Below are 288,358 nucleotides of genomic sequence, written 5' to 3'. Positions count from 1 at the left end.
AATTCAATATGGAATTTTTTTACGGTGATGAATATGAGTTTTTATAACTAATTGTTCTAAGTTTTGACTAATTTATTCTACAGGCACAGCCTACAGTTGCATATACATAATATTGATTGTATACTGTAGCCTACTCTTTACTGGCTTAATAGAATTCGCATTATCAGTTCGCATAATTGGCAGAATGGTTGTTGATCAGTTGTTATGTCTCTACACTTGTTTCTGTTTACACAGCACCACAATTACCAGTCTAGACGGCGCAATATTTGCAATAGTGCTGATGGCATTTCCTTGATATGCATTCCGAACTTTGAAAAGACTCCAGAAGTCAGAAATAAAAAAGCACTAATGATTCACTCTCAGTTTAATTATTTCTCTCCTCTTCTCTTTCTCTATCATAAGTAGAATATCTAGTTGAAGTAAATATTGTAGTTGGCTCTACGAAATTTCATTTAGTAGTGTAGTGGTTCAGCTTTCGCATTGTTTGGTCGGTATGGCGTTACGGTCTTACAAAAAGTATTCTATTTTATAATTAATATTATTAATTCAAGTGATATTAATTCACTTTACAGTATTTGACTTAATTAAAGTGTGAGCTCTAGCCTGTCCTGATGTAGGATGGAAATGCTTTTGTTCTACATAAAAAAGACTCTGATGAGTTATCTTGCTTTCCTCAGTGAGAACTAGGATACAGCAAATTTAAGGTAGGACATGAAATAAAACAGTTACTCCTAATCTTGAAAACATTTATGGAAATAGAATGTTCAATTTTAATATTATTCCCAAGTTTTTTTTTTCATTTTAATGATAGCCTCTCCCTCTTTAATGGGCCCTTTTTCATCTCCACACACTGTTACTGAACATGAAATTGAGGAGGAACAATTGGTTAAAAATGCATGAAACTGATTTTTACCAATCCCGGGATCCCGGGATTGATATTGGATAATCCCGAAATACCGGGATTGGAAATCAGTCCCGGGATTGACATCCCTAGGTGTGATGCTGGTAATCTCTCATACTGTGCCGTTTTACACTCTCACTCAGCCAAAACAGTAATAATGGACAGTAGTCAGCTTGAGTTAGCAAAACATCTGCTTGAAATTTGTACATAAACTACCTATATCACGGGATATTTTCTTATGCTATTGTAACCGCCCCCAGATGGGGGTAGAAGATCCATAACTACTTTGAAGGAGTCATGGGACTCCTTAACAACGACTATCGGTTACGTAATTCATTTCCAATTTATTAAATATAATACATTTTGAAGCAAAAAAAAATACACTGACCATTTAAACAAAAGTTTGATTCTAATGAAACTATACGACCAATAAGATTTTGCTAACTATAAATTTTACTACAACAAGATCATCTCTTAGGGTCTCGGTCGAGTGGAAATGTTTTATAATGAGCTAGAAATTTTGGCACTCACCCACAGCTATCACTCCCACTGGTAATCCCAAAACACAGGACACTCACGTATCTCATGATGCCGGAAAACTAACTTAACTTTCTGCAATATGGTTTTCCTACAGATACCTTGAAAAGTGACCATTTGTGCAATGATTGCAGGCCGCAAAGAATCACTTTTCCGCACTAGTGCTTTGCGTACTCCAGATTTGCAGCATGACAACGCAAAATAGTTAGTAGGTTATATGGAGCACCAGTGCAGCAAAATCAAAATTAAGTTGGTAATACTCATAGTGAGGCCCATGTTATAATGGCAGTGGAGAGCAGCGTTGCCTTGCCATTATGTGCCTTGATTATAGTAATTTCAATGCTTACATAAAATACCCCCCCCCCTTCAAGCAGTCACATAAATTTTCAATTGAATCATTATAATTCAATTATTATTATTCAATTTTAAATAAATTAAGGTTTTTATTAATAATAAAATTACACAGAAAAACATTTGATGGATTTCAGGGAATTTTACCCATAATTACCCACTTTTCATATTCAATGGTAACTGTAGGAAAAATTTAATGTGAAATACGTGCGCAAAGTTCGTTTGCTGCACTCAAGAAACCATCATTCCGTTTCTTTCGGTGCAGCAAACTCACTTTGCGCACTAGTTGCACAAATAAATTTTTCCTACAGTTACCATTGAATATGAAAAGTGGGTAATTATGGGTAAAATTCCCTGAAATCCATCAAATGTTTTTCTGTGTAATTTTATTATTAATAAAAACCTTAATTTATTAAAATTGAATAATAATGTAGTAAATGAATGAAGGCGGCACTCATGTGGTGGCTGTCGCTGTCATCGTTGTCCACTACTGCCATATTATAACGTGCACCACAGTCAGTGTTACCAACATAATTTTGATTTTCCTGCACTGGTGCTCCATATAACCCACTAACTATTTTGCGTTGTCATGCTGCAAATCTGGAGTACGCAAAGTACTCACTTTGCACACTAGTGTGGAAAAGTGATTCTTTGCGGCCTGCAATCAGTGCAGAAATGGTCACTTTTCAAGGTATCTGTAGGAAAATAACTATTTTGATCTGCTCGGTATCTCGGTTGTTTAACGACTGGAAGTTTTTCGTCTGGAAAACTTGCCCCTCTCCACGTCAGTGTGCCATAAGACCTAACTGCTGCTAGTGGAAAAGTCGGTTCTCACGAGATTCGGCAAGCGGGTACATGCCAGGTCTGCAGTATTCCTCTTTGAAAATATCTACAGGCTACCAAAAATCCGCCGTGTCCTTGCCTCGTGGAGCCGCCTCATCCGTGAGAACTAGCAAATCCTTGAATTTTCTGGTTCTCAGGGTCGTATAGACATAAGCTAGCAGAATCTTATTGTCGCTGCAATAATACTATACTTACTCATTAAATTATATTTTCCCACTAAAGTCCAACTACGGAAATTATTATTCTAATATCAGAGTCTTTTCTTCTGAAAAATCTTAAATCTAAAACACAAAAAAAATCAATCAATAAATAAGTAATCAAATACTACCCATGTCACACTATCTTTTCTGCATGATACTATTCAACGGCAGTTGACACCAATTGTCAACAGTAGATCCCTGAGGTCTAAAATTATAATAGAGATATTTTCTTTAGCTGTATAGTTGAGCACTCCTAGAATCAATAGTTGAGAGTCTAGACATATCTTATCGAGTACCAATCATATCTCAGCATCTTATCTATCATCTCTCAATTTTTTAAGAAACTCCATGAATTCCTGTCATGAAATTCTTCAGAATTATAGCCTCGATATCATAATATCGCATCTACATGCTGGCCCAATAGTGCGAGCGCAAATGTCAATTGCTGGTGTCAAGTGTCATTTTGTGGGGGAAAAGCGTGTTTTCCACTGCAAACTGTACTTTTCTCTCTTTTTCCGATGACGCTCCAGCCATGGAATATGGACTTACTGCCTCCAACCAGATGTCATTACAAAGCTTTGGAAATATTTTAAAACACTGTACTAATAGCATTGGTGTATGTCTACTGCGAATACATTCACAGGGTGGAAAGTGAAATATTGTCCCCGAAAAATGTATGTTTCAAGTTTTTGAAGTTGAATGAATCATGAAAAGAGTGGTCGAAATGAGATGATTCTCTCGAACATCATAGTTTGGTTAATTCTAAACACTTCGATTATAAAACCAATCCGATATCTCTCTCAATAACTGAATAGCAAGCGATATACAAATTTCTGTCAATAATGACCGCCATATTGAATTTTTCAATGATGTCGAATATTTTCGTTAATTCCATCATCAATATTCTTATTCGGCTTGTTGTAACGAAGAGACCATTTTCAAGTCTCTATCATGAAGTAGTCATGGAAAAATAGATTTTATAGTTCTAGCTTGTTACCTCATGCATAATATGGAAAAACGCCCCAGAAATCATGCAGGGTTTTCTTTGGAGGGCGCTTGAGAATTCATTTTTTTGACGTACATTGCATTAAGATATATTGTTCCAAAGTCGAAAAAACGCTCTAAATTTCATATATTTGAAATTTCTCTGTATTCCTTACACAAAAAAGTTATAATGGAATGAAATTCGAAACAATATGGAAAAACAGTTTTTTGGGATTTTGAAGGTTATAACTAGAAACATATGCGTTTTAGAGTAAAATTTTATAAGACAAACATTGTAGAGAAAGATTTTTAAAATATTTTCGTCTAGAAAAACGGTTAAATATCTTGAACGGTTATTGAAACATAAGCGATATAGCAAAACCCTGAAAATTTTGGCGGCCATCTTGTTTCCGAGGTGTTTGCCTGTGATTTCGAATTATCATCATCACAATCCTTATTATGCTAGACCTAACGAAGAAATTAAGACATCTTCCACGGTTGTTACCCAAAAATGACCACGGAGTGCCTTATTCATGACATTTGCACCAAATGACAACCAGTGTCAGAGTGTGGATGGTTTGACAGCGCTCGCCTTCATTGGCCTACGTTGCCCATCGCTCCGATTTTTGACGAATCAAAGCCAATGAAGGCCAGCGCCAATCAATGCCTGCTTTTTCCTGTTTTTTTTTTTTTTTGCTCTGATGTTTTTTTTTCTGTCTAATCTACGAGAAAATATAGCATAAGAAGACATGCCATGGTATTTATAAGGCGTTTATGTTCCAAATTTCTCAAGCCGATAGTCCTAGTAGTTGTTTCTAGTGAAGTTAGGTGAAGCTGGTAGTCTCTCATACTGTGCCGCTCTTGCACTCTCACCCATGATAGACAGTAGTCGACAGCAATCGGCTTGAGTTAACAAAAAAAAAAACGGCTTGAAATTTGGAACTTAAACTATCTATACCATGGGATATCTACTTATGCTGTCTTTTCTCTATGGTACAGACTTACGCGTCACGATCAAGCGCATTTCACATTTCATCAGCTGATGCTATCCTTATTATATCTTTATCTTACTTTGATCGTACAAATACAGATGTAATAAACATAGCATTAGCTGATGAGAAGCGAAATGCGCGTGTTCTTGGCGCACAGGTCTGTACGCACCTTTATGAATCTTATGTTACTAATCATAAATCTACTTGAAGGGACATTAAGGTGTTTGAATGATTGTAAACTATTCAACGAAAGTCACGCAACGTATCTTATTGAATAAGGGTATTACAATATTTATACACAAAATGGAAGCAAGATGGTAATTAATTCTAGGAGGTACAAATATAATGTCAGTTATGGGCTCCTCAACGCAAGGAGCAAGCTCAATATTACGTATTTATAAATATTAACAGCACGATTTATCCTAAAAAATGTCACATTGAGTCTCAAGATGAAACACATATATAATGCAGTTCATGAAAGCTTGTTCATGCTCACTTTCCATATACACTTCAAGATAGTTGTTGAATTTTCAATGTTCTTTTTGTTGAATTCACACACATTTGTTGGTAACTTCTTCAAGATCCTTCAAGATTTTAGAGGAGAAATCTTCATTCTTGCTTTACACAAATCCGTGAGTACTATGTATTCGTATTTAAATGAATTGATAGAGTTAGAATGGATTGATTTCACAGAACAGGGTACACAAACTATTATTACCATAATAATAATGCATATAATGATGCATCATAATAATAACATGAAGTATACCGATTACAATAGGGGTGAACATTTTTCAATTACTCTGTTTTGATAAAAGCAGTTGGAAGAAAGATTTCAGATTGGCTCCGACATAGAGATGTCTTGAACCGGCTACAGATAGTATGATTCACCTTAACCAAAATTTGTGATTCACTTCGTCCAAATAGAAAAATAAACAAAATAAAGAGAGGAAGGTGTGTAAACGATTCATTGAACGTTCATAGCCAAACAGAAGATTGGAAGTTTTCAGGAATCTTTCAAGAATAGGAATATGAAAAATTCCATCGCAATTTAACACCTATGTTATGTTTATATTTATAATTTCATGATTCACAAAGTCATTATACATAGGCAAATACAACTAGGGGGATTGAACAAGTATGTTCATAATCAAAATAAATGAAATATATTCTATATGGGAGATGTTTCTTTTACTTTCACTTTTGTAATTTGTATTTTTTAAACTTATTGGAAGATTTAATACACTTTACATATTTACATACAGTCGAGATTCGGCGATAGAGTGAATGATAAATTAAACTGTATAGGAAAGACTTCACTTCTATTCGAGGTTTGACAGAATTTCATTGAAGTTAAGAGTCTTTTGTAATGATAAAATGTAAATGTAATAGACCCAAGGAGAGGTGAGAGAAGGAACAGTTAGAAAAGTTTGAATCTCATGAAATCCAAAAGATTTTATCAACAGCAAGAAAGATTGAATCGTTAAAATGACTTTCTATTCATAGACTTTTATTTATTTATGACGTTTTATGATGAGTATAGGCATCTCTCTGATGAGAGATTATCAATTATTGTTCTTTCTATATTAATCGAATGTGGTTTATTCATTACAGTTTTATGTTGAATTTAGGCATCTGATAAAATTTTATCAATTGGTCTTTCCATATTAATTGAATGGATTGTATAAATGAACAAGCTTTGATTGTAGTATGCTTCACATGTATATTTTTGACCACGCGCAAATAATATTATAATCAGAGAAGGCAAGAGGGTGATTGATAGTGTATTGTACAGAGTTAGGCAGAGAAGTAATGATAATTTTAAATATATTAATTTGTCACATATCTATTTTCGAACTATGGATTCTATATTGCAAATCTAAAAATAAAAACAACAAGAAAGTTAACAACATTGATTACGAACAACAATGTAAATTGAATCTATACGAAAAGCTGCTCATACTCTTCTCTCGCGTTCACATTCACAAACTGGATAGGGTTCCCGACTCCCGTACACTTAAAGAAGTAGGTCAAATAATATATAATATAATAAAGGAAAGAATTGGCTTATACACACATACGGGATAGGAAATTTAAGAATGACTTTTCAAAACGTCTGAACTACTGAACAGACTAACTTCAAATTTGCATATAGATTCTTAGTTTACCAAGGATGGTTATAAGCCTGTTTTCAATTGTTCAAGATTTCAGTATGTCATGTTTTCAGTTTGTCTAGTTTGAAATTAGACCCTTACGTTCTCAATTGGAGCACGGGTTACCGGTTACCTGCTAGTAGCACATTAAATTTTAATGGCAATTGGAAGTATCGTTTTTGTATTCTCACGTATTATATATCACCAATCATTGTTCTACTGTGTTATGGAAACAATTTTGGAAGAAATCCTGTTGCTTCTATGTTTTCATAAACGATTAAATTAATCAATTATTGGTTTATCAATACAATTATTACAATGATCTATAATAACAGAATATGTCGTAATCTACAAGAGGGAATAATTAAGCTTAGCTTGTACTATTCCTTTTTCAAATGTTGATAGTAATGGAGTCCAGAAGATGATGTGTATGTCATGCACTACACATTTTTGGTCCGAGAATATTCCTTGATATAAATATTAACAAATGATAACAGTTTTGAGTTTAGTAATGTTGTTCGAACGCCGAAAAACACGTATAATAATGAATATTTGAATAAACTTTGTTATAGTCTAGACACTCTGTGTCTACGTAAATATTTAAAATCACTCACTTTTTATGATGAAATGAGGAAAGCATTCCACTCCTGAGAAGGAGCTTAAATATTCACATAGAAACACAGAGTCTAGACATCGAAAAAATATTTTTCATGGTATAGGGCGTTAAGGCTGTGCAAAGGCTAAGAATAAACTTTTTACTTGTGATATTTTTCAAAGTTTTTTGATTTTTATATCATTGAGCTATCAAAATGAAAAAGTTTTCTCAGGAAAACATTTTTTCTTACCATTACTTTTTGAGATATGAGCGCATAAAGTTTAAATTTTTGGGACAGAACATTTCAAATTCGGTATGAGATAAATCCATGAGATTTAGAGGGTAGATTCTTCATGGTATTGTTGATCTAGCAAAACAAAAAGTTTCTGAAAATATCAATTTTTAAGATAGTTATTCAATTTACTAAAAATAACTTTTAGTTGATTTATTTTTGGTAAATTGAATAACTTTTTCAAAAATTGATATTTTCTGGAGAATTTTGTTTTACTAGATCAACAATACCAAGAAGAATTCATCCTTTGAGTCTCATGGATTCATATCGTACCGAAATTGAAATGTTCTGACCCAAAAATTCAAACTTCAGTCGCTCATATCTCAAAAAGTAATGATCGGAAAAAAAATTTTCTGAGAAAACTTTTCCATTTTAATAGCTTGATGATATACAAATCGAAAAACTTTGAAAAATATCACGAGTAGAAAGTTATTTTTCAGCCTTTGCACAGCCTTTATGTCCCAAAGTTCACTGTTAACTGAAGCCGATAGTTGTTTTTCGTGAAGCTATGTGATGCTTGTCCTTGTAGTCTCATACTGCGTCGTCCTCACATTTTCATCCCAACAACATAGTAACAATAGACAGTAGTCGACAGTAATCGGCTTCAGTTAAAAAAAATCGGCTTGAAATTTGGAACATAAATTACCTATACCATGTGATATCTTCTTATGCTACCTTTTCTCTATGGTCTCGACTATAACAAAGCTATTACATAGTGTTCCGCCATGGAAAACAACATAAACTTCAAATAAATAAAGCTCAAAATTGAATTTAGTAATAATGTTAGAAAGCTGAGAAAATACTTATAATAATAAATAAATAAAGCTCTATATTGAGCAACAACACCAATACCAACATTGAGAGAACGATACATAACATACCAACTAATTGGGACTGACGCATGTAAAACATACGGGAATAGTGGCACAAGAAGTAATCCTAACTGGGACTGACAGACATGTAAAACAGGATAGTGACACAAGAAGTAATAATTTGTTTGGACCGTGGTCAAAAGTATAGGTGTGAGCTCATAGGATACGTCTTTGTCACAAGAGCTGCGTCATGTAGCTATGGGGCATGAGAAGAGGATTGAAGTAAGCCTGGCTGGTTCCCGCTGCCAGAGATGTTGAGTCTGGTTCCCTCTCACAGGATTCATGCAGTTTCCTCGTGTGTTTCTTCAGATCAAAGTTGCGACAGAATCCTTTGCCGCAGATCCTACAGGTGAAGGGTTTCTTGTCGTTGTGTGTGTGCATGTGGAAGGTGAGGTTGTAGATCTGGTGGAAGGCCTTGTTGCAGACGGTACACTTGTAGGCCTTCTCTCCGCTATGGGTGAGTTTATGGTTTTTGTAGTTGCCCTTCTGGTGAAAACCTTTGCCGCAATACTCGCAAGTGAACGGTTTGTAGCCGGCGTGGATACGAGCGTGCGTGTTGAGAGTGGAGCTTCGGTTGAACGCCTTTCCACATGTTGTACAAGTGTGTGGTTTCTCCTGGGTGTGTATGATCTTATGACGACAAAGTGTGGATGCCTGTCGAAAGCCTTTGCCACACACTTTGCAAACGAAAGGCCTGGCTCCCGTGTGGACAGGCATGTGCCTCGTGAGGTTGTAGTGAGCGTTGAACACTTTGCCACAGTCGGGACAAGTGAACTGCTTGCTTGTGTGTTTGGCGGTGCTTTGGGGCGGCATTGGAGGCGGCAGTGGAGGTGGAATCGGGGGTGGTTCATCTGCAACAGTCACTGGCAAATAGTCGGCCGGGTTGTAGTACAGAACGGGATAGTGCAGCATATTCTGAGGACAGAAGACTGGCACGTACTTCTTGAAGGCCGAGTCGAGATGTACGGGATAGGGCAGACGAGGTAGCTTTTTGTCGGGTTGCATTATGCGGGCTATTGAGAACGGGAGCAGGTCCTTCTCCTTCTCCTTCTCCTTCTGCTCCTTCTCCTCTTTCTCCGGCTGCGTCTGCATGGTTCACCGTCCCTGTCACAATCAAAACACATCACCTCACTTATTCAAACTCTATAAAAAGTTTTCAGTTAGAAATAGCTGTTTGAGTCACGTGGCCGGAAAGTGTTTGCAGGGCGAGCATGATGTTTTCAGTCGAGGCCTTAGCCAAGTCCTGCGACCAAGTAACCTACGATATTTTTCGCTTCGCAAACAGCAAATAATAGGTAAATGAGTAAACAACAACAAATGATTGAATATATAACTTCACGTGTCCCAACAGAAGATCAAAAAGATCAATAGTTCAGAAGATCAAAAAGTTGTAAATAGAAACAGCTGATCAGACTTCTTATTGATTGCCAATGCCATCTGTAGGTTGCGCACGACGAGAAAACTCGTCGACGAGGGTCCCTCTCGTCGTGCACAATTAATACTCTCATTCAAAATACACTGCAACCGAAGTGATCGGAAAGTGAGCACTTTCGGGTCGGGTATCGCGAGTCATCTTCACTTTTCCGGGCTCAAATTAATTAAGATCAGCTGTTTTTATTTACACCGTAAAATACAAGTAGTTCTGTGAGCAGTAGACCTCGCGCAGTTAAAAACCACAGCCTCCTCTAATACTGTCCATCAGAGTGAATTATGTCCTGTACTGACGTGTCGGTGTCGGTGTCAAGTTATATAACTTTACAATTAAAAAGGAAAACAAAAGAAAATAATATCGCACTTCCTTAAATATTCACAACGAATCAGTATAACTAATAAGATTAAAAGAGAACGATATTTGAGTTATATTCAGGAAAGTTGGTAAAGGGATATGAAAAATAGACGGGGTATATACAAAGAAAGACGAAACAATTGAAAAAATAAACAGTTAGAGCTCAAAAAAAAATTATCATAAATTGAGCAGCATGATTTTTTACAAGATTTTTGAATGTATTGTAGCGGTCATAGAATGGGGGGTCAAGGAATGGGTTTAGTCTATTTTTCTATTTAGGTAGGAATTGAAATGGTAAGCGGTTCTGACAAACGGTATTTGAAATAGCATATTAAGTCTCGGTCAGTTTCATGGAACATGGAAATTTTACAAATTGATGAAATCTGGCATGAATATATTATCATTTAGAATTTCATATAATAGCATTAATGCTCTAATGGATCTTCTGGTTTTTAATTTTTGGACTTTGAATGTTGACCTCGAAGTTTCAGTGAAAAAAAAACTATTGTATAAAATGTAGTATACTTTTTGAAATAGAGATACCTCAATAACGTATTTTGAATAATCTCCAAATCATTAACGGCAGTGCTTGACGGCATATCGGTGTGTGAACAATCAATGGCTGTTTGGGTTGTTGTATCGACAATAATTTGTTGTAAACAACTATGCTACTATCATCAAAAGCTTACAGAGTTGAAAGCAGAGAAAAGTCAGGAGAAAATAATATGCTACTTTAAGTCATCAATTGCATGTTTGCATGCCTCATCACTTGCAATTAATAGTCTACACGACAGCTGATTTTCTACCAACTTATATTGAGATATTGAAGTGCATGCATCATTGCATGCAATTTATAATCCACTCGACAGCTGATTTTTTATCAAGTTACATTGAGATATTGAATCGCATGCATCATTGCATGCAATTTATAATCCACTCGACAGCTGATTTATGATGAATAATTCTATAGTCTGATTTTCACTCTAATATTGGCATATGAAGGAGGCTCCTTTTCGTTTTATATTATCCTTGAAATGCAAAATTACCAGACACCTTGTATATAAGTTGACGCGCAAATTAAAAAGGAACACACACACCTGTCAAATTTCATGAAAATCTATTACCGCGTTTCGCCGTAAATGCGAAACATAAAAACATATGGTGACGTAGTCTAGGACTTTATAAAACAGTTCAATATGTGTTTAGAGAGTTTTAAGATTTTAAAGAGTTTGAATGTGTGGTTGGATATGAGATGGTATTTTGGGGTACTTCGTCTCGAGTAGATAGAATGTTCTTACCCCAGCAAAATCATCAAACGAGTTTTCGATTTAATATGGAGACAACGATGTAGAGACATTTTCAGGAATCACAAAGTTATTTCAATTAATATTCATACAGCAATCATGTTGACTTTCAGAAAACCTCAGTATGCTGCACAAAAGAGATGAAAATGTAAGATAAACAAGAGAACATAACTTATAATTTCACCCAATACACAGGACAACAACATTTTGAAAGGGAGTATCATTAATAATAATAATAATATCGGGCGAAGTTGCAATAAAACAAATAGAAACTTTGAAAGAATGTGCAGAAAAAGTTGGCTTACAAATATCCTTCGAAAAAACAGTGTTCACAACCACAAACCTAGAAGTTACCAGACTACAAACTAAATATGGAACAATCAACAGGGTTCCAGGTTTTAAATATTTAGGAGAGGTTATTTCGGAGAGATTATCACAGCAGGATAGAATAAAGAAAGCTCGTAAAGGCCTAGGGCTGGTGCAATCCATTTACAATAAAAAAATGCTTGTCTCTTCACACTAAAATTAGACATTATAATACAGTAATAAAGCCATCAATGCTATATGCCAGTGAGACCCTAAATCTCAACAGGAAAGCTGATCTAGAAAATTTGAAGAAAGAAGAAAGGAAAATAATGAGAAAAATTCTAGGTCCGAGATTAACTGAGAATGGTTATAGATTACAGAAAAATAGCACAGTTGAGCAACATTCAAATATTGTAACAGACATGAGAAAAAGACGTCTAAAATTCTATGGTCATATCATGAGGCTCCCTGACCATAGAATCACAAAAAAAATAGTAAAATATGTAGCTTCGCTTGCCTGTGGAGGAGAATGGATTAGGAATGTTAAGAAAGATCTAGTTTTGGCAGGAATTACTGATGATGAAATGAAAAATAGAAATAATTTCAAAAAAAGTGAACAAATTGAAAATTATTCCAGAGATAAAAGCACCAAGAGTTGGCAGAAGATGGAGTGAAGAAAGAAAAGCTGCATTTTCTCAGAGAATGAAAAGCTGGTGGGCGAACAAGAAAACCGCCAAGTCTAATAAAAATCGATGATCATGATTTTACTCAGCGTCTTCCACTTCGGGAGCTCTACGACTAATAATAATAATATCGTGTGATCTGGCTGGCTCAGGTCTGGTGTCAGTTTTCAGGTCGCACCTCATCAATTTCAAGACCTAATGACTGTTATTAGGCAGCCGGGACCGACAACTCAACGAGTACTCAAGGGAGTACTTTATAGAGCAGTTACATTTTTCAACAAACTAAAATCTCCCAAACCGCAGTTCAAGGAAAAGTTTCAAATTATTAGACAGGCAAAGCAGTATACTCGGTAGGAGAGTTTTTAGTGCTTAATCACTTTTCTTCCTCAGTTTCAACCTATTGACACAAAGTACTAGATCCAAGTTAATTACATTCCACGATTGCTAGCGAATTAGCTATTGGCTAGATTCCATCCAATGGAGGACAAAACATAAATTCAATATTAATAATATAATATCTCAATTGAGATACTTGAATTATTCATTAATATAGAAGTAACTACATAACATCATAGAGAAAATATATCCCATGGTATAGGGTGTTTATATCCCGACTTTCAATGTTACCTCAAGCTGATAGTCCTAGTAGTTGTTTTTGGTGAAGCTATGTGACGCTGGTAGTCTCTCATACACCGCTCTTACATTAGCGCCCAAACAAAACACTAATGATAGACAGTAGTCGGCTTGAGTAAACAGTGAAATTTGGAAAATTAATTACCTATACCAAGGGATATCTTCTTATGCTATCTTTACTCTATTGTACTATTAAGTTATTTCTATATAAATTATCAACTTCAACATTATGATGATCCATTTCTGAAAACTTGAGTCTTTTGTAATCAATCAGTGTGAAGCCATCGTCTCAAGAAGTAAACCTAGAATCAATATATTTATTTAGGGGAGTTGTGTACATCTCATAAAAATAAATATATCATCGATGAGACAAAATTTGAATTTGAAAGTGACAAATAAACGTGATATTTCAAGTGATTACATCAGATTGATGAAATATAAGCGAGGTGCATGATGAGATGGGGTGTGGGGTCTCCTGAAATGGTTGAGTTTTTTCAAAAGAGTTGAGCAGGCGGAAGCTTACAAAGAGACCTTGTCACTTGCGAACGACGTCTATAAATGAAATGCGGTAACGCCCTATGCCCTCCATCCTATTAGATGTCTAATCCCGGTGTTCAATGCCTGTCTGTCGTTACCAGCACTTGCTCAAATCCTCGACAACTCTCTCTTTTCAAAATTCTCCCTTAATAGCATGTACACAGCCCCACACACACACCCCATTCACCTAATTATTCCATTTCTATTGCGTTCAAATTGTGCTCTCTCATTCCGAGATTTCTTCCGAGTTCACCACTCAATCATATTCTCTATCGATCATGATTTTCCCAAGAAAATCCAATTTTCGCTCAAAGGTGATTGAAATATCGGTAAAGTCCTTACCCACCCAAGTAAGTCAACTATAGTGAGGTCAACGTTATAATGACAGAAGAGAAAGATCGGAGAACAGTGATGCCGATTCTTTGATTTTCTCTCAAAGATGATTGAAATATCTGCACGAAGGGCAAAGCCCTTACTTACTGAAGTGTAAGTCTCATTCCGTTCATCTATAGTGTGGTCCACGTTGTAATGACAGTGGAGAAAGATAGGAAATCAGTGTTTCTGATTCTCAGACTTCTATAGAGGACAGCTGACGTTATATAAACTCTTCATTCCTGTTCAAAATAATCAATTATATTTTATTCGTCAAGAAAATAAATTTTTAAAAGATTGTATAATGAATTTTCATAATTGAGACTAAATATTTTGTCAATAAATTGTAATTCTACAATGTTAAAAGCCGATCTGGGAACAGTGCGGAGCTAGAAAAAGATAGTGCTATCTGCTTTGTCCAATGATAGACAAGGATAGTAACACTAATGTTAATCAAATACTGCTATTATGACCATAGTAGTATCATAGCCGTAAGACTCATTCCTTCCATCCATTTCCATCATAATATCTTTTCTCATTCTAGATAAATAGTGTTCACACTAGGCTAGCTTCACACGCATTCGGTTTCATTCGGTTCGGTTCGTTTCGGTTCGTTACCGAAAACGAATGAGGCTTCCATACATATCAGGTTTTAATTCGTACGGTTCTAATTAGGTATTTTCTTCTAAAACACAGCTGTGTTTGGATTTTCACAGTTCATGCTGGTATATTTAAATATAACAGCTGGTGTTGAATTGTAAGATGTTATTTCTTGAACAACAAAATTTTCAAGTTAATTAAAAATTGTGGATTATTTGAATAGTTTCTCTTTGATTATGTTAATTTTGGATGTTCAGAGAGATTATTTTTTCAATTGAAAATTTGTTCCTTGTTTTGACACATGTTATATAAACTTCATCCCTTCTCTCCATTGATTAAATCATGTAATATTCGTGGAAAATAAAAATAAAAAATTCTCCCTGAGTTTTAACTTATATCTTTCATATTTTTAGGAAACTATTCATTAAAAAAAAAATGTTCCTGTGAACTAACAGAAATGAATTGACTATACATGATTTCGACTTGGAAAATTTTGAAACAGATAATCAGGTTAAAATAAAAACAAAAAAGCCAAGCATGTGTAAAAGACTTTTTTTTCCTGTTTCCCTAGCAACGAATTCGAATTTGATGAAACCTATTCGTGTCGAGGGGGCGTTCGGTGCTATTTGGTTGCTATTCGGTACCGAATTCAAACCGAATCATCGTTTCACACTTATCGGAATTTGCCGAAAACGAAACGAACCGAACCGAAAGTGTGTTAAAGTAGCCTCTCGCTAGCAACGAATTGAAAACTGATAGAATTTATTAGAGTCAAGTGGGCGTTCGGTTTTATGCGGTTTCTATTCGTTACCGAATTCAAACCGAGTTACCGTTTCATACTTATCGGAATTTGCCGAAAACGAAACGAGCCGAATGAGTGTGAAACTAGCCTTATGCGGCCACTAACGGTGGGACATGCATTATAAGCATGTTTCATACACAATCATGTCGTCATACGTTCTTGTGTCATCACAGTCAAAGGCTCCGAGCAAATGTTTTTGAGGTTATGTTTTTGTATCTCCAATTTTCCCTCGTTGCTCTATTTGAAGCGAAATTATTTTCCTATCATTATAATTTGTGATTTACCAGTAATTTATGTATTGTTATTAGTTGTTTATGTGAAGCTTCTTGTTTGTTGTTGATTTAAACAAATAAATGTTGTTCATTTTTATGTTTGAAGCGAAGGCTCTTGCTTTACAAAACATGCATGATGAAAATGTATGACTGACTACATGTCCCACCGTTAGTGGCCAGCCTTAGTAATCAATGATGAATCTCTTTAAAGGCAGAGATAAGTCTTATGAGTCACAGTAGACCTATAATGTATCGGAAATTGATTCTCCCACAAAAATAAAACGAAACAGAGCGAATTTAGATAGATAGATGATATGATATGTTTGAAGGGACGGATTCAAGGATCCAAAGGTTCAAAGAGCCCCACACGTCAACCGTAGCTTATTGTGTTCCCAGATAAATGTATTTTATTTTCACTCTATAATATCACAACAAGTGATGTGTTAGATGAACTGAAAAAAATCTCTATTGTAAAGTGATATTTCCAAGGTTAGTAACGTGACCAGGGGTGTCATTCATAAATGCGATATCTCAATTGTGCGAGTATTTCATAATTTCGTTATTTTTGTGTTTATTATAAATATAACATTATCTTCACATTTCAAATAATATTAACATATTGCCATCGAAAAGGTAAACACTAACCCCTCTTTTTATCTTTAAAACCTAATTGAAAAGAACCTTTAAGGTTTTGTTGATACAATAGACAAATTGAAATGAAATCTCGCAGTATTGAGGCACTCCTGTATCCTGTAGTGTTTGCTCTGACAATTTTATGGAAACTTCAATGATTGATTCACTACAAAATGCTCGAAATCACTTCCCTTTATGCTTACTTTTCTTTGAGCACTCAATTGGATTGAGCAGTGTTTTGCAAGGGACTTTTTCAGTAGTGCGTGTTGCAGTGAAAAGAGAATGAGCAGAGCCAAGTGCCATGAAATGTCACCAACAAAAGGCATTTATTAGCAGAATCCAGCTAGAGGGCGTTCTTCTCTCTCATCACGCCTTCTCCCACCCTCTCTCTCACCCTCTCTCTCTCTCTCCTCTCTCTCTCTCTCTCTCTCTCTCTCTCTCTCTCTCTCTCTCTCTCTCTCTCTCTCTCTCTCTCTCACCACCCTCGCCTCAACTATCATTTCACCCCTTTTTCTGTTCTGCTTCGTATATTTCCTCGTTAAATTCACGAAAATTGTCATCCAGTTGTTGAGTTGTTGGCGACATCCTAAACGCGCTCAAGTGTGTCTCATCTAGTTGGCCTCTTGGCTGGGCCAGAATAATAATCACAACCAGGCTTCGAAAACTGTAATGGGGTCCACGTTATAATGGCAGTATTTGATTAACATTGGTGTTGCTATCATTGTCTATCATTCCACAAAGCAGATAGCGCTATCCTCTACCACCTCCGCACTGTTACTAGATTGTTTTTTAATATTGTAGAAATATAATTAACATATGGTTCTGAAGTTATTTACAACGACGTGCAGTCAATAGAAAAAAATCAAAACCATGTTTCAACTGGCTTCAGGCTGCATTATGTTGAGGGAATAAATTTGAATTAACTCAAATAACCATGGCTCTAATGTACCAAAGAAATCCAGATCTAAGTTGAAGAAAGAGGTAAATAGACTTCGAATGAGTCTCGAAGATTGAACCAGCTGATTAGATATGAAAGAGTGCGGACAAGCAGCAAATTCAATCAAGAGAAGACTGAAAGGAGGAGGTGGTGGTGGAGGAGGAGTTGTAGGAGGAGGAAGAGGAGACAGACAGTCAGGGTTGTTGTAGACGCCAATAAATCTTGTCACGTATTTCTTCTTGGAATTATGTTGAGAGATGGAGAGGCACAGAGAGACGGATTAATTGATGGGGTTGTGGGTTTAGACTTGACAGGAATGCGTCGACGCAAGAAGCTCGGGGTCCCGGGTTACGCCCACGCCCCTCTGCACAGCACCACTAATCGATTTTACCCCCTTTACCCACACCCACCTTTACCCATTTACCACCGCAAATCGGCAAATTCAATGTCACTAAAATAGCAAACGTCGTTTGTAGGTTTTTGTAGGCAGTGGCAGGTGATTTCCTCTTTACAGCCTATCTCACTCTATTGCTCTTCTTTTACTCTCTTCTCTATAGAGAGGTCCACGTTATAATGGCAGTGGAGAAACATGGGAGAACAGCCCTGTATAGAGGATAGCTGATGTATTTGTCTCTTTTCTACAGTGAGGTGCACTTTGTATGGCAGTAGAGAGAGATAGGAGAACAGCATCTGCCGCGTCACTACCTTCTATAGAGGATAGCTGATACTAGAATAGTTCATATCTTTGTCTCTTTTCTATAGTGAGGTTCGCTTTATAATGGCAGTGGAGGAAGAGAGGAGAATAGCGTTGCCGATTCTCCGCCCTTCCACTGCCTTCTATAGGAGATAGCTGATACAGGTATATCTTATGTAATATTATTTACATTATATTATTTATATTATTAATATTTTGGGCTTATCTTTGATGAAATATTAAAGTTACCTCATTACAAAATTTTTAGACCCTAGCTAAAAAACCTCTGTACCAAATTTGAACATTTTCTGTCTATTACTTGATGAAAGAACTGAGAAAACGCAAAAAACGCTAATTTTGGACGTATCTTTTGCGTTATTTCAAATTCCTTTTAACAACATTATTACACCCCAGCTGAGCTTCTGTAGTAAATTTGAACATTTTCTGTTCATTTGTTCTCGATAAAGCTGAGAAATCGCAAAAAAAGTTGGAAAAATTCAGATTTTGGGCGTATCTTTGACGTTATTGCAAACATTTTCTGTTCATTTGTTCTCGATAAAGCTGAAAAAACGCAGATTTTGGGCGTATCTTTGGAAATTTTTCTAAATCCGTTCTTAGTGCGCCTCTAAAGGGCCAACTGAACAAACCTACCAAATTTGAACGTTTTTGGTTCGGTAGATGTTTAGTTCTGCGAGTGAGTGAGTCAGTCAGTGAGTGAGTGCCATTTCGCTTTTATATATATAGATGAATACAAAATATAAGTAACAACTCGAGAATGTGTTCTCAAGTTAGTGTTTATTTCAATTAATATAGCAAACTCAACTCTTTAGGGGAGCTGATTATAAATACAACATATGCTTAACACTACCTACAGTTAACATTGAAATTTGAAACATAAACGACCTATACCATGGGATATCTTGGTTTTCTCTCTCATGCGTCAGCGAAGCAATTGGACGATTGGTGACATGACTGAGAGGGAATTCAGCATCCCCTGAGGCCTCTTCGTACCACCCTCTCACTCACTCTCACCCTCCCTCCACTATACCGATCAAGTGCGCAAACATTAGCTCAGCTCTTGAAAGGCAGTGGCAAGCCACCATATGCTCACAACGCAGCGCGCCGCGCCATATGCTCGTTTACAACACAACTAGCCTCAAGCCAAAATCTCACAAATATCCTTTCTTCACTTTTGGAAGAGAATGCTCTTATAATCACCATTGCACATCTATATGGAGAAAATGTGTGTATGCTATTACTAGTAGTACCGTACTGTGAAAAGTAGACCTCGCGCAATATTATAGACTACAGTCTCCTTTAAGCTACGTTTACACTAAGTAGCTGGAGAGCTATATAAAATTTGAGCTACATATAGCTCCGTCAGCTACATATAGCTCTGCTATAAGTAGATTTTAACGCTAATTTTATCTAGCAGAGCTATATGTAGCTATGCAAGATGTTTGGAATGAAGTTCACTGTTCAGCTCCCAGCCAGAAGCCGAAGAAGAAGGTAGTTCTTGCAGCAGTCGCTGCTTTCGCCGCAGCTACTGTGATATTTTCAGCACTGAGAAGAGAAAGAAGATTTTGGCTTCTCCCATCAGGCTAGAAAACCTATACAGTGGTAGTGACCTTTTGAAATACCTAAATGAGGATGATAGAGAAGATTTGACTTATGAAATTCGTTGTGATGGTAGTTTCAAGATCTTTCTTCTAATATTGTCTTTATTCCAGTCAAATTCACTCTCCATTTTTGCACAATAATATAATCATAAATCAGAAAGAAATGCTTGTAATGCGCAGTAGCCCACTAGCACTCTGACAACAAATCAGTACGGTATATCAGGTGATCAGCTGTAAATCCAGGAGGCACTAAACAGCTGCAAACAGTTGCGGCAGCCTTCCTTCAAGGACAGAGCAGCTACATCTAGCTCTGCTATAAACAAAAATTGACATATAGCAGAGCTACATGTAGCTCTGATTCTCTTTGATGTTTACCGAAAACTTTGGATAGCTCAATTTCTGCTATATAGCTGAGAAAATATGCTTAAAACTGCTATATAGCACATTTCCAGTGTCACTTTTTGAACATTTCTGCTACATGTAGCTCTGCTATAGAGCTCTGCTACATAGTGTAAACCTAGCTTAATTCTGTCCTGTTCTGTCGTGTCGTGTCGACGAGATATCGGTGTGAAAACGGCCAATGGCTGATTGGGTTGACGTATCTACAACACTAATCATATGTTGTAAACAACTATCATCATCAAAATCTGAGTCGGGAGAAAGGTCGGGAGAAAATACTATTTTACTTAGGCTCAAGTTACACTTACGCGACTCAGGTCGAGAAGAGACTCGACTCTAGTCGAGTTTCCTAATGGTGACACTCAGACCAGTCGATTCTAGTCTCCGCGACTGTCACCACTTGAAAACACATGCTCTCGACTAGAGTCGAGTCTCTTCACGACCTGAGTCGCGTAAGTGTAACTTGAGCCTTAGAGTTATCAATTGCATGCAATTAATAATTCACTCGACATCTGATTCATGATAAATAATTCTATAGTCTGATTTTCACGGTAATATTTATTCATTAGGTCAACACAAACAATGCAACGATCGGAAAAAGAAAAAACAGGCTATTGCCCAAAACTTCTTCAATTTCCTAATTTTGTATCAAATTGTCCAAATATTATACATAGGTTATGTCCATTTCAACTTCTACACCAAATCACAATCTGAAAATGAAAATTAGAATGGAACAAACAATTTTAAATTTTGATAGATTGATAATAAATCTTTCGTTAAAACATGAAACAATCTTTATATTGGTGTATGATGGAGGCTCCTTTTCCTTTCATATTATCCTTTTAAAGCAAAATTTCAAAAACCTCATTTATAGCCTCATAAGTCAACGCTCAATTCGAAAGAGAACACACCTGTTAAATTTCATAAAAATCTATTGCCGCGTTTCGCCGTAAATGCGGAACATAGATATAAAAATATGAACATAAAGAGAAATGCAAAACCTGATAAGAGTTGAAAACATCAACAGGAGAAGTTTTGAATTACGATGTGTAAACATGGATTCCCTATGGAAGAAATCTCCAGTGACCAAAGTAAGAAAAATAATGTTTTTGACACCATTTTTTACCAATTGAATAAACATGATTTCTTTGAAACGTTATATCAAGTGTGCAAGCACTAACATGTAGAAATAATAAGTTTTCAGTTGATTGTAAAAATGTAGAAAGGCTTCTAAAACTGTGTATTCCCTATAGTGCACACTGCCTGGTTCACGGGAAGTGAACAGTAGTTATGTTTCTACATTGTTAAAAACTGATCTGGCAACGTTGAGGAGCTAGGAAAGGATAGTGCTATCTGCTTTGTCGAGTGACAAGGTTAGCAGCACCCATATCTATGGAATACTGCCATTATAACGTAGACATCACTATTGTGGAATTCTGTGGGCGTGAACAACTCAATCAACCAAATTAGCGAGAAGTACCAAATTACCACGAAGTAGCGCTGGTCAAGTGGGTGGGCCAAACTTGACCCAGCTACTACTATTGAAAAAGTTTTGCGTACAAGTTTCACTCATCCTGATTGTAGAACTGAAGTTTCACTTTTGGTAACCTTGACCTGAAAGCAGCCTTGAATTTCCAACTAATTTGCGCTTCAAAGTTATTTGGGCGAATTTCAAGTGAGGCAACTCCAACTTAATAAAATAAATCATAAATATGCAATTAATAACTCGATGCAACGTGAACTTTCAAATTTTGGAGAGAAATGGTACAGGTTCAGCCTAGTTTTTCCTCCATGGTCATAATATTATATTATGATTATAGTGCATCGTAAAATAAATGAACTATTTCCAATGAAAATATTTATTTTATATATATATATATAATATATATATATATATATATATATATATATATATGAAACAGAAGATATTACTGGGATTGTATTTCATTTCTAAAGTTAGACTTTTATGAAATAGGCCCCAGATATACCGGTATCAGCTATTTTTAGAGAAGGCAGTGGCAAGGCAGAAAATCGACAACGATGTTCTCCTATCCTTCTCCATTCGCCATTCAACACTGTTCCCCTTCGCCTTTATAACGTGGACCTCACTTAAATTTATTTACGTATTTCCTTCCTGTTCCTTTTTGAATTGCACGACGACGTATATAAGTTATAAGGTTTTTTGTAATTTTGCATTTTAAAGATAAAATAAAAAGAAAAGGAATTCCCTAAATAGTCTAATACTACTGTAACAATCAAACTATAGAATTATTATTCATGGTTAATCAGCTGTCGAGTGGATTAATAATTGCACGCAATTAACATCTCAAAGTAACATGACATTTTCTCTCGACCTTTCTCCGCTTTAAACTCGGGCTGAATAGTCGCCAATATGTCTTGAAGGAAGTTAGCTTTTGGTGATAGTTTTTTCACAACAGATGACTGGCATTGTCAATACGCCAACCCAATCAGGCATTGGCCGTTTCCACACCGATATCTCGCCGACACGATAGGACAGGACAGAATTTATCCTGATGTTCAGTACTAGAGGAGGCTGTGGTCTATAAGTACGCGAGGTCTACTGTTTACAGAACTTCTAGTTAATTCCACGTTTGTATCGTTAAAATAGAGACCGAAACATTTTCTAATCCCAAAATATAACTTGGACCTCACTATAGTGTCATTTCAAATAACAGTTACTTGTTAAATGAAAGGAAGTAGACTACTTATTTCACATGAAAAGTGTTTTCGAATTCAATGTTTATAATAAACACCAAAAGATGTTCTAATATCAAAATATAACTTGGACTTAGTGTCAACAACACAACAAAATACAGTCGAACCTCTCTATAACGAACCTCCAGTTAACGAAATCCTCAACACAACGAATTTTTACCTGGTCCCATGACATTTTAGAGTTTTAGCTGCTTATTTACCTCTATTTAACGAATTTCGGACCTCTCAACAACAAAATTTACTCTAGACTTCAACATACAACATATAGTGTGTATATGAAGCAGACGGGCATTTTCAAGTAATTGTTTAGTTTCAGCAGAAAGATCAATAGACTAAAAATAATGGCAATTCAGGTAGGAAGAAGATACGGTGGTAGACAGTCAATAGAGGTTGAAACACATGTCGGAAATTGAATGCAAGTTACTGAAAATAGAATTTTAAGGACTTGTCATTCGTAGACCAGGCAGGTGAACGACTGGACTTTCCCATTTTTGCTTTTGTTACACATTTCAATTCTTAGAGCTGACTATGATGATGATGACTGTGACGAACCTGAGGAGAAGAATCCGTTAGATCAAGAAGTTTTAGAAGCTTTCAAAAATATCAGGCAAGGATTTAAACTGTAAAATAGTGTACCAGACAACATTAAATAAATGTGAGCCGTTTATTGAACATGATGTTTTATTCAAATGCAAAATTAAACTGAAAATTACTCACTTTTTCAAATTAAACATTGAAAATAGGAAAGTTAAGTTATTATAGTAAAGTTATTGACAAAATGACAGTATGTTATGTTCATTCTAATAGTAGTGTAAAAAGTAGAAAAATATATTTTATGAATGAAGTTGAAAAATATTGCTACTGTACTGAGTATGTACATTGATTAAACTCTACAAATAGTACAAATAAATTGAATAAATAATTAATTCCCTTTCTGGAAATAAATTGATGAGTTTATTCACTTATTACATTCTATAAATTCAAAAAACATTTTTTTTTGAAACAGCATGAATTTTCAAATTTCAGTATTATCATTGAGGTACCCTACCTACATTCCCGATCATATGTTTTATGTACCATATTCATTTATTTACCGTCGTGATACAATATTAAAAGATCCATAGGATCGTGGCACTTTTCTTGACAGAACAACCTCTCAATAACGAATACCTCTCTGCAGCGAATTTTTTCTCGGGATAATCGACTTCGTTATACAGAGGTTCGACTGTATGTTTTAAATGCAATGTTTGTATCGTTGGAATAAAGACAAAACGATTTTGCAATCTCAAAATATAACTTGAACCTGACTATAGTGGCATTTGAAATAGCAGTGACTTGTTAAATGGAAAAGCGTATTAGCATGTATGTTGTGAGTGTACGTGCCATGAATGGGTGTTGGGAGGGGTTGCTTGTCAGATGGGGGTTTTGGTATAATAATAGGGAGCAGTACTCCCTAGTAAATGATGAAGCAAACAGCTCTCGGAAAGTGTATTGTCGAGGCAAATGCACATGTCCCCTTCTTGTTTTGGCTTTATTTACACGTAGACAAGTGGTGGGGCCATATCCCGATCATCTGCTGCCACCCCTCTAATAGATATTAGGTACGGCCTACGGTAATCTCTCTATTACGGTGTGATCGGCCGGACAAATTACTTTCAGTGTTGAGCTGTTTCTGCTGCAACCCCCTCACCTCTGATTCCACTTTGATTTATTAGACCTGACTCTCCCTCACTCCCTATCCCCTTACTGCACCTCAACAACCTCCCTTCCTTCGTTTTCCTGTTTATGCATTTGATTTGTTGCGGTAGATTTAGTGATGATTGCCTCCGACTGATTGTGTGTCATCAGACTTCAGTTGCCACATGTTGTTCAACTTTTGCACAACTTCGACTTCCTTCTATCTTCTTGCAATGAAGCATCAAGTATTCCTTATTCTGGAATGAGACTGCATAATAAGCTGCCAACAGCCATTAAATATATAGAATCAGTGATTCCATTCAAAAATGCGGTAAAAAATGTTGATGGAGAAAAGCCTGAATAAACCTACAATCACAGAATTTGTACAACAAGAAAATAACATATTTTCGCCACACTGCACAGAAAGCAGCTGTTTTCCAGTCCCTACGTAGACCTGAAAGACATTGTTTGCAGACGACTCTCGGCTGACGTAAGAAACAGGTTTCTTTCCGGCCACTAACATGGAACTAAGAAAGGACTAACTAAAGAACTAAGAAAGAACTAACTTAAGAACTAAGAAAGTTAGGCGCCTTTGTGGGTCACATGGTTTAACCTACTCACAGCTGATGCAATGCATCTATTTATTGTATCTTTTGATTTAAAAATCATCACCTAAGCCAAGCTAGATGACAACTCTACTTGACAACATCAGCTGTTGAAACGCACAAGAGACCCACGAAACCGCCTAACTTTTTGGCGTCAGCTATACCTGTAGTGTGGCGGAAAATATCGTACGCGACTCTCTCAGAAAGGTGTTTACGGTATTCAGATAACATATTTATATATTTAACATTTTTATATTTATATATAAAACATCCTCATACCGTAAACACTAAATTTCTGTGCTTGTAGCGTAATATACTATTCCCCTCATAACAGACTATCTTTATATTCAAATAGAATGCTGAGATTTATGAATTGAGCTTAGAATTGAGTAAGCTCCAAGAATGAGCTTCTTAGATTGGAGTGAATCTTTACTACGATTGGTAGAATCTAGTCAGCAAGTTATGTTTAATTGGTTTAATCTAGAATAACCATGTTATATTCATGTAGTTATAACAAATGAATGCAACTCAAAATTAATGTATTATGACAAGAAATAAATAGATATATAAGGCTATTCAAGACTGAGATCTGCGAAAACAACTATTTTATATAATTGGAGGGAAACCTCTCTAAGGAACTGAACAAATAATTCAAATGTTTTTCTTCTTGTGAGCCTATATTTCTCATGTTATAGTTTTGGATCTCTGCTTTGTGATGGAATGAAATGGAATGAATGGAATGATGAATTTCATGATGATGATGAGGAAATCGTGGAGATAGACTGCATTTTCACGATTTCCCATTTCCAATGCTTATGATCTCTATTACGATGCTAGGAATTTCAAGATTTCCTGGCTTTTTCTTGCTCATTCCAAAGAGCTCTATTCCGCGAACCGGGATACAAATGTTTGAAATATCGGCAAAAATTTTACCTATCGATGTTATCTATCTATTGGGTATGATTCTATCGTTTGTGTTACATAAATAAATATAGACATACAAACATATAACAAACATAAAGAGAAATGAAAACCGTCTTAGACCTCACTTTGCTCGGTCAATAAATTCAATGGAATTAATTCTGAAATAACCTTTTAATTTTCATACCGGTAACTGAAGCCTGTTTGTGAGGACGGACTAAGTCCAGGATGGTTAAAGTTATTAACAAATAATAGTTATTTGTGCAACTAGTGCGCAAAGTGGCAGTTTGCTGCACCGAAAGAAACGCTTACGCACGAGCTGTAGGCGAGGGCGGAATGGTTTCTTGAGTGCAGAAGAGGAACTTTGCTCACATATTTCACATTAAATTTTTCCTACAGTTACCATTGAATATGAGTAAAATGATGGCTGAATTCCATCAAATGTTTGTCTGTATAATTTTGTTATTAATAACAACTTTAATTCATTTTGAACTTGATAATCCAATTGAAAATTAATAATCGATAATTTATTCAAATTAAAAATTAAATTAATCTAATTAATTTGAAAATTTGAATAATTTTGAGTAAATCTTAATTTCTAAATAATTTTTCAACCAATCAATTTATGAATGGAAAAATATCATTAGAAATAATGAATAATTAATAATATTCAAATGTATAATTTAATGAGTTCTCATTTTTATTTATTTGGAAATCAGAAAAATATAGATGGAACGAATTCGCATTCAAAATACACGCCAACAATGTCAACAGCTGATTGGGATGACTGCAAGATAATACGCAAAGTATTAAGAGTACGCATAGTAATACTTTGCGCACTAGAGCGGAAAAGTGATTCTTTGCGTTCTGTAATCAGTGCAGGAATGGTCACTTTTCAAGATAACTGTAGGAAAAGTATATTTCGTGTTTCTTATACGTTGATATCTAAAAAAAATCAAAAAGAATATTATTAAAACTCAATTATGCCACTTGATGTTTACTCAATTATTTTGTTAGAATAAAAAAACATGGCAGATGAACTGAAGGTTGTTTAAAGGAAAAATAATATATTCCTGGCAAACTGACAACATTGCAAAGCTAGAAAGAGATAGCGCTTTTCGCTTTGTCGAATGATAGAAAAGGATAGCAACACCATTGTCGGATGAAGCACTACCATTATAACGTGGGCCTTACTATACATTCTATACTGTCTGTGTTTTACAAATTTCAGTTGCTAGTCAGGAAAAGGCTGATTATCAGTGTGCTATGATCTTCAGCTGGATGGCACGTTCAGTGAGTGATCAGTGATCAGTGACCGATTAGCTCTGCACGCGAGATCGCTCTTCACTCGCCCATCAATCTCTGACTGCCGGTTTAATCTGATGTGTAGGGTGTTGGCGTCTAGGGTCACCACCGGAAACCCTTCGAGAGCCTACTATCCTTATCACTCCCGAGTTCGAGCACCTTTTCACCCTACAAAAGTTTCCATCGAGAAAAAACACAGATATTGGAGAGAGGGAGATAGATAGTCTCCCTCATTCACCGATATTTCTCTTGTGAAAACCAACCATTGTGTCAGTCAACGACTTTCTCTTATCAATCGATCGTCTTGTTTCTTATACCACCCATATTATCTTCTAGTTTGATCTGCCTCCAACAATTTGCCTTTGGATACGTTGCAAGTTATGAGTGCTTCAGAAGTTTGAAGGGATGCTTCAATACTGCGAGATTTCAAACTGTCTAGTGTATGAACAATCTATCGAAATTCAAAATCAGAATTATATAGTGTATTCCAGTTGATGATTTTTGAAGTGAACATTGTTGTGATGTGAACTTAACTCAACTTTGAACATATTATCAGACAAAATTTAAGAATAGAAAACGCTAGCGCTTGTTTTTTAATTCCGATATTGTAATTTTTTATCCAATAAATAAAATATTATGGAAATTCAACAATGAAACTCGATTGATGCTATTATACATTGAGGTAGACTGTACTTCTTTGTACTCCACTTACCCCGAAAGTTTCTATATTTTATCAACTTTGTGGGCTCAGGCATTGACAGGGGATATTCCCGCCTTTTTCCTTTTTTATCACTTGAGCAGTGCTCAAGGAACGAAGCATTTCCTTTTCTTATTTTGTGAAACGAGTCATTCGGAAAAGAGTTCAAAAGTTGTGTGCCAAATGAATCGAAGGAATCTGACACCCTTCATCATTCAATTCAAAAGGTGGTGAGGATATTCACGCTCAACATAAGTTTCATAACTTTGGTTCTCTCTCTCTCACACACACACTCTCTCTCACACACACACACACACACACACTCACTCTCTCTCTCACACAAACACAATACACACACACACTCTCATACTCTCTCTTGCGGTGGATCAGAGGTGGTGGACTCGGCTGGAATGTTCACTGAATATTAACGTGTATGTTGGTGTTGGTGTGTGTGTGTGTATGTGTGTCCTTTCTTCTTTCTTTAATTAATTTATTCCTTGCTTTCTTCTTTTCTACTTCTATCGAAATGATCTATGGATTTTGAACTGACGTTTCTTCCGTTTTCACTTTTCACTTTTCTCTTTTTTCTTATTGTATTCTTTTCACTGATTCAAATTAGAAAGAAATTTTGTTTTTTTTCTTTCTTTCATTCTCTATTTAAATTTTTTTTTATTATTTTGTAAAATCATTTTTTTTATCTTATAATCATTGTTGTACAGTGTTTTAGTTTTACTTAGAATTGTATTGGAGGGTTAAGTGTAAGAGAGGGCCGGCTGCGCCCTAACTTCGCCCTCCTAGGTTTTTAATAAAGGCAGCTAATCAATCAATCAATCAATCAATCAATCTCTCTCTCTCCATGGACATTGATATGTCCAAAGCTCCGCCAATTTATGTAGATGCATAACAATATAATTATCTACAGTTATTACAGATTGCTTTTTTCATATCATATTCAGTTCAATAATTATTTTCTTAGTCTATATTATGTAAATTCATCTATAATTTTGCTGTATTGTGAGCTAGTGTATATAAGTGTATGAGCCAGTATATATTGCAATCTACATAAATAAAGTACTCAATCAATCTATATTATATTACAAATTGCTTTCCCATATCATATACAGTTCAATAATTATTTTCTTACTCTATATTATGTAAATTCATCTATAATTTTGCTGTATTGTAAGCTATTGTATATAAGTGTATAAAGCCAGTATATATTGTAATCTACATGAATAAAGTACTCAATCAATCAATCTCTCTCTTTCTCTCTCTCTCTCTCACTCTCTCTCTCACTCTCTCTCTCTCTTGTGTAGCACAGAGGACCTAGTTCTTACTCCGCCCTTAATAAAGGCAATTATTATATTATTTTTCCTCTCTCTTTCGGCCGTGCTCTTTAAAAATGGAGTAAAACATAAGGGAAAGGGCTATCGTTGTATTCGTTCTGAAAAACATTGCTTTTCACGCAACAATCCAAGCTTTCACCCAAGCTTTAACGGTAGAAATCTCCTATAGTGAGGTCCACGTTATAATGGCAGTATTTGATTAACATTGGTATTGCTATCCTTGTCTATCATTCCACAAAGCAGATAGCTCTATCCTTTTCCAGCTCCGCAACGTTGCCACGACGTTTTTAACAATGTAGAAATATAATCAATTAGCAAAATATTCAATCTCAGTTATGAAAATGTATTATTAAATCATGGTGAAATATATTTTCTTGTCGAATAAAATATGATTGATCATTTTAAACAGGAATGAACAGTAATAAACCGGTATCAGCTATCCTCTATAGAAGACAGCAACAAGGCAGAGAATCAACAACGCTGTCTTCCTGTCTTTCTCCACTGCCATTATAACGTGGACCTCACTATAGTAGATGTGACCAGACTAGATTTTGTTTGAAATAAGTCACCATAGTAGTGAATTCATGGAGATATCAATTATAATTATTCTATAATCAAAAAATAAATATAATATTTTACCGACCCCATCTAAATGAAACTGGGAGAAGATTTTGACAAAAAGCAAGAATATTATCGAAAAAGCTATAATTATGTCATTTCAAGATAGTCTTTCTCGAATTTGGTTTGAAATTTTCATAGTGAAAACATCACAGTGTTTCATTTGACATTAGAACGGTTTCAAAAGCTAGTGTAAATCCCCTATCCCGCAAAATTACACGTACATTTTTATTTGAAGAGGGCAAATCAATTATTATAGACATGTTTCTACGGATAGAATATAAAAAGAAAATTTGTCATGCAAATACTAAATTATCCATTCCAGAAACATTCCATATTCCACATTCTGCGAAACGTTCACAAAATTCTACGAATTGACAGCATTGTATCTCTTTTTCGTGAAATCATGGACATAAGCTCAAAATATAAATGAAAGGTATGTATGCACGCGTAATATTAACATTTCTACAAAAGTATGCATGTTTATTATACGTCAGTCTGATTTCTTCCAGTGAGATTGTGAAACATAATTTACAATAAGAATGCACTACTATCATAGAAGAAAACAATCTATAGCTATTGTCTGCTACTAGTTTGCTTATCATTCCTATTTTATTAACAATTATTTCTTATTAGTAGTTTAATGTTTACTGTACCCAATATCTTATAATTTACAGCAAAACTACAACTACCAATTCAAATCAAATCAAATTTATTATTTTTCAGAATTTTCTAGTTTTTCAATAGTGATTATTGACGAAAACTCAAGAATGTCAATTCTAACATTATTTGAAGTTAGAACAGAAATGTGTTTACATTCCTATAAGTACTGTCAATTACATGCGAAATAACAAATAATAAAATTTCTTCTGAAACTATGAAACTGTTGAGGGAGAAATCAATGTATTAATAATTGGGAATCATATCATGAAGTTTCTCAAAATTGGATGAAAACGTTTAAATTATGGCATTTTTTCAGCCAATCGGAGAGCTTCCTGCCCTACTGACTTTGAAAAAACGCCCAATATGGTCACGACCATATTGTTGTTTATATTAGTCAAGTTAACTTGCATCAAAGTTTTTATAACGTTTGAGTTAGATGGGCGATTTTTAGAAGTTGAAGTCAAGTTTTCATAATCTCAAAAGTATATAATTGTGAAGTAAATAATGTAATTCATATCAAAGTTTTCTTCTTTATAAATAGGTTTCTTTTGCATTATACTGTTTTATTTTATTGTTTTTATATATTATTCCACATTCACTGACAACTGTTCTTATCTTATTTTTCCATTTGTAGGTCGGAGACGATGTAATTCGTAAGTGCGATATCTCAAATGTGCGAGTATTTTAACTTCTCCTTATTTGTATTTATTATAAAAAATTATCAACACATTTCAAATAATATAAACATGTAAAAAGTCAAAACATGTTCAAGATCTACAAAACTTGAAGAAGTGTCTACTGTACATTGGTCATCAAGTTTACGTTCTTGTGAACAGTTCTATTCTCGATTATAAGTCGACGTGTGCGACCCTCGAAGATTGAAATCGATAGTGCGGAATGGCATTAGTTATGTTTACACGGATTTCACGGTGGGTTGGAGAGGGTGAAGGGTCTATAGATAGAGGGTCTATAGATCTCCTCCTAATAGATAGAGAGATAGGCCTAATAGAATCGCCACGTGACCCCAACTGACTCACCGCATTTAATCACAAAACATTTCGCACCTTCCACTGACTTAGGCCTACCTCCAATCAGAACGATGCTTATTAAATTCTTCGAGGGCTATGTGCTCATCTACAATATAATAAAAGAAAGATCGGCTTATACATGTACGGAGTAGGAAATTCACGAATGACGCATCATCACGTATGAACTACTCAACTGATTAACTTGAAATTTTGCATATAGATTCTTTATTTACTGAGGATGGTTATAGGCCTATTTAAAATTCAATTTCTATATAGTGGGGTTCACGTTATAATGGCAGTACTAATTGATTAACATTGGTGTTGCTATCCTTGTCTGTCATTCGACAAAGTAGATAGCGCTATCCTTTTCTACATCCTCAACGTTGCCAGATTGTTTTTCAACAATTTAGAGATATAACTAATATACGAAAAATTCAATCCAAATTATGAACATTTATCATTTAATCATGGTTGGTTGCCATGGAAAAAATTGTAATGTGAATTTTCAGCTTCAATATCATCATCAAAATTTTATATTTGTTTGCTTTTGAAATATGAATTTGTGTTTAGAAATAAGTTGTCTTAATTTTAAACTTTATAGAATAGAAACTGAGGAAGTGAAAGTGCAAATTTTTAGTGAGAAAACATGAAGAACCCAATACATAACCTATAAACTTGTGTGTTGATAGGAAATGACATTGGGTAGTACGGCGAGGCAGAACATCCAAAAGGATCTCTCTGCCGATAAAAACCAAATGAATAAATAAATAAATACATTTAATCATTGAAAAATATATTCTCTTGAGGCATAAAATATACCTATAGTGAGGTCCACTTTATAATGGCAGTGTTTGATTAGTAGTATAGTCTGTGTGAAATAAATTGAGACTTGGCCCTCCATCTGAAGAAATTAATTACAAGGTTGCCAATTCATGTAAAATTGCAACTTTCTCATATTTCCAATTCAACATCAGAATTGGATTCAGAATATCATCCCCGATATCCTAGTAGAGCTAAAAAAGTTTCAGGGTTGAAGGATTAAAAGGAAATTTAACTTTTATGATAAAATTGGAAACAACGTGAAGATTTGTTTTTCTTTTTAATATCACTTCTCTCAGAATCATTGGGCGTCGTAATGCCCAGAAATTTCATATCAAATTAACGGGGAGAATGACTCCTTTCTATTGGTGTCTGGATCATTTTTATTCGCCCTATAGTTATTTTTTAATTAATGATTATGTTCGTCAATGTCGAGACATTTTGATCAGAAAACATGAAATTTTCGACATGCTGGAAACGTTTTTGTTTCGAAAGATAAGTGGGTGGTGAAAGCGAGAAAGTTTCTCAGAAATAATTGAAATTATTTTTTCAATTGTCGAACGTACTCGGAAGCACGTATTTTGGCCCCTAAGGAGTTTCAAAGTCAAGGATAGCGGCTGAATCGTGTGTCACCATATGCTATCAATAGCTGGGATCAACAAAAACAAAATACAGAATGGTTGAAAAATTGAGCGATTGCAAGCCACATGCTTATAAATAGTGAAAATGTGAACCTCGCTTCGAATAATCCAAGCAGTGTTTCATTAGAGCCTTTCTAGAGGCAATCAGCTTCTTGCGTTTGAAATAATTCAGTCAAATATCTTGTAAATTGCCAGTCTTCAGCATACAATTTTCTACACAATGCGTACCATGCAGCCGCTATCCTTGACTTTGAAACTCCTTCGAGACCAAAATACGACCTTCCAACTACTTTTGACAATTCAAAAAATAATTTCAATTATTTCTGAGAAACCTTCTTGCTTTCACCACCCACTTATCTTTCGAAACAAAAAAGTTTCCAGCATGTAGAAAATTGCATGTTTTCTGCTCAAAATGTCTCGACATTGACAAACATAATCATTAATTAAAAAATAACTATGGGTCGGATGAAAATGATCCAGACATCAATAGAAAGGAGACATTCTCCCCGTTAACTTGATATAAAATTATTACGCATTACGACGCCCAATGATTCTTAGAGAAGTGATATTAAAAAGAAAAACAAATCTTCGCGATGTTTCCAATTTTATTATAAAAGTTAAATTTCATTTTAATCCTTCAACCCTGAAACTTTTTTAGCTCTACTAGGATATCAAGGATGGTATTCTAAATCCAATGACGTTGAATTGGAAATATGAGAAAGTTGCAATTTTACATGAATTGGCAACCTTGTAATTTCTTCAGATGGAGGGCCAAGTCTCAACTTATTTTACAGAAACTATAGTACCGTATCGCTATCCTTGTCTATCATTCAACAAAGCTGATAGCGATATCTCTTTCTCGCTTTGCTGTGTTACCAGATCGATTTTTAACAATGTAAAATTGATAATTAACAGTATATTTCATCTCAATAATGAAAATGCATTATGAAATTATTGAAAAATATAATTTCTCGTTTAATAAAATATAATTGATTATTTTAAACGAGAATGAACAATTAATGTTACATCAATAAACCTGTATCTGCTACAGTGAAGAAGGCATTGACAAGAGAGTGAGGATCAGCAACGTTGTTCTCCTATCTTTCTCCACTGCCATTATTACGTGGACCTCACTATATCTAAAACAAGATTATTGTTGATTATCTAAAACAAGAATGAACAGTTGAAATTACGTCAGATATACCAGTATCAGTCATCCTCTATAAGAGGCAGTGGCAAGGCAAAGAATCGGCAACGCTGTTCTTCTATTTTTATCCACTGTCATTATAGAGGCTGGCTGATACCGGTATATCTGATATATTATCAATATTGCTTATTCTTGTTTATTTTTTGTAGGTTATATGATGTATTTTGCAAAATATTCCTTGAAGAGAATAAAATTTGAATTTGAATCGTGACAGTACCATCATAATTATTGTGATAGTTTATTTCAGTGTTCATTGTTTTATTTCTATTTGAGAATGATATTTCTATTTCTACGTTCAAAAGTAGTGTTTCTGTAGTTATAAATGCCACCTCTCGCATATCTCAAAAAAGATAATCAATTACATTTTATTTGTTAAAAAAATATATTTCCCAATTATTCAATAATAAATTTTCATAATAATTGTACATTTTGTACATCTATATATATAAAAGTGAAATGTCACTCACTCACTGACTGACTCACTCACTCGCAGAACTAAAAATCTACCGGACCAAAAACGTTCAAATTTGGTAGGTATGTTCAGTTGGCCCTTTAGAGGCGCACTAAGAAATCCGTTGGCAATATTTTAACTCTAAGGGTGGTTTGTTAAGGGTTTAAAGTTCGTCTTTTAGCATGTATATTCTTCTTATTCTCTTAATTATAATTGAAAAATGTCCATACCATATGTTAATATAGAACTATAATCTAGATAGAGTACCTCTTCGAAACAGTTGTTAACTGGTAACTAGATTGATAATTTTGTCAGGTTGGCATTAAGTTCAGTTGACTTTGTTAGGTTGGCACCAAGTTGAAGATTGAAATGCATTTATCGCGGAAAAATTGATTGGGCACTACTACTTAAATCAGAGCTATTCCTGTGGAATATTATATTACTAGCCGTCAGGCTCGCTTCGCTCGTCATATCCGTTTAGCCAGACGTTTAGTCTGGACCCCCGACTGGATCTTCCTAACATATGATCGTCCTACAAATGAAAAATGCAGACGAGCGAAGCGAGCCTGCTGATCTCATTCTTGGACGATCCAGTCGGGGGTCCAGGGGGCGATGCCCCCTGGTTAGACGGATATGGCGAGCGAAGCGAGCCTGACGGCTAGTCGATTATATTTCTAGATGATAAAAAATTATCTGGCAGCATTGCGGAGCTAGAAAAGGATAGTGCTATTCGCGTTTTCGAATGATAGACAAGGATACAACACCAATGTTAATCGAATACTGCCATTATAACATGGACCCAACTATATACAGCATCGATCTACATTCTAACAGAGAACAGTGTGTTCTTCAAGTAACCTTGAACCATAAAATGAACAATCTTATCCATTTTCCATAAACAATCAGTATCCATTTTGATAAAAATATATGCCATTATAACGATTCTTCTGCTTCAACACAAGATACTGAAGGAGATGACATGTATAGGAACCCGCAATAACTTTGAACATAATAAACACTATCCTTCTATTACTAAGTTTCTCTTGACATTGACACTCTCTCCCATCGATTATAATCAACTCTAATTCAACTTTCCAAGTCTATCTAAACTTCTGAAGTTTATCTTCAGTTCAATTTCGTGGTTCGATCAAATACGAGTTTGTTATAGATGATAATAGATATATTTTTATAAAAAATGATTCTTTTATTCTTCATTCAGACTTTATTCTTCCGGAAATACTTGCTTGATGTAATCATGAATGATCAGTATTAGCTACCATAATAGAGGTCCATAATAATAAAATTATGAAAAATCATAATGCATAATAATAATGCACCACAATGGTGTGGTGCACTCACACAACTTAACTTGCCGTTATGAAAATTGATCAACTGACGCTGGTGTTCTCGCGCATCGCTGGTCTACTTTTCTAAGATCTGAACCAGCTGGTGACAGGACAATAGCGCTGCAGACACACGAAGTCTGCTATCTCTTCATAGTGAATAATAGAATCAACAGTTGCCAACAGTTTGCAATTGAATAATCTTTTCTTCTCGAATTTCGAGCTTATTTTCAATTTTAGGTGAAAATGCTACTGAACATTAATTGTAGAGATTTTTATGCTCAATCTTTTCCACTTGGAATTTTTTGTTTAGATTGTATCTGAACCTGGTAATTGAGAATCTAAAATCAAACTTTGCATAGATGGTGCAGTGCTCCTGAAATTTTCACAGATATGAGACTTGTGGCAGTTGATAGAGCTTATCAATGACTTTTCTAGGTATGAATTTGATCAAAATCGTTGGAGCCGTTTTCGAGAAAATCACGAAAAACCCTGTTTTTGACAACATTTTCGCCATTCTAGCCGCCATCTTGAATTGCATTTGATCGAAAATGTTCGTGTCGGATCCTTATAGTGTAATGACCTTAAGTTCTAAATTTCAAGTCATTCCGTTAATTGGGAGATGAGATATCGTGTACACACACACACACACATACAGACCAATACCCAAAAACCACTTTTTTGGACCCAGGGGACCTTGAAACATATAGAAATTTAGAAATTGGGGTACCTTAATTTTTTTCGGAAAGCAATACTTTCCTTACCACCTATGGTAATAGGGCAAGGAAAGTAAAAATATGATCCAATCTAGTAGTTTATTCTTTCACATTACTGTGTTATGTATGACAGAGACAAATCAGACTGATAATCAAGTTTCCTAGGTTAAACGGCTTTACTCTTTGGTTTTTGCAGTATTTGTTGATCTAGTAATGACAGAACCATCTTATCAAACATGTGAAATATTTTATTCATTAGCTTCCTTATTATAACACCAATATTTCAACATCAAAATTAATTAATTGGTCAGTTTCTAAGTGAGAATATCAAAATATGGAAAGATAAATGAACGCTCGAGAATATTTTCTACCCCATTTTTCACGTATATTTTCTGTTTATAATACGTGTAATGACTTCAAGCCAATCCTTCAATGGTTTTATAGAATTATTATTATCATCAGCATTATCAAATTCATCAAATTGATTGGAATTATACAAAGAAAGATACAAACAACGCATTTATGCTTCTTTTTTCCAAACAAGAGTTCATAACAACAAGAACTAATGTATTTCGGACTATGTGTAACCTTATCTAAATTTGGGAGAAGAATATCATCTCTCTTCATAATGTAGGTAAACATACTTATTGTAAAAATGAATAAGATAAATAAATAACAAAAGTCAAAGCTGTGAATATCCCTCTTTTCCATTAATAGTTATCACATTGAGATATGTAAGGATGTAAAATTCATTATTTTTTCAAACTTAACATCTTCCTAAATCAATCAAGTTGATTCTCAGCTGACTCTATTATTGGAATGAATCAGTCTAGAAGGAAAATTTGAAGTTTTTTTGAGATTTGGCCAATTGGAAACTTCAACTATCACCTGATAGGCTATTACTGTATAAGAAGTATCTAATCATTATCGTTTTAATAAGTTTTCAAATGGTAGGCTACAACAAAACAACTGGTCACTCGATATCATAAAATAATGAATGGATAAAGGAGATTTACGTTGTGATATGAATTTAATAGTGAGATGGGTAGTTATAATCATTACTAGAGATCATATCAATCCATTAGATGAGTATATTGTAGCATTGCTAGATACTATTGTTCCCTCAAAATTGGAAAGTCCTGGAATACTTTGACATTCCAGACTTTTTCTAGTTGGAAATAGAAAAACATGTATAAACTAAAATATGACTACTGTATGCTCCCTGATAAGCATCTTAGAAACTATTTTTTTTCAACTCTGTTGAGGTTATTAATACCTGTGTCAAAAAAATTAAAGTTTTTGTAGGTAGTATAAGTCCAATCACAGTCAAATTAGAGAAGAAATATGAATTTAAACAAATTTTTCTGTTATTATAGAAATGTGAGAGTACAATCCTCAGTTTTCATATTTGTGAAAATTCCGCTAATTGGTGAAGGTTAATTTTTGCGGTGGCTATTCAATAGAGCTTAAACTGCAGCCTTTATACTTTTTAGTATTCATTCTGGAAATATCAATCACTTTACTTTTTACGAAAGGTCAGTAAACATTCCAAATTGAAATAGGCCTACTCATTTTGCAAAATGAAACCATTGATTAGCTCGTGAATTAAACTGAACTGATTCATCAACCTTGATAGCATCATTCATTCTAACCCAAATGAATTGCTGATGTTCTAATCTTATAAATGAGTTAACATCGACCATTACTCAAAGCAAGGATAATGTAGAAACACCAAGTGGCGTTACAGTGGGAGAATTTCTCACACTCCAAGCAATCCGACAATCATCACTCAATGCAATACACTGAAAGCTTAAACTTTTTAAACAAGTCTGACTTTTAAAAATCTAGATACTACGTTGATTATTGAAGGAATCCAATCTAAAGGAACAGAAATTAATGCTTGCATTGGGCAAACGGAATGCAATGGCGCACTGTAGTTTAGTAACTAAATTCAATGAGCCAACGCGCACCAATCTTCAAATGAAATCCTCATCGCTCTATTTCAGAAACTATGTAAATTTGGGATGGTTACAACCCATAACCTTGAAAAACATTAATCTGAATCTCAAGACTCTATTTCCTATTTTCTCTGTAATATTGTGTTATAAACATCGGAACCCAATCGTTTGTTATAGATGGAACGTAGTATTTGAGATGATTTCAAGGTAGGACATAATACGTAGAACAAATTCTAGAGTTGGAAAACACTATTAATTTCAAGTCAATCAATAAAATACTATAAAAACATCGCATATATCACGTATAATAACAGAAAGATTGTATCAATGTGAGATTGGAGGTTTCAATAAAGCCTAATTTGGAATGTTGATCTTCTAGTGCTTCAAATTATTATATTCCATACTTCATATTGCTTAGAAGGTGAAAGATGATGCAAATCTGTTAAACAAGTTTTTGGAATGCTGTTTTATGAGTGGTCTGTAACTTGAATTTTTTTGATACTCGTTTTTCAATTAAATATTGTTCTGAAAAGTGCCTCCAGAAAGTTAAAAATCACATTTTTCGTTCGAGATTGTTAATAGATTGAGAAAATATACGAAAATGGTGGAGAATTTTATTTGAATGCGGAGATATTTGATACAGAGTGGCTTGTTACTTGACATCCCGATGCTTGCTCGGACTTTTCATGCTGTGAAATGTTTTTAATAGTGTAGAAATTCAAATTTTATTTTTTTTAAATATCGGGGATAGTTTTGAGAAGAAAAAACAGAAAATTTAGGAAAAATAATTAGGGGATGCAAAGGTACGTATGGGTAAGATATGAATTTGTACTTACCGACGGAGGTGATGACAGAGGTTTTAACAGCCAAGCGTCATAATAATTAATGTAATCTACCGTGTAGACAGTAACCGAGCGTCTCACGTTTAGGGGTGAAATTCGCGCGCATATAGTCTCCCATTGGCCAAGGGGTGGAGCCCCTGTCACAGGGCCACGCCCCCCAACATTGATTCGGTAGCACAGGTCCTCCCGGGGTCCAAAAACTCCACAATTCCAAATCTTGCTGCTCAGAAAACGCCGATCGATACCCAAGGAGTTCCTCCGGTAATTTCAAACAAACTCCGTTAAAGACACGCACATTCCTTTTGTTGGTTCCCATTGCCGATCATCACACGTGGTGAGGTCCACGTTATGTATTGAATTATGATGAAATTAACAATATTATTTTCAATGAAATGGTAAAATGCTGGACTTGAATTATTGTCAATATTGGATAGCCTACATGAATAATTTATTTTCCTACGGTTCATTTTTCAAATTCAAGTTTTGGGTTGATGAAGAACAACCTCTCTCAATAAGTGTGATGATTTACGCCTGCAGAAGATAAAACACGAAAATCCATGAAGAACATGGAGAGATATAAAAAGTGCATTAACATTCGAATATCTAGGAGTGAGAATGTACAAAAATGTGAAGATTCTAGAATAAGATCAATTTTATGAGCTCACAGGGATCTTCGTATTTATATATCGTGTTTCTATCCAACTCACTGCATCTCTAGCTCTAAAAGGGCAGTGAGACGTATTCAATGAGCATATATATGTATATCTGAAGCTCTAGAGACTGGAGAGGCAACAATACTTCCGTATCTGAGTTCAGGAGAGCTCTTTCCTTGATACTGCTTGACCCACTCAGGATTACTGCATTATTGGTACAACTTGATTTCATTGATAAGCTTACAAGTTTATTGTATTACTTCAACAACTTGGCATTCCGAAATAGTTTGCTACCTCGGATAAGAGAGATCACCTGTTGAACTCCTGGTCAACAATCAATAATCCGTTCTCTACTATACTGAGGTCCACGTTATAATGGCATTGGAGAAAGATAGAAGAACAGCATTGCCTTGCCACTGCCTTCTATAGAGGATAGCTAATACCAGTATATCTCATGTGCATATCTCATTAACTATTCATTCTTGTTGAAAATAATCAATTATATATTATTCGTCAAGAAAAAAAGTTTTTAAATTATTGAGTGATGAATTTTTAAGATTGAGATTGAATATTTTGTAATTAAATTATTTTCAACTTTGTTTAAAAACGATCTTGCAGCGTTGTGGAGCTGGATAAGGATAGCGCTATCTGCTTTGTCGAATGATAGACAAGGATATAGTGAGGTCCACGTTATAATGACAGTATTTGATCAACTTTGGTTTTGCTATCCTTGTCTATCATTCGACAAAGACAGTGGTACTATCCTTTTCTAGGTCCACAGCGATGACAATCATGTTTTTGACAGTGTAGAAATATAATTAGTTAATGCAGAGAATCGGCATCGCTATTCTTCTATCTTTATTCACTGCCATTATAACGTGGTGCAACACCAAGGCTGATCAGTATTTGATTATAACGTGGACCTCACTAGTCTGCTGTATATAGTCACTATATAGTCTGCTGCCTGCTGGTGAAAAGCTACTCAACCCTACTGAGATTTGTTCAGTTGGTGGATTGGAAAGAGGCTTCCGTGGATAAAAAGGTGGATTGTAAGGCGTATTTGGTAAAAAGGCGTGAGATGCAGAAAGCAGATAATCTGACTAATCAGCATCTCCAATGCTTCACTATGTAGTATGAAGTAATGTAGGCCTAGTATGGGGTGATGATATCAGTCCCCGTAACCGGGACTTTAGTTATCTGACGACAAATCAAATCTCCAAATGGATTTCCGTGCGCTTTCAGTTCGCTTTTGTTATTACTTCATTCTCCTCTCCCTCCTCTTACTCCTGCTTCTCCACTTTCATCCTCACACTCGTATTCCTTCTCTTCCACCTACTCCTAATCAACATCATCATCATCATCATCTCCAGATGATCTCTCTTATTCCTCTTCCACCTCTTCCTCCTCTTCATCCTCCTCTTCCTCCTCCTCCACAAACTCCCAATCTTCATCATCATCACCATCATCATCTTAAATGAAGGATTTCCCCCTCTGCTTTATACCATAAACATTCGTTAAGCAAACTCTTATAAACTGAAAATTTTTCGGTTGTTCTATTTGATAGATTTTAGAAAACTTCAAGTTATAGGTTTATCCAAATCAATCAATCATTTATTATTCTATCAATACAATTATTACAATGATTAGATATCATAATCTGAAAGTGGAAAACTGAGCTTAGCTTGACCAATAAATTTAAGTAGAAGATATTTCATGCTGTAGGGCATTATGTTCCAAATTTCACTGTTAACTGAAGCCGATAGTCCTAGTAGCTGTTTTTGGTGAAGCTATGTGACGCTGGTAGTCTCTCATACTGTGCCCTTCTTACATTCTCACCCTAACAAAAAAGTCATTGACCGAGCGAAGAGAGGTCTAAGATTTAAGTCAACGGTTTCGCATTTCTCTTTATGTATTTGTGTTTATATTTATGTTTATATGTTCCGCATTTACGGCGAAACACGGCAATAGATTTTCATGGAATTTAACAGGTATGTTCCTTCTTGAATTGCGCGTCGACGTAGGCCTATATATAAGGTTATTTGAAGTTTGCATTTTTAAGATAATATATAAAAGTGAAAGGAATTTTCTCCATAGTTCAATATTAGTGTGAAAATCAGACAAGGAATATTCATGGCTAGGAGGTAACATGTGCTCCGCTATGGTTCAATTAAAAACCTGATACATGCAATAATATTAATAACTCAATGTAGCTTAGCATTTTCTCTTCACCGCCCTTTGCTCTCAACTCGGGTTGAAAAGTTGCCATTATGTCTTGTAGGAAATTAGCTTTTGATGATTGAAGTTGTTCACAACAGAGTATCAGCATTGTCGATACACCAACCCATACTGCCAATTTGGCCATTACACCGATATCACATCGATATCTCGCCGACACGACAGTACAGGACAGAATTTACTCTGATGGACAGTATTAGAAGAGGCTGTGGTTTAGATCTACGCAAGGTCTACTACAGTAGTCGACAGTAGTCGATAGTGAACGGCTTGAGTTAAGAAAAATCGGCTTGAAATTTGGAACAAATACGACCTATACCGTTGTATATCTTCTTATGCTATCTTTTCTCTATGGTAAACGTGACAGTTTATCAACTGATGAGTGATCTACGGCAAAACTGGAAGCTTGTTCATTCGGAGTAGAGGGGTTTCATGATACCCTGTTTAATCCGAAAAGGGACGGGTGATATTCAATTGTGTGTGCAGTAGAAACCACATCGAACGAACCCTTTTCTGTTTCTCGCTCACCAATTCAAAGAGCTGCTGACTTTTATTATTAAAAAAATCCACAACTAGACAATGTGCTAGCACGAACACTTAGCAAAATTGTGAACGTGGAAAATGTGTGATATGCCCATATATGAAGATTAAAACTGAAAAAGCGAGCGTTCCATGCTATGGCTAACAAAAAAACACCCGCGACCCTGTTCTTTACAAACAACAATAATTTTTTTAATGCGGGTGGAAATACCTTTTAGTCAGATTCCCTCGAAATCACGAAAAGAAAAGGAAAACTGAAAAAACCGCTTCTGCTATACAAACAAGTATCACATATCTCTAGACCAATCAAAAAGCAGAAGCATTGCAGTTCTGTTTTCAGTATTAAGCAAAAAACCTTCAGTATAACCATAGAGAAAATATATAGAGCATATAGAGAAAACATAGCATAAGTAGATAACCAATGGTATAGGTCGTTTATGTTCCAAATTTCTTCTCCGATTACTGTCGACTACTGTTTATTACTTTCTTTGCCCTATTACCATAGGTAAGGAAAGTATTGCTTTCCAAAAAAATCTGGTGTGGTACACTCACACTACTTTCCTTGCTCATTGATCTATAAGCCTCATTCTTGAACGAGGATAATCTAGGGGAATAACATTATGCCGATTGGCGGCTTAATAAAATTATTAAAACTACGATTATACTATTGTTATTGTTTTCAGAGTACATTTTCCTTTGTTAGAATTATGAAATTTAAGGATTTTTTAAAAGTTGTCAAAACAGCTGTTCTACAAATAAAATATCGACGTGTGTTCTTTTGAATAAACTGCTCTACCCACCTACCTCAAGCACGAGAAGGAGGTTACAAAGTAAATTTATCAAGAATGGGGTGGACCCCCTGTTAGTTTCTCAGGAAGGAAACTCATGCTAGTTTATAGAGCTGATATATAACTTTACAGGGTATGAATTTGAAAAAAAATCGGTCAAGTCATTTTTGAGAAAATCGTGAAAAACATGTTTTTATTTTGCGATTATCCGCCACTTTTCTCAAGAATATTACGGAGCTCCTGCAATTTTTCAAGAAATGAGACTCATGTCAGTTGATAGGGCTTATGAATAGCTATCCATGGTAAGAATTTGAAGAAAATCGTTAGAGCCGTTTTCGAGAAAACCGTGAAAAACATGGTTTTTTAGTAATTATCCGCCATTTTTTCCGCCATCTTGAATTGAATTTTATTGAATTTCTTATTGTCGGGTCCTCATGGTATAACGACGTTAAGTTTAAAATTTCAAGTCAATCGGTTGATTAGGAATGGAGTTATCGTGTTCACAGACATACACACATACACACATATACACACACACACATACACACACACACACACACACACACACACACACACACACACACACACAGACCAACACCCAAAAATCATGTTTTTGGACTCAGGGGACCTTGAAACGTATAGAAAACTTGAAATCTGGGTACCTTAGTTTTTTTTGGAAAGCAATACTTTCCTTACCTATGGTAGTAGGGCAAGGAAAGTAAAAATTAGGGTACCCTAATTTCAAGTTTTCTATACGTTTCAAGGTCCCCTGAGTCCAAAAAGATGATTTTTGGGTGTTGGTCTGTGTGTGTGTGTGTGCGCTGGTGTGTGTGTGTGTGTGTATGTGTGAGTGACTCCATAAATCCATTCCTAATTAACCGATTGACTTGGAATTTTAAACTTAAGGTCCTTATACCATGAGGATCCGACAATAAGAAATTCAATAAAATTCAATTCAAAATTGCGGAAAATGACTAAAAAAACATGTTTTTCACGGTTTTTTTGGAAAATTGCCCTAACGATTTTCTTCATATTTATACCCTGGATAGCTATTTATAAACCCTATCAACTGACATAAGTTTCATTTCTGGGAAAATTGCAGGAGCTCCGTAATATTCTTGAGAAAAAATGGATTTTGTTGAATTTTTATCACGATTTTCTCAAAAAATACTTGACCGATTTTTCAAATTCGTACCCTATATAGCTCTATTAACTGGCATGAGTCTCCTTCCTGAGTAACTAACAGGGAGGCCACCCCATCCTTGAGAAATGGACTTTGTAACCTCCTTCTCGTGCATGAGTTAGGTAGGTAGAGCAGTTTATTCGTAAGAACACAGTCATATTCGAGATATTTTACCTGTTGAACTGCTGTTTTGACGACTTTTAAAAAATCATCAAATTTGACAATTCACACAAAGAAAATTTACTCTGAAAACAATATATACAATAGTTTGATCATATAGTTTTAAATATGTAGCCGCCAATCGTCAATCGTCATTAAGTTATTCCCCTAGATTATTCTCGTCTAAGAATGAGGCTTACAGTTGAATGAGCAAGGAAAGTTGTGTGAGTGTACCACACCAGATTTTTATTAGTGCTTTGGCCGGATGAGAGTGTGAGAACGGCACATTATGAGAGATTATCAGCTTTACATAGCTCCACGAAAAATCTGGTGTTGTACACTCACACAACTCTCCTTGCTCATTGAACTGTAAGCCACATTGTCAAACGAGAATAATTTAGGGGAATAACATAATGGCGATTGGCGGCAACATATTTTAAACTACGATCAGACTACTGTATATGTGTATATATAACTGTTTTCAGAGTTCTTTTTCATTTGTGTAAATTGTGAAATTCGATGATTTTTTCCTAAAGTCGTCAAAACAGTTCTACAGATGAAATATCTCGACTATGTGTTCTTTTTATAAACTGCTCTACCTACCTACCTCATGCACGAGAAGGAGGTTACAAAGTTCATTTCTCCAGGATGGGGTGACCCACCATTAGTTTCTCAGGTAGGAGACTCATGCCAGTTTATAGAGCTGATAAATACATACATACAGGGTATGGATTTGTGAAAAATCGGTCAAGTCATTTTTGAGAAAATCGTGAAAAACATGGTTTCTTAGTAATTATCTGCCATTTTTCTTAAGAATATTACGGAACTCCTGCAATTTTCCCAGAAATGAGACTCATGTCAGTTGATAGGGCTTATAAATAGCTATCTATGGTATAATTTTGAAGAAAATCGTTAAAGCCATTTTCGAGAAAACCGTGAAAAACATGGTTTTTCAGTAATTATCCACCATTTTTCTCAAGAATATTACGGAACTCCTGCAATTTTCCCAGAAATGAGACTCATGTCAGTTGATAGGGCTTCCATAATATAAATTTCAAGAAAATTTGTTAGAGCCGTTTTCGATAAAACCATGGAAAACATGGTTTATTAGTAATTATCCGCCATTTTTTCCGCCATCTTGAATTGAATTTTATTGAATTTCTTATTGTCGGATCCTCATGGTATAAGGACCTTAAGTTAAAAATTTCACACACACACACACACACACACAAATCATGTTTTTGGACTCAGGGGACCTTGAAACGTATAGAAAACTTGAAATTAGGGTACCTTATTTTTTTTGGAAAGCAATACTTTCCTTACCTATGGTAATAGGGCTAGGAAAGTAAAAAGAACGACTAAGACTATCGGCTTGAGTTAACAGTGAAAATTGGAACAAAAATGCCCTGGGCGTTACCATAAGCTATATTTTCTGTAATATGATAAAGGAATGAACTGGCTTATTGAGTGAACAGGCAGTGACAAGGCAACGCTGTTCTTCCATCTTTCTGCACTGCCATTATAACGTGGACCTCACTATAATATAGGCCAGCAATAAAAAGATGTTGTGATCTACTACAATAATAGAAGATACGCAAACAACAATCAAAATCGGCGGCGATTTGAAAAGCTCATTTTTGAAGAGCGCACGTTTGGCGGTAAGTTGTGTTTGAACCGTGGATGGGGAGGATATTGAAGAGTTCGTTAGCAGAGGCTTTGTTTGGCGGCCGATAAGGGGCCCGCGGGGGGTGTCACAAGTCAAAGGGCCCGAACTCCAATTATGTACCTCTCCAAACGCCCCCATCATTATTCCGACCGTCTGAGAGTTTTCAGTTTTCTTTTGCAGCAAAGGGATGACAGATAGATCGCTCAACAACCCAACGCTCGGATGGGTATCGACTCCCTCTCAACGTCTTCATCATAAAACAACTTTTGCTGCTGTCAATATTTATTTATTTATTCAATCTTACTCAGAAAGGGAATCTTCAAATGCATACTACTTCAACTATGATTACTGATTATTCATTGCACTGCATTCGTTGTTATGAATATTAATTTACTTAAGGAACTCCATCTCAACTGTGTAGGTCTACAGTAAATGAAACAATTAGTGAGCGAATCACTTTCAATCGATGAGATTCCAAATCCATTGAAAGAAATGCTTTTCTTACCTAGTTAATATTGAAGAAATGAACAGAAATGTCATGCAAATCAACTACGATATGCAGATTAACACTACGGAAGAAAGGGGGAAGATGTAGGATATCATATGTGCGAAACATATGTTACTAGATAGTAGTTACTTGTTGATTGTGTTACCACTTTGACATGGAATGTTGTAGAGATTATTCACGCAAAATATCCAATCTCGTTCATTACTGAGCTTCTATACTAAATATTCTACAAGCAGTATGCAAGAGAAGAAGATGTTGAAGGAGAGGTGAGAGGAGGAACAGTATGCAAGAGAAGAAGATGTTGAAGGAGAGGTGAGAGGAGGAACAGTATGCAAGAGAAGAAGATGTTGAAGGAGAGGTGAGAGGGAACAGTATGCAAGAGAAGAAGATGTTGAAGGAGAGGTGAGAGGAGGAACAGTATGCAAGAGAAGAAGATGTTGAAGGAGAGGTGAGAGGAGGAACAGTATGCAAGAGAAGAAGATGTTGAAGGAGAGGTGAGAGGAGGAACAGTATGCAAGAAAAGAAGATGTTGAAGGAGAGGTGAGAGGAGAACAGTATGCAAGAGAAGAAGATGTTGAAGGAGAGGTGAGAGGAGGAACAGTATGCAAGAAAAGAAGATGTTGAAGGAGAGGTGAGAGGAGGAACAGTATGCAAGAGAATGAGATGTTGAAGGAGAGGTGAGAGGAGGAACAGTATGCAAGAGAAGAAGATGTTGAAGGAGAGGTGAGAGGAGGAACAGTATGCAAGAGAAGAAGATGTTGAAGGAGAGGTGAGAGGAGGAACAGTATGCAAGAGAAGAAGATGTTGAAGGAGAGGTGAGAGGAGGAACAGTATGCAAGAGAAGTAGATGTTGAAGGAGAGGTGAGAGGAGGAACAGTATGCAAGAGAAGAAGATGTTGAAGGAGAGGTGAGAGGAGGAACAGTATGCAAGAGAAGATGTTGAAGGAGAGGTGAGAGGAGGAACAGTATGCAAGAGAAGTAGATGTTGAAGGAGAGGTGAGAGGAGGAACGAGGCAAGAGAAGATGTTGGTATATATTTATAGCTACCCCCATTTATTTATAAAACTGTTCACTACTCTATTTCATTACCTCCAAAAACAAGCGTTCACAACCCTTCCATTCCTATTCCAATGAGCTAGAAAAGCTAGAAAGTACAGGCGCCGGTACTTTGGCAGGACGCTTTTCTCATGGCCACAAATGAGAAATCTTCTGACTTGCGAGAACTGGCAGTGTGTTGGTGCATATTGCTCTGATGTATGAAGATGTAGACATTTTCTTATAGCTCAATCCAATCACTAATGGTAATATTTGTTCCTTGAACGCTATTGGACTGTCTCATGATCTAAACATTATCAACGTATATTTATGAAATATTATAAATAATAATAAAAATCTGATGTGACGCACTCAAACAACTTTCCTTGCCGTTATGAAAATTGATCACCTGACGCTAGTGTTCACGCGCATCTCAAGTCTACTGTTATTCAAAGAAATACGCCAGCTTACATTACAGCATTACAGTTATTGTCATTTCAGGACAATAACGCTGGAAACACACGACATCTGCTATCTCTTCATAGTGAATGATTCAATAGAATCAAAAGTTGCCAACAGTTTGCAATTGAAATAATAACATTTTCTCGAATTCCAAGCTAATTTTCAATTTTAGGTGAAAATGTTATTGAATATTAATTGTGGAGATTTTCATGCTCAATCTTTTCCACTTGAATTTTTCTGTTTAGATTGTTTCTGAAGCATGATAATTGGATTTTAAAATCTAAAATCAAACTTTGCATAGATGGGGCGGAGCTCCTGAAATTTTTACAGATATAGGACTAGTGGCAGTTGATAGAGCTTATCAATGACTTTTCCAAGTATGAATTTGATCAAAATCGTTGGAGCCGTTCTCTAGAAAATCGCGAAAAACCCTGTTTTTGATAACATTTTCGCCATTTTAGCCGCCATCTTTAATTGAATTTGATCGAAATTGTTCGTGTCGGATCCTTATATTATAAGGACCTTAAGTTACAAATTTCAAATCATTCCGTTGATTGGGAGATGAGATATCGTGTACACACACACACACACACACACACACACACACACACACACACATACACATACAGACCAATACTCAAAAATCACTTTTTTGGACTCAGGGGAACTTGAAACGTATAGAAATTTACAAATTGGGGTACCTTAATTTTTTCGGAAAGCAATACTTTCCTTACCTATGGTAATAGGGCAAGGAAAGTAAAAATGCTCTACTCACCCTGATGGTCATTGACCAAGGGCTAAATGCTTAAATTAATTGGAATTCATAATTTGTAATGTGTGTTTCTTCATTTATAAATAAAATCTTTTCTATTGTAATCTAGAAAAGGTTCAACCCCCACCCTGCTTTATGGAGCCAGCGCCAGTGAAGAGAAAATTCTTGACTTAGAATGTCTCCCATTCGAGATATCGGTTAGTGGAAGTGCGTAGGCACAAGACCCATCTCCCAATATTTCCATTGACCAATACCGATAACCATAGCAACGGTGGTCTACGTCATAAACCAGGAAACGGATCTTGCACGCGTTGCCGTTCAATAGAAATTTACAAATCCTGTATTGTCTGAAGAGTCTCTCAATAATGTTCTCCTTTCATAGCATTACTTTCAAGGTTGAGTGGTTGAGACGACTTGAGAGTTCAAAATCTGCCAAATCTATTCAGCTTACTGGCACGTGTGAACAATGTTCAACGGTCCACCCATGGCTAGACATATACTTGAATTATAAAATTAGTGATATAAATTATGTAATTCCATTATCCTAATGAAAAGAGAGAATATTTTATTTGATATGATATTATGATATCAATATTTGATATGATATCATGATATCAATATTCAATATGATATTGAATATCATAAGCAAGTTGTATAGTGATTGAATGAAAAATACTAAGAAATTGTCAAAAAACCACTGATTTATTGATAATTAGAAAGACCGGTTTCTGTTAAACTGAGTTTATCAGAGATTGACTTTCTAATTATCAATAAATCAGTGGTTTTTTGACAATTTCTTAGTCTTTTTCATTCAATATGAATAATTACCACAATATCAACTTCTCAACTACACAAAAAACGTTGTATAGCATTGTGCTCGTGTGTAGGCCATTTGGGGTTTCATTCTAGTAATCAAGTACTATATCAACTATAGTATGAATATGTAGGGGTCCGCCACGGCTCTCTACGGCCCTGTATTCTTTTGGCCAATATTTCCATTGACCAATACCGTGTCATTCCATTGCCAATCCCTACATGGTTGATGAAGATAGCACAGTTATCGAAAATTTCTAATAATAATGTAAGTTTCCAAGTATTTTTAACCTATCTATGTCGTGTGTTTCCTGCTTTAATTAATATATATCATAATTATATAGAATCGAAATGGTATTGCTGATTCATTCATAATCAACAGAACTAAAAATCTACTGAACCAAATTCGTTCAAATTTGTCATGTATGTTCAGTTGGCCCCTAGAGGCGCACTAACAACGGATTTGACGACATTTCCAAAGATACGCCCAAATCCGCGTTTTCCAGCGTTTTTCTGCGTTTTAAAAGTTTTTTCAAAAACTAATTAACAGATCATGTTTAAATTTGGTACAAAATATCAGATAGGGTCTCGAAATATTGACTCAAGAAGACTTCAGAATTACGCCCAAGATATAGCTAAGTCCACGATATAATGACAGTGAATAAAGATAGAAAAATAGCGATACCGATTCTCTGCATAATTTGATTATATTTCTACACTGTCAAAAACATACTTGGCATCGTTGTGGACCTAGAATAGGATAGTACCACCAGCTTTGTCGAATGATAGACAAGGATAGCAAAACCAAAGTTGATCAAATACTGTCATTATAACCTGGACCTCACTATAGGTGGTTCCACTGCGCTTTCCCAGCATTCTCTCCGCGTTTTTTCAAAAACCATTTGACAGAATATGTTCAATTTTGGTCTGTATTTTACTATTTGACAATGGAAGCAAGCTCAAATGAAGAATGCAGGTGAGCGAAGCGAGTCTGCTGTTGTCATCTAAGTACCTACTTAAGAATTATGAGCAAATAATTTGAATTATTATTAATTTATAATTATTGCTCATTCTAGCTATCCTTGTTTAATCTAATAAGAATGCTTACTAACAATTGAAATGAAATCAATTCAACCAAGCCAATTTTGCAGGTTTTACACTCTTATTGAACTTCTTCCTAGAACTATTAAACTGAGAGTCCACATGAATGTAGCTTATTGCATCCTGCAAGTGACTAGTCCTGGTTGTTCCCATATTCATCAATTGATCATCGATTTCTTTCCCTCTCACGTGCATGTCTCTCACATTGAACTTTCGCAAACGTTTTTCAATGTATTTCTCCAGAAAGTTCTCGTGTCCTGCAAGAAAGACATCATAAAATCACAATTGATAAATCATACATCATTTAATGATATACTGAAAAATTGACGTACCTAGACTACTGAAAACTGGTCGGATTGAAAACTTGTCAAACTGAATACTTGATTTAGTGAAAACTTGACAAACTGAAATCTGCTGCCAGCAACAGAAACTGAGTTTTAATGTTGATGCCATCAGCATCGGAAACTATGTTATGATGTTCATCAAGTCGTTCACATATCACATTATATTATAGTCATGAAAATGCAGTGCAAAAAGACCCCTGTTGCTGTTTTACGATTGATTGTAATGTTCACATTAATGTAGATAAACTAATATTTTGGTGTATAGGTCTTAAATTCTCATATCATATGAATGGCTAATATTTTGATAATAATGTTTCATACGGATATGTTTATCTATCTATAATAATATAATAAAGGGAAGAATCGGCTTAAACACGTACGGTATAGGAAATTCTTGAATGACGCATCATCACGTCACAACTACTCAACTTGAAATTTTGCATATAGATTCTTAATTTACCGAGGATGCTTATAGTCCTATTTTGAATCATTCAAGATTTCAGTAGGTCGAGTTTTCAGTTTGCCAAGTTTTTAATTGACTTGCGGAGCACGGTTTATTAACTAGCTGGATGATATTTTAACGGATAGTTCAATTCAATTCAATGTATTCACAATACACAAAAAGTAAAATGAGAAAAGTATATTCCATTTATTGTACAGAAAACTATATTCATAATATAAAATTATGACCATGGAGGAGAACTAGGCCTTGCCTAGTATGTACTATTTCTCTCAAAATGCTGATGAAAAGTTCATTTGTAATGATAGTTCATATAATACATATAAAGCCCTGCACACACACATCAATTTTTGTTCGTACGAAATTTTGCCGATTAAACGGAACCTGACAAACATAATCTATTTGAAATCATCTGTTTAATCTAATAGAATTTACAAGGACGGCTAAATATCGTACGAATGAAAATCGATGTGTGTGTGTGTGTGTGTGTGTGTAGCTGTGTAACACAATAAACACAAGACGAATTGCTAATGTGATGTGGTGAGCTGGAAAAAAGAGAGAAAATACCTTGTCAACTATATGGTTTCCCATGTAATAGGCAGGTAAGGTATAAACAAGGATTGTTTACAATATCCTTGAGGATATACTATCTATAGCTGTATCCTTGAGATATAACAGCAAGGGAAAAGGTGTGACAGGAAAGTGGAAGATGGGAAGGTAGGATAGGATGTGGAAAAACTATCCAGGTGGTAGAAAAATTACAATAATTCAAAGATTATTTTCATAAGTGGCTGTGACAAATTTAATTCAAATTTATTCATTATTTGAAAATACATATGAGAGTACAAGGAATGGCATTGCATAATTGCTCTCTTAACACAGTCATGATTAAATCACTTTTCATCAGCTGATGCTATGCTAATTATCTTTATTTGTACAGAAACGGTAAGATACATATAATTATAATAAGCATATAACCAGCTGATGGAAAGTGAAATGCAGATGTTCGTGGCGCAGAAGTCTGTACGCACCTATAGAGAATATAATCACTTTCAAATACTCAAAGTGTTGAAAAAGGCCCAATATCCGAAAGCGCTCCAAAAACGTGAGTAGAAGCTAATAACTTGTAATCATAAAAATCAGACTGCTATGTCGTAATTAAATACCTTGAAAGTGATCATTAACAAGTAATTCGCGAAGGAAAAAGATTGAAAAGAAAATATTTAAAAAACAAATGAAAAAGTCTGTAGAATGGTATGAGCATAATTCTATTATCTCACCAGGATTGGATCCGATCGCCTGAATGGAGTTGGAACGTATTTGATGTCCGCACCTGTCAAGCTGGGATACGGCCCTGCTGACTCCCACCCCAGCGTGCAGCACCCTATGTTCGGCGAAATCGGCACCCAATAACTCCTCATGTGGCTCCATCCTAATTGCAATCACCTTGTTGATCAACTGCAAATTTCAAATAGGTCATACCATAGATAAAAAAATCTGGTGTGGTGCACTCACACAACTTTCCTTGCCGTTATGAAAATTGATTACCTGACGCTAGTGTTCACGCGCATCTCAAGTCTACTATTCAAAGATCTGAGCCAGCTGGTGACAGGACAATAACGCTGGAGACACACGAGGTCTGCTATCTCTTCATCTTCATAGTGGATCATTTAATAGAATCAACAGTTGCCGACAGTTTGAAAATTGAATAATCATATTTTCTCGATTTTCAAGCTTATTTTCAATTTTAGGTGAAAATGTTACTCAACATCAATTGTAGAGATTTTGGTGCTCAATCTTCTCGACTCAAAATGTTTTGTTCAAATTGTATCTGAAGCCTGATAATTGAGAATCTAAAATCATGATCTGGATAGATGGGGCGGAGCTCCTGAAATTTTTACAGATATGGGACTTGTGGCAGTTGATAGAGCTTATCAATGACTATTTCAGGTGTGAATTTATTCAAAATCGTTGGAGCCGTTTTCGAGAAAATCGCGAAAATCCTGTTTTTGACAACATTTTCTCCATTCTAGCCGCCATCTTGAATTGCATTTGATCGAAACTGTTCGTGTCGGATCCTTATATTGTAAGGACCTTAAGTTACAAATTTCAAGTCATTCCGTTTATTGGGAGATGAGATATCGTGTACACATACACACACACACACACACACACACACACACACACACACCACACACACACACACACACACACACACACACATACAGACCAATACCCAAAAACCACTTTTTTGGACTCATGGGACCTTGAAACGTATAGAAATTTAGAAATTGGTGTACCTTAATTTTTTTCGGAAAGCAATACTTCCCTTACCTATTATAATATGGCAAGGAAAGTAATAGCATAAGAGGATATCCTATGGTATAGGGAGTTATGTTGCAAATTTCACTGATAACTGAAGCCGATAGTCCTAGTAGTTGTTTTTGGTGCAGATATATATGGGATGCTGGTAGTCTCTCATACTGTGCCGTTCTTACACTCGCAACAACACACTAATAATTGACAGTAGTTGACAGTGATCGGCTTAATAAAAACATGATGAATGATGCAGAGGTAGGGTATTTCATTACAGTGACATTTCATTAATCTGAAATAATTTTTTTAAATATTTCAATTTTTCATAATAAAATCACGCATATGAACCTCAAAGTATAATATATTGCACAATGAGTTTACTTTTTAGTATGTTTAAATACTTGTGCATTGTACAGCGTGCTTTATAATAGATTTATGCGTGTATGCAACTTATAATGATGTGACTCAAATCAATATTCACTGCAGCTTACATTACTCATAAACATACGATCTTCTGATAAGTCTTGAAAGTGTCTCAACTTAAAACAATATTAAGTCAAATATTCGAAGTGCATGATCAAGTTGAATGTAAAGTAAAGTGCTTAATCAAGTCAAGTTCAGACATCAAGTTGAATATGTGAAGTGAATGATCAAGTTTTAAAAAACATTAATTAATCATAGAGATTCAATGTTAATAATTGAAATTAAATTACCCAAAGTAGACAAACTGTTGTTATAAGACTCCACAGAATGAGACAAAGACATCCAAATGATTGAACACCCAAAAGGTACCAATCGCCACCTGCATGAAATAAACATTTATTTATTTATCACCCCAATCTATAATATAAAGGAAAGAATTGTCTTATACAAGTTCAGTTCGGGTACTGTAGCTTTGCCTATCAGCGGAGGGCCATCAGACTTCAATACTACCCGTTCAAAAACATCCAACATTTTTGAAAATGTATCTTTCCATATGCAAGAGATGCTCTTTTTTTATCTCAAAGGTACAAAAGATGTTGCTTCTTGGAGTTACGTCCTTTTAGCACAACACAGCCTATCATCAGTTGATATTTGTTTTGTTCAACATGCTCTTTCCATTGTTGGTGTTACGTTACAACTCTCTCATTCATGAAGAATCTCTGTGAGTAGGGAGCATTTTTCTTACCATTCAATGAATATTCCTCTTCTTCCAGAAGAGGATATTTATAGTGAGGATCTCACTACTTTTTCGCAAATTGTCCACATTAGTAACTTCTTCAGAATCGTAAAATTTTCATTTTTCTTACCATTCAATATGCCTCTTCTTCCAGAAGTAGTATCCATCGGTTGAGGATTGCCTGCAAAAAGGCCAACAGCAATAACACCCCAAAATCCAGCGATCCCTGAAAATTCAACAATCAATATCAAATTTCATTCTTTTCAAGAAAAAGTTTACAAAATATTGTAAAAATACAAAAGTAATACAATATTCTACAAACAAAAAAAGCAGTTTATCATCAACACAATGATAATGTTATAATAATACAGAGTACGGCAGCGAAACTTCCTTTTTTAAGGAAATAAAACTCTTTGTGTGGATCAGAAAGTTTGTATTTATATTTTTTTAAATGTAGACACATATATAAAGTTTTGTTCAATTAGTTTTGAATATCAAATCAGGTGATAGGTGACGTCCCCCATTCTCCATACACTGAGTGAACCAATTTCTGGCGTTTGTCATGACTCCTGCCAGCATTACAGGCGTTATGTTAGCAAGTTCTTCCCTGATATTGGTCTTCAAATCGTGTAAGATCCTTTGACAGTTCATATAAACAAGGGAATCCAAAAAAACCCTATTGGAAAAAATCACAAGGGTCCAAATTCGCAGATCGGGCTGGCCACTCCAAATCACTCCTCATAATTGAGAAGAGGCGTCCTGGAAAGTGTTCCCTCAATTGAAGTCATGTTCAGAATGTTCCTGCACGATTGCCATCTTGATGGAAATGAAGATAATCAGGAAGAATTCGTCTCACAGAACGATCAGAAAGTCCAAGAGGAGACGTATGTTTGCACGTAGAACGCTTTGGTGATCGCAACTCTGACTGCCTCAATGTTCTCAGGTGATCTAATGGGCCGAGGGACTCCAGTTCTTCGTCTTGTCGCACTTGCAGTTTGTCTAAACGTAGTGACCCACGTAACAATATTGATTTCCGGTCCGGGACGCGGGACAGTAGCCAAAGGGACTAAATTGAAGCTATCTCGAAATGCGCGCTGGGTTTTGATCTCAGAACATCTGCTCGAGAAATAAGTCTCAACGGCAAATGCACGCTTCTCATTGTTCCAATGCATGATGGCGACTGAACATGTCAGGAAGAAAACCTTTATGGTCTGACCACTCTAACGAGACCTACTTATTACAATCTGGAAAGAGTCTTACAATGAAATTTATTATTTAAATGAGTAGACTACCGATGGAATGTTCTCTGAAGCCTATCCTATCTTTTGAATAGTCAGACTCATGTTAAAATGTACTCATAAATCGAAACACAATAGAATCAAGTACCCTTTATTTATACTCACTGTATAATAGCCCAGTCATCAAAGTGTTCTAGTGGGAAAAGTTTTGAAGACAATTTTTGACCCCGCAGTTTTGTTTAGGGTATTAAGAAGGTAAACAAATCAAAAGTCCCTACCCCAACCACCTGTGCTGAGGGGGTGGGGTGGTTCAAAGGTACCATTTTTTGGTTTCTCGCATAAAACTCGAAAACTTTGTATCTTAAAGACATAACTGGTATATAGAAAATTGATGCTCACATAATTTCCAACAATATTGATCTTTCAACTTTTTCTATATCTCTTTTACTTTTCGAGATATCCGCTCTTAAAGGTATGACATTTTCGAAAAAAAAAACACATTTTCTTTCAATTTTTTGCTATTTTTGCTCTTATAACTTTTTGAATATCGATGGGAAAAATCCACGCTGATCATGAGCTTATAGAGCATCGAATTAATAAGCACAGTTGGTAGGGGTGGGGACTTTTGATATGTTTACCTCCTTACTACCCTGAACAGAACTGCGGGGTCAAAAATTGTCTTCCAAACTTTTCCCTCTATACACTTTTTTGAGCATTCATTGCCTGGACTATAATATCCATTTAAAAATAATATATCTATTTAATAATATTCAATTTTACAGTAATAATATCAAGTAGTAACTCTTTCATTTTTCACAACATAACTAGTTTCAACTGTTTCAAAAGCGTATTATTACCATGAACCGAAGTGGCTCCTACAGGATCATCAATGCCCAACTTGTCAATCAGAGGCATAGTCACACAGGCCAACAGTCCACCAACGCACCCTATAAATATGGCATCCCAAGATTGGTAGAGAAAGCAGCCAGCTGCAAAATAGTTATAACATTCAGGGCCCTACTGTTACTTAATAAAATGCAAGCTTATATCAAATCAAATTTATTACCATAAGTTTCAATACAACAGAATGCAACAATGCACAATTTATGAATATAACAGTAATAAACTAATATAAAAAGTATAATCAAGATTGAAATGATTGGATATAATACCTATTATTCACATTGTTTGCGAGAGTCAAATACAATAATTTTTCATATTGTGGCTCGACTAGCATAAGTATAAACTTGTGCGTTAGCCGATATTCATGTTGTAGATAGTTGTTACCTACAATAATATAAACAATCAAATAAAATTAGCTGTTGAAGAGAATTTGTAATAGAAGTATAGACCTTTCCAGAAATGTAGGCTTCGATCAACTAAAACTGAACATGAATGGTTGAATAAGAGAGGATATTTTCTTCCCCCCTAGGAGAGAATTCCAATTAAAGAGTTGTGAGGATCAGGTGCAAAATAACGAAGAGCTACTGTGGATTCACGTACATCTTGATCACAATCATTTGTATGTATTCATATGCATACTTGGGATTGGCTTGAATGAGTTGATCCTCTTCGACTAAAGGGTCTTCTAACTAGCTTGTTCAACGAGACTGTGCCAGGGGCTGACAACGAAGAAGGAAGAGACTTGTGCTGGTCTGTTGATGCGGGCTTGCATTGGTAGCTGTGCACGGATTGAGTGTGCTGCTCCTGGAAGGGCTGTTTCACACCTGCAAATCGTCAAGGCAAGGCTTTTCAAGCCCTAAATCATGGTTTTCCGAACAACCCCCACGTATCGTTTCGCCTGCCCATTTCCTTTAGGGTTGTAAGGCGTTGTATGGCTGATTGCTATACCTTTTGACTGTAAGTGAGTTTTGTAAGACCATCCGACATTAATGACGATCCTCGATCTGAATGCATTTACGAAGGTAGAACAATTAAGACGAAAAGTTTATCGAGACATATTTGATGACTGTCTCGGACGATGTGTCTGTACAAAATAAATCTCAACTGAATTAAAATTTAAGGACTGGACTGAATCTAAATAATAATTTATTCAATGTAATTGGAAGAATAATATAATCTAGAATGTTTAATATGAAGGGAAGAATTGGCTTATACACGTACGGGATAGGAAATTCAGGAATGACGCATCATCACGTCTCAACTACTCAATTGATAAACTTTACATTTTGCATAAAGATTCTAAATTTACCGAGAATGTAGGCCTATTTTAAATTCTTCAAAATTTCAGTACGTCTCAGTTTGTTTTTTCTTTTATTTCATTAGTTCTCAGTTTGTCAAGTTTTTAATTAGACCCTTGCGTCTATTTTAATACTAGTAGTTCTGTGAACAGTAGACCCCGCGCTCAGTAAGTTACATTGACCTGTTGTTATGTTTTTTTAAAAAAATTGATAAATAATTTATCAATTTAGGATGTCTAGAAAAAATCCTAAATAAACATAGAGCTTTCTGTCCTGTCGTACGTTGACGTGTCGTCCCGGAATGTGAGTGTGAGCGCTGTTATCAGGTCTGGCTGCAACTGTCTACAACGTTGATGGAAAGATACATTTTCCAGATGTTCGATGTTTTTGAACGGGTAGTATTATAGTCAATTGTCTACTAACGTTGATGGAAAGATACATTTTCAAGATGTTCGATGTTTTATGATGAATAATTCTAAGTCTGATTTTTACGGTAATATTGGCGTTCAAAGGAGACTCCTTTTCCTTTTTTATTATCCTTAGAATGCTTAATTTCAGAAAACCGTATAGTCTGTATACGTCGACGCGAAATTTAAAAGGAACATACCTGTCAAATTTCATGAAAATCTATTGCTGCGTTTCGCTGTAAATGCGGAACATAAATATAAACAAAAATATAAACATAAACAGAAATGCAAAACCGTCGACTTGAATCTTAGACCTCACTTCGCTCGGTCAATTATGTTTAATTATTTAATTTAAAAATCTTTCTTGGTACTATTTCTTTATTAATAAACATAAAATAAATTGATTATTGAAAATTTTCACCAGTGACCGCAACGAGAGATCCCAGAACGCCGTTAATCAAGTCCATGATGTTGGGAAAACCTTTATTCACAATAAGTGTGTAGATAAGTGCAGAAAAGCCACCACCAAAAGAAGACAGCATTGTCATTACGGCTGCTTTAGCTGCGAACTGCCACTTCGCACCACTCACTCCATAAGTGCTGCAATTTTCAAAAATAATTATTTAATTGTAATAATTACAATTCGTTATTCAATAAATTCAAGAATGCGTGTGCCAACTATAGTATCTATGTTATAATGCACTGGATTGGATAAGATTAGATTGAAGTTCTTCATACATGTATGTTACAATATATATTGACTTATACAATCTTCTACATTTAATGATAGTATTGCTAAGTATTCAACGAACTTCACAAACTATGAAAAATGATTAATAATAATGAAGATTGAATGCAATTTGAATAACGATATTATAATATTGTGATGTAACTACAAAAATCAGCCGTGTTTCAACAAATAATTGTCGACTCTCCGAGAAGGATATGAAATAATATTATCCTTCCGGCCGCCGGGAGAAGAGATAGGAGAACAGCGTTGCCTATTCTCTGCCTTGCCACTGCCTCAATAGAATATAGCTGAGACCGGTATATAAATAAACTGTCTATTCTTGTTTAAAATTATCAATTATGTTTAATTCGTCAAGAAAATATATTTTTAAATGTATAAATAATAAATTGCCATAATAGAGATTGAATATTTTATTAATATATTTATTTATTATTTGTTAATATATTTTGTTTATACATGTTGAACAAATACGATAGTGGTATTGATAACATCAACCTCTTAGGCCTGGTTGCACAAAAGCCGGTTAAATTTTAACCGTGATTGATTCCACGAAAACCAATCAGAGAAGCCGTCTAATCAAAAAGTACTTTTCTGATTGGTTCTCGTGAAATTAATCACGGTTAATATTTAAATATTGTTAAGAACGATCTGCCAACCTTTCGGAGCTAGATTAGGATAGCGCTCTCTGATTTGTGGAGTGATATACATGAAAAGCAACACCAATCCTAATCATTAATCAATTACTGCCAAGGGCAAGTAGTCGATTGAATAAAAGCATAGAGAAACAATAGCGTAAGTAGATATCCCATGGTATAGGGCGTTTATGTCGCAACTTTTACTGTTATCTCAAGCCGATTACTGTCGATTACTGTCGATTTTTACTGTTTTGAACGGGTAAGAGTGTATGAACGGCACACTATGAGAGACTACCAGCGTTATAAAGCTTCACGGGAAAGAACTACGTGGACTATCGGCTTGAGATAACAGTGAAAGTTGCGACATAAACGCCCTTACCATGGGATATCTACTTATGCTATTGTTTCTCTATTATAAAAGCTAGCAATTTATTGCTACAGTTCTAAGTAATTTTCAAGCAAATGCTAGGATTCGAGTCAGCTGTATAAATCTTATTTGTATAACTATAGTGAGGTTCACGTTACAATGGCAGTACCGGTATTCGATTTACAACAATGTTGCTATCCGTGTCAAAGCAGATAGCTCTATCCTTCTCTAGTTCTACAGCTTTGTCAGATTGTGTTTTAAAAATGCAGAAATAATAATAGATAGCACTTGACGAGAGGAACAAATAATATGTCATCACAATGACGAAATTAACTCTATTCTTGAGTTATAAGCATTTGAAGATGAGTGATTTTTGTGATCTGAGAGTGGAGGTAAGACTATGCTTCAGTGGATAACTCATCCTGTTTTTTAGGTCAACAGTTAATAATTCATCAGATATAGGCCTACTGGTACCAGCCATCCTCTATGGAATAGAATGACTTTTTTATTTGTTGACGTGGCGAAGTTTGGACAGTAATGTCCACTCTACCACTAAACTTAACAACGTCGTTAGCAGAAAATACAAATGCAATAAAAATTATACAGTCAAAGAAATGGAAACCAAAAACGACAGTAAATGTAATAAATATGAGAGTTCAATATCGGAAAAAGAAAGTCTTAGAAAATATGGGTTTTCTAATAAACTAAATATTATGTCATCACATTGACGAAATTCACTTCTATTCTTGAGTTATAAGCATTTGAAGATGAGTGTTTTTTCTGATCTGAGAGTGGAGGTGAGACTTTATGTTTCAGTGGATAACTCACCCTGTATTTTACTGATCACAGTTCCAGAACTGAAGCACAGTTACGTTCCTTTTTCTTGAAACTATCGTAATTGATTTTGTATTTATCATTTTGCTATTTTATTTATTTATCTATTCATAGACAATCCAGGTGTAAACAACAGCAAGGCAACGCTGTTCTATCTTTCTCCACTGCCATTACAACGTGGGCCTCACTGTAGCTTAACGTGTTACCAGAGATTACAGAAATAATCTTATAAATATATAGTTTAATCTAATATATACTTGAAATAATATAGTTTTGTTTAGTATATGGTGGGTGTTACCTTCCAGAGTTGAAAGCCAGCCAACCCCACCATAGAACAAACAGCCCCATACAGCAATTAACGGGTGTTCCCAGTGGCAACGGCTTAGTTCCATGCATATAGCGTCCAAGGCGAGGACCAAGCATTGATGCAGATGCAAATGCTGTAATCGAGTCACAGTTTATCGCAAAGCAAATCATTTTTAATACAAGCTTTAATTGTATAACACTGTAGAAAATACCTAAATCAATAATAGTGGATAGTCTGCTAAGCACAGTTCCGTTCCCTTTTCTTGAAACGAACGTATTTGATTTTGTATTTATCAATTTCATATTTTATTTATTTATCTATTCATAGACAATCCAGGTGTAAACAACAGACATTTGTCCATAACTGTTTTTAACCTTTAACCTTAGGAAGCGTATTTTATAAAACTTGACGGATAGTATGGAATAAAATTTAGATAACAATTCAAAATAGAGAATTTCAAGCGTTTTATAGAAATGAGAAAATGTAAGTAGTCCAGGCAATGAATGCTCAAAAAAAGGTATAGAGGGAAAAGTTTGGAAGACAATTTTTGACTTCGCAGTTCTGTTCAGGGTAGTAAGGAGGTAAACATATCAAAAGTCCCCACCCCTACCCTCTGTGATAAGGGGGTAGGGGTGGTTCAAAGGTACCATTTTTTGGTTTCTCGCATATAACTCGAAAACTTTGTATCTTAAGGACATAACTGTTATATACAAAATTGATGCTTAGATAATTTCCTACAATATCCATTCTATAACTTTCTCTATATCTTCTTTAGTTTTCGAGATATCCGCTCTTGAAAAGACATTTCACTCCCATTTTGTATCAATTTTCGCTCTTATAACTTTTTAAAAATCGATTGGAAATCCCATGATGATCATGAACGTATAGAGCATTTCTCTATTTTGGAGAGAATGTTTTGAACACAATTTTTGACTGTGCAGCTTTGTTGGGACCAGTTAGGGGGTGAACATATAAAAATTCCCCATCCCTACCCCTTGTGCTGAAGGGATGAGGGTGGTTTAAAAGTTGCATTTTTCAATGTTTTACTTACACGCTCATATCTTGAGAAGAATGCGTTCAACCGACATGACTAACTGTTCAGAAATGAAGTTTAATAGATTCTCTACAATATTTGCTCTGTGGTGATTTGTGATATCTCCAACAGTTTTCGAGATATACGCCCTTAAATGTGTGAAATTGTTAAAATAACAGCTTTTAATCCTATTTTTTGATGTTTCAGGGCCTACAACTCTCCAACAATGCATCGTAAAAATGAATGCTCCTCACTGAAGATTTGTAGAGCTTTTTCTCTTCAATTTGATGTATTATTTTACTACTTGATGTTTTCCTTCTATTGTTATAGCAGATTCAATGTGTGGGGTGAAATTTTAATTTTGTAACAATTGATCACTTGACAATGAAAATTTGAGTCTGGAAAATTTGGTACACAATTTTTTACTTTGTAGCTTAATGAAGACTAGTTGAGAGGTAAAAAATAGCCAAAATACGCATCTCTATTGAAGGTGTGGAACTGCTAAGTTGACACTTGTTGCAGAGTTGAAAATTTCACTCCCAACATTGAATCAGTAGAAGGAAAACATTAAGTAGTTAAATAATACATCAAATTGACGAGAAAACAAAGCTCTACAAATCTTCAGTGAGGAGCATTCATTTTTACGATGCATTGTTGGAGAGTTGTAGGCCCTGAAACATCAAAAAAATAGGATTAAAAGCTGTTATTTTAACAATTTCACACATTTAAGAGCGTATATCTCGAAAACTGTTGGAGATATCACAAATCACCACAGAGCAAATATTGTAGAGAATTTATTAACAGTTAGTCATGTCGGTTGAACGCATTCTTCTCAAGATATGAGCGTGTAAGTAAAACATTGAAAAATGCAACTTTTTAACCACCCTCATCCCTTTAGCACAAGGGGTAGGGATGAGGAATTATGATATGTTCAACCCCTAACTGGTCCCAACAAAGCTGCACAGTCAAAAATTGTGTTCAAAACATTCTCTCCAAATTCCTTTGTCAATTGGTCTATTATTGCATAACTGAAGATCTCACACTCATATTACTGAAGCTGCTGCAACAGTCGTGGGGATGGGCGTAAACTTGTGAAATTATACATCAAATTGAAGAGAATTTGATGCTCTATAAGCTCATGATCAGCATGGATTTCCCATCCATTCCTATCGATATTTAAAAAGTTATAAGAGCAAAAATAGCAAGCAATCGAAGGAATATGTGCTTTTTCAAAAATGTCACATCTTTTAGAGCGGATATCTCGAAAAGTGAAAGAGATATAGAAAAGTTGTAGATCAATATTGTAGGAAATTATGTAAGCTTCAATTTCTTATAGGATAGTCATGTCTGTAAAATGCATAATTTTCGAGTTATATGCGAGAAACCAAAAAAATGGTACCTTCGAACCACCCACACCCCCTTAGCCCAGTAGGGGTGGGGACTTCTGATATGTTTACCTCCTCACTACCCTAAACAGAACTGCGGGGTCAAAAATTGTCTTCCAAACTTTTCCCTCTATACCCTTTTTTGAGCATTCATTGCCTGGACTAAGCAGCCAGATTCAATTTTAACTTATCAAATCTGCAAACACTAGTTTTCACCTAATTTCAATACTATCAGATGTTTAATCAGAGAAAAATGTTGATGGATAGATCAATGTTGATTTCAATACTATCATACAATTTTCAGATGTTTAATCAGAAAAAAAATGTTGATGGATAGATCAATGTTGATTTCAATACTATCATACAATTTTCAGATGTTTAATCAGAAAAAAATGTTGATGGAATAGAGGTTTAATCGTTTGGCACAAATAAAATTTCTATAAACATTGTAGTTTTAATAAAATTCGGGTTTATTTTTGAGCGATTTTGACAACTCTCGTTAAGAATAAGTGTTCCTCTTCATTTACACTGATCGCCCCCACTCTGATGAAAAGCCTGCTTCCTACATTGTTCGTCGAATCAGAAGGAAGTCTAGTTCTTTCTCCCCGTAAGGCAAATTTAACAGATGATCTGGCAATTGGGCCTTTCTTCTGAGTGGGTCAAAGAAATTATCATGAAATAAAGGGCACGCCCCACCCAAAGTTCGAAGCTGGACTCTGTGCCACTCACAGTCCACATTTAATTTTGGTTGGGCCAAAATATGATCCGCTTATATATCACAGCTTAAGGCCTATTAGGGCTGTTCGGTATTCGCTACACTTTTTGCATTCAAATTAGATAATCTTTTTCAATATAATTGTTAAGATCAATATAAGAGTGAAAAAAGTGGCAACTTGAATTTTTAAGTGGTCTAATAAGCGAGTTATGGGTTGTTGAAGTGCTAACTTCGTTTTCTTTCCAGATCATAAACTGTTTCGACTATATTATTAGAATTTCTCTTAAAAATTCAAAAAATGTATCTTTCCAAACTAAAACATTTTATTCCCCATATCGTCCATAAATAAAAAAGTAACATTTTTTGTAAATTCGATAATTTTGTTATTTTGGCATTAATCGCGATAAAAGCATATTAGAACAAACCCAATGATATACTGAATGTATTAAAAAAATCCAATGGAAAATCCAAAACCGTTTATGATCTGGAAAGAAAACGGAGTTTAGCACGTCAAAAACCCATAACTCGCTTATTAGACCACTTAAAAATTTCAGTTACAACTTTTTCTCACTCTAAAGGTGCGTACAGATATACGCGCCGCGAACATGAGCAATTCACTTTTAATCAGCTGACTATATCTGTATTTTTACAGAAACGGTAAGATACAGATATAAAAAGCTTGGTATCAGCTGATTAAAAGTGAATTGCTCATGTTCACGGCGCGTAAATCTGTACGCACCTTTATGATGATCTTAACAATTATATTGAAAAAGATTATCTAATTTAAATAAAAATAAAAAGGTGCACCGAACAGCCTTTCAGCATCTGCATAGCTGCAGGTTAGGCCTACTTGTTGGTTCAAACATTCTCATCAAGTTATAACATTAATAATTAATGTATTATTCTTGTGCAATATTACTGACTACTGAAACTACAATGGGAGTTGGATACAGATATTTGAAAAAAATCCACACTCGTTCAATTATTATAAATAAGAAGTCTTTTTTTTCATTAATAGAAGTTCGATTGAACTTTTGAAGAGATAGCCTACGTTTCAAAATGTAATAAAATGTTAGGTTAGGTTAGGTTAGGTTAGTTAGATCAGTGAATTATTTTCTCCATTCAAGTTTTCAGGCAATAATCCTGAATCGTCGTCGACACTTTTGAACAATATGGGGTATCTCGGATTGTGGAAATTCATGGCAACAGGTGGAATCCGAACCCATTTCGTGTTATCACCTGAAACTCCTCCAACCAAATGGACAGGACCAGAGCCTGCTATATCCACCATGCCAAGAGATCGGAGGAATCCATGGTCACCCCATACCCAGCCAGCGGGTATGCAGTAGACAATTGTGTTGAAGAATGAGAACAGACAATAGGCTTTGAAGTTACACCTGTCAAACAAACATTCATTTTATAATTCACAATATAAAAATCCATGTCAATCCATCACAACAAGGGCCTATTTCATAAAACTTACTGCTAACTTCCCTGTATTATTAGTTAAAATAATAATAAATTATTATCATAAATGATGACATAAATTATAATCTTAGACCTAATACAATAAGAAAATATGAAATATATAACACCAACTCAGCTCTTCTTAGAAGGCAACTTTACTACATTAGCAGTAAATTCATTAATATACTAGAAAGTGAATTTCCTCTTAATAATTTCCGAAATAATAAACACAGAAAAAGAGCCATAGAGGCATGGCTAAACTTGAATTATTTCCAATCGTTGACTTTTATACAATAATCAACTTCATATTATAAATTATATTTTCGAACACTTCATACGCTAGATTCAAGCTTATATATTACATCCCTGATTAAGCTGATTTACGACTCACACTGGCGCACAAGGAATCTTCCTTTTGCTGGTGTTTTTGCCTCACCTACTGTACTTATGCATGTGATCATAAATTGAATCTTCATTTTAAAACTATTGTTTGTAATGTAAAGGATAGTTATTATATCTAATTAAATAAATGTATGTATCTTGGTTTAAATGCAGTAGCATATACTTATATTTATTTTTTGTAAAGCTTTTTTGTATTTTGTTTTTGGCAAATAAAATTCATTCATTCATTCAATAAGACTTGGTGCCGGTTGCTCAACAGCCGGTTAAATTTTAACCATGATTTACTCCACAAGAACCAATCAGAGAAGCCGTCTTTTCAAAAACGCCTTCTCTGATTGGTTCTCGTGGAATTAATCATGGTTAAAATTAAACCGGCTGTTGTGCAACAGGGCCATTACTTTCAACAGTAAAACATATTAACCTTTTCTTGTCATGTTATCAAAATTTGGGAGTAGAATAATTTTGAGCCACGCCTGTTATTCTATCACAATTATATTTATAATATAATCCATATAATTATTGTATCCACAATGAATATTAATAAATTACAATTTTGTATCTCACAACTGTGAAACAATTTATAGGGGATCCACCTGTATTACATGTACATTCCAAAAGAGTTATACAGTGATCTGCTTCATTATGACCGTATTCACTATGACCCTATTACTAAAGTTTTATCAATGAAACACTGGAATTTTGTCTTGAAATATCAGGACTTTATTGAAAAATTACATGCATGTTTTCAGTGAAGACTGCGAAGATGAAAACATAGGTATGGAAACTTGCATGTCATTTTTCAATAAATGGTGATATTTCTAGACAATATTCCAGTGTTTCATTATGGATAAAATATCACTACATCTCACCAATAACAGTACTTAGAAGTCTACAGTACAGTACAGAAGTCTATTATTGCTTGAAACGTTTTACAATTACCGATTATTCAGCAGTTGAAATATTTATTATCGCATTGATTTGAGCTTATAAAATGTAAAACTGAACAAAATGTAGCTCTAGAGGTGAAGAGGATAGGTATTATTTTTAAAAATGAAATCAAAAATTAATAACTCAATGCATTTTTTTAGAAATCGTATGTAATCTGGTCCAGTGACTTCATTACTTTTCTGTTCTACAATATAAGGATAAGTAGGAGGAGCTATATAGAAATAATATCATCTCTTTGTAGATAATACTGTAAAGTAGATAATATGTTGATCACAATAGGCCATTTTGCAATGATTTTTCATTTATTAATCATGTATTATTTTAATCATTCACATAATACATCTGTTCTACACCTATTCTATATTAAGAAACAAAAATTTTCACATCTCTCATAATTCTATTTATAGAATAAACCTAATTAACATTGAAGGATTGCATTGTATTTATAGAATAGCAACGTTATCTGTTATTCATAAATAATTTGCTTTCATATTGCTTATTCCTATGAACCGTTTTCCACTTCTTCATTGTTATAACCTATCACATTTATTGAGAAAATAATTGAATGAGTAGGACTAGGATCAAGCTTTTTACTAGTCACTCCGAAAACTGTTATGTTTTAATTAACTTAATTGTTGAAACTATAGTAATAGTAAGTGTAATCCAACTATTATATGAGCCTCTTTGAAAATTGTGATTGAGAATTTTCTATTATTACTTATATTTTGTGTAATTTCAGTACATTTGAGTAGCACTATTTATTCTTTTTCTAACGAAATGATCATTCATATTTTTCAATAAATACGAGTAGTTTCGATTTTATCACTAGTAAATTTAATAGAGAATTGCTAATAGGAATTCATACATATATTACATAGTTATGATTTTTAAAATATTCTTTTCTTTCCCTTATGCCTCCACTTTGCTATTTTCTCTTCTCTTCCTCACTCCCTGTTTCTCTTCCCGATATTTTCCATGAATGTTAGTTAACATAACTAAGTTGCATGTTATCCCTTTATTATTTTCTTGCATTATTGTTAATCATTGAACACTGAGCATCTGCGCTCAGGTTTTTTGAACCTTGCAGGGACTTCCCGTTTAATATATTTTATATTTTATCCTATTTGATGGTATGATTTGGATCATTTGAAACAGCAATCAACGAAAGAATTGATCGATTAATTTACAAATTATTCATCAAAATTGTGTAATACACTATTTATTGTTTTACCTCTCAGCCATGGCTCCAGATACTATCGTTGTTGCAGTGGTAGCAAATGATAGTTGAAATAGAAATGCTGTAAATATAGGCCCCATATAAGGATCACCAGGTTCCACATCCAAAGCAAACTGCCCTGTACCTGAAAAAATCATAACTAAGCAACTATGCTGCTTCATTGTGCACATTACACAATATGTCTAAATAGTACAACACATTTTACATGGGTGCATACATTACATTTATTAAGTGTCATGTTACAACACAATACTTCTCTCAGGGATTTCTGGTTAACAACAAATTAACTTTTTTAATCTTAAATAATTGAAAAATAAACAATTTCCTTCAAGAAGGAATACAGATTATAAGCTTATTTTTGAAGTTTTATGAAACTTGGAAATCAAATGAAATCAGCTTGTATTCGTCCAGGTAACAAATGTTCAAATGTCTTAAAAGTGAAATATTTTTAACACTCAGCTTTGTTTTGGGATAGTTTAATAATTGATAATTTCTCTGATTGCCATTGAATTGCAACCAGAGGAGTTTATTGACAAAACATATACATAATTATTATATTATACATACAACAGTTGATAATACTAAACTTAGTTCTAATTATGATACCCCACTATAATAATATGTGTCGGGGTGAAATGTATGAACATAAGAAAATTCCCCACCCCTTTCCCACTGTGCTAAGCAGGTGTTAATAATATGAATATTTATAATAGTAATTATTCCAGTATTTTTGAAACGTCAGCTGATTTTTCAGAGCATCTTTTTATTTAAAAAAACTAGATAGATTACACCTGAAAAGGTTAAAAAATTAATAAAATCTTTGTCATGTTTTTTTCAAGTGAACATGTATATTCATCACTTTCTATACACCTACCAATAAATGGATTTCCTAAATTGGCATCATATCCGAAGCTGAGTCCATATCCGAACAACCAATATGTGAATCCCCCCAAGAAAATGTCAACAATGTTTTTCATCATTATGTTAACTTCATTCTTTATTGATACACATCCGGACTCCAACATTCCAAAACCTGAAAAATGTTCCAATGATTAAGCAAATTAAATGTTTACTCATTCCATTTTATTTATCTGCATTTACAGTATAGGTATCTATTTTATTTCATTTTGTTTACAGTATTATACACTGTTATAACAGGTGATTCGTCAATTCAGACGTTTTAGTTTGAAAATAAATGTATTGTCACAGTAAAAAGCAAATAAGATGGAAATAAAATTGAATTTAACTTATGTTTAAAAACTGTAAGATAGGTAATATTATTATTATCAAATGAAATCCAAAGTTAAATGCTGTAAACCACCCCGAAGACTTCTGCTACAGCAAAAAAATAATATTATATAGCCAGCCAAATAATGTTCGGCTCTCATCGAATTTCCATCTAGCTGTTAACTCTGTTGTCAATAATTGCAGTAGAGGAATTCATCAGGGTGGTTTAAAGCAGTTAACTTTGGCTATTCGATCAATAATAATTATTTATTCATTAGCATTTGAACAAATGCTAATTCTTATCAAATCCATCTGCCTCTAATGTTATTAATTTTATTAATGTATTATCATAAATTAAAATATTACCCATAGTTATCATTTCCGTGATAATAGTTTTGTAACCGTATGTTTCTATTTACATAATAATTACGGTAACTGCTTTCACTAGCAATACAATAATAAATCAATTATTTTCTGTTCTACTGAATTTTCGTTCGAGGTACCGTGGATAGTAATCGAAAAAAGGTTTTTAATAACTCATTCGATTGAAAAAAGGTTATGAAAATGCGATAGTATCTGGTGGCTTTATAATACAGTTTTCTATTGCTAAACAGCTTGTGTTTTTTAAGTAGATGTGAATCGACAAGAGTATTATTTTGTATTTGAAGCAATGGAAATAACAAGAGTTTAAAAAATTAACATGTAGAGGAAAAAAGTGTTGAATAATTCTAATTTTATTGGTTTATTAATTATTAATAATAATTGGTATTTGGTAAATTCAAATATTTATCTCTGTTTATTCTCCGCAACCCAAAGGCAACATTTGCTTGCATTTTTTTTAACTAGGTCATTATTTGTTATCAAAGCAAAATTAAATATAAATAAATTCGAAAAAATTAACTTGGTTTATTTTTAGAACACTTACAATTTCCATGATACGTTCATGAAATAATTAATCATGTAGGGCTACATTTAGGACCGCTAATCTTTGTTTTTTCGTAAACCACATGATAATTGGTCCATTATTGAAAATTCTACCAATTTAGTTGATTACAGTTTAATCATTAATCAATTTGTATTGAAAAAGTGTTTTTAAAGTGAATTCCTGTATAGTGATGTCCACGTTATAATGGCAGTATTTGATTAACATTGGTGTTGCTATCCTTGTCTATCATTCGACAAAGCAGATAGCGCTATCCTTTTTCAGCTTCGCGACGTTGCCAGATTTTTTTCAACAATGTAGAAATATTATTAACGAAATATTAAATCTCAATCATGAGAATTAATTATTAAATCATTGAAAAATATAATTCATTGGCAAATGATATCACGGTATATAGAAAAAGACGGTAGGTGTCACGCGTATGTTTGTGCTAAATTTCCGGAGTAGCTGACGTCATTTTATATTCAATCATCTGTTTTTAACAAATACGTTTCATGCAATCGTGCATACGTTTACGCAATCTAGCTGGCTGGCCACTGCGCACACATTTCATGACCCCTACCGTTTCATCTAAATACCGTGGTTGATATCACATCAGATATATCAGCTAGGTAGGTATCCTCTATAGGAGGCAGTGGCAAGGTGGAGAATCGGCAACGCTATTATCCTATCTTTCTCCACTGTCATTATAACGTGGACCTCACAAAAGGCTGTGCAGATTTATGATGACCTGTTTGCATGGTGAGTATTATGAACGCAGATGTCATAATCCAGTTTGAGTCCTCCATAGTTACATTGTAGATGCTGGGCATATCTTCAGCTGAAGACAAAACTATAGACGATGCATTGTCCGTTGAAGAACTCATATTTTGCTTCTGGAAGGCTGCAGTGAGAAACATAAAATAATGTGAACGAAAGCCGTATACCGTAACCTATAAGTTTAATAGATTCTATTTTTCTATTCTATGATACAAGTTCCTATAACCCTTGTGTACTCGCATGGGGTGTTCAAAACACCCCGGTGTTGTAAATTTCATTAATTTTCGACGTGGTTGTTAGCTAGCTATCTCTTTGTCTGAGTACCTTCAACATAGATATTGATTATAGTAAGTTAGGACTAACCAGTTTTTGTTGATTTGTTGGATTATACAGCTATGTCAATAAACTTGGCAGAGGTGTCTTCAACACCCCAGGCAAGCACATAAGTATCTGAATATAGTGATAATATACACATAAAACATTTACAATGGATAGTGAATTATTCTTTCATTATTCTCATCTCATTTGTAATATAACAAATTTTCAATTTCTATTCTTCTAAGATCTATATTAAAAAGTGAGTATTTTATTAATTTTGTTCCAGAATCTTAATTAGTTGCTCACCGGAGTATGAAAAAATTAATACTAAATAACATAGAGAGAGAAAATATAGCATGAGAAGATATGCCATGGTATAGGGCGTTTATGTCCTAAATCTTACTGTTAACTGAAGCCGATTAACTTTGAGTAATGTCTTTTATTAATTACAAGCAGGCAGGCCCGGCCCCAGGGGTGGGCGGACCGGGCGGCCGATTTTGAGGGCAGCAAATTTTAAGGAGCGGAAAATTTTAAAATACAAATAAATAATAAATTCATAATATCAAATGTGAATAGTGGAATTATTTAAGAAGGTTTTCCAACCTCGAGCTAATGAAGACTTTCCTAAGATCAACAATGTGCCAGGAACGGCTGAGTGATCTAGCGAACATAAAATAGTTCAGTTCCCAGATCTTAAAGAATTGGTGAAGGAATTTCCCCATGCAAAGGTCAGACGAGTTCTACTTAATTGAACAGGTGTGTTGAACAAACTTGTAGAAATTGTAGTTTTAATTACTTAGCAAGTTAAGTAGGCCTAATACTCTTTGCAGTCTTTGTCTTAAGGATGTGCAAAGGCTGAAAATATACTTTCTACTGGTGATATTTTTCAAAGTTTTTCGATTTTTATATTATCAACCTATTAAAATGAAAAAGTTTTTTTAGGAAAACATATTTCTCCGATCTTTACTTCTAGAGATATGAGCGCCTAAAGTTTAAATTTTTGGGACAGGACATTTCAAATTCGGTAAGAGATAAATCCATGAGATTTAAAGGATAGATTCTTCATGGTATTGTTGATTGAATAAATCAAGAAGATTCTGAAAATATCAATTTTTGAGAAAGTTATTCAATTAACAAAAAACTCAACTAAACGTAATTTTTGGTCATTTTTATAAAATTGAATAACTTTCTTAAAAATTGATATTTTCAGGCCATTTTAAAAATCATTGTGAATCACATTGGAATTGAAAGTATTCGATTGCAGTAGAAAGACGGGGAACACTCTCACATCCTCACTAGATTTGAAAATTTTATCTGAAGCATTTCACAAGATATGCAGCTTTGAATATAGAAATTGGCCATTTTTTGTGTATGGGAATATCGGCTTAAAAGTACACACGACCATTTTTTGACCTAATTTGACTTGTGAAGCATGATTTTGAACCGCCTTGACAAGCCGGGAAGAGTGAAGTGTAGTACGATGAGATCCGAGCTTTTTGTCAAAAGTTATAAGTGTTTGCGCGCCTCTCCACCTCTCCACTAGGAAATACTGAAATGAAGTGCATATAACGGGTGATTCTCATAGAACATAATCTCATGAACTTATATCATTGTGCAAAATATTACTGTGAGGACAATATAGATGGTGATGATGGTTGAAGCTAAAAATTAGGTGTTTTCCACAATACAAGGAGCATTGTTGTCAGGTGTACCTGGAAATCTATATGAGATAGAGCGCTCTACCTAGTCTCAGATTGTAGAGCACAAAATTGCGCCCAGAACAATCGGGATATACATTGTTGATCATTGTTATAAATGTATTGTTGATCAAATACTAAATATGATCAAAATTGATTTTTTCTTAAAATTTTACTAATTTTTGATAAATCATAACTCAGTACTCATTGGGGATAGAGAGTTCCGAATGATCTCATTTCATTCAGAATTTTATAATCCTCTTAAAATTATACTTGCGAGGAGGGGGGGCGGCGGTTGCCGATCTCGCCCAGGGCGGCAAAGCCCCTAGGGCCGTGCCTGCAAGCAGGTAGCCCGAGCTGCGCAAGGGTCTAATTAAAAACTTGAGCTACTGAATTCTTGAAGAATCTAAAATAGGGCTATAATCATCCTTGGTAAAAATTAAGAATTTATATGCACATTTTCAAGATGATGCGTCACTCATATTCACCAGTATTTCCTATACCGTATGTGTATAATAAGTGTATAAGCCAATTCTTTCCATTATTATCTAATAGATAACTGGAGAAGACATAATACTTGAAAACCTAACAGTATCATATTAATTTTTTTCAATACATCAATATTTTAGTATCGATTAGATCCTACTCAATTTGAATCAAGTAGTTTCCCAAATACCGGTACCTAACAAAAAACCTACAATACTAAATAATTGAAGACTGTTTTGGGCTTAATGCCTGTAGTCTTTTTTTTTTGTAAGAAATGAATAAATATTCGTTTCCGAATTTGTGTCTGATAGTACATTATAACTGAAGAATATAAATTATTACTAATTTTATTGTGATCTATTCATGTTTTTCTTATAAATTCCATTGATACAGCATTATGCTATGTCAATTCCATTTGTAGGTAGGCTACTGGTTGCAAAATTTTACATTAAATAATTATTTGATGAAATTCAAGTTCAATCATAATGAAAACAACTTCCATCAAAAAATAGTTTATAATAATACGTTTCAAGGGAAAAAATCAAGTACAAAAAAAATTGGATGGAACCGGGATTCGAACCGAGAAACATTCGCTTTAAGGTCGAGTAGCCTACTCTACCGCTAGACCACGACTGAGCTCTAAATCGATTGTCTTGTAACAACGCTATAACCTCCTTATAAACAAACACATTTTAAAACAACAATGAACAATGTATGCCACATGAAACTTCATGTCCCATGAATGGAATACATTAATTCTGAAAAATCTAGAAGGAAAATTGAAATTTGGGCTTCGAGGTGCACGAGATTAATATTCTTAGAATCTATGGGCGAAATTTGGAGATCTAAATCATTCCCGTTTTTCCGGTAGGCAATCCACAATTTAACATGTTTTGATGCGAACTAACACAACCCTACTCTCTCTTTTTTTACATAAATATTGTTTTGTTGGGAGTGCAAGAGTGTAAGAACGGCACAGTACCTTATGAGAGACTACCAGCATCACAGAGCTTCACAAAGAAAGAACTACTAGAATAATTCTAGACTATCGGCTATAGAGTTAATATTGAAATTTGTAACATAAACGTCCTATACCGTACCATGGGATGTCTTCTTATGTTATATTTTCTCTATGGTAGGCCACTGTACAGTAGATTCGTCTTTGAGATCCCAATGTAGAAAATAAACCTGAATATTAAATACAAATAGCAATTGGATTTAATGTAGTCAATTGCAGCATAGCAATTATTGACATTTTCAATATAAAATAAATAAATCATTGGATGTTTTGTTTGATTGGATTCTGGTTTTTATGTTCATGATAAATAGGCCTACAGCTGACTTTAATATGCAGCAATTACCGTTCCATGGTTTGTATTTCTTGTTATATTTTGTTTCATCACTAGTGTACAATTTTTATTAAAGCCTTTATTTAAATCCAAACATTGGTAATTTCTATCACAATTTAATTAACGAATGATGGTAACTGTTGCATATTGAAGTTGGCTGTATTATGTATCATATATGTTACAACCTAATAGCCTACTTTACTAGAGAGAACGTACGGTACAGTGGATAGTAGGCTACCATGAGAAAAGATAGCATAAGAATATATAAATCATAATATGGTTAAAAAACAGTTACCATAGTATGGTAAAAACATACGGCCAAAACATTTTCAATAGATACGGTAGTTAATCAACTTCAGTTGATTAACTATCTATTAAAACTGTTTTGGCCGGTGATGTATTAAGAGACTATTGGTATACCAGCATCACATAGCTACACAAAAAAAGAATTAATAGTATTGGCTATAGTTAACATTGAAATTTGGAGCATAAACGCCCTATACCATGGCATATCTTTCCTCTATAAAAGCACCCTCGAGTCCTAAGATTTTGCGAAAATAATGAAAAGTATTAGACAATAGACCTACAATTTAGTTGAATTCCGAGTCACTGATATGTTTTCTCTGACGTCGTTAGTTCTAGAAGTAAGAAGGCTACTTGAAATAAGAATTGCCCTGACAATCTAGGCGGTAGAAGTTTCTAAAAGGACCTTCCAATATAAACAAATTGCATGTCTACAAGAATACTTGCTACTTAAATTTTCATCAAGACCAATCAGTCTTTGAAGATGTGAATCGATTTTAAAGGTTTGAATAATGGCAATTGAAGCCAGCTCCCTAGTGAATTTATTATTCACCTTAATTGTGTGAATCTGAAAGAAAAAGGTACCTTCTCTTTATCTAGGTATCTCAAATTGGTTACTAAAACATTTTGTTCGTCTGCCAAATATTTTCCTTTGGCTTTGATACTCAAAATGCCCCTTGTTTTCTTCAAATGAATTACAGCATGTTGTGCATACAGGCATTGTATTCAGTACCCGTACTTCAAGTATAACAAGTAGAAAACAGGCGCAAGGAAAATTTGAAAGTTATGGGTTTTATTCGTAAGTTCGAGTGGGCCATTTCAAATTTTCATTACTTGTGTTAATTATATAAAATTATTATAATCTCATTTCAAATAATATTAACATATCGCCATTTAAAAGCCAAAACCTAATTGAACAGAACCTTCTAGGTTATATTCATACACTAAATTTAGATAAATTGAGGCACTCCCAAGTTTATTTTCAATTTTCGACCCAATTAACTCAATGTTTTTAAAATACGAATGACTCCTACAAATATATAACCGCTAAGCTTCGTTTTGGTAAAAACTATATGAAAATTGGCCCATTAGCTGTCATGATTGTGCTAAAGTATTATCATAATACACATCGATTAATCATATTTATAGTCTCCGTGATAAAACGAATATTGTTATCTCATTGAAATTTTGATACTGTACTGCAAACGCAGAGTAGAGGTAGGGTTATGAATGATAGAGTTGGACATCGACCTCCCCACTATGCGATTACCCTTGGATATAGCTTCTTCATCTACGAATCACTTCTACAGAGAATTAACTACTCAACTCAGCTCATCTTAGAAGAAATTAATAAAACTGTTCCATTTATAATATAATAAGCACAATAGGGTTCTAACAGAAACAGAGGTTTTTTACAGAAAAATTTTATTACATCTTGACAAACATGTAGATTCAAACAACCAGTAGCATGTAAAGTTTTCAATGTTGTGTGTTTAAAATAGGTTTCTGTTGACTAAATCATGGAAAGTCTCAAATAAGTTATTTTAAGATATGAGTTTCTGTTAATTTTATTAAGAAAACCTTTACAAACACCTAAAAGGAATAAGATGTATAATACTAATTTAAAGTAACAAATATCAACCTTACTTTAAACTTAACCGGTATGGAATATTTTACAGCGTCTTAGAAATTATATAATACTAAATACAGATTGATCGAACTGGTAGATCATCCATGATGAATACTGAAAACGTTTAGTGAGCATATACATTTCTCTTACATCAAACTACGATGGATCAACCTATGGTTCTAACAGGAAACTACAAAACTACGTCCTAGAAGACTAGACGTTAACTAGACAAACATTCAATCGATTTTCAGCATCAAGTTGATTCAAAATAAACATTCGATTGATTTGTAGCATGTTAACCAATTGATTAAAAACGAACTTTCAATTGATTTGCAACATGTTTACAAGTTGATTTTAGATAAACTTTCAATTGGTTTGTAACATGTTAACAAGCTGATTTAAGATAAACTTTCAATTGAATTTGTAACATGACTGTTAACAAGTTGATTTTAGATAAACATTCAATTGATTTGTAACATGTTAACAAGTTGATTCAAAATAGACTTTCAGTTGATTTGTAACATGTTAACAAGTTTTTTTGAAAAACATTCAATTAAACATTCAGTTTTCGACCAAGAAAACTATGCTAAAGCACCACCAGTAACCCAAGTATGTTCTGATCACTCTCGATCCATTCTCCACCATAATACATCCTTAGGATAATATATCACAATATGAAAAGGTAATGACACAGTACCATAAAATAATAGTATTCTTAGATAGAAAATTTATCAAAGCCTAATCTACGAAAGGAACTCAAAATTGATAGATCCTTGTTCTTATAAAATATGACTACCATAAACTATTACCATTTCTAGACCTTGGTAAATCAGTCTCGATAATCAGACTTCTTGGTCACAATGAAATGAGCACAAACTGAATAAAACTAAATATCATCTGATAAATTATTTAATTTTTGGTTAAATATGAACACAAATAAATGCTTGCTGCAGCTGCTACTTGCATATGAACGCGTTTCAAATATTTGTCTGTAAACCTTCAAATTTATAAAGATTGAACTATCCCATAACATTCATAATAAGATATTAAAATTTATAGGAATGGACTAATCGTTGCTCAAGTACTACAGTAGTAATTGAGAGGCGGAGTAATTGAAATAGCTGAAAATGTTTAAAAAATAACTATTCATTCATATCTTTAAATGCTAATAATTATTGTAAATTCATAAACATTACAACTTTCCCTTATCAATAAATATGACCATTAATGCTAAAAGCTACTTCACCTCACAGTATCCCTCCTCTTCACTCATTCCACAATATCCCCCCCCTACATCTTAGTGTTTCCGAAAGCCAAATCTCAAAGCGTTACAAATGAAAATTGTTTGAAACGCGTCCATGAAATATTGGTAATTTATAGCAAGCATTTCAACAGAATTAGCAGCTTAATAAGATCAAGTGACTAAATAATGATAGTTCAAGATCATAGTGACCTACAAGAAGATACTACAATATAGATACTATTCCACATATACTACAATAGCTCAACAACAAAAGCAACATAGATTAATAGACATATATATATACATATATATATGCAAAGACAAGCTTGTTTATCCGAAGGGAAAGAAATTACTCAGTTCTGATACGTTTTGGATCCGGAAGATCTTCATCTTCGCTGTCTCCCTCGTCTTTTTCTTTGTCTTCGCTGTCGTCATCATCATCATCGCTGTCTTCCTCTTCATCATCATCGCTGTTTTGCTCTTCCTTCTCTTCATCGTCATTGTTGTCGCTGTTTTGCTCTTCCTTCTCTTCATCATCATCGCTGTTTTGCTCTTCCTTCTCTTCATCGTCATTGTTGTCGCTGTTTTGCTCTTCCTTCTCTTCATCGTCATTGTTGTCATCATCTTTCGGATCATTTTCTTCCTCTCCGTCATTTTCCTGTTCGATATCTTCATTTCCGTTAGCCTCATCTTCGTCAATGGCTTGTTCCATACCCTCCTCTTCGTTGTCACCCTCTTGTTGGGCGGCCTCGTCGTTGTCACCCTCTTGTTGGGCGGCTTCTTCGTTGTCACCCTCTTGTTGGGCGGCTTCTTCAGAGGTTTCCATGGCCGCCGGCTGCTCTGCATTGTTTTCCATGGCCGCCGGCTGCTCTGCATTGTTGTCAATTTCCATGTAGTGGATAGCTTCGTTGAGACCTTCAACAGCCTGCAACAAATTAGAAAAAAGTGTCAACCCAGCAAAAAGGCATGAAAATATTAATGTTGAATTGAAAAAATGATATGGAATTCATCATGATACCAGATATCAACGATCAATTTATTTACAAAGGCAACTCCCCACACAAGAACTTTAAGTTCAGGTGATGAATAATAATACAGTACAAAGGTTTCAATTATCAGATACCAAGCATGATAGTTTTTCATACAAGTTTTGGTCAGGAATCAGTTGACTCAATGGAACTAATAAATTTAATCTGTTTGCCCAACATACTGAACCCGCACCAATAGTGAGGTCCACGTTATAACGACAGTGGAGAAAGATTGGAGAACATAGTTGCCGTTGCTCTGCCTTGCCACTGCCTTCTATAGAGGATAGCTAATACCAGTATATCTGATGTAACTGTTCATTATTGTTCAGATTAATCAATTTTATTTTATTCGTCAAGTTATATTTTTCAATGATTGAATGGTACATTTCCGTAATTGAAATAGGATATTTTGTAAATTATATTTCTACATTATTGAAAAACGATCTGGCAAAATTTTGGAGGTAGATAAAATGGCTATCTGCTTTGTCTGCAGATAGACAAGAACAGCACAGCACCACCAATGTTAATGTTAATCAAATACTGCCATTATAACGTGCACCTCACTATAGTGAGCCCCGCAACGTTGCCACATCATTCTTGAACAATGTAGGAATATAATTCATTAACAAAATAAATAGTCTCTAAAATGAAAATTCATCATTGAAAAATGAACAATAAAATAAAAATTGATTATTTTGAACAAGAATGAACAGTTAATATTACATCAGATATACCGGTGTCAGCCAACCTCTATAGTAGGCATTAACAAGGCAGAGCATCGACAACGCTGTTCGCCTATCCTTCTCCACTGCCATTATAACGTGGACTTCACTATAGGTGTGGGTTTCTAGGTAGTATTTAGGGCTTTGCTGCGAAAACAGACAAAAAGTACTAGTTCAATGGAGTCACTGATTCCAGATCAAAACTTGTATAAAAAAACATCATGTTTGTTAACTAAGTGATAGTTGATCTAGTTATCATGATCAATACCATCTCAATTTTTTGAATTTAACATTGATATTTTCATTTCTAAATCATTTATATAAATGGGGAAATATTTTAGTAAATAATTGTGAAATTGGGTCCATTGAATAATAGCTAGGAATTGCTAATTCTAACTGTAAGACCTGGTTTTTTGGAAAGAGTTTGTTAAAGAATTTCACGGAAGTACTTGATTATTCAAATGAATTTTGACGATAACTACAACTAGAATTAGTGCCAGTTGCACAAAAGCCGGTTGAATTTTAATCGTGATTAATTTCACGAGATCCAATCAGAGGTTTTTTGGAAAGAAGGCTTCTCTGATTGGTTCTCGTGAAATTAATCACGATTAAAATTCAACCGGCTTTTGTGCGACTGGCACTAATTCTAGTTGTAGTATGTTGATTGAATAATCAAGTGATCAAGTGCTTCCGTAAAATTCCTTAGCAAATGTCCGGCAGGTGATAAGATTAAACAGCTAACTCGAATTTCTAGCTTTTATTCAATCGACCTAGTGTATCAACTTCAGGCCGATAGATATGAATTTGGAATGAATGTTTAAACCTTCGAAAAAATAGAAATGTAAATATAAAATTTTGATAAAAAATTTATTCAAACCTATTCATGTCTTCAATGGAAAAACATAATCGGCTATTAAATATATTTCGTTGGTACAGTATTTATTTGGAACATTGAATAGATGACATCAATGGTGCCTTACAGGCTTACACTATACATGCACTATAGGAATACTTAGACTCTCATTATATTATGTGATATTATTATTGCATACATCATATAGTGCATTAGAGCGTTTTATAAAGATAATTGTATTGATAAATGAAATAAATTAATAAATATTGGAGAATGCATAAAAAACGTGCGTTCAAAAAGAAATGATTCTATATTTTTAATCATGCAGAATATTCAAACGCAAATAAACCACAACAAAATATAACATGCATAACATGAACAAAACAAAAATGAAATTCGATTGAATATTATTCTGAGCTGCATGCATAGAAGAAATTATTATATATTTTCAATCATGCATAATATTAAAAAATCAATGAGCCACAAAAAATAAAAATACATAACATAAAACAAAAGAAAATTTTCACAAATGAATTGCGATACGGTAAAAGCTGCATGTGATGTGCTTTCTCAAAATTATCTGAAAAATTTTAAAATAAAAAAATATTAATAAAATTGATATTGTTAAAATATTAGCAACTCCGTACTGGAATTATTATCCAAAAGATAAATAAAACGTTGAAAACCAGTTATCTGATGTCACTAAAAATTAGTGGAAAACATAAGAGACAAACATAAACATGAAGGCAAATAAAAGCAAAATAAAAGAACAAAGATCATCCACCAAAAAATAAAAACTCATGTTATAATGTAAACATTACATGTTGTAATGTTTACATCAAAACATAATTGTAGATAACATATATTCATGTGAAAGTAGCCTATATGAGAGTATATGAATAAGAAAAAATGTACAGTATTTCGTAAAAATGAATTACAGAATTGGATCATCTATTACTTCGAGAGCATTCCTGATCCGAACTGAAAATTCTAGTGATGAAGGAGATAAATAGAGTCAGAGAGAAAATAGAATGGATATAGAAGTAAAAAAAGCATCAAATCATGAATTGAAAAACTAGAACAGAATTTGAAACAAAAATTATCAAGTAACTGATTATTACAGTGAGAAACATATATTTGTGTTTTGAGAAAAGACTAGTAATTCAATTGAAGTGGATAAATTAAAAAAAACAGGAATGGAAATAAAAACAGAAAGCAAAATATCAAATCATAAAGCATATATTTCACAAAATCATACAACAAACAAAACATCAAATCATAAAATCATCAAGTATTTTATAAAAATTTTACAAAAAGAAAAATGAACGATTTCTTTTCATTAAATGGAATGGTATAATTCTGATGTTAGTCTAATTGATTCATATGATAATCATCCATGAACATAATAGAAAAGCGGTAGGCTACATGCGAAAGAGCTTCCTATTTATACAGCAGGAAAAATTCATGAACTTGATTAAATTTGATTTATACAATTCAATTTGAGTAAAGTTTTGCATTTCATAAAACTAAATCATATGGATGATTAACATATGAACATAGACTAGCATCAATTCAACGTGGCTCGTTTATTTCATTTGCACTTGAAAATGGCTGTTGAAGAGTTGGAACTAGTTGTGTTGAAATCAAATAAAAGGGTAGTTAACTTCTATGGTGTTTCAGAAGCTCTAAAAAGAAATCGAAGTACATGGTCACCCGCCACCAAGCATAGCCACAAATCACCAGACAAGTATTATAATGTCATTAATTCCAACACGATACAAATATGCCTGTGAGAATGGATCAATATTATACAAATGCCATTAAGAATTTAAGATCTTGAAATGTTTTCCCATAAAAAAGTAAAATATTATATTCAGCTTGGTTAGTTTTAAAGGCTGAAATATGCGTGATTTTTTTCATGCGGATTCGTTGAACATTGCAAATATGTCAGTGAAGGTATAGATATTTTTTTCAATTTATGTAAATAGATCTACTTGAAAGTTTAATAGTCTATAAGAAGGGTAGTAATTCTATGTAATCAATTTTCTATGCGGAACAATAAGCCTCACTTTTAGTCTATCCTAATCCCATATGCAACATTCAAGGCGTTCTTTTCAATCCGGTGAAGTTGAGAGCGAATGAATACACAGTGAATGAGTGAAGAACTCACAAGAAACTTTTCTATGTCTCCGCAGATAACACCAGGTGGCTGTGTCAGTTTTTCGAGAAAATCTTCATCTTTGAAGTTGACGGCGAAAGAGATTTTAATGACATAGTGCGATTTGTTGACGGTTTTTGTCACATACTCCATACATGGACGCATTTTACAGTCACGAGGAACTATGAAAGCGCTTTTCGGTTTTGGCCTCGTACATAACATCTGAAAAACATATTCACTAAATCAAACAATTTTCAAAATGACCTTTTGACACTTCGACACTCTCCTCAAAATGGCGAAAGATTATTCTTGATTGAACGTGATTGTTCAATGAATAACATAGAGCATTGTGAAAGTGATTCATCTCCATCATACAAAAATTTTAATATCTGTAGGGTTGAATTGGGGAAGTGGTCGCTCCAGTATTATAGTGAGATTCACGTTATAATGTCAGTATTTGATCAATATTAGAGTTGCTATCCTTGTCTATCATTCGACAAAGCATATAGCACTATCCTTTTCTAGCTCCGCGAGGTTGCCAAATCGGTTTTAGCAATGTAGGAATATAATCAATTGACAAAATATTCAATCTCAATTATGAAAATTCATTATTAAATGATTGGAAAATATATTTTCTTGACAAATCAAATGTAATTTATCATTTTTAACAAGAATAAAGAGTAAATATTACATACACCGGTACCAGCTATCCTCAATAGAGCCCCCCCCCCCCCTGTGGGTTGGGGGAGCTTTAAGTCGATCATCGTACTTAAGAATGTGTTGAAAACCAGAATTCACCCAAAGCATCCATGCTTGTCGCAGGAGGCGACTAAAATGGACCACAAGGCAACTCCAGAAGTTGCCTTGCCTTCAAACCCACAGGATCTGCCCCATCATCAGGGCAGTTTCGGAGGGGCAAAAAGATAAACCCAAAAGACCAGAGATGGGTGAAACTCCAGGCACAAATGTGGGTCAAGAGGCTGAGTCGAAGGTGGCCGGGCGCCCTAGAGGCAGTTTGGCGTCCCCTCTCTCAGCGAAAGGACCTTCAAAAAAGCCAGGATTTGAACTCAAGTAGGTTTGTGGGTGGAGAGGCCAAACTCACCACTGCTCAAAGAAGGGCGGCCATTCAGGAAAAACTTCTTGGGAGAGGTGAGGCTTTTGACCCTGCAGAGTTTCGGAGGGGCAAAAAAACCCAAGAGACCAGAGATGGGTGAAACTCCAGGCACAAATGTGGGTCAAGAGGCTGAGTCGAAGGTGGCCGGGCGCCCTAGAGGCAGTTTGGCGTCCCCTCTCTCAGCGGAAGGACCTACAAAATGGCCAGGAGTGGAACTCACGTAGGTCTCGAGGACTAATCAGTCTGAAGAGACTGCCAAGCATATCACACTGGATTGCGACAAGGATTGCAACCAAGTGATTTATGGAATGTTAGTATAGGGAAAACCCCTGGTTCTTTAAAAGGACACAGGTATTGGTTTGCCTAACCAACATATTACTTGGGAACACAATAAGCTTCGGTTGACGTGTGGGGTTCTTTGAACCTTTGGATCCTTAAATCCGTCCCTTCAAAAACAATAAACAATCCTCAATAGAAGGCAGTGGCAAGGCAAAGATTAGGCAACGCTGTTCTCTAATCTTTCTCCACTGCCATTATTACGTGGACCTCACTATAATACCTATGATAAAGCTTGGAATTTAACCAGAAAACCAAGCTATATCTCTGATTTGAAAGCAATAAATGACTATACAATAATGCAGGGCAATAAATTCGACAAAACTCTTTTGGCTTTTAACGAAATATCACATTTTGTTTTATTTATATCACATTTCTAATAGTGATGGTCTTGTTTTTTAATTTAAGATACGTTAACTCAATTTCTAAAATAAAATCAAAGTGTCTATCAGTAGTCTAATAGACTATCTGACTTGTCTATTATCTATCAATTCTGTTCATTATAAGCGAAAATCAGGACGAAGTCTAGGTTTAAACATATCGTCTAAAACAAATTGAAAAGCAGTAAACATTTCTTTACATATTAAACTGCCGTGTAATAAAAATGAGGTTCTTTAAACTTCATTAAACAGGTTTTCAAATTCATTTATTTATTGCATGAAATGAATATGTGGTGAATCATGTGATATTTGCCACCTGTGATTAACAACCTGTTTTCAACTGGCATTAGTTTGAAAACAAACTTTTAGACAAACTGAATTTCCTATAAAATATACATCACAATTAGTACATACAATTTCGCAAGAATCATGTACACTAATATGTTGTAGTTATCACCAACTTGATCACATGTGTGAAAACAGCTAATATTCAATGACATATTTTAATAGGGCTACTTGAATTGTTTAATTGATTCAGAAATAACTACATTTTACCCTTTTTCTCAACTTTTTTATATAAACACTGCTATCTTGACCCAATATTTGACATTTCAAAAATAAAATGAGCCAGCTGCTAAAGAAGACAAAATCTTTGTTCATTCGATTGATTAAATTATCCAGTATTGCAAAATTTTCTGAAAAGTACCACAGGCTTGAGCCCAAAACTATTCCAATTCTAATTTATACAACAGTCTGGAAAATAAGAATTCAATTACAGAAAAAGGACAGCTGAAAATGGCTTGAAAGCCGAAACTATTGGTGTTTAAATAAAAAAGTTAACTATGTAGTTATTTGTAAATTGAACAAGTATGACATGAAAGGACTCACCACACCCCTATTTTCTGAGGGTTTGGAGTAACCTATATCTCCACCTTGTGTATCTTCGAGATGTTCAGTTGCGAAGAAAAGCCAAACATCGACGCTGGTTTTGCTGGGCATTTTGTCATCTGTGACTAGGATGTAGTCCCCTCCTGAGATTCTCATCACTTCAGTCGATACAGTTACGTCCTCTTTAACTGCATCTGTCGATTAAAAATATATCGATCAGAAACGAGAAAGAAATTAAATACCGTACAACAAAACATTAGTGATATTCAATTGAATTGAGTAAAATAAGCCCATCCACATCACTAATATTGTGCACTAGCAGGTAACCTGTGCTACGCAAGAGTCTAATAAAAAATTTGACAAACTGAAAGCTTGACCAACTGAAATCTTGAAGAATTAAAAATAGGCCTATAACCATCCTCGGTAAATTAAGAATCTATATGCAAAATTTCAAGTTAATCAGTTGAGACGTGATGATGCAACATTCGGGAATTTCCTATCCGGTAGGTGTATAAGCCAATTTTTTCCTTTATTATAATTATTATATAGATGGGCCGGAAATTAGTTTCAAAACTATCGATCGCAAAATATAAACTAGAAACCAAACAAATAATATAATGACAGTATTTAAGAATGGTGTTGGACAAAGCTGATAGCGCTATCCTCTACCTCTACCACCTCCGCACTCTTCCCACATCATACTACAACAATGTACAAATAATAATGAACAACAACAAATCTAACCTCAATTATGAAAATTTTATAAAACTATATAATTATAGAAAAATTGTACTTTTTTGGATTTTATTTTCCAATCACTTGATAATGGCATCATACAGCCGAAACATGTTGAGTAAACAATTTTAAAAAGGGTACTTAGATTTCTATTTTTATTTATGATCATAGAAAAATATATTTTCTTGATAAATGAAATGATAAACATTTTAAACAAGAATGATCAGTTGATATTACATAAGATATACTCTAAAGAAAGCAGTGATGACTAAGGCAACGCTGTTCTATCTTTCTCCACTGCCATTATAAAGTTGCGTTGCACACTTCAATTATGATTATTTTCATGAATAAAAACATTTAAAAAAACCACTACGGCGTTTTGGCAACCGGTTGCGCAAAAGCCGGTTAAATTTTAAGCGTAATTGATTTCTCGAGAACCAATCAGAGAAGGCTTTTTTGAAATTACGGTTAAAATTTAACCGTCTTTTGTGCAACGTCTAAGACTATTAAGTTAATACCGTATTGAAATAGGGAACATAACGGCCCTATACCATGGGATATTTACTCATGCAATCTATCCTCTATGACGATATGCACAAAACAATTTCACAAGTTAAATGACATAATATCAAGAATACAAGTATGTAGGCCTATATCACATTTAAACATCTACATAAATCAACTTTAATTAATCACAAAACCACATGAAAATTCAGAACATCAATAACAATTCCATTATCCTGCATGGAATACATTGGTGTTTTCACTAACCAGTTGAAAAGTTTCATTTTGAATTGATCTGCAGTCTCATTTATTAAACTTGAAGATTAACAGTACCGTTGAACAGTGAACTGATACTTGTATGTACAGTTTCAGTCCAATAATATTGTTGCTATTCATGGACTTACAGCCTTTGGAATGATACATTCCTATACAAGAACAGCTATACAAGATATACCTTTACAAGATAAACTAGACATTCCTATACAAGATACAGCCTATTTCTAGCCTTTATATTGTTTTGGCATTTTGTGAACTTTACACGTATTAGAACAGTGTATAAATTAAAGATTTATAACGGTCAATATTCTCAACTTGAGAAACAATGTTCTGTACAGATATCAAAATCTGCTAATATCAAATTAGCTATTATCAAGTTTGAGTGATAAATAAATGAATAAATATAATTTTATTGCCGCTCAACATTACAATAGTTATGGACAACGTCAGAAATTATTGTTTAGCAAACATAGTCAACCTATATTATAACATGGAGGGTTAATGTAAGAAACACCAGTCAAAATAACATACACGTAAAATATTACATAGAAGAAATAGCATGAATACTAGAAATAATAGTATAAAATAGTTCATCTTAAAGAATAATTTGTTGAAATTCGAAAAACTCTTTCACACTATAAAGGATTTCTAATTAATCAGCTATGTAGCCTATTTCTGAATAATTGGTAATTATTGGCAATTTATTGAACATTCTCATTCCAACAACTTCATAGCTATCCTGAGATTTAGTCAGCCAACAGAAAGGTATTTCTATATTTCCATTACTCCTAGTGTTGTGGGAATGTATATTTCTCCTTAGCAGATTATTAGGTAAGTTATTTTTCGTATATAGGAGACAAGTAAAAATATACAGGTTTATTACTGTCAGTATACCTATTTGAGCGAATAACGGTTTACAATGAGCCAATCTTTCAGAATTTGTGATTATTCTTATAACTTTTTTTTGAATTATCAATATATCTTGAACATGTGGACTATTCCCCCAGAGTAAAAGCTCATACGCGATTATACTCTGGAAAAAAGCAAAGTATGCTGATCTGACATAAGACGTGGGGACACAGCCTATCAAATTTCTCAGCAAGTGGAGCTCTGGAGTCAACTGCAGATATTTTCCTTTTAGTATTGGTCATCCTACTGGTAAAAAAGAACTCAGAAAAGGAGTTACAAGGTCTGGAGAATAGAGATTAAAGTAATTTTGTTGGGAAATGTTATTATGTGGGGGAAAGAAGAGGCTTTCCACACAATCATTATTGAAAAATACTTACTGTCCAGCTTTCTCATAACGAAGGTAGATAGAAGCTTAAGGAAACTGGTTCCTTGCAAATCTGCCAATAGCTTGCTTGTATTGGGACAACCGGCAATCTTTCTCCGCGTCATTTGCGCGGTTTCATAATGTCTGATGGAAAACGAAACAAATCAAATACGTGAAAAGTATATAATATATAAAATACGTAATCCGGTCAAGTATGAGTCACTCAAAAGTGACACACACACACAACTGGGAGGCCAAATGCAAATATACAAGAACAAGAATTATTAAAGATAAGTTCTAACATTTCATTGAAAAAAAAAAACAAAACATGATCTTCGCCAGTATCAGTAGCGGCTCGTGATCTTTCAGCTTGGGGGTTCAACCTCATGATCTATAGGGGAGAAAGTAGAAGAACAATATTCCTCCAACAACAACAAACTTATTAGTTCAGCTGAAGATGTGGTAGGTTTTACCATGAAACCTGGTACAGAATTATGAATTAATTTTCGAATAAATAAAAGTGGTATTGACAATATCAAAGTCTTATTCTTTCAAGAATGAATAGTAAATGACATCAGGTACACCAGTATCAGATATCCTCTATAGAAGGCAGAGAATCGGCAATAGTGTCCCTGTATCTTTCTCCAATCACTTTCCGTGGACCTCACTACAGTATGAAAAGCTGGTTTATCTAATCAAGCTATGGCTTCATTCATTGTGATGCGATCCCAGGAGGTACCAACTTATGTGTCACGAACACGCGCATTTATTTTTTCATCAGCTGCTACTACACTTATTATATCTGTAAAGCTAGGTTTTCGTTTCTGCGTAAACGTTGACCACGACAGTGTGAGGATCTCAGATTGGATAGATTTCAATTTGTCTAAATAACCTAAAAGATTATGTTTAATTATGTTTTAATGGGGAACGTTGAGTTAATTCTTTTTTATACTTTTAAATTGCCCAGTTGTACGTAAGTCGGTTAACGTTTAATCACGATTAAATGCTGTACTTTAATCGAGATTAGCGCTAACCGATGCATTTTGGTTGCACAAAACAGAAATTTCAAGCGATAACGCTGATAAAACTAACCGGCGTGAAAAAAATTAATTCTGATTAGTTGGCACCATTTTAACGGCGATTAGTTGAAATGAAGAAAATTTGGTTGCACAAAGGTAAAAATCGAAAAATAACGCCGGTTAAACTAATCGACGTAAAAGATTTTTGACAGGCCATTCACGGAGAATTAAATTCAACTAAAACCGATTAGGTACCTACTGATAGCTGTCTTCCAATTAGTTTTTGGTAAAAAAAAAACAAAATTCAAAGTATGAGCTAAATATATGCATGAATGTCATCCGTTAATAAGATAGAGAAGTGTATCTAGCTGATATTAGCATTCAAAATTAGATTCTGATTTTTGAGGTTAGTTTTCGATCTGGTTCGTCTGTAGATAGCACTTGACACTAGCGACAGACAGAATATTTTTATGGCGCATGCTCAATGAATGGTCACCGCTTCAATAACATAACCTGTGCCATTTGTTCAGAATAATAACATTTGTCGGTTAAATTACAGTGTTGCCAGATTGTGAAACCGTTAAAATCTTGGTTAGTTAACCGGAAAACTTAATCGGGATTAAAAACTAACCGATCTTTGTAGAACAAAAATGAATCCGTTAAACTAACGCTGATTTGGATTATACTGAATGGATTATTTGTTAATCAGCGTTAATGGCCATATTCAACAGACGTACGTGCAACTGGCCCAACATGTTGATATTATTAGAAATATTTGATTCTTGAATAATAAACACAAATAATGAAAAGTCATTTGATCAGCTGTTATAGCACATTTGAAATTTGGACAATATGAATGTCAACAATGCTTATCGTCGTCGACTGCGGAAATTTACGCAAAAACGAAAATGCACCTTATGTATCTTACTGTTTCTCTATAAATACAAATATAATCAGCTGATGTATAGTTGAAGGCGCGTGTTCATGTCGCATATTTCAAACTAGTCGTGAAAACAGCTTTCACGTGTTAATCTTCCAAGCTGTATTAATAAAATATCTTCCTAGTTATATTAATAAAATATGTTAAATTAATTATATAATATAATTTTTAAATGAAGTTGTAAGACAATTAACCAATCCTATTTTTCCGATCCTGAAATCTAATTCGAATTAGATTTACAAGTTTAGTTTTATTTGTAAGTGGAATATTTTACTTGCCTTCTGGAAGCTGACCCCACCGGTTTCCATTCAATCTCATCGGACTGAAGTTCTAACGCAATCATTTCATACCACTCTGCAGACAAGAACGGATACAGGAGCATGCATCGATGCTCCATTATTCTTTTATGTATTTCTTCGGCATGTACAAGATAGAATTGCACATCTCGTGCAAGGTATTTGTAATCTGACTGAAACATCTAAAATAAGCGGGTGATTCAGCCGGTGCATCTAAAAAATAGAACACTGGGAACCGGATTCATGATTTGGAGGATGGTGAGATGATGACATCAATGTTGAGGCATCATTCTAACGAAGGTTGATAGAGCCTAAAATGACTGAGGTTAGCCGATGAAATGAAGGAAACTGGAAGAAAGAAGTTTTAAAACAAAGACAAACGTTGATGTAAAAAGCAAATCCTCATTCGAATACTAACCTCAAATCACACATTAGTTCTTAATTAATGTGATCACATTTACCTAGAAAACTTGAAATAGGATAATTCTTAATTAACAAAAATATAACCTAAAACCTAAAAATATAACCTTAATTAACAAAAATATAACCTAAATAAAACCATAACCTTAACACAAATTTCTTAATCATATAATATACAAGCTGACACACACATGCTCCGCACATTGAAATAGATTTGCAGTTCAATAGATTGAACGGAATCTAAAGATTGATCTTATAAATATGAAACAAAATATTGATGTTACGATAACAGTAAGAAGCAGATGACAATCAAAATGAAGCCTTTTCTTGTTTGAAATCCTCAAACTCCTCGCTTTTGGAATCAATTCAAATAATAAAATAAATTACAGTGATCTACTAAATTATGATCTACAAAGCTCTAATGTTGTTAGTCGAAATATTGTTTGTTAATTGCTTAAATTCAAGTTTGACATTAATATAAATGTTAGACTGTTAGTTTCAATTTTGTCTAAAATCTAACTTCGAATTTCGATTTGAAGATCCAATTATGAATAATTATTGAACGAGCTTTAGCGACGTTAGTTAACTTTTGACTTAAGGCCAAAGTCATTGTCCGTCTGTGTGTTTGTCCGTATATTCTACATTAACTTTTGAACGATTTGATCAATCAGCTTAAAAATCATTCTTCGAAACTTTCTACAGATCAAGTTCATTGGGCAACAAAATTTACGGACACCTTTGTCGTTTTTCAGGATACAACAAACTAACATCGAAAGTGCATAAGAAAAAATGTTTTTTTTTATTTAGTCAGCTGGATAATCTCAGTACACGCAATTACTAGAATTTTTACATTTATTCATAACATCAGCTGATACTATTTTGAAGCTTTATCGAATTCTATATAGAAATCATGTATAAAATGACCACGTTCTCATAAAAAATGTAGTTAGCCCAAGTTCAAAATGAAGTTAGATTCATATGGTAGAAAACAATTTTGAAGCAACAGAATAGTAGTTTTTTTATTTCGAATAGGATCCCCAATGAAACTACTATCAAATAATCCTTCTAAAAGAAACATTTAGCTGTTTCCATAATTTTCACCATCTCTGAATAATTAAAAGTTGCTGATTTCAAATATTGCAATAAAACAGTTGATGTGCGAGTTCTCCAACCCAGAGGGTCACTAGTATTGACACCAACAACTTGACAGAAGAATTTCTGACAATGATAGGAAGCAGAATGTAATATAATGAGAACTCACGAGAGGACAGAGTGGCTGATTGACGAGAACTGGGTTGAGAGCAGGCATTCTGGCAGGACATCTGCTTGGGACTACTGTGTGTTCTCTACCAGTGTGGAACCATCCACTGATGGCAAGGCGTGGTAAATCTTTGCCCAGTACTTCGTTGACCTTAAAACAATTACAGACAATCGTCATGATATGCTAGTTCTGTCCGAACATGACTTCAGTGCATTCCACTTTCTATCAGATGATGATATTCTGATTATATCCTTAGACCAGTTATAGAATAGACACGCTGGGAAGTCTAGCCTCTGAAGCCAACATCTACTGCCAAAAACACCCATCTTGACGTCACAACCAAGCTAACAACAATGCATTGTTTAACAACAGTGTAAGTTAAACACCACAAACACTTACACAACAAACTCAAAAAAGTTTTATGTAATTTATTTACGATGCGTGACGTCACTGTTGTGACGTCAAGATGGGTGGATTTGACAATAGATGTTGGCTTCATCGACTTTCAGTATGAATATACAATGAGCCGTGTCTATTCTATAACTGGTCTAAGATTAGGCTATATCTGTATTTGTACAGAAATAGTAGGATAGTGATATAGTAAGCATAGCATCAGCTGATAAAAAGTGAAATGCGCGCGTTCGTGGTGAATAAGTCTGAACGATCCTTACTACGATTATTCAAACCTATTAGGAATTCCTCCTTTTTCACAGTGAACTGTTTTGATTTAATTTTAAATTTCTCACTATTATATCATAATCCAATATCGACACAGGTATGTTTTGTTTGTGAAGTTATGGTTTCAATGAAGAAGGAAACATTTGTATCATATTAAATGCATTATTCCTAGATTTTTATGACATAATTCATTTTTTTTTAGTTAGGCTAATAAAATAAATTATTCTATTTCACTCATTAACTATGAACAACGAGAGTATCGACGAACAAAAGAAGTAGAGAATTATGACTTGTTTACCTGATGATGGGATAATTCGTTGACAGCAAAAAGGGTAAGTCGATTCTTGGCGGGAATGATAGAAAATGAAACAGCATCAGCGTTCCCACTTTCTGAAAAATCATCATTTTATAATAAACGTTCTCAATTCTGGTGAAAATTAAGTTATAAGCTACATTGTTATTTAGTTAATAACCTTCAGAAATGTATTAACATAGTTGACTTACTTTCAATATGAACATACTATAAGCACTGGAATGATAAAAATTGAAAACTTTTCAAATTTCAATTTGATTTTTTTCAAACCATTCAAATTGTTGTTAGAACTGACGCAAATTTATAAAAGTATAACAAACTACAGCTAATGAAGTAAGTGCTAAGTCAGGTAAGACTATCTTATTAAACATTAATTTTGAGATACATTTGAGAGCACAAGGATAATATCCAATATTTTTAGTCTCTTGACACATAACACAAATAAACAATTATTGGAAATGCAATATTTTATTCAAATATTAACAGAAATAAAAAGTCTTTACAAAAAGTATCATCTCTCTAGAAAAATATCCAGTGTGAAAATTTAAACACAATTTTAGATAACAGAAAAACAAGAATAAAATATTTACAAATAGCAACACATAATTTAATTAAGTTTTAAACAGTAGTAAATGATAATTCAAAGAACCATTGTGAGGTCCACGTTATAATGGCAGTGCAGAAAGATAACAGAACAGCGTTGCCACTGTCTTCTGTAGAGCATAGCTGATACCGGTATGTGATGTACCGGTAATATAATATATCAATATTGATATAATAATACTACAGTATTGATAATACTGTTCATTCTTGTTAAAAATGTTCAATTATATTTTATTCTCAATAAAATATATTTTTCAATGATTAAATAATATATTTTCATAATTGAGATTGAAAATTTAGTTAATTATAATTCTGCATTGTTAAAAAAATATCTGGCAATGTTGCCAGACCTCACTTCAATAATAAATTTCTTACCGTCATGCGAGCGGAAATCGAGAGTACCACCATTTCGTTTGTGCCAATCTTCAAGGTACAAGATGAAAGCCACACCTCTATCTTCCACTTGGTCATCGTGAGTCAGTAAAAAATCTGCAAAAATTAAAGCAATCATAACAATGATTTAAAAGTACTTGGGATGGTTATAGATTCAGAGATTTAATGGAAAACGTATTTGGCACACTTGAAAGGAAGACAGCTCTGCAACTACAAATTCCTTCTGACATTTGGTATTGTATTCTGGGGAAATTGGAGTGGGGTTGTTGTGATATTCAGACTTTAAAATGGGCAATGAGAGTAATGGCAGGAGAAACAGAACAGACCAGTTGTCGGCCGATTTCTAAGTCTCTTTATTAGACTTGAAATACTATATTAGTATTAGACTTAAAACTCCTTCCGTTGTTTAGGCTCTATATTTCCAAGTTGATTTTTTTATAAAGAAACATCAGCAAGAGATCAATACAAGAGAAGTATTTCACAATTATTAAGAAACTCGGGCAAAGCATGAGAGACGAAGTTCACCATACAACTTTTTTTCTAGGAGTGAAAAGCGCTGGTATAAGATTGTTCAATGCTCTATCTACGCATCTGAAGGAAATAAACGGTAAGGATTTTAAAACAAAATTAGAAATGATCTGCGCATATTCAACTGCGGAATTTACTGCTCATTGCGAATAACTGATAGTTTGGTGGGTATAGTATTACTTTCTATATGGACCTTAATTTTGACGAAACTACACACCTTTCAAAGGCGGCCAATAGATGATTTAATAATAATCACTGTGATAAAAAAACCCGGATTGAGAAATTGAGTCATGAGGTAATCGTGGTGAAGAGGTTATCAACGGCTATTCACCTTCGTGATGAGGTAGAGATAAAGGCCCAGGTCGAGGTACCTCAATAAAATAACAAAAATACATATTGTGTTACCGGACGCAATGGGTAGTGTTAATCATCTATAATTATTATAATACTAATACCAAACATCTGACCAGGATGAAAAAAATGTCACTTATCACTTAAGTATATCACTTATCACTTAAGTATATCACTTATCACTTAAGTATAATCAACTTATCTACTCAACTGATCACCCGGTTTTGCTGGATCTATGAGAAATTTGCAACGCATAATGGAGAGGTAGAGGGAGAGGTGTGTTACCCGAATGTATCACAAAATACATAATTTGTTATGAAGAGGTCGAGATAGAGGTTTACGGTGCGGCTTACTTCTACCTCCCCTCCAAGCGGGCGTCCGGTAAAACACACAATATGTATTATATTATAATAAAGGAAAGAATTGGCTTACACACGTACGGGATAGGAAATTCACGAATAACTATCATCACGTCTGAACTACTCAACTGATCAACTTGAAATTTGCATATAGATTCTTTATTTACCGAGGATGGTTATAGGCCTATTTTGAATTCTTCAAGATTTCAGTAGGTCAAGTTTTCAGTTTGTCAAGCAATTTTACATGGGTTACCAGCTAGTCTATCAAAACATTTCTAATATCAACATATTGTCAGAAACCTACCCTCCCTAGCCTACCACCCTTCTACCTTTGAAACATAACCTTTCAGGTAATGTTCATCTAACCTTATAGGGTAGATGAACTGGAATCCAGAAGAACTGTGATCCTACCGCAAAAACTAGAACCTTCCACCACACCACAAAAACAAACTGAAAAATTGACGAACTAGAAACTTAAAGAGTTGATGTGATGTCCTTTACATTTGTTACAATGGAACGTTCAAGAAAAGCTAATACTTAATTTACACGTACGATCTGTAAATCGAAGTCACTCTCTCGTTGAAGAGGTTTTAGACAATTAAAAATCATTTCATTAAGAATTGAAATGATGTTTAATGGGTAGATGAACATACGGTCAAATATGTAGATTAAAATCGAACTCCCTCCTAGAGCTCAAGCTATATTTTCTGGTAGGGCCTTGAATTATTAAGAACTAATAAGTTATTGACAAATCAAAAACAATCTTGTGATTTAGTCACAGTTATTGATGTATTGCAAATTGTATTGATTGTAAAATAAAATTGAAGTAACATAGACTTACCTCTATATGAGAATTTGGAGGCGGTCATAGAGACCATGCCCTCCAGTTTTGTATCAAATAGGAATTCCACCAACTTTCTTATTTGCTGTTTGAAGATTTCTAGAAGTCTCGTGCACATAGGATAATTCTTGGGATTCAGTGCACAGAAATCAGTCGATTGTTTTAATGTGAATAGGTCAGTCGCTTTTTCTTTCGCAGCGAGATTTTTAAGTTCAGATACAAGATTAGAAATCACTAAAGGCCTTAGTGGGTTGTCTGTCGACAGTACTTGGAGAGATCCGAAATTTTTAATTTCTGAAAATTAAATTGAAATTGAATTAAATTTTTTAAAATTTCAAAAACTCAATTCATCATTATTTAGTTATCAACTATCAAAGTGTAATTTCAGGTATAATTTGTGTTTCTTATACTTTAAAATCTAAAAATTAGGTATTTCATTTATTCAAAAATACATTTTTAAATCAATTATACGAATTGTCTACTCAAGTATTTGGTTGAAATGAAGAGAAAACATGGCGGCTGAAGAATGTTTGTACAGTCACTGTAAGAAAAGAATATTTCTGACAAACTGACAACATTGCAAAGCTAGAAAGCTATAGCGCTATATAGTTTTTCAAATGATAGAAATGGATAGCAACACTATTGTCAATCAAATACTGCCATTATAACGTGGACCTCACTATAACTTCATCTTCTTCTATCCAATGCCCGTCCTTGGCTGTTCAGCCCATTAGACGCAGAGCCTTGCTTTTTCTTCTAAAGTATTGATTTCTCCTTCCAGAGCACTACACCTAGCCAGATGGTCGGCAGTTCCCTCTTCAACGTTGCACAAAGGGCAGATTGGTGAGTTTGCAAGTCCTATCCTGTGTCCTCTCAAGATGGCTCTGGAGATAGTCATGTCCGGTTTTCATTCTGAGTGAAGCAACAGCTAGGCCTAGGAGTCATTAGTTGGCAGGACTGTTTCTGCCTGTTACGCGGTTCCGAGTTACAGTGCCTTTGTTTTTTCATTTTGCGAAATTAATCTACCCATCTCGTCATTTTCATGAGTTTTATGTGAATAGTGAATGCGTATCCTGATGTGTGATGCTTTGGTGTTCATACTGATTTCAGTTTTAATATTGTAATCATCTGTTCTTCTGTTACGTTACGGTTAACCTCAAAATTGTTATACTGCCGGCTCTCAAAAGATCAGCTGTGTGGTGTTGCAGGCAGGCAATTTCCTGTGAAATAACGGGAACGGTGTTTACGTCTGTCAAAATCTGGGCTATTGGAATTCGGGTGTTGTGAACTTATCGCTCCAGATAAGCTTATCGGTACAGTTCCTCGTACTGAGTTAGAGAGCATTCCTTGCTTCTTTGAACGGTTTACTGGCGTCGTTGGTTTCCATAGTAACGGAGCATTGTTTACTTGATCGCTTCCATCAAAAGCAGCTGTTCGGCGGCAGTGGCGCAGACGTGGCGCCAGTTTTTGAAAACTACTTGTGGCTGTGGCTTGTGGCTATATGTCTGAACGGCTGTGATGAGAATCTACGTTTCACCTATTTTAACTTGATTCTCTCCTCCTCTTCCTATATTCCTTTCCTTTTCAGGAGCTTCCATATCTCCCGCTTTGACCGCTCTCTTAGCACTCTCTCTTCCCTTATACTTTCCTTTTACCCTTGTAATGAAAATACTGGGCTAGACATCACATGCTAAATAAGTTGACTGAGTCAATCTAAGAATATACCTCATTATTTCCAAGTCGCATCATATAAAGAAAATTATTATGGATGACATTATATTGGGCCAAACCAACAAAGGAAACCAAAAGATTTTTTATAAAGGGTATTCTTTAAGAAAATGTAATGTCAAGTCTTCTGGGGAAATTGTATGGCGCTGCTTGAAGAAGACATGTAAAGTGACACTAGTTACGGACGAGCTGATCAAGGATATCATTGAGATTAAAAATAATCATTCTCATTCCCCTTCATGCAATCCCCTTACGAGCATGGAAGCGATTTCAAACTGTAATGGGATTTGTTCAACACCAACAAATTACACTTTTATTTCTGATTTAGACCGATATTGCAACAATGACGACAGTCTCATTATTCAGTCTCAAACTACATCTCAAGAATTAATGACTGAAAATGAAAAGCTGAGAAAGGAGATAGATACGTTGCGGGATCAATGGGATGATGCAGCTATAAATACATCTATAGCTAATGATTTACGTGAATTAGACAAAACTTTAACTGTTTGCATTGCGAGTACTCAGACTGAACATTCAATGACGTATTTAAATGAGTATGAAGTTCGGTCTGGAACAGAAAAAGAGACTGGTAGGTGCGTCGTTGATGCTGAGACCCAGACTGGGCTTGATGTTGGAGAGGATCAAACAGGTGAATTTATACAAATAACAGATTCTCAAAGCATCTACACTCAAACAGAATCGTTCTACGGGTTGTCAACTACAAAATACAGGCCAGATTGTGATGGTTTGGATATCATTCAAATCCGAGAACAAACAATAAGAACATTAAATGAAAATAACAATTCCCTTCATAAAGAGATCGAAGATTTGGAAGAGGAGATAATAAAGAATTATGACAGAATCAACGATTTATTGAGAGAATGTGATCAATTGAAGGACACTGTATTGCGCTTTGAAAATCAGATTAAGGAAATAAACACCAAGCAAAGCAGGGATCCTATGAATTCAAACTGTAGACGCCCTTTAACTTGTGAGTCTTTGGTACGGCAGTTGACAAAAGCAAAGAAACCAATCTTCTCAAACATCCGCGGTCACAATCAGAGCACACCTGGCATTATTAAAATATTCGCAGACAGCCACGGGAGAGGAATAGGAGATAGAATATCAAATAAATCTAATTCTCATGTCTCAAGTATCTTGAAGCCGGGAGCTAACTTCAGTGCGGTAACTTCCGAATGTCTAAAGGAAAGTAAAGAACTATCTTCAAATGACATGATAATTCTAATGGCAGGAACAAACGATATAGATAAGAATCCACAGAATAACCTATTGAACTCTATAAAAAATCTACTTCCAAAGCTAACTCATACTCGAGTTCTACTCTCTAATGTTCCACATAGACACGATCTCCATCCTACATCTCTTATAAATAAGATAGTAACAGAGACCAATAAAAAAATCGAATTAATAGCCAGACAGTTTAAAAATGTGGAAATGTTGGAAATGCAAAAATTGGGAAGAAGATTTCATACCCACCATGGACTGCATCTAAACTCAATAGGGAAACACGTGATCGCCGAGAAAATCATTAATCAATTTCTGAGAATTCAACAGCCGCTCCACTCCAGCAATGTCCCATCTACACAAGAGCACTCTTTAAACTAAAATCGCTCGACAATGAACATAATTCGGCCGAGGTTAACAATGAACCAAAGTTGATTAACTGTTCGGAATCTCCAATGAAGACAACTTTAATGCTCAGTTTAAACATTGCTGGTGTTGCAAAGAAAATAGAGGACTTCGATCTCATACTTCAGGAACACAAGCCATTAATTGTGACTCTTAGTGAACATTGGCTTCCGTTGAATAATAGCCAAGTATTAAACAAACTAAGTGAATATAATCTTGCTGCTTTCTACGGTCGCGAAGAGACAGCTCGAGGTGGTGTATGTATTTTAATAAACAATCGTTATAACTTCTCTCGTGTCAAGCTGCGCGAAGATATAAAAGTGTTGTCAGTCGAAAAACTATTCGAGTGCATCGGGATTGAACTTACACTACAAATTGGGTGCAAGTCTTTAGTATGTATTGCTATCTCACTGTATAGAACACCTGACAGTAATGTTGAAATTTTCTTTCAAAAACTTGAAAGACTATTTGATATAATTAAGAAGGACTCAAGAAATAAGCTTATTTTAATTGGAGGAGACTTCAATGTTGATATCCTAAAAAACACCCCGCAGACAATCGATTTCAAAGATTTAATTAGCTCCTATGGGCTTGAGTTGTTGTTTGACCGAGTGACAAGGGAAACAACATACTCAGCCACATGCATCGACAACATTATTACAAATACACTCTCATATAAGTTGAAACAATTTATTCTAGATTTGAAAATATCAGACCACAAAGCTTTATTAATTGAAATCGATAAATGTCCCATAGAAAGGAAAAATGTGTTCTCCCTCAGAAGAGTCATTACCAAGCCTGCTCTCCAAAATTTCTGTCGCGACCTAGCACTAGTCCCTTGGGAAGGTTGTCTTAAAAGCGGATGCTGTGAAGAATCTTTCAACTCTTTTTTCTCAAATTTCTATAAAATTTTTATCTCTTCTTTCCCTCTAAAATGTATTTAGGTTAAAAATGAGAAGAACAAAAAATGGTTAACAAATGGCATTAAAACCTCAATAATTAGAAAAAGAGAATTACTTGTTGAGTCCAGAACAAATAGGGATCCAGAGTTCTTAATTCACTTCATAAAATACAAAAAATTACTGCGAAAGATCATTGATGCCTCTAAGAGAAAAAGCAATGATACTTATATTAACTCCAGTCGAAATATAAATAAAGCTACATGGAAGGTAATAAAGGATGAAATCGGTCATGCTCACATATCCTCCCAACCTATAGAACTGTCAATAGATAATAGAAAAATTTCAGAACCTCTTCTGGTTGCTCAAGCTTTTAACAATTTTTTTATATCAATAGGACAAAGCGAAGAGGCAGATAATACTTTCTCTGGATCCAATCAACAGGTATTTGAACCCAACAGCCCAAATCGGTTGCTATCTCAATTTGAATTTTCTACAATCTCAGAAAAAGAAGTATTACAAATTATAAATAATCTTGAAACCTCAGTCACTGGTGGATGGGATGGAATCACACCTAAAGTAGTAAAATCAGTTGGGTTTTTAATCGGTAAACCTCTCACTCACATAATAAATCTGATGTTTAAAAAAGGAATTTTCCCAGAAAAACTCAAATACTCTATTGTTAAACCAATATTTAAAAAAGGGAGTCCTACTTGTCCTGAAAATTTCCGCCCCATAGCAATCCAGACTATATTCTCTAAAATTATAGAACGAGCAGTTTTCCTCCAACTCAACAATTACTTTGAAAGTAACAACTTACTTTACAATAGACAATTTGGCTTCCGTAAAAGTAGATCAACAATGCAAGCAATATCTGAAGTGGTTGACAGCAGCCTCCGAGCATTGGATGGGTCGCGGAGTATAGTGGGTATCTTCTGCGATTTATCCAAGGCCTATGACAGGGTTAATCACAAAATTCTACTAAAAAAACTTGCTTATTATGGGGTCACAGCCAAAGCATTAGACTTTTTTGAATCTTACTTGACAGGGAGACGCCAAGCGGTAAGAGTTATTAACAATAAAGGGGTTATTATTGATTCGGACTGGTTGTTTCAACCCAATGGAATTCCCCAGGGAACAATACTGGGTCCAATACTTTTCAACATTTATGTGAATGATCTCCCAAAAAAACTAGATTCCAAGGTCATTCTATTCGCCGATGATACAACAATTCTAGTTGAGGGCTCAAAAGGGGATATCCAAATCAAGACTCAAACGGCAATTTCAGACTTAAATCACTGGCTCAATGAGAATCACCTTAAACTAAATACCAACAAAACAAAAATTCTTCAATTTACAGCATCCCGTCGAACTTTAAACAACAATATACCTAACGTAGACCTATCAGGATACGATCAGTCAAAAGTGACGAGGTTTCTCGGGGTCGAGCTGCAGGATGACTTGAGGTGGGGTGATCAGGTGCAGCGTCTCTTGCATAGGATATCTGCTATTCTGTTCTCGCTGAGGTGTGTGAGGGGAGCAGTAGGGTATAATTCCCTGCTTGCGATCTATCATGGCTATCTCATGTCTGTCATTCGTTACAGTTTGATATTCTGGGGTGGCTATGACACACACCTTGGGGTAATTTTCAGGAGGCAGAAAAGAGCTCTGAGAATAATCTTCAACCTCAGTTCCCGAACATCCTGTAGGCCTTATTTTGTGAGAGAGAGTATATTAACTTTGCCAGCCATGTACTTTCTGGAGATCATCACGTACGTTAGTAAAAATTGGAGGGCATTCTCATCCGTTTTACTTGATCATTCCTACAATACGAGGAGTGGTGGCTCAATCCTCGGTTACCCGGCACATAGACTAACCCTTCTGGAGAAAGGCCCACACTATTGCGCAATAAAAATTATAAATAGACTCCCCCATAACTTTAAAGATTTTTCCAACTTTTCAAAGATGACCGGAAGGATAAGGAAGGTTCTGTTAAAAAGAGCGCCATACACAGTGGATGAATGTGTGGATGTCTTGAGGGAAGAAAATTACATGTCATAGAATTATTACAGAATAAAAATTTCCTTTAAATCAACTGAAATTAATCGATTTCTTCCAGGGGGTGTTCCTTAAGACAGTGTTTTTCTTTGACGTCTCCTCTTTGCACTATTGTATTTTTCTGTGTTTTTTATTGATTGTGACGATTCAATGTTGTGAAGCTTGTCTTTTATATGCAACTACTTGAATAAATGAAATTTGATTGATTGATTACCTGGTCTCAGGTTGTGGAGCACAAAATTACGACTAGAGCAATTTTGAATTATATGCTATTTTGAATTAAGTTAATAGTGACAATCGGAAGAAATTGTTGATTAAAAACTGAAAGGAAATTTTGCAAAAATTGGTTCTAGACTTCTCATGGTTCTGGAAGTGTCACAATAGTTTTAAAAATCAGAACTACAATATCACTTGCAAGCACCAATGTATAGAGTGACTGGACAATTATTTCATACGCTGAAAAAGAGGTGATACGTTTCCAGCAACATAATAATATACTATTTAATGGTAGGTTATAGACTTATACTAACCTGCAAGCTTTGCGACTATTATTCTCCGCTGCTCATGGCTTCCGATCGCTGTAATTTGCCTCAATAAAGTCGAAAGCCATTGGCTCAGATAATTAACTTCGTGATTCTCGTTCGGGTTCATTTTTGAAAAAATGCAGTCAAATTGTTGAATCTTCTTCACAAGGGACGCCGACTCACGTTTCAATTCTAAACAAAGATGGCGATTTTATCTTTTGTTGGCGGTTGTTGCTTGCCGTTTTGCTACAAACCTCTCTCGGTAAACCGTATTGCGCATGCGCTAGTAGAACTTTGTCGATAACTCTAGATAGGTGGATGGAAGGGAGTGAGAAAGGAACAAAACCAATGCCATCTATTCATAGAGAAAATATATAATTGATTTTTTTGCGAATTCGTAATAAGAATCAATGTAATTGGTGATCACAAATTTTTCTGACTAGATTCGAACTATTTAACATTTGAAAATATATTTTTATAAAATTAATTATATTTGAAGTCTCTCTGAAGCACTAGGGTTAATAACGCATGCGCATTTGCGCATAACGATGTCATTTTGGAGTTTGGAGTCAAAACTAACATAACCTGAAAGTGAAAGGTAAAAGGTTATGTTTATATTCTTTTGAGTTTATCAATGTTTCAAATTTTTGTTGGAAGAAACATTTCTAATTGTAATAATTTCCAAACTATCCTCATCTAAAGCGTTATCACTCATGGATTATTTTTTATTTGAGTATTTATTACCTATTCATGCATTATCATAAAAATTATCTGATTTGGCTCATTTTTTAAAAATGGAAGAAAACAGTGACTTGTAAGTAAACCTCAAATTCATGTTTATTGTATCTTAGATTGAAAATTCAAATTATTTTCATAGTGTGAACGTTCATACACTTCATTGAGAACTCCTAAATAGGCTAACCCAACCTTTAACTAATTTCTCCCTAAAGGTACGATTCCTTAGAGGATAGAGGCGGCTAGAAGTAGGCGTGTCAAGACGCGTGGTTAGAGCCGTCACGGCTACAGCATATTACCTACAATAATAATATCGAGTAACCGGCTGACTCAGCTCTGGTGTCTGAGGGCCAATTTCAGGGCCTTTAACATGACCTAACGAACGTGTAAATCAAATCTTTATTTGTCCGTAAAACATAATTGCAATTACAAAAATGGTTATAAAAGAAAAACGTAAAATTCAATATAAAATGAAAAACACCATAAAATGAGTGCCACTATATAGGTAATCTATTATTAGTTAGATTCGATGATTCATTACATATGAATCGTAAAAGCAATATGGTGGGGAACACTTCTAATTCATCTGTCGCCAAAACGTTCATACTACATGAGAAACATCTGCACGTTTGCTAGAAGGGAGGAAGTGCACTCACATGGAACTCGAAGGGGGGTTGACTTAGATGTGCCGCGCTGTCGCCTGTCAAGAGTGAAGGACAGTTTTCCTGTTTTGGCGGTGCGAATGTCCAACTGCCTGCCGAACTCGGTTAGGGAACGCCCAGTCAATGTGTTCAGAAGTTCATTGTCAAAGTGGCTTGTTGGAAGGAGCTTCTACCGGTTAGAGGATTTTTTCGGCGAAAGCTTTGCTGGACTGTGACGTTGCCTACAGTTTTATGTACCATGTTTAATTGACACGATCTATCCAGGAAGACCTGGCCCTGATTACGACTTTGGATATTTGGATCCAACGAGTCATCGAATTTAATGAATTTGTAGGTTATGTGCTCCAGCCTTGACGGCTGTAAAAACGCGTCTCCAGATGCCTTCTTATAGCCGCGCGCGTCTTGACACTCCGGATTATAGCTGCGCATCTCGACACCCCTCTAAGGAATTGTTATAAACTCAACTTATTCTCACTGACCCTTATCTAGTTTGCAACAATAAGTTGCTGACTGTGTATCAGCCTACAACTTGATGCTGTGAAACTTGACTTACTAAATTTGTTTGGACTGTCATTTCTCAATAAATGGCCAAAATAGGTACTTGAGCAACCGAGACCCTCCTCAATGGTTTAGCTGACTGTGTATGCGTATTAGTACTTATACAGTAACAACAAGGTGCAGTACTTGGCCCGCTGCTGTTCCTGTTGATGATAAACGATTTACACCTGAATGGTTCCAGCTTGTCAGGGCAGACGACCCCATGATGCCAAATTCGAAGCTCAGGAGCTATTTTCTGAGACCGAGAATGGTTCTCCAATAAGCTAAAATTGAATGAGACCCCTAGACCCAGGAGATTGTGTGTACTCTCAGAAGAACATAGATTCTTGATGCCGAACATGTGACCTTACTTGGTTTTTGTATTCATAGAAAATTATCATGGGAGTCTCATATCACCAAGGTCTGCAAGAGGTTCTCAAGAGTTTTTTACCTACTTCGGAAGATGAGGAGACTACTTGGTGTAAAATGCCTTTATCATGCAGTAAGCTTATTTGCCAGCCACATTCAGTATAGCATCTTCCAGTATGGGGACATTTGGTGCATGTGAAGATCATACTTCTGCTCCAGAAGAAGGCATTCTGTGTAATGTGGTCTAGTGAGTATGATGCACACAGACAGCCCATATTCCAACGTTTGGGCATTCATACAGTTCATGGCCTGTTGTTACAGTTCATTCATATTGTCATCAATGCCGTTAGACTCAACGAACTAATGTGCACTTGTCTCAGTAGTATATCAATAAATGGGCAGAATGGTGACTGAAATCACGACTCATTGAGACTTTCAAACATAGTTTCTCTTATTGCTTAATATGAGCGATTTCATTGAAATTGCAATATTATGTTGTTTTTAGCAGATGCCACTGTAATCCAAATACATTACTACTTACACATTTGCATAGTTATTTAAACTACGTAGCTTTACCATCTTAGTTTACTGTAGTTTAGTTACTTATAAAGTACGCTGCTCACAGGGACAATAGCAGCTACTGCGGGAACGTGGAATTGGAAATTCACGTTCATGTACATATGAGTTCCGTACATTTCCATTTCTGCACTGTACTATTCCGCGGCAGCTATTGGAAGCTACTCTTGTCACTGTGTAGAAGCTGCTTTGGATAGTGACTTTACAAGAAACAAGTTGTTGAATCAAATACAAATTAATTTCATTGTTGCAACATTAAAGAAAATGCATAACAAAGTCAAATACAAACAAGTAAAGTGAATGACAGCATTGGCTAAATAAATACCTTACATTCATTAGCAATCCATTAAATTAATGTACTTTTTCTATTATCTCCCTAAAGTTATTCACCTTCACTCATTGTATTCCTTTCCGTTATTTCCTTTATTACCAAACCAATGCATATGCTGTCCTTAAAACATGAATATCACTATGGACTAGAGTATTACTGGAACTATGAGTACCGTACTAGAAAAATTTATTCGGAGTGGAATGTGACATGAAGTGAATAATAAAATTAAAAAGACATAATCTTCTTGACGGTTTCATAGAGATAATTTCAGTTATAGAAAATATCCACTAAACTTAGTATAATCCCTATCAATGTATGAAACGTATAAATCATTGTATGCTTTAGCGTGAATAATTAATATATGTATTTTCCATCTAGATTTCAATCAAAGTTCGATTCGGAAACAATAAATAAGTTATCAAGTGGAGTACAAGATCTTCAAAGTAAAGATTTCCTGAATTTGCGGCATCTCATCTCAGAGGCTTTGTAAGTGAGAATATTATTATCAATGAGAAAATTTCCATCTTTTTCTTATGACTTGTTATTTAAGTGTGGTCAACTTCAGTATCATATTTTTAAAATAGATTAGATTCATAATTTATTTGCCATGATCTACGGCAATTGGCAACGTCAAGAAACATACTAAAGTATTAATATAATCGTTATAAAATGTACTTAAAAGTTGTGACTAAACCCCTTCTTTAGTGAGTATAAAGGTTTGCCACATATAACTTTAACTAAAAAATATATTTTTTTTAGCTTTTCTGTGGACTCTTCTGTGAATTGTCACACTAAGATGACACCAGAGGTGTTGAAACTTGTTTGTAATTTTTTGATAAATTCGTGATACTTTTAGTCAATATTCTGGTGTTTGTTTATGGATAAGTTCTACTATATCTCACCAAAAACAGTTTCTGGTGTAAATATCATTATTTGCAATATAGCACTACCGGCAAAGAACAACTTTTGCACCGGCAGTGAGTTCGAACAACCATGATAAACATATTAATTAATATATTTATTTATCTATGCATTTATTTATTTTATACTCTTATATTCAAATTTGTATTATTAAAAGAAACAGAAAAATATAACTTATTATAAACAACCAAACCAAATAAAACTAGGGAAAACTAGGTCACATCCCAATCATTACAAGCTATAAATAAAATAGTCAAACAATACTTACTTTCCGTGTCCAGGATCACCAGTCTTCTATTTTTCCCAAAATTTAGCCACCCGGAGGGCTTTGTCGTTGCTTTGGAGGAGGTCGTCATGAGAGCAGTTTGTGTCAAGCAACTCGCACTGCAATAGGTGAGTAGTTTTGTTCCAGGCCGCAGTCGCAGGCAGCATCGTCCTGAATGTAACCCCAGCGTAGTAGATTTGATTTGCACCTTGTGACTCCTGTGCGTAGTCGGTTTAAAGACTTCCAAGTTGTGAAAGGGAGTTCACTACCACAGCTAGCACTTTCTTTCAATTCCAGGAGCGGATTTTGCAGTTCCTCCTGCCATAGATTCAACCTTCGTTGTTCAGGTGTTGTGGTAAGAGGTACTGTTGACTGGATAAAACTCCTTCTTGACTTGAGCCTTGTTGCCGTTGTTTGATGGTGAAACAGTGGGTGTCTTGGGTCGCTGATTTGTTTCTTCCGTTCCACTTCTGCTGCAACAGTTCTGCGAATGGGTGGTGGTGCTATTCCTATGATTGGGAAAATTTTACCAATGGGTGTGGGCTTGAGACAGCCTGAAATTATTCTCCCAGCCCATTGACCGCCGTATCAACATGTCTGGCATGTATAGAGTTTGCCCAAACTGGGGCAGCATATTCTGCAGTGGAAAGGCATAGTGCAATGGCTGATGTACGTAGAACACTGGGGTTAGCCCCCCATGTTGTACTTGTCAATTTACGTATTATGTTGCTTCTAGCAGCCACCTTCATCTTTGTGTCCTGACAGTGTGCTCTGTATGACAGCGTTCGGTCCAGCTTGACACCAAGGTACTTAGGCCACTCACAATGCTTAAGTTCTTGTTGCATCCCATCCAGTTTACTCTAAGTTTTCTTTTGGCCTCTTTATTTCTGAGATGGAAAGCGCACATCTGAGTCTTAGATGGATTGGGCTTGAGGTTATTAAGTTGTAGTACACACCAAGATTTTCAAGGTACAGTCAAACAATAGGACAAATAATTTTTAATATTCATAACCAAAGACTCATCATCTAAAACACTACATTATGAAGATAGATCATTTAAATTCAACATTTTAATACAATCCAGTATTATTGGATTTTCCTTTCTGAATCCAAATTGTGAGACTTTCAATACAATAACTTGTGATGCTCTCTAGGTGTGTTTACAACTACTTAGCAACCAATTCCTCAATCAATTTTGAGAGAATGGGAACAATCGTAATTGGTTTAGAATTAAAAAATTGATATCCTTTTGTATTTTTTTCTAGATTGAAACAAGATCAAATGGTCGCAAATCTTACTCAGACGAACAAGTGCAATAAGTTTGAAGAAAACAATGATTTAAGTGTCATGGTAAGACAAGATTTAGTATAAGATTTGATTGTCATGGTAATATAGTCTACTCATCCAATTTCAAAGAATAATCATATTGAATTATTGGATAATTGAAGTGTAATCATTATAAGCCGGTGAATCAATGGTAAGGTAGTTATTATCAAAGAATATTTTTGTTTTGATTGTTGAATTGAACCCTATGAGGAAAATCCTAGATCAGTCATTTTTCAATTGTCAAATTTTTCCAGTGTCCACAAATGAATAGCTTTTTATGCTGACAGGGCTACCCCGACAAATTGTAACGCATGGAGAAAAGATTGCATGTGAAGATATACCATGGTATAGGGCGTTTATGTTGCAAATTTCACTGTTAACTGAAGCCGATAGTCCTAGTCGTTGTTTTTGGTGAAGCTATGTGACACTGGTAGTCTCCTATACTGTGTCGTTCTTACACTTTTACACTCCCAACAAACAGTAAAAATAGAAAGTAGTCGTCAGTAATCGGCTTGGAATATAAACGACCTATACCATGGCATATCTTCTTAAGTTTTTTTTTCTCTGTGTAATTAGTATGATTTTATGATGACAGAGCTATCCCACAAGTCTTAGGTTTGTGCATGGGTAGTGGAAGAATGGTGATTAGAGATGAGCGGATCTACAGCTATAGGTGTGTTTTGAATCACCGGGAAGCGATATTTGAATGCATAAATAATGATATCATTAATTTTTGTTTTGTGTAGTTGAGAAGTTGATATTGTGGTAATTATTCATATTGAATGAAAAAGACTAAGAAATTGTCAAAAACCACTGATTTATTGATACTTAGAAAGACCGGTTTCGGTTATTACTCCATTGTCAATCTCTGATAAACTAAAACTAAATACAAGAGCAGCAGAATTTATACTAGTAGGCGAGTACTGCTATTGGTCAAGGGCATGAACGCCTGCCATTGGCCCAGCTAGACAGTCTCCTTCCACTCAACGGTGTGACAAAATGGCGGCTTAAGCAACAGAATCGCCATAATAACAAAATTTACTTTCAGTACAAAATAAGAACCAAGAAAACAAGTGTGAAAAATAATAGCAGTACTCGCCTACTAGTATAAATTCTGCTGCTCTTGTATTTAGTTTTAGTTTATCAGAGATTGACAATGGTGTAATAACCGAAACCGGTCTTTCTAAGTATCAATAAATCTGTGGTTTTTGACAATTTCTTAGTCTTTTTCATTCAATATATCATTAATTCATTCAAACATTAAAAATTACTTCTAGAAAAGTACTGTAATAGAATCAATTGAGAGTAGTTATTGAAAGTATTGGAAATTAGGACTAGTAAAATAATATGTAGAACCATAATTGGATTGTAGAGATAATTCAATTAGAGAAATTGAATTTAATTAGAACATAATATTTTATTTGCTGGCTGCCTAGCATAGGCTACGGAAAGCTTGCATTTTTTTAACTGATGGACGAGGTGAGGATCTTTCTCAGGGTTGGGAACTGCTTAGCTAGCATCCCAGCCTGGGAAAGATAGTTTCCATCCACTCGTCCCATCAACAGCTTCCAGCTCTTCTTCCCCCCTGCCGGGAGTCTAGTTTCCACGTGTAGGCCTAGTAGGAAGAGTCGGACCTGGAGACAAAAATGCATTCTTTCCGTGCACTCTTCTTTCAACCGCTGAAACGATCGGAGTGCGTCTCAGAGTCCGGGGGGGCACCAACTATTTTTCGGGAGTGTGGACCACCCAAAATAACACCGATGGACTTCATTATGGGTCCCACAATTAGTCTTACCCATATGATTAAGGGGCGATTGAACTTTGGTAGCGTAGCGATAGGTCTTTGATAATATTGTAACGATTCTAAATTTCCTTTAATTTTTGTATTAGGTGAGGCAGCCAGAGTAGATTCAGAATTCATGTAGCAACCTTAGAAAAATGTTTCAAGTAAACAAAATTTTATAGAGTGAACAATAGTATCATTTTCAACCACGATTACCCTTTCGAAAAAGCAGTTGTTGATCTACCCGAGATATTACAGTACCACAGGCTAAAGCCCAAAACGGTTTCAATTCTATTTATAAAACAATCCAAATGTTGTAGGTTGAATTTCGCATTTTCCAGTCAAGACAATTGATGTGTACAATAGGAGTAGCAGGCGCATGTCTTTCAACTCATCTCATCGATAGAAATTTACCTGTTTGACCACGGAACCAACCACTTATCAACCCTTTGTGTTAATGGAATTCTTTAATAAGTTAATGTAATAAATTCACATTGTCAAACTTCCATGTGCGTCCTTTTTGGAAAAGCTGTTACCAGTCACTCCTATAACACAAAACACTAAACAGTCCTATAACACAAAACACTAAACACTCCTATAACACAAAACACTAAACACTCCTATAATTTTGGTTCCTTCTCCTATCGGAGGTTGGAAATCATCACGGCAATTTTCACTTTATTGATTGCAGCCTTGAATAGTTCCCTTGAGTTGCAGCCATACCATTCTTTTAAATTACGCAGACAGGATATCCTTCTTCTTCCCACACTCCTCTTCCCCATGATCCTTCCTTGCAATATAAGTCTCAACAGCTCATACTTTTCACCCCTCATTACATGACCCAAATATTGCAATTTTCTTCTCTTTATAGTCGCAACAACTTCACATTCCTTTGCCATCATTAACATTACATCCCCATTTGTCACTTTTCTTGTCCATGGTATTCTCCACATCCTTCTATAGCACCACATTTCAAATGCCTCGATGTTTTTGAGGTTTGACTTTTTCAAAGTCCATGCTTCCATGCCGTACAGCAATGTAGAAAACACATAACAACGCAGCATGCGTATTCTAAGTTCTAGTTTAATATCTCGGCTACATAGAAATCTCTTCATTTTTATGAACACCTGTCGTGCTATTTCCACTCGTCCTTTGATCTCCCTGGTCTGATCGTTCACTTCAGTAATCCATGCTCCAAGATACTTATATGCTGTGACTCTCTCAATAGGTGTATTGTCCACTACAATATTAATTGGCACTCTCTGCTTTTTCGAGACGATCATGCACTTGGTTTTCTTAAGATTCAGCTTCAACCCATAGTTATTGCTGTAGTTATTTACATTTTCCAGTAATTGCTGCAACTCATTCTCACTTCCCGCTATCAGAAGTGTGTCATCTGCATAGCGTAAATTATTAATAGTTACTCCATTTATGGAGAGACCAACATTTTGCTCCATTAAAGCTTCTTGACAAATGGCTTCACTGTAAACATTAAAGAAGAGTGGAGAAAGGACACATCCCTGACGAACACCACGACAAATCTTCATCTCCCCAGTCATCTCATTCTCAACTTTGATCCTTGCTGTTTGATTCCAGTATAAATTGGTAATTATGTTAATATCTCTTACTGTCAATATTTTTACCTTTGAGAATTTCATACAGTTTGTCATGCCGTACCTTATCAAAGGCTTTTTCATAATCAATAAAACACATATAAAGATCCATATTTACATCCAGGCATCTTTGCATCAATACACTTACTCCAAACAATGCTTCTCTTGTGCCAAGGCCACTTCGAAAACCCAGTTGTGTGTCACTCATATCAGCCTCTAACTTATTAATATGAATTGTCTATATGACAATTCTAATATGAATGATTTTGAGGAATACCTTTAGGGTGTGACTCATCAAGGCTATAGTTCTATGCTCTATAATACAAAACACTAAACACTCCTATAACACAAAACACTAAACACTCGTATAACACAAGAGGAAAAGTGAAATTAGACGTTCCATTCTGCAGAATAATCCCTGACGATGTACAACCATAGAGAAAAGGTAACATAAGAAGATATCCTATGGTATAGGTCGTTTATGTTCCAGATTTCAAGACGATTAATTGTTAACTCAAGTCGACTACTGTCTATAATTACTGTGTTGTTGGGAGTGTAAGAGTGTAAGAACGGCACAGTATGGGAGACTACCAGCATCACATAGCTTTATCTAAAACAACTACTGTACTAGGACTATCGGCTTGAGTTAACAGTGAAAATTGGAACATAATATACCATAAGATATCTTCTTGTGCTCTTTTGTGTATGGTACACAGTTCTACCAGATGTAGTGAGGAGCCTGGACATCGAGTGCTTCAGGACACGAATTGGGAAGTGGTTAGTGGAGTCGCCATTCTACGCTGTGCAAAAATATTTTGACGCCAACAAAAAACACCTGAACCGGTAATGCTTTTAAAGGCGGGCCATCTTGAAAAACTTGAAAAAATATCTATTTTTTATTGTTTTCCACGTTTTACTCAGTAAACAAACGTGAATAAGTGTTATTTGTGACATAACTTATAAGTGAATCCTATGACAAGGACCAAGTCAGAGGAAGGAGAAGAAGAAGAAGGGGGAGTGGTGAAGGAGGAAAAGAAGAAGAAGGAGGAAAATAGAATCGCTGCCTTTATTAAAAACTTAGGAGGGCGAAGTTAGGGCGCAGCCGGCCCTCTCTTACACTTAACCCTTGAGGAGGAGAGGAGAAGGAGGAAAAGCAGAAGAAGAAGAAGAAGAAGAAGGAGAAAAAGAAGAAGAGGAAGATGAAGGTCTACTGTTGGTAGAACTACTAATTGTTCCCACTTGTGTATTCGGAAACATTTAAAAGGTTAACTTTCACTATGGATAAGTACTAGTTCACGTTTGTCGCGTTCAGACAGGATACAGACCTCTGGTCATGGCTAAGGAGATAAGTATCAAGTAAGAAGTATGTCAATTCAATTTTTTTCTTATTGCAATATTTTAGCTGTACTTCAAGCTTGTCGCTTATTATAGTCAACCGCACGAAAATAGTCTGATGACGTTGGAGTAGATGCTTGCAACGTTGCCAAATGAGACTTTATCAACAGCTGATTATAAATGATAATACTTTTATAACAAATCTGATGAATTGGCAACGTCTATTGATGCGGCGGGGGTTACGAAGCACTCAGCCGTTCCAATTTTCATCGGGCTATTTTCGTGCTGTTGACTGTAGTACAGTAGGTTTAATATTTTGTCTGTTTTTCGCTTTACTCAATGATAACGATCTGAGTTTGATATGTTGTGTTGTTTGCATGCTTGTTTTCTAATAAAATCATCATTTTTCAGTTTACAAAGGCCAAATCTTGTGATGCCAAGCTGAAAAGTCTCAAGCGTAAAATGACTGAACTAAGTAATCGCTCTAAATCATTAAAGGTAATTATTGTTATATAATTATTATTGAACGAAAATCCTAAATAAATGCTGCGAATCACCCCGAAGACCTCTGCTACTGCAGACATTGACAACAGAGCTAACAGCTAGATGGAAATTCGATGAGAACTACTATTCAAAAATTAGTTGCCAGCCCGGGAATCGAACCCGGTACCTCCCAATTGCCAGTCATGAATGCTTACCCTTACACCAAACTGACAATCTCTGGATAGCAGCGCTCATTTTATACGAAGCCATAGCGGCCAACCAGTTACAGATGGAATTAAATAGAGAATGCATTTATTCAAATGCTAATATTAATATATAATTATTATTGAACGAAAATCCTAAATAAATGCTGCAAATCACCCCGAAGACCTCTGCTACTGCAGACATTGACAACAGAGCTAACAGCTAGATGGAAATTCGATGAGAACTACTATCCAAAAATTAGTGATTAGAAATTTAGTGATTTGCAGCATTTATTTAGGATTTTCGTTCAATAATAATTATATATTAATATTAGCATTTGAATAAATGCATTCTCTTTTTAATTCCATCTGTAATTATTGTTATTTACAATTAATTTATGGTTGAATACCAATAAATTGAAAGAATGAGACGTTGATGTTGTCAATATCTCTATATTTGCTCAAAAATCTATATCTACAACATCAACGTCTCATGGAGATATACCACATCATCTGCCATCAATAAACTGTTGACTCTAGTTCTCAAAACAAAATCATAACATTTCATTCCATAATCTTGTTGGCTGATGAAAGTGTGTTTGAAGTTTCTGCCATGGAATTCAAATTGAAGATGATGGCCCAACAATATATAGTCTTGTGTGTGTACAGAACTCTCAACTCAGATTTTTAAATTTTCAAAGGAACTAGCACCCTTGAAATATATTTTTTAATTATACGGTATACTACTTTTGTATCATGTAATTCTCCTTTTCTATTAATTTGTATGAGAATGACATAAATGTCGAAACTAGTCGTGTATAATTTGTTATAAGTTTTTTGTATTTGTGATAAGTTATTTTGTATGATCATTTGTTATAAGTTTTTTGTATTTGTGATAAGTTTTTTTGTATAATTGTAAAATAGTCTGTTTATGCGATGATTTCAACGTGGATTACGGTAAAGATGACAAAACAGTAGTGTTTTTTACAATTCATTAGCAACATTTGACTTGAAAAAACCAACTAGTCCAACAAGAATATTACAAGAACAGCCACTAAAATTATTACATAATTTATAACTACTCTGTAGCTCTCTGTTCTAGCAAAACTTTTGCCTGCTCTTCTTCCGAGCACATTGAAAGAAGAATAGAAATCATTTATTTAGACCAGTAAAGGAAAGGTTATAGAGGGAAAAGTTGGAAAGACAATTTTTGACCCCGCAGTTCTGTTAAGGGTAGTAAGGAGGTAAATATATCAAAAGTCCCCACCCCTTCCCCTTTTGCTAAGGGGGGTTGGTTTAAAGTACCATTTTTGGTTTCTCGCAAAAAACTCAGAAACTATGCATCCTAAGGACTTGACTAGTCTATTGTTGCAAAAATGGAGATTTCACACTCAACATTAAAGCTGTTGCAAAATGAGTAGGGAAATTCGTAAAAGTGTGAAATTATACATCAAATTGAAGAGAATTTAATGCTCTATAAGCTCATAATCAGCATGGATTTTTCCAGTCGATTTTTAAAAAGTTATAAGAGCAAAAATAGGAAAAATTGGTGGGAAACGTGTTTTTTCAAAAATGTCACACCTTCAAAAGCGGATATCTTGAAAACTAGATGAGATATAAAAAAAGTTGTAGAATGGATATTGTAGGAAGTTATGTAAGGTTTAATTTGTTATATGACATTCAAGTCCTTAGGATACATAGTTTCCTTTTGATATGTTTACCTCCTTACTACCCTTAACAGAACTGTGGGGTCAAAAATTGTCTTCCAAGCATTTCCCTATATACCGTTTTTTGAGCATTCATTGTCTGGACTACTTCCTTTAGTGATAATTTGCAAATAAGTACAATTCAAAATTTTCATCACCTGTGTTAATTTAGAAATAAGTGTTACATATAACGTGTCCAATTCATGGTTTTTCTCTATTGAAAGTAGCCTATGACTTTTTTCAAACAAAATAAATATTTTTTCAGAAAAGAGCACTTCATATCCACCAAACAAAACAGCAGGAAACTTTGAATAGGATTCAGGAAGAAGACGCGAGAGTAAGTAGGGAAGAACGTATGATAGCAAAGCCAAAAAGAGACACATGATAATAAATCGATTGCATATAAGATATATAACGTTATTCAATTATATACAGATGTTATTATTGATTAATTACAAAAATATGTTTGTATAACATTTTCCACAAAACATGGAGCAATAAAATAGTTTTATCAGAGTTTATGTTTCTTTTGACAATCTAATTCGTTTACTGTCATCTTAAGGAGAATATAAATATCAAAATGTTATATAGATGATATAGCAGCTTCAAACAAATTAATTCATATGCTGCAATGAAAAATCATGAATTAGAATTTTATTCCAACACTGATCATTGCTATGAAATACCTACCAATCATGCATTATGGTGAACTTAGATGGTCGTTGGTCATTGGAATACGGCAGTTCATAACAGCCAATTCAAACATCACTTAATTATCACTTAATTGTCCACAGTCGATTTCTAACCAACAACTTTCAGATAGCTGTGCAATCTGAAGGATGCGATTTTTTTCTTCCTAAAACGAATGATGTGAGAGTTGGTCTGGAAAAAGCATGGATAAAATTAATACTAGTCATTTTACATCTTGATTGAAAATTACATATGAAAATTCGGCTCTCTTGAAGCTTGTTTTACTTGGGTACAGATGAGGTTTCGTTCGTGCACATTTCTTGACAAGTTCTTGAAATGTGTTTTACAAAATTGCGAAGGTAGATTGACAAGTAATGCCCACATGGTTGTAAATTGCTCGATAATTGAACTACATAAGTTGACCTGTTGGCATATAAAAGCAGTTTCCCTCAACAATTTGAAGAAGGTTATGTTTCAATTTGGTTATGTTTTGAGGAGAGGAAGTAAGGAGTGATGGGCAACCATGGAGTCATGTCAACTCAAAATTGAACTAGCAAATTTTCAGTTGATGAGAAAAAATATCCTGGTGTGAATTAATAGCTGTTGGCTTGACTGTTATTTAAAGCTTAGCCTTATTTTTAGAACTAGCAGGTAACCTGTGCTCCAAAGCACAAATAGATTGAATTTAGTTTTATAGTTCCATGATGATATTGAAAGTATCAACTGTAATAATTTACAACAGAAAAACGAATTACGTCCATCCTCAGTAAATTAAGAATAATTATGCAAAATTTCAAGTTAATCAGTTCATTAGTACAGACGTGATGGTGCGCCATTCGTGTATTTCCTATCCCGTACATGTACAAGTCAATTCTTCATGTTATAATATTATAGATGTGTTTTTCAAGATGACTTATTGTGTAAATCCAAACATCGATGCTGATAAATTGTCATGTAAAGGTAGGAACCTTGAAACATTGTAAATAGTTATACTACTTGATAAAAAACCCCAATTGAAGGATGAATCCAAGTTATTTGACAAAATGGCTTCAAGGCCTGTGATGGGTCCAAGTCTATCTTTAACCTTGGGCAGGGCAACAGGTAGTTGGAAAGGGTCAGCTATTGTTCCTAGGTATATGAATGCCTATTGTTGGTGGCTAGTATGGAAGTTGGACCCAAAGGTAATTTGTCATCTAAAGAGAGCACGATTTGGAATTATGTGGAGTACTTGGCTACGCATGCATATTGGCAAGTGGACCTATGGATTTAGGAGTTTGAGGACTATGATAATAATTGTTACTAGTGTTATTACAAGGCCCCCCCCCTAATCTATCTTTACTCACTGATACAAAATTACACAGCTTACTAAATTGAATATAATTATATTATGATTATGACGATTACTAACTATGCTTTTGAGTTGATTCTTCATCAGTGAGGACTGTAAGCGAATCATGATTTATTTTCACGAAAATAATTAAAGCTCCCCTAGATAATAAGTGAATATTGTAGCTAAAACACAAATAATTCAATTTTAATATTAGGCATATAAAAATGGAGTGTTTTCTTCAAGAGAGAGTTACGTTTAGTCAAGCAATTAAATCAGTTCATCACTGATTCAAAGTTAGGATCTTGTAATAAATTTATCCACATCTATAACTACCTACTAACCTACCTATAGTTCATTTGACGAGAAGATAAAGTAAAAGCATTGAAAAATCATACTCCCTAGAGGTCTATGGTTAAATTAAAAGATTATCTGTGTGCCGTAGACAGATAGATCTCTAGACAGTATGATTTCTTAATGCTTTTACTTTATTTTCTCATCAAATGAAGTATACTAGGTACTGAAACTCAAGGTTTGATTCGAAATAAGAATTTTGTGGTGTAATGAAAGTTTGAAGTGTAATTTTATAGCAGTTTCATACCGGCCAGTACGGGGTTGAATAATACGAGCGAACTCTCATGGGTCCACAAAATATCTACTCCGAAACGTGCTCTCTATAGTCAACATCAACAGGGAAGGCTAAAAATCAAGAAAATGGTCATACTCTCCAACTATTATAGAACAATAGAAAAAGGATGAAGGAAGAAATATTGCCACCTTTATAAACAATAGGACAACCCTTTCCGATCCCATCAACCTGTTGCATTTCTACCTTCAGGTAGTTGGACCCACCAGAGACCTCAAAGCCGACAAAATAATACCATAGCGAAAACATAAGAAGATATGGGACAGGTCGTTAATGTTCTAAATTTCAAGCCTATTACTGACATTATTGCTGTGTTGTTGGGAGTGTAAGAGTGTAAGAACGGCACAGTATGAGAGACTACCAGCTTCACATAGCTTCACTAAAAACAACTACTAGGACTATCGCTTGAGATGACATTGAAAATAGGAACATAAACGCCCTATACCATGGCATATCTTCTTATGCTATATTTCCTCTATGCCAATACCTACCAAGTTTACCTGGAATGCTAAATTATCACTATATAACATAAATTATATTATATTACATGCATAAATAACACAATTATTAGGATTACATAGATTATTATTCCAATTACCAACGTTAGAAGAGGACATGAAATTAGACATTTAAATACATTATCCATACAATATCTATTGATAGTTTGATTAAGAGCCAAGCCACACGAAGCGTTTTTTCAGGCGAGTCTGCAGGCCAGGAAGCTTTCCGATTGACTGATTATAAGCTGATTCCTGAACGCCAACCCTATCAGCCAATCGGAGAATTTCCTCATCTGAAAACACTTTGTGTGGCTTGGCCCTAATTTTACTGTTGATAACATAACTCTCAACAATCACAATATTTGCGGTTTTGAAAAGTGATACATCAAGATATTTATTTTTGACTTATTTCTGACTATAGTGAGGTCCACGTTATAATGGCAGTAGATAACGATAGGAGAACCGTTGCCGATTCTCTGCCTTGATTAATTATATTTCTAAATTGTTAAAAACAGATTTGACAACGTTGTGGAGCTAGAAGAGCTACCTCCTTTGTTGAATGATAGACAAGTATAGCAACACCAGTGTTAATCAAATACTGCCATTATAACGTGGACCTCACTATTGCAGGTAACTCGAGCTCCGCCGAAAGGGTCTAATTGAAAACTTGATGTACTGAAATCTCGAAGAATTTTAAATAGGCCTACAACCATTCTCGGTAAATTAAGAATCAATATGCAAAATTTCAAGTTAATCAGTCATGTACAGAGTCGGATCTACATTTTTCTTTAGGGCGTGCAAAATCTAGTCTGTTGGTGAACACCCCCCCCCACCTGAATATTAGAAACTGAACTTCCAAGTTACTCTAATGTAGAAAAACAAATCGCATATACTGCACACACATTACAGTACAGTACTTACTTTACTATCATTTGAATTCATGTTGCTCATTTAATCAGTTTCCAGATTCAGTCATGGGGTCCATTATTATAAAATTATATAATTAAAGTATCAAATTATAAGTCATAGATATACTATACTAGCCGTCAGGCTCGCTTCGCTCGCCATATCCGTCTAGCCAGGGGGCTCCGCCCCCTGGACCCCCGACTGGGTCGTCCAAGAATGAGTTCAGCCGGCTCGCTTCGCTCGCCTGCATTTTTCATTTGAACATTTTTATCATATGTTAGGACAATATCAGTCGGGGGTCCAGTAACGTCTGGCCAAACGGATATGGCGAGCGAAGCGAGCCTGACGGCTAATAATATAATATTCCCAGGATTGAAGTAGCAGTGCCCAATCAATTTTTCCGCGATAAATGCATTTAAATCTTCAACTTGGTGCCAACCTAACAAAGTCAACTCAACTTAATGCCAACCTGACAAAATTATTAATTTAGTTGCCAGTTAACAACTGTTTCGAAGAGGTATTCTATCTAGATTATAGTTCTATAGTAACATATGATATGGAAATTTCAATTATAATTAAGAGATTGGGAGAAGAAGAATATACATGCTAAAAGACGAACTTTAAACCCTTAAAAACCACCCTTAGAGTTGAAATATCGCCAAAAGATTTCTTAGTGCGCCTCTAAAGGGCCAACTGAACATTCCTACCAAATTTGAACGTTTTTGGTCCGGTAGATTTTTAGTTATGCGAGTGAGTGAGTGAGTGAGTGCCATTTCGCTTTTATATATATAGATGGTCTAGTGGATAGAGTGAACGCCTAGCAGCCTAGAGATCCCGGGTTCAAACCCGCTCATCGCCAACACTTTTTGACCAGGTCACTCCCGTGTTATCGGATGGGCGCGTTATATTGTCGGTCCCGGCTGAAGTATGACAGTCGTAAGGCCCATTGACAGCGACATGATATATTTAGGTGAGGGACTCCCCACCAACGAAAGTCATACGAATTTACTTTATAGATATACCGATAATATAACATTACCGTATATGATAAACAAGCTGTTTGGAAGTTAATAGATGATTAGTTAATATTTTGGCTAAATGAAAAATCTTTATTTGGCGCCCCTCAAATAACAGCGCCCGGTACAAATGCACCCCCCTTGATCAGACGCTGGTACTGTTGTTTAGACGTGTTAATGCGTCATTAGTGAATGTCCTATCCCACGTACGTGTATAAGCCAATTCTTTCCTTTATTATATACAGTAAAACTCCAATCATCCGAATTAATGGGGACCGGGACTCATTCGGATAATCGGACTTTTTCTTTTTAATTGCCATTGGAGAGAAAAAAAAAGCTACGTTTTGATATTGCACTATTTTTTTATTGAATTTAATGAAAGAAACTTGATATTTTCACATGTTTTAAGTATAAATAAATGTACTTATCTACATGTTTAGAAATAAAAATCATTGTTTTTTAACATCTCCGTCAATGTAAGCTGTTTTGCGGTCTTCATCCGTTTTCGGGCAGACAATTTTTTTTCTGAAAGCGAATCGGGTAGTCGGAGTTCGGATGATTGGAGTTCTACTGTAATAGATAATACTAAAAATGCTAGCCGGTCTTGAGCTTAATGAGCAATTTCCTTATAAATAAATAATATTTATAAAATCACGAATTGAAAATATGAACATGGAATTCAGATAATATTTTTGAACCATCTGTAGAGCTGCGGCACCATTCTCTGTACATTTTTATCAATGGAAAATGTTCATCAGCCAGGCAAAGATCAGCCATTATGCATTTTATAAGTAATAAAATTCAAGAATTGAATGACTTCTTCAATGTTATTTTCCATCACGAACTTCTTACTATTAAATCTCTTTTTGTCGTTAGATAGAACGACTAGCAGTCAATTTTATTCAATAAATGAATTTTATTCACTTAGGCCCGGTTGCACAAAAGCCGGTTAAATTTTAACCGTAAACAATCAGAGAAGCCGACTTATCAAATAGGCCTTCTCTGATTGGTTCTCGTGGAATTAATCAAGGTTAAAATTTAACCGGCTTTTGTGCAACCGGCACTTACTGTGACGAGATCTTTCAGCAGGTCCGCCATCTTCATGGTTGTACCACCTCCATTGCTACAAACATGATATGGCAGACCTGCTGAAAGATCTCGTCACAGTAAGTGAATAAATTCATTGATTGAAGGGATTTGACTGCTAGTCGTTTTATTTAATTACAAAAAGTGATTTAATTGAATGACGCTTCTGATGTGCCTGGATATAGCAGCAAGCAGCACAATTTCAAGTGAGGTGGCATTTTACTAGCATTGCTGATTTTCATTTATGTTGAGTTTAACCGGTGAAATTATATAATTAGAGTGAATTTGCATGCTATACGCATCTTGAGTTTTATGATAATCTACCGGTAAAAATCGACTAGAAAGAAATGCGTCGCTATAGTGACATCCACGTTATAATGGCAGTGGAGAAAGATACTGGAACATCTTTGCCGATTCTTTGCCTTCTGTAGAAGATAACTGATACCGGTATATCTGATTTACTATCAAATAATAAATTTTCATTGAGATAAATATTCTAATTATTATATTTTTACTTTGTTAAAAAACGAACTAGCAACGTTGCGGAGTTAGCAAAGGATAGCAACAGCAATATTAATCAAATAATGCCATTATAACGTGGACCTCACTAAAGTCAAAGGTCCACACAGGGCTGTAGCGCTTAGCAAGTAAGCAATAAAACATTCATATCAGATATATATCTAGCAGCCACGTTTATTTGGAATGTATTATAACATAGATGAAATAGATGTATAATTAAGTCAAGTTTGTAGCGTATAAAAAAAGGGATTAAAGAAATTACAAATATTTTTTCATAGGACTATCCTTTTCTTATACGCTATTAAAAAATATGAATATTGAATATATCTTCATAGATTAAATACTACGAGGCATACAATAAATAATTTTCCAGTCTCGAAAATACAATGTATATTATTTTATGAATCAGTAATTCAGTTATTGCTTAAAAAGTATTTAATATTTTTTGTTGTTCTGTTCCTTTTTATTCTGTTATTATTTTGTACTAACAAGACCCGCCTTACAGTTTGGTTCTCAAATTAAAACGTGCATTGCTATAATCTTGTGCTAAAGCCAGAGGAAATTTAATCTCTAAATGGTAACTCCAAATGTGGAAGACAGGAAAATTTGCTAGAATTCATTACATAAATCAAACGCTTAAAATTAACTTACGGTACTGAATTCTCATACAAAAGGAACTAGATTTAAATCTAACATGAATGATTAGTTTATGCTTAAACAAGCAATGAATAATTATTGCAATAGAAGAAAGTATTTGCTAGAGAATAAATGTTTTGAATCAAGAATAATGTATAAAAAGTTTAGGTAAACTTGACATTTTGTGAAACCATGTTTCTATATGTTGGATTTAATCAGAGACTAAAAAACTAGAAACTCAAAGTTATGAAGGGCTTTGAAACATTTCAAAACATTTGACAATCTAAATTTGTTCTTTTTAGTAATTTGTCTTGAATGATAAGCCACGCAGCATATAAGCTAAACATTAACAACACAATATTGAGATAAGTATTTTTCACTTGAGTTCTTTGAATTTATAAAACAACGGAAAAAAATTATCTATAGCAGGAAAATGAGACATATTAGAATAAAATAAATAAACTGAAATAAATAAAAATAAATAAACTGATTTAATAGCAATTTGAATTCTTCCTATTAGGGAAATAATTAAGTTTGTAGAGTGAATATTGATGTTGAGGAACTTTTCCATAATTGAAGAAACTTGAAACGTTGTTAGAAAATGCACTATCCAGTAACTCACAGCTGATGATGTGTGAGCACACACGAACGCATGCTCCTGTGAAATAATAATCTTTCACAAAATAAAGTGGATTTTTTTGACAACATCTCAAGTCTCTTCAATAGTTAGTAGGGAAATAATAATGATTTTCCGTTGGTAAATGTAATAAAAATACACAATAGACTCCTCAAGTATAAACTTCTATATCTCTGATCACTGGAACTTTCATGAACGAGGATAAATTCCGTTTTATTTCTAACAGTATGCACACATGACGACGTTTGTCGCTCGGTAAGCGCCGCGTTGGAAATTGTGATATTGTACACATGAGGGCGTCAACCGCGCGCTTTGTCGACGTTTTCATGACAGCAGGCATCCGGCAGTTGGACCCACGTAGGCCTACTCAGTGCGAGCACATGGAGTTAGAGCTTACCTGTTTGTGGTTATTGTACCGTAGACACAAGGCTAGGCGAACAAGACAAAGGCAATGGTGAGTTCATCCTCTAATAGATGACCGGTTAACCATGGGTTCATTTGTGAAGCTATATCCAAAATTAAGGGAATACCCCAACACGTTTTTCATACACGTATGAGTATGAGTACATTTGATGAACTATTATCTTTAGTCACTGAAGACATATCATCTTGTGAATGTGTTGTGAGGGATGCAATTTAACCAGAAGAGAAACTTGTTGTAACATTATAGTATATTTCGCACCTAGAGCAGAAAATGAGATTTTTCCGGCTCGAAATCGGTTTTCAAGTCCGAGGCCGTAGGCCGAGGACTAGAAAAGATTGAGAGCCGGAAAAACATTTTTGCCCATGGTGCGAACGCTATTTTTCGCCACACACAAAAATAAACAATATATACATATATATATGAGAATAGTTGTTTACTAAGCACTTCCGAAAGCAGAAGTGGAAGGTCATAGCTCTAGCAAATCTGAGGTAATCTGAATATCAGGAAATTGTCCAAGTATTTTTATTTTTTATTCTGATTTGTCTAAATAACCTAAAAGATGATGTTCAATTATGTGGGAGGTTGAGTTTATACTTTTTTATTCTTTCAAATGAGAATAAGATGATATTATTATAAATGTTTTAATTATTGAATAATGAAAAGTTTTTTGATCAGCTGTTTTTGATCACGTTTCTTAGTTCCATGTTAGCGGCTGGAAAGGGTACTTTTTCCGGCCTAGGCCAGAAAGAAACCTGTTCTGACGTCAGACGAGAGTCGTCTGCAAACAATGTCTTTCAGATCTATGTAGGGACTGGAAAACAGCTGCTTTCTGTGCAGTGTGGCGAAAAGGTATTGTATTACAATTTATTACAATTCATATCACTGTATACGTTCAAATTTAAAAATGACAACAATATTTTTTATCAAACCTTTTGGAAAAAAAGCCTACATATATGAGCCTTAAATTTATTAGAAAGCTTCCTAGTCACTTGAAAAATTGTGAAGATTTCGATGTTTTGATGTTTGGAGTATTCAGTTTATAATACAAACAGAAGAGTTTGTGTGTAGAGAGGGTTCCTTTGTGTGATTTTTTTTTCATTTTTTTGTAATTCTGTATGTATTATAAATTTTTGACAATTCCTATACTCTGATTAGAGTCTCTGGGAAGCTTTAAAAACAAACTAACAAGTTTACAATTCTGCTTTTGTGAAACGCTTGTAATCAGCTGTTCTCCAAAACCATGGTTGGCAACAAGACTTGTAGCCTACTTGTACCTTTGTGAAACAGGCCCCAGGGCTCACATCACCTATTCACTGCGAAAGCGCGCATTTGACTGAGTGCATGTGTACATTCCACATTGGAATAATGCCCAGTATAGTAACTCGAAGAGCACGACAAACGCGGCGGTTGATGTGGAAACTACAAGCGCCGCGGTTGTCGCGCGCTTTTCCAAAGCGCCCGACAGCATGTGTACAATCCCATTGTCTCTATGAATGTATGTGTCAAACGCGCGCTTGATAACCGAGCGACAACCACGGCGACAACCGAGCGACAAACGTCGTCATGTGTACAGGTCCTTATACTTGATTGATACTGTCGAAAAAGAAAAAATAATAGTTAAGGACTTAATTCCTTGTATCATCACAAAATTTCATTTTATAATTGAAATTGCTTTTATCACAGCTTGAGAGTACATTCTTGGTCTTCACTACTATTCTATTAAAAATCGTATAAAATTCAGTTATAGTTATACAATTAACGGTTTCAATTCTAAACTACTTGTTAAGAGCAACATGATAAACATAAATACCTGTTATTGTTAATGGGAAAAGTTTTTACGGAGATGAGAGTCTTTTAAGAGTTTCACAAAGGTTGACAAACATAAACCAAGAATTAAACATTTAATTTATTAAAACATCGAATTTCAAGTCTTAACTCTAAACACATATTCCATAGATTAGTATTATCAACAAACTGAAATATTATTTAATGTGAATTACATTAAAATACACATCAATTACATAATGTTTTATTCGATTGTAAACTATTTCAATGTTTTCATCTGTAGTCAAATGAAACTAATGAATTAGAAGTGTTATTCTATTCACCAATGTGAGCTAGTATATTTTACTTTTCAGGAATTTTCATGATCACTTATGTTGTCAGACATTCAAGCAAGTTCTGCTCATTGAACGTATACTGACAAAAGGTCTAGTGATTGTCCAATATTTCCACAATTTGTTCTTGAGTCTGAATGTGCAAAAATTAACTTCCTAATGTGAAGTGAATAAACGGTGATTCAATGTATGAACATTAAAAAAATTCATCAAATAAGACTTCCAAATGGGAAGTGAATAAACGGTGATTCAATGTATAAACATTAAAAAAAAACTAATTTAAATTGAGTAAATCCTGTTTGTAGGGGATTCGCCTCCAATAGAAGGAACATAAAAGTGAAAATAAACAAAAATCCAAGTTCAAATGATATAGGATATAGTGTGGTTCACTTTATAATGGCAGTGGAGAAAAATAAGAGAACAGCGTCTGCCACTGGAAGATAGCTGATACCAGTATGTCAGATGTAATATAAAATTTTCATTATATTAATTATATTTTATTCATCAAGAAAATAATTATATTTTTCAATGATTTGATAATTAGTTTTCAAAATTAAGATGAAATATTTTCTTAAAATGATTTCTATATTGTTAAAAAAACGATCTGGCTACATTGTGAAGCTAGAAAAGGATAGCGCTATCTGCTTTGATAAGGATGACAAGGATAGCAATACCAATGTTAATCAGATGCTGCCATAATAACGTAGACCTCACTGAAGAGAAAGAGAAAGGAGTGTTGAGTTGCATGAGCTTAAATTCAATGGCAGTGATATATGGGTGTAGATCACTTGTAAGAGAGACTTGCCACAAAAGCATCGAGCAATGAAATACACAGCCATCAAAAGCAAATGTATTATCTACATCAAGCCATTCACATTGGTGAAACAAACATTTACATCATACATGGAAATAATCATAACAGATGTAAATCGCTAAATCTATAATGATCTCTAAATAAAGAATAATAAAGAACCTCTTATAATAGTTATTTGTGCAACTAGTGCGCAAAGTGACTGTTTGCTGCACCGAAAGAAACGTTTACGCCCGAGCCGTAAGCGAGGGAGGAATGGCATCTTGAGTGCAGCAGAGGAACTTTGCACACGTATTTCACATTAAACTTTTCCTACAGTTACTATTGAATATGAGAAGTGGTTGATTATGGGTAAAACAATGGCTGAAATCCATCAAATGTTTGTGTGTGTGATGCTGTTATTAATAACAACCTTAATTCATCTGAAAATTAATAATCCAATTTAAGTTGAAAATTCTCAGCCAAAGTTCTCTTTTTTATTCATTCAAGAATCAGAAAAAATACAGATAATACAAAAAATTCGCATTCAAAATACACGCCAACAGCTGATTGGGATGGCTGCAAGATGGCTGAACCGACAAGCGCGCGACCTAGCGGGAAGAATCGTTCCTAAGTTTGTTACCCAACTAAAAAGTACTGAAACAGGATTCAGAAATTTAGACTTTTGCTCAAATTACCGAGAAAAATGCTCAAAGTAAACTGAAAAATTTATAAAAATAACATAGACAACAGAGAATATTTATTGTAGTATTGTTAAGTTTTTTTTTATTTTTATTTATATGAATATCAAACGGTAATCATTTAACCTCAAAATTCGAATTTTATAATGTATATTTGCTACTTTTCTCATTTCTTGCAGTTGAAATAATAATTATCAATAGAAAAGAACTATTATTTATTATTAAATGATGAGAATTCGTAAATGATGATTATATAATTATGATTTAGATGGACATTATTTTTGTTTTGGATTTCTAGATTGGGATTTTATCATAAATGTAGGGTAGCCATTTAAATGATTCTTATCTAAATCTAACCACAGTCATTGTTACCAACTTAATTTTTGTTTTCGTGCACTAATCCTCCATATAACCCACCAACTATTTTGTGTTGCCATGTTTCAAATCTGGAGTACGCAAAGTAATACTTTGCGCATTATAGCGGAAAAGTGATTCTTTGCGTTCTGTAATCAGTGCAGGAATGGTCACTTTTCATGGTAACTGTAGGAAAAGAATATTAATAATCTCTTAGAAAAATATTCAAAAGTAATTGAGAACCAGAAACGATTCTAATCAATTTAGAATCTAGTTGAAAGGAGTGAAGAATTAAAAGAATTAAAAAGCAAAAGAATTCAGGTCAACTATCATTAACTTATTATCACTAATTATTAGAATTTCGTAGGACGATATTTTTCAAAGTACAGTCTTTTTCCTTTGTTAGTAGTTCTACAGATCCTCTTTGAACAAAGAGATCACAGATATTTGTACTCACTTTCGCCAACAGCAAAATTTGATGACTGTGCGTTTTAATGAGCCACTAGAGTTGATATAGCTGCTTGTGCGAAATACTCCACTGGAGGGTTCCTCTTCGCAAGAGGCCATGAACATCTGTACGTCATTCTTTGGAAATCCCTCTTTATAATATAACTGCAACATCAAATAGTCTGTTAAAGTCTCTTCACATTCAAATTCAAATTTGCCATAATACCATACAATTCAAAAACAAAAACACCATTAGAATACTTAATTTTAAACATAAACATGGAAAAAATATTTTTCTCAACATAACCTTATAGGCGTTGCCTGCAAAACCAGAGGTTTGTGTGCTGCAACGAGCATCAATCTTAGGAATCTTGACTCATTAAATTAATCGATTTCCATTGATAGATTGATGTTTTTATATTGAAAAAAAAAACAAAATAATTGCTTAACTATAGAGATGGCAATAGAAAAAAATATAAATTTAATTCTATATGGAGGTGACAAAAGATAAGGAAAACATTACGCTATGCTACACTGAAAAAAATACGTTTTCGGAAGACGTAGCCGTCCCATCTCACAACATTTAAAGCTACGCTATGCTGATATGAACGGGATAGATACGTAGCTTGGATCTAACATTGGGAGATAGGACATATTTCAGCGTAGCGTAAAGCCCGGCTCAGACGCTCAAGTTTAGCTTCAGTCTTTTGCTCAAGCAAAAGTCAGAACACGTAAGTCTGGACGGTTAAACGGATGGGTCTTCAAGCTTAAGTCGTCAAACTTGAAATGTATCTACCGGGAATTTTTTTTAATCAAACCATCCGTCTTTTACCTATCCACCAAAACCTAAATCGCGTAAAAATTGAGGTAGAGGAAATGTGATTTCAGATTCAGATTCAGCGCCCTCAAATAAATAAAATGCCTCGCGAGTACTTGAAAATAAGCAAGTTTTTTTATCGATGTTATATAACGCTTTTTTCTTTCTTGATGCTCATGATACTCTCAGAATTTGATGTTGATATTATGATTTTAGTTGTATCGACAATAATTATTAATATTAAAAATAATTATTAGCATTAGAATGCTAATATTTGTTTTAAACAACTATGCTAATATCATTAAAAGCTTACCGAGTTGAAAGCAGAGAAAAGTCGGGAGAAAAATAATAAGCTACATCGAGTTATAAATATTGCATGCCTCATTGATTGCAATTAATAGTCCACACGACAGCTGATTTTTTACCAAATTACAATGGGATATTAATTGCATACAAGTAATAATCCACTCGACAGCTGATTTATGATGTCTATAGTCTGATTTTTACGGTAATATTGGCGTTCGAAAGAGACTTCTTTTTCTTTTGTATTATTTCCTTGAAATGCAAAATTTCAAAAACCTTGTATATACGTCGACGCGAAATTTAAAGAGGAACATAAAATACCTGTCAAATTTCATGAAAATCTATTACCGAGTTTCACCGTAAAAGAGGAACATATAAACAAAATTATAATAGTATATTTCGCACCTAGGGCCGAAAATGAGATATTTCCGGCTCGAAATCGGTTTTTAAGTCCGAGGCCGTAGGCCGAGGACTAGAAAAGATTGAGAGCCGGAAATACATTTTTGCCCATGGTGCGAACGCTATTTTTCGCCACACCAAAAAAAAACTTCCCAATATATAAGAAATTAAAAATAAATAAAATTCAAACAGCCTATTTTGATAGTTTGAATCTTGGTTATGTCAACTTTCACTGTCAATTAATTTCAATATTACTAATTAATGATTTACAACAGTGACAATATTTTTATATTATTAATATTTCGAATAATTGTTTGAATTTTTATAGCTCGCGCTTTGCGCCTGGTGCAATATCTCATGGATAGATGGATGAATAGAATTTTCATTACTATTGTGAAATAATGTGATTAAAAAATTAATATAATTGCATATTTCACAGTTTTGTCTCAAAATATATCTAAAAAATTGATTGAAATTTAAATTACGGTAACTAATATAAAAAATAGCTAATAAAAGTCGAAATTCATCGACAAAAAAAAATGTCACTGACCGAGGTTCGAACCTAGATCATGTTTGTAATTCACTGAGCTTAGAGCTTTTGAGTACACGCCTTTATACTCTCGGCCATTGCACCTTTTGATCGAACTGGCCTGTAAGTCAGGTAACGTATGTAGGCTACTATAATATAGTGTAGCCTATAGCGGCAAACTTTAAGCCGGTTTGCCGGCATTTTCACAACAAAATATTGCTCTGAAAATAGTTAAATCATAGAGAAAACATTCGAAGATTCAATCTTGAGTGGGCCTAATGTTTTCTCTATATGGTTTGATATTGAAGAAAAATTATCTAAAAGTTTTAATAATGAATTACGGAAAAATTACTAGGAATTTTTTAGTCAAGGCTGAGTTTCACCAGTAGGCTTACCTTAAACTTTAGATCTCTGCTGTATTTTCCTATTATTATTGTTGATTGTATTGCATTAAGAAGTGGAATTCGATAATAAAAAAGAAACAATTATTACTCTACCTCACTTTTAAATATCGATACAATTATTGTACTTTGATTTCAAATTCGATTCTTCACTTTTAAAGACTTGCGATACGTACCTTTCTGACAATGGACAATGTAGCCAACATTATATTGTTGAGGCTATGGATATATCATCGTATTCTATTGTTTGATATCAAAAACACAATAATAAATATTAAATTATGAAACAGTAATTTATAAAATATATTATTATAGACATAATACCGCGATTCACGATACATAATTATATAGATTATTACAGTCATTATGAGATTATCTCTCCATGATTTTTGTGAGATCGGACACGATCAGCTGTTATTCAAGGTCATTTTACAGCCCTAGGGCTGTAAAGTTTTACCGGCCTGGTCGGAAAACAATCACTTTCGGCCTCCATATGACGCACGTAAACCAGCTCATTACATCCAAGTGTGGCGAAAACATATTTTCAGATTCATCTTGCAATTCTCGAAGCAATGCAACGTGAGAAAATTTGTGTCTTTTTAACAACCAGTCCCTACTCCAACTTGAACGATGAACTCTACCTTTCTTCCTATTTTTTACACATAAAACAAAAGTGGCCAAGAGTACTAGCTCTTCCATAGTTGATGACGAACTGAGCTTATGAGCACAAAAATAGGAAAACGGACGACATAAGACGGATACGTGTGGACGCAATTTTACATCCGTCTTTTGCTTGAACCAAACGATCAGTCTTTTGCTTGAGCAAAAGACTGATGGTTTACTTGAGCGTCTGGACCCGGCTTTATAGTGAGGTACAGTTAAAAGGTTGCTGTAGAAAAAACTTGTGATATTGCAAATGGAATAAAAACTCAGCTAAAAGTGTATTGTTGTAATCGAAGTTGCACACTTCTGAAATAAGCGCATAGAGACTGAGTGTCTATGCAATAACATGAATTCAGATCCCCCAAGGCTTGAAAAAGAAAACTGATCAGCTACAACTTTAGTGAGGTCCTCGTTATAATGACAGTATTTGATTGATTTTGGTGTTGCTATCATTCGACAAAGCAGATAGCGCTATCCGTTTCTACCTCCGCAACGTTGCCAGATTGTACTTTAACAATGTAGAAATATATTTAACTAACAGCATATTTAATCTCAATTATGAAGATTCATTATTAAATCATTGAAAATAGTTATTTATGCAACTAGTGCGCAAAGTGACAGTTTGCTGCACCAAAAGAAACGTTTACGCCCGAGCCGTAGGCGAGGGCGGAATGGCTTCTTGAGTGCAGCAGAGGAACTTAGCTCACGTATTTCACATTAAACTTTTCCTACAGTTACTATTGAATATGAGAAGTGGTTGATTATGGGTAAAATGATGGCTGAAATCCATCAAATGTTTGTGTGTGTGATGCTGTTATTAATAACAACCTTAATTCATTTAAAAATTAATAATCCAATTTAAGTTGAAAATTCTCAGCCAAAGTTCTCTTTTTTATTCATTGAAGAATCAGAAAAAATACAGATAGAAAAAAAATCGCATTCAAAATACACGCCAACAGCTGATTGGGATGGCTGAACCGACAAGCGCACGACCTATCGGTATCAGCTATCCTCTATAGAAGGCAGTGGCCGAGAGAATCGTCAACACTGTTCTCCTATCTTTCTCTACTGCCATTATAACGTGGACCTCACTATAGATGAATATCGCAAATAAGATTACCTTTATTGTCTCATAAGCGTCCATGATTACCGATATGAATAAGCTGAGAACCACATAGATGTAGAGACTAATGAACGAATACAGGTACATTCTACTGAACCACCATAGAAGCGGAGATTTGAACGACATTATAGAGAATGTTGCGTACATATCATCTCCATTTATCAGAGAGAACAGACATTCTGAAGTGCTGGCAAGTGAGCGGAACTGAAAACAAAAAAATTCAAAATTGAATTTTAAAGCAAGTTAAAGTTCAATATCTGACAAAAAGAAACAATCTAGTGTTGGCCATTTTTTGTGTATTGAAATATGGGTTTAAGTACACTCAACAATAAATTTTCCATTTTTTGACCGAATTTAACTCATGATGCATGATTTTGACGAGCCGAGATGAATGAAGTGTAGTACGATGAAATCTGAGCATTGTGTCAAAAGTTATAAGTGTTTGAAATGTTGATCCTTGAGGTGTCCTTATGCGCGCCTCTCCACTAGGAAGTACTGAAATTAAGTGCATCTAACGGGTGATTCTCTTAGAACATAATCTCATGAACTTATATCATTGGATGAAATATTAATGTGAGGGCAATGTAGTTGGTGATGATGGTTGAAGCTGAGAATTATGTGTTTTTCTCAATACAAGGAGCATTGTTGTCAGGTATACCTGGAAATCTATATGAGATAGAGTGGTCTACCTGATCTCAGATTGTGGAGCACAAAAATGCGCCCAGCGGGATTTGAATTATACATCTAAATGGTGACAATCGGAAGATATTGTTGATCAAAAACTAAAATTCATCAACATTAATTTTACTCATTTTTGAAAAATCATAACCCAGTACTCATTGGAGATAGAGAGTTCCGAATAATCTAATTTCATTCAGAATTTTATAATCTGAAAAAAAGGCGAGAGCAAATTTTTCTGTTCGATTACTGGATTTGGCAGAAATAACTGAAAACGGACCACCCTGTAACAATTCAAACACCCCGCTCACATAGGTTAATAATTATTAGAATAGCGGAGTCATCACTCAGGCCACCAAATTGGACTTTTTTACCTGTGAGCTGAGAGAGTGATGACCGCGTAGAGGCGAAACTAGAGGGAGAACGTTCCGAGGCGCGCTAGAGGAATGTTGTGCGTGAGATAGTGAGATGTAGTTTCTAGTAATGTGATTGAGGAGTGATCATGTTGAGAGAGAGGGACAGAGAGTATAGATATTTGTTATGGGATTTTTTCAATAGAGTGAGATTGTTTTGGTGAATTTGCTTATTTATTTGAATTATCCTTTAAAAGTAGCAGGGCCCAGGACCCTAAAAATCTGGTGGTGGCAGCGCTACTGGAGAGCACTGTCATGCTCGCCACAACCCTGTATCTAGCACGAGGAAATTTTGCATGAAGAAATTGGTTCTGGACTTCTCTCATGTATTCAAATAATATATTGAAAAATCAGAACTACAGAACTATAAATTGCAAGCACCAATCTATATAGTGACTGAACTATAGTGGATCTACTCAACTCGAGTTGATGTGAATTGTTTATTTCAATGTTCATTTTATTATGTTTTAACCTAAAAATGTTGACCCATCCTCTGTTCATTATTTTGGATGTTTTAGGGTATGATTAAAACTAACAAACTTCTCAATAGTCTCAAAGAGAAAAGATAGCATAAGAAAATATCAATCAATCAATTCATTTATTTCACAAACAAACATAATACAGAATAAAAAAGAAAGATATAAAAATGTGAAATAAAAGTGGACAACCCTAGGCATAAGCCCGATTGGGGTCTACTACTCCTAATAAAACAACTAAAAATACTCAGAGTAAGGCCGCTCCGCTCTATTAATAAACTTGGCATGATAAATTATAACTTAAAAGAAAATACGAGTACATTTTTTCTGCTACGGTAGCCCATCAGATGAAAACAAGGATGAAGTAGGCTAATTAAATTATGAAAAATGAAAGGCATACAGAGATAAAACCAAAAATATAAAATTTACAATGAAAAATGCATACCCCAAAAAATGCAATATGCCATGGTATAGGGCGTTTATGTTCCAATTTTCAATGTTAACTGAAGCCGATAGTCCTAGTCGTTGTTTGTGGTGGAGCTATATGACGCTGGTAGTCTCTCATACTGTGCCGTTCACTCCCAACAAAGCTTGGAATTTGGAACATAAACGACTCATACCATGGGATTCCTTCTCATGCTAGGTATATTTTCTTTATAATGATTACTCTAGTGTACACTCGTGCTTCGCATCGGAATTCTTTTGTTGTATTAGTGATTTTACCCAATAGTTGTTCTCATGCTTGCCTGACAAGGTTTATGTATTCTGGAAATATTTATTACCTTTTATTTTGTGGATAACATATCCAGAAGGCTCAGCCCAGCATCGAGCTCAAAATGAGATCTGGAAGGAACAGTGAATGGGGCAATCTAGTTTGGCTATCGATCCTCGACTTCCTGCCAATTAGAACAAGATAATAAACTATTTTTTAGTATTTTTTACCGCTTCAATTCAAATTCATAAGTTGAAATATAGTTATTTGTGCAACTAGTGCGCAAAGTGACAGTTTGCTGCATCGAAAGAAACGTTTACGCCCGAGCCGTAGGCGAGGGCGGAATGGTTTCTTGAGTGCAGCAAACGAACTTTGCGCACGTATTTCACATTAAATTTTTCCTACAGTTACCATTGAATATGAAAAGTGGGTAATTATGGGTAAAATTGCCTGAATAATGTAGTAGTGTTTGAATGGCGGGGGGCAGCTGTGTGGTGTGTGCTGTGGTGGCACTGTGCTGTCGCTTTCCTTGGTTATAATATATAATGAATAATAATTAGCGCGTTGTGCTTGGTTGCACCTCTGCTCACTATAGCAGCCACAGCAGTCACTGTTACCAACTTCATATTGATTTTGCTGCACTGGTGCTCCATATAACCTACTAACTATTTTGCGTTGTCATGCTGCAAATCTGGAGTACGCAAAGTACTCACTTTGCGCACTAGTGCGGAAAAGTGATTCTTTGCAGCCTGCAATCAGTGCACAAATGGTCACTTTTCAGGGTATCTGTAGGAAAAAATAATTATATTATCCAGTACGGTACACTTTCATATTCCATTTATTTTATTAGTGCAACATGTTTCAACTCATGAAAACAATTGTCAAGTGTTCTCGGTCTCATGTATTCCATTTGAAAACTGCTCTGAAGTGTTGAAACATGTTATGTACTAATCAAATATAAATGTTTACTGTATTGGATGATATTTTGATTCTATTTCAACTGATTTGAATTTAAATTGAAGCAGGAAAAGATGAATCAGTTTACTGATTTGTTTAGGTTGACATGAAATTGAGGATCAATTCAAATTCAAATATTTGCCATAAAAATGATTACAAATTGATAAAATAAATATTATTAATTACAATATAGCCATACCGGCAAATAACAACTTGTGCGCCGGCAATGATTTCGAACAAACATATTAAAATGAATCGAAAAATAGAGCTTATTACAAACTACACGTTTCAATTTATTCAAACTATACGTACCTTAACCTTATCAACTTTTCGGATAGGGCTAGTCTTAATTATCAATAAATTAAAAATAAAAATCCTTAGTAACCTTTTACGTAACCTGGTTGCCGATGGCAACCTTCAGAACTTTTTTCTCCTATTCTACTGTACTTCGATACAATTCAGTAAATTTACAGGTCTGTCTTCATCAGAAGCAAATCGAGATCAGCTGTTTTGAAAACGACTTTCTAACTAGTCTAAAGAGCACTAATCATGGATTATTATTGGTTACCTTGAGATGATATGGACCCAGAATGAGCCAACCACAGAACGTGAATCCAGCATATATGAGTATTGCGCAGAGTAAGAATCTTGCTACCTGAGGGCAGGCTTTTTTCAGGGTTAATATTACAACCTGCAAAATAGATGAGTTTCCAATGTACAAAATATTCCATCACATATAAATAGAAGTACACAGTAAGAATGAAACAAACTAACACATACAAATAGAATGAAATTACTTAATTCCTCAAATTGATTATTCAAAGAACATTTTAATCCATCATACATGAGAATATGACTTTTAGAATATAGAAATAAACTCAAGCAATTTGATAATTGAAATTGCATGAGTGTTCGAAACTAGTTGTATTTATATAAAAATCTGGTGTGGTACACACACACAACTGTCCTTGCTCATTGAACTGTAAGCCTCATTCTTAAACGAGAATAATTTAGGGAAATAACATAATGACGATTGGCGGCTACATACTCAATACTACAATCATACTATTGTATTTTACGCGTTGTTTTCAGAGTACATTTCTCTTTGTGTAACAATTGTGAAATTTGATGATTTTTAAAAGTCGTCAAAACAGCTGTTCTACAGATAAAATATCTTGACTATATTGTGTTCTTTTGAATAAGCTGCTCTACCTAGCTACCTCATGCACGAGAAGGAGGTTACAAAGTCCATTTCTCAAGGATGGGGTGGACCCCCTGTTGGTTTCCCAGGAAGGAGACTCATGCCAGTTAATAGAGCTGATAAATAACTATACAGGGTATGAATTTGAAAAATATCGTGAAAGAAATTCAACAAAATCCATTTTTCTCAAGAATATTACGGAAATCCTACAATTTTCTCAGAAATAAGACTCATGTCAGTTGATAGGGCTTATAAATAGCTATCCAGGGTATAAATTTGAAGAAAATCGTTAGAGCCGTTTTCGAGAAAACCGTGAATAACATGGTTTTTTAGTGATTATCCGCCATTTTTCTCAAGAATATTACGGAGCTCCTGCAATTTTCCCAGAAATAAGACTCATGTCAGTTGATAGGGCTTATAAATAGCTATCCAGGGTATAAATTTGAAGGAAATCGTTAGAGCTGTTTTCGAGAGAACCGTGAAAAACATGGTTTTTTAGTCATCATCCGCCATTTTTCCGTTATTTTGAATTGAATTTCTTAATGTTGGATCCTCATGGTATAAGGACCTTAAGTTTAAAATTTCAAGTCAATCGGTAAATTAGGAATGGAGTTATCGTGTTCACACACCAACACATAATATACACACCCACACACAGACCAACACTCAAAAATCCTATTTTTGGACTCAGGGAACCTTGAAACATAAAGACAACTTGAAATTAGGGTAACTTAATTTTTTTGGAAAGCAATTCTTTCCTTACCTATGGTAATAGGGCAAGGAAAGTTGAATGGTTATTATAGTGAGGACCACGTTATAATGGCAGTGTTTCACGCTTTGCGATGTTGCCACATCGTTTATCAACAATGTAGAAATTCAACTAATTGACAAAATATTTAGTCTCAATCGTGAAAATTTATTATAACATCTCTAAAAAATATATTTTCGCCACACTGCACAGAAAGCAGCTGATTTCCAGTCCCTACGTAGATCTGAAAGACATTGTTTGCAAACGACTCTCGTCTGACGTCAGAACACGTTTCTTTCCGGCTGAGGCCGCTAAGAGTACCCTTTCCGGCCGCTAACATGCAACTAAGAAAGGTGAGACTGCTATTCCAACTTTTTTGAAAATGTGTTTGGACAACTGTGCCATATGGTGCATTGTGTTCAGGAGGGTGAGATCGGAAATTTCCACCCCACTTTGAGTACCCTACGACGTCTGATTCTTTCTAACTAGTCTAAAGAGCACTAATCATGGATTATTATTGGTTACCTTGAGATGATATGGACCCAGAATGAGCCAACCACAGAACGTGAATCCAGCATATATGAGTATTGCGCAGAGTAAGAATCTTGCTACCTGAGGGCAGGCTTTTTTCAGGGTTAATATTACAACCTGCAAAATAGATGAGTTTCCAATGTACAAAATATTCCATCACATATAAATAGAAGTACACAGTAAGAATGAAACAAACTAACACATACAAATAGAATGAAATTACTTAATTCCTCAAATTGATTATTCAAAGAACATTTTAATCCATCATACATGAGAATATGACTTTTAGAATATAGAAATAAACTCAAGCAATTTGATAATTGAAATTGCATGAGTGTTCGAAACTAGTTGTATTTATTTAAAAATCTGATGTGGTACACTCACACAACTTTCCTTGCTCATTGAACTGTAAGCCTCGTTCTTAAACGAGAATAATTTAGGGAAATAACATAATGACGATTGGCGGCTACATATTCAATACTACAATCATACTATTGTATTTTACGTGTTGTTTTCAGAGTACATTTCTCTTTGTGTAACAATTGTGAAATTTGATGATTTTTAAAAGTCGTCAAAACAGCTGTTCTACAGATAAAATATCTTGACTATATTGTGTTCTTTTGAATAAGCTGCTCTACCTAGCTACCTCATGCACGAGAAGGAAGTTACAAAGTCCATTTCTCAAGGATGGGGTGGACCCCCTGTTGGTTTCCCAGGAAGGAGACTCATGCCAGTTAATAGAGCTGATAAATAACTATACAGGGTATGAATTTGAAAAATATCGTGAAAGAAATTCAACAAAATCCATTTTTCTCAAGAATATTACGGAAATCCTACAATTTTCTCAGAAATAAGACTCATGTCAGTTGATAGGGCTTATAAATAGCTATCCAGGGTATAAATTTGAAGAAAATCGTTAGAGCCGTTTTCGAGAAAACCGTGAATAACATGGTTTTTTAGTGATTATCCGCCATTTTTCTCAAGAATATTACGGAGCTCCTGCAATTTTCCCAGAAATAAGACTCATGTCAGTTGATAGGGCTTATAAATAGCTATCCAGGGTATAAATTTGAAGAAAATCGTTAGAGCCGTTTTCGAGAGAACCGTGAAAAACATGGTTTTTTAGTCATCATCCGCCATTTTTTCCGTTATTTTGAATTGAATTTCTTAATGTTGGATCCTCATGGTATAAGGACCTTAAGTTTAAAATTTCAAGTCAATCGGTAAATTAGGAATGGAGTTATCGTGTTCACACACATACACACACCAATACATATACACACCCACACACAGACCAACACTCAAAAATCATATTTTTGGACTCAGGGAACCTTGAAACATATAGACAACTTGAAATTAGGCTAACTTAATTTTTTTGGAAAGCAATTCTTTCCTTACATATGGTAATAGGACAAGGAAAGTTAAATGGTTATTATAGTGAGGACCACGTTATAATGGCAGTGTTTCACGCTTTGCGATGTTGCCACATCGTTTATCAACAATGTAGAAATTCAACTAATTGACAAAATATTTAGTCTCAATCGTGAAAATTTATTATAACATCTCTAAAAAATATATTTTCGCCACACTGCACAGAAAGCAGCTGTTTTCCAGTCCCTACGTAGATCTGAAAGACATTGTTTGCAAACGACTCTCGTCTGACGTCAGAACACGTTTCTTTCCGGCTAAGGCCGCTAAGAGTACCCTTTCCGGCCGCTAACATGGAACTAAGAAAGGTGAGACTGCTATTCCAACTTTTTTGAAAATGTGTTTGGACAACTGTGCCATATGGTGCATTGTGTTCAGGAGGGTGAGATCGGAAATTTCCACCCCACTTTGAGTACCCTACGACGTCTGATTCTTGAGATATGAGACATCAAAGTTCCCCCCCCCCACATAAAACATTCTTATTCAATTTATTATTCTTATATAGCTGATGCCAAAAAGTTAGGCGGCTTCATGGTGTAACCTACTCACAGCTGATGCAATTAATCTATTTATTGCCTCTTTTGATTAAAAAATCAGCTGTTGGAACGCACAAGAGACCCACGAAACCGCCCAACTTTTTGGCATCAGCTATACCTGTAGTGTGGCGAAAAATATCGTACGCGACTCTCTCAGAAAGGTGTTTACAGTATTCGGATAACCGTAAACAATAACTTTCTGTGCTTGTAGCTTAATATACTATTTCTTGACAAATAAAATATGATTAACTATTTTCATCAATAATGAACAGTTAAATTCATCAGATATAGTGATCAGTATCAGCTGTTTGGGTGGCAAGGCTGAGATCTGGCAACCGTTTTCTTCTATCTTCCTACACTGCCATTATAACGTGGACCTCACTATAGTACTTTCAATAATGAATAAACCATTAAAGTAGCCCTATTAAAATACTTTATCACATTTAATGTGATTGCATTAGGCTTATTGTGAGAGCTGTAATGTTTGTAGTTTTAGTGCATTTCTAAGAGAACTATATTGAAAAAGTACCATGAGGATGCATAATCAAAATATTAAATATTTTATTTATGACTAATAAATAGCTACTACTATATACTATAAATGCTATTACTAAGAATGAGGTAATAGTAAAAAATTCTTACATTAAGAGAACTATATTGAAAAAGTACCATGAGGATGCATAATCAAAATATTAAATATTTTATTTATGACTAATAAATAGCTACTACTATATACTATAAATGCTATTACTAAGAATGAGGTAATAGTAAAAAATTCTTACATTGTACGTCTTAAAGAATCCCAAATACCTGAGAACACCAAACCACACAAGCAAGTTGCCTGTTCCCAAGAACATACTACAAGTATTCCATTGGTCACCAACGAATTGCTGAAAACAACAAGGTAGAAATAAAAAAAGCCATCCAAAAGAATAAAATCTATTAGGACTAAAATGAAAAAAGCTAGAAAAGAGAAGAATACAAATTGCTTTCTAGCATTCCTTAGTTTTTAATGAGTTATTCAGTATGAGTTGAACTTCTGAACTGATTAAATTGACATTTTGCATGAAGATTATGAATTTACCGAGGATGGACATAGGGTTATTTTATTGCTATTAATCAATTCAATCTAATTTAATAATTGAAACAAATTTATTCAAATTGTGAAGTTGATGTAACTATAAAAGCCCAACCAAACAGGGCTTTCTCCAAGTGACTCCGTGCTAGTTCTACCCTGAAGCTTCCCGATCAGAGACGTTTCAGAATAATAAAACTTGTTAGAGATACTTTAAAATAATATGGCAATCTCAACTATTTCAAAAATGATTTCAAATTTGTCTCTGATGGTAGGAGTATGGACGCTTCCCATACTAGAACTGGTGTAAATACTCTCAGGATACCTAATTATCGAACCACTATCTATTCCAAATCGTTCCTTTTCAGTGCTTGTCGTGAATGGAATAAACTTCTCAACTCTATTAGATGCATTGAGAGCCGAGCGGGCTTTATCCTGTCTCTGAAAAATTATCTTATGGAGAAAATGACTGAGTCTGTCCAACCCTAGAGCACTGCATGACAAATATTCTAATCTCCCTTCCTTTCCATTATTCATTCCATTCATTCATCCATATTCCACACCCCATCTTTATTCTACATAATACATATTCATCTTCCCATCTCAAGATTTTCTGTTCTTTAGTATTGTCCTTATTACTCAATCAATTTCTGAAAATTTTAATTAAATCACACCCTATAACATTTGTTTCATTTATCTAATTTTAATTATCAATGCAATATTGTATTCACTATTATTCTATATTTCATTCATTCATTCATCCATTTTCCACATCCCATCTTTATTCTACATAATACATATTCATCTTCCCATCTCAAGATTTTCTGTTCTTTAGTATTGTCCTTATTACTCAATCAATTTCTGAAAATTTTAATTAAATCACACCCTATAACATTTGTTTCATTTATCTAATTTTAATTATCAATGCAATATTGTATTCACTATTATTCTATATTTCATTCATTCATCCATCCCATAATTTCAAGATTCAAATCAACTAGTTTTTAACTTAAGTAGAGTTTCTTATTTGAACATTACTTCGAGTTATAATTCCCAACAGCTCTAATTGATCACAACCCGGTCGTGTGTTAATGGAAAGGATATTTCATATCCTTCTAAGAGAATCGACAATTATTATTTGTTGAAACACCGCCGATTTATGAAGTTACATCACATTATTATATTATCGTTATTCTAATTATTGCATTATATATTTATTCTCATTGATTAATTATCTATACTTTGTGAAATTTGTTGAATAACTAGCATTATCGTCATTTAATGTAAATTAGTGTATAATCCAGTAAATATTGTAACATACATAAATAAAGAAATCTGATCTAATCTAATCTAGCTTAGTTAGTAGCGAGCGCGGTTGATGAATCAAAGTTTGCGGGTTCCAGACATATCAAACCCATTTTTTGCTGGAAATTTCTAAATCTTATTATAATTATCCACGTAATTTTGAACAAAATAATTATATTTTTTATGTTCTCTGGACATAAGGATATTGCATTTTACAACACCAAGTTTCCCCCAGTGCAAAGCACGGGTCTATTGCCTCATAATAAAACTGCTCAACTAATTATTGATTAATGCTAAATTAATTAATGTATTCATAATAATGCTAGGTGCTAAATTTATAAGCCTAGTATGCCGAAATCATTTTCTTGAATTAGAACATCTATTTCCCTGAGAATATAATATTCTGGTTAAGAATAACCATAGAGAAACAATAGCGTAAGTAGATATCCCATGGTATAGGGCATTTATGTCGCAACTTTTACTGTTATCTCAAGCCGATAGTCCACGTATTCCTTTCCCAAAAAGGTGTGTTACGCTGGTAGTCTCTCATATTGTGCCGTTCATACACTCTCACCCCAAAAAAAAAAACAGTAAAAATCTACAATAATCGATTGTAATCGAGTTGAGATAACAGTAAAAGTTGCGACATAAATGCCCTATACCATGGGATATCTACTTACGCTATTGTTTCTCCATGGAATAACTTACTTCGCGTTCTATCTGTTCCTTCATTGTTGAACCAATAATGATTAGCATATCATTGATAATTATCATGATGTACCATAAATTCCAGAATTCGAATCTACCCTCTACGCTCAGCTCCTTCTTGTAACATTCCCTGAAGAAATACACTGTTTCCTGAAAAAAATTACTAATAATTTAATGTAGTTGATGAAAGTGGAAATCACAATCAATAAAACGTCTCACTTGTCCGAGGAAAACAAGATTATATAGTAAGTTCTACGTTATAATGGTAGTGCAGAAAGATAGGAGAAAACGTTGCCAAGTCTCTCCATTTCGCCACTGAGTGTACACAGCTGTTAATCAATTCATCCCATTAAATTTAATCTAATAATAATTATCATTTCCTTGATAAAATAATCAAATTAATCAAGAAAATATATTTTTTCATAATTCGATTAAAAAATTTGCTCTCATAACTGAGATCAGATTTTTATTTTTATACAAACCTGAAATGGCGGCTAATTTAAAAAGCTGTGATAACACAATCTGAATTACAAAACAACAGAAATTGAGTTATTTGGTAGGTATTCTATCCAAATTTCTTTTAAAAAAAAAATAGAAATCCTATTTAAAAATGAGTAATTTCAATGGATTAATTCTGAAATAACGTTTCAATATTATTTATACCGGTACGAGTAGGTCTAACATATTCGGGTAGGCTAAACTGAAGCATGGATGAAGTCTAGGATGGTTAGTTATCAACTTTTAAAATGTCATTTCAGGTATTTTAATTTGTGTTTCTCATACGGTAATATTTAAAAGTTATTTCATTGTTTCAAAAATACATTCTAAATCAATTATAAGACTGGTGTACTCAAGTATTTTGATAGAATGAAGAAAAAAAATGGCGGCTGAGAATTGTTTGTTCAGTTTTGTACAGTCACTGTCAAAAGTAAATATAAAATATTCTGGCAAATAGACAACATTGCAAAGCGAGAGAGAGATAGTGCTATCTGTTTTGTTGAATGATAGAAAAGGACAGCAACAGTATTGTCAATTGTACACTGCCATTATAATGTGGACCTCACTATAGACACAGCTGAAACCAGTATATCTGATGTAACATTAACATTAACATTAAGATTGAATAAAATGTTCATAATTTATTGAGATTAAACATTTTGCTAATGAATTATATTTCTACATAAACAACGATGTGGCTATCTGCTTTGTGGAATGATATGCAACACCAATGTTAATCAAATACTGCTATTAAAACGTGGACCTCACTATAGAAGCAGTGACAGAGCAATGGATAGAAAACTTCAACTTTACAAAATTTGTGCATGTAACATTAACATTATCTACAGAGTGGTTGAAAAGTCCGAGAACGGCTTAATATCTCATACACAAAGGTTATTTGACGGTGGGTGTGATTGGGGATCCAACTCAAATTGAAAATACTACTTTACTATGACTTCAAAAATCTGGTCCGCCATCTTGGATCCGCCATATTGAATGCAACTTTATTTTTTTAAATAGGAAGGTGGTCATGCGATACATGATTTCGATACGAAATTCCATGGAAAAAAGAATGGTGAAAACCGCATATCGATATCACAAACAGTTTAGAATATATTCACATTATTAATCAATACTATTCAAAGCAGAAAAGAGAGAAAAAAGTCCGAGAACGGCTTAATATCTCATACACAAAGGTAATTTGATGGTGGGTATGATTGGGGATCCTACTCAAATTGAAAATCCTACTTTAATATGACTTCAAAAATCTGGTCCGCCATATTGAATGCAACTTTATTTTTACTTTCCTTGCCCTATTACCATAGGTAAGGAAAGTATTCCTTTCCAAAAAAAATTAAGGTACCCTAATTTCAAGTTTTCTATACGTTTCAAGGTACCCTGAGTCCAAAAACATGATTTTTGTATATATATATATATATATATATATATATATATATATATATATATATATATATGTGTGTGTGTGTGTGTGTGTGTGTGTGTGTGTGTGTGTGTGTGTGTGTGTGTGTGTGTATGTGTGTATGTCTGTGGACACGATAACTTCATTCCTAATCAACCGATTGACTTGAAATTTTAAACTTGAGGTCCTTATACCATGAGGATCCCACAATAAGAAATTCAATAAAATTGAATTCAAAATGGCGGATAATTACTAAAAAACCATGTTTTTCACGGTTTTCTCGAAATCGGCTCTAACGATTCTCTTCAAATTTATACCATTCATAAGCCCTATCAACTGACATGAGTCTCATTTCTGGGAAAATTGCAGGAGCTCCGTAATATTCTTGAGAAAAATGGCGGATAATCACTAAAAAAACCATATTATTCACGGTTTTCTCGAAAATAACTTGACCGATTTTTTCAAATTCATACCCTGTATAGTTATTCATAAGCTCTATCAACTGGCATGAGTCTCCTTTCTGGGAAACTGATGGGGGGTCCACCCCATCCTTAAGAAATGGACTTTGTAACCTCCTTCTCGTGCATGAAGTAGGTAGGTAGCGCAGTTCATAAAAAGAACACATAGTTAGATATTATTTCATCTGTGGAACAGCTGTTTTGACGACTTTAAAAAAAATGACGACTAAAATAATCATCGAATTTCACAATTTACACAAAGGAAAAAGTACTCTGAAAACAATTATTATATATACACATATACAGAAGTCTGATCGTAGTTTCAAATATGAGCAAGGAAAGTTGTGTGAGTGTACCACACCAGATTTTCTGATTAATAATGTGAATATCTTCTGAACGGTTTGAGATATCGATGTGCGGTTTCCACCATTCATTTTTTCTTGAAATTTTGTATCGAAATGATGTATTGCATGACCACCTTCCCATTTAAAAAAATGAAGTTGCATTCAATATGGCGGATCCAAGATGGCAGACCAGATTTTTAAACTCATAGTAAAGTAGAATTTTCAATTTGATCAGGATCCTCAATGACACCCACCATCAAATTACCTTTATGTATGAGATATTAAGCCGTTCTCGGACTTTTCACCCACCATGTATATTAAAAGAGAACGAGGTGAAAACTGTTTTTAGAAACGTATTTGAGAGTGGATCAGGTAAAATTTAGCAATGTATGGCGTGAAATTAAATATTGTGTTGCTATTATAAAATAATAAAACATCTGTTCATGTGGGAATAATGAACATGTTGTAAATAAAACTGTATATAACTATACAATAAATAGGGTGGGCCTCCTAAAGGCCCTACCACCCTTTAAGCTGCGTTCACATTGGTCAGGTTTTTTAATGTTAAGTTGAATGAGCGATTTTGAAAACTGCAAGTCAAGTTTACTTGAATTCATACCTCATAAGTATATAATTATAAAGTAAAAAGATCTAATTAATCTGAAAGTTTTCTTCTAACTTTTCATAATTTTCTTGCATCATACTCTTCTATTTAGTTGTTTTTATACATTTTAAACATTGACTGACAATTGTTTTAATCCAATTTTCCCATTAGTAGGTTGGAGTGTACCATCAAGATTCATGTTGAATCCAAAAGGCAAACATATTCAACAACAATTCAAGAAGGGTCTACATTGTTATAGTGGATTCTAGTTTCTGTTCTTGACTCCAAGTTTGCAAAATACATTCCTTGTATACAATACTTGAATTCGGGTAACTTGACAAATGTAAACTCTCCTTTACACTGAAAGACATTTGAATTTTCTTACTCACCATTTTGAGCTGTTGAGCTTTAATAATAGCGCGACTGCAGAGCACGAAAGATATCGCACAAACTATAATAACCAGCACGTTGAGAATTGTTCTTAGTATGTAGTCGAGTCTATTGCCATCTTTAAAGGAAAAAAAAATTTTCATTGAAAGATTGAAATGGATGGAGTGGATTTAACCATATCACATACAATTTTATCGCAAATAGAGTTTTGCAAAGCGATATAATGCAATACATAACATTAAGGCTAGCTTCACACGCATTCGGTTTCATTCGGTTCGGTTCGTTACCGAAAACGAATGAGGCTTTCATACATGTCAGGTTTTAATTCGTACGGTTCTAATTAGGTATTTTCTTCTCAAACACAGCTGCTGTGTTTGGATTTTCACAGCTCATGCTGTAATATTTAAATATAACAGCTGGTGTTAAATTGTAAGATGTTATTTATTGAACAACAAGATTTTAAAGTTAATTAAAAATTGTGAATTATTTGAATAGTTTCTTTTTGATTATGTTAATTTTGGATGTACGGGGAGATTATTTTTTTAAATTGAAAATTTGTTCCTTGTTTTGACACATATTATATAAACTTCATCTCTTCTCTCCATTGATGAAATCATGTGATATTCATGAAAAATTTAAAAATAAAAATTCCTCCTGAGTTTTAATTTATATCTTTCATATTTTTCTAGCAAAATATTCATGAGAAAAAAATGTTCCTGTGAACTAACAGAAATGAATTGACCATATGATTTGGACTTGGAAAATTTTGAAACAGATAATCACGATATCAGGTTAAAATAAAAACAAAAAAGGCAAGCGTGTGTTAAAGACTTTGTTTTTTCTTGTTTCCCTAGCAACGAATTCGAATATGATGAAACCTATTCGTGTCGAGGGGGCGTTCGGTGCTATGCGGTTGCTATTCGGTACCGAATTCAAACCGAATCATCGTTTCATACTTATCGGAATTTGCCGAAAACGAAACGAACCGAAAGTGTGTGAAAATAGCCTGTCGCTAGCAACGAATTGAAACCTGATGGAATTTATTAGAGTCAAGTGGGCGTTCGGTTCTATGCGGTTTCTATTCGGTACCTAATTACCGTTTCACACATCGGAATTTGCCGAAAACGAAACGAACCGAATGAGTGTGAAACTAGCCTAACTCACTGTTAGTAAATGAAAATCCAACTTATTTTCACAAAAAAAATTTGTGATACTATAGTGAGGTCCACGATATAATCGCAGTGGTGAAAGATAGGAAACAATGTTGCCGATTCTCGGTCTGCAGATTGGGGTTGTGTGGCAGAGAGGACCTAGAGTCCTAAACTCCACCCTTAATGAGGCAATTATTATTATTCTGCCACTGCCTAGAATATAGCTGATACCGGTATATATGAAGCAATATTAACTGTTGATTTTTCTCAAAAATAATAAATTATATTTTATTCGTCAAGAAAAAATATTTTTTCAATGATCTTATAAATAAGTTTTCAATCATGAGATGGAATATTTTCTTAACTAATTAGATTTCTAGATTTTTTCAATGATCTTATGATAAGTTTTCAATCATGAGATGGAATATTTTCTTAATTAATTGGATTTCTAGATTTTTTCAATGATCTTATGATAAGTTTTCAATCATGAGATGGAATATTTTCTTAATTAATTATATTTCTAGATTTTTAGAAAAGCGATGTGGCAACGTTGCGAAGGATAGCGCTATCTGCATTGTCGAATCATGGACAAGGATAGCAACACCAATGCTAATAAAATAATATTTCCATTATAGGTACGGCACGTATGCAGGAAATATCATTCAAGTAAATTCTTCTGGTCTAAATGGTAGACAATATTTGCTTTTTTCACACTGATGTGATACAAGCAAGATTTTGGATATTATTAATATGTGTTGTAATGTAGCCGATTGTTTGACATGAATTTTCACAATCCGAGAGCATCCATTGTTTAAAAAATTAAAAGTGTCGACGACGGTGAAAATTCATGACAAGTAAAATTGGACTGAAAAATGTATGCCTCTGGCAGTCGGTTACGAAGACGGGACCTGCAACTATCTACAGCAGATAATCGGGCCCGGCTCTACCCCTCTGTTCTGAGACACCATTTTCCTGGTTCAGTGAGTTGCTAATATTATCAATTTTATTATTATATATTATTCATCCTTTTTTATTGAAGGCAAACCCTGTAATTATACTATTGTTTGTTTAAAAAGTTTTTTATAATATTATTTTATTTAAGTTTCCAATTTCATTTTGAGTTACAATTCAATTAAATCGATTACTTATACTTAGTTCTCCAAAATATAATCTGTTTTGTTTATTCTTTTAAAATATAGTTCCTTTCTCATGAGTTATAGAGTTAGATCAATTTAACCTCTCGCAAGCCAAGCGACCCATTATAAATTGTTACCATAATGTTTAGGGTTGTTCTCACAACCCTAAAATACCAGCTCAATACCATACATAATATAACCCCAAAATTACCAATAAATAATTACCCCATTACAGTGTAATATCATATTAATAATGATGTTATATCAAGCAAAATTCAACATCTACCAATCTTTACTGATGTTTTTAATGGAATTAGAACATTACCTAAAAATTCAATATTATAGTACTAGAATAGTAAAGTAATAAAACATAAAATAAACTCACCAATATATTTTATATCTCCAATGCACTGTAATCTGATTGGGAAAACATCTAAGGACAGCAGCATTTGACCATCCATATTTTGATTATCAAATAAAATCTGAAAAATATAAGGATTTTTTTTAAATATTAAAGATTAATTTGAAAATGAAAATTATTTGTAAAAATAAAATGGAAAGCTATATTAAAGATACACATAACATTCTAGTTCTGTCTTGTTATTATTTGAATGTTACATAACTATAAAGTTTCGACTTTTATCATTGTTTGTAATTGATTTAATTAATTTTAGAAGTATTTTTGGACTTGATATCTCTGTTTTTTTTTGTTTTGGATTGTAAATTGAATAGTAAATCGATACTTCAAGTATTCTGATAAAGTATCCGCAAATAAAATACTACGAAATGAGCTAATGGCAAATTATTTTATTTAATCCACATTCAAGATTGATAAAAAATATCTCTTACCTTAACATCAAATTGATAGCATTCAGACGGGGTCATTGGTCCGGCATTTTTGTAATTAACGGTTTTTAATGAGAATCTCAAATCAGCTTTTATCAGAGCAGGAAAAGCAATGGTGTAGTTTTGCATCTGCATATACTTCTGGCTCGAGAAGTCAGTGATATTTTCAGTTATACTTACGTTCAAACAGGCTGAAAATAGAAAACATATAGATAAGTTCACGTTTTATCATTGAATTTATTTTGTATGAATTTGAAGGTCTAGTGATGAGATGAAAGTTTTCATTTTTCCATATTTTATATATTTGTGATGATTATCATTATTCCATTCGTTCCATATCGATATGGTCTAAACGATGATTGGGTATCAATTAGCTACGACATAGAAAACAATAGAGATATCTAGTCTTTCATTAAAAAAATAAAGATTTATTTATTTTCCACATTTCAACTTGAAAATGACCTACGGTTGAAACTAGTCGTTGTAATATTTTAAATAATAAAGGGTACTCCACGTTTCAATATTGTTTTATTATTCTAGTCTTTTATTGTATAGTGAGGTCTACGACCTAGAATTGGCGACGCTTTCCTTGCATATTTCTCCACTATATATTGGTCCATTTTAATCGCACTATAGTGTGCATTTATTTATATTTATGTTATACTGAGGAGTGAACTCTGGTGCCAACTGTTCATCTTCGGCTGGCCACTAACGAAAGACATGCATGCTTAGCATACACACACACTAGTTCATCATGCATGCTTTGCCACGAGAGGCTTCCAACATAAAATAAACAATCAATACAAACAAAAAGCAATTAGAAAATTAGGCTACAATGTTACAAGAATAGTTCAACCTCAAATAGAGCAGCGAAGAAAAAATGAACAACAAAACATCGGAGATACAAAAACCCTTGGTAAACAAGATTAGATGGGTAGCGATAGTCTCGCCTGAGACATGTCTTGATGACTGCTCGCTGTGCCACCGCCACCGGCTCCAAGGCAAACGAGGAGGCTCCACCCCAAGCTATGATACCATAGATAAGAACTGACTAGATATATGCGTAGTACGCCACCAGCAGTTGATGTAGAGGGAGGACCTCTCTTAGCTGTCTGAAGGCATTTGCGCATCATTTTGCGCACTCGCTGCTTCAGTCAAATAGCTTGTGGAGCCCAGCTTAATTTGTGGTCAATCAGGACGCCAAGGTACCTGTACTGCTCCACTCGCTGCAATAACCCACAGTCACACGTAGTGGACTTGATACAATGATACTAATTCATGATGAAAAAACTGGAATATTTTCTAATTTTACGAATTTATTGAAAAATTTCATACATGTTCCTATACTTATGGTGTCATCAAGACCAAATTGTCAAATCATACAATTTAAACTTTATATTCTGTTTTTATATCATTACTCGACTTCCCGTCATTCTTCTACTCCCCATGGGGATAAGTGCACTGCTTTCTTCTCACTCCTTATTTATTTCTGTATTTCTACTATTTCCAGTTTAATTTTTTCAATAAATACATGATATTAAACAATATTCTGGTGTTTTCCTTCAGAAGAATTACAATTCAACCAACTAAAAGAAATATGAAGTTTTACATCAATAAATACTTACACTCTATTATATCACTGTTGAAAATGTAGCTTTCATTAAATGGAAAGATATCACCGACTTTGTAGTGAAAGAAGCACAAAACGGGTGGTGTAAGATGGTTATCTTCACTCGCATACGAATATGGCCCCATAGCGTTGTAAAGATTCGCATACTGAAAATTTAGAATTTGTATTACAATAGTTATAATCGATGCTTGTTTTTGATTGAATAAGCACTGAAAACATTGAGACAATGCCACAGACACCTAATAAAGTTTAGTTAATTAGATAAAAGTGGCGCTCCGGTCTTGAAAATCACTGTCGACTACTAAAAATCACAAAAACAACAGATGGAAATGAATTGAAGTAATAATTATTCAATAATAATTATACAAAAATTCAAATTTATTTTGTCAATCATACGATTATAATTAATTACAAACAAATAGTAAAAATTACAATAAAATATTTTCGCCACACTGCACAGAAAGCAGCTGTTTTCCAGTCCCTACGTAGATCTGAAAGACATTGTTTGCAGACGACTATCGTCTGACGTCAGAACAGGTTTCTTTCCGGCCTAGGCCGGAAAGAGTACCCTTTCCGGCCGCTAAATTTCAAGTGTGCTAAAACAGCTGATCAAAAAACTTTTCATTATTTGAGTTTATTATTCAATAATTAAAACATTTATAATAATATCATCTTATTGTCATTTGAAAGAATAAAAAAGTATAAACTCAACCTCCCACATAATTGAACATAATCTTTTAGGTTATTTAGACAAATCAGAATGAAAAATAAAAATACTTGGACAATTTCCTGATATTCAGATTACCTCAGATTTGCTAGAGCTAAAATATTTTCGCCACACTGCACAGAAAGCAGCTGTTTTCCAGTCCCTACGTAGATCTGAAAGACATTGTTTGCAGACGACTATCGTCTGACGTCAGAACAGGTTTCTTTCCGGCCTAGGCCGGAAAGAGTACCCTTTCCGGCCGCTAAATTTCAAGTGTGCTAAAACAGCTGATCAAAAAACTTTTCATTATTTGAGTTTATTATTCAATAATTAAAACATTTATAATAATATCATCTTATTGTCATTTGAAAGAATAAAAAAGTATAAACTCAACCTCCCACATAATTGAACATAATCTTTTAGGTTATTTAGACAAATCAGAATGAAAAATAAAAATACTTGGACAATTTCCTGATATTCAGATTACTTCAGATTTGCTAGAGCTATGGCCTTCCACTTCTGCTTTCGGAAGTGCTTACTAAACAATTATTATTATTTTATATATATTGTTTATTTTTGTGGGTGGCGAAAAATAGCGTTTGCACCACGGGCAAAAATGTTTTTCCGGCTCTCAATCTTTCTCAAAACAGATTTCGAGCCGGAAAAATCTCATTTTCTGCTCTAGGTGCGAAATATACTATAATACAAGTATTTAGTTGGACTTTTCGAACGTTTGTAGCGTAGCCAATGCCAAAGTGTTCTAACAATAATTTTTAGTAGACATCCACATGTGTTATTAAAACCAGATTTCTATGAATAAATTGTTTTTTTTCTATAGTGAGGTGCACGTTATAATGGCCAGAAGGAGCACATACCTGATACCAGTATATCTGATGTAATATTAACTGTTCATTCTTGTTTAGAATAATCAATTTTATTTTATTTTTTAAGAAAATATACTTTCCAATGATTGAATTATGAATGTTCATAATTGAGATTTAATAATATTTTGTTAATTGATCGTATTTCGATCTGGAAAAGTTGCGGAGTTACGAAAGGATATTCTTTGTCAAGTGATAGACAAGGATAGCAACATGTTAATCAAATACTGCCATTATAACGTGGACCTAACCATAGCGACAATTGGATAACGGAGAATATGAATTTAATAATGATATGATAGTGATACCATGGAGAAAAGATAGCATAAGAATATATCCGATGGTATAGTTTTTTTACGGTAAGTTTCAAATTTCAAGCCGATTACAGTCTCCTACTGTCCATTATAACTGTTAAAAGTATATGAACGGCACAGCATGAGATACTACCAGCGTCACATAGCTTCTCCAAAAATAACTACTAGGATTGAGTAAAATTGAAATTTTGAACATAAACGCCATGGGATACGTTCTTATGCAATCTTTGCTCTATGGTGTGATACTTACACCAACAACAGCGTAATCCAAAGTTTGATAGAAAGTTTGTTTGTCGTATATAGCCAAAGGACCCAATGCTGGAGGATAGGATGACACTTCTCTAGTGGGATCCCACCCTTTCAAAAATAAGTGTGAGAACGTGATACGGTTATTGCCTGTGTAGGTAACATGGTTGTATCTATTGTGCGCGAAAAGACACAGCTGGAAACAAAAAACAAATATTTACCATTTTCAAACTGCTTCTATACACAACAGAGTAGAGTGCATATTAGAATACAAAGTAGTAGAATAAATGTTCTTGAAGAGATAAAACTAGTTTTGTTGTAATAAAATAAAAGAGTACTTGATCACTTTTATTGCGTTTTGATATAATCTTCTATGATCAGTTTAAATTCACATTCTTGTTGGTTGAACAAATTTTCAAGTTATACCTTTGATGTATTTTCGAAGTTAAGTACGTATAATTATGAATTAAATATAATTTGCTGCTTCCAATTAGTGTTTTGAAGCTATAGATAAATATTCGACTTACCTGAATGGTAACAAGAACGATCTTGACTACTTGAACAAGGAACTTGTAAGGAAATCTTCGTTTCGCTTGCCATTTCTCAACTGGATTCATGAAGAAAAATTTCAACTTTCTACGCATCTCGATTTCCAACAGGCTAATGCAGTTTTCTTGAGCCGGCGATGATTGGGTCTCTGGGTTCATCACTAAAGATTGTGTTTCTAGATGAAAAAGAAATGCAATAAAAAAACCGTATAGAAGAAGAAGGTCCACGTTATAATGGCAGTAGAGAAAGAAAGCAAAACATCGTTACCGATTCTCTGCCTTGTCACTAGAGGATAGCTACCGAAATATCTGTTCATTCTCGTTTAAAATAATCAATTATGTTTTATTCTTAAAAAATATATTTTTTCAGTGATTAAATGATAAATTTCATTAATTTGAGGATAGTATTTTGTCAATTAATCATATTTCCACATTGTTAAAACACGATTCTGGAGGTAGGAAGGGAAAGAGCTATCTGCTCTGTCGAATGATAGAAAAGGGTAGCAACACCAATGTTAATCGAATTCTGTCATTATAATTATAACATGAACCTCACTATAGTATATACCAGGCACATACCGCAATACGTCACATTATGACTGTGCTACAGCAGTTAATGGCAGGTAGTTTTGAAAGTGCATTTTTAGGGGTATTGTTTGTCAGGGGACATAAAGTACTTGAGTGTCACTTTTGAGATTTGTTCCGGTCTTGAATAGTGACTCAAAATAGCCCAAAATAGGATGGAATAGAGCTCCTTGGAAGGTGGAGGTAATGGTGAGGGGGTTTTCATTATTCATTTTGTTTCGGTAACCTTTAGTATCCGGGGCTGTAGGCCTAAGCCTGAATGCCTGAGGGGAGGGAAATTATTTTCCATTCTGGCTAAAAATTTCTATTAATCAACAAAATATTAAATCGCATTATGACAATTTATCATTTAATCATTGAACACCTATATTTTCTTGAAAAAGAAAATCTAATTGATCAGTTTAAACAAGAAAGAACAGTTAATATTACATTCATTTTTTATTCATTTATTGTATAAAATACTATAATCATAATAGTCTACAATTATGACATTGGAGGAAAAACTAGGCTGAGCCTGTACTATTTCTCTCCAAAAATTTAGATAAAATGTTAATGCTAATGTAATGTTAATGTTGTCCAAAAGATAAGGTTATGTAATCACACACTGCTTCGTTATTATATGTAATTCTACATTAAATATGTACCGGTATCATATATCCTCTATAGAAAGCAGGGGTCGCCAGAGTTCCATCTGATATCCGCCACTTACCAAAAAAATGGTCAGTTTTTACGGACGCTACCAAAGTGGAACAGTGAAAGACAAGCTGGGTCTATTCCTTTTTTACATCTATCATTTTTTGGCAGTACTCAACCTGTATTCATTCCTCTTAGTTTGTAGTAACATTAAAAAGGCTGAAAAGTAAATAGGCCTATTAAAAGTGTTCATTATAGGGGTTATCATTAGTTTTAGTAATATTCTTAAATTGGGGAATTCCATCATATTCAGGGAATCAATAAATTTATGAAAACATAATGTTAATATCATGTTTTCTTAAATCTCCTTCTAGTATCTAACTGTATTGGAAACAAAACTAAGATATTTATAGGCTCAGATCAGAGAAGGTGGTCAATTTGGGTTATCTATTTTATAGTTATTAGTGATAATCACCCTGGCTCTACTCAATAGAAAAATTCTATTGACAGAACCGTTGACTGCTTGACCAGTTACTCGAAGAATAAAATGGAATACTATTTATTACTTATACAAACGTTAATATTATATTGAAATTAAATTATTATTTATATTGATTATTTTTTGAAAGCGTGGATTTCCGCGAGTAAACCAAGCTTGTCGTGTGCGTGAGGCGACCTAGTTTGTCGTCGTCCCAGTTTGACGAAATAGCCCAATTTTTTCGGTTATGGTGGTTTTAAGGCCTGGCGATACTCTGCGACCCCGAAAGCAGTGACAAGACAGAGAATTGGCAACGCTTATATCCTATCCTTCTCCAATGCCATTATAACGTGGACCTCATTGTAGCAAAGAGTTTATTCCTATCTGAATAAATTGTATTGTTTTAAGGAGTGACTTTACCAATCTTATACTACAAAAGAGAAAATTAAAATATAGGTATTGTACATGCATTGCAATAAGAACGTACGGTAGGCTATATCGGCGAATGGGCGAACAAAAATATCAGATAATTCCATACCTTTGTGTTTTTCATTGCTTTATGTAACTTAACTTAAAATGGAATAATATTCCAATATTCATACAATTTGGGCCTCAAAACGATTAGTCTAGTGTATGAACATAACCTATAAGGTTCTATTTATTTAGGTTTTAGAGGTTGAAGGAAATTCAGGGAGGTTAGATTTTGGCTTTTGAATGGCAATATGTTAATATTACTGTATTTGAGATGTGTTGATAATTTTATATAATCAACACAAATAACGAAAAGTTCAAATAGGCTACTCGCACTTTTGAATGAGATTTTTTTTAATTGTTTGAATGGGAAGAAATTTTTTGGAGTTTCATCTAAGCTCCCACATTGTAGTTTTTAAATAAATAAGCGTTGCAATTGAATGAGACTCGAAACTGGCCTTAAAAATCTTTGCTTCAGTATTACCGACAATTTACTCACCATCATCGCCATTTCTAGAAGAGGATGTCCAGCCCTCGAAATTATCATCACCCACCATGTTAAATTAGGAAAAAGTGGAATATAGCAGTCTTGAAGAAATAGCTTGGTTGTTTTCCCGAGATCAAATATGAACGGTTACCTACTCAAAACTGTCACTAGACTCAAATAGCATACTTTACTTTGGTAAAATTAAAAAAAATACTTCAGTTACTTCAATATCACATCTAGAGGATAATGATATATGCATGAGGGACTAAATGACTTCAATCACTTCTCACTTCCTAATCAACTCAATTCTTGAAAGGACAAGACATGATTTAGGGTTATCACAATGAACAATCTCCACCCGTATCAACAAAGAATTTTTGTGATTAAGATTAAGATGAAATACGAAACGAATTAGTTTCTGCGTCTTTGAAAACTGAACAGCTGATTCTGATTCTCACTAGCCAAGACCAACTGGATATATATACTGATCAACTGGTTATGGATATCTAGTTGGTCTTGCACTATATAGCTCACCACTCAAAGCAATAAAGATCTATATAGGCTATAGATAGATCATTCTATAGACCTTGAAATCGACTATAATCCATACAAAATTATTTTTGCCTTTGAGGAATATGCGACGCAGGGGAATGTAGAGGGTTCAACAAATTACAGTAATGGCTTGCAGAGAACTTCGTAAGTTTAACATGAGCGCTTGAATACAGTACTCACTAGAAATTAGAGAACGCTGGCCGGCAACATCGCCGCCGTTGTATTCCTTCTCTGCTGCACATGTCCATCCCAAGTCAAAAATAATTTTGAACAGACTATAGATAGACGAGCATTTTGTCAACTACAATAATAGAATACCCAATTAAAAATAATTCCGAATATTGTTATCCTAAACTCAAACCCCAACCTACCACTTCTAATGGCAGAATGTGATGGGCTTAATGGCGAACAGATTGAGAAAAAATAAAACGTCTGCAAGCACACAAACGGACGGCTGTATGCATGCATCCGTCTGTTAAATCCATGGAGGTGGGAAGGACTCCTTCCTACCTCCATGGCTAAATCAGTGTCAAGTATTCAAAGTTCAACACCTTTCTTATTAAAAAATACTATCTGGTAAACCAAAGTGGTTGGAATAAACTGTAGCTGGAAGTAGTGGGTTCCAATCCCACACACAAAAAATGTGGACACAATCCCACAAAAAGATTATAAACTGCTGTTGAAGTGAAAATGAATTGTTATAAACAAAAACAATAATATTCAATCAATTAAATTACAATAAACATTTTATTCATATTAATGAATAATTATCATGTAATTGAATGAAGTACTTCCGGACAAAATAATATCTTTTTCAATAATATAAAATTCTGCTGCAGTTTTGTTGATCATATAAAATAATAGTAATATTTTATACATCATACTGTATGAAACACATCATAGTAAAATTGTTCACAAAAATAAATATTTTACTTTGTGTAAAGCATTCCAATAATAATTTCAGTTAGTGATATTATCTTATCACTGTGTGATATTATCTAATAAATTACCTATTTGATTTTTTTATTTGATATTAAATCATTATTATCGAGTATCACACAATGTTCTAAAAAATGTGAGAATAACATAAGGTTTTTGATAAATTAGAAAAACAGTACACTTCAATAAATATTTAATGGACAACTCTCACGAGATTTTACAAAACACATATAAAGTCCAATTAAAATCGTAGATAATATAAAACAACTTATAAAATTACAAAAATATAACTATTAACTTGAAAAACAGCCTTTTTATCAACAATCCATCTTCACATCGGAAAAGCACAAGTTAAAAATCAAACATTTTAAAACGTTGGCTAACTGTATGGTTTAAAAGAACTTAAACTTACTTAAAAATAACATTTAATTGAAATTGAATATTTATGTACTTTGATGGATAGTATTCAAAAGTTTGTAAGACCGTAAACATTCTTCTAGGTAAGTTATTCATAAATAAATTCACTTCTTGAAAGATTTTAGATAAATAAATCGCTATAAATTACAACAACGAGAAACAAGATTGATTCTGATTATTTGAGTAGACTGTTTCATAATGAACAATTACTACTTCTCTTAATGTAAAACTTTATTGCTTGTACAGTATTACGCATTTAGCTTAGTCAAATTATTTCATTTCATTCTAGGATAAAACATTGTGCTTTATCGCTACGGTACCTCAAATAATGAATTACATTAAGAATCTTACTTTAAGAATTATTCAACTTAAAAATAATATTAGGAACTGATATTTAGTTATGAGGAATTTGGGACTAGCAATAGTAACAAATTGTGAATAGTATTTTTGATTTTCAGCGTGAATTGATCCAATGAAAGACAGGGTTTAATAATAATCCTGCTAATTTGTTAATCACTATTGAATCAAGAGAGCAATAGTTAAGGCTGTGCAAAGGATAAAAATAAACTTTCTATTAGTGATATATTTCAAAGTTTTCTCAGGAAAACATTTTTCCCCGATCATTACTTTTTGAGATATGAGCGCCTATAGTTTAAATTTTTGGGACAGAACATTTCAAATTTGGTAAGAGATAAATCCATGCGATTTAGAGGATAAATATTCTTCTAGGTATTGTTGATTGAATAAAACAAAAATTTTCTAAAAATATCAATTTTTGAGAAAGTTATTCAATTAACTAAAAATTTCCAAAAATAACTTTTAGTTGAGTTATTTTTGGTAAATTAAATAACTTTCCCAAAAATGATGTTTTCAGAAAGTTTTGGTTCTATTTAATCAACAATACCGTGAAGAATTTATCCTCTGAATCTCATGGACCTATCTCTTACTGAATTTGAAATGTTCTGTCCCAAAAATTTGAACTTTAGGCGCTCATATCTAAAAAAGTAATGATCGGAAAAAAATGTTTTCCAGATGAAACTTTTTCAATTTGATATTCAATTTTATTAGTTTATTTTATTTTACACAACCTTAATAATATAATACAAAAATGGAATAAAAAAGCAAAATAATTCTTAGGTACTACAAACTTCGAACATTAATAAAGTACAAAAAGTCATGATAAAAATTTCGATTATTTAAACAAGCAAGTTAATCTTACTGAGAAAGATCTTAGAACGATCTTGATATACCATCTTAGAGATGCGAATAAATATAATATTAAAAGTGCACATTCATTGAATGAAAATAATCTAATTACATAATACATAGTACTAGAATGTGTTTATATTGCCACTTTTAAAACAAAGTTAATACAAACTCAAACATTTTCAAGTGTTCAAGTACTAAAAATAGAAGCTTTTTGGCACACAGATATAATACTGAAATAGAAAATACTCAATTTTTATAAAATTCTCTTAAAAATAAAATGATCATGTCCAACTATTTAGACATGGACAGCCATTTATAACGTTATGAACGCACTCTTCACGACAATCACGTTCTATCACATAAAGAAAAATCACTTTATGAATAATTAACTACAGTATATATAAAACAGCTGAATGAAGAATACAATAAAAAAGTAATTAGACAATGAACTCATCTCAATAAAAAACTTTCAAATACTAACATTAAAATAAAAGGAACGGATAAAATAACACATAAGGTATAATTAATCAGTAAAAAATAAATAATTAATTGGACAATGAACTTATCTCAATATTCAATTGTAAATAAAATAATGAAAATAATAGGAACGAATAAAGTAGCCTAGTACTAATCAGTAAAATAATGATAAAATCAAAATAAATTTCAAATTATCAGTTGACCAACTGGAATCTCCAGTATATATCAAATCAAACCTTTTTTTCTGAATAATGCTAAGACCAGAACATTAAAAAAACTATATTTAAAAGATCTCCACAAATCAACTGAATTGAACAAGTATCAACATGCTGTCGAGACTTTCATGTTCTTTGAATATTAGTTTTTTTCAGTAGCTGCCTTAATATGGAAACCTAAATCAATCTGTAACATATGGAGATGATTACAAAAACTCAGCAAATCCTAGAAATGATTAGTGATTATAAATAAATACATACTAAAACGTAAGTACTATCACAGTTGCAATAACGACTTGAAAAGATAAATATATATAAATCAAGATTTTACTCATAACACATAAAACACTTCTGGTTTAAGTTAACTTCTGGCAACTTACAAATCCATACTGTTCACGAAATTGAGTAAAACTTGTCATACAATACAATTATTAAAAAACTCTGGCTTAGATACTGCTTTTACAGAACTCTTATTTTACATAAACTTCAGGCACGGGATAGGCTTCTTCAATTATAACTGCCAACACATTTCTATCAAATGAATGGTACCACAATATTGATAGGCACCTAAAACACTAGGTACTTCCATCCGAGTATTTAAAATCAGCAGGTTTTTCAACATCTTCAGCCTTCACAATATTTTATCACATATATCAGAAATCACCACCCTCAATCAGCTCGAATAATATATATGAATTTTCAACAACAATATACGATTAAAAAATATTATTTACAACAAGTGAATGAATGTTACATTCAAAGTTTTCATTTAACACCGTTCTTTCTTACTATTCCTACAATTGAATAAGAATCTTCATACTTCTCAAGGTCAATTTTGATGTAACACCATTCTTTCATACTATTCCATTAAAACTCAATAGAATCGGATCGCTTTATACTTTTCAAGGTCGCCATGGGATCCATGTTTTCCATGGCCACAACTGGTTTAACGTGATACCTCTGAGAGAATTTTCGACAAAAGATAGCGCAAGCAACTGTCATTGCAAAGAGAAGGATCGAGCAAGTACTAAAAATTATGGGGAATTTTTTGCCGTGTACAAATCCTTTACCATTATCAGATTGAGATCCAAAAGAAGCTACCAAAACAAGACAAGTGAATACGTTCATTGGGAATCTGAACCAATTCGTAACACTGGTTCGGTATTTTTCCTGGATAACGCGGCCTCTCAAGTACCCAATAACGGGATAGTACATGCCAATAGAGACTTCATAAAGTATAAAACATATGTAGCATATGATAGTAGATATTTTGACATCTTGCCAGTCTAGAAAATAAATACACAAGGACAGTAACGTGATGATAACAAAACATAACAGAGCGAACTCGCATGTTAATAATAACAGTAATTCTGGCCGGAAACGCTTGGTTGTGAACAAATTGTAGAATCTGGATCCCAACATGTAAGCCATCATGAAAATTGCAAAGACCAAACCCAAAGGCGGTTTCAGACTTGAGAGAACTGGTGTCCATGAAAATATGAAAATATACATGACAGATTCAAAAGCGGACTGGATGAAGCCAAGAAGCAGAAGCATTCTATCCTCACAGAACATGTATTTCAAGGAGGAGAGAACAAAGCATTGGTCATCATCTTCACTATCAGCATGAGTGTGCTCTGTCCACATTGAAAAGATGCAGTAGGATGAAATAAGTAGGAAGGGAATGGCGGCAATAAAGGGAGCCACTGAGCTAAGATTCAGCAATTTGACGAGAGAATCGGCCACGAAGCCGGCTACAATAGCCAGCAGCCCTGAAAAGATATTTGCTTTGCTGAATGTCAGGTGCAGCCACTCGTCGGGCAAATTGAAGAAATTGACGTGTTCGTTCACATACCACGCTTCGAATGCACTGAACAAGATGGACGTCGATATTCCGCCGAAGACCCTCCCGATCATCAGCACGTAGAAGTTAGCTGACAGCTTGGTCAGACAGCATATCGAGTAGAGAATGCCGTACGCCATGCACAGTGGTTTTCGTCCGAATTTGTCAGCAAGATAGCCAACAAGTGTTCCAAACAGAGAGCTCGAAGCAAATCCAGTTATGTAGAGGACGGCAATCATGTCCTCGTCGTAGCCGTAGTCGTGATATAGTTCGTAAATATATGGCCCTTGTAGCCAGTCTGAAAAACTTGCTAACTGAAAGGCCAACAAAAATATGGTTTGCAGTCTTCTGTAATCAGTATTATCCTTCTCGGCAGAGTTGGCAGATTCCATTTTAATCATAAGGGCTGCAGTTATGAGCAGTAAAACTGCTATTGTTCCCAAGTACAACATGACGATTAGCTTATACAGCCACGGATTGAAAAATATCACAAATTTCCTTATCAAAAAATCGATACAATTACCTAGGTGCTAATATTGTTCAGTTTTTCACAGGAATGATGAAGCTAACTGGGTCAACGTGTTTTGCGGTTGCTTCTGCGATGTACAGCTAGACCTGTAACAAGGATGAAGATGCGTATCACTATATCTGTTGTCGCTGAATCTCAATATATTCAAGAATAATAGACATCAAATAGCAATATATTCAAATTAATTTAATTTTCAGAAAGATAACATATTCTAAACTTGATAAAAAATAATATACTAAACATCACCCATATGAAGAATCATAACCCAATTTTCGAAAAAAATTTAATACAGTACTAAAAAATCTCAAATAAATCAGTTGATGGGAAAGGGTAGCTGCTGAGGAAAATTACTTAGAGTTTTTTAAATTGTATGAATTCAGGGCTACCTTCTTGTATTTTTCATAAATACAATTTGTATTCTTATTTTATTAATTTTAAAGGGATAGTACCCTTTAAAATTCTATTTTATAAATACTTAAAGAGTATATTTGTTCAATTGAAACAACAATTTATTTTTAAAACTTGAAAATGATGTGAACATTGAAGCTAATTGTTTTTGAATTATTTTATGATAAAAAATAAAAATGGAACTATGGTGTTATTTTACAAATAAGAACATATTACAATACATTCTTCAGAAAATTACTCCTCTGGAGTAATGGAACTAAGATATGGAACAGGTCTGTGTGCTGGCTGCACAAAAACCGGTTAAATTTTAATCGTGATTAAATCCAAGAGAACCAATCAGAGAAGCCGTCCTATCAAAAAGACCTTCTCTGATTGGTTCTCGTGAAACTAATTACGGTACGGTTAAAATTTAACCGGCTTTTGTGCAACCAGGCCTGTGTTCTTAAAGGAGGAGTCAATACAATAGCTACAGTACAAGAAAAGAAGAGGGTGACCGTCTACTGTTGTAGTTTACAAACTTAGGTACATATAAAAATTATTATAAACACATACAACAATTGAAAAAAAATCTGTAGCCGATAAAAATATAGATTCAATAATATTAAAGACAAATTGTTCCTTTGGAAATTATGCCAACGTAGAAAATATGCAAGTAGAAATGTGCAAGATAAAATGTTGTCTGCACAGCAAGAATTAATGTTGTGCACATCACTTTTGGAAACGTTTTACTAGTGACATTTTTATAAAAAATATTTCGATTTGGATACTATCAAGTTACTGAAATGCAATAAATTCATAAGGAATATATTTTAACATTTTGAGATGTGAAAAGTTAAAATCTTGTGGAAGATTCATTTCCAAATTGGTAGTAAATAAATTCATGATATTTTGAGCATACATGCTCCAAGATATTTATTTATTTGAAAATCTACATATTTGAGGGCACCAGGAACTGAATCCCATTATTGCCCTCATAACACACATTGAGCATACAATTTGAAAAACAATACATTAAAATGAAAATAAAATAACTTAACTAATATACTATTAAGTTTTAGAAAAAAAAAACAAGATACAAAAAAAAATAGTAGAAAACCTTGCAAATATGAAACTTATAGTATAGCAGAAAAAAGAAGAAGAAAGACGTATGTAACTAATACTGAAGAATTCAAGAAGAAAAGAAAAAAGAAACAAAGAAAAGAGAATTATGGAAACATTGCAAATATGAAACTTTTAGATAAAAACACTAATATATTATGGAATAATACATAGGAAAGAAAAAATGAATAAAATAGACAAAATTCAACAAACATAAATCTTATTCAAGTCCCGCCTGAACACACTGTCTGAATCAAAAAAATCTAATGCATTATTAAGCCTATTGTATAATCGAAGAGACCTAAACAGGAGAGCATTGTAACCACTGACCGTTCTACTTCTGATAATATCAAAGGTGGGATGATCTCTGGAATTGAACGCAGGAGCATGGAACCTGATCAATGAGAGCAGCGAAGGAGAAGAAAATCGACCCCTTAACAGACAATGCACGAAAATCAATGATACAAAGTGAAAGGTACCTCTCAAACGGTCTGTAGGAAAACCCAAAGGACAGGATTGGCCGAAGCGCTTGCAATAGAGAAACCTCAAAAACTTATTCTGAAGTACCTCAAGACCATGAGTACACAAATCAGTATAAGGGTTCCAAATCACAGAGCAATATTCCAACACACTCCGGACCAATGACACATAAACAGTACATATTGCATCAAGGTTATTGAAGTTAGCTGTTTACCTCATGATAAATTTGATTCCTCAGAATATCAATTCTAGGGAATCCGTTTAAATTTGAAAAAGTAACCAAATTAGTTATTTTTTGGAAACTGTAATAAATTCCCCTAGAATTGATATTGAGAGTGTTGAATATTGAGCATGTATTTAAATGGTGGCCTTATAGTGGAGCGTCATATTTCGTTCCATTTAAATACATGCATCACTTTCTTAGGGGGCGCCCAAGAGGGGACGCAAGCATTTCGAAAAGAGGGACTTTTCCACTGCCATATCTCCTATGGTCTATGTGGGGTCATTCAGCCAAGGTTGTGGACATACTTAAGCTGCAAAAACGGGCTGCTAGGATTATAACTGCAAGCGAACATCATGCACATTGCAAGCCCATTTTTGTTAGGCTGGGTATCCTAACAGTGGTCAGCCACTTCCTACTTCTCTGCCTCATGTATATCAAGAAGAATCAACAAAATTTGTTGACTCGGACTGATGTACATTACCATAACACCAGACATCGAGTGCTGTTTGACATACCCAGGGTGCGCCTCCAGAGATCGCGGGAATGCTACAGGAGTGCAGCTCTCCGCTACTTCAACAGGCTACCTGCAGGAGTGAAGCAGTTGGACACCAGCAAGTTCGAGACGGTTGTGACCGGTTTTTTGAGAGCCAGGGCTTATTATTATGTACAGGAATTTTTAGACGATGACCTGTCTCAAATACTATCTGGCTAACTTACCAGTAAGTGAAAGAGCAAGGCCTTAGATGTTAACTAAGTGTGCTTTATCTTGATCACTTCCATCTTGATAAATTAGTGGTTGGCTAACTTGTCAGTAAGTGAAAGAGCAAGGCCTTAGATGTTAACTAAGTGTGCTTTATCTTGATCACTTCCATCTTGATAAATTAGTGGTTTTGTTGTTTCTGACTTTCATTGTGAAATGACGCCATTGATCTCACAAGTGTGGGTAATGGATGAAAAAGGTAAAAGGACCAATGAGGGGAGGGGGGTTCTTCAACATACTATGATGCCACTTCCAGAGACAAGCCCATGAATCCCTCAGTCCAGTTTATTTCTGCTACTACCAGAGGCAGGGGCATCACCCTTGATTACCATATTCTGAACCCCGAAACTCTGCCAGAGATTTCACTGTGCCCAGCTACTCCTAGAGTCCAGATGACCACCCATAGTCTGGAGCTTTCACCTGACCGTGCACATCCTAAGGCCAGGCTACTCCCAGGGACGGAATCACCGACCGTAGTGCTATGATTCCCCTGGTTTTACCCTTCACGCATCTATTCCTCTCCTATACTTTTAGACTATTATAGAACTATCTTGTACTTGATATATATTTGAGGTAAGAATTCCCTGCGAATGGCTTCTCGAGGAGTGCTGCCACATTGAACGCGTAATATTTTTTGACCTGCAGTGAAAAATTTGCATAAACAAAAACGCTCCTATGATTCAAAAGTAGTTGGGTCTTGGGTCGGCCATTTTGTTTGAGCCCAACACGGTCTTGCACAATCGAAAACCTACCTCAACTTTGTGAATTATATGAATTCAAGATAATTTTCAAGATTAAGACAGTGAAACCAACTGTTAACCTTTAAACTGAATAAAGAATAACATTAAAAACCTACCTAACCGGTAGGTACCTAAACGTACAATAATTTGTAGTATAGGCTAAGAATTGGATGCAGACTAAATTAGAAATAAAGAAATCAGAAGCATAGTAATTATTCACTTGAATTTCATAAAGATAATGCATTCAAACTTACCATGTCAAATTAATTAAAAGAAGAGAAGGTACAGCGTGAACGTACAATAATTTTTATAGGCAAAGAATTGGATGGAGACTGAGTTGAAAATAAAGCAATCAGAAGCATATTGGTTGATATTTTTACTTGAATTTCATAAAGATAATGCAATCAAACTTACCATGTCAAATTAATAAAAATAAGAGAAGATTCAGTGTGAACGCACACTGCACAGCAAACCAAAGCAAGGTTAGCGTTAGCAAGCCAATTAATGATGGAGTGGGGAACGGGGAGTGATTCGACAGGAAGCTGATGCTGGGCAGGCTTCACCGAAACCGAAGCTTATAGGCTACACACAGAATAATTTACAGAGAGCATAGAATGTAATTCTATAATTACACATATGATATATAATTATGATTTTTCATGAATAATATATAATTCTGTAATTATTCCAAACAATTACATTTTATACTCTCCAGCTGCACCCACTAGTCAGCTGTTCATCAGATGAAAAACAGCAGCCATTGTTGCGTTGTTGTTAGTAGACTATTTTGAAGTATAGGACCGTACCGAACAAGTTAGCAAGGTTAAGTACGCATTTAATAGAGTTGATTTTTTTATAGTTATGCAAATATGTAAATATCAGATCCTCGTTCAGTTATATAATGATTTATTGATAATACCATCTTGAATTAGGAAATGTCTGTTTCTGGTCTGAAAACAATACTGATCATGTAAAATCTATTTATACAGCATGGCTGTTGAAGAGGATAAAGTCCAAGCTAAGGTAAGCTGAGATTTTTTGGTTTTAGCTACAATAATAATGGAAAATAGTTAGTTCACTCATAAAACTTCCAATGAATATTATTTTATGCTGTGATCAAAGAAACAAGTATCAAGAATCAAGATTTTTTTGGCCATAAAACAACATTACAAAATGTAAGCAATAGGTAAAATATCACGAGGGCCTTGTGATCACAAGGCAGACTATAAAAACGATCAAATTTACACATACACATTGAAATATTCCAGGTACTCATAAACAGAATAGAAAGCTTCAGACGTGAGCCATTTATCAACAGCAATACAAAACGTTTGCACTAGTAACAATTTAACATTATCTGGTAGTAAATTAAACATGCGAATTTGTAGTTACCTATGACTTTTTAGAGTTTTAGTCAATCTAACTGTAGGTCTAGTTATATCATCCCTATGCCTAGTGTAATGTGAATGTACAGAAATATTTTTATTTAAATTAGACAGATTTTTCTCTACGGAGATTAAATTATAATATGTATACAAACAAGGTAAGGTCATAATTTTGTGTTCAACAAAAATTCCTCTACAAGATTCATTCTATTTCAAGTGCTTTCTTGAGCCATATAATAACTTTTTTTGAAGAAGATGAGTTGCCTCACAGTTATACTCCATAAATCAAGTGTGAATGGAACAGACCAAAGTATATAATTTTAATTACATCTAGGTTTACACAGTATTTTAGTCATCGTAAGAGAAATGTTACTCTAGAAAGCTTTTTACATAAATTCACTAGGTGATTCTCCCAGCTGAGTTTACTATCAATTCCACTCAACTACATTCCTAGTAACTTTACAGGCTGGAAAGCATCATCATTCAAATTCAGATTACCAGTAGGCCTACTTACATAGCTGAGAGAAAATATTATTTTCTCTCATTAACCTTAAGCATAGAGAAACAATAGCGTAAGTAGATATCCCATGGTATAGGGCTTTTATGTCGCAGCTTTTACTGTTATCTCAAGCCGATTACTGTCGACTATTGTCAATTTTGACTGTTTTGTTGTGGGCGATAGTGTATGAACGGCACAATTTGAGAGACTACCAGCGTCACACAGCTGCATAGGAAAGAACTACGTGAATTATCGGCACAGAATAGGTACAGAATGGAAACTTGTAATCAAACGCCTATCTAACCAATGCTTTTTACATGACGCCAATACTAAACTCGTTACGTGACATTGGGAAGTTCCAATCCTGGTCTTCTGATTGGCTCGTGGCACTGAACGAGATAAATTGATCCGGATCATTAAAGTGATCCGAACCTACCATCAATACTACAATGTACATCAAACTACAATACTATCAATATTACAATACGGCACTTCCTAACAAGATGGCGGATTTTAGCGTCAGGGTACTAGTCAAGTTTCCATACTGTATGTATACTGTGCTATCGGCTTGGGATAACAGTAAAAGTTGCGACATAAACGCCCTATACCATGGGATATCTACTTATGCTATCGTTTCTCTATGCGTTAAGTAAGTTGGCATTGAACCACACCTCTGACTCATCCATAGCCATAGCCACTCCAAGCGTATCCTGAATAGTTTTTATATCAACGTCCTTATGTACCAGAGTGGTATCATCTGCATATAATATTGAAAAGACAGAAACATTTTTACTAAAATCATTTACAAAGACTAGAAACAGAAAAGGGCCAAGGACTGATCCTTGAGGAACCTCTACAGTCACATCAAGGACAATGGCCCATATGAATAAAACCAGAGCAAATGCTCATGAGCAAGAGCATGGAGCATAAGGTTTTGCTCATGAGCAAAAGGTAGAAGCAAAAGCATTTGCTCATTTTTATATGAATAAGCTTTACCTTTTACTCTTACCTTATGATCCTGAACTCTGGAGCAAATGCTCACATATTTTAGAGATTTTTCATCAGCTGATTCGCTTTTGTAGCCTTGGTTTGTTTTTATAGCTCACGGAAGCGCTAAATATGCAAATAGGGTACACCGCTTGTGTTTGCGTCGTCTGCTCTTTTTTCTATTCATGAATAGAGTTTTAGGTTAGTTGAGTTTAGAATTTTGAAATAATAGCTTGAAAAAATGTCATCCCTATAATAATATTGAGCATATTCTTATAATATCAATAGCCTTCTTATAATCGTCTACACTCTCATCTTCTTAAATGCCTATTTCCTATTTTGTGATGGCTATCTTTATAACAGGTAGCTTTTGTATTTATTCTTTTGTAGGAATAATGGTGATATATATATCATGGTTGTGATCGTATCTGGTATAGTTTCCTCATACGAATTAGTTGAGCCATTTTACAATGAGCAAAAAGTGATAAGCTGCTCTAGACTACTCACCTTTTTTGAAGCATTTGCTTCAAAAGTTGAGCAAATGCTCTAGTTTATTCATACAATTTTGAGCAAAAGCTTTTACTTTTGAGCAAATGCTCAAACTATTTTTTTGATAAGCATGAGCAAAAGGTTTTGCTCACGTTTATTCATAGAAAATGAAGCAAATGCTCCATATTCTAGAATAATAAGCAAATGCTCAACTTTATTCATATGGTCCACTGTGTTCATAAGATGACTGGAATCTACATACAATGTTACATTCCTCAAGGATGATCAACTCGCATTGCCATGTGTAGGCTATACTGATTGAGAAGGGGCTACCAACCTTGTGCGACAATACAAAATTTCCTTTATTAGAAAGAAATTGATGCCGTTCATTTAGTGAGAGAAAATTATTCATTTCCACACTCATTAAAATGATGGTAGGTTCAAGAAAGATAAATATTTGCACATATTCTTTTTATAGCTACTCAGTTACAATTTCAATCTGCACTAGTTTTGATATTTTATTTTCAGGGCTACGACTTAATTGCAGGGCAAGTTTATCTGCTTATGAAGAAAGACTACCATGTATCGAGAAACGTCAGGTTACAGTGGTTCTTAGAACATATTAATTCTACAGTTACTGTCGATGATCCTATACAGGTGAGAATAATTCATTCGAATCATCTTAATTTATTGAATGAAAAAGACTAAGAAATTGTCAAAAAACCACTGATTTATTGATAATTAGAAAGACCGGTTTCGGTTATTACACCATTGTCAATCTCTGATAAACTTAATTTATTTAAAGAAATTTTGTAATAATATTCCAACTCCATAATAGAAAATAACTAAGAGAATTAGACAATTTCAAACTATCAAGCTACCGGTAAATTAATCAACTGTAATAATAATTGTAATTTTTTTTACAGTTGTAAAACCCCGAAAGTTGAAGAAGCAACCCCCCCCCCCCAACAGCTATGCCATACTGCAGAATTGATTTAACTAAAGAATGATATACCAATTCTAAATTTTTTTTATTTAGAATTATATTTATTTGGTAGAATTTGTAAGATAAATATAATTCTTCTACAGACGTACTTAATATGTACATCCAAACATGTTATTTTGTTTTGACAAAGTTATTTTTCGTGTATATTTAAATATTGATCAATGTGTTTTTGTCAACTTTGTATTAAGGATTATTATTTTCATTGTATTATTTTTACTATGGTAAAAAAAAATTAATTTGATTTGAAAAAAATCCCACTTTAGATGATCATCTATTATGATTCCCAATTATTTAATATTAGTGACTTTTTTATAGTGGGACAATCACAATTTCCTAGGTTTGAAGTGCACCTTGAGTGGAGCTTTAATTCTTCATTATCAACAGGCTGCCCTATTTTATTTACTGAGAAGTAGTAACGATACTCAAAATACAAACAAAATAGATTTTTTGATGAAACGGCGTGTCCCGTCAGAAATTTGTTTAAAACTTGAGTATTTGAATGCCTATCTGAATGCCTTTCTTTTTATTTTCAGAAACATGGAGAAGAAGTGATTGTTTTATCAATCGTTCCACTGGACCCACCGTCAGAATGGAACTACGAATCTAGTCACCTTTACCATTATTTAGTCACTTCTGCAACTGAAATTATATGTCTTAGTGAGTCGTATAGTGCTGTTTTTTGTTTAGATATGAGCCCTTCTATCTCAACTGTGGTGAGCACTAATTAATTTGTTCCATGTAGTTTCTAATTAACTAGTTTTTATTTGGTCGTTTTCATTATAGTGGGGTTCACGTTATAATGGCAGTATTAGTGTAACATTGGTGTTGCTATAGTGTGGTCCACGTTATAATGGCAGTGAAGAAAGATAGGAGAAAAACGTTGCCAAGTCTCTCCATTTTGCCACTGAGTGTACACAGCTGTTACTCAATTCATCCCATTAAATTTGATCTAATAATAATTATCATTTCCTTGATAAAATAATCAATTCAATGTCAAATCAATCAATAATATATATTTTTTCATAATTTGATTCAAAAATTTGCTTCCATAACTGAGATCAGAATTTTTTTATACAAACCTGAAATAGCGGCTATTTTAAAAAGCTGTGATACACCAATCTGAATCTCAAAACAACAGAAATTAAGTTATTTGGTAGGTATTCTATTCCAATTTCTTTTAAAAATAAGATAAAAATAGAAATACTAGACTATTAAAAATAAGTAATTTCAATGGAAATAATTCTGAAATAACCTTTCAATATTATTTATACCGGTACGAGTAGGTCTAACCTATACGTGTAGGCTAACTGAAGCATGGATGAAGTCTAGGATGGTCAGTTATCTACTTTTAAAATGTCATTTTAATTTGTGTTTCTCATACGGTAATGTCTAAAAATTATTTAATTGATTCAAAAATACATTTTAAATTAATTATACAACTTGTGTACTAAAGTATTTTGATAGAATAAAAAAAATGGCTACTGAGAATTCTTTGTCTACTTTTGTACAGTCACTCTCAAAAGTAAAAATAAAATATTCTGGAAAACAGACAACATTGCAAAGCTAGAGAGAGAAAGCGCTATGTGTTTTGTTGTATGATAGAAAAGGACAGCAACAGTATTGTCAATCCTACACTGCCATTATAACGTGGACGTCACTATAGCCTTGTCTATCATCCGAAAAAGCAGAGTAGCTTCGTTAGTTTTTCAACAGTGTAGAAATATAATAAATTGACAAAATATTCAATCTCAAATATGGAAAATTATTATTTTATCATTGAAAGCTATATTTTCTTGACGTAAAAATATATTTTATTGGAATGAACAGTTGATATTAGGCCTACTTGAGATACACCGGTATCAGCTATCCTCTATAGAAGGCAGTGGCAAGGCAGAGAATTGGCATCGCTGTTCTTCTATCTTTCTCCACTGCCATTATAACGTGGACCTCACTGTAGTCTAATACTTACATCCTAGATTATCTTATGGGTACTAGAATTCAATATAACTATAATCTTAATAAATCCATTCCAAATCATCTCCGCAGTTAATAGATATTTCAAGATCGAGTTCATATGATAGTTTATCATTGTAAATATTTATTGCTTTACTCAAAAGAGAAAGTTTCAACGAAATAGGACTTCGTTTCTAGGACTACTAGAATTCGTTACATAGCTACAGTATTCTTTTCCATGACAATATTTGTAACCGGTGAAAGTCCACTAACTGATGATAGCTGTTGATATCTCATTTCAATATTTCAATTTTAGAAATCGTTCCCTGATAGATAGATTGATTTATTCTCATCCAGTCTTGATAAGCCCATTGCATTTCCATACAAGCAACAAATTGAACAATTCATCGTTGATAATAAAAAACAGAAGATGAAAAGTCTTGTATGATACATATATGTTGAATAACTTGAATATATACATATCTTGAATAACATTCATGAAATAGAAACTTAATCACAAAAAATAAAGATAGAATTTGAACTAGGACAGCCAAATCCAGCAGTTTTCATGAGATCAAACAATAATAAAATTCCTACTTTTTAGAAAAGGAATTGATTCACAGGAGGGTAGATTTAAGAAAAGTTAATGATTGGAAAATTTCGCTGTGATAGCGCAGCTATCAAATATTGTAATAAAACATTTCCTTGTGATTTTTCCACTTCGTTTACATGTAGTCATCATTTCAACTAAAAAAATTTGGCTTTTAACTTCAATAAACCGAATGTTAAAATGAGCTTCAGTAAGAAACGTATGTGTCTTCAGTTAAAAAGCATATCAATCTCTTCAAATGATTAATCAATTCACCTTAGTTAATAACTTCAGGATAAATAAATAAATTAATGATTGTCGGTAAATCAAGTTGTGCTTCTTACTTGAATGTGGGTAATGAGATGACATGCATGCATGGTGGTATTTGAACCCAAGTTCCGGTTAAAGTTTATTGAAGCTTCAAATATCGCATTTGTTAATATAGTAAAGAGAAATTCTCATTTGTTATTCTTTTCATCTGTGTGCTTTTAGTTGTGTAGAGTTTATATTTAGAATTTGAAATTTTATTTATGAATCGAGCGGAGATACCAAAATCATCTTTTATTGCAGGATATCCAACGGGGTCGTGTGATGATTGATGAAATTCTTATTTCACTCAGGAGAAGTGTGGAGGGCTTCATCAATTCTGTAAGTTGTTTTCACTATTGTCTAAAGTCAATATCAATTATAAACTATCCTTATATTTACTGGTTGAATATGGGATGCTGTAGACACTATCTGCAAACATCGTTCCTAAAATCCTTGCACATTCTTGAAACAATTTTTGTACAAATCTTCTTTTAAAATGAATAAAATAGAAATAAAGAAGATATCTTCGGAGACGTAGAAGCACCATCACCTTCTTTGCAAACTACTTGTGAAATTATGTATAACTTTCTGTATGAACACTACTTCCATGATACTCTCATAGAGATAAGATATTACATGATTTAGAGCGTTTATGTTGCAAATTTCACTGTTAACTCAAGCCGATAGTCCGTGTGATTCTTTTTCGTAAAGCTATGTTTCTATTTCATCTTGAGCTTTCTACCATCATCGTCCAAAATTAATAATTCATCAAAAATTGAAAGTTTCTCATCAGAGATAGAAGCATCAAAGTTGCAAATATTTGTCCAATACTTACCATTTATATACTCAAGCCATTCACGAATAAATCATTCCATAACAGTATAAAAAATACGCCCAACATTGAAGTCCGCATCTTTACCATTTCAGTAGTAATTTTATTAGACAAGTTTATTTTTGTTTATTTCTGTAAAATCACCAAATTATAATGATAGGGATAGTGAAGCTGGGCTTACTAACTTACAGTATTAGATTCTAAAATTCTCGTATATTCAACCACAAATGAAAAATTTACTAGCCCTAGCTGTTTACTGGATGATAATGAAGGTTATTACAATTAAATCACGATTTTGGATTGATAAAATCATGGCAAACTAGAAATTGTTCTTTTTTTGTTCTATTGAGTAATTTATAGTTAGCCATGATGAAATCATTAGTAACATACAGACTAAGCATGTTAATAAAATGATTATTCAGAATTTGGTGACATTAAAATACGGATGTTCATCAGATTTATTCTGTATGTTATTCATTAGTAAGAGGTGTGCATAAATATAATTATTATCCTTTTTCATATCATAGGATAATGATAATACTCTTAAATTTCACTTTCCATTACGAACTGCTTGTTAATGATCACTTCTCAATATTTCAATTTTGATCAGACTGCTTCGTCATAATTTAAGTATTGGAAAGTGATAACGATAGTATTGGAACTGCTCCGTAGAAAATGTAGTTATTTAAAATAATAAACTGGATTTTATTTATCTGAGGAAAAGTTGAGTTTTATTAATTTATGCAATTGTTTTTTCCTTTTCATTAAAATTCGAAGTATGAACAAATACAGATACTTGTTTTTTCGGTCCTCCTTCAAAGTTATTTCTTCAATGTGCGAATATTTCCTATTTTAGTGATAAAAGTGTGAAATATTTCTTCAATGTTTGGTTTTAATGCATTTAAATTTGAAAATCCGCTTTGTAAAAATATTTAAGGACCGAAAATTTTGTGAAGTGAAGAACTACAAGACCTAACCTATTTCGGACTATGTGTAACCTTATCTAAATTTGAAAGAGGAATAGCACAAGGTTACCTTACTCTTCCTCTCCCTATCATTTTGTTGGTGTACGTATTGTAAGAATAAATGAAAATTGAAACTGTGTTGAATCATGAATTTCCTCTTGTTTTCAGTTCCGTATTCCTGGATCCACAAGATATTTTGAGCCGATAGTGTTCGCGACTGTGATAGTACATACTCCATTTTTCACCACTCCTGCACAGCAGGTAAATGATTACCTGTTTCAACAGGTGAACAAACTTACGGTAAGCTACAAGAACAATTCTTGTTCAATGTCACTTGATTAATTTATTTTCAGTTGTGAGTTTAAATATCTAATTTTTGGGGAAAGTGATCTCGATAAAATTAGCTTTAGCATTAGCATTAACATTTGCTAGTTGTTGCTTGAATTTGTTAGTGCGTATTTTTTATTAATTTCCAAGTAGTTGAGGTTGGTAATTGAGTTGCTAGTTATATTCAAGTGATTTATAAAGTTCTAGTGTACCTGCTGATAATATCTATGAGTCACCAACTGTAAGTAGAATATACCAATATCCAAGTGAAGCTCACAAACTTTTCACACCGTCTTAGCGATTTTCGGCCATTTCTAGCTACCGGTATTTACCTGAGATCAGTGCTATCAGTAAACAGCTACTGAATCTAACTGTCATCTGTCGACACAAGGACTGGATAGTGACGTCGATAACGAAGAAGTTTGATAGTGTTATCTCTCTTATAACTGTCAAAAGACCGGTACTCTACAGCTGTTCAACTGTTGCTTGTTTACCTTTAACCATGGTACTCTACTGACTTGGATTTCGATCTCAATATTGCGTTTTATCAGGCGGGTTTTTTTTAATTAAAAAGACTAAATAAATCCTTACATATCCTGACTCAGGGGCTTCCCTCTCCTCTTCTGTCTTGATTGCCCACTTGGCGCTCCCTTATCCTTTTCCTTACATATATCTATTCCCAAGAACACTGACTCCATCTTTAATATGTCTTCGAATAGAGTGATGTGTACCCGAGCTAGACGAAATAATCAGATTCAAGGAATGGATGAAGAGATTGATAGTTTGAGAGAGGGCCTCATTAACAAAGAAGTAATTGACATTGATCTACATGCAACGCTAGTTGAAATCTGTAATAAATTCTCCAACGAAGCAGTTATAGATTTTATTCCCATAATCACCTCACTTTAAAATAACTATGACGCTTTATTGAAGGTTAATTCCGATCTGAAAAATATACTGAACGACGTGAATTTTGAAAATGAGTGTTTAATGGAAAAGTTGAAAATGGAGAGAGAAACAAGAACTCTGATAGTCGAAGATTCATTGTTTAATGAGAAGCAGGCTGAGAATGTGATTTGTGCTTCAAAGTTGAAAATCATGGAGGAAGAACTTCACACATTACAATTGGAGATGGCTTCAAAGAATGAAATAATAAAATTGTTAGAAAAAGAGTCTGAAAGAATTTCATCAATGTTCAATGATGAAGAAATTAATTTTGAGCCAAATTCTATTGAGGTTGGAGATTTTATCCTGCCTAGAAATACTGTTAAGCTTAGAAAAAACATACCAGAGAGATTAATCCTATTGAGATTGTTTTAAGAGGTTGACCTGGCAGGATATGTGAGAGACTTTTTTGGAGATGGCCATGCATCCTTAAGTACTGAAGTGACAATGAAGGAAGCCAATTCCTGCATGATCAGTTCTCCTATCATACAACCCTATCCTGCTGAGCCCCTTCCATCACCCAAGAGGACGCCCGTTCACTTTACAAGTGGTGACCAACCTGTGCTAAATGAAGTTCCAGTTGTGGACAATCTCCAATTTCTGATAATTTAAACTATTAGCTCCTGACAAAGATAATTTATCTGCTGAAAATGTATGAGTCAGGGATGAATTTCGAAACTATGCTATTGACTGATTGGGTGGCTGATACTGGTGTGGTTGTGGATTGTCAAACATTTGAATCAACGGCTGAAAAGGGGCTCAACAAACTTAATTGCTTTTTCTGGAATATTCAGGGTATATGTAACCAATTTGATTATTTAGCTTTAATTTGCAAGAAATACAATATCAGGGTACTTACAATTGCTGAGCATTGGATAAAAGATACAGAGTTGGAATTCACTTATTTGCCAGGCTTTAAAACTGCCTCGGTTTTTGCAGAGCTAATCTAGGTGTGGTGCAGTTGCTGATCATTTGGAATTCAGGGAACATGAACATATGAAAGTCATGTCAATTGAAATAGAATGTGAAATTTCAGCAGTAGAACTTATTAGGGGTAAAATTATAATCTTGTCGGTCTATAGACCATATAATAGAAATATTAATTATTTTAAAAATTTGTTATCTTGTTTTTATAATGTGTTGAGTTCAGTGTTTAAGAATGGATATAGTCTAGTCATATGTGGTGATTTTAATGTGAATTTTATTGGTAACGATTGTTTTAAAAAAGATTTATTGAATATATTTGAATGTTTCGGATTAGATATGACAGTATAGGGTATTACTAGACCTGGTCTGGATGGCCCCAGAAATAAATTACCCCTCCAAGAAAGGTCTTGAAAGTGAGAAGAATCAAAGTTATTTGGTTCTAAAAGACTGGTGTGCAGCAAATAATCTTTCTCTCAATGATGGTAAATCCGCGGACATTAACTTTGCTACAGAAAAGTTAACGGTGAGACTCCATTGAAGTTTTTAGGTGTTTTTATTGACGTATGTCTGTCGTGGGATGCACACATTGACTATTTGTCAGGTAGGATGGCCAAATGATTGTATATGTTACGGAGACTTTGTGTAACTGTGGATGTGTCTGTACTGGTGAATATTTATTAAGTACAAATCTACAGTCTCCTTTCTTACGGAATAATGCTTTGGGCAAACAGTGTGAATGCCAAATCAATTTTTGCTCTTCAAAAGAAGGCAATAAGAATAATATGCAAGCTACCATATAATGCACATTGTAGACCTTATTTCATTCACCTAGGTATCCTGACGTTGCCGTCGTTATATGTCTTAAAATTATTATGTTATGTACAAGACAATTTGAATAAGTATGATTCTAATAGCTTCCATAGTTTAAATACAAGAAATAGACACAAACTTAGAATTCCGTTGTACAGTCATACTAAATCACAAAGAAACTGGCACTTCACATCTATCAAATTATATAACTCTACACCTGACCACTTGAAAGTACTCACATGCACACAATTTAAAAAAATACTGAAAGCCGTATTAACTGATGAATGTTTGTATACCGTACATGACTATTTTAGAATAGATTGGAATCGTTTTATGTGATTCATATTTTTTTCATTGTACTGATACTGACTGATCTTAGTGTTTTCGTGTTTGTTTTGACTTACTTTAGTGTTAAAAAATAGTCTAGAGCAGCTTTTCACCTTTTGCTCATAGTAAAATGGCTCAACTGATTCGTGTGAGAAAGAGGGAACTATACCAGATACGATCACAACCAATAGTCAAGAACAATAAAACTCTTTTTAGATTCAACCATAATATATATCACCATTATTCCTACAAAAGAATAAATACAAATCTGATATAAAAATAGCCATCACAAAATAGGCATTTAAGAAGATGAGAGTGTAGACGATTATAAGAAGGCTTTTGAGATTATAAGATTATGCTGAAGATTATTATAGAGATGACATTTTTCATGCTATTATTTTCAAAATTCTACACTCAACTAACCTAAAACTCAATTCATAAATAGAAAACAGAGCAGACGACGCAAACACAAGCGGTGTCTCCTACTTGCATATTTAGCGCTTACGTGATCTATAAAAACAAAATAAGGCCACAAAGGCGAATCAGCTGATGAAAAATCGTTAAAATACGTGAGCATTTGCTCCAGAGTTCATGAGCATAAGGTAAAGCTTATTCATATAAAAATGAGCGAATGCTTATACTTCTAACTAATGCTCATGAGCAAACTCTTATGCTCCATGCTCATGCTCATGAGCATATGCTTTGGTTTTATGCATATGGATCATTGTGATGAGCGTTCATTAATATTGTCTTATCAATCATTTTTTAGTTTTATGATTTGCATTATTCCCAATTATTTCTTAAACCATTTGAAATCGAAATATAATTTACTTTTGTGCCTTTCCTCATGTCAAGTATTTGTACACAATGTGATAAATAAATAATTTGGTTCCAATTGAGTGATTTTGTATTTTCAATTTTCTACATTCAGGTTCTTGTGCAAGGATGGAAATTGACCAAAGTGAATGTTGTCGAATTTTTGTCAGCGATTGAGAAGCAACTACAATTACTGGAAGACAATATTGCCCATGTGTCAGGTCTCGTACATGATCAATTAGCCGAAGTTAGACAGAGACAGGTTGGTTGAATTTATTCAATCTCTCTATTTTAATCACATTAATGGTAGGGTCAGACTCTGCAGTAACATTAATAATGATGAAGGGGCGTTTTGACTGTAGAGCTGTTGCGCAAATTTAGAGCTGGTACGTTACATGTGGCACGAGCTCAATAAAACTGGAGGTAACAGTGAGTGATCAAGCAGCAATATTTTGTCTAGTTTTACTCGAAGGAACAAATAAAAAAGTAATTTTCACTCTAGATATACAAATAACTATTTCCTTCACCTACTGTCTAAAGTACTTACTTTACTCCCTGAAACATAATACTAAAGTATCACTTTTTCACTCTCGGTAGTAAAAAACAGAAAAACTCCCTAGGGAGGAAAAGTGACTCCATTTAAATAACATGGGAAGCATCTCTATTTTAAAAACTTACATTGTAATAGGTTAGAAGGTCTAAGCTCAGATGAGGAAGCATATAGAGTAGTCAGTCATTGAGCCAACTAAATTAAATACCTCAACCAGATTTGATCAACATATGAAATATATGTTTGTTTGCTAAAATTATTACAAACTCCATATCACTATACTAAAAATGTATAAATATTTTTTTATATTCCATGCTATTCAAAATACCAGCCAACGAATATTTCTTATTAACTAATCAAATTTGAAACGGGAACTTAATCATAGTTGTAGTTGTGGCGGCCATTGTTACAACTTTATAGCGCATAGCGCAGTCGGCGGAGAACTGTGATTACAAGCCAGCCCAGCTGTTTACTTTTTAGTTTATGTTGTAACACATTGTTTGGTCACGTACGTTTTTAAAAATTATTTTATTTGCAGTTCTTATAAAAATGTAGGTGGAGGAAAAATGTTGTGTATATCACGAGTGAAAAATGTTTTTTCTCCATCAGGAAAATTGTTGCCGTCGGCTTCGTCTCGGGCTTCAAACTTTTCCCTCAGGGAGAAAAACAACACTTTTTGCTGCTCCGTCATTTCAAATTTAACAATAGTTGAAATGAAATAAAATTATCATCCAGTGCTGTATTTTTTATATTTTATTGATGCATATCGTGTTTCAAAACATGAGAGCCATTTCCAAATAGGAATGGAATGCAGAAAATATAAACAGCAAATATAAACAAAAATATAAATATAAATGGGTATTTGCCTTTACATTGGCATGTGATTACCGGCGGCATGTAGAAACAAACCTGTTTGTTTTTACCTGCTGACATGTTTTGATGAATTTCGATCAGTTTACCATTGGAAGAAAATGGGAAATACAAGCATTCCTGATTTCAGCTGATCGCGTGTTTTCTGAAGTGGGCCACGTGGTCGCACTTTCATTATTGCAATTTGTGCTGGTGCTTTCTGAAAATGACAGGAATATGTACCGCAGAGAAGAAGAAGAAGCTTAAAGTGAAATTGTGATGACATTTCAAAATCTTTGACGGCTTTTCAAAGCCATGAAATAATATGGAATTGATGAAAAGGGTACTGTACTGGATATTTTCATTTTTTTCCAACAGTTTTTTTATTTTGCTTTAATTAAAACTATACAAAACATATCTTCGAATTGAAACACTTACTTTTTAGCAGTCACGACGTTTCGACCTGTCGGTCAGACTGGACTCTGAAATTCAATTTGCTTTTTAATTCAAATTTGAATTAATAGTGGAATAGTTATTTGTGCAACTAGTGCGCAAAGTGACAGTTTGCTGCACCGAAAGAAACGTTTACGCACGAGCCGTAGGCGAGGGCCGAATGGTTTCTTGAGCGCAGCAGAGGAACTTTGTGCACGTATTTCACATCAATTTTTTCCTACAGTTACCATTGAATATGAAAAGTGGTTGATAATGGGTAAAATGATGGCTGAAATCCATCAAAATTAATAATCGATAATTTATTCAAATTAAAAATTAAATTAATCCAATTAATTTGAAAATTTGAATAATTTTGAGTAAATCGCGGTATGGGATGTTAGCGTTGCGACTTCTACCTCCAAGCAGTTGTCCTAGTGAGTTTCGTCATTCATTCTTATTCTGATCTCTAGTTATTATCATTTATGTTCTTCATTGAACAATAATATCATTATTTTATTTTTATCCCAATTTTCTGAGTGATTTGTATACAAGTTTATGACTTCTTGATATGTCAATATTTTCCTTGCAATTTTGAAGCTTCGTACAGACTTGAGCGCCACGAACACGCGCATTTCATTTTTCATCAGCTGATGCTATGCTTGTTATACCTGTACCTTAAGTCAGTTTCATATACATTGATTTTTGGCCGTCAGATAGCATAAGAAGATGTTATAGGAATAGGGCGATTATGTTCCAAATGCCATTGTTAACTCATGCCGATAGTCCTATAGTGAGGTCCACGTTATAATGGCAGTAGATGAAGATAGAAGAATAGCGATGCCGATTCTCCGCATTAATTAATTATATTTCTACACTGTCAAAAACATAATTGGCATTGTTGTGGACCTAGAAAAGGATAGAACCACCGGCTTTGTCGAATGATAGACAAGGATAGCAAAACCAAAGTTGATCAAATACTGTCATTATAACGTGGACTGCACTATAGTAGTTGTTTTTGGTGAAGATATGGGAGGCTGGTAGTCTCTCATACTGTGCCGTTCTTACAATCTTACACTCCCAACAAAGCAGTGACAGAAATCGATAGTAATCGGCTTTGAGTCAACAAAAATCGGCTTGAAATTTGGATCATAAACATGGGATATCTTCTTATGCTATCTATTCTGTATGCTATAGCCTAGTTTTCAGATATCCTCAATTTCTTTGCTATGTAGTTAATATCCTAAGGCTGTAATTTTTGGTTACTGGGTTTGAAGTCAATGATGAAAGGTGTGCAGTCAGTTGTAACCGTGTTTGAGGATGCCTTTAATATGAAAAATACACACGATCTATTCTATATGATCTGAGTAAAGCTATAGTTAAACACACATCAATTTTTGTGGCGTCCTTATAAATTCTATTTGATTGAAGAAATGATGTCAAATAGATGTTTGTCAAGTTCCGTTTAATCTGGTAGAATTCAACTTCCAAAAATCGATGTGTGTGTGTAACTGGTTTAAGGGATTTGATGTCGTTGATCACACATTCTACTAAATAAATTATAATTTCTTGTTGTCCGTGATAAAGCTCTAAAATTATTTAAATCTTATTTGGAGGGTCGTACACAGACAGTGTGTGTGAACTCGAGTCTTTCTGAGCCATTAAGAGCCGGTTTCCGAGCTCGGGATCTATAAGTTCTGGACTTACAGAGTCCACGACTAAAATAAGCTCTCGGGTCTAAATTAACTTTCTGAGTCACGGGTTTACATTCTAAACTCTGGGGTCTATTGAGTTCTCGACTTATTTGAGTCCAGGACTTTAACGCAGTAAACATGAGGGAGATTCTCAATATTTTGCTGTTGTATTGTTGGCATCAGGCCTATAGCAAAACAGCTGATTGCAGCGGGATGATTCAAATGTTCTCCAAACTGTTTTGTTTTGTAACAATTATTTTGTGAAAATACGTTTCGATTTCTTTGTTTTGTTTAGATCTATAAATTCAAAGCAAAACCTAACCTTTTGACACATGAATAAAAAAATAAACATTTCATTTTACGTTAAGTGTTAAGCTATTTTTATCATTGATCCTTGCCATTGATTTTGGAATAAAAATGTTAGTATGCTACCTACCTATTGAGTTGGAAAACGTATTTGTTTTGAAAAAACTTGAATAATAATTATTATTATTATGTTAATATGCCATTGATTAATAATATTCACATTGGGAGATGTGATGATGGTCATTCCAAGGCAATCCTTGTATTATTTTACTTGAACATTTCTAGGTTATGATGTCACAGTCGTAAAATAAGGTTAGTTTTTCACGAATAATATTATGAAGAACTTTATTCCAAAATAAACTTGCAAACTATAAATTATGACTTTTTGTGTAGTTGAGAAGTTGATATTGTGGTAATTATTCATATTGAATGAAAAAGACTAAGAAATTGTCAAAAAACCACTGATTTCTGATTTAAATCAGTGGTTTTTTGACAATTTCTTAGTCTTTTTCATTCAATATAAATTATGAATTTAGATGGACTAATTCAAATAATTTCGGTATTCCATTAAATTTATTTGGCTATTCATCTACTCCAAAACAATAGCTGAATTGTGTTTGCTCCGTTAAGTCTAGAACTTAACCCTACCCCAGTCGAGAGTTTAAAATCACGTTGTTTTAAGCTCTGGACTTAACGATTTTTGATAAATCCTTGACTTTGAAAGAGGCGAGAATCTAATTGAAGTCCTGGACTTATAAGCCCTTCACTCAGAAAGCGAAATTATAAACTACAGGGTCTAACGTGATCTCTAAACTCCAGGGTCTATTTGAGTCCTCGACTACGTTAACGCTCTGACTCGGAAAGCCAATTTTCTGACTCCAGAGTTTAAAGCCGGTTAAAGTGTAGAACTTAGCTAAATGCCGAGCTCGGAAACCGGCCCTTAATGTGCCTTACGGAGTACCTCAAGGGTCCATTCTTGGGTCACTATTACTTCTAGTGATGATGAACTATATAGAATTAAATATTTAATCTAAATTTAATAATTATTATTAAACGTAAATCCAAATTAAATACTGTAGCTCACCCCGAAGATATTTAATTTGGATTTTCGTTTAATAATAATAAATTCATTAGCTTGAATGAAAAAGACTAAGAAATTGTCAAAAAAACGCTGATTTATTGATAATTAGGAAGACCGGTTTCGGTTATTACACCATTGTCAATCTCTGATAAACTAAAACTAAATACAAGAGCAGCAGAATTTATACTAGTAGGCGAGTACTGCTATTGGTCGAGGGCATGAACGCCTGCCATTGGCCTAGCTAGACAGTCTCCTCCCACTCAACAGTGTGACAAAATGGCGGCTTAAGCAACAGAATTGCCATGATAGTAAATTCTATTCTCAACTACACAAAAAAAATTCATTAGCATTTGCATAATTGCAATATCTCAGTAATTTCCATGTGTAATCTAAAGTTGTTTGCCATGCTGATGATTCATTGGTTACCAACGATGTTGATTTCAGTGCTCGGCATCGAAAAATGTCCAGCAATCAGGGTGAAGCTTCAGCTTGTACATTTCATTATTTTAAGATTTCAAACCTGAGGTTATGTATTAATATTAATTTGATGTTTCGGATAGCCTTGTTTGTGTGCATTGTGTTCATTCTTATTCTTATTGAGGAATAACTTTTTTATGAATTGTCAACAGATTTGGTGGTGATCACCGACGGAATGATCACCCTGCCAGACATCCATGTGCTCGATTCGGTGCTAAGTCAACTGCGCAACAATGCAGTGGCTGTATCCTTCCTGCATGTGGGCAGTCAGTTCCATCCGCACTGCGCGCTGGGTTTGGTTCCCTATGTAGAACTCATGCAGTTCATTGCATTGGCTACTACCGGCTCCTATATTCCATCACCACCTGCCGTTGTATTTCCGGTCAGTACTCACTCATCTTTAGCTGCCTACAGATTTAGGCTCTATTTCACCATTATCCTTTCCTGACGATTTCTCTATCTTCCCAAACATTGATAATTTTCCAGGTTATGTTTTCTTGTCAAAAATCAAGAATCAAGAATTTTTTATTGTCACAAACAAAATTGCATTGACAAAAGTCACTTGACATAAATATCACAATATTAATAATAGGATCAAGTACAGGTCAGATTAACTTACATTATAAAAACTATAATAAATTTAAAACTCATAATATTATGGATGAGAGTCACTAGTTAAAATCTCTTCAACAGAGTAAAAAGTTGTTTACACACTGTTCGCCCATTGTTATGGCAGCTCACTGCTACTTTCATCCATTCTAATCTCTTGTTTAGAAACGCAGCGTTAGTTTTGACATATTTTCGCTGATGAAATCAAATTCCTTAATCTTTGGTTAAAATTATCAGTTACTGTTAACTTGAGATTACTTAACGAAGCGTTAGCGTGAATATGGTGAAATGCAGCCTTAGTGTGTGATTAATGCCATATTTCTAAAAACGAGTCTCTTCCATTTATCCCCAAGAAAAATGTTCCCAAACCGTAGACGATGCAAAACCAATGCAATTCTTCAAATTATAGTTTCATGCTTCTCCACTAATGATCATCATTACTTATATTGAGGCCCACGTTATAATGGCAGTGTTCCATTAATATTGGTGTTGCTATCTTTGTCTATCATTCGAAAAACCAGATCCTTTTCTACCTTTGCAACTCTGCTAGATCGTTTTTCAACTATTCAGAAACCAAAATATTCAATATCAATTATGAAAATTAATTTTAAACTATTAAAAAATATATTTTCTTGTCAAATAGAATATAATTGATTATTTTGAACAAGAATGAACGTTAGTATAGAATAAAAATACACCTTTTTTCACAAGTGGACTAATTTAGAGCACAGCCCTACATTTTTTAAAGGGGACAGCCTTCTACCTTTTTCTTGAATACTCACCTAGTATATTTGAATTCCAAGCCAATACCAAGCAAGAGATAGGAAAACAAAACTATGTTCCAAGCAAAATAAAGGAAAATAATTGTGATATTTATTCTTTTGATGAAAATTTTATGAATGAAAATTCCATAGAAGGAATAGTGTGTAGGTTTTAAATAAATGATCGTAAGTATCATTTAGCAAATAAATTAATTTCAGGCACTATGAATGCGACATAATGAACGCAATGTATAAAATATGAATATGTTTGGAAATTCAACAAATAATCTTGCATTATTAACCATTTATTATTTATTATTAACGTGTAGTATTATTAACAGGATATGCCAGGAAAAATGAATATTTACCAGATATCCTTTCTGACTTGGTCTTTCATGAAAGGAGGATTGGGCATTGAACCATACAGTGGAGAGTTATCCAAGGGAGAATGGTGTGTCAGGTAATCTATTAATAATGTCTTCATAACATGATTCATTTTTAGAATATTTCATTTATTGTTATAAGTTTAGTTCATATTTCATAATAGGTACTTGAATGAATTGTATGACAATTGTCAATATGTTATATGTATTCTGTTCATGAAAAATATGGATATTATGACCATGACCTTGAGATTCAACAGTTACTTCACTATCAGCAATCTAGTAAATTGAAAGGTTCAACAACGAGTATAAGAAATACGCTAGTGTTAATGGAACCATTATTGGTAGCTGGTTGACGTATCGAGTAGTTGATACGACAGTTTTATAATGAGGGTTTTTAAACGTTAGTGAGGGTTACTACACGTTAGTTGCAGTATAGAGAAAAGATAGTATAGGAAGTTATCCCACGGTAAAGGCCGTTTTTGTTCCAAATTCCACTGTTAACTCAAGCCGATAGTCCTATATACGACTGTAATGGGTGGAGGTATCTATAACACTACCCCACCCCTGACATCATTTGTAACGGTGGGAGGGAGGGGGGGACTTTGTTAGCCCCAAATTCTATAACAAGAAAAATTTATAATAATTGCTTTTAAAATCTCCACTCAACTATTAACCTGTTTAAACTATTTGAATCTACGGTTGGGAGCTATGGATGGATTCGTTCATGCAAATGCCAACATCTTCACAACTGTTTAACAACACTTTTTGTTGTTACAACTGTTTTGTTTTTTTTTATCATGAATAATAATTATTGTGTGTTACTAACTTTTATCTAATTTCATCATCTACTAATCTACAAAATTATATTTGTGTGTAAATTCCACTAATCTTTGTTCTTAATTTGGTTTAATTTCATAGTTTATATTGAATAAATATATTACGCAACTTAGGTCTACGCACAGTTTTATCTTGTAGGCTACTCCTTAAATATGGATGGACATACAAAAATATACTGCAGTTTTGGGATCATTTTATATATTTAATAGTATTTTTCTTGTATTATTTTTAGATGTTATAATATTATATTACAAACGAGGAAATAGGAAGATTGTTCGAAGAGACCAGTATTTTATCTGTTGTGAAAAGTATGAGGCTGAGATGGGCTGGTCATGTGTGCAGAATGCCGGAAGGGAGGGTGCCAAGAATGGTGCTGGAAGGCAAACCCGGAGGAAGAAGATTACAAGGAAGACCAAGAAAGCGGTGGGTTGACGATGTGGAAGAGGATTTGCGAAGACTGGGTGTAAGAAGATGGAGAAGAACAGCAGAATGTCGAGAGGGGTGGAAGGATGTGGTTGTGAAGGCTAAGGCTCTACATGGGCTGTAGTGCCAATAATGATGATGATGATGATGATGATAATATTATATTATTATAATTGTGTATGTTTATTGAGAAATAAATTTGAATTTGACCTGTTTCAATAACCAAGTAACTTATCACGAGCCAGGAACGTAAAATAAAAGATTTTGTAGAAATGCTACTGATATTAATTTATTAGTTGTATTCAAACATACAATAATTATCGGTCATGTTTTAAATTTTGTTACATCGAATCATAATCTTCTCTGTAATCGGTTATTTATTTAATTACTTGTTTCAAAATTACATAAAAAAAAATTCCAAATAATATTTCTCAAATTAAGACTTTATCGCAATGATTCATAATTGATATTTGGACAAGAATTTGCTAACTCACTCTACAATAAATTTAGGGCCTCGGTCAATTTATCTCGTCAATCTATTCGAGCTTAATAAAATAATTTTGGCACTCACCATGGAATCGAACATTTAAAGGTGCGTACAGATATACGCGCCGCGAACATGAGCAATTCACTTTTAATCAGCTGATGCCAAGCTTTTTATATCTGTATCTTACCGTTTCTGTAAAAATACAGATATAATCAGCTGATTAAAAGTTAATTGCTCATGTTCGCGGTGCGTATATCTGTACGCATCTTGAAAAATGAATCGGCACTCACAATCACTCACGTTTACATTTCAACTACGGTACTATTTCTCAGACTACATGTTTTTAATTTATACAAATTGACAATAATGATATTTTTCATCTAAATAGGCCGAAGCCTAATTTAGAGGCCGAGACAAGTTCTATGACTACATCTTCTCGCGGTGACGACTCGTTTAGAACTGCCGCTCTTCCACTCAAATTTTCCAATTTGCAAGAAAACACGTGGAGCGCCCGGCCTAATTTCAGGTTAAAACGTCGTGGGTCGCACGGTTCAAATACACTTCTAAATACGTTTGCATTAATTTCATAACGAAATTCAAGCCAGTACTATGGAAATGCTAGAAGACTGCAATAATATGGATGGCTAAGAAGCAAGTTAGCAAATCTTTTATGGTAACACAAAATTTAGATGCTTATGCATGAATGAATTCTTTAACAATCAAAAACAAGGTTCACTACAGTTCATATTGGAAAAATTTAGTTCAATTTTGATCAGTTCAACAACCTGAAAGAAAGGCACAAAAAAACTACAATTCAAACCTCTCAATATTCACCATATTACACGACAAACAAACTTTCTATCAAAATTAGGATTACGATGTTGTTGGTGTAAGTATCACACCACAGAGAAAAGATTGCATAAGAATATATCCCAGGGCTTCACATATCCAATTTTCAATGTTAATTCAAGCCGATAGTAGTTATTTTTGGTGAAGCTCTGTGACGCTGGTAGTCTCTCATACTGTGCCATTCTTACACTCTTACATTCCCAACAAAACAGTAATAATAGACAGCAGTCTACAGTAACCGGTTTGAAATTTAGAACATACACGACCTATACCATGGGATATCTTCTTATGCTATCTTTTTTCTATGGATGTAGGCTGGGATACAAGACAGCAAATATAGAAAATCTCAGTTTTATCGACCAAATAAAACTGTTCTGTACAGGTTAACTATCAACTATCATATCAATAATTAAGTATGAAATGAAGAATTATTCAATCAATTATATTAGAGATTATTAATCAATTAATTAGAGATTAGGAGCACGGCTATAATGAAAGAAGGTTAGTTTGATAACCGCTGTAATAAATTTTAAAAGAATGAGATTTTGAAAATTATAGTACTGAAATAGGCCTGAGTGAAAAAAATGTATTGGAATATCTTGTTCAGAATAACTGCTTTTGATAAGTGCCATTAAAATATTTGTCCAGATTTTCAAGAACGATAGTAACCATTACATCTTTAAAATTATTGTGTATGAGAAATTGTGATTAAGAATTACTTGTGATTTATTTCAGAAATCGAAGGTTTGATGGAAACAGAGAACCTCAACTTCTAACCAAAAAACAGAGTGAAGACTCTCTGAATGTAACTCTTTCCAGTGTTTTGTGTTGTAGAATGCGTGAGGGATATTTTGTTAAGGTAAGTTTAATTTCTTCAATCTTCAACATTTCAACATAAAACTACTTAATAAATTGTAAAAAGTTGTGTAGCTTACCCTATTTAAAAACATTTTGTGAAGTTGGGACACTCACCTAACCTCTAGTAATAGTATCCTATGATATTTCATTCTCATAATTTATTTTAAAAGTATTATGAAATTCAATAATCTGTGTTTTTTTGTTTGTATACTATTGTATTGTATATTGAAGTGTGTAATTGAGAAATGTGTGACACATCACTTAGCTAAATTTGGACTGTCGTGTAAATTAGAATTGTAACCGTTTTGGGCTTAAGCTTGATGTATTGTTCTGGAAGATTGGGTGTTGAATGATTCTATAAATTAATTTTTATTATAATGAGATCAATTATACTGTTTGATTAAAAAAAATTATTTAATTTTTCAGTCTGTTTACTTGAAAGATGAAGCAGTGGATCTATGCCTAGTGTTGCCGTGGTCAAATCACATCTATATAGAATATTATGTGTCCAGTGACTGGCCTCCGACTGAATCAGTTCGCTATGCCATCTCAATTAAAGGTAAACACCTCAGTTCAACAATATAATATAATTCAATATGAGTTATATTATAACTTATAACTAAATGAAACATTATATTGTATTGAGATCTATCAAATATACGAGAGTCTTACCTCTTTCAACCTCCGAATTACCATGAACAAAAGACGAATGTATAAAAGAATAAATTTTTCACTAAAAGTTACACTCATGATTTTTCACCTACACTTATGATTATTCTTCAATATAGTTGCCGTGAAGGTTGAGGCATTTCCCATAGCAGTGAACCAACCTACCAAAACCCTCTTCATAAAATGCTGCCGCTAAAGGAGTTCAAGTGGGCTATGACATTGTTTTGGAGCTCCACATTAGTTTAGAAGCTCTGCCCTCAAAGTCATGTCTTGAGTTTGGGGATCAACGATTCTGTAAGTCATTTCAACTGACGTCTTCAATTTCCCGACACCATTCATGCACAATATCATCACTCATGACGTTTCCTGGGTAAACTTGAATAATTCTTCGTTGGGTTTATGCTGAACTATTCCTTTTGTTTGCAAATATGAATAACGCTACGCAACTAGCACTTGGCGGGAAGCTCAATTGAGGCAGCCATGTTTGTGGATCTGTGAAGGGTATAATTCACTTTCGTTGCCTGGCAACGCTTAAAATAAAAGTTTGTTATTTGGTTTTTGATCAGTTAGTGATGACTAAGCATCGAGTAAAGAAATGTTCAATTTAAAGAGTCGGATTTTTATTTTACTTTGAGTTCTCAGTTCCTTACAGATCTATAAGTCGACAACAATTTACAATCTGGCCGTACCGATCACAGGGCGTTTGGTGGGGATTGGGAACTGTTCAGCTCTGTAAAAGTCGCTTCCCTACCGCTTGTCTGTGTCTTAGAGCCTGTTCACATGACAGCGATTTACGCTCGGTTTTCGCACGGTTGACCAACCGAGTGGTTGCTAGGTATAGGGAAACACATGGTGCCGTACACATGCATCGCTCGGTTTTAGTAGTCGCCGGCGAATCGCGGCGGTTGTAGTCTCAGACTACGCGGCTCGGTTGTCGGGCGGTTCGATATACTATGGCAGGCATGAGAGCGTACACATGTCTTCAGTCAACCGAGCGGTTTCGAGCAGAGTAGTTCACATAGTGCACATTCTATTACAATTTCAGTTCAATTAAAATTTTTTCTATTAAAATTTTCAGTTCAGTTACTAAGTTAGTTTGTAGAGGATCATATTTCATAGTAGGGTTAACTAGCCCACGTTGGGACACTAAAATTCAAACAGCTATAACTTGGACAAATATAAAAAAAATTCTTCATTTTTTAATTTTATATTGATTGTATTTTCTTACACTTTCATGGCAACTGCATTCATTGTTTTATTGTTAAAACAATTTTTTAAAAGTATAAAAAATTATAAACTCAATCTCCCCCATCAAAACATAATATTTTAGGTTATTTAGGTACATAATGAGATTTGGTAATTTTTAGTAAATTGAATAGCTTTCTCAAAAATTGACATTTTCAGAAAATTTTGGTTTTATCCAATCAACAATACCATGCAGAATTTATCTTCAAAATCTCTTACCGTAGGCCCTATTTGAAATGTTCTGTTCCAAAAATTCAAACTTTAGGCGCTCATATCTCAAAAAGTAATGATGGAAAAAAATGTTTTTCTGAGAAAACTTTTCCTTCTTGATAGCTTGTTGATATACAAATCGAAAAACTTTGAAAAATATCACCAGTAGAAAGTTTAATTTCAGCCTGTGCCTAGTATTAACCGAGGGCGGACCGCTCATGAATCGCTGTCATGTGTACGAGGCTGGCAAATCGAGCGATGCGACAATCGAGCGTAAGTCGCTGTCATGTGAACAAGCTCTTATGATATGTGATTGGAGTTAGAAAAAAAATTACCCTCGTACATAGTTGAATGTAAAACGTTGATTTAGATCATAGTCAAATGTTAATGTAGAACATAGTTTGACGTGAATTAAAGTGGAATATGAAATATTGACATTAAGAAATAGAATAAATGAATGAAATCTTGAGAAATATTGCACTTATTTGTATAATAAAAAATCAGAACCCTACTCACTTCTTAAAATTTAATTTCGAATTTATTCTCATTGATTGGATATTTTCTAGCACCTTACGAATTTCTACACGACATCACGTGCCTTATAAAGAAGCCATTCCACTCACCCTACAGACAAGCCGTTGTTTCAAGGTTCTGGTCAACTTTGAAAACTTTGAATCATGCAGATTTGTTGTTGTCCCATTTGGACTCGTTTGAGAACAATCCGGCTACCTACACGTTACCTGATAGTATCCGAAGTGGAATGCCTTTGTTCTACTTGCCTTCTGACTCCTCACAACCGGTCCTATCGTCAAAGTGAGTTCTTGTTCACTTTCATTTATTTAAAACTTTACATAAGGGGTATTCACAATGTTGTTTTAGCCAGCTAAAGTGCTATTTGATAACTCTGGATTGTGAACGCCCCATCTAAAACCATCTGCTATTAGCTAACTGCAGTAGCGATCCAAGCGGATAATTTGTGTAACTAAAGTTGGTTAAAAAAAACTAAGATTATAAACATATGGCTGCCGTTTTAACAGAGATAGCTAGAGTTAGCGGACTCAAACCTGCGCTATCTGCTATCTCGTCTGTTAATTTTTTTCTAACGTATCACTATAGCATTGAATTAACACAGACTTAGCAAATAGCTGGAGATAGCGAATAGCTCGACTTAGCCAGCTAACTCCAACATTGTGAATACCCCTATTGTATTTTTATTACTTTCATTTCTTGCTAAGCTTCCAAGTTCAAACACAGTATTAGGCTTGCCACTAACGGTAGGACATGCATGATGAATATGAGTGTGCACATGTCGCCATACTATGAAACACTACTATACAATATTGTCTGAAAAAATCATGATTTCAAATTCTAAATACCTAATTTAAATACTAGCATTTAATTTGTTTATATTATGTTTATTATATTTATGTTTTCTATCTTATTCTCAGCCCTACCATGGTATCCTAGATTTCTAGGTAACCTAACCTACAATACAATAATTATAAGTTCTGAATTGTCACACTGAAGAAGCCACTATAGGTGTTGAAACATGTTTGTAACTTTTTAATAAATTCGTGATATTTTAAGACAATATTGTAGTGGTTCGTTATGGATAAATATCATGGTTAAATAAATGGATAAATAACACTGTATCTCACCAAAAAATATTTGAAATCGTCATACATTGTTGTATCAACACAGCGAAAGTCTTCGAGTAGAATGTTTTGGTATTAGGTTATTGTATCTTCAGATAAACCGGTATCAGCTATCCTTCATAGAAAGTAGTACACCCCACACGGTCTTATGCGTAGGCTTCTATTTTATTATTTTGATTCAGTATAATCATAGAGCGTAAGTAGATATCCCATGGTATAGGGCGTTTATGTTGCAACTTTTACTGTTATCTCAAGCCGATTACTGTCGATTATTGTCGATTTTTACTGTTTTGTTGGGGTGAGAGTGTATGAACGGCACAATATGAGAGACTACGAGCGTAACACAGCTACACGGGAAAGAATTACGTGGACTATCGGCTTGAGATAACAGTAAAAGTTGCGACATAAACGTCCTATACCATGGGATATCTATTTACGCTATTGTTTCTCAATGGTATAATTCAGAGGGTCCCATGTAAGGTGTAACAGCCGAAGACTATAGATTCTACATGAAATTTGCAACAAATAATGTCTGCTAAACTTTTCTAAAATCAACCTTAGTTTTCGAGATATATCAATTTTTCAATATTTTTAAAAAACTAGAAGACTATCAGTCAAAATCTAATTCTAGAGATATTGTTGGAAAGAGGAAGAAATTCCAATAAGATTCTTATAATTTGTTTGACGTTTTTGAACTTTTTATGAGCTTTCAAACTGTTTGAAATTTGGCTTTGAACTCGACGAATGTATTTTTTAACTTTGAGCGTTCGTGAAAGTTCAAAAACGTCATTCAAAGAAACAAATTATATTAATCATATTGGAAAATTCTTCCTCTTTCCAACCAAATCCTTAGAATTAGTTTTTGACTGATAATTTTCTAGATATAATAATCTATATATCTCGAAAACTAAGGTTGATTTTAGAAAAGTTTAGCAGACATTATTTATTGCAAATTACATGTATTCACTGTTACACCTTTCGTGGGACAGCCTGTACTTGAAGTTATATTTCAGTTGCAAATGTCATGTAGAATCTATAGTCGTCAGCTGTTACACCTTTCGTGGGACACCCTGTACGTGAAGTTATATTTTTGTTGCAATCATTCCATCAAGTATATATTCGTGGTTATATTTTTATTGCAGTGATATCGGCTGTCCCCAGTTCGCGCATTTTTGGCGGCTGATAAGTGCGCTGGACCCCGGAGTTTGGCAGAAATACCTGCACACGCATCGCTTGGGTGTGGTGCTCACTCACGACAGACCATTGCCACAATTCCTGCACACGCCCAATCCCAACGGTCGCTTCCAGTCTGTCCAGTGTCGCTATGCGGCCTCCACACTCTTCAACTTCCTCAAGGACTGGACAAGTTTCGTGCTCATCGAAAACCATTCTTATATCAAATTTATCACGCCTAGGTAATTATCGTTTTCCAATTTTTGTGTAGTTGTGGTAATTATTAATATTGAATGAAAAAGACTAAGAAATTGTCAAAAACCTCAGATTTATTGATACTTAGAAAGACCGGTTTCGGTTATTACACCATTGTCAATCTCTGATAAACTAAAACTAAATACAAGAGCAGCAGAATTTATACTAGTAGGCGAGTACTGCTATTGGTCAAGGGCATGAATGCCTGCCATTGGCCCAGCTAGACAGTCTCCTCCCACTCAACGGTGTGACAAAATGGCGGCTTAAGCAACAGAATCGCCATGATAACAAAATTTACTCTCAGTACAAAATAAGAACCAAGAAAAAAAGTGTGAAAGATAATAAAACAAACATGTAAATGGAAGTAGTCCTTTTCTTAGTCTTTTTCATTCAATCGTTTTCCAACCTTGTTTCTAAATAAGTAAATGAATACTTAAATGTTGTTTTCCATCACGAACTGATTACTATTAAATCAATTTTTTGTCATTAGATAGAACGTCTAGCAATCAAATTTATCCAATAAGGAAATTATTGGTGATCGGAAAATGCAGATTCTGGTTTTGTTTTTAGTCCTTGAATATGACCAACTAATACAAGAAAATCACAAAAATAAATACCCACCTACAAATAATACTCATAAAAACAAAGTACCATAACTAGACACAATAGAACAGTTAAAAATACACACCCAATTCGAAAGCAATAGACAATGCATATTAAATGAACAAACCAACTTTAAATCCCACATCCTCTTTGATTACCTTCTCAGTCATAAGAAACCCAATAGACACCAATAACAGCACACTAAAAATTCCACTTGTCTATGAGTACAACCATGGACCTGCTGAAAGATCTCGTTGTCATAGCAAGTGAATAAAATCATTGAAAAATTTGACTGCTAGTCGTTCTATTTAATAACAAAAAAGTGATTCAAATGAATACACTATTTATCTGTCTGAGAACAATAATAACATGATTGAAGGAGACAATGGGTACCTTCTAGGAACACGGTAAATTGTTCCAGTGATAGATTGTTCCATGTCACGTGACTGGTGTAAAACTAATATTGTTCTCACTTCCCTCTACAAGTTCACACTTGTACTCCACTTCAAAATCGTTGGTCTAAACTTTTTTCGCGCACTAAATATAATTTAATTGATTAATTGAAGTTAATTTCGACCAAAGTTTGTCGTTTACTATTCAATTCAATTCAATTCAAATATTTTCATTCAAAAAATGTACAGACACATTGAATAACGTCATATATAATAAAATAACAAAACACACAATAAGAAATTTATGTACAAATTTATGAATAAAGAAATTATGAAATGAAAATTCATCACAATCAAATCTGTAAAAATTCTTCAAATGAATTATAAGGACAATCCAATCAGATATTTCTTCAGCTTAGCTCTAAAAATCGTCAACTCCTCTATGGACTTTAAAATTTCGGGGCAGCATGTTAAAATATGTCTTCATTTTGAAAAATTCTAAATTATGTCTCTACGATTCTTCCTGATCTAGTATTATATGCATGTGGAATACTACTTCTCTTTTCTAAATCAGTGAATTTTTAAAGTACATTATGACGTCAAAAATATATTGCCCATAGACTGTCAATATGCCTAGCTGATAGAAAAATTGTTTCACAGATTCACTCCTTTTAATATTCATGATAATTCTGAGTGATCTTTTCTGCTGAACTAATATTTTGTCCAAGTTTGTTTTCGATGTGTATCCATAGATACACAGTCCGTAAGCTATATTGGAATGAACTAATGCGTAGTAAATTGCTTTCAGTGCATTTAGCCCACACCAATTGGTCATACGCCTAACAGCAAACAGGCCTGGTGATATTTTTTTCAGCACATGATCTACATGCTTGTTCCTTGACAAATGTTCATCATTCACCAAACCAACATTTTGTGCTAAGCTCTGCCTAGTTGAGAAAGGGACTGCTACTGACTTATTGGAATTTAGGAGGAGATTTCGGCTGTTCAGAAATTTATTGATTGCTGTTAGACCCTGGCCTAGCTGCGTAAATAACGGTTGCTTTACAAGTGTGCACTTCTTCCACTTCATCACTCTCAAATAATATTCTATAAAGAATAAATCATTTAACGAATGGTTATCAAACATAATTTTGTTATATAAATAATATTAATAATAATAATGTAGAATATGTGGGATATAATAGCGGTGTGTAACCTTTCACGAGAAACTCTTCATCCTCAAATTACTTTATGTTTCAGCGAAAGTTATGACAAAGTACAAACATGGTTCTTCATCATACGTGTTACCTCCAAGCCACCATGTGTTGTTCTGCATGTCGCATTTCTTGGAAATACCCCTGGATACCTCAGAAATTTGGTATGTATTTCACAGTACATATTATAATCTTCTATAATATAACATAGGGAAGAATTGGCTTATACACGTACGGGATAGGAAAATTATGTTTGACGCATAATCACGTCTGAAATACTGGACTGATTAACTAGAAATGATGCATATAGATTCTTCATTTTACCGAGGATGGTTATAGGTCTATTTTAAATTCAATTTCTATAGTGAGGTTCACGTTATAATGGTAGTAATTGATTAACATTGGTGTTATTTTAAATTGTTTGAGATCTCAGTAGTTCAAGTTTTCAGTTTTTGTCAAGTTTTTAATTAGGCCTTTGCGGAGAACGGGTTACCTACAAGTTATATAAAACTGTAATAATATGTAACAAAATTTCATTGTTGTCCTTATCAATCTCAATAATATTCATTCTATTGCCATTTAGACTGAATTTGAAATAATTCTGTTGTGGAATGGTTGCAATATTTATTATCAGCATTAAAAAAACTTAAGATTTGCACAAACAAACATTTTATTTGGTATAGGACATGTTCACCGTCTATTACTGACTTTTCACATTCTATGGTAACTGTAGGAAAAATTTAATGTGCAATACGTGGGCAAAGTTTCTTTGCTGCACTCAAGAAACCATCATTCCGCACTCGCCTACGGCTCGTGCGTAAACGTTTCTTTCGGTGCAGAAAAGTGGCACTTTGCGCACTAGTTGCACAAATAACTATTGCACTCATGTATTATCGAAAATCATTGTTGAGAAGAAGTAGATTTGAATTTGTGAAAAGAATCCAATAGCCTTTTTGAAATAACAAGGATCGTCCAGAATTAAGATTATATTTTTTCCTACAGTTACGTTGAAAAGTGGCCATTGCTGCACTGATTACAGAACGCAAAGAATCACTTTTCCGCTCTAGTGCGGGAAAATTTTTTTGCACTCCAGATTTGCAACATGGCAACGCAAAATACTTAGTAGGTTATATGGAGCAACAGTGCAGCAAAATCAAAATGAAGTTGGTAACAGTGACTGGGCTGCTATAGTGAGCAGAGGTGCAACGAAGCACAACGAGCACCTTATTAAGTAGATATTATAACCAACGACAACATTTTTATTCTATTTGACAATAAATTAAGGTTTTATCAATAATAAAATTACACAGAAAAACATTTGATGGATTTCAGGCAATTTTACCCATAATTACCACCTTTTCATATTCAATGGTAACTGTAGGAAAACTTAATGTGAAATACGTGCGCAAAGTTCCTCTGCTGCACTCAAGAAAACTTCCGCCCTCGCCTACGGCTCGGGCGTAAACGTTTCTTTCGGTGCAGCAAACTGTCACTTTGCGCACTAGTTGCACAAATAACTATTTATAGCTCTGTACATGGCAGGAAAAGGCTGAACATTCTTCCTTGTATAGTGGCAGTGCTGTAAGATTTTCATGCGCCTGCCATGATTCACTAGTCAGTTAGGAGTTATCCAATATGGAGCTTCACTCACTTCTACCGCCAAATGAAAAAAATCTGGTGGGGTACACTCACACAACTTTCCTTGCTCATTGAACTATGAGCCTCATTCATAAACGAGAATAATTTAGGGGCTACATATTTAAAACTACGATCATACTACTGTATATAATGTTTTCAGAGTACATTTTCCTTTGTCTAAATTGTGAAATTTGATGATTTTTTAAAAGTCGTCAAAACAGCTGTTCTACAGATAATGTGTTCTTTCGAATAAGCTGCTCTACCTAGCTACCTCATGCACGAGAAGGAGGTTACAAAGTCCATTTCTCAAGGATGGGGTGGACCCCCAGTTAGTTTCCCAGGAAGGAGACTCATGCCAGATGATAGAGCTGATAAATAGCTATACAGAGTATAAATTTGAAAAAAATCGGTCTAGTCATTTTTGAGAAAATCGTGATAGAAATTTAACAAAATCCATTTTTCTCAAGAATATTATGGAGCCCCTGCAATTTTCCCTGAAATGAGACTCATGTCAGTTGATAGGGCTTATAAATAGCTATCCAGGGTAAAAATTTGAAGAAAATCGTTAGAGCCGTTTTTGAGAAAACCGTGAAAAACATGTTTTTTTTAGTCATTTTCCGCCATTTTGAATTGAATTTTATTGAATTTCTTACTGTCGGATCATCATGGTATAAGGACCTTAAGTTTAAAATATCAAGTCAATCAGTTAATTAGGAATAGAGTAATCGTGTTCACAGACATACACACACACATTAATAAAACAATATAAAAAATCTTGAAGTACCCTTTATTTTTTAAAAACTTTAAAATAGTTCAACAACTAGTTTCGGTGATCACACCATCGTCAGGTTATAAAATAAAATAATGTTATTTTTATACACACATAGACCAACACCAAAAAATTATGTTTTTCTACAACTGCGCGTAAAGAAAGAATTTATGGAAGGAATGAAGGAATGACCTGTGACTAGACGATATTCAAATGTATACTGTATTATATGCTGTGTTGAATAAAGAGATTATCTTATCTTATCTTATCTTTATCTTATCTTATCTTATCTTTACATACTCAATTCTCCTCGTAAAACAGCTTATTTCTGAGGAGAATCTACTTTTTCGCTCGCTTACCATCTGCGCATGCGCAGTAGATTTTCTTTACGCTCTATAATCAGCTGATGATAAGCAGCTCACCAAAAGACAAACCACTCTCGGTCAGATCTTAACCTAAAAAGTCGGTAGTTGTACCGATTCTACAGCCATGATAGATATCAGTGTAGACAAATTATTATAAAATCCGCCAGATATAAGTGATTTAACAGGTTTGTGCAGTTGTAGAAAAATTTTTGTATGTAATTCGCGCGTAATGCTTCTTTATCGCTCTTGCAAAATTATCACGCTCCGCTTCGCGTCGCGTTATAACTGTTTTGCGCGAGCGATAAAGTCGCGCATTACGCTCTTAATACATAAATAGCTATTTTGGACTCAGGGGGCCTTGAAACGTATAGAAAACTTGAAATCAGGGTACCTTAATTTTTTTTGGAAAGCAATACTTTCCTTACCTTTGGCAATAGGGCAAGGAAAGTAAAAAATACGTGGTGTCATCCGTTTTTTAACGGGAAAGAATAAAAATGCCACTGGAATTCACCACGAGTTGTGTAGTGAACTTGATTGGTTCGTTCCAATCCTCTGTTGAAGAAAGAATCACATTACACAACGAAAAACGAAGTGGCCGTCCATTCACTCCACGTGCCCCAAACATTGTCGAAGATATCCGAAGACACAGACCTTAGCCTTACGTTTGACAAAATTGATTAGCAACTCTCTCCTAATGTTGAAATTAGTCATACACACTACATAACTTGCGGTGAATTTCAGTCTCATTTTTATTCTCTCCCGTTAATGAAACTTCGGGCCGGTTTCCGAGCTAGGATCTGTAAGTTCTGGACTTACAGAGTCCAGGACTGATATAAGCTCTCGGGTCTAAATTGACTTTCTGCGTCACGATTTCATCTTCTAAACTCCGGAGTCTATCAAGTTCTCGACTTATTTGAGTCCACGACTTTAACGCAATAAACATGAGGGAAATTCACATTATTTTGCTGTTGTATTGTTGGTATTATAGCAAAACGGAAACAGCTGATTGCAGCGGGACAATTCAAATGAGCATGCTCTCCAAACTATTTTGTAAAAATACGTTTCGATTTCTTTGTGGGCCTATTCAAAACAAAACCTTTGAAAGGTGAATGAATAAACATTTAATTTTACATTATGCTATTATTGATCATTGATCCTAACCAGTGATTTTGGAATAAAAGTTTCATTAGGTTATTGCGTTTGAAAACGTATTTGTTTTGAATAAACTGGAATAATAATTTATTATTTTTATTATTATTAATATGTTGAATATGACATTGATTAATAACATTCAGATTGGAATATAAATTCCAAGGCAATCCTTGTATTATTTTGCTTGAACATTTTTAGGTTATGTCACAGTCGTAAAATGAGGTTAGTTTTTTACGCATAATTCTGATACAATTTTATTCCAGAATGAACCTGCAAACTATAAATTATGAATTTAGATGGGCTAATCTAAATAATTTAGGTATTATATGACATCTATTTGGCTTTTATCCAAAACAATAGGTATCTGAATTTTGTATGCTCATTTAAGTCTAGAACTTGAATTTAAACCCTACCCCAGTCGAGGGTTTAAAATTACGCTGTTTTAAGTCCTGGACTTAACGATTTTTGATAAATCCTTGACTCGGAAAGAGGCAAGAATCTAATTCAAGTCCTGGACTTATAAGCCCTTCACTCAGAAAGCAAAATTATAAACTCTAGGGTCCAACGTTATCTCTAAACTCCAGAGTCTATTAAAGTCTTTCACTACGTTAACGCTCTGACTCAGAAAGCCAATTTTCTGACTCCAGAGTTTAAAGCCAGTTAAAGTCTAGAACTTAGCTAAATGCCGAGCTCGGAAACCGGCCCTCAGTATTTTCCATTGGCAGTAGAAGTTAGTTGTAGCTCCATATTGGATTGCTCCTACCTGACCAACGAATCATGACAGCTGCATTAAAATTTTACAGCACTGACACTAAACCTGAAGGAAGTTCCTGGAAATTTCAGGCTTTTCCTGGCATATACAAGGCTATAAAAAATAGCGTGACTTAATTCTGGAACTATCCTCCTACTATCTTTTTTCAATGTTTTTTTCAGACTCCTATCACGTCAATGATCTTAGTAAACAGTTTTTATATCTTTGAAATATTTTTTCACAGGCGATTGAAACACTCAAAGAAAAATTGAATGAACTGAAATTTCCAATACGTCCCACTAAGAAGGAACACAGACAAACGTCAAGGAAAGAGACAAATGTCGGAGATCAGCAACAACAGATGACTGAATGTTGTATGCTGTTGAAAAAGCCACTGGAGAAAATGCTAATCAGGTATTATGTATATCCAAATTATCGATTTCATCATTTTTCTGAGGGTTATGCCTACATGAGTTCTAGGCTTGTGCGTGGGTAATGAGGCGGATGATAATGAGAGATGAATGGACCTACAATTTAAGGTGGGTTCCGAACCACCGGGAAGCAATTTTACACTTCATGAAACATATTGAGAGGAGTTGGCTGAAGCGGTCACCCTTCCAACGAGAGTAGCAGGCGGTTGATTCTCAACTTATCTAAGCGATAGCTTATCAGCGCGACCTCTCAGTCAAACAGCTCCCTAAACATTCATCATTGAAAAGCATTTCAAGTTTGTTGATATTCTTCTTATCAATGACATGCTTTTCAAATTTAAAAATAAATTCATTAAATGCAAACTATAACGATTTTCAATTTTAAGTTTTCTACTTCTATGGTTGATGCATTGGTTCATTCCTATTAATTTATTTGTTTTGTTTTATCAACTTCAAAATCTGAACCTTAAACTATTGTTTTTATGTGTTAATTTTAGTTATTTGTTCATTATAAAAATTGTGAGTATTCGTACAAAATACTATTTCCTCCACCTACTGTCTAAAGTACTTACTTTACTCCCTGAAACCTAATACTAAAGTGTCACTTTTTCGCTCTCGGTAGTAAAAAATAGAAAAACCCCCTAGGGAGTAAAAGTGACTCCATTTAAATAACATGGGGAGCACCTCTATTTTGAAACTTACATTGTAATAGGTTAGAAGGTCTAAGCTCAGATGAGAAAGCATAATAGAGGTGTCTGTCATTGAGTCAACTGAATTCAATACCACAACCAGAAATTTGATCAACTCATGAAATATATGTTTGTATGATAATTATTATATTCTTAATATTAGTAGACGATAAAAATTTATACAATTTTTAAAATATTTTATTCTATTCAAAATACCAGCCAACAAATATTTTTGATCTGCAATTCAAATCTGAACCGCGTGATCTGGAGTCAGCCATTTTTGGTAGCTGCTCAGCTAATATAATTGTTACAACTTTTGCCGATAGATAGCGCGATCGGCAGTGCCAATCAGACGACCGGTTTTTAGGTTTTAGATTTAGGTTATGTTGTTAGGATTAGGAATCATTGTCACCAATATGTAAGTTATTAGAATGATTTTATTTGCAGTTTCTATAAAAAAATGTAGATGGAGGAAAAATGTTGTGTACATCACGAGCGAAAAATACTTTTTCCTCCACCTACTGGCTAAAGTAATTACTTTCCTCCCTGAAACATAATACTAAAGTGTCACTTTTTCGCTCTTGGTAGTAAAAAACAGAAAAACTCCCTAGGGAGTAAAAGTGACTCCATTTAAATAACATGGGAAGCATCTCTATTTTAAAAACTTACATTATAATAGGTTGGAAGGTCTAAGCTCAGATGAGAAAGTATAAAGAGGTGTCTGTCATTGAGTCAACTGAATTCAATACCACAACCAGAAATTTGATCAACTCATGAAATATATGTTTGTATGATATTATATTCTTAATATTAGTAGACGATAAAAATTTATACAATTTTTAAAATATCTTATTCTATTCAAAATACCAGCCAACAAATATTTATGATCTGCAATTCAAATCTGAACCGCGTGATCTGGAGTCAGCCATTTTTGGTAGACACCCAGCTGATATAATTGTTAAAACTTTTGCTAGATAGCGCAATCGGCAGTGCCAATCAGACGGCCGGTTTTTAGGTTTTAGATTTTAGGTTATGTTGTTAGGAAACATTGTCACCAATACGTAAGTTATTAAAATGATTTTATTTGCAGTTTCTATAAAAAAATGTAGATGGAGGAAAAATTTTGTGTACATCACGAGTGAAAAATACTTTTTCTCCCTCAGGAAAATTGTTGCCCTCGGCTTCGCCTCGGGCTTCAAACTTTTCCCTCAGGGAGAAAAAGTCGTACTTTTCACTCTAGATATACAAATAACTATTTCTCCCTCAGGAAAATTGCTGCCCTCGGCTTCGCCTCGGGCTTCAAACTTTTTTCCACAGGGAGAAAAAGTCGTACTTTTCACTCTAGATATGCAAATAACTATAGTGTGGTCCACAAAATGATGGCAGTATTTAATTAATTGTGGCAGTAATTAATTAACATTGGTGTTGCTATTCTTTTCTATCATTCGCCAAAGCAGATAGCGCTATCCTCTTCTAGCTTCTCAACTTCCAATGTGGCAAGATCGTTTTTTAACAATGTAGAAATATAATTAGTTAACAAATCATTTAATCTCAATAATGAAAATATATTATTGAGGTATTAAATAACATATTTCTTGGGGAATGAAATGTAATAGATTATTTCAAACATTAAATATCACATCAGGTATACCAGTGTCAGCTATCCTTTATAGAAGGCAGGGAATCGGCAACGCTGTTGTCCTAGGTTAATAGATTGCTGTCATGACACCAACTTAAATTTTAGAGCGAGACTCAATATGTCTGTCTATTCCATATTATGTTATTATATATTCTTTATACTAATAACAAGTTAAATGTTTCACCAGCTCAGGCTAACAGCAAGTTAACAAACTTTTTAACAAGCAACAAAATGACCGCGTGTCTTGACCTCTATCTATAGACCTTCATGTTGTTCTACTTTATCGCCATTATAACGTGGACCTCACTAGGCCTATGGTGTGTTTTTAGTGAAAAACCTCTAACCAGAAACATTAATAATGAATATTGTTAATATAAATAAATGTGTGGGTTTGCAGGTACGAAAGAATGCCCTCTGAATTCGGAACAGTGGTATTCCCTGATGGCACGCAGCCATTGATTGCAGCGAAACCTTTGCGCCCAGCCAGTAGCCTTGTGACAACTCTGTCGCGGTACTTGTATCACAGGAGATGGGTGTGGTCAGCCTCTGCTCGCCCTGGAACAAGCTACTCTTTTGGGCGAGCTCCTTTGGCCAGGCTTCTAGCCAATCTTACCAGGTAATCCACCAACAGACTTGTGTAATATACTCGTAAGCAGATTGCATTGCATTCAATGCTCTCCATAACGTTTTAATAGTTCAATTTCAATTTTATTGATGTCATGCATTGTACAATAATACAATATTGACACAAGTCAAGTACATAGTGTCACGTTATTCTTTATATTTAAATAACGATTAGCCTCCTGCTTGGCATCAGTCGGTAAAGCATGAGATTTAATATAATTAGGGCGTGGTTTTCTAATAGTATTCAGTCTTAAAAAATCTTGATAGGCCTAGATATGGGCTTCTCCAATAAATCTTGTAATTCAATAAATAATAAATATATATATAAATGATACTTATACTATAGTGTTGAGAATAAAAAATAAATTGCACACCATGAAAGTTTCATACATATATTACACAAATAATGCAAAGATCAATCGAGGCAAAAAATATATATAGAGCGATAAAAAATATAATATAAAAATAGAACAATAATTGAAATCAATAAAAATATCACAGGCTAACTTTATATTCTAGATTTATGGCACGAATCATTACCATGTGCCTTTATCTTAAAATCATATGCATTCTTTTGCATGTAGCTGCGATATGCACTTGCTAATACTTGTCGACTTGGATAATTCAATCAAAAAATGTGTGCTCTAAGATCAGCTTGATAAATTAGCCACTAATAATCCAAATATATATTTATATATTAAAATCTCTAGTATTTAGTAGATTTATTTGTATCTAATATACATTTTTATCTCAGGGTGCAAGATTCGGCACCTGACGGAATAGGTAGAGCCATTCATCTAGTGAATTAGAACTATAATAAATTATCGCAAATTGTATTGCAAAAATTAAATATTATATGCATATGTTTTAATAGCCTAGATTTCGTACTTCTTTGAATTAATAGAAATTTCTAAAATATTGATCTATATTTTTCTTTCAAATAAATACCTTTAATACTAATTTTTACTTGCGCAAGTATTACTCTTATTAATTTCTTAATTTATAATAAAAACCCTTTCGGCGAGCTAGCTTTGATCATCAGATTAATTCGAAGCACTAGGGCGCCCATCACTAAATTCAAATTTAATCACTCACGTGTCGAAAATCTTCTTGTAAGCCGCCGATGTCGATCCAACTCCATGTGGTCCGGGAATATGGTAGCCGGAATCGTCTCCTCCAAGGGGTTATAAGTTTAATTAAAATGAAAATGACTTCTGCTTCACAATAGCATCACGAAGTCTTTTAAGAAATTTAATAATTTACTTTAACTTTAACTTTTACAAAATCATTAGTAAGGTACTACGCTCTAAAATATTTGGGGTCCTCTTATGGTGGCATTTGGCTGGCGAGTGCTGGTTCTTCCTTCTCAAGTTTTACAGATCCTCTTTCCGACTTTCAAATTAGCATAAAATTTAAATATCTTAGTCCTCCGCCATTAAGTTCAAATAGATCTTACAAAAAATGCCAAAATATTGCTTAGATTATATGATTAATAATTTCTTTGCATTCGAGCCATATCGATAACATAGATTACACAAATTTTTACACAAAATCTAGCACATTTATATAAATATATAGAAATATTTTTGAACTGGCCTACAGTTGCCGCCTATTAACTGCCGTTTTACTATTGGTGCATGCAAATTTTATTCGGTATTCATGCGCCTGGTAACTCTTATTTCCTGAATACATTAAATTATTTTTATTTGGTTTTTTATTTATGCTCTTTGCATGCTAGTTAATATTCTATACATTAATATTAATTTCATGCTACCTAATAATTAGCCACGTGGACAGGTGTTTTTTCACATTGCACACCATCTGATTGCAATAGAGCTCTGCCAAGGGGTTTTGGTCAGATTCTACGTTCCTCGGTTTGATCGATCTCTAGGTCACCGATCCGTGAATACATGTACATAACCTCAATCTTCAAATATTTTATATAATAATCTATTTATGAGCAATAAACTTCCTTCAAATCCTTTTTAGGTTCTTGTACCATTTAGCCAGAACAAGCTGATGCTATCTTATCTTAGTTATTATCTATTTGGCGATATTAGCCAGTTACTTTATTTCCGACCTATTACTGTTTCTGTTAGGGCTTTTTGTCTACCCAGATTTAATATGTTACACGCGCCCCTGGGTTTGAATTCAAAATATTTGAGAATCACAATGTTTTTAATGAAACCCACCCTTCAATACATCGATATACACTATACTTTATTTATAATTATACTCTCATACTTCTATCACAGTTCGCAGACATATTTGCTGCATCTCCTTTATACCTTTATCAAATACAATAACAAATTCTCCTCCTCAACACACATAAAATATCATAAATATAAACTTCTAAACGTACTCTTCCTGACAGCACTTAAAACATATAGTAATTTTTAAATTCGCCGCTTGCAGGGCCGCCAACCTAATTACACACATTTCATAATTCTCACAAATGATTCCTTTTAGACAATAATTTCGATTCACAAACTTCTGGGCTTATGTCTTATAGTATTCTTAGGTCTTAATATAAATAATTTTCTATACATCAGGTACAATACTTTTCTTTTGCTAATGGCTCTTTGGTTTTTTGGTAGCTTGTATTCACTTTAGTCTTTTCAGGTAACAAACGTGGCATAATTAAAAGTAATAAATATAAAACATATAAATAAATATACCAACATTAATAAATATAATAAATAACAATAATAAATGACTTTTTGGGTACAGTACTTCTTTTTATAAACATATGTTCAACAGACATTACACTCATTTGATTTGGGTGGCTTTGGCCAGCTGGTCACTGGTTCTACATAATTTGCTGTCGAATTTCATAATTATTAACCTAACTGCTCAATTTATTCTCTTAAAAAGGTAATTTACAAATTTTAATTTTACTATCCCCGCTTGTGTCCTTTTTTAGTGGATGTAGCTAATTTAATTACACATTTAAAAATTATTCTTTTTCTTATTGCAGGTTTCTAACGGCTGGAAGGAATTAAAACACTGGATTGTTGCCACGAGGTCCTATACCAATATTAAATTTATTAAGGAAGGTTAGTAATCGGTTTGATAATAATGTTTTCCTTGATTTCTTATCATATTTATTTCAAATTCGACGATATTGCATGTGGAAATGTTGTGATTTACTTGCATCTTCTTGCATTCTGCTTGTAGCTATTGTAGGCTGGTGAGGTTATCTGTTGTCCGGTTGTTGATTGTTGAGGCAGTCCTAATTGATAATTTTTTCATCATAAATTTAAAGCCCTGGTATCTTGTGTATTCTTTCTTCAAATAATTCCTTGTTCCTTTAATAATAATTTCTTTTAATTGATCCAAAGTCTTTGATTTATTTTCTTCCAATACTATCCACATAGTCTCTTTATAAACAACTTTAATCACATCAGGAAACAGTTTCGTAAAGCAAGATTTTTCATAGGCCATAAACTTCTTCAATAATATTATCCTCTTCATTATTTCATTAATATCACAAATTTTAGCAAACATCACGGCCTTAATAACAAACAATTTCACCATACAAGATTTCCAACAGTCAACAAATTCATTCAACACTGACATGGTCTTAATTATCATATCAATAGCATCACTTTTCAATATTATCACCGACATGGTAATCCACACAATACAATAGATCAAAACACTAATTAGCTCTTTAATAATATATAATCTTTCACATATAGCCAGGTACTTCCATTTTATTAATATCATTCTTTATTTCTTTCACTCTTTTAACCACTTTCATTCTTCATTAGTCCATCTTCTATTTCCTTGTTGCCCATGCATGATTCCGTAATTGTCCTATCAGTAGCTCCGTTCTATCCATTTCTCCTTTCTTCGCCCATTTTCCGGTCACATCGCTGATTTGCCCTCTTAAAACGTATGTGCCGCGGATGCATGCTCTGTTCCTGTTCTCCTCGGTGTTGGTCCGGTGTTCTTCTTTGCCTCTTGAAGCGTGCATGCGGCCTCCATCGGCGCGCGCGGTTCCTCCGTTTCTTCCGCCTCCGGGCCTTACGATGCATGCTTCTTGTGTCCGCTAGTCCGTCCTCCTCGTCCTGATGCCGGTCGGGTGTCCTCGGGCGCCTCCGTCTCCGGGCCTTGCGGTGGTCGCTCCTCTTGTCCTGGATGCCGTCCTTTCGGTCTTCTATCTTGGGGTCCTTGGTCTGCTTCGGTGGTATCCATTGGTGCGGGTGCATGGATTCTGTGCGCGGATCTGTTACATTTTCAATTTGTTTTGTATTCACCAACTCCTGAATTAGTGCATGGTCCTGGTGACTGTTGGTGTTCTCCGGCGGTGAGGGGTCTTCGGTAGGGAACAGGATGCTTAGTAGGGATTGTTGTTTGCGGCTGGCTTTAATTGCATGTTTGGCGGCGGTTTTTTGTGGTAGGCTGTCTTGTATTGGCTTCGGTTCTTCTAATACTATTTTCGGTAAATCACTTCTGAATGTGGTGTATGACGTTGAAATATCCTGCTTTTCTTGGTTTGTTTCATTTGAGCTTGTGCTTGTTATATCGGGGGTATCATATAGTCCTGGTTTATTAGCTGTAGTTTTCTGTATATCTGGTGGCGGGTCGTTGGGTGTTGGGTTCCGGGTTTTTTGTTGATTCAATCCTATTGCATGTGCTAATGTATAATTTGTACTTACTTGTTGAGGTGGCGGTTTATAATTTCTGTTGTAATTGTTTTGTGTGTGATTATTATGTGAGTTTAATCGATCACGGCCATCATAGTGATTCTTACGATTGCTCTGCTGGGCATAGTGGTTGGTTGTGCGATTTTGAAATTTTTCATTATTCCAATTACCATTTTGCCTGTGCTCATAGCGGCGTTCAAATTGAGGAGCAGATCGGTAGCGATCATATGATACCGGTTCATATTTTTGGCTGTTATGCGGATTAAATTTTGAATTATGTTGATTTGATGCGTATCTCTGGTCTGAGCGGTGGTTTGATATTGCCATTGCAGACTGTATGCCATATAAATGATTAATCAGCTGCTTGCAATCAGTAATGGGTTGTGTGGCGAGTGCCATTCTAACTTGATACGGTAGCTTCTTTAAAATAATACTTGCTAATGCCGATTCATTAATGGGCTCGCTCAATTGAGAATTTTTAAACTGTAGGGCAGTGACGAAAGTGGTACATGCACCGTCTAAGTTAGGGTTGAACTCGCATGATATGATGTCCGCTAGCACGTCCAACTGTTTACTTCTGCTCCAATACTGTTCCAGGAAGACAGCTACAAACTCATCCAATGATGTAAATTCATGGGCTCTACTCCGAAAGAACATCAGGGGTTCGCCAATCAATAAATTAGTCAAACGAAGACGCCAAAAATTCCAAGAGGTAGGTGCAAGAGTTTGTACTAATTTTATCTGATCAATGAATGGTTGAGGTTGCAAATGGCGATCAGTATTATCAAATTTTCCTAGTCCTTGTAATATACTATGTACGTTGAGGTTGTCTGTTTGAATCCCTTGAGGTCGTTGTTGAATATGATTTTCTAATGCTGTTATTTTTTCCTGTGTTATCTGCCATTGACTATTATGTGTAATTTTATTTGCGTTTACTTCTTGATTTAATTGAGTCAGAGTGGATTTTTGAATTAGTAGAGTTCCGTTTAAAGCTTTACAGGTTTCAGTATTTTGATTGATGCTACCTTGCAGTTGGTTCATTTTTGTGGACATATTAATCTGTTTATTTTGTATTTCTTTAATACTGTTAATATTTTTGTCAACTGTAGTTGTTAATGTTTGATTGGCAACGGTAATTTGTTTGTGGATTTCTTGGTGGCAATCGGCCTTAATGTTATTGGTTATATCCTGAATGGGTGTAGTGATTTGTATGGTTAGGTTATCTATCCTTTCGTTGAGCTCACATGTAACCGTATCCAACCTTTCCGATAATCCTGCCGTAACTTTATCCTGACTTTCTTTCTGTAGATTTATCATTGCTTTTAATTCTTCCCTATGATTCTCTACTTTAGCCTCAATAGTATCCAACCGTCGTTCTACTGATTTTATAGCGCCCGCTGTCTCTTTCATGCCCTGTTCCATTGTTTGCTTATTTGCCTCTTTCATTTCCACATTCTCTTTTTTAATCTCCTGCATCATTTTGTCCATTGTGTTTTGTAGCATAATATTGAACATACTGCTAGTTTGTTCCATCATTACCTTTTGAAAAGGATCTAGCTCTGTGACTGAAAATAGACTTTGTTTGCTCAGATGTGACTCGGCCTCTGGAGATGCGGGTTCGGCAGGCTGCTCCTCGCCCCCTTCAAAGTTGATCTCTACTATCCGTTGATTCAATGGTGTGTCAGCGGCGTCGATTCGAGTGGATGATAGAGGTTGCAGACCTGGTGGATCGAAGACTATCGACCCGACGCTTCCTGGTTCCCTTTCTCGTGGCGTATTGGCATCTACCGTGGTGGGGTTTGATGTGCTTGGAGTCGACAAAGTGGGATCTGTGCAACCGCCGTACATATATGAAACTTCAGAGTTTGCGGGAGTGTGATTCATTATGTCAAATATGATAAATGCTAATTAACAGTGACAAAAATGATAAGCGAAGATGCTTAAAAAAGAGACACAAACCGGGACTTACAGTGAACAGTGATGTGTAAAGTGTTTGGATACTCTTACAACAAGGTATTTATACTTAAGTTTTTTACAATGCTCTAGCGCCCCCAATGTTTTGTTGATTTATTCTTGGCTAGTTTACAGGCTGCGACTTATTTTCCAACCGGCTTAAACACCTAATATATTTTTGACTAGAAAGTAATAGCAGTTTAGGCTTATAAAATATAATCTCTCTCTACAGACATGTATTTTTCACAGTACTAATAATATAAAATTTTCTTTAAAACATATAATTTCTCTCTATTTAAAGCTATTGTTTCCCCAAAAAGTAATACAAATTTTCCTTCGCCAGTTTTCCTCACAACTCGTATAAGTTATCTATAATTTTCAATATGGTTATTGACTTAATTTCAAATAATTATTCAATGAGCTTGGCTCTCATCATCAGTCCCACGTTGGTACGACATGTCTTTGTGTCACGTTATTCTTTATATTTAAATAACGATTAGCCTCCTGCTTGGCATCAGTCGGTAAAGCATGAGATTTAATATAATTAGGTCGTGGTTTTCTAATAGTATTCAGTCTTAAAAAATCTTGATAGGCCTAGATATGGGCTTCTCCAATAAATCTTGTAATTCAATAAATAATAAATATATATATAAATGATACTTATACTATAGTGTTGAGGAATAAAAAATAAATTGCACACCATGAAGTTTCATACATATATTACACAAATAATGCAAAGATCAATCGAGGCAAAAAATATATATAGAGCGATAAAAAATATAATATAAAAATAGAACAATAATTGAAATCAATAAAAATATCACAGGCTAACTTTATATTCTAGATTTATGGCACGAATCATTACCATGTGCCTTTATCTTAAAATCATATGCATTCTTTTGCATGTAGCTGCGATATGCACTTGCTAATACTTGTCGACTTGGATAATTCAATCAAAAAATGTGTGCTCTAAGATCAGCTTGATAAATTAGCCACTAATAATCCAAATATATATTTATATATTAAAATCTCTAGTATTAGTAGATTTATTTGTATCGAATATATATTTTTATCTCAGGGTGCAAGATTCGGCACCTGACGGAATAGGTAGAGCCATTCATCTAGTGAATTAGAACTATAATAAATTATCGCAAATTGTATTGCAAAAAATTAAATATTATATGCATATGTTTTAATAGCCTAGATTTCGTACTTCTTTGATTAATAGAAATTTCTAAAATATTGATCTATATTTTTCTTTCAAATAAATACCTTTAATACTAATTTTTACTTGCGCAAGTATTACTCTTATTAATTTCTCAATTTATAATAAAACCCTTTCGGCGAGCTAGCTTTGATCATCAGATTAATTCGAAGCACTAGGGCGCCCATCACTAATTCAAATTTAATCACTCACGTGTCGAAAATCTTCTTGTAAGCCGCCGATGTCGATCCAACTCCATGTGGTCCGGGAATATGGTAGCCGGAATCGTCTCCTCCAAGGGGTTATAAATTAATTAAAATGAAAATGACTTCTGCTTCACAATAGCATCACGAAGTCTTTTAAGAAATTTAATAATTTACTTTAACTTTAACTTTTACAAAATCATTAGTAAGGTACTACGCTCTAAAATATTTGGGGTCCTCTTATGGTGGCATTTGGCTGGCGAGTGCTGGTTCTTCCTTCTCAAGTTTTACAGATCCTCTTTCCGACTTTCAAATTAGCATAAAATTTAAATATCTTAGTCCTCCGCCATTAAGTTCAAATAGATCTTACAAAAAATGCCAAAATATTGCTTAGATTATATGATTATAATTTCTTTGCATTCGAGCCATATCGATAACATAGATTACACAAATTTTAACACAAAATCTAGTACATTTATATAAATATATAGAAATATTTTTGAACTGGCCTACAGTTGCCGCCTATTAACTGCCGTTTTACTATTGGTGCATGCAATTTTATTCGGTATTCATGCGCCTGGTAACTCTTATTTCCTGAATACATTAAATTATTTTTATTTGGTTTTTTATTTATGCTCTTTGCATGCTAGTTAATATTCTATACATTAATATTAATTCCATGCTACCTAATAATTAGCCACGTGGACAGGTGTTTTTTCACATTGCACACCATCTGATTGCAATAAAGCTCTGCCAAGGGGTTTTGGTCAGATTCTACGTTCCTCGGTTTGATCGATCTCTAGGTCACCGATCCGTGAATACATGTACATAACCTCAATCTTCAAATATTTTATATAATAATCTATTTATGAGCAATAAACTTCCTTCAAATCCTTTTTAGGTTCTTGTACCATTTAGCCAGAACAAGCTGATGCTATCTTATCTTAGTTATTATCTATTTGGCGATATTAGCCAGTTACTTTATTTCCGACCTATTACTGTTTCTGTTAGGGCTTTTTGTCTACCCAGATTTAATATGTTACAATAGTCACATTGGTAAATTACATTGTAAAAAATATTAAGATATTTAAATAACAAAAATAATTCAATTCGATGACAAGAATCACATCATTTTAAAAATTTCTCAATTCAAAAAGTTCCATTATACTGTAAAAGGATTTTCCGATCAGCCAATCCTTCAACTTGATCTTCAACAAAACTTCAGAGTCAATCTCAGATAAAACAGGTGGGAGAGAGTTCAATATTTTCGTGCTCATGTGATTAGGACTACCTTGGAAAAAGACGTTCTATGAGCATCTAGTCTTAGAGCATTCCTAGACCTCGTGTTGTACCCGTGTATATCCGATCCTCTAGCCCAGGAAAGCTCTATGTTTGAGTCCATGTAGTGCATAGTTCCCTAATTAATTTTGGGACTCAATCAAATTTAAATTTTAAAGTAAAACTTTTGTTGTGATGTGAACTTAACCATACTTTAGGCAAAGGACTAGACTATTAATAGACTATTATTGTACTAAATTTGGGAATAGAAGAGGTTTTGGGCTAGCACCTGTTTTTTTTTATTCCGCTATTGTGTTTCAATGAATAAATAAAAAAACATAAAGTTGAACATTAGAGGATCAGATATATCTTTATCTTTGGCTAACGTTCATTAGCCTTTTCATTCCATATTAAGTAGAGCGTGCACTAGGTCGGTGGAGCGGCGCGGAGAATTTCCGACCTGGAATTAAATACATGTGATCAAGTGTACGGTACCTACGTGCACTAGGAGACGCGACGCGGCGCGGAGCTCGAAAAGTTTCTGGACTTTTCGGGGTCGGAACCGCGTCGCGCCGCGCTCCTAGTGCACGGAGGTCAGGTCGGAAAATTCCGCGCTCGGGTAACTTCGTGAGGGCTCGGCTGTTTCCGAGCTCTGCTTCTTTCGAACATGGCCAGGCTACAGTAACTTTATAAGTTGTAATTGTTTTGTTGTATATTGTTTTTTCTCATTTTGTTTTTGTGTGTTGTAAATTGAATAAATAAAAAAGTTACTGGTTATTGAACGAGCGTATCGAGTTCTTATTTTTCACTTACTAAAGGCGAAAGTCGTTGTCCGTCTGTTTGTATGTTCTACAATAACTTCGGTAAGGATTGATCAATCAGCTTCAAATTTTTAACACGTATTCTTAGAACAGGACACGCTCGTTGGACAACAAAATCGATACACTCCTTCGTCCTTTTTCAGGATATAGAAATAACTTTGAAAGTGCATAAGACTAATTGTTATGATTTATCATTTATCATTTAGTCATCTGAAGAGTTTATTGCATGCAATTATACTACAGTTTTCCATTCATTCATTTATAACATCAGCTGAGGCAATTTAAGAGTTCTCTGACACATGATTTCAGCTGGTTAATATACTACAACATAATTCACAACATTCTACATCTACTTGATATATCAATGTGCGGTTTCTGTCATTTATTTTCTTTTGAAACTCTGTATTGTAAAAATGTATAATTAATTTGGATCCATAAAAGCATATTTAAGATGTTGAAGCGACAGAGTAAGTTAATATTTGAAGAGTAATTTTTCATTTAAAATAGAATCCCCAATAAAACCTACTGTTGAATTATTCTTGTAAGAGTAGCTGTAATTATTCTTCTAAGTATTCAGCTGTTTTCAGAATTTTCATCAACTCTGTATTATTGAAAGTTGCGGGTTTCAAAGCGTACAATACAACAGTTCTTGAGCGAGTTATAATCCATTATAGTACATAGTACATAATTCACAACTTTTACACCTACAAAATGATTTGGTTTGATATATCAATGTGCGGTTTCTGCCATTTATTTTCTTTTGAAACTCTGAATCGAAATAATGTATCATCAATTTTGATTCATGTTAGCGTATTTAAGATGTTAGCGACAGAGTAAGTTAATATTTTTTGAAGAGTGATTTTTAATTTCAAATTAGAACTCTAACTTCAACAACTATGTCTTGATTCAAATCGCAATTGACAAGTGTACGTCACGACAACTAGTCCAAAACGGCGCCGCGCTCGTAGTGCACGGACCTAGTGCACGCTCAGCTTTAGACCTACGAACATGGAACATTTCAATTATTATTTGTGCTGATGAATCTTGATATGTGATCGATCGTTTTTATTCTGCTTATTTTCAGAATGAGGTTGGATGAAGGATTCAGATTTGCACATTCTACTGCTGGAATCATTAACATGGTTCTTGAAGTCAATATGAAGGTAAATATTAGTATAGTCATATCTTGTGTGACTCAGTTAAGAATTTACTATTTGACACTGTTTTTTTCTGTGGACCAATTAAAACCTTTTGTCATGTTTAGGTAAATTTGAAGTTGGGAATAAATGATGTTGGTAAGAATAATGGAGCATGAAGTTTCATTCTCAATTTATTATTGGACTTATTTTTCATTAGACTTGATAGACATTCTCATAAGACGATAAATTGCAATAGAATAGACTTACCTTATCATTGTCTATCTAAAACAGCTTACAGCTGCGATACTATTGGGATTAAAATGTACAATAAACTACTCATAGATCTTATTTTGGAGACTGAAAATAAATTTTAAATTGGCTCATGTTAAATCCTTTTTATAGTACAGATGAATTCCTTGAGATTGCAAATTTTGTTTAATTATTTAATTTATGTTGAGGCTATAACATGCTATCCCGTCTGTATTCATACACTTAAAGTGATATTGTTATAGAAATATATGATTGTTTGATGTACTTATTTTGCTTGACATATTATTGACATAACATTACTAGTAGTTCTGTGAACAGTAGACCTCGCGCTCAGTAGTTACATTGACCTGTTGTTATGTTTTCTCAAAAATTAATAAATAATTTATCAATTTAAAATGTCTGGAAAAAATCCTAAATAAACATAGAGCTTTCTGTCCTATCGTACCCTGCCGTGTCGTCCCGGAATGTGAGTGTGAGCGCTTAAATGATTTCTAACATTTCCTGCATTGTACTTCCTAGAAATTGCAACTATGGCAAAGAAAAACTAGAAGATATTGAGAGAGAGCCATATACATCATAGACACAATACTAGAAACCAAATAGTTCATCTTCAGTACCCGCAACACAGAACTAAGAGCATATAACTCTCTTCCTACTGAAATAAAATGTATTGAGAGCTCAGAAAGGTTCAAGCATGCAATAAAAGCTTAATTATCGATGCATCTCCGTACAGTTTAGAGGAAAGCTTCAACTGTTGGCGCGTGTAGGCATTTTTGCAAGCATATCTTTAACTCCTTTGTATGTTCTCATTTTCTTTTTTTTCTTCTCTACGCTTTTATTATTTTTTTTTTGAGTACTGCACTCAATTCTTTTGACGTGTCATATACTACCAAGCTTTGCTTGATTCTGTAGTGTTATATGACGAAAATTAAACTAAACTAAACAATCCTGTTCACTCTTTAATACCGTGAGATTTATGGTTACAACGAGACTTATGAAAAACTTATTTCAAGTTTATATTTTATTTCAGTGTTTTGATGAAGGCACTAGGAAAACAGACATCCTTCCTTGTGTGATACAGTATGTTCTGTTCCCACCTCATACTGTATTTGTCACATCTAAAACTGAGTAAGTATCACATCTTTCTAATACATGCCATAATTTGATAAAATAAACAGGTTTCAAGTGACTTTTTAGTGCCAAATATAAGACAAGTATTTTTAATCATCCTATTATTCCCATTACCCAAACAAGCCTGGAGCTTGAAAAATATTAAAATATATAATAGAGGAAATATAAAAAATAAAATACTACAATATTTCATCTTAACAGAAAACGGTTAAAGAATTTTGAAGAATATCAACAACAAGGTTTCATTTTTTAGGCAGTGTCAAAAGACAATATTTATTTGTACTTTTGTTATCTTTTATCATCTATTTCCTATGTTTTCATATTGAATTTGCTACCTTTTATTATTTATTTCATAACAATAAATAATTGATAATGTTTGTAAACAATTATTTCACCTTAAATTTACATTTTAATTGGACTCCAAACATTGGTGATTGAGTCTCAGGTTGGTTTCAAGTTCATGAATAGTGAAGTCCTTTCCAATAATCTAAGTCTGGTGTGGTCATCGTTTATGTGGCCGACAACAGCCAGGGATCGGAGAAGGTGGCAAAGAATCATGTACAATTTGTAAATATATTGTAAATTTTGTTATTTCTAATGTTTTTTAGTAACTGACAACCAAAAATTACCTTAATTGAGAGGCTTTTGTTCATTTCATGAATGTCAAAAGCTATTATTATTTCTATTATTATAGTATCTTACGTCACATGGACGGGAAAGGGCCTTTTGCAGGCGAGAATGATGTTTCTAGTCGAGGCGTTAGCCGAGACTAGAATTTCATTCGAGCACTGCAAAAGACATTCACGTCCAAGTAACGTTCACTATTTTTTGTCATAATAATCGAAAGAAGAATAATTGAGAAATAGAAAACATTACCCTTTTGTTCTGAAGCTACTACATGCATTCTATAAACATAACCTAGTTTACAAATTCCGAATCAAGAATTTTGTGGAAGTTGACAAAACTTCCACCTGGAGCGCTGAAGGTTGTTTTTTTGTAGCAGTTTTGCTGTCCCAATTTCGGAACTAGGATTCATGCTCAACTTTGAAGAAAACATATGGTTTCATCACAGTAGAGTATGCTGTAATGAGAATCATATGTTTATTTGTTCTGCAAACAGCTGTTTATCGGTATGATTTCATGCATGGAAAACAGCTGAGATTGAATGACAATGACAAAAATAATGTTTTGTTTGTTAAACAACTTGATGTAAATATTATACAAATTTCAATAGATTATACCAGAGAAAAAGAAAATTTCTTATTATTTTTCCTCATGTTAAGCCTAATATTAATGGTAGATTCGTAACTAGTCCTGTAAGTCAAGGCTCAAATTCTATCCCATCACCTAACCTGCCTTGTCTACAAGTTATTCGTATAATTGTTGAACTTAAAATCATATTTTGAACGTGTGTGTGTGCGCATGATAACCATGCATGTACACACATGTTTATTATCCATGTCCCACCGTTAGTGGGGTCGCCGCTAACCTGTCTCCCCGACAACTAGTCTCCTCGCTATTTTAATCACAGGCGTCAGTACATCACCTGGCAAAATATACCATTGCCGTCAACTAGTCTCCCCGACAGTAAATTCCCTACTAGAACGAAAGAGCCTAGTTGTCGGCGACAACTAAGTTCCTCACATGCTCACGACAACTAGTCTCCCCGACAGTAAATCCCCTGCTGGATAGGCCTATGAGGGTCTGGTTGTCGTGATCGTACCCGACAACTAAGCTCCCCGACAGCTGATCCCTTATTGAACATTGAAACCAGCTTGAAGCGGGCGGGGAAGTAGTACAATCACAGACACTGTTTCACACATTCTATGAACTTGATTATTAGAAGAAAAGTTTGTTGATGCTGTCACTTCTATCACTGCAAACATAAAATGAAAAAATAAACTATTTCTCTTTCCAAATTCAACTAACTTGTAAATGTTCCTTATTGAATTGGCAAGCATTTTCAGAATGAGTTTGTACTTCTCGCAAGTGATTCCTGCATGTATGTACAGAATATAACATATATCATCAAGCAAAACTCTGATCTACTGTTTAGTCTTCAACTTATGGCATTCAAAACTTTAGATTGAAACTTTATACTCTTATATTTTTGTTTTTCCATGTAATGTGAATCGTAGGAATAAATCGACATTGATTTGTCACTGTTCTCATTCATTATTTTGTAACTATTCTCTTTAGATGTTCAAACCTCATTATAAAGTTTGAACTATTGGTTCTTGAAAAATGTGATATAACTCTTAAAAAAACTATGAATGACTGGGAAAACCAGGCGTGATTTGACGGAATCCATAGAGTAAGTGCATGAAATATATATGTCAATTTACTCGTGAAAACTCTGGCACTCAGAGCGTGCGAGGAGCTTGGTTGTCGGTTGTCGGGTTCGGTGACGACAACCAAACAACCAAGCACCTTGCAAGCTAGTGTCAACTAGTCTCCCCGACAGCCAATCCCCTACTGATCAGAGGGGAATAGTTGTCGGGACCGTAGACGACAACTAAGCTCCTCGGACGCTGACGACAACCAAGCTCCCCGTCAGTAAAGCTCCTCTCTCAGGAGCTGAGTTGACGCCGTCAGTAAATCCCCTCGAAAGTGGTTTTAAAAGGGGAGCAAAGTTAGCGCGTTCCCCGTTAGTGGAACAGAAAGAAGAATAATTTTGTTTTTTGACGGTAAATGGAATTTGATATTAATTTTAGGAACTCGGATGACGAAGGAGCGGGAGAGGGAGCCGAAGAAGATCAGAGTGAATTGCACGTGGAACTGATCTCGGAGTGTTGGATCGAACCACAACATGGCGTCGTCACCCGATCACCACCCAACAGATTCTACATGGAAAATCTCCGCTACTATCAACTAGCTGATGTGGTGAGCTCACACTTCTTCTCTTTTAATTTCATCTACACTTTTGTTTATTGTGTTTCTTCTTTGTGTTCAAGGCATGAGTTGTTCTGCCCAATCTTAATCACCCATCACCACCTTGTAGTTAAAATAACTAGTTCTGTGAACAATAGACCTTGCGCAGTTATAAACCACAGCCTCATCTAATACTGTCCATGGGAGTAAATTCTGTCGTGTCGGCGAGATTTCGGTCTGAAAACAACTAATGACTCTTAGGTTTGGTGTATCGACAATGCTAATTGTAATAAATAGAGACCATTGAAGAGCTAGAATAATGGCTTTTATTGACTAAAATAAACTGAGATAAAATAACAAACTTTCTGATGATTTAGAATAATTCAAACAACTGATTCATGACATATGATTATCATATCATTCTTCCCTCCCAGTAGTGGAACCTACCGGGGCCAATCTACGAATGTTGACAGAAACTTCTCTTCCATCAGAAAGTCTTACTTGAGCGACATGAGGGTTCAAATGAATAATTTCTACCTTTTCAACTTCAGGATCATGCTTACTGCGTCTTACAAAGGTCTTCATCCATGCCTCCTTGGCGTTGATCAGCCAGGATGGCAAGTTTGTCATAGACGTGGGATTACGAGGATGAATGAACATTCGCTCGTGAGGTGTGCAATTGATGGTCGTGCAGAGAAGCGAGCGAATGCTGCTTAGTGATTCTAAGAGTACCTTTTCCCAGTGAGAAGTATCCATGTTCCTGGACCGTAGGGCTAAACGGATTGTCTTCCAAATTATTCCATTGTAGCGTTCCACCTGTCCATTACCTTGAGGGTTGTAAGGTGTTGTGGAACTGGTAGCTACACCCTTGGACATTAAGTAATCTTTGACATCTTTTGATAGAAAACTGGTCCCTCTATCAGTGTGTATGTATGAAGGATAGCCGTATGTGGTGAATAAGTCATTGAGATTTTGAATTACTGTTTCTGATGACATGTCTCGACAGGGATAGGCAAAGGGAAATCTCGAATATTCATCCACAATAGTGAGGATGTACTTGTTTCTAGTTGATGATGGCAGGGGTCCTTTGAAGTCAATGTTGATCCTTTCAAAAGGCCGAGTTGCTTTTATCAATTTTCCTTTGAAACAGTTGAATCTTGGCTTCAGCTCTGAGCAGATCTTGCATTCCATGCAGACTTCTCTGATGTCATCTACCGAGTATGGAAGGTTATGAGCTTTAGTCCAGTGAAAAAATCTTGTGATGCCGGGGTGGCAGAGGTCTTGATGATATTTTATCAAGTCTTGTTTTGATGTGATACATCCCATTATCACACATGCTCGAGAAAGAGCGTCAGCAGTTATGTTCTCTTTACCAGGTCGGTAAATGATCTCATAGGTGTATTGAGATAGCTCAAGGCGCCACCTCATGATTTGTTTCCAACTAAAAATCCTAGGAAACGTATCTCCTTTTGACAGAATTTACTCTTCTCCTTGTTTATAGTAAGTGAGTTATTTGAAGCTGCTGCAAGAAACCGTTCAAGATTAGTGTCATGTTCTTCTTTTGAATTTCCACAAATTATGACGTCATCTAAATAAGCATAGGTATCAAATAATTTCTCTTTTTGTATGAGTGAATCAATTACTCTTTGAAAAGCTGAAACACCATTAGTGACACCAAAAGGAATACGACAGAACTGATAAAGTTTCCCACATGCTTCAAATCCTGTGTATTGCCTTTCTTCAAGTAAGATTGGTACTTGGTGATATGCGGATTTCAGATCTACAGTACTATACCAGGAATACTGAGCTACTTTGCGAACTAAATCTTCCATATTTGGAATGGGATAGGCGTCCAATTCAGTGAATTTGTTTATAGTTCTAGAATCTAGAATAATCTATAACCATCCTTTTTTTTCGGTTATCGGGTTTAACAACAAATGCTTGGGCACGCCAAGGTGTGTGGCTTTCTTCTATGATGCCATCTTCCAGTAATTGTTGAATTTCATTGGAAATAAAATCTTCATCATCTTTTGATAATTTGCGAGATTTGGTTGTAATTGGTTGACGATTGGGTTTTAGATGTCGAAAAAGGGAGCAAGGAGGAATTTTTGCTTGAGTTATTCCGCAAATAGTAAGAGGTGGCTTATTACCTCCAAATGGTATTTCTATACTGGAGAAATTGTTCATAAATTCGTGCCCAAGAATAATATTTTCACAGAGGTCTTGCATAAGCATTAAGGTTGTGTTTGTATAACTTTCTCCCTGAACTGTTAAATTCATGTTAACTTTGCCTCGGATTTGTGGTGTGAAGCGTTTTGAGCCTAAAGTTACTTTTCCTATCTCTGGTATAACTTCTAAATTCAGTTTTTTTGCATAGGTATCGTCAATAAAGTTGCCAGTTGCTCCAGTATCGATCAGTGCTTGACTTTCAGTTCCGTTTATGGTAATAGGAATAATAACCTTTGAAAGACATTTTTCGGCTTGCACTGAAGGTGTTAGTAATATCGAATTACTAAACTCTCTTTTTTTCTCTAATACGGAAGATTTTGAGTTACATACCCGAGCAAAGTGTCCCTTCTTACCACACTTCTTGCAGAATTCGTTTTTAGCTGGGCAAAATAGTCGAGAATGTTTTTTGTTGCCACAAAAAAGCATGCTTGTTCACTAATACTAACAGCTGATAATGAGGAGTCTGAAATGTTTTTTTGATTAGGAATTAGATTTGATGCATTTTCTGTATCTTTGCAAGCATTAAGCTCAAATGGAGTATTAGATTTATTGTAGCATTGTGATTGATCTTTTGCAGACTCAAAAGCTCTTGCACGATTAAGAGTTTCATGCAAAGACATATCTGGGCTTTCTAAAATTCGTTGGCGGATTTCGGATGAATATAAACCTGCAATCAATGCTTCTTTTATGTGCTCTTCTCGATTCTCTCTAGCAGAGATCGCTGTAAAATTACATTCTAGGCTGAGTTCTTTCAGTTTTAGGAAAAAATTATCGATGGACTCACCTTGTTTTTGTTTTCTCATAGAGAGAAGGTACCTTGTAAAGATTTCGCTTTTCTTCTTGATAAATATGCCTTCAAGGATGGAGATACTTTCCTCGAATGTAGTACAATCTATTATCAATTTCTAATTTTCAGCTGACAGCAAGGTAACTAAGATATCCAATTTCGTATCTTCAGTGTAATAGTTTCCTTTCAAGTAGGCATCCAGCATTCTTTTCCAGTGTCTCCATTCCATTGGTGCACTAGGAGAATCTGGATCCACACTTAGACATTTTGGTTTGAGAATTTTCCCAATTGATTCAGAGTTGAAAGATGTATCAACGGGTTCATTTCGAGATAATTCGGTAGGCTTATCCTGATTCCGTGATGGAGATTCAACATGATTTCGATCCCGGGTTTTTCTCTTTGGCATTTTGATTACCGGTACTTATTTTAGTCAATAAAATTGTAATAAATAGAGACCATTGAAGAGCTAGAATAATGGCTTTTATTGACTAAAATAAACTGACATAAAATAACAAACTTTCTGATGATTTAGAATAATTCAAACAACTGATTCATGACATATGATTATCATATCACTAATCATCTCTTGTAAACAACTACTATCATAAAAAGCTAATTTCCTCGAGTCGGTCAGACCGAGCTGAAAGCAGAGAAAGGTCGAGAGAAAATAAGATGTTACTACAAGTTATTAATTGCATGTAATCAATAACCCACTCGACAGCTGATAAATAATTCTATAGTCTGATTTTCACGGTAATATTGGCATATGAAGGAAACTCTTCTTCCTTTTATATTATCCGTTAAATGCAAAATTTCAAAATACCTTAAATATTCATCGACGCGCAATTGAAAAAGGAATTTTCCTGTCAAATTTCATGAAAATCCATTGCCAAGTGAGGAACCAATATGCAAATAATGAAGCATTTCGCATAACCTGATGAGATGGTTGTAATGCTTTCTCAACTCAGCTGCCATATGTTGTGACACCAACTTTGATTCGCGAAGCATAATTTCATGAATATTAAGATGTACAAATGAAAAATATGTCACTTCCACGTTCCACTCTTTTAACTTTCAAGCCAATTATAACTATAAATATATTGTAACTATAAATATATAAATCTCCTGTGATGTCATTTTAGACGCATTTAAATCTGCTTGTTTAGTACTTCTCATAGGTGAACAATATAACAAGGAGTCTCTCCTCCCAATTGATTGCATAATATTTTACTTCGGGTTTACTTCGCGTAATATTCTACTTCGGGTTTTTCCAGAGTTTAATTCAATATGGGCTTATCCTATGGGGTGGAGCAGCCAATACTAGTAGGGTGCTGCTTCTTCAGAAAAAAGTAGTAAGGCTTATGGCCAATGCTGACTACCTCGCTCATTGTCGTCCAATATTTGTCTCGTTGGAGGTTATGACTGTGTTCAGCCTGTACGTCATGCAACTCCTGGTCAAGGTCAGAGACGAGTTGGATGCTCTTGAATGTAGGTCTGAGATACACGGGCATTTCACCAGACAAGCATGTAATCTGAATGTTCCTTTTGTCAGGCTAAAAATACTTCAAGGACATTATAGAATATTATCAATCAAGGCATTCAATAAGCTGCCTGTTAGTGTGAGATATATGAATCAAGCCCGTTTTAAAACTCAAGTTAAAAAGCTGCTTACAGAGAACCCATTATATAATGTAGAGGAATTTTTCAATTTGCCCGTCGATGTAGTAAATACTTATTTTGTGTGATGATAATATATGTTTATGAATTGGCTCAGTAGTTTTATAGGATTTTGTTCTTGACGACACCTAATGTACATTAAATTGTATTTATTGGTGGATTAACGTATTCTATTCTATTTATTAATTGTAGTTATTGTATGATAACTAAAATATAATGAAATGCATTTAGAAGGTGAAGGAATAAAAATCAAAACGAAGCCTAAAAACCTTATAATATATTCAATCTTGTTGCATAATGAATAATCCTTATTTGATTTCAATGATTCTATGATTATGAAGTATCGTGGAATTTTGTTGACTAATTCATCTGCCGTGAAATTTAGTTGCCTGTCGCAAACCGTCAGTCTTGATCTGATTGCTGTATACGTTATTGAAATTTCTCTCAAACTGTAAGGTGTCTGCCGTTGTTGAAACTTGTCTTTATTTTTGATTATGTATAGAATGACACTTTTTGAGTACAACTGTCTGATTGGGTATGAAATGTGGACTAAAAATTCAACTAATGCGCAACTGCACACAAATTTATTAAAATATCATTCTATATGAAGAAGAAATCGAATAATTTTTTGTCAACTGATCATCAACATGACATTAAAACAAATTTCCAATAATCACAAAAACTGATAAGTGGATTGTAGTTACCTTGTTAACATACTTGGATTATGATCTCAATCAAAGCGTTGACACAAATTAATAATTGAGTTCTTTGATAAGAAATTTATAATTTTTCAAGTGGCTTATTAAGTAATCATTGAATAGTGGCGTCTGTCTATTTGAACAATTTATTGCACTGTAAAACAACCAGAATCATTTTTCAACTAAGACAGGTATTATCAAACATTCGACATACCCATTTGAAAAGTTATCATTTCATATGCTCTCAGTTGGAAAGAGTCTTATCTATAAACTGCTGTTTACACAGCAATATTCGAAATACTCTTGGTTTATAGGAGTGTACGTCGTATATATGATATTAATTCAAGTGAAGCATCGATTGCGTTCGAAGTGAAACAATCTTTCAACTCAAATATCATTGTAGTAAAGCAAAGGATCCATCATAATAGAATAAATTATTCCTACTTATACTTTGTTTCAAAATTAGGAATAAATGCATGTGTTATAGTGTATTGGGTATAGATATACTCCAATACATGTATATCAGTATCTTTATTACATACAGGAAACACGACACAAATAGATTAATTATTATTAAACGAAAACCCTAATTAAATGCTGTAAATCACTCCGAAGACTTCTGCTACTGCAAATATTGACAACAGGGTAAACAGCTAGATGGAAATTCGATGAGCCCGGGAATCGAACCCAGTAACTCCTTATTGCCAGTCAGGAATGCTTACCCTTACACCAAACTGACAATCTTTGGATAGCAGCGCTCATTTTATACGAAGCCATAGCTTCTAGTTTATTTCCATCTACAAATAGATTTAAAACACTTAAAAACTTGCATTATAAAGGAATTTTCGATGGCTATGCCATATTTTTCAACTGGTGAGTCGTCTATTTATTAGACTCAGTATATTTATTCATATAAATCAGCTCATCGAAAGTATGAATGTAGGCCTATACCCTGCGAGATTTTTTACCGGTTGTGACCGTTAGTCTATTAAATTAAACCACGAATAATTGATGTTGTCTAAATGAAACAATGCCAGGAGATCGAATGCCAAAAATCAATGACAATGAGTTAAATTTAATTGATGTATGTAGAACTAGGTCATGGTATTTTTGAGTATGATTTGTAACGTTCAACTCTTCAAATTGTAGAAATCTGTTATCGTTCTAGTAGTTCTTACTCCATGGATGGACCCCATCCATCTATGATGAGGTCCACATTATAATGACAGTATTTGATTATTATTGGTATTGGTATCCTTGTCTATCATTCGACAAAGCAGATAGTGCTATCAATTTCTAGCTCCGCAGCGTTGCCAGATTGTTGTCTCCATTACTCCAGGATACCTATAGTGAGTTCCACATTACAATGTCAGTATTTGATTAACATTGGTGTTGCTATCCTTGTCTATCATTCGACAAAGCAGATATCGCTATCCTTTTCTAACTCCGCAACGTTGCCAGATCGTTTTTCAGCAATGTAGGAATATAATTGACAAAATATCTAGTCTCAATTATGAAAATTTATTTTTATTCAATAGTAATATTTTTTCGTGATGAATGATCATTTTAAACAAGATTGATATTACATCAGATATAGGCTACTGATATAAGATATTCTTCATAGAAGGCAGCGGCAATGCCGATTCTCGGCAACACTGTTCTCCTATATTTCTCCACTGCCATTCTAAAGTAGACCTCACTATAGGAAGTGGTTTGTTTCTCTAAATATAAGGACTCAATCATAATCAATATGATAGCTATAGCTACCCAAGTACAGTTTCTCATTGGATTTAATAATTATTTTGGGAATGAATGAAAAAAATCTTGGAAAATCCACTTTTACATTAATTATTGAATTATCATTATTATTCTTTCTTTTGTTATTTCTTTATCGAAATTCTTCTAACATTACATGTACTCAAATATAGAGAAATCAATATAAATTACACCATATGTCATATAAGCAGTAAGACGTTTTTAGATATCCATAATTATTGTTAAAATTTTGTGGCTACCCCATGAAGCTTATTATCTATAAAAATAATTCTTCAGGGAATGAATAAAAATTATCTGGGAAAACGATCCACTTTTTTGCGATTTTCAAGCTTAGCCCAGTGGAGATATTTTCTCAATAACTGTATTCTAAGTATCAAGTTTGAGGCGAGTATAATGTTGCCTTCAACATTAATGCGCTTAAATTATTAATTTCTCTTTATTCATTAAAATGTAATTTGAAGATGAGATTAGACAACTTTCAGTTTTTTTACTAGCAGCAGATAACTCGTGCTTCACAAGGGTCTAATTACAAGCTGAAAACTCAAATCGTTAAGGCTGTGCAAAGGCTTAAAATAAACTTTCTACTGGTGATATTTTTCAAAGTTTTTCGATTTGTATATCATTAAGCTATCAAAATGAAAAAGTTTTCTAAGGAAATTTTTTTGAGATATGAGCGCCTAAAGATTAAATTTTTGGGACAGAACATTTCAAATTCGGTAATAGATAAATGCATGAGATTTAGAGGATGGATTCTTCATGGTATTCTTGATCTAGTAAAACAACAATTTTCTGAAAATATCAATTTTTAAGATAGTTATTCAATTTGCCAAAAATAACTTTTAGTTGAGTTATTTTTGGTAAATTGAATAACTTTTTCAAAAATTGATATTTTCAGAAAATTTTTGTTTTATTAGATCAACAATACCATGAAGAATCCATCCTCTAAATCTCATGGATTTATATTTTACCGAATTTGAAATGTTCTGTCCCAAAAATTCATACTTCAGGCGCTCATATCTCAAAAAGTAATGATCGGAAAAAAATCCTGAGAAAACTTTTTCATTTTGATAGCTTGATGATATACAAATCGAAAAACTTTGAAAAATATCACCAGTAGAAAGTTTATTTTTAGCCTTTGCACAGCCTTAAGAATTGAAAATAGGCCTATAACCATCGTCGGCAAATTGAGAATCTTTATGCAAAATGTCAAGTTAATGAGTTGAGTAGTTGAGACGTGATGACGCGTCATTCGTGAATTTCCTATCCCCTACCTGTATAAACCAGCTCTTCCCTTTATTATATCATAGATGAGATGAGTGAAAGACAGGTGAAGCATTAGACACGATTGAAAATATGAAACTCGGTAGGGGAAATAAAGTTTTAGCCGTCGAGGTGAGAACGTACATCTGTAGAGATCGCTTTAGAACGGTTATCATCAACACAGCCAGGCGGGCAGATAACAGCGGTTATCTTTAATGGTGGTAGGGACAGGTAAATGTTGATTTAGTTTATCTGCAAGTGGCTGTCTGGCTTTTTCTGTCGACCGTATAAAAAGTTGTAATATTAAGAGACGGCTTCAGTTAGCTGGGAGATCACATAGTGGGTTGCCGTCAGTTGGAAGCGGGATCTAGGCAGATTTTTCTATTTTGCCAGATCTAACTCTTCCAGCTCATGGAAACTTTCTATTTTCTACGTGCTTCACCTGATCTTACTCCATCCAGGTTTGCTGTTATTCTAATGTAAGGTCTCCAAATTCTTCAGTTCTAATTTTAATTGTGTAGCCAATTTGAAACATTAATAATGGTAATAATAATTCATTCAGAATTTTCTCACAGCTAGCGCACAAGTCTAACTTTGCTGGCTGTGCCAAAACATTAAGATTTATTTTAATTTATATTTGTCTTATGTATCTTGTATTTTGGTGAAATAGATTTTATTTTATTCTAGAAATTCTTTATTTCTAATTTCTATTGTGTAGCCAATTTGAAATATTCAAATACTAATAATAATTATGCATTTATAATGATAATACTATTCGATATAATGTTTATTTTTACACAGTATACTGTTCGAAATTGGAAGGTGATACTGTTATTTATAATGATAATCATTCATTTAGACATAGCTAATTTGAAACATTTAAATAATAATAATTATGCAATTATAATGATAAAACCATTCGATTTTATGTTTATTGTCAAGTTATTTAACAAAGTATACTGTCCGTAATTGAAAGGTGATATTGTGCTAGATATTCGTATCCATAGAAATATTTTTAATACAATTAATTATTATATTGTATCATTGAAAAATATAACTCTTGACGAATAAAATTAAATTGATTATTCTATAAAGGAATGAACAGTTAATATTACATCAGATATATACCGGTGTCAGCCAACCTTTATAGGAGGCATTAACAAGGCTGAGAATCGGCAACGCTTTTCTCCTATCTTTCTCCACTTCCATTATAACGTAGACCTCACTATTAAAACCGATATGTTGTGGATTTACTCCATATTAATGGGAAATGAAAGAAATGTTGTCAGTTGCACATAGTTTGTGATATTATAAATTATGTGCAACTGACATCTCTTCAATTTCACCTGAGAAACTTGTTTCAGTTGTTACACCAATTTAGTGTAGTGCAGTACAGTACACTCTGTTAGAAGTTGATAATTCACTATTTAATAGATTTTACTGAAAGTTTTAAAATGTTTATGACTACTTCAGGTTTTTACTCAATCAAGTACTTCTATGATTATCTACCTGAAGATTACCTTTACTATCACAGTAAAGATAAAATTTAATTTTCATCATCACTTTATTGAAATTGTTTTGGTGTGTCAACATTATAAATCTCTAGTTTACTGAAGAATCTAGTGTAATCAGTTTACCAGATAATGGGCGATGTGAATAAAACCAAAGCATATGCTCATGAGCATGAGCATGGAGCATAAGGTTTTGCTCATGAGCATTAGGTAGAAGCATAAGCATTAGCTCATTTTTATATGAATAAACTTTACCTTATACTCTTATCTTATGCTCCTGAACTCTGGAGCAGATGCTCACGTATTTTGAAGATTTTTCATCAGCTGATTCGCCTTTGTGGCCTTACTTTGTTTTTATAGCTCATGTAAGCGCTAAATATGCAAGTATAGACACCATTTGTGTTTGGTCGTCTGCTCTGTTCCCTATTCATGAATTGAGTTTTATGTTAGTTGAGTTTTGAATTTTGAAATAATTGCGTGAAAAAATGTCATCTCTATAATAATTTTCAGCAAAATCTTATAATCTTAATAGCCTCCTTATAATCGTCTACACTCTCATCTTCTTAAATGCCTATTTCCTATTCTGTGATTGCTATCATTATATCGGATAGGTATCTTTTGTATTTATTCTTTTTTAGGAATAATGGTGATACATCATGGTTGAATCTAAAAAGAGTTTTATAGTTTTCAACTATTGGTTGTGATCGTATCTGGTATACTTTCCTCTTACCCACACGAATTAGTTGAGCCATTTTACTATGAGCAAAAAGTGAAAAGCTGCTCCAGAGTAGACTCAAATTTGATGAAATGCTCTAGTATATTCATACAATTTCGAGCAAAAGCTTTTACTTTTGAGCAAATGCTCAAACAATTCTCTTGATGAGCATGAGCAAAAGGTTTTGCTCACGTTTATTCATAGAAAATGAAGCATATGCTCCATATTTTAGAAGTATAAGCAAATGCTCAACTTTATTCATATGGCTCATTGAAAATGGTGTAACTACTGTAACTAGTTAATCGATATCTAAATAAGCAAGTCGATGTGTAAACTCTTTTATCATTCTATTCAAAGATCGCAGTAGTATATTAATTCACAGAAAGAAGTTTAATACAGTTTTCATTCATGAATGCAATTCAAAAAACTATAAACATTCATAATTATTTATGTTTTTTTTTCTTATATTAGAATATTAATGTTCCATGTGATCTTGAGGGTGAGATCACATTTAAAGCGTATATGTGCAAGTGCACGTCATATGATGAATGAGCCGAGAAACAAATGTGGAAAGAACACGTTGTGACTTACATGTAGCTGCTCACACTTCACACTGAACGCAACCTGCAAGTGCACGCAACCAGTGTCACTGTTCCTATTGCTCTTTACACATTTTGTTTCTCATCTGCTCGCATGGTCATGCATAACCAAGCGGGCACTTGCACATACACACATCCAATGTGATCAAATCCTGAGTCAAAGTTCAGTTTGAAATATAGTGCTATTGACGTCTTATTCATCTAGTAGGCAGTGGTGCCATTTCACCAAACTGCTAGGGGGGGGGGGCTAAAACCAAGAGGTATAGGGGGGGGGGAGGAATACCCCCAAAGGATAGAGGGTCATGGATTTTTCCACATAAATGTTACATTCGAAGATGTTTTAATATATGCTTCATTTTTTCCAGTTTTATACAAATGTGGTTGAAGTATCAATGATACATAATAATACAAACATATACATTATTCGTTATTAAATCATGAAATATTTATTAGAAATATAAAGGCCTACAGAGAGGCCCTAAAGTACGAATACACTGAAACAGATGTCTTAAAAATCATGGAAACAGATGAATTTTTCTTTTACAATGACAATTTCATAGGGGATCATATTCTAATTGGAAAATAACTTTCATTTAAATAGCTAAAGAAACCTTAAGCTGGTCCCATAATTCTCACCATCTCTTTACATACATTGATTGTCTGATTGTGCCCTCTTTTTTGCTTTCACTGTGACATCTTGCAACTTGTTATTCTCACGTTGAAATTTACGCAATAACTCACTTATTGTGCACGATCAATAATTGTATCCATTCTATATTTAAGCTTCAACTATACCACAGAGAAAAATATATTCTTTATTACTCCACACCCGTAGCCATACTTTCAAAGCAATTTCGCTACATTGTTGATACTGTAGAAGGAATTATACTACTGCTGTTTGAAAACAGTATTAAATCAGTATGAAATTCTAAGGATTCGTGTAGATAGACCCGCATTTTCATTATTTATCTGATAAATAATGCCCTGAATGGCCCCCCTGCCCCCCCTGAATGGCGCCCCTGCTAGTAGGCTATTCTAGTAGGATTATCAAGCTTAACTAGATTAACATTATAGTATAAAAATGGTAAGCCAGTTGAAATCTGAATGTTGAAGTGAACTGAACGTTAATGTGATTGTATTCCAAGATTTTAAAATCTATAATAATATGTAATAGTATAATATATAATAATTTATAATTATATTAATCAATCACATTTATATTTACATTCGTAATTCATCAATAATAACGTCAAAATAAATTATCAAACTTATCTTGAAATATCAAGTGAATCTTATTATTATTTGCTTGTGATTTGGCTAAGGGTGCTTTCTAGAGACAGGACAGGTGTGTTGAACATGTGTGTACACACATGCATGTTGTGTCATCAGCAAGAGGATTCAAACAAAAAACAGCTGTTTGACAGCAGCTTCTAACATAAAATAAACAACCTATAACAATAAATAAACCACTGAAAAATTACAAATTATAATGATACAATAATAATTTAACGTTAAATAGAGCAGTGAGGAAAAATAAACTACAAAAAATCGAAGATACAAAAACCAAACATGAATAATAAATTTTGTCAGTTGTTAATTTGTTATATATATTATATAATATATATAAAGTTGCAATTCAGACTCATGAAGATAAAAGAAGGTGTATTACTTATCAATATATTCTTCTTGGTTAGCCTATTTTCATACTCCCTTAAATTATGTGTAGTCAAAATAAATATGTGATGATTTAACAGCAAAAGAATACAGTCCTAAAAAATAATCTTGTAGCGCTGAGTTGGTGATATGTTAAATTTAGTCTCAACTCACAGGGTTTGAAATATTGTTACAATCAAGTAACTAATTCTTAGCGCAATACAATTATAAGCCAGTTTTCCCAAACAGTATTATTGAAATTTTTGTATTAGAATATAAATGTTCCTAGATTACTTGTAATCAATAGAATATTTAAATTCTTTGAATAAAGGCAAATTTTAAACGGATAAAACTTCCTTAAGTTTTGACTGAAAAATAGTCTTAGGTCAGCACATTCACTAAAATATTGAACAATGGAAAACTAGATTCGGCAGATATTTTATTTATTTTTAAAAACTGGAATATTATTCCTTTCAAGTATCAGTCAATCGAGTTAAGATATCATGAGTTTTCATCGAAATAAAAATGATTGGCTGATAGATGGTGTAGAGTTATAGTGAGGTTCACGTTAAAATGACAGTATTTAATAAACATTGGTGTTGCTATACATGTCTGTCATTCTACAAAGCAGATAGCACTATCCTTCTCTAGCTTCGCAACGTTGCCAAATCGTGTTTTAACAATGTAGAAATATAATTAATTAGCATATAAAATCCCAATTATAAAAATGTATTATTTAATCAAGAAAAATATGTTTTCTTGACGAATAAAATATAATTAATCATTTTTAATAAGAATGAACAGTTACATATTAATCAGATATACCAGTATCAGCTATACTCTATAGAAGGAAGAGAGAATCGGCAAACCTGTTCTCCTATCTTTCTCCACTGCCATTATAACGTGGACCTCGCTATAGACTGTGTTACAGGCCTCTTGTATCACATAATAGAGGCCTATCAGAGCATCATACAAGTTGTATTCTATTGATGATAATCTTATATATAATATAATATCATAATTTGATAATATCACATTGATTTGTATTTCATCGTTCAAGAAAAATAGATTGTATCTTTAATGTTTGAAATAATCTTTGAACTTTGTAAATGAGTTAATTTGTGAGCATGTAGAATATAATGAATAAGTGTTTAGGGTGGTTTACCGGGAACTGAAGAAGATGGCAACTGCGTGGTACGTGGTGCTTTGAACTAAGTAGAGAAGTGGTCTTTTCACTTTTCATTGTTTTAGTGAGATTCACTCCTCCTACTTACTTCAGCCACAACATATCTGCTCTCATCTGACTCATCAATGCAACGTCAACTCCTACAATACAATCAAGTTTATTTGCTTCTAACTGACAGAGGCGGCCCTAGAGTTTGCGGGGCCCAAGGCGAAGTTTAACGGTGGGCCCCTTTTAATATCTAAAATAAATAATTGTCAACCATTCACTTGGAAAAAAGTGCTGATTCAATGAACAAGAAATAAGTTTGTACTATAAATTTATTATCATCATTCGCAGAGCAACATATGTATTAGGATATACATCGATTAAGTTTTTCTCAATCAGTAATTTAACTGCTTCACTAATTTTCAAGTGCACAGGTATGGTTCGGCAGTACATTTTCAATTCTTCACATAGTTCTTCGCCGTCAATGTCGGAGTTAGATGTAGTTTCTGTCTTAAATGTTGGCGTCTTTTGAAGTTGTTTACAGAAACTTAAAATCTCTCTATCAGATTTGTCCTTCAACGAATTTAGTCTTCAGAGATACCCAAATCTCTCTTCATCCTTTTTAAGCTCAATAAATCTCAACTCAGTGCTTTCAGTAATTTTTCAATGAGAATATAGAAAAAATCTGTTCTGAAAAGGTCTTCTGCATTTGAGCTTATATCATCTTCTCCTTCATAAGAAAAGCTGGATTTTTTTCTGTCTAATTTTTTTGAACTCTTTTGATATACTAAGTTCTTCAGCAATCTCATTTGCACTGACCATTGCAGAGACTAGGCCATTATTTTTGTACTCAGCCAACCAAGATAGAAACTTATCGAAGTGATTTATTGCTAAGTTATTTATGTCAGCTCTTTGCCACATTTTACTAATAAACTGAATTTTTACCAACAAATCGTACCAAATAATTAATGAAAGTATGAAATTATACGAAAGAATTTCATTTGTGAGTGTATTACATTCGCTGGCAGTAGCAGAATCATTAGTAGAATCTGAAAGTTCTTCTAAACACTCAGCAATCTCTTTTAGTTGATAACGAAGAGCTTTAACACTTTCTACTCTACATTCCCATCTAGTTTCTGTTAGAGGCTTCAAAGTAAGGGTAATATTTGTTTTGTTTTTCAGAATACTCCATCTATCAGATGAAGCAGAAAACAATGTATTGTTCGTTTCTTTTGTAACGTTCCAAAAAAACATACAAGCCATACATTAGTCGAAACTACAGTTAGCCTAGCAGCTAATAGTTAATGCCCACCCACTCCAAGTGCGTTTGCGTAAACAATAATCATAATCTGGAAATTAGTTGTACATAGGATCGAAGTTTTGCCGATTATATAGTATATTTTAAATTTAAATATTAAATTTTAAAATTCCTTCTTAATTTTTTTTCTGTGTGGGGCCCCAGAGAAGCGCGGGGCCCCAGGAGCCGCCTTGTTCGCCTTCATGTAGGGCTGCCTCTGCTAACTGATCAAGTTACAAACAATAATATCCATCTAAATTTTCTGTAATAAATATTCTGTTAATCAAGTTGTAAATATTATAATGATATGTTTAAATTAATATTATATTTATTTATTCAATTATTCAGTAATAAACAACTTCTAGAAAAGTATAACAGGCTTATGTACGCCCAAAACGGTTCCAATTGTAATTCATACAACAATCTCTATGATTCTACTATCTTACTTTTTTAACACTGCCTATGCTTTGTATAAAATTGATCATTGATTAAATGTGTTTTTCATTCAATATTATTCTTATTCTCTGTAGTATTCTGATTGCTCATTTATAAGCTTCTTGGTTTAGTTTAGTATCGTTTAAGATATAAAATAAATGTGTATGATGTTGTGATGCTTTTCCATAATGGAAACCCAAATTGAAATTGTCGTCCATTTTGCCAACCACTTTATAAAAGTGGTTGACAATTCAATTTGTGTTTTCATTCACATGCATTCTAATTTATAGTCCAGACAATGAATGCTCAAAGAAGGGTATAGGGGGAAAAGTTGGGAAGACAATTTTTGACCCCGCAGTTCTGTTAAGGGTAGTAAGGAGGTTAACATATCAAAATTCCCCCCTTACACATTGTGCTGAGGGGGTGGGGGTGGTTTGAAGGTACAATTTTTTGGTTTCTTGCATAAAACTCAAAAACTATGTATCCTAAGGACTTGACTGTCATATAATAAATTGAAGATTACATAATTTCCTACAATATTCATTTTAAAACTTTTTTTATATCTCCTCTAGTTTTCGAGATATCCCTACTTTAAGGTGTGATATTTAAAAAAAAAACACGTTTGCCACCATTTTTTTTTCTATTCTTGCTCTTATAACTTATCAAAAATCGATGGAAAAAATCCATGTTGATTATGAGCTTATAGAGCATTAAATTCTCTTCAATTTGATGTATAATTTCACACTTGTACGAATTTCCCTACACCTTTTGCAGCAGCTTTAGTGTTGAGTGTGAAATCTCCATTTTCGCAACAATACACTTTTTGTTTGCTGGAATTTTGTGATATTCTTAACAGTTCCTGAAATATTCGCTCATGAAGGTGTGTAATTGTTAAAATGACAGGTTTTTATCCAATGTTTTGCTCTTTTAGGGCTTATAACTCTTCAACAATGCATAATAGAAATTGATGATTATCGTAGGTCTGTGGAGCATTGATTCTATTTGAAATGGTGTATTATTTCACTATTCCAAGTTTTCCTTTCATTGTTATAGCACCTTCAATGTAGGGGGAGAAATTATCATTGCTGCAACAATTGATCGTTTGACAATGACATTTGAAGGGGGTGTCTGTGACACAATTTTTTACTTTGCAGCTTGATTTGGACTAGTTGATAGGTGAACATAGCAAAAGTGTGCATCTTCATCCCCTCTGTTGAAGGTGTGGAACCGCTGAGTTGACACTTGTTGCAGCAATGAAAATTTCACCCCCTACATTCAAGCTCTAATCTAATGCTCTATAAGCTCATAATCAACATGGATTTTTCCTATCGATTTTTAATAAGTTATAAGAACAAAAATAGAACAAATTGGTGGCAAACGTGTTTTTTTTCAAAAATATCACACCTTAAAGAGCGGATATCTCGAGAACTAGAGGAGATATAAAAAAGTTTTAGAATGTATATTGTAGGAAATTATGTAAGCTTCAATTTATTATATGACAGTCAAGTCCTTAGAATACATAGTTTTTGAGTTTTATGCGAGAAACCAAAAAATGGTACCTTTAAACCACCCCCACCCCCTTAGCACAATGGGTAGGGGTGGGGACATTTGATATGTTAACCTCCTTACTAGGCCTACCCTTAACAGAACTGCGGGGTCAAAAATTGTCTTCCCAACTTTTCCCTCTATAATATTTCCTTGACTGGACTATTACACTTTATAACATTAAAAGTTATGTGGGCATCCTCTTCCACTTAACCCACAGTCAAAATATTGGACAGGGTTAAAATTAATTCTTAACTGAAATAGTCTTTGAGGTGACCACATTAGAAAAGATAGGGTAATACAAAGTAACCAATTTTAATGTAGATTATAATTAGTGGCAATAATAATTAATATTATGCTATTCTATTGAATATGAATATATGGATCTCTAAACAATTTTTGAAACCTTACAGATCCTTCTTCAACCTTTCTAGCTTTGTGCTCCTATTTAATCTCTTTATATTAATAACTAGCAGGTAACCCGTGCTCTGCAAGGGTCTCACTGTTTATTTTTCCAGTTTTCTTCAGAAAATGTCTCTGTAGTAAGGTAACTGCTATTTTTAAAACGATTCTTAGTCATTCAAAGAATCTATAACTTCATCAACATTCAGTATAAGGAGATATAATAATAATTTTTTCCTACAGATACCCTGAAAAGTGACCATTTCTGCACTGATTTCAGGCCACAAAGAATCACTTTTCCGCACTAGTGCGCAAAGTGAGTAATTTGCGTACTCCAGATTTGCAGCATGACAACGCAAAATAATTAGTAGGTTATATGGAGCACCAGTGCAGCAAAATCAAAATTAAGTTGGTAACTGTGACTGTGGTGCAAGTTATAATAATATTAAGGACATCGTGGACAGCGACATGAGTGACAGCCGCCCCTTCATTCAAACACTACTACATTATTCAATTTGACAATAAATTAAGGTTTTTATTAATAACAGCATCACACACACAAACATTTGATGGATTTCAGCCATCATTTTACTCATAATTACCCACTTTTCATATTCAATTGTAACTGTAGGAAAAATTTAATGTGAAATACGTACGCAAAGTTCCTCTGCTGCGCTCAACAAACCATTCCGCCCTCGCCTTTTCTTTCGGTGCAGCAAACTGTCACTTTGCGCACTAGTTGCACAAATAACTATTCTGATTGCCATTGAATTGCAACCAGAGCAGTTTATTTACAAATACATATACATAATAATTATAATACACATACAAAAGTTGCTAATAATAAACTTAGTCCTAATTATGATACCCCACTATACCCCACTTGGGGTGATCATAATATTCTTTTCTAAAACATGATCATGAGCTTATGAACATATATGAAATTGAATTTTGTTTGCTGTGGGGTAATCAGGTGATTGCAAGTGCCGTAATCGACAAGCATTCTCTTCACATTTAGTTTTGGAAAATACGCAGCATGATTGTGTATTTTGCTCTCATAAATGGGACCTCACAAGTACATGAACCACTCAGCTCTCAGCTCAAGCACCAGATAAACGCATATCTTATCATTGTAGGCGCATTGTGCAATACTTTTTCCAAATGAATAATCCTCAACTACAATTTAATGACATTTTTATGGCTAGGAAATGGTAGAGCTGGAATAAAACGGCGTTTCAAAACTTACTTTACACCTTTGAAACCTTTGAAATATAGAAATGCACTTCAAAATGTTTTTTCAAAGTCTTATATTTTTAAAAATTTGCTTTAAGGCTGAGCAAAGGCTAAAAATAAACTTTCTACTAGTGATATTTTAAAACTTTTTCGATTAGTTTATCATCAAGCTATCAAAATGAAAAAAGTTTTCTCAGGAAAACATTTTTTTCTGATCATTACTTTTTGAGATATGAGCGCCTAAAGTTTAAATTTTTGGGACAGAACATTTCAAATTCGGTAAGAGATAAATCCATGAGATTTCGAGGATGGATTCTTCATGGTATTGTTGATCTAGAAAAACAAAAATTTCCTAAAAATATCAATTTTTGAAAAAGTTATTCAATTTACCAAAAATAAATAACTAAAATTTATCTTTGGTTATTTTCAGTAAATTGAATAACTATCTTAAAAGTTGATATTTTCAGAAAATTTCTGTTTTACTAGATCAACAATACCATGAAGAATCTATCCTCTAAATGTCATGGATTTATCTCTTACCGAATTTGAAATGTTCTGTCCCAAAAATTTAAACTTTAGGCGCTCATATCTCAAAAAGTAATGATCAGAAAACAATTTTTTCCTGAGAAAACTTTTTTCATTTTGATAGCTTGATGATAAACTAATCGAAAAACTTTTAAAAATATCACTAGTAGAAAGTTTATTTTTAGCCTTTGCACAGCCTTAAAGCGGAATGTCACTCATGCATTCTCTCACTCAACACAACCGTAGGAAAAAGATCATAAGAAGATATCTCAGAAAATATCTATGGTATATCTAAGTTGAGAAGATACTGTATCATATTGCGATGATACTGTATCATATTGTGATGATACTATATCATGTGTGGTGATACTGTATAATTTATGGTGATATACCAAGCTATAGGGCGTTTATGTTGCAATTCTCAAGCTCATAATCCTAGTAGTTGTTTTTGGTGAAGCTATGTGACGCTAGTAGTCTCTCATAATGTGCCCTTCTTACACTCTTACACTCCCCAACAACACAGCAATAATAGTCAGTAATCGACAGTTAACAAAAATCGGTTTCAGTTAACAAAAATCGGCTTCAAATTTGGAACATAAACTACCTATAATAGATAGACTTCGTCTATGTGGGAGCTCTTTTAACTAGTGATGGGAATGTCTCCGAAGAAATAGATCCTAGCATCAAACTTTTCAAGTTCAGACTCCTATCTAGAGTGAACACTTACTATGTTCAAACTAATGGGATGTTTAATAATTAGGAATTTGTAATAGAGAGAGAGAGAGATCTAAATTCTCTTCTCTATTTTCTTGGGATTATGCCCGGCGCCAATCAATCCCTCTAAGATTGATGAAAATGAAATGGAATAATGAAACTCGACATGGTTATGAGTAAGGTAGATACAAGTGAAAGGCCAAGTAGAGAATAACAATGGAAATTTATTGAGAAAAAGAAAATTAAATATTTAAAGCAAAGATTAAACAAACATTTGAAATATTAAAATAAATGAATTAGAAGATAACAAAATCTGAAATGATAAAGTTTACAATTTTATGTGAGAGGAGCCAAAAAATATTTGAATAAAAGATTACAGAGAAAAATAAGTAGTTATTAAAAAAAATGTCAAATGAAAGTTACCGGAGTTTATGACAAAATTAAATTTGAAAAATATTCAATTAAAACTTTGTGGGCTAATAGGGATTTCTTGAAAGGCTGGTGGGATAAGATATTAGTAATTAGAATATTATATGGATTAATGTAAAATAAATAACTCACAAAACCTTTCTGAACTTTTCCAGTCAGGGCTCTATAATCCTCTGAAGTCTGGAGTTCAAGTACACTTGACACTTCACACTCAAAATTCCATTAAAAACGCACTACTGAGAACCGAGCTAGCACAATTTGCACCCTTATTTGTGGGCCATCCCCACCATGCCTACCCTTACTGCCCTAGAGTCGCCACGTGGTAAAATGCCATGTGCTCTGACAGGCAACAATTGTGAAAATATATACTTGTTTTAGGTAGCTTATATTATACTTCTAAATAATTAAAATTAAAGGCTCCTCTTAAAAAATATGATAATAAATTACAGTATTTATACCTGTTCTACAAAATTGCAATCTTATTATTAAGTTATATTTTATTATTTATTGAGATGAATTTGATAAATACTGGTGTAATTTTACAGAATTTGTATAGCATAGCAATTATTGATTACATTTGTACACACGTTAGCTTCTCATTTAAATAATATTCAATTACACTAATTCAAATTTGTTGTAGGGAAAATAATCAATTTACTTATTAACGATTTTGACAATGAATACTTCACTTTTATATATGTACCTATATTCATATATATTTCTTTGAGTCTATAATTACAATAACAATATTTTTGCCCTCCTGTTATCATCATCCATTCTTTCATTCATACATTATTTCATTACTTCATGCTCACTAATCAATTACTAATACAACTAAATACTATTAATATTCTATACCAATACTACCATTCCTACTATAATACATGCATATATAACTTCTACTACACTATCACTATATATTAGTAAGCTATATACATGCTGCCACTATCACCACGTGCTCAGCTACTCTCTCACTCTCTCCCTCTCACACACGCATGCGCTCTCACTCACACGAGGACCTATTATTCTAACCCTATGACTATTTACAATGAAGAACCTTCCAGAACTTGTTCTCTGAATAGCCAACGGTTTCAAAATACCCTTTCTTCAGGTTCTTGGAAATTCATTTATTGAAATTCAAAAAGGAAGTTTCTTCTTTAAAAGTGGGAAAAAGGCACGTGGTTCACACATGTCAACGGCTCAAGAGCTACAAAACTCAAGTTTTCTAATAACGTATTTCTTCAGGACTACTTAATTTTTCCGTTGCAAAATAGTACAATTTTTATTTTATGTCCAAAAGTATTTAAAAGGGTACTATGGTATTATTTTATAACTAAATACTCATGTTATATAGAGCGTTGGTGAGGCCTGTGGTGTGCTATTGATCTGAGACCTGGGTGCTTACTTGCGTCAAAACTAAGAGCTTTCGAAAAAGGGTGATAAGAAGAATTGATGGTCCTACTTATGAAAATGGAATTGGAAAGTAAAAATGACTGTGAGATTGATGACTTGTTGCATAGTGAATATATTGTAAGGCTCTTCAAATTAGGTAGAATACGGTGGATTGGGCACTTCTCTAGAATGCATATGGATAGAATATCCAAACGTTTGTGGCGAGAAAAACTTCTCAACAGACATAGGAAGGGCAGACCTAGGACCTAGGAATAGGTGGACTGATGACGTAGAAAGAGATTTGTGGATCCTCGGGCTGCGTAATTGGAAGATGTAGGCAGAGGATCGAATTGTATGGAGAGGCTTTGTAAAGGAGGCCAAGGGTCACATCAGTCTGTAGCGCCTAACAGTATGTAAGTTGTATAATATATAATGTGTATTGAATTAATTATATGTACTCTGAATAGCTTATGTCATGTATAATTGACCGAGCGAAGTGAGGTCTAAGATTGTAGGTGACGGTTTTGCATTTCTCTTTATTTATAATATCTGTTTAGATTTATGTTCCGCATTTATTATACGGAGAAACGCGGCAATAGATTTTCATAATGTTTGACGTGTATGTTCCTTTTTTAATTGCGCGTTGACTTATACAGGATGTTTCAAAAGTAGTGTAGAACATTTCAGGGTATTGTTCCTGGATGATAGGAGACTACGAATGTCGTATTTGAAGTGTCCAAAACTCAGCGGTTATCTTTATAGCTGCCATTTTGTTTTTTCACTTGGGAATTTTTATCTCAAGAACGAAATGTATTGATCTGAAATTTGCATAAATATTTATGCTATGAAGACTCAACTTTAAAAAGTAAAATAAAAATGTTCTATGTAAATTTTCAAAATGGCGGCCATATTAAATTTTTGATGGCCAATTTCACGAAAACCGTTCACTTTACAGAAAATTTACAAGAGTCAAAAAAGTTAGTAAATTTTATCAAGATTTCAAGGATACCTTATTTTAAGATTGATCAGAGAATAACAGAGAAAACAACTAGCAAATTTTATCAAGATTTCAAGGATACCTTATTTATTAAGATTGATCAGAGAATAACAGAGAAATCTATTCTTTTCGTACTGCATGCATGACCACTTTCCACCATTTAAACATCAATATTACATTTTTAATTCCAGTTGTATTCAAGATGAAGCTTTGAAACTCGGTATGGCTGCATATGGCCATCCAGCTGATTTTATAATGTTTCAGATTATCTTGTCTGTGCATTTCTCATTGTCATGCATGTAGTACGAAAAGAATTAATTTCTCTGTTATTCTCCGACCAATCTTAATAAATAAGGTATCCTTGAAATCTTGATAAAATTTACTAACCTTTTCGTCTCGTAAATTTTCTGTAAAGTAAACGGTTTTCGTTAAATTTGCCATAAAAAATTTAAAATGGCCGCCATTTTGAAAATTTACATCGGAAATGTTTCATTGTGTCACCTGGTCATATGGGACATATATATGAATCATATATTTATCTCATATTGATCAGGATTTTAGAGTTTTAAATTAGAAAAGTTTAATGAACAGTGTTTTTGTCTTTGAACATTTTTTGTCATCGACAGAAAGATTGTTTATTTCATTTGTTGTCAAAATTAACGTAGCTTCTCTTTTGTTTTTAATAACAAACGTGCTGCTTGCGCGACAGATAAAAATATGTATTTGAAATGGCTTCCATGTTTGGCATTGACTGAGTTATATTTAATACCCAAAATTTTACTTTTGGGCAGTCTGTCAGTGTGTCGGTGTGTGATCTCGTTCGATAGGACTGTGAGTAAAGTCCGGCTGTTCTGGTGAAGGGGATAGATTTAGTTCTTGTTTTATAATACAGTTTTCCTGTCACAGTTCGGGCAGTTTAAAGAGAATTGTATTATTAAATAGGAAGGGATCTGAACCCACTTCATTAGATCAGTTATTTTGATTTTTAATTAATAATTAACGTCGCGTTCCAACCAGTGGATGCCAAATTGGGAAGCCATTTTCATAAAGGTAGGTGACTACTGAGTCATTGTTTTAAAATTTTCATTAACCACAAGAAATGAATCTTCACTAGCAGCAAAGCGAGTAGCCCTTGAAATTGATATGGCGGAAGGTGTGGCTCGTTCATCAATTGGGCTAGTCAGTCGGGTCGAGCGAGGGGTTTGTTACCACTGTCTGAAAAAAATGGCTTTTGGTGGCCCTGAAAAGGGCCAAGTTTGTTGCTGGTGGCCCTGAAAAGGGACCAAGATTGTTGCTGGTGGCCCTAAAAGGGACCAAGGCAGGCTAGATGTTTAGTAGTCGTCGACTGGCGCGATACCACGCCGCGCGAGGGTCCCGGGCAGGTCCGTCTGGTGCGAGAGCAGGCCGGCAGGGGCTCAAGTCAATGGTTTGCAGTCTCCACTCTGGTTTACCCAGGCTACGGAGAGGGCTGACCGGGTGATCTACTAGCCAGAGGTCATGCCGAATCTCCGCCGGGAGGACCTCCTCAACCACTTCCTCGTTTAGAAGGGGCCTTCGGTCAAACCCCGGGCAGGCAGGGTCGTAGGCTTCCGCTGCACACACTCTGATGTCAGTTCGGCCCCCAACCCGCGCATCCAGAACCGCGCGCCAGTTGTTAGGCTGATGCGCTAAGTCTTGGGGCGCAGCTGGCGCGGCGGTGTACAGCCTCAGCCTCTCCTCCACCTGGCGAAGCCGACGTAGGGCCCTCCTCTTCTGGATTGGCGGCCGGCTCGGTTCCTCCTAGGCATCGGCTGGGTAGTAGACAAGGAAGACACCTCAGGTTGCGGTTAGTCTCGCCGTGGTTCCCTCATTGGCCTGCTCGCTGCTCTGCTCCTGGTCTCAGTAGTGGTCTCGGCTGGTAGTGGTCTCGGCTGGTGGTCTCTTCTGGCTCTTCAGTGGAAGGCTGCTAGTGAGCAAGTGCTATCGAGGGTAGCTGAGTAGCCCCCTTTTATTCACAGTCCCCGAGTTCACCTGCGCTGCTATTGGCCGGTGGTGCTCGGCCAATAGAAACGCAGGAACGGGTGGCGGCGACTGAGGCGCACCCTGGTGGCGGGTGGGTCAACCACTCATTTGGTTGATGCGTGGCATGGGGAGCAGAGCAGAGCGGCAGGCTGAAAGGTAGCGAACGTGAGGGAGGTATCAATTCCCCCCCGTTTGAGGTAGCCACGGCGAGGATTTATTGATTGCAAAAAACAAGATACAATGTTTACAAAATATACAAAAGTGCCATTGGGCGATAATTTTACTGAAGTGAGACCAGAAGGGTCTCCCCAAACAGGTGGGTTATTATTCCAAGAGATGTTGCTGGTCGGTGGTTGGAGCTGGGTGTAGTTGAGTCTCGTACACCTTGATGGTTTCGTTGTCATGGGTGATCCAGTAGACAGCTCCTTGGTTGTGGGCGACCGTATATGGTCCCTTCCATCTGGGTGCTAGGCCCGCGTGGAATTTCTGAGCCTTGTTTGAGAGTTGATGATTCTGTGTGAGCACCTGGTCGCCGATCTGGTAACGAGGCTGTGTCTCAGCTATCGGGTCTCCCTTCCTATTGAGATAATTTTCTTGGTTCAACACGGCTTCGCGTTGGATTGCGGTTAGCGTGTGTAGATGCTGGTTAATATGGTCTTTGTGCGGTTCGAGTTGATTTTCGGGCCAGTGGCTCCATTCCCCTGGCCGTGGAAGGGTTTGGCCAAACAGGATTTGACTGGGGCTGTATCTTGTTGCCGTGTTCTGTCGATTTCGCAGGGTGAATAGCACAGATGGTAGTTGGTTCTCCCATTCTTGGTGTTGTTCTTGTAGGCACATCCATAGTCCCTTCTTGAGTTCCTGGTTCCTTCTCTCGGTAGGTTTGGCTCGGGGGTGATAAATTGGCATGGTGTAGTGTAAGACTCCCCATTTGAGGCAGAGTTCATTCCATAGTTTCCCCGTAAACTGAGTGCCATTGTGCGGCCAATCGTGTTGGCGTCGCCATGAGGCAGCGGGTAGGCTTCTATCCACCTGGAGAAAGAATCAGTGATGACCAATATGAATCGATTTCTTCGCTTGGAGAGTGGGTAGGGGCCCATCAGATCGAGACATACGGTTTCCCATGGTCTAGTAGACCGTCGCGGTCGTTGCATAGGTTCGTGATTCCGGTTGTACGCTTTTGAGCAGCTACACAGCAGGCAATTTTGTACATACGCGGTTATCTGCGCCTTCATACGGGGCCAAGTGTAGTATGTAGCGATGTTTCGGTAGGTTTCGGTGTAGCCTGGATGTCCCATTAGATCATCGTCGTGATAGCGGAACAGTAGCCGGGTGCGAAAGTTGGGCGGTATGACTATTCGCCAACCATCGCGTGTCTTCTTCTCCCAGAGTCGGTTGTGTAGGCGGTAACTGGTGAGGAATACTTGATCAGTTCCCGGTTGATCCTCCAACGGTCGGGGTTCGATCTCCATCCATTGTTGCACCTGCACGTTGATCTGGTCGTCTGTGGCCTGTGCTTTCCGAATCTCTTCTAACAGTTCAGTTTCGGTTGCAATGCTTGCTAGCGTAGCAGGTTCACTGGTGACTGGCAGGATGTCAGGAGGCATGGTTCGTTCTAGTTGTTGACTGGTCTCCTCAACTTTTTCGTTGTTGGGTTGCCGTGACAGTGCGTCAGCGAACTGATTCTCTTTACCCGGGCAGTGTTCTAGGGTGAAGTCAAATTCTTGTAGGAGCAGGGCCCATCGAGTGAGTTTGGCGCGGCTGTCCTTTGCAGTTTGTAATCAGGTAATCACCTTATTGTCGGTACGGAGTATGAATGGCCTGCCTTCCAGGTAAGGGCGATATCGCTTTATTTCCCAGACAACCGCAAGGCACTCTTGTTCGTTACTGTGATACTGTTGTTCCGTGTGGTTCAGCTTGGCACTGGCGTATGCGATCACCTTACGGTCATTGTTGATTTCTTGGTATAGGACAGCCCCTATACCGACCTTGCTGGCGTCTGTCTGTAGGATGAAGGTCTTGGAGAAATCTGGTCGACAGAGTGGTTGGATGTTGGCGGCCAATGCTTGTAGGCGGCGGAAAGCTGTCTCTTCTGTTGGTGACCATTTCCATTGCGTCTTCGTGCTAAGTAGCTCAGACAGAGGCGCACAAACGTCAGCGGCGTTGGGTAAAAATTCTCGTAGCCAGCCGACTACTCCGAGAAATTCTTGCAGTTTCTTTCTGGTGGTGGGTGGTTGGGCAGAAGTCACAGCTAGGATAGCCTGCGGTTTTGCTTGGTTGCCCTCGGAGGTGATTATGTGACCGAGGTATTCAAGTTGCTTGTGGCCGATATGGCATTTTGCTGCTGAGACAGAGAGATTGTATAGATTTAACCGTTCAAACACTTTGGCTAAGTGGAGTAAGTGTTCTTCCCAGGTATCCGAGTACACAATGATGTCGTCGAGATAAGCGTAGCAGAACTTGTCGACGTATCCACTCAGTACCTTGTTCATCATGGATTGGAAGCAGCTGGGTGCATTTCGTAGGCCGAAAGGCATGACCTTAAATTGTAGCTTTTCGCCATAGGGAGTGGTGAAGGCCGTGTAAGGTCGAGACTGGGGTGCGAGTGGTACCTGCCAGTATCCCATCCGTAGGTCGAGTGAGCTGAATATTTTTGAAGTTCCCAGGCTTCAAATGACGTCCTGTAGGGTCATCTGCGGTGCTGTGGCTGGAACGGTGATGGAATTCAGCCATCGGTAATCGATGCAGAACCGTGATGTGCCGTCCTTCTTGGGGACAACGACGATTGGAGAGTTGTAAGGCGAATCACTGGCTTCTACCAGGTTGCGTTCCTTGAGGGCGGCAACTTCGGACTCAATAATTTACAGTTTCTCCCGTGAGTATCGGTAAGGCCGCTGGCTGCGTATTTCTGAGCTGTTGAGTTGAATTGTCATGGTGGCGGCCGTGGTGATGGAGGGTGGCATCTGCTCCATGAACAATTTTGTGTGTTGTTGCAGTAATACTGTTAACCATCGGTGCTGGTCGCTGGGCGTGTCTTCTAGTAACTTATCAACCAGGTGAGTGTCCATCTCTACTGAGACTGGTGGTTGCGCTATCCAGAAGATAGTGTCTCGCTGCGTCTTGCCATAGATTAGCCTGTCTTGCTCAAAGTCAAGCACTGCCTTATTCTCCCGAAACCATGGTCGTCCCAAGATGATGTCTTTGCGTAGGTCAGGTAGACCTAGGAAGGGAATATTTTGAATGTGCTGTTGGATCTGGAGTTCCAGATGTTCTTGTATGGCCGTTTTGCAGCTAGTGGGACGGTTGGCCAGCAGTACAGGAAGCTTTAGCGGTTGGATCCGTGTACTGTGGTCGAGGTGGGCAGCTCTCACAAAGTTGTGCGTTGCGGCTGAATCGAGTAGAGTGTGTAGTTGTTTACCTGCGAGGATGACAGGGATCTGGGGTAGAGTCTGTCCGTCTATCTGGATCACGGCTAGGTTCAGTGCTTGGCTGGGTGGAGGGCTGGTGATGTGGTTGTTGACTACTGGGGCGGCAGTGTTGGTGACCTTGTCAGTGACTGCAGCCAGGGTAGTGTTGGTGACCTGGTGGTTGACTGCGGCTGGGGCAGTGTTGGTGACCGGCTGGTTGACGGCGGCTAGGTCAGTGTTGGTGACCTGGTGGCTGACTGTGGCTGGGGCAGGGTTTGGTGACCTGGTGGCTGAATGCGGCTGGGTCAGCGTTGGTGACCTGGTCGTCGACTGCGGCGAGGGCAGTGTTGGTGACTCCATCCATGACAGCGATCCCGGTAGGTGGCGGGTGCGTGTGGGTCACAGTTGCATGTTCCTCCCCAGGCTGGTGGTCGATGACGCGCTCATCGTCGGCTGGTGATGCTGTCCTCTCGCGGGCCAGTAGAGGCGTGGCTGCTGGGTGCTGTGGAGAGTCTCTGTCAGCCGGGAAGAGCAAGGGGTCTTCGGTGACATTGGAAGGAGACTTAGCGACGCTAGCAGGGTCTACGGTGGCGTGACGGGTAGGCGATTGATCCGTTGTGAGTGAGACGGTCATGAGTGACGGCTGGGTGGTTGACGTGCAAGGGTGTGCCAGACGTGGTTGCTGTTGTGAGACGGTGACCTGGGTGACGACTGGTACTGGGTCATTCTTGATAGCCTTGGCTTATATTTTGGTCGACTGTTGAGGTCGGTTTCCAGGTCGTTGGCGATCATGATCAGCTCTTCATAGTTCGTGGGACGAGCAGCTCGAACTAGGGTGCGAAGCTTGGAACTCAGCTGACCTTTGAGCAGGGCGATCACCTCATCTTCAGCCAGGTTGGTTCCTAAGCGCTGCTGTAGTTGGAGCTTCTGACGGATGAATCGCTCCACTGGCTGGTTCGGTTTGTGGGTGGTGCCATAAAATCTCGTGTGAGCGGCTGCGATTTTATGGGCTCCCGAGAAACGGGCCTGAAGTCGGTCACAGAACTGTTCCCAGGTGGTGACGAATTCTCCGTAGTCTCTCCACCAGGCGGCGGTGTCGTCTTGTAGTTGCGCTTTTAGAAGCATGACCCAGGTATAGCTGGGAATGTGGTGACCCTGTAGCAGCTCGGTGCACTGTCGCATGAAGGTGATGGGGTCTTCATGGAGCTTGCCGCAGAAGAACGGTAGCAGGGTCGCTATGCTGGTCAGCTGGCTGAGGTTGCCGGTGTAGCTGACGGCTGGAGCCGCTAAGTTGGCCATGTTGCTGGTTGCGGTAGTGGCGTGACTAGAGGTTGACGGTGGAGCAGGCAGGTTGACGGTCAGCGCACTGGGTTGCAGGGTGGTTGGTCGAGCGGGCTCGCTGGTGAAGGCGGGTGGCTGCATTGCCCCAGTTTCGCTGGTGGAAGCGGGCGGCTGCGTCGTGCTGCTGTCGGTTTGACCAGTGGTCTGTGCAGGCCAGCCGGCGAATGTAGACTTGGTGTGCTGGCTGGTTGACTGCATCGAATCTTCGGTGGTCGTATCTCCACTGTCTCCGGCTCCAGTTCTAGTTGCTACCATGTTCAGGTGTTATGGGCACCACTGGGAAATTGCCTGTTCCCAGACAGGTATTCTGAATTGAAAGATTCAGAGACACATTTTGTTGAAAGAAAATAAGTTTGAATTTTTTGTGTGAAAAATTCAAGACATACATTTAGATGAAAAATTTAAGACATACATTTAGTTGAAAATTTAGGTTGACATTTTGTTTGAAAAAAAGTTTTGACAGTGGTAATGGGTTACTGTATCTCCATACAGTGAGTGGCCCCACGTTGGCAGGCGCCAATAATTGATATGGCGGAAGGTGTGGCTCGTTCATCAATTGGGCTAGTCAGTCGGGTCGAGCGAGGGGTTTGTTACCTCTGTCTGAAAAAAAATGGCTTTTGGTGGCCCTGAAAAGGGCCAAGTTTGTTGCTGGTGGCCCTGAAAAGGGACCAAGATTGTTGCTGGTGGCCCTAAAAGGGACCAAGGCAGGCTAGATGTTTAGTAGTCGTCGACTGGCATGATACCACGCCGCGCGAGGGTCCCGGGCAGGTCCGTCTGGTGCGAGAGCAGGCCGGCAGGGGCTCAAGTCAATGGTTCGCAGTCTCCACTCTGGTTTACCCGGGCTACGGAGAGGGCTGACCGGGTGATCTACTAGCCAGAGGTCGTGCCGAATCTCCGCTGGGAGGACCTCCTCGACCACTTCCTCGTTTAGAAGGGGCCTTTGGTCAAACCCCGGGCAGGCAGGGTCGTAGGCTTCCGCTGCACACACTCCAATGTCGGTTCGGCACCCAACCCGCGCATCCAGAACCACGCGCCAGTTGTTAGGCTGGGGCGCTAAGTCTTGGGGCGCAGCTGGCGCGGCGGTGTACAGCCTCAGCCTCTCCTCCACCTGGCAAAGCCGACGTAGGGCCCTCCTCTTCTGGATTCGGCGGCCGGTTCGGTTCCTCCTAGGCATCGGCTGGGTAGTAGACAAGGAAGACACCTCAGGTTGCGGTTAGTCTCGCCGTGGTTCCCTCATTGGCCTGCTCGCTGCTCTGCTCCTGGTCTCGGTAGTGGTCTCGGCTGGTAGTGGTCTCTGGTAGTGGTCTCGGCTGGTGGTCTCTTCTGGCTCTTCAGTGGAAGGCTGCTAGTGAGCAAGTGCTATCGAGGGTAGCTGAGTAGCCCCCTTTTATTCACAGTCCCCGAGTTCACCTGCGCTGCTATTGGCCGGCGGTGCTCGGCCAATAGAAACGCAGGAACGGGTGGCGGCGACTGAGGCGCACCCTGGTGGCGGGTGGGTCAACCACTCATTTGGTTGATGCGTGGCGTGGGGAGCAGAGCAGAGCGGCAGGCTGAAAGGTAGCGAACGCGAGGGAGGTATCAAAATATTCATTTGATTATTATTATTTCTAATTATAATTCTAATTTTGTACAAATAATTTATTGTTCTGTTTTAAATATCAAAAACCTGTACGATCTTTTCTTGTTTTTCATTTTCCCACCCTTACATTTTCGGTGAAGGCACATTTTGCTTACATATTTGGTGGAGGTTTATCCTGCCATCCACATATTCCTTACATATTTGGTGGAGGCGTTCCACATCGTGCTTACAATTCTATTTTCTAAAGTTGAGTGTCTTCATAGCATAAATATTCATGCCAGATTTCAGATCAATACAACATTTCGTTCTTGAGATAAAAATTACTAAGTGAAAAAAAACAAAATGGCAGCTATTAGGATAACCGATAAGCTTTGGACACTTCAAATACGACATTTGTAGTCTCCTATCATCCAGGAACAATACCCTAAAATGTTCGACACTACTTCTGAAACACTCATATAAGGTATTTTCTGATTTTGCATTTTAAGAATGATATAAATAGTCCAGTCAAGGAAGAGTTATAGAGGGAAAAGTTGGGATGACAATTTTTGACCCGGCAGTTCTGTTTAGGGTAGTAAGGAGGTAAACATATCAAAAGTCCCCACCCGTACCCCCTGTTCTAAGGGGTGGGGGTGGTTTAAACGTACGATTTTTTGGTTTCTCACATATAACTCGAAAACTATCCATCTCACGAACATGACTGTTCTATACAAAATCGAAGGTTTTGATATGTTCACCCCCTAAGTGGTCCCAACAAAGCTGCAAAGTCAAAAATTGTGCTGAAAACACTCCCTCCAAATTCTTTTGTCAATTGGTCTACTGTTGCAAAACTGAAGATTTCAAGACTCAACAATAAAGTTGCTGCAACAGTCGTAGGGAAATGCGTAAAGTGTGAAATTATACATCAAATTGAAGAGAATTTGATGATCTATACGCTCATAATTAGCACGGATTTTTTCATCGATATTTAAGAAGTTATAAGATAAAAAATTGGAAGCAAGGGTAGGGGTGGGGACTTTTGATATGTTTACCTCCTTACTACCCTAAACAGAGCTGCCGGGTCAAAAATTGTCTGCCAAACTTTTCCTTCTATCCCCTTTTTTGAGCATTCATTGCCTGGACTGAAAAGGAAAAGTAGCCTCCTTTATATGCCAATATTACCGTAAAAATCAGACTATATAGTACTTTACGTCACAAGTCCGGTAACAGTAGTTTACCGTATAAGTATGATTGTTTCTGCCCGAAACGTAGTTGAGGGCAGAATTATCATACAGTTGAGGGCAGAATTATCATACGAATGCGGTAAATACGTTACCGTACAAGTTACGTACAATATTCTTTGTCATACTTTTCTCAGAAAGGATAATATTGCTGAGAAACAGTAACCATTAACTTACCTGCTGCTGTTCGAGTTACTGCATTCTATAAACATGATCTAGCCCATAGCTCCTAGGTCATAACAGACCCATCTAGCTCAAATAGAATAATAAAGGCCGATGTTAAAAAACGTCAGATGAGTTCTTATAACTTGAAACTTATTAGATGAGTTCTAATAATATTTGAGCTATTCTATTAGTTACTTAGATATTATTAACTCACTCTCTTCTTCTCACTAGAGTTCTCAACAATAAGAAGTTTAAATTATTGTTATCAATATAACAACTAAAGACTATAACGCTAATACTATATAGCTATTTGAATCAGTTTGAATGTTCCAATTTCGGAACTGGGAAACATACTCGACTGTAAAGAAAACCATATGATCTCTTTACAGTATAGTATGCTGTAATGAAAATCACATGTTTTCTTGTTCTGCAAACAGCTGTTTACCGGCTTGATTTGATGCATGGAAAACAGCTGCAATTGAGTAAGTATGACAAAAAAATTATTCATCATAAATGAGCAATAAAGTGGATCATTAAGTGCATCCAATGACACATGCTGAGAGTAACATAGTATTTTCTCTCGACCTTTCTCTGCTTTCAACTCGATTGGATCTTGATGATGATAGTAGTTTACAACAGATGAAGTGAGGACTAAAATTCGAGTCGACGGTTTTGCATTTCTCTTTATGTTCTCATATGTTCATATTTATGGCGAAATAGATTTTCATGAAATTTGACAGGTATGTTCCTTTGTAGCATTGTCGATACTCCAACCCAAGCAGCCATTAGTCGTTTTCTCACCGATATCTTGCCGACACAACAGGACAGGACAGAATTTACTCTGGTGAACAGTATTAGGGAATGCTGTGGTTTATAACTGCGCGAGGCCTATGGCTCACAGAACTAATAGTTCCTAAATAAATTTTAACTCAGTATGTTGAAATTGTTGCAGATGTGGTGGAATGATGCCGAGTGTATATCATCGCTGCTGACATTTGAGCATCTCAGACTAATGTGCCAGGATTCATCAGTGGTTATACCAGAGCCGATAACACTCAAGACCATTCCAAATCCTCTCGAGTAAGTCAACTTTCCGAGATAGTCATGTAATTGCTTTTTTGTCATAGCCATTCATTTTCAGCTGTTTCCCATGCATGGAATCAAGCCGGTAAACAGCTGTTTGCAGAACAAACATACTATACTGTAGAGAGATCACGGGCCCGTTTCACGAAGGTACAAGTAGGTTACAAGTCTTGTTGCCAACCATGGTTTTGGAGAACAGCTGATTACTAGCGTTTCACAAAAGCAGAATTGTAAACTTGTAGTTACAATGAATTTCTACAAGTTTACAAATGATTTGCTTGTTACAAACAAGTGTTTCACAAAGATTTTCATTGTAGCCAACAATTTTTGTCGAAATTACTTGTTCGCAACTATGAAATTTCTACCAAAGTGGAAAGCTATGTAAAGGATTCACAAGTGATTATTAAAATGATTTTAAATATTCAATAAATATTTCTAATAATCAAAAATGCCCTATATTCCTGTATAATTCATAATTTTGGAAATATATGCATCAGGCAATTGAATTTAATAAATTTCCAAAATAGTTATTAATGTGTTACCTCATAGGTTATGTGTACTATAGTATATATACACAGTATATATAGTACATTTTCTATATATATATATATATATATATATATATATATATATATATATATATATATATATATATATATACAGAGTACATATACTGTGTAGGTTACAAATGAAGACGACTGTACAAAAAACATTATATTGCTTTCAAATATTTTCAAAGTAATTATTGAAAAGTACAAGTAACCTTTATAAAGGATGAAAAATGGAAACCATCATGAAAATAGGTTATGTTTACTATTGAAGTACTTGTAGACTTGTAAAATTGTAAACTTGTAGATCATAATTTTTGTGAAATGTGAGTACTTGTAAACTTGTAACTACAAGTACTTGTTCGTAACCATGGTTGGTAACAATACTTGTACCTTTGTGAAATAGGCCCCATTATGTCTTCTTTACAATCGAGTATGTTTCCTAGTTCCGAAATTGGAACAGCAAAACTGCTGAAAAAAACAGTAGCCTTCAGCGATCATGGTGGAAGTTTTGTCAACTACAATCACAAAATTCCCAATTCGGAATTTGTAAACTAGGTTATGTTTATAAAATGCATATAGTAACTTCAGCACAAGCAGGTAATGTTTTATATTTCCCAATTATTCTTGAATAAATAAATAAATCTTTATTCAATGACAAGTACATTACAGAATAACAATAATTAAATATTGAATTCAGCAAAAATGCGTAGTTTACAGTCGAAGTGAACTTTGTCTGCAAACAGGAGCTTATCTCATAATTGAAAATAAAATCAGAAATTCGCTTAGCTTAGCATACACACATGAGATATTATAAACTGAAAATAATGCGAATAAAATAATAATGATACTAATGATCCCCGCTAGATTATTATGACAAAAATATTGTACGCTACTTGGCCGCGAATATCTCTTGCAGGGCTCGAATTAAATTCTAAACATCATTCTCGCCACTGCACCGATTTTTATGAGGGTAACCCAAATTACATCAGCAAAACGTTTTCAATTCCCACCCTCATGATATCAGAGACACCCGAAATCTAAATCTTTTCAAAACAAGAGTTAAACTTTGGCTTGTGGAGAAATGTTTTTATAGGTGGGATGGCATTTTTCAGCCATACATGTTTGTGATATTAGCTTATAGGTAAATGCAGATGGGATTTCAAGTAGTCAATTTGTTTCGATTACTCAATGGACTTTCATGTTGTAAGAATGTTATGGAGAAGATGAATTAGTAGTTTTGGCTACTATATTGCTTCTACGATTAATATCTAATGAATCATCGAATCTAATAAATTTATAGGTTATGGCTCTAGCCGCGGCGTCGCTTAGAAGTTTGTCCTTACAATGTAGCCTGGTTTCCATTAGTAGAGTTAGTGGTCGAGTAACTGGCAAACTAACTCTACCAAGCTAACTCTACTTGGTCGAGTAACTGTTTTCACTACAATTGAGAATAGTAGGTAAAGTGTGTTGTCTAGTGAACACAACTAACCTTAAGATGCCAATACTTTTAATAAATTAACACTTAAACACTTATTAACACTTTTTAATAAATCGATACTTTTTAATAAATAACAATACTTCTTAAACTTGATAGCCTACGGCACGACTCTACTCTACTAGCTCGAGACTATTTTCATTAGCATAGTAGAGTGAGAAGCGGTGGTGGGGGAAGGCAAGTGGTAGAGTACTATCCCACGGTGCTATCCCACTCTACTCTACTAAAAACTAGTACTCTACCATGAACGTTTTCATTGGGAGAGTTCACAAGAAAGTTAGTACTTGCCCATAGAACTCTACCACTATCTCTACTAATGAAAACCAGGCTTATATGATAATATGTATACAACATTCTTCCTCACTTTTATTTTTAGGGACTAAAAGTATTGAAACACAATAGAATATAATATCAAATATACAATATACAAAACCATAAATCAATGTATACATTAATAAACTTGCATTTTTAAATTGTTCATCCTCACAATGGTTTACACCCTTAGAATGTATGATAATTAATCTTTATAACATTATTTGTACTTTACATATCATTCATTAATTAATAGATTGATTCAAATTATTATTTTCTTCATAGGAAATGGCCAAACGCTGTTGCCCTGGCTGATGAGAGAATACAAAAAGTGCCATTCGCTTACAATCTGATGAATATCCTTCCAAAATGTCAGCAAGCACAGATTCTCTTCTCTCTCTTCATCCAAGGTAAATCAGCTTCAACGAAAATCCAAATTAAATATCTTCGGGGTGAGTTACAGCATTTAATTTGGATTTTCGTTTAATAATAATTATTAAATTTAGATTAAATATTTAATCCTATATAGTTCATCATCACTAGAAGTAATAGTGACCCAAGAATGGACCCTTGAGGTACTCTGTAAGGCAGATTAAGGGCAGGTTTCCGAGCTCGGCATTTAGCTAAGTTCTACACTTCAACCGGCTTTAAACTCTGGAGTCAGAAAATTGGCTTTCCGAGTCAGAGCGTTAACGTAGTCGAGGACTCAAATAGACCCTGGAGTTTAGAGATCACGTTAGACCCTGTAGTTTATAATTTCGCTTTCTGAGTGAAGGGCTTATAAGTCCAGGACTTCAATTAGATTCTCGCCTCTTTCCGAGTCAAGGATTTATCAAAAATCGTTAAGTCCAGAACTTAAAACAGCGTGATTTTAAACCCTTGACGGGGGTAGGGTTTAAATTTAAGTTCTATACTTAACCGAGCAAACACAATTCAGTTATTGTTTTGGAGTAGATGAATAGCCAAATAAATGTCATGGAATACCGAAATTATTTCAATTAGTCCATCTAAATTCATAATTTATAGTTTGAAAGTTTATTTTAGAATGAAGTTCTTCATAATATTTTGCGTAAAAAACTAACCTTATTTTACGACTGTGACATATCCTAGTAATGTTCAAGGAAAATAATACAAGGATTGCCTTGGAATGGCTATCATCACATCTCCCAATGTGAATATTATTAATCAATTGCATAATTTGTTCAACATATTAGTAATAATAATATAAAAATAATAAATTATTATACAGTTTTTCAAAACAAATACGTTCTCCAACTGAATTTTTATTTCAAAATCAATGGTAAGGATCAATGATAAATAACAGCATATTAACGTAAAATGAAATGTTCGTTTTTTTATATTCGTATTTTTTAAAAGGTTTGGTTTTGCTTTGAATTTATAGATCTACACAATACAAAGAAACCGAAACGTATTTTCACAAAATAGTATTGTTACAAAACAGTTTGTAGAGCATTTGAATTATCCCGCTGCAATCAGCTGTTTTTCTATAGACTTAATGCCAACAATACAACAGCAAAATATTGAGAATTTCCCTCATGTTTACTGCGTTAAAGTCCTGGACTCAAATAAGTCGAGAACTTATAGACCCCGGAGTTTAGAACATAAACCCGTGACTCAGAAAGTTGATTTAGACCCGAGAGCTTATTTCAGTCGTGGACTCTGTAAGTCCAGAAATTTTAGATCCCGAGCTCGGAAACCGGAGAAGAGCTTATTCACTCGCCAACCCAATCAGACAAAAAATCAGGGCAGACGGCTGTCCTGCCGTCTCTGAAAACGCCTGTAAAACGCCTAACATGGTCTGGCTTTAAGAGATTTATAATAAAACACTAGAATATTGTCTAAAAATATCACGAATTTATTAAAAAGTTACAAACATATTTCATCACCTATCTTGGTGACATGTTCAGTGTGTATTTTTAGACAGTGTTTTATTATGGATAAGTATGACTATATCACTATCAGTAGGCCTACTGTATCTGAAGAGAATTTATCATTAAGGGCCGTTTGCACAGTGTAAGTTTAAGCTAAAACTCAAACCAAATCTGGATTCTTTTTGGTTTAAACTAAAACTCAATTTGCACACTATCAGTTTAAACTCTGTATTGAGTTTAAACTCTTGGAAAGTTTAAACCTCCAAAGCAGGAGATTTAAACCATATAATTTGGATTAACTTGGCATCTGTAAAGATTTGATGGGGAAACAGCTGATAGTAAATTATTTTTCAACGGTTGTTTTTAATGCTTCTGTAGACGATGATAATTGTTATTTAGGTTATAAGTGGATCATTATTTGAATGTAAATGTTATAATGGAAGAATTGATAGAAGTTGTTATTGCGATTGATAAAGATGACTGTGAAGAAATTTGGAAACTGAGATGATAGAGAATTTTTTAAATGGTTTTGCTTGAGTAAAGCAACTGCCAATTTAGTATCTGATTAAATACACTACTCGATAGAAAATAAGACAATTTTTAACAGTGGTCTTTGATTAGAAAACATGTTCTTAAAACACATAACAGAGTTTTGCTTTCGAAAGATTTCTAATAAACAAGGAAGACCGTAGTAGATTTAAGCGTAACTAAATAACCTTTTCTTATATTCTAAAATATATTTTTTGGTGGCAACTAAATATAAATTGTATCTAATAGTAATATAGCATTCCATCATTTTATGAAGAACTTCTTGATCGCTTTTCACTTTTATTACCGTACAGCTTACAGCTCTGTGGATTTGGTACGAGGAAATAGTAGCTACATAACCTCAATTTACTGATGGTTTGTAAACAAATAACAAATTTCCTGTAAAAATCAGCCTTCCTGATATTATAAACGATGACATTCTATTACCAACTTAACGCTAAACTAGTTTAACTTACACTGGATTAGTAAATGCTCTGAGAAAACCGATTCAAGTTTAAACTTTCAGATTAACTTAATCGAGTTTAGCAATCTATACTGTGCAAACGGCCCTAAGAAGAATACTTGATTACATTGGGATTCGACAAACTTCTCACTTTGGTATAGTGAGGACCACATTATAATGGCAGTGGAGCAAGATAAGAGAACAGCGTTGTCGATTCTCTGCCTTGCCACTATTGAGGATAGCTGACTCCGGTATATCTAATCTAGTAATATTAACTACTGTTCATACTTGTTAAAAATGATCAATTATATTGTATTCGTCAAGGAAATATATTTTTCAATGATGAAATGATAAATCTTTTTAATTGAGATTGAATATTTTGTTAATTAATTATACGTCTACATTGTTGAAACACGATATGGCAACGTTGCAGAGGTAGAAAAGGATAGCGCTATCTGCTTTGTCCAATGATAGACAAAGATAGCAACACCCTTGTAAATCAAATACTGAATATCTTCATCAGTATCAATAGAACATCGCTATTTGACATATTAAGTCAACATCTAGTCAACACAATACAATACTATAGGATCTATTGGGCCATATGAATAAAAACTGAGCATATGCTCATGAGCATGAGCATGGAGCATAAGGGTTTGCTCATGAGCATTAGGTAGAAGCATAAGAATTTGCTCATTTTTATATGAATAAGCTTTACCTTATACTCTTACCTTATACTCCTGAACTCTGGAGCAAATGCTCACGTATTTTAACGATTTTTCATCAGCTGATTCGCCTTTGTGGCCTTACTTTGTTTTTATAACACAAGTAAGCGCTAAATATGCAAGTATAGACACTACTTGTGTTTGGTCGTTTGCTCTGTTCTCTATGAATAGAGTTTTATGTTAGTTGAGTTCTGAATTTTGAAATAATAGTGTGAAAAAATGTCATCTCTATAATAATCTTCAGCATAATCTTATAATCTCAATAGCCTTTTTATAATCGTCTACACTATCATCTTCTTAAATGCCTATTTCCTATTCTATGATGGCCACCTTTATATCCGATAGGTATCTTTTGTATTTATTCTTTTGTAGGAATAATAGTGATATATATTATGGTTGAATCTAAAAAAAGTTTTATAGTCCTCAACTATTGGTGGTGATCGTATCTGGTATAGCTCCATCTTTCTCACACGAATTAGTAGAGCCATTTTACTATGAGCAAAAGGTGAAAAGCTGCTCTAGACTAGACTCACCTTTTTTGAAGCATTTGCTTCAAAAATTGAGCAAATGCTCTAGTTTATTGATACAATTTTGAGTATAAGCTTCTACTTTCGAGCAAATTAATGCTCAAACTATTTTTCTGATGAGCATGAGCAAAAGGTTTTGCTCACATTTATTCATAGAAAATGAAGCATATGCTCAATATTTTTTCCCTTTCTATTAATAAAACTAAACATTTACCAACAATCCGTGCTATTACAACAGTCGTCCATCGATTACAATGAAATTCATGGTCAGATTCTCCAGACTTTCAGTAAGTAGAAGACAGTATGAACACAACTGCAATATGCTGATTAATATGATTCCCTTAAACTTATTCACCCATAATATAAACAAAAAACTTACAAAATATATTGATGAATGGGTAAAAGCTAGAATATTTTTCAAAATAGACTTTTAATCATAAAATTACACATAATAGATTGATTTGGTGAATACCCAAAATAAAATTGTGATTTTGTGAATTTCAACAAAGTTCTTTTTTTGTGTTTCAGTCAAGAAGAAAAAATAAGAAAAAATCTTTCAATGATTTGAACTGAACTCATTGCTAGCGATCAGACACGTGTCTCTGCTAGCAATTACTGCCGGTAAAATGAGTACAACTGGGATTTCAGTTATGTTATATCTAATTTATTTTTATTATTTCTAGAATAGAGTATATTCTGAATTTCTGTATGATGTACCCAATTATTATGTGAATTTGTAATTGTATAAATCTTGTATATATGGCAAATAAATTGAATTGAATTGAATTTTAGAAGTGTAAGCAAATGCTCAAGTTTATTCATATGGCCCATTGTGTACTACTTATTGACAGATTTTATTTGTTTTGGATGGATTTAATGTGAACCCGTAGCTTTTATTATAGTTTTTTATATTATAGTATACTTATATTTAATATGTCCTCGTTCACATTTTGAATGATGTCGTGTTTTGTCATTATGTAAGTTACCTGTATTATGTAAATTACCGCTTTAATGCGGACTTCAACTGACTTGAATAAATTTAAGAGAGAATAGTTAAGTTTTCTTATAGTTTTGTATAGTTTTCTTATATCCAAATCACTATACACCGTAGAAGATTTTAATAGTTCAAATCTTGATTAGTTGTGTAGGTATGGTATTGGGCTTTATCATGTGATGAATGATATTGTATTGACTCAAATTTGTTATATTGTTGGCTTCACATTTTTATAATATGTATCAATATTAGTTTTGATAACGATATTCAACTGTATAATGTTCTGATTTGCTGTGCTCAATAAAGAAAATATTCTATTAAATATAAAATATATTCTATTATAGCCTATTATTTATTTTCTTGAAGCTAACTTTTTTAATCTGATTCCCCATACTTTAATGCTTAGGGCGAGACCATATTAAGCGTTTTTCAGGCACCAAACCAATCGGAGGGCTTCCTGCCCTGCCGACTTTAAAAACGCCGTCTGAAAAAAACGCTTAATATGGTCTCACCCTTACCGTTACTGTATTGGTGTCACCCTTACTGTACACCTACAGGAATCACCTTCACACTGTACTTACCCTTATTGGAGCTTCCTCTACGAAACAAATCTATCTAATCTACCTAATAAATCTATCTAAAAAATAAATTTTCTTATTCTGTATTAATTCAATTTGTATAATTATTTTTTGCAAAATAAATCTACCTTTTTCATTATTTCGTGTTGATTCAATTTGTATGTTTTTTGACAGAACTAGTTGGGAATGTAGAAACTAAGACTTCAGCCGATACGCCCAACTGCCTTCTCATGGAAACGTTCTATGAAAACTTGAAAGACCTACATGATCGAGATATGTGTCTATCGAAAGAAGACTCAAAAAAACTAATCGACTTGATCATACAAAGAGAGAAAGATAATGTATCACTAGCAGAGGAAGTGAAAGGTGGGTAAACATTCAAAATGTATTTTTTCACCCGAAAATAAACAACAAAATATCGGAAATACAAATACCTAACCTCGAAAATGTTGGCTCGAAGCCTTTCGCTGTGATGACACAACAATGTATGACGACATGTGTGTTATGTATGTCCTACCGGTTGTGGGCAGCCTCGTGTATTTGTGAAGCAGACATCATTTGGTGTTGTCTCCTTAAATAAATAAATGAATAACGTTTTTAGAATTAGAATGAGTTGATCGCATTTTGTAGTAGATAAAATAATTCAAACCATGACAGAATTCTGAATCAAAACTCACATTATTTGTTGGAATTGTACAGAATTTTCAGAGGGATCAACCAGCAAGACAGGATCGAACGAAGCTCTGGAAGTGCCGATGATAGGAGATTGGAAGCGGATGATATGTTGGGCGACTGGAGATGGTGACCCGGAGGCGGATACCAGGAGACCACAGCTGCACCACTCTTGGCAGAGACGGCAAAAAGCAGTCGGTGCAAGTGCAAGTGCAAATACTCCGCCAGTGCCAGTCCAGTGGAAGTGCTTTGTCAAAGCGCTTTCCTCGTCTCGGTGCATCCTCACACTGGTTCCAGCTTCATTTCAGGTAGGCCTATCTCTCTTAGGGCCGTTTGCACAGTGTAAGTTTAAGCTAAAGCTTAAACCAAATCTTGATTTTTTTGTTTTAAACTAAAATTCCGTTTACACAGTATCAGTTTAAATGTAAATATAATTATAATGGAAGAATTGATAGAAGTTTTTATTGCGATTGATAAAGATGACTGTGAAGAAATTTGGAAACTGACAAAAATTAAGCAAAAAACGAATCATATAAATTTCTGGGATGATAGAGAATTTTTTAAACGGTTTTGCTTGAGTAAAGCAACTGCCAATTTAGTATCTGATTAAATACACTACTTGATGAAAATAGACAATTTTTAACAGTGGTCTTTGATTAGAAAACACATAACAGAGATATTTTGCTTTCGAAAGATTTCTAATAAACAAGGAAGACCGTAGTAGATTTAAGCGTAACAAAATAACTTTTTCTTACATTCTAAAATATATTTTTTGGTGCCAACTAAATATAAATTGTATCTAATAGTAATATAGCATTCCATCATTTTATGAAGAACTTCTTGATTCGCTTTTCACTTTTATAACTGTACAGCTCACAGCTCTGTGGATTTGGTACGAGGTAATAGTAGCTACATAACCTCAATTTACTGATGGTTTGTAAACAAATAACAAATTTCCTGTAAAAATCAGCCCTCCTGATATTATAAACAATGACATTCTATTACCAACTTAACGCTAAACTAGTTTAACTTAAACTGGATTAGTAAATGCTCTGAGAAAACCGATTCAAGTTTAAACTTTCAGATTAACAACTCGATTAACTCAATCGAGTTAAGCAATATATACTGTGCAAGCGGCCCTTAATATCTGCATAATATTCTATTTTTTCAATCTGTAAATCAAAAATGTATTGTAAACTTGAAGCCTATACAGAGTGTCCCACGAAAGTTGTAACAGCCGAAGAAGGAATACTTACTCCATATTCAAATTCAAATTCAAAAATTATTTATTTCCCAAATAATTACAGAAGTGTTACATAACACAAACGTATTATAAAATATGCAAGGAAACCCCCTACAAGACTATCCGTCTGTGTGTAGGGGGGAGTTCAGTACGGTAACAGTCTTTCACACATCAGTTAAAAACAATAATAATTCCTACATATCTATCATATCATGCACCTAAATTCTAGATAATTTTAAGGATTTAATTATAATTTCACATCATTTGACATAAAATTTGATTGATTATTCATTTATTCATATGTATTAACAGATTTCAAGAGATGCATGAACCGCAGTGCATGGGTCCCAGATGAATTCCCAGATAATCAAAAAGAAAAACAAAATTTAATAAAATGAAAAGTTAAAAGATTGAAGTAAATGGGAGAGTGGGACAAGGAAAAATACAATATCTTAACAATCCAGACCAGAAAAAGATAGATAACAATATGAAGGAAGTGTAAGTAGGTTTATCAAACTTTGGGTTAGATTGGATTGATTATCGTGCATAGCGGGATCGAAGTAACTGCTCGGACATCTCCCAGCCAATATGGTATAGCCGCCACCTGTCCACCCTCCTCCTGTACACCGCCAAACTGCATATCTCTGCTTCTTTAATCTCGTCAGGCACATTCCTATAAAGGACGTGCGCCAGATAAGCAGGATTTGTCAGTTCCGAGCCATGTGTCAGCTGGGGAATTTCAAAGTTATAATTGGATCTGAAGCGTGTTGAATAGATATTATTGATAGTTTCTCCTAAGAGCTCTGTTTTGTATTTTTTTATGTGAATTAACAAAGATTTAATAAAAAGCTGTCTGACATTTAGAACTGGAAACTCTGTGAATAAAAGAATTGTTGGATATCTGTAATCTTTTTTTAGAATAGTTTTTATAATTGCCTTTTGAGTAACCGCCAGAGGCTCAATAACTGTGGTGGAGGCCCCACCCCAAGCTAGGATTCCGCATTGTACTATGGACTGGACATAGGCAAAATATACGGTTTTGCTTTGCCTCAAGCTTAACACATGGCTCAGCTCATCCTGGAATCTAGTACCACTCCCAAGTATTTGTAGTGATTAACGCGTTCGATCACACCACAGCCACAGCTATCAGACCTAGGATTATTACAGGAATTATCCACTTACTGCCATGGCCATACATATCTAAGTAGATTTTTAGCCGCACCAACAAAGCCCCTCCTCCTCTCTTGATTCTCCACGTCATCCTTACGGATTTCTTTTCAACACTCGATTGACATTGCTGTCATCTTTTCTTCTCAAAACATGTCCAGCCCATCTGATCATTCTACACTTGAACTCGCATACTACATCTGGCTCCCCATAAATCACAGAAATACAGAATAGGCTAAACCTTGCAAACAGATGTTTCTATGCATGCAACAAGTTTATGTCCTCAAAATTGTTATCACATACAACGAAAATTGAAATCTATTAAACAATTATCAGTCCAATATTGTTCTACGGTGCTGAGACATGGAAGTTAGATAGAAGAGAGGAAAGGAAAATTATTTTATTTGAAAACAAGATCCTTAGTAATACTATGGACCTATAAATGGAGGAGAGTAGAGGAAGAGACACAACAGAGAACTTCGAGGGAACTAAGGAATGGCTGTTTGAAATAAACGACACTCGGTTTTTCATGAAATATATTAACGACACTCGGTTTTCAAGAAATATATAGACAGGATAATTGTAATACATGTGTTATTGTTTTATTTCAAATTAAAATTTATTTTTTTTAAATTCATTATGTTGCACTGCAGGTTTAGATTATCTAACATCGATACAGTTATGTGGACTTGACTCAAACTATTTTGTGTTATTCAAATTACGATAGCTTAGGTACCCTGGCCACGCTTACTTGATGTCAGCTAATTTCCAAAAACAATTTTTCCAAAAAGAAATTTCTGTTTATTTATGGTGGAAATAAAATTTACTAGTCGATATTTTAGTATTTTATTATTTTTAATTGTGTTCTTGTTTTGAAAATTGTGTAGTTGTATGATTTTATTTCGAATTGACAGGATGTAAAGGTGCTAGCCGATTTCTCTGAAGAGTTTCCGGCGTCACGTCTGCGCGCCAACTCGTGGGACATGATGCGCCAATCGACCGCCTCGATTCGAGCTAGAACCAGTTCGGTGGGGGCACGTGTGACTAGTCGCACAGGTGACACGTGTGGCACTAGTGACACGTGTAGCACTAGCAGGCACTCCATCACACTGCCTCTATTCGTCTACGACTGCCTGGTCAGCAACCTCATCGATGCCAACTCGGTCAAAACCGGAAATGACATTTTCATCGACAAGACTAACGAAACTGCCGATGATCCAAGTAGTGAGAGGGACTCTGACAATTCCGATATCACTTTGGGTAAGACAATAGAGAAAAGGTAGCATAACAAGATGCATGGTATAGGTTGTTTATGTTCCAAATTGCAAGCAAACCGATTACTGTCGAATATTACCGTTTTGGCCGGGTGAGAGTGTAATGCCAAGTCCACACGTTAGCCCAGTAAGCTTGGCCACATTTGTCTTGCCATCCACACTGCAATGTGATCCGTGCCCAATCAAGGCCAGCGGTAGCCAACGTTGGCAAGCGCTCGTTGCATGGATCACCGTATTCAAAATGGCTAATTGAAAAGAGAGTTGAAGGTTGCAAATATCAACCAGAAAGAACACAATAACAAAACTCAGAAAATCAAAACAAAAATCACAACTTAATTACATAGTACCATAGAGAAACAATAGCGTAAGTAGATAGCCCATGGTATAGGGCGTTCATGTCGCAACTTTTACTGTTATCTCAAGCCGATTTCTGTCGATTATTGTCGATTTTTACTGTTTTGTTAGGGAGAGAGTGTATGAACGGCACAATATGAGAGACTACCAGCGTCATAAAGCTTCACGGGAAAGAACTACGTGGACTATCGGCTTGAGATAACAGTAAAAGTTGCGACATAAACGCACTATACCATGGGATATCTACTTATGCTATCGTTTCTCTATGATAGTACACAGAATATGAGTTGATTTTATAAATTGACTTCAAGGTCGGGTGACTGGACTTATCACTGTATCCAATAAAAACTTCTAGACCATTCAGTTACAAGTTTTATGTATTTTTTCAGAGGAGCTCAGCCTGAGAGAACATTGTAAAATGGTGATGCAATCATTCAATAATGCATTTGTCGTGTCATTGTTCAAATCTCTACGCTTGGGCAATAGCATACATGCAGTTGATGTTAAAACAGCCGTAGAGGAGTGTGAAGAATCATCTGTCGAAATTGATATCACTAATTATTTGAAGGTAAATTACTACTTTTACCTCAATTTTATTCTTATTAGTATGAAGGAAGAAAGCTGATCCTATTTTCTGATGATCCCCTGGTTGTTAGACGAATAAGGCGGGCGGAGCGGGCCTGCCAGCTAGTAACCTCAATAAATCAGATCTAATATGCGATATATATATTTAGCGTATGGCATTTTTTGTCAAATTTTAAAATTTCACACTTTTATGAGTGCACGTCGAGGGATGAAATGTACTGTATTGCCTGGGGACTGGCTACAGTGAAGTCGTTAGCCTCGCCCAGGTAGGCACGTCTCTCACAATCAAATATAATGTGGTGCACTGCCTGCTCCATCGCCCCACAGTCACATACTGAAAGTCCCCATTTGAAAAATGATAAAAAATGTATAGTGCGATATACATTAGCACTATACTAGAGAGTGTAATCAAATAAATACCGGGCGGGTAAGACTTTCAAAAACGCGAGGATGCATGATATACGGCAGTGAAATTATTCAATAAACATCTAAGAGAACGCGTAGCGTAATTAGGATTACACATCGTAATTAAGATTACACATCGATTACAGAACACAGTTAGAGAATTATTCAAAGACAGGGCTTTTTATTCGGTTGAGATGTTGGCAGCTGAAATTTCATTATAATATTTTTTCAATGACAGACATAATATTTGTCAATTAAAATATGGCGATAAATTGCCGGTACCGTATATATGATTATGTAGAAAACTCCCTTTGTAAATAATAACCATGACTTGTTAGCCTATAATTTGTATTATACTATGTTACTAGTTTCTGTGTTTGTATCAACTATTCATATGACTACTCGTACAATAATTTAGTATGACTATATAAAATTCCAACTCTGCTTTGTTTTACAATTTTTATTGTTGGCTGTGAATAAATTGAATTTGAATTAGAATGCTTCAAACTTATTTCAAGATTAAGAAGACAATGCTGCTGTCCGGAAATGAAATACTTTTAGAACTTCAGAGACCATCCCTGGTACATTTCAAAATTTGTTTTCAAGATTGATAGAATAAAGTTTCAAATGTTTGATTTTTCAGACGGTGTGTGGACATTTGAAGGAATTATTTGCCGAAAATCAAGTCGAAAACACTGACAGTGACGTCTTACTATCCGTTTTCAAACATCCTGGGCCCTGCTTGGACTACAAACATTTGCACAAACTTATCAAAAATAAATTCCTGAGAATACTGACTGCATCCTTCAAAGCTGTGTCATCTGATCCCAAGTATTACTTCTGCTCGCCCATGTGGGAAAGGGACCGACAGGTTTGTTTTTTCATTTAAAATAATTTATTCGCAAATAAACTATATTTTTGTCATACTCATTAAATTTCAGCTGTTTTCCATGCATGGAATCAAGCCGGTAAACAGCTGGGGCCCGTTTCATAAAAGTAACAAGTTACAGGTCATAATCACTGATAAATTTCAACAGGCTTGTTACTTTTTCTGTTTTTTAGCGAAGGTCACCTGGCTTTTTATATTGTTAATGACAAAATCTCTTCCTATCATCTGTGATTTCATAGAAAATTATCAGTGACGTACACTTTTTATCTATTACAATATTATTTTTAAAACCAGTAATCACTAGTAAAAACCGATAAGATTTTTCATGATTTTGATAGGGCGGAAAGTAATGCTTCCATTTATGGCTTGAATCCCAGCCCGGGCAAGATATTTTTCTTGGGCCACTCCCGTGTTTCGGATGGACACGTTAAGCCGTTGGTCCCGGCTGCCTAAAAAGCAGTCGTTAGGTCATGTCAGAGGCCCTGAAATTGATCAGTTGCGACCTGAAAACTCTGACATCAGACCTGAGCCAGCCAGGTCACACGATATTATTATGCTGACATTTTCATTTGAAATGGAATTTTTCTCTACCTACTGTCTAAAGTACTTACTTTACTCCCTGAAACATGTTGTGTACATCACGAGTGAAAAATGTCTTTTCTCCCTCAGGGAAATCGTTCAAACTTCCCCTCAGGGAGATAAAGCTGTATTTTTCACTCTAGATATACGTATTCTACATTAATTTCCTATACTAATAACCAGCTGATTGATAATACGAGTATTATTAGTTTGTATTTCAACATGCAGACCCTAGTTGTTTATTTGAAAAAACAATTATTTTATGTGATATAATTTATTTTATTTTATAATAGTTCACTTATTTTTCCATAATTCATTTTTTATTTACTATGAATTTCATTATTTTTTTACTTTGTAGAATTGTAGTAATCAGAAGAAGAGAAATGCACAAAAATCGCAAGAAACCGCTACTAAAAATCTTAAGGTACGGTGCGTAGTTTTCAAAGGTAACCTCTTCACCATATTCTTGGAATCTTCTGTTTGCTTTTATTATTTAATTTAGAATAATTTGTTGTCTTTGAACTGTGGATGGCGAATCTTCTATCTAAATGAAAAAGTAAACTCAATCTACATTTGAACTGATTGTTGATCTCTGGGTGAGATCAGTGCCTTTGTTATAAACAAAGGCAGCCATTGATATAATTTGTTGCCAATGAATAAATAAAGAATAATTATTCAGGATTACAAGAGAGTTTATCAAGTGATGTGTAAAAATAGATATTTTTTTCATTAAAAAAGGATACTTCATTTTGTGGCGTGCGTGACGAGCATGACAGTGCTCTCCAGTAGCGCTGCCACCACCAGGTTTTTAGGGTCCTGGGCCCTGCTACTTTTATAGGATAATTCAAATAAATACGCAGATTCACCAAAACAATCTCACTCTATCGAAAAAATCCCATAAACATCTATACACACACACACACTCTCTCTCTCTCTCTCTCTCTCTCTCTCTCTAAACATAATCACTCCTCAATCACATTACTAGAAACTACATCTCACTATCTCACGCACAACATTCCTCTAGCGCGCCTCGGCACGTTCTCCCTCCAGTTTCGCCTCTTCGCGGTCATCACTCTCTCAGCTCACAGGTAAAAAAGTTCAATTTGGTGGCCTGAGTGATGACTCCGCTATTCTAATAATTAATATCCTATGAGAGCGGGGTGTTTGAATTGTTACAATTTTCGATCTAAGAGTACGTACAGACTTATGCGCCACAAACACCGATGATGCTATACTAATCAAATTATGCTAAACGTATAATATCTGTATCTGTACAGCTAACGCTATACTGATATTGTACAGAAACAGTAAGATACCGATAATAAGTATAACATCAGCTAATTGAAAGGGAAATGCGTGTGTTGTTGGCACAAAAGGACCAATCATATTAATCGTTTTCAGATTGGGGTTTTAGAGTCGGCAGGGCAGGAAGCTGATTGCCAATCAGCCAATCGGAGAGCTTTCTTCCCTTCCGAACCGTTTGAATGTGGTTTGGCCCTAAGTGTGTAAGCACCTTCATATCTAACAAGTTTGTATTATTTATAAATAGTTATTGATTTGTAATTTCAGGTTGTGTCGACCCCGTTCGGACATGACGATTCCTTAAGAGTGCTGGAGTCATCTAATGAGTTTGATAGTCTGCATTTCACAGCCGATATATCTGATTTACGATGTGATCAAATCAGTATGCATGGTAAGAATATCAGCACTAATGCATTTTTCTGTTCGCTTAGATAACATTACTATAGTGAGGTCCACGTTATAATGGCAGCGGAGAAAGATAGGAGAACAGCATGTTGCCTTGCCACTGCCTTCTATAGAGGATAGCTGACACCGTTATATCTCATATTAATTACTGTTTATTCTTGTTAAACATTATAAATTATATCTTATTCGCCAAAATTTTTTTAATTATAAAATAATAAATTTAATGAAGATAAGATACTTTGTTAATTACATTTCTACATTGTTAAAATACGAACTAGCAACGTTACGGAGGTAGGTAAGGATAGCGCTATCTTCTTTGTCCAATGATCGACAAGGATAGCAACACCAATGTTAATCAAATACTGCCATTATAACGTGGACCTCACTATAGCGTTTTGTAACAAGTAAAACGCGACCGAAAAACAGTATATTAATATATTATAAGGGTTTTAATTTCCAATGTGTTATACAGAGTGGTGCAGAGGAAACGTCCGTTTTTCGAACCGCTAATACTCGGTGACGGGAGGGGATATTATTTCCCTGGAACGAATGTTGGAAGACGGCCCATACTATGCCATTTCAGTTGCTATAAAGGTGCGTACAGATTTCCGCGCCGCGAACATGAGCAATTCACTTTCAATCAGCTGATTATATCTGTATTTTTACAGAAACGGTAAGATACAGATATAAAAAGCTTGGCATCAGCTGATTAAAAGTGAATTGCTCATGTTCGCGGCGCGGAAATCTGAATGCACCTCAAGGTGCGTACAGACTTTCGCTTTGCTCCGCAACCGAACGTCACTCGATTGATGATCGACCGGGGAGCGAGAAGAGCTAACATCTCCCGTAACGTTCATGATCGGTGCGAATACTGAGCGGGGGCGGAGCGATTGCAGAGCGATGGCAGAACGAGGGCGGAGCTTGCGCGGAGCGGGTTGGAGGCGCGTATATCTGTACGCAGCTTCAAGCGATGGAACGTACAACATCGTGTGTTCGCTGTCGAGCAGTTTTTAGTGAAAATGAATCTGTAGTCACAGAGCAACGCTTTTCCGTCAATATTTTAGAGAAATACTCTACTTCGATGTATTGCAGAGTTTAGGAGTATTAGTTCTGTGATGAAAAAAATACACCTGGTCTTCCCCGTACAATTCGTACTTGGGAAATTTAAACCGAGTCAGAACAGAAGTTGTTACCTGTCCTAGACAGACGCCTAAGGTCTGGGTCTAAGGTCTAGGACACCTCTCTCCATAGCCCGAATATCAACCAAATCTAGGAGATTTGCATTCACCATCAAATCCAACATCATGGATTTTTGAAAAAATGGTCAATAATTAAAATCGTTCAAACTCTCAGGAATGATAGTAACTTGATGAGAGGAACAATAATATGTCATCACTTTGGCCAAATTCCCTCCTATTCTTCAGTTATAAGCATTTGAAAATGAGTGATTTTTCTGATCTGAGAGTGGAGGTGAGATTTTTTGTTTCAGTGGATAGCTCACCCTGTATTGTAGCAAAATTATGTTGAAAGAGCACTGTTCAAAGTTGTCTTATTTTATTTTGAGTCTTATTTGATCCAATACTCATTTAACATTTGCTTTACGCAAGCGAAAACGTTTAAAAATTGTTTTCTCATCCCAGAAATTGAAATGATTAGTTCATCATCATCTGTTCCCGTATCAAATATTTGCAGATGTCAATTTAATCCAAATTATTTGGTTTATTAATGATTTATTGGTAATTTATATTAATGATCTTCCAATTAATATTGATAGCATGAACAATGATGGCTATTTGTTTGCAGATGACTTGGGATTGAAAATTAACTGCGCCTCCAAGCCTGATCTAGATTTAGAACTTGAAAGAAGTAACACCGTTATTAATGATTGGTGTGCCGCAAACAATCTATCTCTCAATAAAAATAAAACCACTGACATCAATTTCAGTTTTAATAGAAATTCAAATGAGCCTTCCCTTAAATTTTTGGGTGTTCACTTAAACCAATGTTTGTGATGGAATGCTCACCTAGATTATATATGTGGCAGGTTGGCCAAGGGCATGTACATGTTACGAAGACTCAGTGCAACTGTTAATTCATCTGTTCTACTCAATGTTTATTTTGCACACATCCAAAGTGTTTTAATGTATGGTAACTCTTTGGGGGAACAGTGTGAAAGCCAAATCAATATTTATCCTCCAAAAAAGGCAGTAAGAATAATTTCCAATATGCTATCTAAAACACACTGTAAGCCGCTTTTTGTCAGCCTTCGGATATTAACTGTACCATCATTATATGTCCTATATGTATTATGTTATGTGCATAGTAATTTGAATAGATATAAAAGAAACAGTACCTTCCACTACTTTAATACAAGAAACAGTCATAAACTGAGAGTTCAACAATACTCACACACAAAATCACAAGACAATGTATATTATATGTCAGTCAAGCTATACAATCATACTCCCGACCATCTAAAGCAGCTGCCACTCAATCAATTTAAGCGGGTTTTGTCACCTGGTCATATGGGACATATATATGAATCATATATTTATCTCATATTGATCAGGATTTTAGAGTTTTAAATTGGAAAAGTTGAATGAACAGTGTTTTTGTCCTTGAACAATTTTTGTCATCGACAGAAGGATTGTTTATTTCATTTGTTGTCAAAATTAATGTAGCTTCTCTTTTGTTTTTAATAACAAACGTGCCGCTTGTGCGACAGATAAAAATATGTACTTGAAATGGCTTCATGTTTGGCATTGACTGAGTTATATTTAATACCCAAAATTTTACTTTTGGCTGTGTCAGTGTGTGAGCTCGTTCGATAGGACCGGCTGATCCAGTGAAAAAGGCTAGATTTCGGTTCGTTTAATAGTACAGTTATTCTGTCACAGATCGGGCAGTATAAAAATAATTGTATTGTTAAGGGAGACGGGTTCTGAGCCTATTCATTGGTTCAGTTAATATTTGTTCTTTTTTTTAAAAAAACTAAAGTCGCGAAATACCAGTGGATGCCAAAGTGGGAAGCCATTTCAAAAAGGTAGGTGACTACTGAATCATTTGTTCTTAATTTTTCATAGCCACAAACATTGAATCCTCATTAGCAGCAAGCGAGTGTTTTCCCCATTAATTCATATCAAATATTGTTTTATAATCAAATTAATCTTGTTTTGTTCAAATGTATATATGTTAAAGATTCATTAATTAAAGTTCTAGTTATTCTGTTCTTTTCTTGATATCATAGTTTTTTTCCCCTTACATATTTGGTGTAGGCACATCGTGCTTACATATTTGGTGGAGGCTTCTCCTGCCGTTCCACATTTTCCACAGTTTTAAAAGAATTATTGTCAAGTGCTTGTACACTATAGGCGAATATTTTGAGGTTGACTGGAGTTAGGTGTTACAACGTTGTAGCCTACATCCTAAAATTTAGTATATTTTTTACTAATAGCTTTAAGTTTTGTTGTGAACCTTTCATTGTTTTATGTTGTCTGACAATGGTCCATGTATTATTGTAATATTTATGACCAATGAAATATTTATTTAAACCTCCTGCTTTGGTAGTTTAAACTTTCCTAGAGTTTAAACTTTAGACACAGTTTTATAATTAATTAATTTTGTTGCAGGTCAGAGTGGTTGGGAGGGTGTGGCTAACAATTGTGTAACAACACCTGACGATGCCAGAACATCTCTGATAGCCAACATGGATTCCGATAGTATAAGCAATTTTCCAGATGACGAATCGGTCGAAGAAGTTTCTCCACTTTTCTTGCATTTGGACTGTTCTCTCAATTCTGCAGGAGACAGTAACAATTGCACTGTCAAAATAATACCGACATGCTTAAGTAAGTAGGCTACTAAAATATATAGTAGTTCAAGAATAGTACTTGAAAAATATGGATCATGTTCATTCTTCATTTCAGGGTATTTATTTTTTCACAGCACAACTAGTATCAATTCTTCAAGAGTCAGTTTCAATTATAAACAAAATGAATAAACAACATTGAATTAATGCTAGTTTATGTTCATATTATAATCATCCATATGATTCAGTTCTATGAACTGCAAAACTTTACTGAAAATGGGTTGTTTAAATCAAACCAAATTAAGCTCATCAATTTATTCTCACACTTGAAAATGGCTCTTGAAGAGTTGAAACTAGTAGTGTTGTACCTAATAAAATAAAATGCTTGGTAATTTTTATGGATAGCTCATGCTATAATCCAGTCAAGGAAAGGTTATAGAGGGAAAAGTTAGGAGGACAATTTTTGACCCCGCAGTTCTGTTTAGGGTAGTAAAGAGGTAAACATATCAAAAGTCCCCACCCCTACCCACTTTGCTGATGGGATGGGGGTGTTTTAAAGGTACCATTTCTTGGTTTCTCGCATAAAACTCAGAAACTATGTTATCCTAAGGACTTCACCGTCATATAACAAATTAAAGCTTACATAATTTCCTAAAATATTGATTCTACAACTTTTTCATATCTCCTCTAGTTTTCGAGATATCCGCTCTTGAATGTGTGACATTTTTGAAAAAAAAAACACGTTTGCCACCAATTTTTTTCTGTTTTTGCTCTTATAACTTTTCAAAAATCGACGGAAAAAATCATGCTGATTATGAGCTTATAGAGCATTAAATTCTCTTAAATTTTATGTGTAATTTTACACATTTACGAATTTCCCTACACCTTTTGCAGCAGCTTTAGTGTTGAGTCTGAAATCTCAATTTTTGCAACAATAGACCAATAGACAAAGGAATTTGGAGGGAATGTTTTAAACTAAATTTTTGACTTTGCAGCTTTGTTGAGACTAGTTAGGAGGAGAACATATCAAAAGTCCCCATTCCTAACTCATGTTCTAAGGGGATGAGGGTGGTTTAAAAGTTGCATTTTTCAGCGTTTTGCTTCGACGCTCATATCTTGAGAACAATGCGTTCATCCGACATAACCAACTATTCAAAAATAAAGCTTGATAAATTCTCTACACTTTTGGCTCAGTGGTATTTTGTGATATTCTCAACAGTTCCCGAGATATTCGCTCATGAAGGTGTGTAATTGTTAAAACAGCAGGTTTTTATCCAATGTATTTCTCTTTCAGGGCTTATAACTCTTCAACAATGCATCGTAAAAACGTATGCTTATTGTCGGTTTGTAGAGCATTGAATTCTCTTTGAAGTTTTATATTATTTTACTATTGCAAGTTCATCCATTCATTGTTATAGTAGCTTGAATGTAGGGGGTGAAATTTTCATTGCTGCAACAAGTGTCAACTCAGCGGTTCCACACCTTCAACAGAGGGGATGAAGATGCGCACTTTTGCTATGTTCACCTATCAACTAGTCCAAATCAAGCTGCAAAGTCAAAAATTGTCTCACAGACACCCCCATCAAATGTCATTGTCAAACAATCAATTGTTGCAGCAATGAATATCCCCCTACCCACTACATTGAAGCTGCTATAACAATGAAAGGAGAACTTGGAATGGTGAAATAATACATCATTATAAAGAGAATTCAATGCTCTACAAACCCACGATAATCATTAGTTTTTATTATACTCAGGTACTTAGGGTGTACGTGATAATATAAAAAAAGTTGTAGAAGGTTCAAGTTATGTAAGGTTCAATTTGTTATATGACAGTCAAGTCCTCAAGATACATAGTTTTTGAGTTTTATGCGAGAAGCCAAAAAATGGTACCCCCTTAGCACAGGAGGTAGGGGTGGGGACTTTTGATATGTTTACCTCCTTACTACCCTAAACAGAACTGCGGGGTCAAAAATTGTCTTCCTAACTTTTCCCTCTATAACCTTTCCTTGACTGGACTATAGCATGAGCTATTAGCTTTAAAAGCTAAAAGCTATAGGTTTTTTGAACATTCATTGCCTGGACTACTATTACATAATTATGAACATTAGCATTGACCTATTTATAGTTTGAAGCCTGAAGCCGGGCTTACTCCGCCCTGACCATATTTTTGTATGAAGTTCACATTTGGGACTATATATTATATGTCTTCGGAGGTGCAAATTATTCTCAATTTATACTTTCTGACTTGAAATTTCAGTGTTAATTTGTACTAAAATCTCCTCACTATAGTGACGTCCTCGTTATAATGTCTGATTAGCATTGGTGTTCCTATCCTTGTCTATCATTCTGCACAGGAGATAGAGCTATCCTATTCTGGCTCCGCAACAATGCCAGATCGTTTGAACAATGTAAAATAGTAATTAATTGAGATATTTAATCACAATTAATTAAATTTGTCATTTAATATTAAGGAATAAATTTTCTTGAAATAAAATATAATTTATTATTTTAAACAAGAATGAACAGTAGTTAATATAACATCAGATAAACCTAAATATCCGCAATCCTCTATAGAAGGCGGTGGCAAGGTAGAGAATCGGCATCGCTGTTTCACCTGTCTTTCTTCACTGCCATTATAACATAGGCCTCACTATAATCAATGGCCCATATGAATAAATCCAGAGCAAATGCTCATGAGCAAGAGCATGGAGCATAAGGTTTTGCTCATGAGCAAAAGGTAGAAGCAAAAGCATTTGCTCATTTTTATATGAATAAGCTTTACCTTTTACTCTTACCTTATGCTCCTGAACTCTGGAGCAAATGCTCACGTATTTTAGAGATTTTTCATTAGCTGATTCGCTTTTGTAGCCTTAGTTTGTTTTTATAGCTCACGGAAGCGCTAAATATGCAAATAGGGTGCACCGCTTGTGTTTGCTTCGTCTGCTCTGTTTTCTATTTTATGAATAGAGTTTTAGGTTAGTTGAGTTTAGAATTTTGAAATAATAGTGTGAAAAAATGTCATCTCTATAATAATCTTCAGCATATTCTTATAATATCAATAGCCTTCTTATAATCGTCTACACTCTCATCTTCTTAAATGCCCATTTCCTATTTTGTGATGGCTATCTTTAAAACAGGTAGCTATCTTTTGTATTTATTCTTTTGTAGGGATAATGGTGATATATATCATGGTTGAATCTTAAAAGATTTTTATAGTTCTCAACTATTGGTTGTGATCGTATCTGGTATAGTTTCCTCTTCCTCATACGAATTAGTTGAGCCATTTTACTATGAGCAGAAGGTGATAAGCTGCTCTAGACTAGACTCACCTTTTTTAGAAGCATTTGCTTCAAAAGTTGAGCAAATGCTCTAGTTTATTCATAAAATTTTGAGCAAAAGCTTTCACTTTTGAGCAAATGCTCAAACTATTTTTTTATGAGCATGAGCAAAAGGTTTTGCTCACGTTTATTCATAGAAAATGAAGCAAATGCTCCATATTTTAGAAGTATAAGCAAATGCTCAACTTTATTCATATGGCCCAATATTTTTTTACCTGTATGGTAGACCACATAAGTACAAGACAAAAATATAGCAACAATTATTTGACACGATAATATTTTTGGGACAGACGAACTGCTAGATGTGGACAACAACAAACTGGAAAAGTTGAACTTGAGCGACATGAAAGTGGTGTTGCGATTGGTGCTCACCGCCAAAACCAGTACTCAGCCTCCTCTCAGCCAACCAGCGACCACCACGGACACCAGTACACCGCAACTGCACCACCTGCCTGACAACCAGCAAAAGGCGGTGGCACAGTGTGTCAAGGAAATCGAATGGCTCATGCACGATGAGATAGCCGCCTTCATGTTGGATGTAGTTCCGGTCTCTCAGGAAACGCTGCAATTTGTGTCACATCACGTCGAGACTTCTGTGAATCGTCCCAGCTGCCTGCACCAACTAGTGCCTTTGAAGTTTGTCTTCGGTCTTGAACACAGTATGGGTTGCTTCCTCAAGGTCAGTTCAAATACATGCAGTTGTAATAGTTCAAATAATAACAGTTTAAGGGCCGTTTGCACAGTATAAATTACTAAACTCGATTAAGTTAATCTGAAAGTTTAAACTTGAATCGGTTTTCTCAGAGCATTTACTAATCCAGTTTAAGTTAAACTAATTTAGCGTCAAGTTGGTAATAGAATGTCATTGTTTATAATATCAGGAAGGCTGATTTTTACAGGAAATTTGTTATTTGTTTACAAACCATCAGTAAATTGAGCTTATGTAGCTACTATTTCCTCGTACCAAATCCACAGAGCTGTAAGCTGTACGGTAATAAAAGTGAAAAGCGATCAAGAAGTTCTTCATAAAATGATGGAATGCTATATTACTATTAGATACAATTTATATTTAGTTGCCACCAAAAATATATTTTAGAATGTAAGAAAAAGTTATTTTGTTACGCTTAAATCTACTACGGTCCTCCTTGTTTATTAGAAATCTTTCGAAAGCAAAATATCTCTGTTATGTGTTTTAAGAACATGTTTTCTAATCAAAGATCACTGTTAAAAATTGTCTTATTTTCTATCAAGTGGTGTATTTAATCAGCTGCTTTACTCAAGCAAAACCGTTTAAAAAATTCTCTATCATTCCATAAATTTATATGATTCGTTTTTTGCCTAATTTTTCTCAGTTTCAAAATTTCTTCACAGTCATCTTTATCAATCGCAATAAAAACTTCTATCAATTCTTCCATTATATTTATATTTACATTCAAATAATGATTCACTTATAACCTAAATAATAATTATTATCGTCTACAGAAGCATTAAAAACAACCGTTGAAAAATAATTTACTATCAGCTGTTTTCCCCATCAAATCTTTACAGAAGTCAAGTTAATCCAAACTATTTGATTTAATCCTCCTGCTTTGGATGTTTAAACTTTCCAAGAGTTTAAACTCAATACAGAGTTTGAACTGATAGTGTGCAAACGGAATTTTAGTTTAAACCAAGAAAAAATCCAGATTTGGTTTAAGCTTTAGCTTAAACTTACACTGTGCAAACGGTCCTAAGGGGTTAGTTGATATGTGAAAGTTAGACTGGTCACTAACGGTTGAACGTGCATGCACATACACTAAATCAGCGAGAGGCTCTAACATAAAATAACCACTTGAAAATTTATATTTATAATGATGGAATTATTTATTTGTGCAACTAGTGCGCAAAGTGACACTTTGCTGCACCAAAAGAAACGTTTACGCATGAGCCGTAGGCGAGGGCAGAATGGTTTCTTGAGTGCAGCAGAGGAACTTTGCACACGTATTTCACATTAAATTTTCCCTACAGTTACCATTGAATATGAGAAGTCATTGATTATGGGTAAAATGATGGCTGAAATCCATCAAATGTTTGTCTGTATAATTTTGTTATTAATAACAACTTTAATATTCATTTTAAACTTGATAATCCAATTGAAAATTAATAATTGATAATTTATTCAAATGAAAAATTTAATTAATCCAATTAATTTGAAAAATGATGGCTGAAATCCATCAAATGTTTGTCTGTATAATTTTGTTATTAATAACAACTTTAATATTCATTTTAAACTTGATAATCCAATTGAAAATTAATAATTGATAATTTATTCAAATGAAAAATTTAATTAATCCAATTAATTTGAAAATTTGAATAATCTTGAGTAAATCTTAATTTCTAAATAATTTTTCAACCAATCAATTTATGAATGAAGAAAATATTATTTGAAATAATGAATAATTTATAATATTCAAAATGTATAATTTAATGAGTTCTCATTTTTATTTATTTGAAAATCAGAAAAAATATAGATAGCACAAATTCGCATTCAAAATACACGCCAACAATGTCAACAGCTGATTGGGATGGCTGCAAGATAATACGCAAAGTATTGAGAGTACGCAAAGTAATACTTTGCGCACTAGAGCGGAAAAGTGATTCTTTGAGGCCTGCAATCAGTGCAGAAATGGTCACTTTCCAAGGTAACTGCAGGAAAAAATAATTTAACCTCAAATAGAGCAGCGAAGAAAAAATAAACAACATAAATTGGAAATACAAAACCTAACCTCAAACAATTTTGCTCAAAGCGTTTCGCTGTGATCACAGCTATGTGAGGTTCTATGGGAGGTGCATCGTTTGCACCTAAACTCTCCGTCTCTGGGAGTAGCTGGGCAGGGTGAAGGATCTCTGGTGGAGTTTCGGTGTTAGCCAGACTATCGGAATCAGGAAACCCGTCTCTGGAAATTCCCATAGGCCAGACTGTGGGACTTCAGCATCATAGCAGGTCAAAAACCCCCTCTCACTGATGCTTCTTTCCGAAACGCTCGGATGCGTTTTTTCATGTGTAGTGGACGTGCAAGCGCCCACCCTGGAGACGTAAACAATTGGGAACCAGTAGAGGAGTTGGAGGATACGTCCGGGCCCCGGCCAGGCCCGGAGCTGTGCAGTGCCCTCACCGAAGTGCACGGTTAGTTTGGGTGGTTCTACTACAATGTAGACTAAACTGCTCTGTGATACTCGCCTACCGACTTGTAGTGCCCAAGTGTAGTAGCTCGCGTGTCATGTCACGGGATATGCGAAAATCAGATGCCCACTTGGAGGTGTGACGTTAACGCGGCCACAACCATGCAATAACAAGTGTAAGTCGACTGTATATGTGAATGCTCGTTCAACCATTAGTGGCCAGCCTAATCTGAACAATACACTAAATTTATCTATGTTATACATGTTGTTTACGACTCCCTACCAATACTCTAGGCCTAGGGCATTGTTCCTGGGTAAAAAACATATCTTAAATATCATATTTAAATTGTCCGGAAGTCTTCAGTTACTCACACAGCGGCCATTTTGCTTATTTCACTTATTTTTTTATAAATATTGGTTAAATATACGAAATTGAAACTTTGCACGATCATTTACAAAAACAACAGTTGGTTTCGTTGGAAACATTTTTAGTAAATTTAATTACCTATTGATTGGTTCCAGATTTTTTAAGATTGAACCAATATTAACTGAGATATGGCAGCTTTAGTGGTTGGTGATCCACCTTTAGAGGGTTATGTAACGTTATTTTATTGTTTAAAATGACCTAAAATCGATTACTATTAACATGCAATCCAAAAAGAGATTGTTGCATCATTGAGGCGACTATTAGCATGTCTTGGTTTGCACTGCAACAAACATTCAGTGGTCACCAGCCACTAAAGCTGCCATATCTCAGTTAATATTGGTCCAATCTTGAAAAATCAGGTACCAATCAATGGGTAATTACTAAAAAAAGTTATTCTTGTAAAGTTTTTGTAAAAATGACGGTTTCTGAGTTATCTTTTAATGGCCGCCATTTTGTTCTATGAATTTGAAAAATTATAATAATTTTTTTGTAGCTTTGTCTAGTTGTTATAAATGATTGTGCAAAGTTTCAATTTCGTATATTTAACCATTAGAAAAAAATAATAAGTGAAAAAAGCAAAATGGCCGCTGTGTGAGTAACTGAAGACTTGCGGACAATTTAAATATGATATTTAGATATGTTTTACCCAGGAACAATGCCCCAGAGTATTGGTAGGGAGATCGTAAACACTGTGTAATAGTATATTTCGCACCTAGGGCCGAAAATGAGACTTTTCTGGCTCGAAATCGGTTTTCAAGTCCGAGGCCGTAGGCCGAGGACTAGAAAAGATTGAGAGCCGGAAAAACATTTTTGCCCATGGTGAGAACGTAATTTTTCGCCACACAGAAAAATAAACAATATATATATGAGAATAATAATTATTCTCATTGTCTATTATAAGCACTTCCGAAAGCAAAAGTGGAAGGTCATAGCTCTAGCAAATCTGAATATCAAGAAATTGTCCAAGTATTTTTATTTTTTATTCTGATTTGTCTAAATAACCTAAAAGATTATGTTCAATTATGTAAGAGGTTGAGTTTATACTTTTTATTCTTCCAAATGACAATAAGATGATATTATTATAAATGCTTTAATTATTGAATGATAAACACAAATAATGAAAAGTTTTTGATCAGCTGGTTTATCACACTTGAAAAAGTTTTTGATCAGCTGGTTTATCAAACTTGAAAAAGTTTTTGATCAGCTGTTTTAGCACACTTGAAATTCGGCCAATCTGATGTGATCTGAATCTGAATGTCAATGGAAGTTAAGGTTAGAAGTTCTATTCTTCTATGAAAATCGAATTATTTGAATAGTTTATAATATATATCTTATCTGTATTTTATCCATTTAAATAAAATGATAGTATATTATTACAGAATACTTTCTTGAATTCTAGAAGCATAAAATGATTCCGTTTATCCACCATGTTCCGTGATAAACGCTTTACTAGGAGGTTTGAGGTTAGATTCTATTATACTCTGAAAATTGAATTTGAATAGTTTATAATATCTCATTTGTATTTCATTCATCCAAATAAAATGATACTATCTTATTGCAAAACTTTATTCAATTCTAGAAGCATAAACTGATTCCATTTCATAAACTATTTTGTAAACACGTTCACATCAAATCAGAATCAGCTGACTTCAAGGTTATTTTACAGCCCTAGGGCCGTAAAAATTTACCGGCCTGGTCAGAAAACAATCACTTTCGGCCTCCATATGACGCACGTAAACCGGCTCATTACATCCAAGTGGGGCGAAAAATAATATGAATTCTTCTCACACTGTTAGATTTATAGGTATTTTCATCCAGAGCTCTAAAGATACCAGAGTTGTCTTCATGTTGATAAAATTAGGAGAAATAGTAGTCTATCATATAAAATATAATTGAATGTGTATTATAGCTATGCTCATTCACGTCAGACATTTATTTATATATGTGCACTCTTATTACACACGTAACGATTAAATATCGGAAATTAATTTTGCTATTATAGTTCTATAGTGAGGTCCACGTTATAATGGCAGTGAAGAAAGATAGGAGAAAAACGTTGTCAAGTCTCTCCATTTTGCCACTGACTGTACACAGCTGTTACTCAATTCATCCCATTAAATTTAATCTAATAATAAGTATCATTTCCTTGATAAAATAATCAATTTAATGTCAAATTAATCAAGAAAATATTTTTCATGATTTGATTCAAAAATTTGCTTTCATACCCGAGATCAAATTTTTATTTTTATACAAACCTGAAATGGCGGTCTAAGTTATTTGGTAGGTATACTATTCCAATTTCTTTTAAAAATAAAAGAAAAATAGAAATCCTATTAAAAATGAGTAATTTCAATGGATTCATTCTGAAATAACTTTTCAATATTATTTACACCGGTACGAGTAGGTCTAACCTATACGGGTAGGTGAACTGAAGCATGGATGAAGTCCAGGATGGTTAATTATCAACTTTTAAAATGTCATTTCAGTTATTTTAATTTGTGTTTCTCATACGGTAATGTTTTAAAATTATTTCATTGTTTCAAAAATACATTTTAAATCAATTATACGACTTGTGTACTCAAGTATTTTGATAGAATGAAGAAAAAAAATGGCGGCTGAGAATTGTTTGGTCAGTTTTGTACAGTCACTG

At 34.7% G+C, this 288,358-nt stretch overlaps 7 protein-coding genes across 12 annotated transcripts; 2 read left to right on the top strand and 5 right to left on the bottom strand.

The window, feature by feature from the left end:
• Positions 1-8,055: 8,055 nt before the first annotated feature.
• LOC111052993 (fez family zinc finger protein 2-like) lies at positions 8,056-39,945 on the bottom strand. Its single transcript, XM_039442190.1, has 2 exons — positions 39,865-39,945; positions 8,056-9,824 (listed from the first exon to the last, which is right to left on the bottom strand). The coding sequence occupies exon 2, from the start codon at positions 9,810-9,812 to the stop codon at positions 8,895-8,897; it is 918 nt and encodes a 305-aa protein (XP_039298124.1). The 5' UTR covers positions 9,813-9,824; positions 39,865-39,945; the 3' UTR covers positions 8,056-8,894.
• An 11,744-nt stretch (positions 39,946-51,689) lies between these two features.
• Positions 51,690-77,499, bottom strand: LOC111053677 (putative ammonium transporter 2). The gene is made up of 12 exons (XM_022340592.2): positions 77,355-77,499; positions 72,889-73,041; positions 70,863-71,021; positions 69,983-70,112; positions 67,174-67,331; positions 62,793-62,934; positions 60,329-60,507; positions 58,157-58,288; positions 56,192-56,287; positions 55,616-55,704; positions 53,867-54,044; positions 51,690-52,039 (listed from the first exon to the last, which is right to left on the bottom strand). Exons 2-12 carry the CDS (start codon positions 73,022-73,024, stop codon positions 51,807-51,809), a joined length of 1,632 nt encoding a protein of 543 aa, XP_022196284.1. The 5' UTR covers positions 73,025-73,041; positions 77,355-77,499; the 3' UTR covers positions 51,690-51,806.
• A 979-nt stretch (positions 77,500-78,478) lies between these two features.
• Positions 78,479-105,324, bottom strand: LOC111053673 (prolyl 3-hydroxylase sudestada1). 3 transcript variants are annotated; one of them, XM_039442184.1, is made up of 11 exons: positions 105,081-105,319; positions 98,213-98,506; positions 96,116-96,229; positions 95,123-95,214; positions 94,147-94,296; positions 92,448-92,647; positions 90,224-90,354; positions 87,423-87,616; positions 84,717-84,926; positions 80,500-80,868; positions 78,479-80,466 (listed from the first exon to the last, which is right to left on the bottom strand). In XM_039442184.1, the coding sequence occupies exons 1-11, from the start codon at positions 105,199-105,201 to the stop codon at positions 80,293-80,295; spliced, it is 2,049 nt and encodes a 682-aa protein (XP_039298118.1). In that variant the 5' UTR covers positions 105,202-105,319; the 3' UTR covers positions 78,479-80,292. The 3 variants fall into 3 exon arrangements, with proteins under 3 accessions (XP_039298118.1, XP_022196279.2, XP_039298119.1); XM_022340587.2 differs by having other exon boundaries at positions 78,479-80,868; XM_039442185.1 differs by lacking the exon at positions 98,213-98,506 and having other exon boundaries at positions 78,479-80,868; positions 105,081-105,324.
• Positions 105,325-105,606: 282 nt separating this feature from the next.
• On the top strand, positions 105,607-118,435 carry LOC111053675 (biogenesis of lysosome-related organelles complex 1 subunit 6). Of its 2 annotated transcripts, XM_022340589.2 has the most exons (5): positions 105,607-105,888; positions 108,663-108,770; positions 110,736-110,820; positions 115,939-116,025; positions 118,185-118,435. In XM_022340589.2, the coding sequence occupies exons 1-5, from the start codon at positions 105,869-105,871 to the stop codon at positions 118,302-118,304; spliced, it is 420 nt and encodes a 139-aa protein (XP_022196281.1). In that variant the 5' UTR covers positions 105,607-105,868; the 3' UTR covers positions 118,305-118,435. The 2 variants fall into 2 exon arrangements, with proteins under 2 accessions (XP_022196281.1, XP_039298123.1); XM_039442189.1 differs by lacking the exon at positions 108,663-108,770 and having other exon boundaries at positions 105,627-105,888.
• A 246-nt stretch (positions 118,436-118,681) lies between these two features.
• On the bottom strand, positions 118,682-159,987 carry LOC111050603 (mucolipin-3). 2 transcript variants are annotated; one of them, XM_039442186.1, is made up of 13 exons: positions 159,557-159,987; positions 156,870-157,066; positions 156,347-156,538; positions 154,191-154,341; positions 152,569-152,756; positions 152,105-152,201; positions 149,432-149,550; positions 145,719-145,868; positions 143,413-143,520; positions 140,661-140,783; positions 134,948-135,154; positions 130,726-130,880; positions 118,682-118,801 (listed from the first exon to the last, which is right to left on the bottom strand). In XM_039442186.1, the coding sequence occupies exons 1-13, from the start codon at positions 159,612-159,614 to the stop codon at positions 118,735-118,737; spliced, it is 1,812 nt and encodes a 603-aa protein (XP_039298120.1). In that variant the 5' UTR covers positions 159,615-159,987; the 3' UTR covers positions 118,682-118,734. The 2 variants fall into 2 exon arrangements, with proteins under 2 accessions (XP_039298120.1, XP_039298121.1); XM_039442187.1 differs by lacking the exon at positions 118,682-118,801 and adding an exon at positions 129,740-129,870.
• A 1,258-nt stretch (positions 159,988-161,245) lies between these two features.
• Positions 161,246-170,218, bottom strand: LOC111050499 (molybdate-anion transporter). 2 transcript variants are annotated; one of them, XM_022336841.2, is made up of 2 exons: positions 169,849-170,218; positions 161,246-165,811 (listed from the first exon to the last, which is right to left on the bottom strand). In XM_022336841.2, the coding sequence occupies exon 2, from the start codon at positions 165,646-165,648 to the stop codon at positions 164,221-164,223; it is 1,428 nt and encodes a 475-aa protein (XP_022192533.1). In that variant the 5' UTR covers positions 165,649-165,811; positions 169,849-170,218; the 3' UTR covers positions 161,246-164,220. The 2 variants fall into 2 exon arrangements, with proteins under 2 accessions (XP_022192533.1, XP_022192540.1); XM_022336848.2 differs by having other exon boundaries at positions 169,689-169,928.
• A 3-nt stretch (positions 170,219-170,221) lies between these two features.
• Positions 170,222-282,798, top strand: LOC111050612 (KICSTOR complex protein SZT2; the record flags this gene model as incomplete). Its single annotated transcript, XM_039441409.1, is given in 31 exon segments — positions 170,222-170,457; positions 173,323-173,451; positions 174,334-174,513; positions 176,913-176,990; positions 178,617-178,709; positions 182,716-182,862; positions 184,105-184,238; positions 184,810-184,865; positions 188,139-188,368; positions 189,698-189,816; positions 193,074-193,197; positions 193,623-193,755; positions 195,887-196,133; positions 198,118-198,390; positions 200,659-200,776; positions 205,532-205,701; positions 208,444-208,662; positions 219,866-219,944; positions 221,221-221,318; positions 224,036-224,204; positions 257,900-258,027; positions 260,674-260,798; positions 266,270-266,461; positions 266,795-267,075; positions 270,092-270,437; positions 271,195-271,373; positions 272,439-272,666; positions 273,622-273,687; positions 274,833-274,956; positions 278,600-278,818; positions 282,410-282,798. Coding segments are annotated over 31 exon segments (5,106 nt in total), but the record flags the coding sequence as incomplete, so codon positions are not given.
• Between the last annotated feature and the right edge of the window lie 5,560 nt (positions 282,799-288,358).

This window comes from Nilaparvata lugens, chromosome X (genome assembly GCF_014356525.2).
Source record: "Nilaparvata lugens isolate BPH chromosome X, ASM1435652v1, whole genome shotgun sequence".
NCBI lineage: Eukaryota > Metazoa > Arthropoda > Insecta > Hemiptera > Delphacidae > Nilaparvata > Nilaparvata lugens.
This window is presented reverse-complemented; position numbering and strand designations above follow the sequence as displayed.

Coding starts and splice junctions, on each gene's coding strand:
- LOC111050603 (XM_039442186.1), bottom strand. CDS start 159,614: ATGGTGGGTGATGATAATTTCGAGGGCTGGACATCCTCTTCTAGAAAT. Junction 157,067..159,556: donor TTCTAGAAATGGCGATGATG/GTGAGTAAATTG, acceptor TTTTTCATCTAG/AAACACAATCTTTAGTGATG. Junction 118,802..130,725: donor AAATTTTGCTGTTGGCGAAA/GTGAGTACAAAT, acceptor TGCTTTTTCCAG/ACCAACTCTCACATCATTCG.
- LOC111052993 (XM_039442190.1), bottom strand. CDS start 9,812: ATGCAGACGCAGCCGGAGAAAGAGGAGAAGGAGCAGAAGGAGAAGGAG.
- LOC111053673 (XM_022340587.2), bottom strand. CDS start 105,201: ATGAACCCGAACGAGAATCACGAAGTTAATTATCTGAGCCAATGGCTT. Junction 98,507..105,080: donor AATAGTCGCAAAGCTTGCAG/GTTAGTATAAGT, acceptor TTTAATTTTCAG/AAATTAAAAATTTCGGATCT. Junction 94,297..95,122: donor ACGAATTATCCCATCATCAG/GTAAACAAGTCA, acceptor AATTGTTTTAAG/GTCAACGAAGTACTGGGCAA.
- LOC111053675 (XM_022340589.2), top strand. CDS start 105,869: ATGGAAGAAAACAGTGACTT. Junction 105,889..108,662: donor ATGGAAGAAAACAGTGACTT/GTAAGTAAACCT, acceptor TTTTCCATCTAG/ATTTCAATCAAAGTTCGATT. Junction 110,821..115,938: donor ACAATGATTTAAGTGTCATG/GTAAGACAAGAT, acceptor ATCATTTTTCAG/TTTACAAAGGCCAAATCTTG.
- LOC111053677 (XM_022340592.2), bottom strand. CDS start 73,024: ATGAGTTCTTCAACGGACAATGCATCGTCTATAGTTTTGTCTTCAGCT. Junction 70,113..70,862: donor TTTAGGAAATCCATTTATTG/GTAGGTGTATAG, acceptor TGATTTTTTCAG/GTACAGGGCAGTTTGCTTTG. Junction 60,508..62,792: donor CTGGCTTTCAACTCTGGAAG/GTAACACCCACC, acceptor TGAAAATTGCAG/CACTTATGGAGTGAGTGGTG.
- LOC111050499 (XM_022336841.2), bottom strand. CDS start 165,648: ATGTTGTACTTGGGAACAATAGCAGTTTTACTGCTCATAACTGCAGCC.